The sequence below is a fragment of the Pleurodeles waltl genome, chromosome 3_1, assembly GCF_031143425.1.
Source record: "Pleurodeles waltl isolate 20211129_DDA chromosome 3_1, aPleWal1.hap1.20221129, whole genome shotgun sequence".
Lineage (NCBI taxonomy): Eukaryota > Metazoa > Chordata > Amphibia > Caudata > Salamandridae > Pleurodeles > Pleurodeles waltl.
In genome coordinates this window covers 1,284,046,466-1,284,334,823 of record NC_090440.1, presented here as the reverse complement: position 1 = coordinate 1,284,334,823, position 288,358 = coordinate 1,284,046,466, and the positions used below count along the sequence as shown (strand labels likewise).

The 288,358-nt window shown below is 44.9% G+C and overlaps 1 long non-coding RNA gene across 1 annotated transcript; it reads left to right on the top strand.

The window, feature by feature from the left end:
* Nucleotides 1-45,586: 45,586 nt before the first annotated feature.
* On the top strand, nt 45,587-239,917 carry LOC138283348 (uncharacterized). Its single transcript, XR_011201207.1, has 4 exons — nt 45,587-45,831; nt 88,531-88,568; nt 108,677-108,830; nt 239,315-239,917. It is a non-coding gene; the product is annotated as an uncharacterized lncRNA (long non-coding RNA).
* The last annotated feature ends 48,441 nt before the right edge of the window (nt 239,918-288,358 follow it).

The following is a 288,358-nucleotide window of genomic DNA, read 5'->3' as shown; positions in this document are numbered from 1 at the left end:
ATTTGCTAACACAAAAAGAGGGACCTGGAGTATTTCTGGTCCAGGCTACAATCTCCCTGTGATAGTGATTATATAAAGGTACACTGTTCCAAAGGCACAAAATGTAGAAAGAAAAAGAAGAAGATGAAAACAGGGGAGACCTGAAATCTCAGGAGCAAGAGCCCTCAAGCATCACTCTGGATGACTGGTATCATCATCGGGAATAGCTCCTCACTAGGCCGGCACTGCAATGCCTAGTGGGCACCCCATAGTGGGGGCTCTCAGCCGAATTTATGAGATAGTGACTGGAAGGTTCAACAGTGCAAAATAAGGGTGCCGCAAGTCACCACACCAAGCAAAAAAGAAGTGAAAGAGGTTCTAAAATTGGTTATTCATCCATAAACTTCATCATTTAATCGGTCTAGTATAACAAGGATGAAGACCAAGGTTAAAAGCAATTTTGAAAGTAAAATTGAGGATTATTCTCATATTCCTTTCAAAAGTCAATAAATGTGCTAGAGTGTCCTAAAAAAATTAATTAAAGGAAACCTCTATAAAATGGTCGACATGTTTCGTGTCTATCGGTCTATCCAGATCCACTGACTCTTCATCAGGACCTACATGACTGGGTAAGTAAACCTCTTGAGAAATATATGAAAACCGGTCACTTACTTTAGTTAACTGGTAATACAGGTACCCACCCCCTACTCGAGAACAGGTTCCATGGGTAAGGCGTCTCTAGGACTCAGGGTGACAATATTAGTGCACTGGTCCTATTGTGGGACCTACCCTCGGAGATCACCTCCCGGAAACAACCCAGTATTTAAAGATTTGCCTTACCAGAGTCCACTCCTCCAACTACTCCTGCGAGGCCCTCAGGATGCAGTATAGCCAAGACCTGCTCCTCCCATGTTGTTAGTTGTGGGGGAGAAGGTGGGGGTCCGCTGCCAGTCCTCTGAACTGCAATCTGGTGTCTTGAGACCACGGAACGTACCTTCCCCCGTAGGTTGTTCCACCTCTTCCTGATGTCATCCCTTGTTCTTGGGTGCTGTCCCACTGCGTTGACCCTGTCCACGATTCTGCGCCATAGCTCCATCTTCCTAGCTATGGTGCTGTGCTGCACCTGTGATCCGAATAGCTGTGGCTCTACCCGGATGATTTCCTCCACCATGACCCTGAGCTCCCCCTCAGAAAACATGGGGTGTCTTTGCAGTGCCATGGGGTGGTGTGGGTGATGTGTGGGGTGGTGTGTGTTGTGATGTGTGGGGTGATGTTTAGGGGTGTGTGGTGTTTTGTGCGTGGATGTTGTGTGAGTGATGGAGGTGAGTGCCTGTGGATTCTAATTTGTAGATGGTGGTGTCTCTCTCTGGCCTTCAGGCACAATTGTGGTCGTAAGGGTTTGTGGGTGATGTGGGTGTGTGTTTTATATAGTATTGGATGTGTGGGAGTGGTGTGTGTATGTGTATCAGGTGTGTGTATTTCGAATTGTTCAATGTGGTAGTGTTTTGTAAATGTGTGTGTATTTTGACCGTGGCGGTGTGTACCACCAATGGAATACCGCAGTTGAAAGACCGCCGCGTGGATTCGTGGGTTGTGATAGTGTGGGCGTATTGCTGTTGGCGTGACGGTGTCGGTTTTGTTATCGCCAGTTTATCACTGACCTTTGGTGTGGCGGACTTGTGTGGGTGTCTGGATTTTGGTGGATTCCAGGCTGTGGGTCGTAATAGCTGTGGTGGAATTCCGCAGCGGTGTGTTGCCGGTCTTCTGCACGGCGGTAAGCAGCATTTACGGCCAATGTTGTAATAACCCCCTTAATGTCCGGAAAAGCTTGAGTCAAGTGAGGCAGTAAGTGAGACATCTAAAACAAGACCAGCGCACACATGGCTACACATAAAACATTGCCTAAGCTTGTGGATGGCAACAGCAGCGCCCTTAAACGATATTGCCTATAGATATCTACCACAGATAGCCAGTTAGCACAAACAAGTGGTCAAGTACTTAAAATCAGCTTTGACACAACTTGATCTTAAGAGCCCCTGGCCCTGGAATAATTCAAATTTGCTTTCTTCTAATCCTCATCATCGAGTTTGAGAGCTATAGGCCTTGAAAATGAATTTGTCAGGGGAGTAGGTGCTATTTATTATATCCGATGAAATTAGACTCACTCAACTTCAGAATTAATCAGGCACAGCAAATTGCACATATTCCGAGTTTTTGGGGAATAACATTTCGATTTTTGTGTTTACTGCACCAAAATCTGCAAGTTACAGTAAATACACGATCTTCTCCTGTTGAATTCCGGAAGGTTTTACCGAGATTTAGCACACCTGGTAATTACAGAGTGCAGTACATACTACAGAATTGAGATTTTCCTAGCCTTGGTGTTAAGAGAAAGCAAATCATTATTCGGCCAGGCCGTAAAAAATCTCAGCACTAAATTAACATCCCACATTACATTATATTTAGGGGATGGAAGAAAAACACATCTTACTCCCTTTAAAAAATGACAGATGAGAGGATGTTTACCATTCGGTCTACCATTGACTCTATGATGTTCAGCTGAAATGGCTGATCTGTAAGTGTTGATAGTGCGATAGGCCTTACCCTGGGAGGCCAAGGAAGCAAGGAAGTTCACAACCAACATTACATCAGCTGAAAAGGGATCTGAATTCCTGTCCATACACCAGCTACACCAAATGGCCCATGCAGATTTGTAAGCCTTGGAGGTACCAGGAGCCCTGAACTGTTAGATGAGTTTGAGAGCATCCTCCGAAATTCCTGGGGTTCCCCAGGATGACCCGAAATCCTCCAAACAATGAGGAACAAGGAGTTGTCGAGGACCATGTGGTGTTGTCGACCCTGGGGATCTAAGAGCAGGTTGGGGAAACGAAGAAGCCAGACCGGACGGTCATTTGTTAATTCCAATAGAGTTGGATACCAAGGCTGAGCCTGCCAAAATGGGGTTATGAGAACTAGTGTGGATTGCTGTTGCCGCGCTTGTGAAAGGATTCAAGGAATCAGAAGGAAGGGAGGAAAAGCGTAAAGAAGAGATGATGTCCAAATCTGAAGGAAAGCATCCATGGCAAGAGCCTGCAGATCCGGCCTCCAACTGAAAAAAGAAGGAAGGTGGGAATTGAGACGAGAAGCAAAAAGGTCTATGGATATGTTGCCAAAGATGGAAATACGATGATTGAACACTGGAGGGTGCAACTGCCAATAACTGGAATTGTGAGGATGACTGGAGTACCAGTCTGCAACTGTATTGAGGTAAACTGCTCTGACTGAGATTTGTCGAGGAAGACAATATTCACAGAGATGCTTTGCCAGGGTAGATAAAATCTTGGACCTGGTGCCTCCTAGATGGTTGATGTATCTGACGGCAGTTAAGTTGTCCATCCTGAGACGAATGGTGCAACTTACCCTGTCCTTTGTAAAGGAGCGGATGGCAAAGGAACCCGCAAGCATCTCTAAACTGTTTATGTGCAAGAAGGACTCCTTCAGAGACCATGCGCCTTCAGTCGAGAACTGACCACATCTTGCGCCCCAACCAGTCTGACTTGCATCAGATTCTAATACAAGATCTGAGGAGGCAGAGAAGATAGTTCTCCAGTTCCAGGCATCTAGGTGAGTCAGCCACCACAGAAGTTCCTCTTTGGACTCGGAGTCTAGAACAAGTGGATCAGAATAGGCAAAGCCCTTGTGAAGATGGCGTATCTTCAGATGTTGGAGGGCACGATAGTGCAGAGGACCTGAGAAAATAGCTTGAATAGCAGAAGGGAGAAGCCCCACTAGACAAGCTAGAGTTCTGAGGTAAATGTGAGGAAGAGACAAAGATTGAAGAATTGTAAGAGTAGTGTCTATGAGAAAACCAAGGAGTTCCAGTTTTTGAGTTGGAACGATGGCTGATTTCTGAAAGTTGATGAGGAATCCCAATTTGAGTAGAAGATCCTGACAAACATGTTACTGAACAAGGAGAAGGTCAATGTCTTGTGCCATCAGGAGAAAATCATCTAGGTAAAGAATCAGACGGATACCGTGAGATCAGAGGAAGGCCGCTACAGGCTTGAGAATCTTGGTGAAACACCAAGGGGCCGAAGAGAGCCCAAAAGGAAGAACCTTGAATTGGTAAAAAGAGTTTTGCCATTGAAATTGAGGACATTTTCTGTGTGAGGGATGAATAGGTACTTTGAGGTAAGCATCTTGAAGGTCTAATCTGACCAGCAAGTCATTTTGTAGTAAAATATCCCTAAGATGGAGGAAGGTCTCCATCTTGAAATATTGATAGATTACAAAATTGTTGAACTTTTTTAGGTTCAGAACTAGTCGAAACTTCTGGTTTTTCTTTTGGACCAAGAAAATGGTACTGAGGAAACCTGAAGAGTCGAACAGAACTTGTTCAATGTCTTGTTTGGCGAGGAGGGACTGGATCTCGTTGTGGATAAGTTGGTTTTGCTCTTGAGAAAAGACAAGGGGAAGAGGGAAAAGGGACTGACTTGGGGGTTGATAAAACTCTAAGAGGTAATTCTGAAATTATTGAATTATCCAGGGATCTGACGTGAGAAACAACCATGAATCTAGAAACAAAGCCAGTCTGCCTCCTTCTGGAGGAAGGCCCGAATTGGAAACACTTACCGGAAATCTGCTCTCCTTTGTTGGCATAACCTCTGCTTTGATAACCTCTTGAGCGATAGGGTTAGAAACTTGGCTTGTATCCTGTGTAGGTATCAAGCTGGTTCTGCTGGTTGTAGGAGTCTCGGTTGGCATACTGACCTCTGAGGGAGCGGCCGGCAGAGCGACTCCTGCCTTTGTCGGCCCTGGCGAAAACCTGTTGCAAAAAAATATTTTTAATAGAAAGATGAGCTTTGTCCAGGGTGGCAAAAGTGGAGACGTACTTGCCCAGTTCCTTGATGAAGGAGTCTCCAAATAACAAACCTTTAGCCGAAGGGCCCTCATCTTTGGAGGCCAAAGACGCCAGTTTGGGGTCGATCTTTAGAAGGAGAATCTTCCTCCTTTCAATAGAGAATTGGGTGTTCGCATTCCATAGCAGACAAATAGCGCGTTGCGCCCAATTGGAAAGAACCACAGGGTCTATTGGAGAATGATCCATTTTGGACAGTATCATTATCCGACAGGGCAGCACTGCTGCCCCGTCGGATAATGATCCCATTTCCACCAGCCTTTCCCTGGCGGTTTTTCCTACCAGGTAAAGGCTGGCGGAACGGGTGCTCTGGGGCCTCCCTGGGGGCCCCTGCACTGCTCATGCACTTATCATGGGGAGTGCAGGGGCCCCAGTGCCATGCCCCATCGCGCAGGTCACTGCCCGATTTACGGGCAGTGATATGCGTGGCGGGTGCAGCTGCACCCACCGCACTGTGGCACTGATGGCGGCTCCATGTGGAGCCGCCGGCAATGTACTGGCCAGCCATTCTGCTGGGCCTGCGGGCGGAAACGAGGTTTCCACCCGCCGGCCCAGTCGACTGTTCATAATACGGCCGGCAGGGTTCCAGGGAGGCTGGCGGTCACTTGAAAGACCGCCAGAATGAACAAGGCGATGTAAACCGCCGTGATCATAATGAGGGACTTAGGCCTTCATTCCAACCCTGGCGGTCTATGACCGCCAGGGCGGAGGGCAGCGGAAGCACCGCCAACAGGCTGGCGGTGCTTCCTGGGCTATTCTGACCGCGGCGGTAAAGCCGCGGTCAGAAAAGGGGAACCAGCGGTTTCCCGCCGGTTTTGCCCTGGCCCAGGGAATCCTCCATGGCGGTGCTGCTTGCAGCGCCACCATGGGGATTCCGACCCCCTTCCCGCCAGCCTGTTTCTGGCGGTTTCCACCGACAGAACCAGGATGGCGGAAACGGGTTTCGTGGGGCCCCTGGGGGCCCCTGCACTGCCCATGCCACTAGCATGGGCAGTGCAGGGGCCCCCTAACAGGGCCCCATACAGATTTTCACTGTCTGCTTTGCAGACAGTGAAAATCGCGACGGGTGCCACTGCACCCGTCGCACCCCTGCAACTCCGCCGGCTCCATTCGATGCCGGCTTCCTCGTTGCAGGGGCTTTCCCGCTGGGAAGGCGGGCGGCCTTTTGGCGGTCGCCAGCCCGCCCAGCGGTAAAGTTGGAATGGCCGCTGCGGTCATTCAGCGGTAACCGCATGGCGGGCGGCGACCGCCGCCCGCCGCGGTCAGAATGACCGCCTTAGTCTGCAACATGGTCAGCAGGATACCATTCCTTAGAGTTAGGATGAACCATGAAGAAAGGGTCAAACATGGGTTCACCAGAGTGGTCTACCAAGACATGAGACACAGGGTGAGTGGCACCACCGTCAATAGGAGAAATTCTGCGCCTTTTCTCTGAAGGACCATAAAGATATGGATCTGAAGATCCATCCATATCATCTGCATAACTAAGAGAGTCATCATCGTCATCAGTATCTCTTAAGTGGGTAATGTGGAGAGGGGAGGAAGGGGTTCCCAATTTAGAAACCTCTAGGGTGGGAGGACCAAAAGAAACAGAAACACCTTTTGAAGGCCCGGGAAGGGTGGCCGCACATTTCTTGCCTTTCTTAGAAGGCATATCAGTAGCAGAAATATTTTTGGAAAAGGAGGCTTCTAAATATTTGGATATGTCCAACGTTGAGATGGAAACTGCCTGTTGAACAGAATCCTTAATAAAGGACTTTAAGGTTTCCTTAAAAAATTGGGAGTCTTCTTCTTCAGACATACTGAAGGAAGAAAAAATACACAGGCACAATAAAGCAAACCAACTGAGCTGAAAAAACTGGAGTAGTTAACTTGTTCTGGCTAATAAAGGGTTAAAAAATCAGCTTGTGAAGTCAGGGAGTGGCCTTAAGGGGTGGGCGTGAAGAAACTGAAGGGAAAAGCCTACTGCGAGCCAAGGAGGTGGTAACAGGAAAAGATAACCCCTCCCAGGGGAGTTGCCCTCAGGGAAAGAGGTTCTGTGTCTCGGCAATACGGCCGAATCAAGGCACGGGAAGGAATAGAAGAGAAACACTGCCACACATGAGGCAAATGTGAAGTTCCGGCTGCACGCATCTACGACGGCTAAAAACTACCGTTGGTAGACGCAGAAGGGATTAAGCACAGAGAAATGGCGCGCAAGCACAGCTGGAATACAGATTAAAAAAACTGTAAAAACACCTATCAGTAACAAATAAATACAATAGATGTACATGTAAGAAAATTTGAAAGAAGAATTGGAGTACTTATCTTGACTGCGAGCAGCAAGAAAAGAGGACTTGTTCGCAGCCAATGTATTAATAGCTGGATTCGACATCCTATGGGATGTTCCCATTGTGATGTCACTTTGTGGTTTTTTACTGTTCTTGGGAAATGTAGTTTTTGTTCTTGGCTGCTGTTTAAATTAAAGCAAGAGAAGACTGCATAATACTCGCCTCTGGTCTTGTAATAAATATTAGAATTCCGGTGTGTGCAGGGGCCCGAAATACTGTCCAACCCGCAATCATGGCCATATTCTTGTGCATGACAAGGCAGAATTGAAATGTAGCTTATGACGTGCTGTATGCGAAAAACTGACATACGTCTAATTCATACGAGCCAGAATAAAAAACAGAAAGGTTTTTTCTCTTTTTACAGTGGATGATACCACATGCCAGGAAGCAATTAATGAGGTGCTTGAACAATGACAATCCATTGATTTTATCTAGGGTAGTTTCATGTGTTAATGCGGTTGCAAAGCATTTTAAAGAGCAGGGACAGTACAATATAATGGGAACACATTAATATGGAGTAATTTTAACTGTTAAGTGATGAATCTGTCAATTATTTAGCTTGTATTTTGAATTGCACTCAGTTTTATGTTTTCTATATATTAACATTTCGTAAAATAAACGTGTAGGGTTTAACTCCATTTCAGTACTTTGTACGGTTGTACGGCTTGTAGCGTTTATGAACAATACATGTATAAGTGCAATGAACTCACCGCAACTTCACTCAGTCCTACATGGCTTAAGTCATACCTATGACATGTCAAACCACTTCCTCAGCAGAAAAGGGGAAGTTTAAAAAGGAATAATAATTTCCCTTGCCCGATGGAATGAAGACACTAATTTAAGATTAAACCCTGGCGCTAGTCGCAATGCGAATCTCTTGTGGAAGACCGAAAAATAGGAAAACCAAATAGACAACAATGACCCCAATTTTCCAATCTGGAGCCCGATCTGATTGTCACCAGGAAGTATAATAACATCCCCAAAACAGTAACTCCTGTTAAAAACAAATATCACTGTGATTTTTTGCTATTGTGATACCTTTTTACAAAAACGTTTTTGTGAATTTTGTGTATTGTGCATTATTTCAGCCCTTATCATACTACAGGAGTTCCTGTTTTTAGTGGTGGGGCATTATTAGATTTTTTTCATTTGTTACCCCGGGCTCCTTAGTATATGAGGTGGGTGGCTGTCTTTTTCTGCATATGTAGCCACCAAAAAGATCAGTTTTAGGGTGACCTATGCCACGAAGGGAGAAAGTAGTAGGGCCGAGAATACAGGTGTAAGTCCCAAGCAGGAACAACTGATGCAAGAGGGGGGAGACAGAGATTAAAACCCAACAGGAGCCAAGGGCCAGATGTATGAAAAGTTTTTGCACTCGCAAACTGTGTGAATCGCAAAATTTGGCCGTTTGCGAGTGCAAAAGCGTGGTCTGCGATGCATGAAAACCATTCGCAGACCAAAAATAAGAAATCATAATTTTTGCGATTTTTTGCGTTGCGAGCTGGTTTTGCGAGTCGCATTTTGCGATTCGGTATTTCCAGTAGGAAATTGCGAAGCGCAAAATGCGATTCGCAAAATCCAAATCGCAAAGAGATGCATAAAAAAATCTCAAATTGCGATTTTTCGCAGAATGCCATTTTGCACATGCAAAATACCATGAACTGAAACCAGGTGGTAACCAGGTGCATCCTATATAAAGAGGCCAAGAATGCCTCAGACTCTTTCCATCAATGGCTGCACTCTACGAAATGGCGAGGAGGATGAGGATCATGGCAGGTTTGAGGAGAGGGAGGAGGAGACAGGAGCGCATTTTCAGAGTGCGCATTACACTTTTTGACCTGACAGAGAAGGAAATATATGAGAGGTATAGGTTGAACTCAGCCATGATACTTGACCTGATAGCTGAGCTACAACCCATACTGCAGCACGCAACACATAGGAGTCATAGCATACCCACCCATGTGCAGGTATTATGCTCCCTACACATACTCGCCTCAGGGAGCTATCAAGGGGTCATAGCAGCAGCTGGAGGGGTATCACAGAGTACCCTCTCCAGATTTTTTATTCCTTTCATCAACGCCATGCTGAGCAAACTACAACAGTACATCAGATTCCCCCACACCCCACAGGAAATACAGCAGACAAAACTAGAGTTACAGTTCCCCCACGTCCTAGGTGCCATAGATGGCACACATGTGGCAATATGTCCACCATCAACCACAGAGTATGTGTACCAAAACCGTAAATACCAACATTCCATGAATATTCAGGTGATATGCAATGCCTCCTATATCATAACTGATCTCGTGGACAGGTACCCAGGGAGCACACATGATTTGTACATCTTTCGCCACAGCGGCATTCACACAAGACTGCTAGCTGGGGATTTCGGTGAAGGATATCTACTAGGTATTGTCCCTCTGCACACTGGCGCATTGATGCCGTTGTGATGTCAGATGGCTCACTTACTCATTATACCCTCTGTTCCTTCCAGGAGACAGTAACTACGCAGTGCGCACCTACATGATGACGCCCTACCTCAATCCTACAACACCAGCTGAACGGAGATACAATGCAGCACACAGGGCAACCCGCAACGTGGTGGAGCGCACATTTAGACTGCTGAAGAGTCGCTTCCGGTGCCTCCACAAAAGTGGAGGGGCACTACAGTACAGTCCAGAGACAACATGTAGAATAATGGCTACTTGTGCAATCTTGCACAATATAGCTACAACCAGGGGCATACCTGTAGAAATCAGTGACACTGAATCAGATGAGGATGACGATCCCATACCACCTCTAAAGCCAGCAGACAGGACCAGTGCAGCAGAGGGAAGGCAGAGGCATGCCGACATCATACACAACCATTTCAGACGTGAGTATGAATGACACAAATCCACTGACAACTGTACCTGTAGTGATATAAATGTATTACCTTACGTCAGGTAATGTATGAGTGAGTAATAAATGAAACAGGTGATGTGACAAACGCAAAACAACTAATGACCAGAGTAATACACTATTTCCTCATAGTGGCAACAGCAGTCTAATGGCAGCAAGAGTCATTTTTTTCTCCCACGCACACCACTCGTGTGCCCAGTTACGTCACTAGCACCTCTATTGCCAGCCTTCAGTGGCAGTGCTGTGCCTGGCACTGCGCCGTCTGGTGTCTGCTGCTGGTACGGCAACACTGCTGACGCTGGAACTGTCCTCAGTGTCCCCCAGTGCTACCTCACTTGGAGTGGCTGATCTTTGTCCCATGATGTGTTCTATCACATTTGTGATCTGAACAAGTCCCTGGACAATGTCCCTGCTGCTATGTGCAGCCTCCACTTGTGCAGCCACTGCGCGACGGGCGATCAATGCAGTAGAATTTGCCATCCTGTTAGAGGACCGGCAGTAGCTGCCAAACATTGTCCGGAATCTGCGCTCCTGTCTGCGCCGGCTCTCCCTCTCATGGCGCAGCTCCTGGCAGAGGTCACGGACAGCACTTGTAAGGTCCCTGGGGCATATTTATACTCTGTTTGCGCCGAATGTGCGTCAAACTTTTTGACGCACAATCGGCGCAAACCCTGCCCCATATTTATACTTTGACGTCTGACCCCGCGGGCGTAAAAATTCCACCATGTGCGTCATTTTTTGGAAGGGGGAACCAGCCTTGCGTTAATTATATGCAAGGTAGGCGTTCCCTTCCAAAAAATGACGTTAAGGCCTGTGCCCCTTATTTATACTCTGACGTAATTTTGACGCACAGGAGGGGGTAGGCCTTAAGAAACGGCGCACAGCCTGATGGGCGCCGTTTTTTAACGCCTGGGTCAGGGCAGGCGTTAAGGGACCTGTGGGCTCGGAAGGAGCCCAGAGGTGCCCTCCCCTTCCCCCAGGGACACCCCCTGCCACCCTTGCCCACCCCAGGAAGACACCCAAGGATGGAGGGACCCATCCCAGGGAAGGAAAGGTAAGTTCGGGTAAGTATTTTTTTCCGATTTTTTTTGTGGCATAGGGGGGACTGATTTGGGCCCCCCTACATGCCACTATGCTCAATGACCATGCCCAGGGGACATAAGTCCCCTGGGCATGGCCATTGGGCAAGGGGGCATGACTCCTGTCTTTGCTAAGACAGGAGTCATGTCAATGGAGGTTGGGCGTAAAAAAAAATGGCGAAAATCCGGTTTGAGGTCTGAATTTTGCCTCAGACCTGACTTGCACCGTTTTTTGATGCACAACCCCCATTTTCCCATACGCCGGCGCTGCCTGGTGTGAGTAATTTTTTTTGACGCACACCAGTCCGCTGCGCCGGGTAACGTCATTCCATTAATAAGGCGCCCACATGGTGCATTGGAATGGCGTTAGCCGGCGGTAAAATTATAAATATGGGCCCTGGTGTCCTGTGAAGCCTGCACCTGTCCTTCACGCAGCTGTACAATATTACCATTGAGTGCGTCCAGTTGCGATGCAGGCCCATCATGTTGCGGTTGTGTTTGCGCAGGTTTCGGTCTAAACTAAGGATCTGCTTATTTTGCAGATGCTGCTGCTGCAACATAGCAGCTTCAAGGCCCTCGAATAAGGAGGGACCCTCACCTGTCTCATGCTGTTGTGCCCGGGACTCCATCGCAATCCTGCGTGGTGCTGTGGTTGCCTGACCCCTGCCCTCCGGAATCTGGCTGCGCCTGTCTGGTGCTGATGGTGTGCTTGGCCCTTCCTGCTGCTCATCAGAGTCGTTGCTGAACTCTGGCAATGGCAGGGCCCTGGGCCTGCGTCGGACAGTCGACATGTGGAGGGACCCACTGGTGTTGGAATCTGAGGGCTGATGGGTGTCTGTCTCTCCTACACATGTAGATAGTGTGGCTGCTGGGCCTGGCCCACCTGCAACAACAATATGCAGCATGTCAGTTCTGTATGTTACATTATCTGTCAGACAATGGCAATAAAGGTACAGGTACTGCTCTACACGGTGTTGTGTTACTTTGGGTGTTACTATACTTAATTACATTGTTGTGCTACTCTCAGTTCTAGTTTGTGGACTGCCACTCCCATAATGCATTGTTGTGCTACTTCTAAAATGTGGACTGGACTACTTCACACACTGTTTCACATTACATGCTAATTCCTAAGGGCCTTTTGTGCATATACATATACAATATTGCGCCTACCTTGGCTGGTACTCGGTGTGCCAGAGGTGTTGATGTCTGTGACCCCAGTCACAGCTTCAGGGAGGAGTGTGGACTCCACTAGGTCCTCCAATGGTGTTGATGGTGCCTTTGTTGGTGGTCCGCCACCTGTACCCCTGGCCTCCGCAAGTCTCCTTGCCACCCTCTCCTTTGTACGCAGGTCGTACCACCTTTTTTTTATCTCTTCGATGGAGCGCTGTGCCACTCCAATGGCGCAGATTTTGGACTGTATGTCCAGACATAATCTCCTCTTTTCACTCTCAGGCACCTGGAGTGAGCTTTTTCCAAACAGGCGGTCATGGCTCCTCACCACCTCCTCAGTTAGAACCTCAAGCTCCTGTTCGCTGAATTTCAGCTTGCGCTTCCTTTCAGCCTTCTCATGTGCTTGGCCTGGGGTGTCCATCCTGGCTCAGATGTTCTTGCTCCTTCTGAATGCTGCTCTGTGTGGCTAGGCTGCTCTCTCTCAGGATGCTGGTTTGGGTGTGGCACCTGAAACTGCCTGGGATGACTCATTTCCTGCTGGTGATGTCATCAGGCTCCTCCAGGTCTGCATTCTCGAACGTTCTCGCAATTTGTGATTTTTTACCTAATCGCAAAAAAATTACAATTTGCGATAATGCAAATTGCGATTCGGTAAATGGGCCTCGCAAACCACAAATAGCGATGTTTAAGAAATCGCTATTTCCGAATCGCAATTTTGTTACATGGCCAATTGCGACTCGGAAATAGCGATTTCTTAAAAATTGCTATTTGCGATTCGCAAGCTCCAGTTTTCATACATATGGCCCCAAATTCCAAACCTTGCGAGATATTGACTCAAAAGTATCATCTGACCATAATATCCTTGTTACAAAACTACTGTGATTACAAACATATCGTGGGATAAAATATTGAGGATGTTGTTTTTATTAACTATTTAACTATCATATTGAAGTTTAAAATATTGTTTACTTTAATATCATGAGTTTTATTTTATTGTTTTATATTTTTATTTTACTCAATGTGTTAATGAGAAATTATATCTTTTTTAAAATAAATATTAATATAATTGTAGTTTTCAGGCTGTTGAGTTTATTGGCAGGCTGAGTGGGTAGTGTTTTTAAAATATATGAATAATGTCAATTAATGTATTCTTTGTGTTTTATATGTTTATTGTTACTGTTTTTAAATGTGTAAATAATGGTTTCAATTACATATTCCATTGTGTTTTGGATTGTTGGGTTTATTGGGGTGTTGGGTTGGTATAGTTTTAATTAAATGTTTATTTGTTATTGTTAATTTAATAATTTGTTGATTTTTTTAAATACATTTTACATTTTATTTGTCTGTTTTATTATTTATTACATGTTGTATGTTTGTATTACGTTTTAAGTTAGGGTTGTGGGGTTTAATGGGGTATTGGGTAGGAGGAGTTTTTTTATCAATTATATATTATTTAAAGTTAATCGTATACTTTGTTGAGTTTATTTCATATACTTTGTTTAAGTGTTGATTCATTTCTGTATTAACATTTAGGTTGGGCTTGTGGGCTTTATCAGAATATTGTGTTGGTATGTTTTAAAATAAAATATGTATATGATTGATATTAATTGATCAATGTATTAATTATGTTAAATATTTAATAGTAAGTAAATATTTACATTCTTTTATACATTTTTATCTGTCAAGTTTTATTATATATGTTTTTGAAAATATTTTATTGTTTTAATGGGTTGGTTGATAATATCTACATTTGTTAAATTTTGAAATAATAATGTTTTTGAAAATACTTATTTTAATGATAAAGGGATTTTTTTATGCGTGTGTAGTTTATGGGTGATTCAGGTGTACTATTTATTTTAATAGGATTGTGATTGTGATTTTTATAATTGCATTGTAATTATTTTATGACATTGTTCATTAAATTATACTTTTGTAAAATAATTCTACTTTAAAAAAAATTAACATTCTTCAATATTTTGTAATTATTCTTTCAGTGTGAATTATATCAATTGTGTATAGGGAATGAAACACCCCACATACATGTTCTTTCCTCAATGTTCGTTAGATTTGAGTTAGAATTAGAAATGTGACCCCCTCCACCAAAGTATTGCACCTGACCCCATGTACACTCAAGACTCGGAACACATGGACACCTCGGAAAAGATGGGTATGCTAGGATGAAGATGTGGGATCGAGGAACAAAGCTGTTTAAGTTATCTGCCCTTACATTATCTACTCCTTGAAAATTATTTCTGGCTCAAAGAGCTCAAATTTAAGAGGTGCAGCCCGAGGAAGAACCTTCATGAAAGCTAACTGGTTACCTGCAGCTGTTGATTGCTGCAACTAGTCATTTAAAGAGGCGACATTCTTGTTTGTGTGATATAAGCATCCCAATTTTATGGTTTGGGGAAAGGATTTTGCGGGCAGCAGGAAACAGAAACATGACCTACTTAAAAGTAATTCAGACAAGGTGGAAAGAATGATTCCCTTTGTCGTGAAATTATTGTTTCATTATTTAGCCAAATACATTTTTATTTCATTGAAAATGTTTTTTAAACAGAGGCCCTTCTGGCAAAAGAATATCAAACGTGTTGCATATGAGAAGCTGATAAAGCTCATAGGTGGTTCTCTGCCCAACTCCCAATCTGGACTGCCAGGAAAGTCACATCCAAAGAGACTGCCACAATTATCCTTCACATGGAACTTAGATACTGTGTTGTCAGTGTGGATGAAGACCAATTGACCCTGTAGGCGAAGAACAAACCAAAGAAGAAGAGTGAGCCAGCCACCCCTCCAGGTAAGGGTGTAGCTGAATCTTTTCAGTGTAGGTAAGAGCCACTAATTGAGCAAACACATTGGCGTATAGATTCAGCAAATATTTCAGACTGAAGGAAAACATGTAGAACTGCCAATGGCATCACAGCACCTAGATTTTTCAGTCACTGGTCGGCTAGATATACAGGGAGATGTAAATTGGAACCTTTAAGATCAACAGCTATCAACCATTTCCCTGAGGGAGCAGTGGAATGATGCATTACATGCTGTACATTTTGAAATGCACTTTCTTGAAGAAACAGTGCAGAGCCTTATGATTCATCAATCAATCAATAAGGATTTATAAAGCGCAGCTAATAACCCAATAGAGTATCCAGGCGTTTAAGTTATGATTAAGCATAACTCACCAAGCAGGGCCCGAGGCTGTGGGAACCATTACAGAATCTGGGGAAGCATCCACAAAGTCCATTCAGTAGATCAGACCAAAGTCCCAAGCTTCTGTGATAGTCTCTCCCGAGGCATGATAGAAGGTGAGATGTCCCACCAGCCAAACCTGATGTAGTGAAGGAATGCATAATGTGACCGAAGGAGAGTTCTGCAAGAGGACTTTTTATTTCAATATAAAAACATACGCTTGCATCCAGGTCATAGCCAAACTTCCATCTGCTCAGCTTGATAACAGCGTAAAATATCATAATACAGGATCACTCTGTATGCCTCCACAGAATGAGAAGCTGTCACTCTGACCCAAAAAGACTTCAGGCCCAGGACTCTCATCTTTCTTTTCATGTCTTGTTGTAGGATATAAGGCTAGGAGTAGATATCCAGACAGCCCCACAGCGAGGCTTCACTCATCAATCTTAACTCAGTTCATAGTTGTCAGGCAAGTGGTAATTATTCAACCATGGTGCTGCAAGGCTGTGAGAATGACCTGGGACCCTTAGCAGCATTCTTCCGGGATTCTTCTACAATCCAGGTCCTGCCTAGATGTACAGGCACCCAATATGCCTCCTGTTCCCTGTATGATACCAGGGAGAGAGCCCTGCACCCCACAATACTCACCTGGGACTGGTTGTTAATCAAAGAAAAAGGAAAAAGCATAATTCCTTGCACAGCCAGGCTTCTGGGGCCAGCATATATCCTCAACCCTCTCACTGCCAGGGTGTTTGTGCACCACTGTGCTGGAGCTTATTGTTTTTAAAAAAAAGTAAAGTTGGGTTATTTAAAAACATGTACCCCTTTGACCTCTTTGTACACCCATACAGCCAATTTGGGGATTTTTGGCTTGGCACATTCTGGGCTATGTATTGGTGTAAACCCATGCAGAAATACCTCACTTCATCCTGATGATGTAATGAAAAATGTTAACATATTTTCTTATTTTAACAAAGCTGGTCAATAGTTTGTCGCATTTCTCAAATAGACAAACATAAATCTTGCAAACCAATCCAAGGAAATGTTGGCCTGAATGGCTGGAGTCCGTGAATACTAAATAAGTGTGAGTCAATGTGGTCTGTATAATCAAGTATTTAAAATTTGTGCAGATCTCTAAATTGCTATAAGAAACAATAGTTCGCTTAGGACTCATTCGTATATTTGATTTTTAAGTAGCCACCGAATCACTAAATACAATCAATGCAGAGAAACAGCACATACTGGTTGTCCCAAAGCAACTGAAAAATATAAATGTACTTGGTGTCCCCAGTGACCTCACCGAAGAACAATGTGACTGCGGCCTGGAAGTCAGTACCGGGCTGCCTCATTCAGGAGTTTGCCAGTGCCCGGAAAGGAAAAGACACCAGTAAACTCTCTCCCAGCACCCCTAGGAACCACCATCAGTTGCGGGGAACTAGCATCTCGGGAAACAAAACAAAAACGTGACACACAGGGCAGATTAAAAGAAATGACGTAGATGCACCATAAATCCATCCTGGCAACTTTATTTCAATGGCGTATATATGTCACTGAGACATTGAAGGGGCTAAGGAACATATAACCCAACCTGGCATTTTCAGAGAGCCCACTCTCCTAACCTCAGGTCGAGTTGAAGTTGCTAGATCAAATTACCTGGCCTAGCCCGACCATTGCAGCACTGTTGGTGTGTAGATGACCAAATATAAAGTCTCTCTCCCGTGCCCCCTATTCTTTTTAGCTCCAGGTAAGAGAATGGGCCAGGAGGGCACAGGAGATGGGGTAGATAATTATCGTCTTGTTATTTTGATAGTTTAATACGCTGACAAAAAAGTGATTTCTTTATTATAAAATGCACGTTTCTGCAAATTAAAATTCTACACATTAAGCAAATTCTATTCAAGATACTAATCACAACCGGAATCATTTTGGCTTGAAACACAGCACATAAACCTCTTTCAAACTGCCTTTCAAACTCCCAGAGGAAATAGATCGCGTAAAGTAAATTCAACACTTAAATGGGAAAAGCATACATGTACAAACTGGGCCTGATTAACAAAGGTAAACTCAGACAACAAGTCTAAGTTTAGACCAAAAGTCTAAGTTTAGACCTAAAGTCTAACTTTACAGGTAGTAAAATTACACTTTGGTCTAAGTTTAGACTCTTGGGGCCATATTTATACTCTGGTTGCGCCGAATTTGCGTCGTTTTTTTCGACGCAAATTCGACGCAGAACTAACGCCAACTAACGCCATATTTATACTCTGGCGTTAGACGCTTCGGGCGCCAAAGTGCCCGGAGTGTGCGTCATTTTTTAGCGTGAACCCCTTCCTTGCGTTAATGATATGCAAGGGAGGCGTTCCCGTCTTAAAAAATGACTCCCAGGCCTTTACGTGGTATTTATACTCCCGGGCAAAAGAGACGCCCGGGAGTGGGCGTGGCCAAAAACGGCGCATTTGCGCCGCTTTTTAACGCCTGGGTCAGGGATGGCGTTAAGGGACAAGTGGGCTCAAAATGAGCCCAGAGTGCCCTCCCCTGCCCCCAGGGACCCCCCCTGCCACCCTTGCCCACCCCAGGAGGACACCCAAGGACGGAGGGACCCATCCCATGGACATTAAGGTAAGTTCAGGTAAGTATTTTATTTTTTATTTTTTGTGGCATAGGGGGGCCTGATTTGTGCCCCCCTACATGCCACTATGCCCAATGACCATGCCCAGTTGACATAAGTCCCCTGGGCATGGCCATTGGGCAAGGGGGCATGACTCCTATCTTTACAATGATAGGAGTCATGTTGATGGGGGATGGGCGTCGAAAAAAAATGGCGCAAGTCGGGTTACGACGATTTTTTCGACGCAACCTGACTTGCCCCATTTTAAGACGCCCATACGCCATTTTCCCCCTACGCCGGCGCTGTCTGGTGTACGTGGTTTTTTTCCACGCACACCAGGCAGCGCCGGTCTGCTAGCGCCGGCTAACGCCATTCAATAAATACGGCGCCCGCATGGCGCTTCAGAATGGCGTTAGCCGGCGCTAATTTTTTTGACGCAAAACTGCGTTAGCGCAGTTTTGCGTCATAAAGTATAAATACGGCCCTTGATCTCAATTTAGACTTTTGGTCTAAACTTAGGGCCAGATGTATCATCAAGGCCATTTGCGATTCGGAAATAGCGATTTTTAAGAAATCGCTATTTCCGACTCGCAAAGTGCCATGTATCACATTTGCGAATCGGTAATAGCGATTTCTTAAAAAACGCAAACGCTATTACCGATTTGCAAATTGCGATACTGGCCCCATTCTCACCTATGGGCCTGTTGGCCCATATCTGCTATTTTTTTGCAGTTCCAAAATTGCGATTTCTGAACCAGAAATCGCAATTTTGGAAATGCAAAACCCCAGGGTGCTGGGGGCCTAAGGCCCCCTCTGCTGCACCCCAAAATTTGTTTTTGGGACATGTAAGGTGCACACATGCCAAAAGGGCATGTGTGCTTTACATGTACAATTTAAAAATGCATTTTAAATGCATTTTTACATTTTGCACATGGTTACCAATTGCGTCATACATGTGCTAAGGAATATCAAATAAGGAATCCTTATTTGCGATTTCTAATTTAGAGAGTCGCAATTTGCGACTCTCTAAACAGGGTCGCAATTTTAAGGAATCGCTATTTTAGCGATTCCTTAAAATTGCGCTCAGAATGTATTTCATACATTCTGAAATGGCATTTTGCATTCGCAAATGGGCAATCGCACCGTTTGCAAATGCAAAATGCTTTCATACATCTGGCCCTTAGACTTTTGGTCTACGTTTACCTTTGTGAATCGGAACCACTATTTGCAGTAGAAGAGTTACCTCCGTTTTTTTGCCACATTCCATTTATCTTCTAAAATGTGGCTTCAGTTTCAGAGTTTCTCAGACTTCACATTGTAGAGACTCTGGAAGAATGCCATTCTATTAAAAATAGTCATGCTGAACTCTTTATTGCAGTTCACATGTGTATCACATGTGGAGAAGGACCTACTTTGGGATTCAAGACACTTCAGCAGAACACTCGACACTGGAACTTTAAAAAGAGATGGAACATGTTTGAGATTCTTTTGCCAGAAGGGCCTCTATTTAAAAAACATTTTCAATGAAATAAAAATGTATTTGGCTAAATAATGAAACAATAATTTCACGACAAAGGGAATCTTTCTTTCCACCTTGTCTGAATTACACTTAAGTAGGTAATGTTTCTGTTTCCTGCTGCCCGCAAAATCCTTTCCCCAAACCATAAAATTGGGATGCTTATATCACACAAACAAGAATGTCACCTCTTTAAATGACTAGTTACAGCAATCAACAGCTGAATGTAACCAGTTAGCTTTCATGAAGGTTCTTCCTCGGGTTGCACCTCTTAAATTTCACCTCTTTGAGCCAGAAATAATTTTTAGCCAAAATATTTGTTGGTATAGTATGGAAATTATGCAGCATATGATAGATTATGTTGGGTGTCCTCAGGGAATGCCGAGTTTCTCACATTGACATACAAAAATAAGCACTGATATATATTGTGAAAGGATAGCACAGATGTAAAGGAAAGAATATTTCTATTATTCTTAACACTTGCATACTATTTTATACCCCCAATCATGGAGATGCTTTTTGTTTTGAGAGATTCTAACCTCCGTATTAGTAATGGAAGTTGAATGCAAGTGTTTCATAGAAAGTCCTTTAAAACTGTTCGGGGAAAGCGCACGTAGGTCCGGACTATGTCTCCAATGTTATGTTATGTTATGTTAAGTTATGTTTTGTTATGTTATTGACGGTTGTGTCACTGATGCTGCTTCAGAACCAGCCCTTTGTACAGGAATTTATTCCCTTTTCACCTACTATCTACCAACAGCAAAACAGTGATTCCTAAAGTCTGATAACTTACAGGTTGGGGTTTTTAAATGAAACAATACCAAGGTTCACTCTAAAATGGAAGTTGGCCTCTGTCACCTGTCAAGGACGGGACGTATTTCCACAATCAATCAATTAAATGTTTTTAAAGTGAACTACTCACCCATAGGGTCTCAAGGCGCTGAGGGTTGTGTCCTCAGAGATCAGTTGAAGAGCCAGGTCTTGAGGTCCTTCCTGAACTGAGGCGGTGATGGCGACTATCTGTGATGAAGGGGTAAGGTGCTCCAACCTTTTGCTGCTAGGTATGTGAAAGATCTTCCTCCAGCCGAGGACTTCTTTATGCTGGGTACGTTGGTGAGTGACTGCTGAGACGAACGGAGAGGTCTGAAAGGGGAGCGACAGGTGATGCAGTGGTTGAGGTAGCTGGGTTCGCTGTTGTGGATGGCTCTGTAGGCGTGCATGAGGAGTTTAAAGTTGATCCTCTTCTCGACGGTGAGCCATTGTTTTTCAGGTGTTCTGTGATGTGCTCTCGACAGGGAATGTTTAGGACGAGTCTGGAGGCGGCATTCTGAATTTGTTGCAGCTTTCTCATGTTCTTCTTGGCAGTTCCGGCATAGAGGGCATTGCCGTATTGCTCATGTTCTTCCTGGCAGTTCCGGCATAGAGGGCAGTGCCGTAGTCAAGTCAGCTCATGATTGGTGCGTGTGTCACAGTTTTTCGGCAGTCAGTTGGTATCCATCTGAAGAGCTTTTGTAGGAGTCGGAGGGTGTGGAAGCAGGTGGAGGCGATGGAGTTGACCTGTGCGGTCACGGTGAGCGTTGAGTCGAGGATGACCCCAAGGTGACATGTGTGGTCTGTGGGGGTGGGGGGCCTGCCGAGTGCTGAGGGCCACCAGGAGTCGTCCTAGGCTGAGGAGTAAGGCCCCATGATGAGGATCTCAGTTTTGTCGGAGTTCAGCTTAATGCAGCTCCCCCTCATCCAGGTGGCGACTGCTTCCATCCCATCTCTGAAATTGTTCTCGGATGTTGGGGAGTTCTGGGTCAGGGAGATGATCATCTGGGTGTCATCTGCATAGGAGAAGATGTTCATACCAGATCCTTGGGGTACTCCACAGCTGATGTAGGTTCTGACCTGTGTGCCTGGAGTCTGACTTTCTGTGTTCTTCCTGTAAGGAAGGAGTGTATATATTGAAGCGCCTTACAGCGTAAGCAAGCTGCGTGGAGTCTAGCGCATAGGGTGGGGTGGGATACTGTATAGAAGGTGGCTGAAAGATCAAGTAGTCTAAGGGCTGCTGTATGTCCACCATCAAGGATGGAGCGGATGTTGTCTGTGGCGGCGAGCAGAGCGTTTTCGGTGCTGTGGTTATTTCTGAATCCTGATTGGGAGACGTCCAGGATGTTGTTGTCCTCAATGTGTTGGCGTAGCTCATTGTTGATTGCTTTTTCTGTGACCTTAGTTGGGAAGAGCAGCAGCGAGATGGGGCAGTAGGTTTTGAGATTCTTTGGGTCAGCTGTGGGTTTCTGCAGGAGCAATCGGATCTCAGCATGCTTCCAGTCTCCTGGGTAGGTTGCTGACTCTAGGGAGCAGTTGATAGTCTTGCAAAGTTCAGGCGCAATTGAGGTACTGGCCTTTTTGAAGATGTAGTGGGGCGGAGGGCGGCAGGGGCTCCGTAGTGGATGCTGCTCATGATTGTGTGGGTCTTGTCCATCATGAGGGGGGGTCAAGGTGTGCAAGAGTCTTCGGGGTTCGGAGAGTCCTGGCAGGGGTGTTGTTGGTGAGTTCAGCGAGTCTAGGGGTCCAAAGCTGTCATAGATGTCTTTGATATTTTGATGGAAGAAGGTGGCAAGTCTGTCGCAAAGATCCTGAGATGGAGGGGTGTGGGTGGTCTCGGCTTGTGGTTTGGTGAATTCTTTAATAACATTAAAGAGTTCTTTAGTGTTGTGTATGATGCAGAGCATTTTTTCTGGTAGACCTGATGAGGGCATGGCGGGATCTAGTGGTGGATTTTAACATTGCAAGGTCTTCCGGGAATTTGCTGTCCCTCCACTTCTTCCCCAGCCTCCTGCATGAGAACTTTGATTCCTGGAGTGTGGGGGTGAACGAGCTGGCTTTCTTGGAGTCGTGTTTCCCTGTGGTCGTCTGGAGGGAAGCTAGGGTGTTGGCGCAGTTTGTAATCTATTTGTGGAGGTTGCGTCCTGAGATGTTGACATCTGTTGTGTCGAGGGGTGGTGGGTTGCTGAGGGTGTTGATGAGTTGCTCAATCGATGTTCGGTTCCATTTTCTGTAGGAGGGGCGCACTGTGTGAGTGTGCGCTGTGGGTGTGGAGATGGAAACGTGGATGCAGTGGTGGTCGGTCCAGTGTAGCAGGGTTGAGTTGACGATGATGACATTGCTGCTGGTGTAAAAAATAGGGTTGAAGGTGTGTCTGGCAGTGTCCATTGGTGAGGTGACCAGTTGCTTGAGCCCAATTGTGTCAAAGTTCTTGAGTAGTGATGAGGTGTTGTGGTCGCTGATGTTGTTGAAATGGAAGTTAAGGTCACCAAGGAAAAAGTCGTTTTTGGAGGCAAGTGCATGGGAGGCTATGATGTCGATGATCACATCGATAGACATGGTCCAGATGATCTATAGATGAGGGTGCCGCGGGGGGTAGTCTTCAGGGTGGTGTGCACTTAGAAGTGGAGGAGCTCCATGAGGCAGGTGAATTCCTGTGTGTTGATCATCAGTCTGAGGGTGTTCTTGTGGGCAATGGCCATGCCACCTCCTGGTCTGGTTGGACGATCTTTGCAGAGAGGCTTGTAGTTGCTAGGATGGCAATGGCGATGTCTGGTCCAAATGACGTTTTAGTCCATGTCTTGGTGAGGAAAGTGATGTCCGGGCAGGTTGTGTCTATCAGGTCCCAAATCTCCACGGCATGTTTGTGCAGGGAGCAGACATTGAGGAGTAGGCACTTGAGGTGGTCTGGAGGCGACTCTGGTTCTGTGTGGTCTGGTGTTTAGCATGCAGAGTGAGTGAACTGACAGTGGCGGCAGAAACAAAATCCATGGGTGTCCCTGGGTGAAGTAGGGTGGCAGGTGCTCCGATGTCCAGGGTTCAGTGCGTGGAGGGTCCCAGTGTCGCATCAGTGGGTGGTGCACTATCCAGGGTTCATGGCGCTGGGCACAGTCCAGATACAGACAGCTGCAGACAGGCTTGCCTTTGGCGCACCTTCAGCGCCGCTGCGCAGAGGTCATCCTTAAGAAGGGGAGGGAGGGGGGAAATTGGTCAGCTGGGAGGCGGGAGGTGGAGCCAGCAGCGGTAGGGAGGGAGGTGCAGGGGAGTGAAAAAAGGGTAAAATAAAAAATCAAGAGAGACAGAGATAAAACAGGAGTAAACAGGAGTAAAAACAGACAAAAGTAGAGAAAGATGAAAGACAAAAAACAGACAGACACAGATGGCCACAAGGCCACCAGAGATGAGGCGCAAGCGGGTGCCTGCGGGTGGAGGAGGCCTTGAACACAGACTGGGAGGCTCAGTAAAGAGACAGCAGCAGTAGCAGCAGCAGTGGCCACGTAGGACGGAGCGACGGACACTGGCCAAAAAAGTCAGGGCCTAACACAGCTAGGATCACGCCTTCAAAGTTGTGAAGGCTAATATGGGGTAAAACTAGATCCTAGATGTTTGGTTGTCATATGTTTTGCTAAATTGTGACAAAGGTATGGTAGTCATGTTAAGACATGGGCAAAGTGGGCAATTGTCTAGGTCCCCCACATTCCAAGGGGCCCCTGGGAAAGTAAACTTTATCTCTCTCTAGCTCACCTCTATTTATTTCTGTATCTGAGGGCCATATTTATACTTTTTGACGCAAAACTGCGCTAACACAGTTTTGCGTCAAAAAAATTAGCGCCGGCTAACGCCATTCTGAAGCGCCATGCGGGCGCCGTATTTATTCAATGACGTTAGCCGGCGTTAGCCGCCGGCGCTGCCTGGTGTGCGTGAAAAAAAATGACGTACACCAAGCAGCGCCGGCGTAGGGGGATATGGAGCTTGGGCGCCAAAAAATGGGGCAAGTCAGGCTGAGGCAAATTTTTCGCCTCAACCCGATTTGCGCCATTTGTTTCGACTCCCAACCCCCATTAAAATGACTCCTGTCTTAGCAAAGACAGGAGTCATGCCCCAGTGCCCAATGGCCATGCCCAGGGGACTTGTGTCCCCTGGGCATGGTCATTGGGCATAGTGGCATGTAGGGGGGCACAGATCAGGCCCCCCTATGCCACAAAAGAATTTTTAAAAAATACTTACCTGAACTTACCTTAATGTCCCTGGGATGGGTCCCTCCAGCCTTGGGTGTCCTCCTGGGGTGGGCAAGGGTGGCAGGGGGTGTCCCTGGGGGCATGGGAGGGCACCTCTGGGCTCCTTCCGAGCCCACAGGTCCCTTAACGCCTGCGCTGACCAGGCGCTAAAAAACGGCGCAAAAGCGGCTGGACGTTATTTTTTTTGACCCGCCCACTCCCGGGCGTGAATTTTGCCCGGGAGTGTAAATACGGCACACATGCCTCGGAGTCAATTTTTTAGACGGGAACGCCTACCTTGCATATCATTAACGCAAAGTAGGTGCCCACGCTAAAAAATTACGCAAACTCCATGGACTTTGGCGCTAGACGCGTCTAACGCCAAAGTATAAATATGGAGTTAGTTTTGCGTCGGAATTGCGTAAAAAAAAACGACGCAATTCCGGCGCAAACAGAGTATAAATATGCCCCTGAATTTCTTTTCTTCTGTCTGTCTACCTCTAACTCTGTATTTTTTTGCCCAATGTAATTGTAAAGATATTATGGGTCCTTGGAAATACATATTTAAACTGCTTTTTGTGTGAAACCCATTTCCGAATATTTTTTTGCTTCATACGACATACAATTAGAACAAAAGTGAGTAATAAAATTCAAAGTTGTTGCAAACAGGTAGCCCTAAAATATGTCCTGCTTTGGGCCCCACAATTGTAAGACAACACTGCATTGTTACATTGATTCATCAAGATTCCAACCACAGCTGGCGTATCAAGATACATACGTACTCAAACTTTTTGATCTCAGAAGCCATCAGAGGATTGACACATTCTGCCTCCCTACTCACCTCACCTGCCTCTGCTCTGTTACCAAGGGCCTTATGAAAGGGCACCAAGTGGAAACTACAGAAAGTATAGAGGGCCTTCTCATCGTGCTTCTTCCTTCATGACCCCAGGGTCAGTGGTACCAAGTGCAGCTCCAGACGTTTCAAAGAGCAAGTCAAGCATAAGAGCTGTTACCTCTGACTAACCATAATTGATTTGTGGCTGAGGGAAAAGGATGGAAAAGGGAATACCCGATCTGAAATACACACCCAGCTGGCAAAAGTCAACATTTTTGTTTTATAATTCTACTCAGAAACACCAATATAAATGGGCATGGATGGAAACGCAAGGTGTAACATAAATCACTCAGGCTTTGTCTTCAGGGTTGGACTGGCCTAATGGCCAATCAGGCAGTGCCCGGCTGGCTAGTCGGACATGTTAGGTTAAGAGCCGTTTTTGGGTCAAAGCCTACCAAACAGTACACCTGTCTGGATTGCTCAAGACATCTTGGATACACTTGGAAAGCTTTACTGGAAATGCATTCCTCAGATTGCTCCAGATTGGCTTTGTGGTTTGTAACTCACATTTGCTTGCTTTCTATTTACTGACTTTATTTGTTTTAGGTCGTCCTGCTTGAGTTAGCCCATTCCATAGAGCATAGCCTGTTTATCAGGGTCCTTGTATCCTTCTATGAGTACTCACATTCTGTAAACAGACCTTTAAATTTTGTTCTTATCTTGTCACATTTGCTGTGCATTCAAAGGCATAGGTCAAATGTCAGGGTCTGTCTTCCGATGGAGCTTGGTGTTTACTTTTCCTTCTCTGACTTCAAAGTGAGAGTTATTACTGAAAATTCTGCTGAAAATTCTGCTGGGTAACCATGTGAGAGGGAAGGCCATAAGACGTGTGTAAATTAATTGTGTAAATATATCAGAATTTGCAGAGCACAAATGAAGCAATTTTTTTTGCAACATCTGAAGTGAGGAGGAAACAAAATTTTTAATAAGATCAAAATAAATCAAAATACTTTTTGATGCCATTTCCACAAACTATTGTATGTTGCACCGTATCGTTTTAACAGCAAAACTGTATGTCTGTGCACATGTAATGGTCATTTCAAATGAAAACATGTTGTCTGTAATAGAAGTAAGCTATAATACAATGTATACTCCACTCTATCATCTACACTCTGACACCCCCCTCCACTCTATGCCACTCTCCACCACTCCACTTCACTCTAAACACTCTGCTCAACTCCATGCCATTCTACTCTATGCCCCACCACTCTATGCACCTTCATTCTACGACACACCACTTTACTCCACTCTACTCCACTCCGCAACACTCTACTCCACTTCACTCTACGCCATTCTGTGCCACTCCATGACAGTCTATGACCCTCCATGACACAATACACCATGCCACTCTATGCCGCTCCACTCTACTCTAGTCTACAACACTTAACTCCACTCTATGACACCTTACTCCACTCCATGCTATGACACTCTACGCCCTTCCACAACACTCTACTCCTCTCTATGCCCCTCTAATCCACATTATGCCCCTCCATTCCCTTTACTCTATGCCCCTCAACTATATGCCTCTCAATTCTATACCCCTCCAATCTATGCCACTCTACACCACTCTACTTCACTCTACCCCACAACACTTTACTCTAATCCAAAACACTCCACTCCAATCTGTGACACTCCACTCTATGACACTATATGCCACTCTACACCAATCAACTCCATGACACACTATGCCACTCCATGACCCTGGACCTATTTTTTGTCTCAGTCCAACTCTGGCAGACTCCTGGTGGCATCAGACAGTTGGCCTCTGTCCCACTACTAGACCTTCATCAGCCTCCTGCTTGCTGCTGAGGGTCTAAGCAAACAGTACCATGTGAAAGCTACAGAAAAGAAACAGGGATCTCACTTCCCAGTTTACCTTCTATTCTTGCCACTTCCTTCATCCCTTCTGAGACCAGGTGTAGAAACCGCAATGTCAGGGGCACCAATGGGCAAGCCAAGGGCAACTGTGTTTACCCAGGCTACGCTCAAATCCAAGTCGGGTGCTGTTGCCCAATTCGTAAACTTTTCCCCTGTTCCATTCCACACACACCACTGTGCACAAATAGTCGACCCAGTCGCAGCTCGTGTGGGTTAATAGGGGCGGGTGGTGCGTGGCAGGAGAGTGAGGGGGGATAATAACAATTTTTTTAAATAGTAAAAATAAAAACGTACCTGCCTCGCTGCTGCTGCGCCACCGCTCGTTCTTCCTGCGCACAGGAGGTACAGGCTCCCAGATTGCCCTGCGGCCAATCCTAATGCTGCATGAAAGCAGTGTTAGGATTGCCCAGAACATCCAGCCAGGGCGTTCCCAGGCAGACTGGGAGCCTTTGCCTGCTCTCCCCAGCCCGGCAACACAGTGCAGGGCTGGAGAAAGCCTGAGACGGCCAGCCAAACACACATGCGCACTGAGAGGAGTGCACAATGCACTCCCCTCGTCCCCGTCATTCCTCATTGCCCTGTCCCATTAACAACTAAACAATAATAAACATCGTTTATTATTATTTCGTTGTTAAAGGTGTGCATCGGCTGCTGCTGGTGGGGGGACTACGCTCCACCGTCATAGCGGAGAAGCCGCCACTGAGTCAACCACAGAGAAATAAGTCTTTGTTCCACTTTGTACAGAGATTGTGATTCAGAGATGAAAGTGTTGCATCACGGCAGGTGTTAAAGCACAATTCAGGCTTAACAATAGTTATTCTGTAGGTTTGCCATAAAGTATTGGTTTGCTGTGATATAGCAACTGAAAGAGTCCTTGCCTCTGTGTGGAGCAAGGAAGAGTGATGAAGCAGCCAAGGGCGGACCAAACACTTGAGCCTTTGAGGCCAAACTGCAGTTTACAAGATGGCAGTGCAGGCAACTCTTATCGTCACTTTGTTAGCGCGTCGGACCTTAATAAGTAAACTTACATGCAGATGCGAATAGGTCGATTAACTTTTTGACTCGTATCGAGGTTTTCCCACCATATATCCTGTACATGCAGATCAATAATCAATAACAATAGTAATCAATAGAAGTCAGTAATCGTCACACATCATGACTTTGCAGTCATGAATACCCACACCTTTAGGTAAAGTTAGCTAGTACATCATCTCCTAGCAAGAGGTTCTAATGAGAAAGACTTTTAGCTACCAGCATTTGGTCAGCACAGTGGAAAATCACAATCTAATTCTCTAGGCATCCATTTTATAAAACGCCTAAGCAATGCAGCTTGACATGAGGCTGTGCAACTAGGCCAAGACCTCGATTAATAACGCTAATACATAATGCATAACCCTGACATTTTACTACATTAATCAAACATAAGCTCAACATTTCATATTAATGAACAATTAATAAATACTGAGGATACATGAATAATCATTAATAGTTTCATTAAAACTTCTACGTTAACACCTTCACAATCAAACTTGGAAGCCTGCACGTGCACATATATACGACCTCGGATTGGTGCAGTGTTGAAGTGTAAACTCTATCTGACAGACGTCAGTTACACTGAACCGTGAGATTTATTTAGTATGCAGCGAGGACCTCATTACACCCAGCTCTGATCAGCTCAGGTTCATAGGCTTCTCACATTTACATTGTGCAATACATTCTAGGCTGGATAAGCCATGGAGACAAGGGGTGGTGGGAAAGCACCGCACACTTTTCCCATGTACATTTCCATTACAAGACTACATAGGTATAAGGAATATGACGGGAAAATAAATACATTGAGCAAAAGAGACAATGCTCCGCATAAACTACCATTCAAAGCTTTTGGATAACTTTTTCTCCTTTGGAGTTCTTACAGGTTTTTTTTGTTCTCGTATTTCTCTTTCAAACATTTCCTTTCCTTCCAACCCATTCGCTATTAAACTGCCGAAACTGTCTGCAAATACTCTGTTCCCATCCGTTGTTCTTACCATCTCCTTCAGTTTCTTTCGGATTTCAAAAAATGAAAATGCACGCTCCCTTTTCATCACTTTCTTTTAGATAATTTTAACAATGTCTAAGATCCCTCGTGCAAATGATTTACCGTAAATATAAGAGGTCCTCCTTTCGTTGGAGTGATGAAGTTTCCCCCCTTTGAATACTTACACATCTGTTCATTTAAATGACAAATGACAGCGCTGTGATATTTTTCCTCTGCGGTGTAGACTGTCTCCTACATCAAGGGAAAATCAGGCGGGCAACACTGTGAGTCATTTACGTTATTTGAACATATGTATTGTAAGTAAGGAGTATTCATTGAGATTTAAGGTTTTGGCAATAGTGACATCCAGCGTGGTGGTCAGGTTGATCGAATCGAGAGGGGCAGTAGTCTCATATATCATTATCAGGGATTGCAGTGCAAGGGAATGCTCCCTAATCCAGATACCACCAGTCACTAGCCCCCTCTCTTCCAATAAATAAAGAATAGAACTGTGAGCAGTAGAGATTGTTCTGCTTTGCTGCTTCCACGGCCACGCCACACTGGTCTATGAGTCCAACCATAGGAACAACACTGGGCATGGGTAACGCAGACTATCTGAAGACACTCCCTCACATATTTATCAAGGAATTCTGCTGAAATGAATCCATGGGGTGGTGTGCCAGTCCATTCTCCATGACACTTATTCACCTACGAGAATAAATGTGATACTGCGCGAATTCAGGTTCGCTGGTATCCCATGAACTGTTTTGATCACCAAAGACATCACTTGGGTGAGCCCATGTCCCACTCGTCGCTGCTCAACATCTATCCATTTCCTTCTGAGGGGCAAAGGGCCAGTGGGATCAGATGAAAATGCAGCAAGTAAACAGGACTCCTGAAGCCATGTTTTTGCACTGTTCCCTCAGCTGACTCTAGGATCTCAGAGAGCAGGGTATCAAGACAGAGCGGAGGCCTGGCCTGGCAGCAGCAACTCCAGGCTACTCCTAATTGACGTCCATGCATAATTGCGTGTATGAGGTATTGTGCATCAAGCAGAAAAGTAAGCAATGTATTTCCTAAGAAGAAACACCATAAACACGTTGAATCGTGTTGGGAAAACGTCATCACGTTGGCATGAATCGAAGACTTCATTAGGCTGTTTGGATGGAGATGTATATAAGCATGGACAGCCAGGGCAATTTTTGCAAGATGCAACATATTCTGCCCCTGGCTTTGTGTATCCTTTAATAACATACCTAAGAGGGGCTTTTCGTTCTACCTGTGGCATGCTAGTGTGACAGGCGCCTTTGTTGCCATGCTGCTCCAGGTTATAGTGTTTATAGGCAGGTCAGGCGAGGGTTAATGAGACAGTTTAAGGTCTTCCTCACTTTAATGAATGCCAAGGCAGGGCATCACTCTACAATTACAGCAACGTTCATGGAAAGGTGCTGATTTAGCAATTGAGCAGAAGCCTGCTGGAGAAAACAAGGCTTAGGTTTTTATTTAGTGTGGCGTATGTATGTACATCTTTGTACAATTCCCAGGGAAATGGTCTGGTGGAAAGGATTAACAGGTTGATGAAGGGCACAATGCAAATGGCTTGTAGTGCACGGTTGTCTTTACAAGATTCTGTTAAAGACATGCTGAGGGCATACCGCACTATTGCTAATACCAGCACAAGTAAATCCCCATTCGAAATGGTGAGTGGTGGCCAGCCAGGCACTAAGTTAGTGACTTCATGGATGTGTGAGGGTTCTTCCAATGATGTGAGTGTGGGGAACCAGCAAAAACGTTTCATTAATGTTTGGGACAGAGGAAAGTTAAACCTGGTTTTGGGACTTGTGGAAACCTAACTTGGATAAGGTAAAGGCTTATCGAAATTCAGGGCGCCTTATAAAGTGAGAGCAGTTGGAGGAAATTGGTGAATGGACAAACTTGGAATCTGAGAAGAGTGGCATTATTTCAACATGGTGAGGTGGAGGAGAAAATTGATGGTGGAGAAAATTACTCAGCATCGCTCCTCATGGGAGATAAGGAGTAGGTGTACTATAGTTTCTGAGAGGGGTGATGCTGACACTGTTAGGCTTGTTGTAGTATTATCATCCTTCGTAGCAATCAATGCTCATCAAGGTGGGTTAATCTTGGACCCAGTAAGTGGTGTGGTAGAACCATCAACAAAATTTCAATACAACCCCAATAAATTCAAACATCATCACCAATGTAGACACAGAAAGAAAACTCCAATCACAATAAAGTTAAAAGATTTATTACAAACACAAGCTCAACATCATGTAGACAATGCACAAAACCACATTATAAAGATATATAATCCCCAACGGTTGCCCAAGACATCGAAATAGATTTAGTCAAACTAACATTAATATAAAGCAGTCATGAAAACATAGCTTAAAAAGAAATTCACGTTAGGAATTGAATCAGCATTTCTAGCACAGTCACAAATTACAAGCTTCAGCAGGCCTCACTCATGGTAATGCAAGAGAAATATAAAATGCACTTATTAAGTTGTTTTAGTAAATCACATGAAATATGCAAACTTATAAATTCAGCATTAATAATAGTTCATTAATATGGGTAATACATTTCATTTCAGATGGAAAAGCATAGTTACTGCATTACATCAAATATAACAAAGAATTGCATTTCTCTCACTTTTGCACATATTGTTAAAATCATTAATCATTTACTGATCATTAGAAATTTAATATTGTTTCTATATGCACTGTTAGTCTAAAGTGTAAATTACATTATAACATAAGTTTAATTCCTCTAAATTGTGATTTGCTTCAAACACCACCTAAGTCAAACTCTGAAATACAAGCAAGTGCACACTTTAAAATGCGTGTCAGTGCAGCTTTCTGTTTAACCATTAAAACTATGATTAACATAAGCAGAAACTGTCACATTCCGATGACCTTTGTGACACTAGGGACTCTTAGACTACATAAGGATTCATGTTCAAAGAGAGAGGAGGTCAAGGAGGAGACCTCCCACATATTTGGGAGATCATGTTTGGGGTAATGAGGGAGGAAGTTATCCTCAGTTGTGATTTCAGTTGCTGTAGTTAATGAGGTTAAGTATCTTGGGGTTGGTGTTTGGGGGCGGTTGTTTTTCTCATGTTTGTCCTTTCCATTTTTTCGGTCGTTTGCCTGTCCGTGTCTTAATTTGCTTTCAGTTTTAAACACTTTCACGTAAGGGTCTTTTGTTTTGTTGGGAAGGAGGGGGATGTATTATGATGTACTTGGGGGTTATGCTGCCGATGACGGGTGGGGCATGTTCTTGAGATGTGCAATTAATACATGTGTACATTCTAGGATGTCAAACAAGGCAGTTTGGTTGCTGGCTCTGCCTGGCGCTGGCGGTATCTTCGATTTCCTCTGGTGAAATAAAGGTCTGACAATGACATTGTGTGAGGAATGTTGTCTTTGATCACAACAGTTTAGGACTTCAGGAAAGCTTATGCTTAGGGATAACGTAAGGTTTAGCATTATTTTAGGGTCATGGTGGGGGTAGTTTTAAGTTTATTCTTAGACTGTGAATTAGGCTTCGGTTTAGGTTATGGTCAAAGTTAGGCCGAAGATGCAGGGTTAAGGTTGATGTGACTCCTGCAACAAATTATATTATATACATACTGTTGATACAGTGGTAGGGTAAGGTAGTGGTATCTTTGTAATCACAGAACAAAGTAGTGTCTTTCAAGGCCTTATAATACAACTTAATAACTGTGTCACTTGCTTGTAAATCTTACATGTATCTGTGATCCATCTTAATCATAGGTGGACCAACAGAAGTGTTCTAATGCAGTGGTTCCCAACCTTTTGACTACTGTGGACCCCTACTTTAGCTTTACTGGAACCTGGGGATCTCCACTGAATCAATATTGGAATCCGGGACCCCCTACTGAGTCATTACTGAAAGCTGGGGACCTAATCTGTTAATATTATTTAATTTTTAAGCAGCCGCGGACCCCCTAAGGAGGCTTCGCGGACCCCCAGGGGTCCCCGGACCACAGGTTGGGAACCACTGTTCTAATGAAACATTAGAATGACAGGACATTTGCATGATTGAATGATGAGTCTGTTTTTATGTTCGTAGAATCAAACCTTACCATAATTAAAAGTACTCTGACATCAGCTAGGGTGGTCCACGCTATACACAACTGTCAAAAAATTAAAATAAAACAAATATCTGAGCGCCTATCACCTTCTACTTGTAAGCAGGTGCAGTGAGACACTGGTAAAGGTAAGTTATGGACTCGTGCTAAAGGACAAATACACAGGTGCCATATACAATCCTCAAGGCTTTCAGGCAAGACAGTCGGTGTAAATTCACCTCCCACAGCTTTGTTTTGAGGATCAAAATCTTTTCTCCAACTTACAGGTCGTGGAAGGCACAGGCAGGAGAATCTGCCAATTCTTTGTAGCATATGTAGGCTCTTTTATGTCTAACCTGAGTACTCTCATTTATTATATCCTCTCTTCAAGTTGTTAATACAAACCATCAGTGGCAAGATGTTTTTTTTTTTTTTTAAATTCTAGACCAGTGGTTCCCAACCTTTTGACTTCTGTGCACCCCCACTTTATCATTACTGGAACCAGGGGACCCCCACTGAATAATTAATGAAATCTGGGGATCCCCCACTGAATCATTACTGAAAGCTGGGGACTTAATTGGTTAATTTTATATAATTTTCTAAGCAGTTGCGGACCCCCTTAGGAGACTTTGTGGACCCCCAGGGGTCCCCCGACCACAGGTTGGGAACCACTGTTCTAGACAGTACTCCAAAGAAATAACTACCTCACAGGGTCACATGGCCTACAACACCGATCCTAAAGGGTGTCTAGTCATGTACTTTGAATGTGGGTGCTTATATAGTCAGTCCAATCCCTGTACAACTCCCTGGAAGAGGTACTAGACAGTAACAATTGGATACATTACTAATCCAAGAAGCAACTTAGTGTGTGCAGCTTTAAAATATTACCCCTTCACTAAAACACAAAATGGAAGATTTCAACATATTAATACAACACAATTTGTCAGCCCATGACATTACGTCAGGGGTGGATCATTACAGCCAAACAGACTTACTTTTAACCTGTGACAATGGCTCTGCAAACAATATGGAACTCAGTGCTCAATCTGTAAAATAATTTGTAATGAATAACTGCCATGCTCAATGCTCTGTTCTGCTGCTCAGAAGCCCTCGGTCGATGTATTAAATGTTGACCTGCCAAATGCATAGGCCCTCATTACAACTCTGGCGGTTGGTGCAAAAGTGGTGGTAATACCACCAACAGGCTGGCGATAAGTACCGCCAAATTATGAGCATGGCGGAAAGATCTCATATAGACAGCCACTTCACCACACGACCGCCAGGGTGGAAACAACAGGCACCATGGTGATGGCCGCCTACAGCCAGGCTGAAGTCAATGTTTCACCCACCGTATTAAGACATGCCAATCCGCCAACTTTTTCAGGGCGGTACCAACGACATCAAAAGCCTGGCGGAAGCTGAGCTCAGAAGTGAAAGGACTCACCATTGGAGACACGGGGAACAACCACACCGCCATGGAGCCCGAGCTGCATTTCTTCCCCATGCACAGGCCAAATGTCCAAAGCCCCACTTGTCGCCTGCATCAACACGGAGAGAACACTGCAGGAGCATCAGTTGGTAAATAGGCAGGCACCTCAGGGGGATGGTGTCCCGACCCTTCAAACCTGCCACGCAGTAACAATGAAAAGTCTGAGAAAAGCACTGAGAACGCAGGCAAATAATTATCCTCAGTGGAGACAGAGATGTCCTAGTTGGAAGAAGGCTTACCAAGTTGTGTTGCATTATTTACAAAAGAAAGGCCAAAGTAAGGAATCCAAGATGACCGACGAGAAACCCGAAGAGTAATTTGTAGTTCTAGTGTTGCATTCAGTTAGTTGCTAGGATACGTGCACACCGCTTGAGAGCTTCACACTTCAACTGTGATTTGACAGGAACCAGATGTGCAGAGAGAGCGCACGTCTTCTGAGGTAAAGGTGTTATGAGGAAAAAAACTAGACTCTGCATGCAGTTTTACAGATAACGATTTATCTGCAGATATTAATAGCTCATTGAGAAAAGGCATTAACTGATTCAAAAAATCTCCGGGTGTGTTAAAGAATCTTTTGTTGAAAAGGACAGTCAAGAAACATGTGAAGAACATTTAGATATTTAAACGACAAACCGCTAATCTAGTCACAGATATATATAACAACGAACATAAGAAGACTTCATTTGGAAGTTCAACACGCATTGTTTATATCCAGCACGAAAGCTACTTTGTGACAACAACAATAATTCAAGACAGTTCAGAGGATTCATTACCTCAACTATGCAACAACAAAATAACAATTAACTATATATATATATATATATATATATATATATATATATATATAACAGAGTAGTAAAAACGCATTAAGAAAACGTATTCAGAACTGAAAATCTTATCATAAGAGTCAAGCAGCAGACAACTCTTCGTGAGAATATCCATAACAAACATTTGCATATACAGAGAGAAGCAAAACCTCAGGGAGCTCAGGATGAGTGAGTATAATATTGAAAGTCAGAAATAATTAATTGTAAATTAATCTGAAAGCATAGTAACAATTAATATTGTGTCCCTAGTTATTGTGAATGTGATATTTCAGGTGCTGTTATCCAGTCAGACAAGACGTGAAGTAGCAGACTGAGAATTTGACGAAACATCATCTCTGAGGCAGTCTCTCTGAATCCCATTCCCCTTTCCCCTTCCAGAGTGTTCAATAGGGAGATTCAATTTCGTTGCGAGTAGTCTGGGTTGGGTCTGAGGATTTATCTTCTGTTCCTGAGGAAATTAAATCAAGGTACTCTGACAGACAGGGGATGGGGGGCATCTCAGCCGGGAGATGGAACAACACCACTGGTTCTGGAGGGGGCAACATGCCCCATGCTTGATCCTGGGGAGTGCAAGGCCACAGTCTCTCAAGTGGGTGACTTGCCCACATGCTCTGGAGGGGGCAACATGCCCTGTGCTTGGTCCTGGGGAGTGGAAGGCCACAGTCTCTCAAGTGGGTGACTTGCCCACATGCTTTGGAGGGGGCAACATGCTCTGTGCTTCGTCCTGGGGAGTGCAAGGCCACAGTCTCTTGAGTTGGTGTCTTACCCACTGGTTCTGGAGGGGGCATTGTGCCCTGTGCTCTTGATCCTGGGGAGGCTGGGGTTGGTGGGTGTCTTACCCAATGGTTCTGAAGGGGGCATCGTGCCCTGTGCTCTTGATTCTGGGGAGTGCAAGGTGGGTGTCATACCCACAGGATTTGCAGGGGGCAGGCTGTACAGCAGCCCATGGAGGCAGGACTACATATCGTCCACCGGCGCTGACGGGTGCTCAGTGGTGGAAGTGGTGCTGCTGCAGCCACTGGTGTAGGGAGGCTCCAGCACATCCCCTGCAGCCTTGGATGGCTGCCCACTGGTGGTGGTAGTGCTTCTGCTGCTGGTGGGGGGAAGCTCCAGCCCATCCCCTGCAGCCTCGGATGGCTGCCCACTGGTGGTGGTGATGCTGCTGCTGGTGGGGGGAAGCTCCAGCCCATCTCCTGCAGCCTCTGATGGCTGCACAACCATGGTTGGTGGTGGGGGCTCTGTCAGAGTTCCTGCCCCAGACCCCTTTCCCTTCCTGCCTGCTGGTGCTGGTTCCTTGGCCTTCCTGGCAGCAGCTGGGGCAGGCTCCTTGCTCTTCCTGGCAGCAGCTGGGGCAGGCTCCATACCCTTGGGGCTGCCTGGTGCAGGCTCCTTCACCCTCAGGACATGTGCCCTGGATCCTTTCCCACCATGAGTGGGTGTGGTGACTGCTGGGCCCGTGGACTGGGTGGCTGAGGTGCTTCGCTGGGTTTTTGTCACCCTGGTCGGACGTGCAGGACGGGGGGGAGGGGTTGGGAAGAGGTCAATGGTGGATAGGAAAAGCATTTGAGGGATTTTGGGGTGGGAAGTGGGAGAAGGTTTGGGAGTGGGGGAAGGGGGAGTGGTTGAGGGGAATGGGATTGGGAAGAGGAAGTTGGAGTGGGAGAGTGGAAACAGGGACAAAGGCTGTCATCAGAGAGGAGGCCAGAGCCTAGATTGAGCTCTGTTGGGCCGCCAAGCCAGTGTGAATGCCCTCCAGGAATGCATTAGTCTGTTGCATCTGGGCTCCCAGGCCCTGCATGGCATTCAGAATGGTTGACTGCCCTACAGAGATGGATCTCAGGAGGTCAATAGCCTCCTCACTCAGAGCAGCAGGGCTAACTGGGGCAGGGCCTCAGGTGCCTGGAGTGAAGGAGATGCCCACACTCCTGGGTGAGCAGTCACAGCCAACTCGATGAGGGGCTGTTGGGAGGGTGGTACTGGTACTGGGGTGGCGGCTGTACCTGTAGATGTGGTGGCCACAGAGGTGTCCGCCAGCACCAGGGAGCTTCCATCGGAGGAGATACCTGTGTCAGAACTGTCCCCTCCAGTTTCTGCCGTGGTGCTCCCGTCACCCTCTGTCCCACTGGTGCCCTCACCGTTGGTGGACTCCGCCTCCTGGGTCCTGTGGGATGCAGCTCCCTCCATCGACAGTGCCTCTGGTCCTCCACCAGATAATGCTAATGCACATAAGGTGACAAAACAAAAAGGGGGGGAAGAGACAAAGAATACACTGGGTCAATGGCTGTACCAACACCACCATTGCCGTACACAGCACACTCACACACAGGGTACAGGCCTACGCACTATGCATTGCACTACCAGTGATATTGCTAGCCAACAAGGCATGGGGAAGGGCACACCGCCAAATCCAGCACAACTGGGACCCACGCAGCCTTGACCAGTAGTAGATGCCTACGACCTAGGTAGCAGGATTATACCTTCTGTACCCTAGCCACCAGGGGACCCATGCTGTAATGTCAGGCCTGGCCTAGGGGCACCCACTGACACATCCCCCACCCGGATACCACCCTACCATGCGTAAGTCATAATGATGGGCACTGTACTCACCCCCTTGTGGCTGCTGTGATGCCCTCACGCGCCTATCCAGCTCTGGGTAGGCCACTGTCAGTATGCGGGCCATCAGAGGGGTCAGGGTTCGACGGGCACCCCTTCCTCATTGGGAAGCCATCCCCAGCTGGGCCTCCGCCGTCTTCAGTGCCCAGCGTCTCAGGTCCTCCCACCGTTTCTGACACTGGGTGCTCTGCCTGCCATGGACCCCCAGGGTCCACACTTTTGATGGGCGCTTACCTGCAGAGGGAATACACACAGGAAAATAGTATTAGTCAGACATTCCTGCCTGTTACACTTATGGCCCACCATATCCCTTTTATCACCATTTACACACACATGACCCAGCACACAACCTGTACACTGCCCAGGGGACATCCACCCACCTCCTTACACAATGGCTTCACACCCCACTCCATGCATTCGTGCCACATGCATTGTGCCCACAGTGTACTCACCTGTTGGTCTGGAGGCCCATACAGCAGTCTGAACTGGGGTAGGACTCCATCCACCACTCTCTCCAACTCCACCGAAGTGAAGGCAGGGGCTCTTTCTCCAGTCACACGGGCCATGGTATGTTCCAGACACAGGTCAGAGCAGCACATGCAGTGTAGGTCCTCTCCTGTTGAAGGTCAGGTAGCAAGTGAGGAATCAGATAGAAAATGGGGGTCACGTCCGCGGTCGTGCATACCGTCACCGCCGGCGTACATCAACATTTGCTACTGTACCCCATAGGGCTCAATGATAACCAATGAGGAGTTGCACGGCGGTTCCCGACTGCCTCCTGCAACAGCGCACAATGTCAGCGGAATTACCTCACTTCCACCTGTCCCTCCACACAGGACATGCGGATGCCATTTCAGAGGGGGGACAGGCCCTGGATAATTACTGTGTCACTGTTTAATTTTGAACATACAGGACCATTCTCACTGACCCATTACAATTTGACAGCATGCATCGTGCTGTTGTAGCCCCATTGCTCAGTTTGTAACCAACTCCTCACTCTTTTGTCTCTTAGATTGCTACCACTGCAGATTAAAAGGAGATGGAGACATACTCCCGTCTACAGATCCCTAGTGGACTTGGCAACAATGGAGGACAGGCACATCATCCTCACCTGGACTTGGCAGGGCTACTACCACAGAGCTGTGTGCCCAATTGGAGCCTGACCTGATATCTGCTATCCGTCACCCAACTGGGATCCCCCCTCTTGTGCAAGTTCTATCAGTTCTTCATTTCCTGGCAACTGGTTCTTTCCAAATGACAGTGGGCTTGGCAGCAGGAACGTCACAGCCAATGTTCTCAATTGTGCTGACCAGAGTGTTGTCTGCCCTGGTTTAACACATGTGCAACTACATTGTATTTCCCCAGGTGGACGATTTGGCACAGTGAAGGCTGACTTCTATGCAATGGGACATGTCCCAAACATAATTGGTGCAATGAACAGGAGTACAGAAATCGTAAGAGTTTCCACTCAATGAATGTACAGATGGTGTGCTTGGCGGACCAGTACATCTCCCATGTCAAAGCTAAGTATCCTGGGTTGGTGCATGATGCCTTTGTCCTGAGGAATAGCAGCATCCCAAATGTGATGGCCCAACTACAGAGGCACAGGGTGTGGCTAATAGGTGAGCCCTGGTTCCCACCCAGTAGATGTTGGTGTATGGTGTGGGCCATATGGGATAGTCTGTGGCTAAATGTTGTCCCTCAGTATTTGCAGGTGACTCTGGTTACCCCAACCTATCATGGCTGCTGACCCTTATGAGGAATGCCAGGGCAAGGGCAGAAGAACGTTATAATGAGGCACATGGGCGAACCAGAAGAATCATAGAAAGAACTTTTGGCCTCCTGAAGGCCACGTTTCGGTGCCTCCATCTGACAGGTGGATCCCTGTGCTACTCACTCAAGAAAGTCTGCCAGATAATAGTGGCATGCTGCATGTTGCACAACCATGGCCTTGAGACTCTGTGTACCTTTTCTACAGGAGGAGGAGTCTGGAGATGCCCGTGTGGCAGCAGTGAACCCTGTGGACAGTGAGGATGAGGAGGCAGAGGATGAGGACAACAGAACAGCAGTGATCAGACAGTACTTCCAATGACACACAGGTAAGACAGTGTTAATTCACATTTCATTGTCATTATTTTGAAATTGTTTGGCACTGGCATGCTGTTATTTCCCACTTCTATGCCCACTTACTGTAACCTGTGGCAATTCATTTTACAGATTTTGGTGCCTCACAGTAGCTCCTGGTGTGATCACTGCAGCCAACTACAGGTCTTTCATATGTGCTCATTTACTGTACATTTGATTTGCAATGTTGTACATGGTTAAGCGTATACATGCTTAAATAATGTGACACACACCATACTTCTATTTGTTTCAAGGGTGTTTATTTAAGTGCTAAGATACTGTGGGGCAAGTACAATGGGATGGGGTGATGATGGAGGAAATTCCAGGGTAGAGTTCCAGTCTGTAGCACAGGTGAATTGTCCATGGGGACATAGGAAGGGGAGCAATTGCAGTTCAAGGTGGACAGGGTGACAGAGTGGGACACAAGGGTGACAATCAGGAGAGTCTCATTTCCTGGCGGGGGTCTTGGCAATAGTCTCTGGCTTCTGCCTGGATCACAGGAAACATTTGTAGGGTGGTTCTCCTTCTGCAGGAGGAGGGGTGCTGGTGGCCTGCTGGTCCTATGGATGGGCCTTCTGTCCTCTAGCAGCAGCGGAGGTGGAAGGCAGTTCAGATGTCTGGCTAGTGGCAGGGGTCCGCTGTTGTGAGACTGTCTCCCTCATAATATTGGCCATGTCTGCCAGCCCCCTGCTACGGAGACCAGGGTGGTGTTGATGGCCTGCAAGTCTTCCCTGATCCCCTGGGACTGTGCCTCCTTCAGCCGCCTATTCTCCTCCACATTGTCCAGGATCTGGCACATCGTGTCCTGGGAATGTTGGTATGCTCCCAGGATCTCTTCAAGTGCCCCCTGGAGAGTCGGTTCCCTGGGCCTGTCCTCCCTCTGGCGGAGCACTCCTCCCAGTTTCCCTGCTGGCCTGTGCCTCTGTCCCCTGAACCTTGTGCCCACTGCCACTGACCCCAGGTCCCTGATTGTCTTCGGTATGAGGTGTGGCCTGGGGTCCCTGTAGAGGTGGACACACTGCTGATTGACGTGTCCTGGGGACAGAGGTGTGAGTACGCTGGGTGGGTGCTGTTGTGGTGTTTCCTGATGGGGGAGACTCTGTGGTTTCCAGAGGTCCCTGATGGGCCAGGTTGGTCATCCAGATCCAGGCGACCAGAGTTGCTGTCATCACTGTGGGCCTCTTCTGTGGGGGCACTGGGTATTGCTGGCACCTCCTCTCCGCTGACATTGGATGGGATACCTGTGGGGATGTAAATGCTGTGTTATTGTTTCTGTGTCTGACATATTGTGCATCCGTGACTTGCCCTCTTTGGTGGTCTTTGCCATGGCACCTTTCACTTGTGTAGGTTGGTGTATGGTGGGATGATTAGTTCTCTATAGTGTGCATGCTTTAGTGCTGAGTGTCCATGCAGGGCTGTGAGTGGTGTCCATGCATTGATAGAGCATGCAGGGCTTAGCATTGGAATGAGTGAGATGTGATGGTGGGGTGTGTGGGAAGTGGCGGAGTGATGGGAGTAAGGGTGGGGGTATGTGATGGCATAGAGGTAGGGGGGTGATAGTAGTATAGAGTTGAGTTACCAGAGTCCCGTCCTACTCCTACTCTAGCCAGGCCCTCAGGATGCATGATTACCAAGACTTGCTCCTCCGATGTTGTTAGTTGTGGGGGAGGAGGTGGAGGTCCACCGCCAGTCCTCTGTACAGCAAGTTGGTGTCTTGCTGCAATGGAATGTACCTTCCCCCGGAGGTCATTCCACCTCTTCCTGATGTCATCCCTGGTTCTTGGGTGCTGTCCCACGGAGTTGACCCTGTCCATGATTCTCCGCCATAGCTCCATCTTCCTAGCTATCGATATCTGCTGCACCTGTGCTCCAAATAGCTGTGGCTCTACCCTGATGATTTCCTCCACATGACCCTTATCTCCTCCTCTGAGAATATGGGGTGTCTTTGTGGTGCCATGAGTGTTCTGTGAGTTGTGTAGGTGAGAGTGTGTAAGGTGATGTGTTACGGTGTGTGATGTGGGGTGCGTGGGTGATGTGTAGGTGTAGGAAGTGTGTGGCTCTGGTTTTGTCTGTGGTTGTGGTGACTGTCTTGTGCCGATGGTTTGTAATGGTAAAGGGTTGTGGGTAATGTGGATGTGTGTTTTATAGTGGTGTGGGTGTGTGGGTGTGGTGTGTGTATGGGTGTCAGGTGTGTGTTTGAAGTGTCCAATGTGGTGTTGTTTTGTTTGAGTGTGTGTATTTTGAGCGCGGCAGTATGTACCACCAATGGTTTACCATCATTGAATGTCCGCCATGGTGATTTGTGGGTCATAATGTGGTGGGCGTTGTTATGTTGGCGTAACGGTGTAGGTTTTGATACCCCCAGTTTATCAGTGACCTTTGGTGTGGCGGATTTGTGTGTGTGGATGAATAGTGACGGATTGGTGTGTGTGTCATAATAAGGTGAACAGATATCCACTGCGGCGGCGGTATGTTGGCGGCAGTCAGTGTGGCAGTAAGTGGGATTTACCGCAAATGTCATAATGAGGGCCATAGTCTTGAATCCACATCATCCCTCTTTTATTCACTACCAAACACACCCTGGTCAATTATTTCTCTATTGCAGATTCCTGTTTTCTCCCTTTGTTACTGTTTTACCGTTTTTCTTTCCCTCCTTTTTTACCCAGTGTTTGTTTTTCCCTCTCTTACTCTTGGTCATGAACATGATTCCTGGTCTCAAAAATGATTATCTCAAAAATGAGTAGCAGTGGGCTCCACAGGCTTAGAGTAAGCACCGCTAACCCCTAAACAATCATTTGCAATGCGATTGGTCTCACATTTGCTGGAGTTAGAGCTATTAGCGCTGTAAATTCCTAACTGGACTTTTCTTGCCACATAAACTGAAAATGAAAAGTAAAACAGCTGACATAAGCAAACCAATTCAAAGTGCCACGGCCGCCATGAGTGTGAAGGAGAGACACAAAAGGAAAAAGAAGTTACCTTGCAGTCAAATGTATCAGCAAATATGCAATTATCCATGTAACAAGGTCTGTGGCCAAGGCAGTAATAAAACTGCCCTAAAGAGGGCCAAACATAAAGCATTTACCAATGATAACAAAGGATTTTTAAAATGCAAGACCATGAAAGAGTGATAGTGACGGGCGTTGGGTGGGCATGGTTAAAAGCCCACAGATAGATTACAACATGTCAGAGTGCTTGCGCGCTGGACCTAAAAAAGGAGGGCTACCCATGTACCGATTATTACTTTTGTTTTTCGTGGGTGGACTCTATTTTACCTAGATAATGGTGTGGGGTTGAAGGCTAATCAAAGGTGAAAGATTTAACATCAAGTACTATTTTTCACTGCAACTTCTGAATTCTGGTTGCTCATTGAGTGGTACTGCGTCATCTAAATTGCTGCAATGTTAAATAAATTTGCAGCTCGCTAAATCTATCTTTTCAACTCAGCCAGGAGACTTCTTGAATAGGTTTCATGAGTACACCACCAACCGTCTGAAAAATAGACGCACAAATGTTTTTCCATAAAGAGTAAGTTGGTGAGGGATGCATTTTTATTTTATTTTACTGTCTCTGATAACTGAACAGGCCCTTACAGCTGCGCCCTTTCCTAAGGAATGAGCTCAGAAAACTATCAGTTGCCTCAGGTGTCTCTTTACATGAAATAGGAAGGAAACAATATCTCACTATTCGTGGCCAGTTGCTATAATAAAACGTCTTTCAATAAAGGCAGGAATTGTACCATACACGGTAGCCATTTGTTTAGCACGAGGTCTCTTACAAGAAATGACAATGATATCAGTGGATTGGTAGAAGGAGTATGAACCGGTCGACATTGATTTATGGGGGCAGATTGTGTCAGGAGAGGTTTGCTCATTCCTATTAAATCAAAAGTGGCGGTGTGTCCGCTTACTGACGCATTGCAATTACAGGTGAGTCACAACTTGTAAAACCAAAATTGCTATACAATTTAGAGATTAATATTTCATGTGTCCTGGTTGTCTGTGGATGAATGTTCCTTCTCCTAGGACACATATGTGGCACGCTACGTGATTCTAGAATTTAAAATAAAATTAAGCGTGGAAATAATAATACATCTTAGGATGTTGGCAAGCATTGAGGGAAAGCACGAGTCACATGTATGTAGGATGGATCCTTCGGAGGTAACCAGGCTCCTGCCCCTTCGCACATGAAAAATTGCACTTTTCCAGCACAAAATACCTTTTGTGATAGAAAGTAAATATCAATGTATAACTTTCTGTGACTTTACATCACTTTGTGCTATTCCAAACCTTTAGTAAATCGGCGACTATGTGCTTTGAATAGTTTAGGATTTTCCGTTTCCATCTTAGTGGCAGGACCTTTGCTGTCTCTCATTGTTCTGTGTCATCACACACATTCTCTTCGCTTTTGCGTTGCAGGGTGAAATCAAACACCTTCATTCCTAAAATTAGATGTATCTTTTGGCTAACTTGTGAAATGACATGGTGGGCGCATCTTCGTTTCCACCGCTACCCTGCAGGCTGTCTCCATCTGGGATCAGTTTAACAAGTTAACTTTGACAGCTCCTCCCAGCCAGGGCCCAAGGGAGGAAACGATTGCCCAACTGCGCTTGCGGTTGGAGCAGAGAGTCCTCAAGTGGGGCTAGTGCATGGGTACTCACAAACTTTTTCTCAGGGGCCATAATTGCAACATGGTTTGCGGCCGAGGGCCGCACTGAAGTGACAGCGTGAGTGGGGGGGGGGAGGGGGGGCTTATAGGGGCAGATGTGGAGACGTCATGGAAACGCTATAAGATAATGGCCGCCATACGTAAACATAGAGGAGGGCCGCGGGAGCATGCGCAAAGAAGCCACTTTTGCGCATGCTCCCGCTGCCCTCTTCTATGTTTATGTACGGCGGCCATTATCAAATGGCGTTTGTCCAACATGTCCGCGTGAAGCCAAGGTAGGTCCGTGGGGCCGCTGGCGGCCCGCGGGCCGTACTTTGAGTACCACGGTGCTAGTGGGAGGTATGTGAGAGCCAGACTCTATTCACCAAATTTTCATGAAGTGAGCAGCTCTGCACCTGTCTGTACCCCGGTGATGCAACACCTTTGCATCACTATCCCAATGAAGAGATTTCCTTCTGTTCGCTAGAACTGTGGACTGACAGGATGCAGCTAACAGTAAGTAATTGGCATCAGTTTATCAGGAGTTTACATTGTGGTCCGAGGTCGGCATGCAGCTCTGTCTAATCCCATGGCCGACTTGGAATCTGTAAATACAAAGACAAACAACATTGAATAATAGTGTGTGTCTTAGAAATCTGATACAAGCAGTCAGTGACAGCATAGACATAAAATCCAAAGCCTTTCCCTCCTAGGAACACTGCGGGACCAGACAAAACCGCTAAAAGGGAAGTCACAAATGTTTGACTTATTCTACTGGAGCCCATATGGCTGTTCTTACTTTATAAATCCTTTCCATACTTTGTGCCTCCTGCACGTAGTTGCTGGTCAGTACTTGCCCTAAAAAGTGTTAGCGTGCCTAACCTTATTTGGTTAGCTTATAAGGGGAATGCGTTTGTAGGTCAATGGATCTTTTGACTGCGCGTCAAGTAGTTCCCACCATATAACCCTGTACCAATACAAGTCAATAGCAGTAAAAATCAATAACGTCAATAATCAGTAGGAGTCAGTAATTTCCACATACCATGACCTCTCGGCCTGAATAACCACACCTTTATGTAAAAGTTAGAACGTTTATTTCCCTATATTAACAATGCTAATATCACATAACTTAGGGCCAGATGTACGAAAGGATTTTACCCATTCTGTATCTATGGGAAAAAGCTTTCGTACATATGGCCCTTAGTCTCAAAATCAAATGGTATGCATAAAGAAGCAATACTGGCCGACCAAATCTCCTAAAGAATCGCAATTTCATCAAAGCTTGGAGCAGTACACATTCTAAGGTTACAGTACAAATCAACAGCAAGAATAACTGCACAAATGAAATGGCATACATTTAGATTCAGCAAAGAAGAGACATCAACTGTTATTACATGTAGCGAGCATCATCAATGAGAACCCTAACTAACCTTCAGATTAGAATAGCATGTTTGAACTTCATGCAAAACAATTTAGTCAACACAAATTTGGAAAAAACATCTAACTATGGCTCTATCAAAATAAGTGGTTGGTACCTAGGGACAAAAGCAAATAGACATAACAATCAGTAACATCGTCTTATACCTTGCCTCAGTATGGATCAGCAAGCTGTGACAGTCTCCGTCAATTGGACATCGGTTCGGTCAGCAAGGCATCAGAACTCAGCATTAAAGTTCAGGAAAAGCATAAGTCTCTTCATGTAGTTCGGAAAGTGGCCTCTCTCCTCTCGGTGCAGTCCGGCTAAGTTAGATTTCTTAAAACTACTTCCCACGTTACCAATGGTCAAAGAATCATACGTTTATGTTTAGTCCAATGAAAGTAGAGCCCCAAATCTAAGAATTTACTAGTCCATGATTCACAGGTCGATGATTGGCTTATCTTCTCCTGTTCCCGTTGTTGGGCTTATCAGGTATCAATATTGCATCAAATTATACTCCAGTCAGTGCATCCATTGTCTTCTCCTGGAAAGGTCACCTTTACACACACTAAGTTATACAATGTATCCCTAGCTAGTACAGCATATTGTAGCAAGCAGTTCCCACAGGAAAGAATTTCAGTTACTTTGGTCAACGCAGTGGAAAAGTCACAATTTAATTTTCTAAGCATACATTTTAAAATTTGCTTAAGAAATGCAGCTTGACATGAGGCCGTGCAACCAGGCCCAAGACCTCGCTAAATTGAGGCCTATTATTAATAAAGTTAATACATAATACATAGCTATTATTATGGTATACTACTACATTATTCCAAACATATGCTCAATTTTACATTAATGAGCTATTGAGAAGTACGCTTCGTGAATACTGGCGACCTCTCATGTAAAGGCAAGTTCAAAAATGTGCATTATTTCTCTATGTTAATTCATTTTCTATGCAAATTCAACACTCAGAATAGAAGAATATTCATTAGTAGAATTTCAGTGTTAACAAAAGCAGAAGAGAATAGAAATGCTCCCAATTATTAGAGAACAAGAAAATCCACTACTGTAACTACTGTTTTTGAATATTTAGAGAAAGTGTTTTGCCTTAGTGTTGTCAATGAGGGAGACTAAAATATTGGGTATTAGAGTGCAATCTTGCCATGGCCGGACAAGTCTTTTATTCCACTGGGCATTTCCCCAGAGGGCTGAAGCAGTGGTGTAACAAAGGCCCCCGCAATGCGGGGGCCCCTGGGCTCCCCCTCACCACAATACACTGTGGCAGCAGACCCATGACTGGGTCTGGGGAGGGGCGCTCCAGGTACTTTGCAGCCCTCCCCCTCTAATTTCTTATGCCACTGGGCTGGAGCCCTTGGAGGCTGGTCTTCAAAGCTCAGGGCCTCTCCAGGCACCCGGTCACTTTCCTCAGCTTCCTGAGGTTAATTGCAGGAAGCAAGGGGAGGCCTCAGAAGAGAAAGGGGGGCAGAGAGAGGCAAGTATTCAAAGACAGGGGGGAGAGAGAGAGAGAGAATGGATGTCCTGAAAGAGAGCTAGGGCAAGCAGACAGTGGGAGTAGGGTCAGTTTTTGCATTTTTGCCAAGGCTGCTTTTGGTACCCCAGTCCAGCCTTGATTTGTGCAATACGTCCACATGATCAGTAGAGGTTGACGGTTACTGAAAGGCAGGTACTTTCAACATATGGAGCAGAGGTCAGTGTACTGAAGCTACTTGACCCCCATCTCTACTAATCCTACACTACACTGATGGCCTACATTCTTCTCCTGTATCCAGTATACAGCACCACCCACTTCAACCATATTTTCCCCCTCACCACCGAAACAGCCCCTCTCAACCCCTAACTTCCCTCATGGCCGCATCCTCTCACTACACATTTCAGGAACAATGGACGTGTGAGGACACAGGGCTGAATTAAAGTTCAGAGGGAAAAAAAGCAAAAAACATAGCGGCATGAAAGCACAAATGTCAATAGAATGAGATAAAAAAAAGTAGTCAAGGTTCTATCTTATACTGCCTTATAGTGGTGGCAGATAGATGATCTGTTTATTGTTCTTAAGTTAAATACCTATTCATAATGCAAGTCTACTGTTTCTAAGTCCTTTAAATTACAAGATTTATTGTTGCCCAATTTAATAGCACAAAACATACTGATCTTGGAAGGATGGAAGGCTTATTCTATCTTGCCGGTATTTGAACCTTTGGCTCACAGATCACTGTGGATTGTTGGGTGGCTCCCTCAGTTGTGACACAGTCGTTTTAGGGATTGGCATTTGAGAAGGCCCCACCCTGTCACCTAATTAGCTGGGGCAACTAACAATGGAATGTCTCGTTTTGAAAGGCTTGTTTCGTGCCATCATAAGTGGCAGCTTACACTGGTGTGAGACTGAAGCTGTGGGTCACTAGTATATTCCAATGGGCTCAGTTCTAGCCTGGTGCACTGAATTACTGCTGTGCTAATTAAGAGTTGGGAGTAAATGTTGCTGCATTTTCCCCTTAGAGACATCATTATTATCCTCTATTAGCTAACGTTAAACCTGAACATAATTTTGAGCACAACTCTCATCCAAACTGAGGACTATGGTGGTCCTGCACAGGGTATGCCCTGAATGTCGAAGCTAAAATATCAAGGTAACAATTATCCCCAAAAAATATCAAACCCAAAATATCGAAAGATAAATAAACATATATTTTCTATATCTACCTCCATTCATATGTACCTTGTTGATATATATATATATATATATATATATATATATATATATATATATAAAATACATATGTATATACACATATTCATAAACATATACACACACATATATGTGTATATATATATATATATATATATATATATATATATATGTATGTTCACTGAAAAAACAAAGGTTGTAGGGACGTTATAATTAGGCTCAAGTTTCACACTTAAAACCAGTGAAGTTCAGTAGTTATAGTTACCTCAGCTAACTACAACTTGCACCCCCATAATGCACTGCTTATGACCTCACTTATTACATCAGTCCTGACATGGTCAGTGACATCACTGATGACATAACTGATGACCTCTCAAAATACATCACTGATGACATTATCAATTCAATTTCAGCTTTATTTCGGTAAAACAATACCATAAAAGCATACCGACACAATTCATACATTTCTAAAAGAAAACAAAAGCAATTTGGTAAAAACAGTAAAACCAGACCCATCATAAGATTAAAAGAATAAAATCCAGGACTCCCCCAAGGTCATAACGTACAGTTAGATAAAGAAAAGAATAAGCAATTGATCGATTAAAACACTGTAGAAATACACAGTACACATCACTTTACAAAGCACCAAGAATATTATAGAATAACCATAAATACAATCCGTGTGCACAAAACAAATGGGATTGATATCTGACTGTTAATAGCAATGGCTGTGTACTGGCAAGAAAGTTCACTTGGTTTCTAGAACTATAAGTAAGCACAAATAATGACCATTTTAAAAATAGAATTTCGTGCTTCTTTTGTAAGACATTTGTCCCTAGCATACCAAAGTGCCTCTAAGAATCTTGGCAATGTGCCTACCACCATCACATGTGGTCTTGTTTTGATGACATTATCCACAAAGAAGCTCAGACACCCACTCATACTACGATGCAAACAATTGTACATCCACACACACTACTACTCACATACTCATTCATAGACCCATAAGACTACTGACGCATATGCACTCACTCACACAGTCACTAACACAACTCACTCACCCATACATTATTAAGCCAGCTATTCATACACCTACACAGTCCCATGTTGGGACTCAGTTTCAGCTGAGTACCAGGAAAATGATAAAAAATAAGAAAAGGGATTGGGCAGGGACACTCTGACCTCTTAGCTTTGGTGCCGGGGTCCCAGAGGGACCGCCCCCAAAGCAAAAAAGCTTTTTTTTCAAACATTTTCGGCGGGAGATGCACCAGATCTGTGGATCTACCGAAAAATGAAGAATAAAAAAGTGCAGGCTTGTTTAAATGCAGCCCCTTGGTGGGCCAGGGGCAGAGCCATTTTTAATGTGGGGGTGCTGCTCGGCCCCCGCAGCCCCGGGGACCACCACCTCCCCAGGGTCAATGAAACTATGAGTGCGGGGGCCTAGCGGCCCACCCACAGCCCTGGGAACTACCACCTCCCTGGAGCTAGATTACGTTGGAGGGACACCTTGTGGCCCCCCTCGACGAGCCAATAATGGCCCTGGGGACTGCCACCCTTCAGTGCCAGCTCCTGCTAAATACCGGGGTGCCCAAACCCTGGAACATTGCTTGTTTGCTGTGACTTGGCTGGAGCTTTGACAGGTCCCGCCAAGTCAGAGCAAACACTCCAGTTCCAACAAGTGAGAGATGTCAAACAACTCTCACTTGCTTAAAGCAAAGGTTGTTTCTCTGTTTCCTTGACTGCAAAGATGCAGACAGAGAAACAGAGAAAACAATTGATCCTACAGAGAGGGAGCTGCATCTTTAGCTGCTCCTTCTTTATGACAACAATACAGGTGCCCACAGGAGGCAGGGAGCCAGTTGGGACAATGGGGTGCCTAGGGCCAAAATCAGCTGGGGGAGGGGTGCTGCATGGGCCCCCTTTGCCACAATAAAAACATTTTTAGAAGGCCAAGCCCGGGTGGATGGGGTCCTGCGAAGGGGGGGCCACCAAAACAAAAAAATATATTAATGCTGGGCTCGGGGTGGCGTCCCCAGGGTCGAAACCAGCCAGGGCAGGGGGCTGCGTGGTCTCCCTCCCAAAAAAAGTAAATTAGAAGACCAGGTCCCAGGTGATGGGGTCCCTGGGGCCAAAAGTAGCCAGGCAGGGGAGCCGGTTCTGGCTGTGCATGGCCAAAGGCCGTGCGTGGTGCAAGGTTGGATGGTTAAAGGGGGTTGGTTGCATGACTTGGCCACAGGCCAGACCCTGCGGGGAACCGCCGCCATGCATGGCTGAAGGCCATGCGCAGCAGTGGTTGGATTAATTTATAATAATGAAATTTACTTTACTTTACGTTAAAGAAAACATAGAAATTCACTAAAAACAACAAAGGTTAAAAGAACATATTAGTTATGAAATAGAATTAAAAAACATAGAAATTAACTTAAACAGCAAAAGGTTAAAGGGATGTTACAGTTAGGCTCATATTTTAAACGTACAAAACCGTAGAAATTGCTTGTTATAGTCAGAATCATCTCAAGTCAATCGATTAGGATTTATAAAGCGTGGCTAATCACCCGATAGGGTATCCAGATGCTCAAGTAACTTTAACTTGTGCCCTAAGGTAACTATAACTCGCACCCCTGTCATGCACTGCTAATTACCACAAAATTATGGCAATTATGACATCTTTGATAACATTACTGATAATATTAATGTATTGTATTATTACTGTTAATGTATATAGAATATTAAGGGCATGAGTTATGGTTATTTGAGATAACTCTATCTATAACATGTGAATTTCTATAGTTTTATACGTTTAAAGTGTGAGCCTAACTATAACGGACCTTTAACCTTTGGTTTTTAAGTGAATATAAATATATATATATATATATATATATATATATATATATATATGTATATATATATGACAAAGAGAATGCCACTCCTCACTGGCACCGAAAAGACCGCAGTCCAAGGTTGTAGTTGCAAAGTAAAGTTTAATGGCAGCGCGTTTCGATCAAAACGATCTTCATAATACCCCTATTTCCCACAGTGCTCCATTCCATTTAAAGAAACATAATACACCCACAAATAAACATGGTGAAAATACTTAAGAATATACCTAGGCTTAGCCCTAAAAATGTCAATTATCTAAAAAAATATATATATAATAAATCTAACATCAAAAGATTTACATTAAATATAAAACGTGGGGGTAAAACAAAAAAATTAAGAATAAAAAATATAACTAACAATAACAATTAAGTCAAATATGTCATAACTTGCGAGAACTGACTGTTAATTAAAGTAATTATAATATTAAATCACAGATATTCCATAATAATATCAAAATGTTAATTATTACTTCATCAAATTCCTACCCATTTCCAATTGTTATGATTCAACGAAAAAAGTCTTTATAGACTGTGTCATGTCCTCTTTTCCCATAACATTTTTCAAATTTCAAATTTCATGACATGGGCCAAGTGGTGACCTGCTCTGACCCCGAGTGGTGGAAGAAGCTGGGTTATACCGGGATCATTTCAAGTCATATATATACACAAAACCTACTGGTGTTCGCCAGTAGGTAGTAATAATTAGGACCTAGTTTCCATAGAAAAAAACTTATTTTGACTTGGCTATATTTTTGGTGCCATTTCGTGAATGTTCATAAAAGTGTCCAAAGAAAGTGCCAAGTTGGGTCTTGTGCAGAGAAAATTTTGGGTGATATGTAAAGCAGGGGCAGAAAAAAGCGGGGGGAGTAAAAAAAAGTGTTTTTCCCATGTTAATTCCCATAGACTCTTTAGAGACGCCTGCAGCCGGATCCGCCAGACGGACCTACACCAAAGTTGGCAGAAAGGTAGCTTTTGGTCCAGAGATCATGATTTTTGTTATTTTGTGTAAATCCGTTCAGTAGTTTTTGAGTTATTAAAAGAAATCTACATTTTTGTACATCTGGAAGTGCAAATACTTCATAAATAGTCCCGATCTCATGCTGAGATTTGATTGGCTGCCAACACTTCAGCCAAGAAATGTTGGCAGTCATTTAGGGACTTCGCTGAAGGGAATAAAAGGGACAGGGTAGGAATACCCTAACCCCCTAGCCTGGGTACCTGGGACCCTACAATGGCAAAAAAGCATGTTGCAGTGATTTAAAAAAAAAGCAAGCACAGCCTCCCATCCTTGCTTTTAATTTTGCTCACAGGTGGGCCGGGTCCTGGGGGCATTGTTATTATTATTAAGGAGGGGGAATGCCCCTCCTAGGGCTTTTAAAAGCACGTGTACCACCACCTCCCCTTGGCTACTTTTATAAAAAGAATGGGAGAGCCTTGTGGAACACCCTGGGATTTGTGGACCATCATCTCCCCAGGCTATCTTTTATGAATATACAGGGGCCAAGCAGACCACCCCGGCCACAGGGACCACCACCTCAGTGGGGCTAAATAACAAAAGAGGATAGGGGACCGCACACACCCCCTGGGCCCCAGGGACCACCACCTCACAAGGGCTACAATGAAATTTAACAAGGAGGTCTGTGTGGACCCCCCAACCCCAAGGACCACCACCCTACTAGGGCCATTTACATTTTTTGAAAGGAGGGGAGTCTTGCATCCCCCCTCTTGGAGTCATATATGGCCCTGGGGACTGCCACCCCCCAGGGACTACTCCTGCTAACTCCTGAGATGCCCACCCACAGGAGATAGCTGTTTGCTGTTGCTTGGCAGCCTACCCCTGCCATGCACAGCTGAAGGCTGTGGGTGGCGTGTGGTTATAGAAGGTTGGCTGCAGGGCCTGGCCACAGTCCAGGCCCTTACAGCCAAAGGCTGTGTATGGCAAGTGGTTGGATGGATGCATGCATTGTGCCACTTTGTAACCCCTTGCATCACATTATGCCTGAACCAAGCATAATGTATGCAAGGGGGGCGTTCCCTCATTGGGGGGGGGCGAAAAAATGGTGCAAAGAAATCGAAAAGATTTATTTGCGCCATTTTTTGGCATTTTTATCACCTGCTCAGAGCAGGTGTTAAGAGGGGGCACACCATTGGTTACAATGGAGCCCTATGTACTATTAGGGTTAGTGCCAAAATGTTGGCGCTAACTCTGAGCAGTACATCAATAGACTTGAAAATTCAAACGTTATTGCCCCCTACCCTGTGGCAAGGTGCTCCATATTTTAAATACGGCGCACACATGGTGGGGGTAATGGGGAACCAAGGGGCAGAAGTAAAGTGGTTTTGCACTGGGTGCAGCGCTGCTTTTCTAACATCTGCCCCTTAATCTGTTGTAAATATGCTGAAATAATCAAGCAACTTGTTTTCATATGTTCATGTCATATAATATGTTTTTATCACTGCAATTATGGAGAACTATGTCAACAGAACCACTTTATAATGGATGACACTTTTACTTTGTTTGATAAACAGGGCAGATGAATTGTCCTTTCTCGCTGTTTAGTGCACAATATGTGGGTGTTTATTTGAACCACACCACATCTGACCCGCTATCAAGATATCATGTAGCTGTTGATATGTGTCTGCTACCTGTTTCTTTGTTATTCGAAGGACAATTGAGCAGAAATAGATGGGACTGCTTGAGCCCATCGCAGAATGCTGCCAGAAGAGGTCGGAGGTGACAGAGGTTACAGGTCATATACAGTATGCAGACGTTTCATTTATAAATATGTATACACACACACACATATATTGTCACATTCTGCCTTTCGCTGGTCAGATGAAGCTGGAGTGCGACCTCAGTTCTTTTATGTTTTGGTCTGGCCAAGATAGGGGCGACCCCTTCTGGTAGCCACTGTGCTGCTGACAAGGTAATGCATGGTAGTCCGTGCCCTTCAGAAGGAGTCCCAGAAGAAAAACCCCAAGGGGAAAATACATCTTTATCAGGAACTCCCTGGAACAGAAAAAGGAACACATCTGGATACCAGGACTTCAAGGGCTGGAACTAACCAGGATGCAGCAAAATAAGCAGGAACAACAGACTCCGAAAGGATAGCAAGCCGGAGCGAGGACCACCACCAAAGGAAGTGTTGCAACGCAAGGAGAGCAAGAATCTGGCTCCTTACATAGTAACGAACAGGAAGTGACATGCAGAAAGAAGAAAGAACGCCATCTTGAATTGGGAAGAAGCTATAGGAAAAAACAGGAAAAAAGCACCATTTTGGAAAGGAAGGAAAAGGAAACTGGTGCATGCAGGGAAGCGAACATAATCATAGGAAGGAGAAAACATGGACCTGCAGCAGAAGAAAAAGAAGAGGAAGAAGACTTCCAGATCAGGACACCAGGTGAGTAAAGGGCCGAGGGGGTGGGGGATGCGGGCACCCCACGGCAATCATCTGTGCCGCACGTTGAATTCGGTGAGGCCTGACACCCAACCCAGGGTATAGGAAAGTACCATCTTTCTTGGCATGTTACCCCCAATTTCTGCCTGATTGTCAGTGTGTTTTGACTGTGTCACTAGGATCCTACTAGTCAGGACCCCAGTACTTATGATTTGTGGCCTACATGTCAGTATGTTTTACTGTTTTGTCAGTCTGCTTGACTGTGTCACTGGCGTCCTGCTAATCAGAACTCTAGTGTTTATGCTCTCTCTGTTTCCAAATTTGTCACTATAATCTAGTGACTACATATTTCAGTCCAGATTGGCATACTGGACCCCCCTTACAAGTCCTTAGTATATGGTACCTAGGTACCCAGGGCATTGGGGTTCCAGGAGATCCCTCTGGGCTGCAGCATTTCTTTTGCCAACCATAAGGAGATCATGCAAACATTTCTTTAGTACTGCCATTGCAGCCTGAGTGAAATAGCGTAAGCACTATTTCACAGCCATTTTCACTGCACCAAGTCACTTATAACTCACCTATAGTTCTAACCTTCAGACCTTGAAGGCTAGGTGCATAGTACCTGTGTGTGAAGGCACCCCTGCACTAGCAGAGATGCCGCCACATCATCCAGGCCCATTCTTCCGGACTTTGTGAGTGTGGGGATGCCATTATAAGTGTGCACTACATATAGGTCAATACATATATGTAGCTTCACAATGGTAACTCCAAATATGGCCATGTGATGTATCTAGGAACTGGAAATTGTACCCCCAATCTGATTCTGGTATTGGGGGTCCAATTCCATGCACCCTGGGGGCTCCACCATGTACCCCCATTACTGCCAAACCAGCTCTCTGAGGTTTCCACTACAGCCCCAGCTTCTGCCACCTCACAGACAGGCTTCTGCCCTCCAGGGGGCTTGGGCAACCCTACCCAGGAAGCCAGAACAAAGCATTTCCTTTGGGACGGGGGTGTTACACCCTCTCCCTTTGGAAATAGGTGTTACAGGCATGGGAGGGGTATCCACCCAGAGCCTCTGGAAATGCTTTAAAGGGAACAGATGGTGTCCTCCTTGCATAATCCATTCTACGCCAGCTCAGGGACCCACAGTCCCTGCTCTGGCATGAAACTGGGCAAAGGAAAGGGGAGTGACCACTCCCCGGTCCACCACCACCCCAGGGGTGGTGCCCAGAGCTCCAACAGAGTGTCCCTGGGTTCTTCCATCTTGTTTTAAGAATGTTCAGGGAACTCTGGGACCATCTGAGTGGCCAGTGCCAGCAGGTGATGTCAGAGACCCCTCCTGATAGGTCCATACCTGGTTAAGTAGCCAAACCCCCTCTTAGGGCTTTTTAGGGTCTCTCCTCTGGGTGTTTCCTCAGATTCATATTGCAAGACTCCAATAGGAATCCTCTGCGACCTCTGCTTCACCTTCTACCATCGGATCAACCGCAGAACTGCTCCAGGAACTCTACAACTGCAACAAAGTATCCAAGAAGGCTCCTGCATCTCTTTAACTTCAGCTCCTGCCAGCAACTGCAACAGTTTCCAGCACATGCATGCTCTGAGGACTGCCTGTCTGTATCCTGCACCAGAAGGACCAAAGGAATCTCCAGTGGAGTGATGAAGTCACTTCCCTGCTTCAGCAAGCACCTCTCTGCAGCGACGACCGGTACTCTCCTGACAACGAGCATGGATCCTGGAACACAGGTGATAGACCAAAGTGACCCTGACTGTCCAAAGGTCCAACTGTCCAAATGTGGTGGAGGTAAGAGCTTGCTTCCCTGTGCCAGACAGTACCCCTGTGCACTGTGTGTTTTGCAGCTCCTAAGGCCTCTGTGCACTTCTCCAAGGAATCCTTTGTGCATAGTGTAGCCCAGGTCCCCAGCACTCTATCCTGTGATGCTCAGCTCCCTGAGTTGTTCTCCGGAGGTGTGGGATCCCTTTGTGTAGTGCTGAGATGACCGCAATTTCCAACTTCTTTGTCCCCATGTCTTGGAACTCATGTGGGTGCTGTCTGGTCTTCTGAGGGCTCTCTGAAGTGCTGAGAGCCCCCTCTGTATCCTCAGTCCAAGTTGAGACCCCCAGGTCCCTCCTGAGCCCAGGTAGCGCCTTTTCCCACCAAGTGAGTCTTTTGCGTTAGCCAAGGCTTGTTGGTGAAATCCAATGACAAAAACCAGCCTACATTCTTCTACTTGACGTGGGACATCTCTTGCACCAAGCAGGAACCCCCAGCTGTCTTCCTTGGTGCATTTCTGACTTTTTCTTCTAATAGGAGAATCCACTTTTGCACCTTTATCCGGGTTAGCAGGGGCTCTGTTACTCCTGGACTCTTCAGTTGTTCTTGGACTTGGTCTCCTCTCTCTGCAGGTCTTCAGGTCCAGGAATCCATTGTTGGTGTCTTGCAGTCTTGCTTGTTTTTTGCATAATTCTTTTAACAACTTCTAGTGTGTTCTGAGGAAACTTGCTGTACTTTACTCCTTCTTTCCTGGGCTCTGGGGTGGAGTACTTTACTTACCTTTGGTGTTTTCTTACACTTGCAGTGCCCCTCTACACACTACTCTTGCCTAGATGAGAAACCAACATTCACATTCCAATATTTTAGTTTATGGTTTGTGTTCCCCCTAGGCCTATTGTGATTTTCACTATTTTTACTATTTTATGACTGTTGACTTACCTGATTTTGGTTACTGGTGTATATTTTATGTATAATACTTACCTCCTAAGGGAGTATAGCCTCTAAGATATTTTTGACCTTGTGTCACTAAAATAAAGTACCTTTATTGTTGGCAACACTGAGTATTGTCTTTCTTGTGTGCAAGTACTGTGTGACTACAATGGTATTGCAAGAGCTTTGCATGTCTCCTAGTTCAGCCTTGGCTGCTCTGCCTACAAATACGTCTAGACAGCCTGGCTTCTAGACACTGACTACATTTCACTAATAAGGGATAACTGGACCTGGTATAAGGTGTAAATACCTTAGGTACCCACTAAAAACCTGGCCAGCCTCCTACACAGGGCCTCCGACCACACTGCAGGAAACAACCCGCGCTGCGGTTGTAAAAAGAGGCCGCTGTGGGCCCAGTGGTCTGAAAAATGGACCGCGTACCCCATCGGGGCCCGAAGACAAGACGGCTCATGCACCTACAGTATAACATAAATATCTTCAGGGTATCTGTATGTGGAGTTAGAAATAGTAAATCCATACTTCCTCTATATTCACTTTCCTTTTGAGATTTTGGTCTTTGACATTTTGTCCATGCTATTCTTGTATCTTGATATTCGTAGCCTTGATATTCAGTAATACAGTCCTACATAGATACTGATCTTTCAAAACGTTACACGTTTGTATCCATGCAGGGGCACCATGCACTCCAACCCTTGGGCGTGTGGACTTTCATAATGGTGTGACCAATCCACCTGGAAGGATGCAGATCGTCCCACAAGTGCTGTCCAAGCGCTGTTTCAATTGCTCCGTGCACAGAAGACAGCACTTTTTTAGGTCTCGCCTGCGTGACCATGCGCTTGGGCATGTACTCTTGCTTGTGAGACTTGCTCTGTCATGGGCCTGGAACCAGCCCGTTGCTTAACATTTGTTTACAGCGTTGTCACTCTTCTTTACTCACTTCAGATTGGACAGTGCTTGCCATGCGTCACTTTCCTGTCTTACAGTGGCGCATGGACCAAGCACTGATAAAATAACTTTATTAGTGTCCTTCCACTGGAAATTCACTGCTCATGCTGTGATTCTGTTACTATTATTTAAAAAAAAACAATGCCATGAGCCAGTCAATGTAGACCTCGTCTTAGCGCTTTTTTTTAACATTCCTCCACCCACCCCAACTTGTTTTTCCTCTCCGCTCCATCTTCATTGACTGTCACTCAGACACAAGCCTGTGCAGTTTCTTCAGCCCGGCTGTTAAACACAGCCAGGCTGGCGAAACCTAAGTGCACATGTGTGTTTGGCCGGCCTGAGGCGGACAGCCAAACATGCATGCACACTTAGGTGCACTCTCCCCTCATCCCCCCTCCCACCTCCCGAGGCCGAACCATGCCTCACACTGAACACACTGCTAGCTGTGCCAGAAGCAGACAGATGAAACGATCTGTCATTTTATTTGTCTGCTTCTGGCACAGCCAGTGGGACGCCGCTCCTTCGCCAGAGCGAAGGAGCCGCTGCCTCTCAAGTTGTTTCGATCTCCCTCAACACAACTTTCAAAGGCATCCTTGCGTTATACGCAAAAACTTCCAGCTCCTACCTCTGCTGTGTGCCTGGAAACACCGTCATTGTGTGATGAGGCAAAACTATCCATTGCTCCCTGAACGTTCCTGGAGAAGAGTGGGTTGTTTCTGTAATGTCCTTCTGTAAATATTCCTGATAAATAAAGTTAATTCGCTGACGTATTTTGTGTGTTGTTGCTGCCACAAATTATTCTATTCAACTACCCCCTACATGCCAAACCCTCCCCTTACCTACCGTCACCCTCTCGGCCTCGTTACCCACCCTCAACCTATCGCTAAATGTAACAGTTCAACAATAGGCGAGACTTATTGGTTTTGCCAATGCTTGTTTCTTGTGCCTTAATTACGAGTGAGGCTGAGTAAAAGTACACAATGATTTTATCTGTTAATTTCATTCCGTCTAATTACAAGTTTTTTTCCGTAAAATCGCACGAGACTCATTGGCATGCAGAAAAAAACTGAAAGGGAAAACCTCATCTGAAATATTTACATTCTGAAATAAACCCATTAAATCGCAAGCGAGAAAGTAAAACTGCCATGAATAAGCACTATACAAAATTACGAGAGGCGTGGTAACAATTTTCACATGAGAAATTAGTTGAATTAGGAACTTCTCCCACTCCGAAGGGCAAATGTAAAACATGTCCAAAGAGCAAATAAATGAAACGCACGAGCTCAGATGCAACCAAAAGTGTGCTATTTTACAACCACAAAAGGGAAAATTAGAAAAATATTTAATTTTGAGGGAAAAAAATTAACAGGCACTAACACATATCAAGAAGACAAACCACACAGATGACTCTATCTAGTTAGTCAAAGTCTTTAAAAAAGCATGCCACAATGATAGTCACACTTTCAACCCGCAGCCGGACCCTGCAATAAATATGTAGCAGGCACCTATCCAGGTAAAAGGGGAAGGGAGGCACTGTTCCGAATGGGCAAGGCAAGCCATAGGAAAGGGGTCATAGAATAACTTGGGCATGCCTAGACTCACTGGACATGACTCCAGTCTAGTTTCAAAGACATACATGCTGGAGTTGGGTACCATCGGCCACCTCCTCAGTTTCACTGGGGATGTACTAAGAAAACAAATATTGCAATCAGGGCAGCAGTAATCCCCATCCCTTCATTAAACTGCTGATTGACCTTCATTTCTTTGCAGCTAGCGGAGACCAAAGCCTGGTAACTCATTGTATATTGTATCCTATCCAATGTATTGTGAGGTTCTTAGATAGGTAATGGGTGCGCTTATGATCTTAGTGCCTCAACATATCATTTTAACCATCAGTCCTCGGACAGTCCATGCCATGGGACGGGAGACGGAGGGTGGGGCGGGAGTTATCAAATTAGGATATAAACTGCATCCACATAGGCCTTTCACCTGCAACAGAATGAATCTACTGGATGAGAAACAGCAACAAACCATCAATGCACCGATGATGAGTGATGCAGAGCTTATGTTCATCCCCTGCTGTGCCCGATTCCTAGTAGAAGCTCACAATGCCATGATCCTTCTTAACAGCAGGATTCCATATACCATCGAGACCTACCGCCAAAGAAGGACAAAGCTAGTGGTGTGAGTACTTACATCTCTCAACCCCCACTCAGTGATCCTGACAGCCTCCAACAGCACGCATGTATCACAAAAGCTAAGTATGCGGCATCTTTTCGAACCACTTAAGACACAGTTCATGTGTCTGCAATAATTGAAGGATGCATTAGGCTACGCATCTGAAAAGGTGTGCAACACCATCCTCCATTGGTGTTTGCTGCACAACATCTGTTTGGGGTGACCCAAGTGCCTATGTAAGAGGAAGAAGAGGAAGGGCCAGATGGCGATGAGGAAGAGCTGCATCCAAATATAGAGGGAGGGCAACAGCAGCAGGATGCAAATGCTGTTGGCATGAGAGACACTCTTTTACTAAATTATTTCGAGACCTCTTGCACACCTCTTTAATATTTCCTAAATTAGCACATTCACACAACGCAGTTGAAAAGTGACTTTTGCAGCAGAAAATATGTATTAGCATAAAACAAAGCCAGCGTCTGACCCACTCAATAAAGGCCCAGACACAATAAAGCTGGACTAAGACTCGATATTATAACATGATACCTATCCCAACTCTCAACCACTTCCAAACTTGGACTATGCTCATATTCTATAATTATTACCCCATCCTTCCTACCTATACAATCCCCCTTGAAAATGTCACAGTAAGAGTTTTGTGGCAACCACAGAGCACCCTCTACACTCATCCATTTAAATATTAATAGACTCCTACTACCCATCTAATGATACATAGCACACCAGATGATCATGAACAATGTGCACTACAGTTAGTAGACTCATGAGACATTCTTTGCAGGGGTAAGGTCTTGTCTGTTGAACATTTCGTAGACTTTCTCTGACGTCGTTCAGGGGAGAAGTGTCGGGAAGATGTAGAAGATATTAAAAGGATGGTGATTGGCTGCTGGAAGTATTGGTTCGAGCACATATCTCTGTGGTGGCCAAATGTCAAAACTGTACATGTTTCAGGGTATTTGTGTGCCTCTCGTGACAGCAACAGGGCCAGATGTCCTTCTTAACCCACACTAGTGAAATTATTCACAGCATGCATCAGAGGTGGCCACTCTGTGTGCTCTTTACCCATTGTTTGCATCGGATTGGTGTGATATCTTTCCCTTTCCCCATCTAGTAGGTGGTGGTGGTAGAAATGCATAGCTTGTTGATGGCTTTGCTGAGGCATCCGATGCTGTCATTTGCAAAGATTATGGTGCTGAATTGTTCAATGGCCTCACAATCCCTCCTCAGGACATGCAACAACTGTACCATGATTTCATGAGTCATGTCTGGCCGTTTGCCTATATGTTAGAAATAGTCCAAACATTACATCCTTGCTATGAATGGCACAGTCACTACAATGATACACGTAGGTAGTCACTGAAATATTTGGCATTGATGGCCTCTTACCAGACAATACTTTGTTCCCACGTGGCATACCCCATGCCACGTTAACGAAACTAAGGATCTGTTAGTCATGTCCAGGGCGTTCTTGCAGTCCGCCATTGCAAGTCTTTGGAGGAGACAGAGCACTCCTAACGAGCCATGAGCCCGACCGACACTCCACTTTGCCAAGCGGCTCGTCTGTGCAGCCATATGTACTGGCCCATCCTTCTCCAGAAACTATTTCAGATTTCTTCACCTTGCTGGTTCTATTGAGATGTGCGCCCTCTTTGCCCGCTCCCTACTTCAGTTCATTGGCCACACTCTCCGTTCATTACCTCACTGTTAGTTAGTCTTTCCTGCCCCAGAGTGTGCGTGTTGCAACTCCTATCAGTGCTGTAGTCTAACAAATGGCATTGCCCCCGCCACCTTTTCCCACAGGGAGCATGTTGACTTCCCGCTTCTGGGTATGGAAAAAAAGAGGGAGCAGCACACTGCTTTTTACTTCAGTGGTCTCTCTGGATGGCACCTTCTGTTTATCATTCTACTCTGCTACATGGGAAATAAATTAACCTAAAGGAAGACGTCATACGTTATTCACCTGCACCAAGTAGCACTTATGTGCAGTTTCTGCTTGACATTGTGACCACGTCCTCTTCAACTGCACCGTGGTTGTCTTACCCCTCATTTAAAATAGTAACCTACCTATCCTGCCAAACATCCTTATGGGGCTCTGGGTGGCCTGACTGGAATTATATTTTGAACCTATTAAAGTTAAAGATGAGGTCAAAGATGAGTACTTCTTTGCCATATTCAAGCTGTCCAGGTCCCTCAGTTAATATGGCCATGCTGACTTCAGCTCTAGACGCTATCTTATCCTTGCTCCGGTAACCAACCTCAAATATAAGCAATTCCTTCTTAGCCATACCAAGCAAGGTACTGTGGAATCCACTGACTACTTTTATTCTCACTTCTAAGAGACCACGAGCACCATGATGAAGGAAAGGAAAGCAGAGCTGAAGCCATTCAGGGATGTGTATTTGCTGTACCTTCTTCTGAGAGACCGTGCAATTACGTTACATGGCATGCTGACAATAGGGAGTTCCTTTGAATTATCCATCTAAAATGCCTTACACATCAAACCCAACTTCACTGGTCCATCTGAAAACATATTAGGAGACAAAAGATGCACTATCAGTAGATACTACTCTCCGATACTGTGGTCGGTGGAAAGAAAATGACTGACCGTGGCTAGTTCAACAGGCCTTTGTGCAGGTCTCTCACAAAAGCGGATTTCCAGTAGTGACAATGTCAATTTTCCAATAAACTGGATTACATTTTTTTATTAAACATCTGCTGGGAATATGGAAACCAGCATCAATGGATCTAGGGGAGACGTTTTCAATGACTAATCAGTTCAGAATGGATTAAATGTGCTGGTTAATTCCTTCAAATCTGAAAGCAAGAAGATCAATTAACTTTGTTCATTCAAAGGTCATCACAACATTGCGAGTCGAAAGAAAGAGGAGCACAGTGGACCAAAAAGAGATTGACAGCAGTTGGCCTTCTATCTGCAAGGCTCACTCTTCCAAACAGAAGTACCTGGAAGCAGCAGACAAGCAATACTGTTTTTTGTCCCCCCCCCCCCCCCCCCTGCGATACAGCTGTGACAATTGTGAGTTGAGATGCAAGTTACATAGGATGGCAAATCACAACATGACGAGGTTTTGATACATAGATCAAAACATAAGACCCAGCATGTGGGCAGTGGATAGCACGTGCAGTGAGGTTTATATAATGAAAATATAGTTTGGCTATCCAAATACAAACGTGTACAGGAGTAAGTGGCAACAGCTCATCAAAAAGTTGTTAATATTAAGAGGCACTGTATGCCACAGAAAATAAAGATGAATGTCTCCATTGGGATAATAAATCCAAACTGAACTAGAATTAAACAATCATGCGTAACCTGGCAACCCAGCTCCCTCCCCCCAAACATGTGAATGTTTCCACCAAGACCACAAGCTCTTGGGGGCATAAATGCCGAACATCTGTAAGTCACACATATGACAGGAAGAATACAATCATGAAGCCAGTGTAAGTGGCTGAGGGATAGATCTGATAGAGATGTGCTTGATGGGGATTTGAAGTCTGGGGCATGCATGGCCTCCCTCCGACCCATCTACTCTTACCTGGGTGAGTCAGTAATGTTGTGAGAATACTCTTGAAAGTCTGAGCCTAGAGTGACCCTTTGACCTGCTTCGGGCCAGGAGTACACTTCGTTTTTTAGAATTTGTTTTTGTACCTGACTGTGCCCTTTGGGGCCCGCTTTGTTTTGCGCTCCATTTTGTGCCTGTTTCACTTTTTTTCCCAGCCGCTGCGTCGCCTGTGGCCCCACCCTCCTCGCGCCTCCATTGGACACACCCTCCCACCTCCCAGCTGCTCCTCCCCCCTACTTCCGCTTCTTAATGGCAGCCGCTGCGGGGAGCCTAGTGTGACCCCCTGACCTGCTTCGGGCCAGGAGTACACTTCGGCTCCACCAGCCTGCCCCCGTGCCCCTGTCCCTGCTGTGACTGCCACCGACAAAGTTCGAGGCACTCAACCACCCGCAGGAACCCGCCTGCGCCTCATCCCTGGTACCTAGTGGTAGGCGTGTCTGTTATTTCCTTCTACAGATTGCTTTTCATTTTCGGCATTAAGTTTTCGTTTTTTAGAATTTGTATTTGTACCTGACTTTGCCCTTTTGTGCCCCGCTTTGCTTTGCGCTCCATTTTGTGCCTGTTTCACTTTTTTTCCTAGTCGAGCCCAGCCGCTGTGTCTCCTGCAGCCCGCCCCCTCGCACCCCCATTGGACACCCCCTTCCGCCTCCCAGCTGCTCCTCCCTTCCACCTCCCCTACTTAATGGCGGCCGCTGCGTGGCCGCGCCGCAAGCGTGCCAGAGGCAAGCCCATCTGCACCCGTCCGCACCTGGACCGCGCCCAGCGCCCGTCCCCCTGGTCCTCACTCCTCCGATCCCACAAAGTACCACTACTCCTCCACTGAACTCCTTGCTCTCAACCCAGGGTCGCATCCCGCCTGCGCCCAGGCCAACCCCATACACACACACGGACCTTCCTCATGCCACTCTTGTCACTTCTCCTGCACTCACACCAACACCAGCAACACCAACAGGCACTGCAATAACACCAAACCACGCAACCACCTCAACTGCATCCTCCTTAACACCTGCTCCGTCCACAAGCATGCCATCAAACTTTGAGACCTACTCACCACAAACTCCCCTGACATCGCCTTCCTCACTGAAACATGGATGAACCCCTCATCAGAACCCAACATCACCATAGCCATCCCAGAGAGTTACAAAATCACCTGTAGAGACCGCACCAACAAACTAGAAGGAGGTATCACCATAATATAATAAAACTCAATCAAAATCTCCACCAACACCAACGACTCCCTAGACAACGCAGAACACCTACACTTTCAAATACATATAAACGCTAACACCACCCTTAGAGAAACCCACATCTACAGACCACCAGGACCCCGCCCCCATTCTGTGACACCATCGACGATACCATCAGCTCCCACGCCCTCTCCTCCACAGACTACATACTCATTTGTGACCTCAGCTTTCACCTGGAAAGCACCCACGACTGCAACCCCACAGCCCTGCTGGACAACCTCACAAACCTCGGCCTCAAGCAACTGGTCACGTCACCCACCCACTCAGCAGGACACACGCTAGACGCCATCTTCACCTCCAGCAACCACATCACATTCACTCACTCCACCGAACTCCACTGGACTGACCACCACTGCGTCCACTTCTCCTTCATGAAACCCACCACCAACAACTCACCACACCCTACCGCAAGTGGAACAAGATCTCCAAGGAACACCTGCTCTCCAACCTCTCACAAACTCCATCACCAATGACCCTAACACCACCGCACACAACCTCACACGATTGCTAGACACCTGCGCAGACTCCCTCGCCCCATTGAAAACAAACAACAACACCTGCACCACCAAGACTGCCCCCTGGTTCACCACAGAACTACAATCTTCCAAACGAGAATGTCGAAAAACTGAGAAAGCCTGGCACCAAGAACCCTCAATGAGCAACTTCTCCGCCCTCAAAATAGCCATGTGCAAACACCACCAACTCATCCGGACCACCAAACGATCATTCTACAAAGAACCCATAGACAACAGCACACACAACAGCAAGGAAATCTTTGCCATCTTCAAAGAACTCACCAAACCCAAATCCTGCACCATCGACCCCCCACACTCCCAAGACCTCTGCCACTCCCTCTCCAACTACTTTCACCACAAAATCGCAGACATACACAACAGCTTCACAACACCCTCATCATCAGCACCCACCACTGACACAACCAACACCACAACACCCTACCGCACCAACCGACTAAACACCTGGACCCCGACCAACGATGAAGAAATCGGCAAAACCACGAACTCCATCCACTCATGCTACCCAACAGACCCATGCCCCCACCACATTTTCAACAAGGCCAGCCAAATCATCGGTCCAGAGCTCCGTGCCATCATCAACAGTTCCTTACCACCCCAACCTTCCCAGACATTTGGAAACACGCCGAAGTCAATGCTCTTCTAAAAAAAAAACAAAGCAGACCCGGAAGACCTCACAAACTACCGACCCATTTCTCTTCTCCCCTTCCCCGCAAAGGTCGCCGAGAAGATAGTCAACGTACAACTATTTCACTTCCTTTAAGAAAACAACATACTCAACACCTCCCAATCTGGATTCTGCAAGAGCCACAGTACTGAGACCGCCCTCATCACCTGCACAGACGACATCAGGACCAGAGTGGACAAGGGCGAGACCATCATCCTCATCCTACTAGACCTCTCTGCAGCTTTTGACACTGCATGCCACCAAACCCTTTGCGCATGCATGTTCGACGCCGGAATTCGCCACAAGGCCCTGGACTGGCTCACCTCCTTCCTCTCCGAAAGAACCCAAACAGTTTGCCTCCCTCCTTTCTGGTCTACAGCCACCAAGATCATCTGTGAGGTCCCCCAAGGATCCTCCCTCAGCCCCACCCTCTTCAACATCTACATGGCTCCTCTCACCAACATCCTCCGCCCCCACGGCATCACCATCATTTCTTACACTGATGACACCTAGCTCATCATCTCCCTCACCAAGAACCAGCCACCACCAAGATTAACCTGCACGCCGGACTCCTCGACACCTCCAAATGGATGATAACAAGCCACCTCAAATTGAACTCAAACAAAACAGAGATCATCATTTTCAGCCCCAACAAGACAGCATGGAATGACTCCTGGTGGCCCACCACCCTCAGACCACCCCCAGCACCCACCACCCACGCACACAACCTTGGCATCATACTGGACTCATCCCTCTCCATGACCCAGCAAATCAACACCATATCATCCTCCTGCTTCAAAACCCTTCGCATGCTACACAAGGCTTTCAAATGGATACCCCTAGAAACAAGAAGAACAGTCACCCACGCCCTCATCAGTAGCAGACTGGACTACAGAAACACCCTCTATGCTAGGACCACAGCCAAACTTCAAATAAAACTCCAGCGAACCCAGAACGCAGCCGCACGACTCATCCTCAACCTCCCTCGCCACGAACACTTATCCACCCACCTCAGATCCCTACACTGGTTGCCCATCAACAAAAGGATAATTTTCAAGGTCCTTGTCCATGCTCACAAGGCCCTCCATGACACTGGACCAGCCAACCTCAACGAACGAGTAAACTTCCACATACCTACTCTCCAGCTCCACTCCGCCGACCTCGCCACAGTCCTACGCATCCAACGCACCACCTCCGGCAGCAGATCCTTCTCCCACCTCGCCGCTAAGACCTGGAACTCCCTCCCCACAACCTACGCAAGACTCAAGACCTACTAACATTCAGAAAGAACCTAAAAACATGGCTTTTCGAGCAGTAACCGGCCACTACCCCCCCCCCCAGCACCTTGAGACACTACCGGGTGAGTAGTGCACTTAAGAAACTATTTGATTGATTGATTGATTGATTGTCAGGATAGCATCCCAGCCAGCAGCCATGGGATACTTGCAAAGGCCTAGGTTGTCACCCCCTGCACAAGACCACACCTTCCGCTCTGGCTCAAACAACACATTCTTGCTCACTCTGTGCTTCTTCCAAGGCTGCAGTAAGATAGGTTGCCAGTGAACGTGGTGTAGAGTTTTGTCTCTGACATTCATAGAAAACACACAACCTTACGTAGGGACATTTTCTCAGACCATCAGCTGTTGTATTATAAAAATACTTCCCTGTCCCTTACACGTTAGAGGGAGATTCCAGCCAGAGAACCACAACTGTATGCTGATTGTTGAACACTTCGCTACAACCACATGCAGACTTCAGGCCTTTGCTCAGGTATGGGGGATGATGTCTTCCCAGGGGAACCTAAAGGGCAGAATTAGAGCTTAACACACTGTGCTCCATTATAGCCTAGGTAGGAATTAGTCTATTGACTCTAGTGGCAATATGGTAGCATTATTTCTATGCTTTACTCTCCTTGTCACTCTTTTAATCTTGTCATGCTGTATCGTCCTGGTTTTTGCAGCCCATGTTTTGCTATCTAAGATGCAGTCGCTATATTAAAATCTTATTGAAACATACACTGCCTCTGTTTGTCATTGTGTGTGTGAGACCAATGTAACTTAGAGAAACAGATGAGACCTGAGTGACCACGATTTCCCTGAGAAATCAATTATGTCATGCGCTCGGCTGCCCAATCATCCCGCCTTTGGGGGGAGATGAGGCACTGCTAGTTAGTTGGAGCAGAACCTGGATTGGAGCGACAGGTGTCACCTTTAGCGGGTCAGACTTAGTCGCCCACGCCGCAGGCGATTCTGCCGCTCAAAATCCAGTAGTCTCATTAGAATAATGAGAGCCCACGTGACAATTCAAGGAAGATATCCAAGCCTCAAGAGTGGGAGAGTCATGAGCTTTCGCCCTCCTGGTGATGAGGCATTAAGTAGTCAAGAGACCCAGGTCTAACAAGGTTCTATAATGATTAGCCCTGTGGTAGAGCCGCAGAATGCATATTTCCCATGTTTGTGCTACAGTGTGTTCCATGCCGGTAGGAGGGCCAAATATTATATCCTGTCAGTAATGATGTAGGAGAGAACAGGACTTAGCATATGAAGCAGGTCAGCATTAATCAAGGAACAATGGGGGCATGCTGCATCAGTATTTCCCTGTCCCTTACACGTTAGAGGGAGATTCCAGCCAGAGAACCACAACTGTATGCTGATTGTTGAACACTTCGCTACAACCACATGCAGACTTCAGGCCTTTGCTCAGGTATGGGGGATGATGTCTTCCCAGGGGAACCTAAAGGGCAGAATTAGAGCTTAACACACTGTGCTCCATTATAGCCTAGGTAGGAATTAGTCTATTGACTCTAGTGGCAATATGGTAGCATTATTTCTATGCTTTACTCTCCTTGTCACTCTTTTAATCTTGTCATGCTGTATCGTCCTGGTTTTTGCAGCCCATGTTTTGCTATCTAAGATGCAGTCGCTGTATTAAAATCTTATTGAAACATACACTGCCTCTGTTTGTCATTGTGTGTGTGAGACCAATGTAACTGAGAGAAACAGATGAGACCTGATTGACCACGATTTCCCTGAGAAATCAATTATGTCATGCGCTCGGCTGCCCAATCATCCCGCCTTTGGGGGGAGATGAGGCACTGCTAGTTAGTTGGAGCAGAACCTGGATTGGAGCGACAGGTGTCACCTGTAGCGGGTCAGACTTAGTCGCCCACGCCGCAGGCGATTCTGCCGCTCAAAATCTTGTAGTCTCATTAGAATAATGAGAGCCCACGTGACAATTCAAGGAAGATATCCAAGCCTCAAGAGTGGGAGAGTCATGAGCTTTCGCCCTCCTGGTGATGAGGCATTAAGTAGTCAAGAGACCCAGGTCTAACAAGGTTCTATAATGATTAGCCCTGTGGTAGAGCCGCAGAATGCATATTTCCCATGTTTGTGCTACAGTGTGTTCCATGCCGGTAGGAGGGCCAAATATTATATCCTGTCAGTAATGATGTAGGAGAGAACAGGACTTAGCATATGAAGCAGGTCAGCATTAATCAAGGAACAATGGGGGAATGCTGCATCAGTGCGGTTAAAAAAAAGGTTAATGTTAAATGGGGTAGGGTAGGCTTGATAAACTATGTAACATTCGATAAGTCTAAATCAGGTGTTAAAGGGAATGCACATTGGGCCCTGTAACAAAATGGACTTCACCTTGCCTGTGCATGGATCGGAGAGGTCGTCTTCCCATCGGTGAAGTGGAGCAAGCAAGGCTGCAGCGTGCATGCCAAAGGAATTTTAAAAAACAGTGAATCAGTCATCTGCCTGGTCCCGTAACGTTGAGATAGTGCATAGTGAGATGTATCTACTTCTCTTGTGACAGGTCTCCCCATTTGTTTTGCAGTGTTGCAATCAGGGAATTATAAAGTAATGGGGTAAACCATGCTCCGTGACCATTGTGTCAAATGAGCAAAGAAACCCATTGCGGTAGATATCACCATGTATACCAGCAGAATGCCAGTCAGTCAGTTCTGGCAGGGAGATGACGCCGGTGCCCCGTGGTGTGCCATGAAGGGGAATCGCTGGAACGTAGGTGGTAGAAGAACGTGTTAGGAAGAGACTATGGTGGAAGCAACGAGTGGCCACCTGTAGTAGGATGGGGTCTGGGATCAGGAATTTGGAACAAGGGTAGAACAGCTTGAGGATGCTGATGTGGATCCAGGCAGGTAACGTTGTGGTGGTATCAGACAACTGCAACCCTGCTAACCACTTAGCTACCCACTGAAATTGGAATGCAAGGTAGTAATGTTAAAAATTAGAGACTGCTAGTCCTCCCTGGTCAATCGGTAGGGAATGTTTTGAAAGGGCTGTTCTGCAGCAAGATTTCTTCCAGATAAACTCCTTAAGAGACACTAATGAGAGCAAAAAAGGGTGGGGAGACTTAAGGGGAAGATTTGTGAAATAGTACAGGAGTCTGGGGAGTGCTTCCATTTTGAGAAGGAAAATCCCCCCCACTTCTGACAGAGGTAACATATGCCAGAAGGATATTTGAGACCTGAGTGATGTGACAGTCTGGGTGAGATTGCCCTTGAAAAGGTCCAAGGATGAATGGTATACCCGGATCACTAGATACCTGAACAACACGTTATGTACGTGTTATTTAGACTCTTTCTCTTTTGACTTCGTTTCAGCAGATTCAAACAGACGGATTTACATTTTCTCCTCACTGACTTGGGACGAAGGTATTTTGTTGTTACGTTGATTATTACCACAATATGGCAATAATTCATTGGTACTTTTATGGTGCATTTGGAGGCAAACAAATTAAAATAGGTCATTTGGCCTTTTTCTATTTCTTTCTTCTTTTTTATTTTTGCTGTTAGATCGCATTAACTATGACCGCTGTTATAATAACAGCTGGCTAACATAAATTTCAAAGATCGGTCAAACTGAAGGTATTTGTTAAATTTCGTTTTTTCTTTCTTCCTATATTTCAATATGAAATTTGGTTTCTGGGCAGTGTATAGGGTGATTTTCTTTCTGGAGATTTTTTCTGTAAATTGATCGAGAGTTAACACATCACCATTATGGGTTTTTGTTAGATGAGTACATGAAAAAATTACTGTAGCGTGGTGCATGCATCATATATTCTTTTTTGCACTTATTTCTTTGGTTTGGCTATGGCAGAGACACTAGGTGTTTCTGGGTTCCCCTATCACAATTTAAGTGATCTTTTTGGAGCATTTTGGTTCTTATCATTTTTTGTTTTGTGTTTAATAATTGTAGCCCTGAAGAAGTCGTTTGGGATTTCAAAGGAGACTTCCCTGACGAAACACGTGTTGGCAGAGGATTTTTTTTCAACAATCTGCAATAATTGTACCCAAATATAAATTTAGGCAGAGAATTTGCTATTAATTTACAAGAATTGTATCAAAACATTAAAATATTAATTCAACATAATTTGTTGTAACTTTCGATTGTTATTCAATTCCATTCTTTGTTTATGATGAAGCTATTGTTGATAACACAATTGCTGCTTTAATGTCTAACTTGCTTTTTCAAACCCTATTGTAATCTGGATTGTGTTTTGTTTTACATTTGTGAATAATTTTCATTGATGAGAGAGTTGCCACACATTGTGTTTTCTCAGTTACTTGGTCTTTGACCTTGAGGTGATTGGGTGTTTTCCATGTGTTGGCATTTTTTCATCTTTGAACACCAACTGGTCTGATAGAGGATCCCGAGCGCCCACTTAACCCTAACGTAACACCCCTTTTTTGGTAGTATAACCTGAACATGGTAGGCTGCCAAGGCACCCAAGTGACACAGAGGGTGAGGTCCGGGCTGGACAACATGGTCTTAAAGGGGAATAGACCTGTTTGGACCGGCTTATGACACACAAAATGATATTGTAGTCATATTTACAATAAACAAGGGGGACTTGCTAATTTTTACTAGGTGGGGTCACATCTTCCATCTCTTTCGGCAGTGTATATCAAGGGAATAGAGAATGTGGTAGCAGACAGGCTTAGCAGAGTTTGTTTTCCGTTCTCCTCATGTACTTTGTCTGAACCCTGCAGTGTTTTTAAAGAAATGTGAAAGAAGTGGGTGTTTCATCAGATAGATATTTTTGCCACGGGGTGAATTTTATGCACCAAGTTTGTTCCTAGAAGCATAGAAAGGGAACACTTGGCAATAACTGTGATATCCTGGGTGTTGATGAAAATTAAGAAGGATAATATAAGGGTCATAATGGTTATGCCTTTTTGGCCTGCTCCTCTTTCCTTCCTCCATTGTGTCAGACAGGGAGGGGTCAGGAGTTGTACTACTGTTTCATTTTCTTCCTTTGTTGAACCTGTCTCCAAATCAAGCTGATTAAGCTTAAATGCCTTGAGGTTGAAAGGTTAGTTAGTAAGATAGTAAGAGAAATAGTCTAGTTAAATGTCTTGCAGTAACAGTGCAGAGTTCCAAGAAAGGATCTATTCTTCTTTGTGTTCCTATGCTCACTATTGAAAGTCATTCAGAAAAATGTGCTCAGCAAAGGTATTAGACCAAATTTCTGTAAGGGAGTAAATGTACTTTCTATTCGTCAAGATGGATTTGATCTGGGACAGCTAGGGTATTTAGAGAATCCTGGTGGAGGTGGGGATCCCATAGAAAGTTATGTTTCCCTACTTTCGAAGAGTTTTTCTCATTCAAGACCTCCTTCAAAAAACAAAATAGGTCTTGATTATTTTTTTGTTTGGTGTTAGGCGCATTAAAGAGACATCCAATTGAACCCTTTTTTCCAGCTAGACTGTTTTTAGTTCCTTCTTTTACCTTCAAGGGTCATTCTTATTTTCATTTAGAGTGAGAGGTGATTTTGATGCGGGTCATTTTGGATTCTTCTGTCCCTGAAGATGAATCTCTTCTCTTTTTACAACTCTAGAAGAGTTGATTTATTGTTTGTTAGCTCTGGTTCTACTAGGGAAGGTTTAACACCTCCTGTGCAGTTTTGCAGGTAAATAAGGTTTTCTATTGTGACAGCGTAGACAGCGAGAACTCTGTGTTTTTCCAATGAGGGTTGAAGGTAGATCAAACAGATGATGTCTGCCTTATAGGCGGAGGTCCAAGGAGTCTCTATTGGAGAGATTTATACATCAACCTTATTGGCTACCCCCTCAATATTTGTGAAATACTGCCAGATTAGGGGCCTCATTTACAAGAATCTGACGCATAGGCTTCGATGTTTCAGATTTCTTGCACTGCCCTGCATCCCATTCCAACACCATGGATGTACTGTATTTACAAGACAGAGCTCCATGGCACACGTTTTCACAGATGCATCAGAAATTCTGATGCCTCTGTGATGCTAAATTCAAGCATTGCTGGACTGGCATAAAAAATGACGCGACTCCAGCAATGCCAGGAGGCCCCATTGGGAAAAGCACTGCATCAGTTTTACGCCTGCTCTGAGCAGGCAGTAAAATTCTGACGCAGTGATGTCACTGAATGACACAATGAAATGTAAATTTCACTGCATCAGTTCTGTGTAGCTTTTCAAGTGGGAACACCTACGTTGCATACTTTACACCAGGTGCATGTATAATGTGAAGCAAGGCTTTACAAACTGATGCATTGGGCCTGATGTGTCAGTTTGTGAATGTGGAGCAGTGTAGAACACTTCTTGCGCCACCGTTGTGTCAAAAAATTACGCAGTGGTGGTGCAAAGGGCTTGAAAATGAGACCCTCAGTATTCCAAATTACCTTCAACTGCAATATTCCTCATAATGAGAATGGAATGGAATGAGTTAGTAAACAAAAATGCAATTCTGCAATTACTTATTGGTAATTCAATACTTGACTGTTAGCACCTGTAGATGCAAAACTAACTTACTAGACTCACAGGTTTTACTCTGATCTTTTCAGCAGATATATTAAATCCCTAGGCTACTTCTTGACGTCGACATCCATGATCAACAGTCAGCATGCCAGTTCCGGGGTGTATTCACTCTTTTGTCAAGTGAGCTACCTAGCCATGTAGCAGGTTGTAGAGGTAAATTGACATGAGAGAAGTCTTTCATATGGCATCTGCAGTACCTTTCAGTGGATTGGGCACAGAGAATGATTTGAGTTAATGCTGACTGCATTTCACAGTGCAGGAGGCATACTTGCTGCCTCTACGATAGGAAGGATTTGAGGTTCTGCGGAGTGTCACTGTTCAGAGGGCGAATATCTCCTCATCCTGCATCTGGCACTCTTACTACTTTTCTTAATCTGATTCATCTTTTGAAAGTTTAGAGGGGTGAGGAGAAACACAGTAAACCATTCTAATCACTTTACAGTGCAATCCATTTGGTCAAACATTAAGGGGGTGATTCCAACTTTGGCTGGCGGCGGGCGCCGCCAGCCAAACGGGAACTGCCAGAATACCGCTGCGCGGTCAGAAGACCACCGCGGTTATTCTGTGTTTCCCGCTGGGCTGGCGGGCGACCGCCAGAAGGCCGCCAGCCAGCCCAGCGGGAAACCCCTTCCCACGAGGAAGCCGGCTCCGAATGGAGCCGGCGGAGTGGGAAGGGTGCGACGGGTGCAGTAGCACCCGTCGCGATTTTCAGTGTCTGCAATGCAGACACTGAAAATCTTTTAGGGGCCCCCAGGGGCCCCAGGACACCCCTCACCGCCATCCTGTTCCTGGCGGTCACGACCGCCAGGAACAGGATGGCGGTGAGGGGGTCGGAATCCCCATGGCGGCGCAGCAAGCTGCGCCGCCATGGAGGATTCCTCAGGGCAGCGGAAAACCGGCGGGAGACCGCCGGTTTTCCGTTTCTGACCGCGGCTGTACCGCCGCGGTCTGAATGCCCTTGGGAGCACCGCCAGCCTGTTGGTGGTGCTCCCGCGGTCCCCGGCCCTGGCGGTCAATGACCGCCAGGGTCGGAATGACCGCCTAAATCTCGGAGTTCATCCAAGTTCAAAAGGTTTATTACAAGTTCAAAGTCAGACTTATGTAAATGAGTCTCAAAAACATCATAGGTGAGTTAAAGTGTCAAATCAAGTCAAAGCGCACTAACATGAGACATACTAGAACCTCAGCGGAGGCACTACAGAAAATAAGAAACAATATTTGGTGCTCAGAATCTAAACTTTAATTACCCTGTCTAACCATGGAATCTATAGAAGTCTAACTACTCTAATAAGTTGTAGGAAACCAAAAGATTTTTTCTAGTTTAAGGCAACAGAGAATTAATTAAAAGTGTCAGCACCACGGAAACTTCAGTAGAAGATTCTGGAAGAGAGACGTGCATAGCATAAAGCCACATCGGCCAAAACACTGGAAAAACAGAGGTCTGTAGCTCCATAAATGTATAAAAGTCTGTTCTAGTCAAAGGGAAAAAGGAATCTAAGACCCTTATTTATACTTTTTGGTGCAAAAATGCACTAAAGTAGTTTTGCACCAAAAAGTTTAGCACCGGCTTGCACTATGTCTGTGCACCAGCTGGGCACCAGATTTATGGATTGGTGCAAGCTGGTGCAAAGGGTAGGCTAGAGTAAAAAAAAATTACTTTAGTCGGGTGGGGCTGGCAGTATAGAAGAGGGGGGTTTAGCACCAAAAAATAACTTTAGGCAGGTTAGAATAAACAAAAATGACTCTAACCAGATTAGCGTCATTTTCTGGTGCTAAACCTACCATGCTACATGACTCCTGCCTTAGAAAAGGCAGGAGTCATGCCCACCACCCCAATGGCCAGCACAGGGGACAAGGGTCCCCTGGGCATGGCCATTGCACCCTGTGCCATGAGTGGGGGCCCATTACAGGCCCCCCTATGGCACCTTAAAAAATAAAATGCAATACTTACCTGTACTTATCTGTACTTAGCTAGCATGGGGTCCCCCATCCTCCGCAGTTCCTCTGGTGTGAGTAGGGGTGCCCCTGGGGCCTGGGGAGGACACATGTGGGCTTATTCCATGGTGTCCCCTAATGCCTGCCCTGACCCAGGAGTTAAAAAACAGGGCAAAGCAAGCTTTGCACCATTTTTTGACCCCTCCTCCCTCCCATGCACCATTTTTGCATGGGAATATAAATATGGCGTTAAGGCCACAGAGTCATTTTTTGTCTGGGAACGCCTACTTTGCATCTCATTAAGGCTAGGTAGGTTTCCACTTCCAAAAAATGACTTTAACTCCATAAATTTGATGCTAGCTTTGCACCGAATTAGAGTAAAAAAAATGACACTAATTTGGTGCAAACAGAGTATAAATATGCCCCTAAATCTCTAACTGGCTAAAACACTCCTATCCCACAACCTCAGATAGGTGAGGTCACTGTCAGTACCTTTCCATGGTCTGCACATAATTGTGAATGGTAACTTCTCATTAGACTGCCATCACTTGGTCCAAGTATTGGGACGACCTTGCATCACTCTCATATTCAGGAATATGGAGGGTGGTTCTTCTTCACAGCTCCTCGTTAACACATACCATCCTTGGCAACTTGTCTTCCCATACCCCTTTATCTACAACTAACAATAAGCTTTTCATCAAATGGAGGCTTGTGCAGATGCACCTGCAAATAAAGAAATATGCAGCAAGAGCAAAACTTCCACGTTGAAGGTTAAATACAGAAAACCATTTCAGGCCTTAACTTCAGTAAACTTAACACAGACTTTAATGCACATTCAAATACATGGTTATATGTGCATTTCACATACGCACTATTAATGGAAAATAACTATGGAAATGTTAATTAACTAGATTATCATAAAATTCATACACTGAATAATACTGCATACATGTGATTTGCACATGATCATTTTACATTACTACTTATAAGTGCATTTCAGTTCGCAACTTACTCTTTTTTTTTGTTGTTTTTTATTTGCAAAAATGCATACTACATTTAGTCTGCAGTACTTTTACTTCTTTTACTTTTACTCTTCTAAAAAGTAAGTTTAAGAAAGGCAGTTGTGTTAAACTCAGATCTATCAGCTTTGCAATGCTCGTCTATATCGCAGGCAGCAAGCACACACTTATGGAATCTTTCGATAATAGTTGGTGCACCTGGGGCAGGTTATAGGATATTGGTAACCCCTATTATAATTGCATCCTCACTACCTTTGGAGTTGAGCTCATTGTTTGTGTTTGTGGACAACATGTTGCTCCCCTAGATCCCGATGGTTCACCCTGGGTGGCTGAGTAGTATTTCATTGCCTTAGAATTGATTATTGATCATGGCTGTGAGATAAGTGGTCTCAAATATGCCAGCAAGCACACTTTTGTGGATCTGCAAGAATTTTATATAAACTATCGAAATTAACGATTCATGCTTGAATGGCTAAAATTAAATATACCAATATTGAATTGGGAGCTTGGCACAACCGCAGTATCTATTTGACGTGACTCCGGACATTTATTTGGCATTCTGAAGACGTCTCTACAATTAATGATCTCTCAGGGTATTGTTTGTCGAAGAGCTAGGGGATTATCAACACCTGGCCTCCCTGATCCTATTGGCTTTGTTTGAGGTAGCTAATTTCCCTAAGGCGAAATGTATATTGGAATGAATCACTGCCAGCAAATACACCCTCTACATTTCCTGGTTTCTAAATCAGTCGAGGATGTCATATCTTGAGCTGCTTCCTGTTTCCTTACAGGAACTGTGCTGGACATGGCCTATTTATACAGTTGCTGGTGTGTCAGTGTGGTTGTTTAATATGTATGCAGCACAAAGCCATTGCAAGTTGAGAATACTGATGTGGCTGGATCCTAGTGCAGCATCCATAGAGCCTATGGCTGATTCAAAGCATGCTTTTAATAAGTTCTACTACATCTTTTCATCATGAATGTGCCCAATGCCATCATTTCTTTTTATCGTATTTACACAGATATCCACTCTTACTCCTGGTCGGTTGCATGCCACTATATTGAGGTCAGTAATAATGACCTACAATTACATTGAATCCAGTACATCGCCTACCATGAGATAGTTATGGTAATATTATTACCATTTTAACCTCCACATCAGGTACCTAACCATAGTAGCCATTATCATCACCTACTACACTCATAGATGTCTACTTTTCTATGTTTTGGTTAGGACTAGGTTGTCAATCCAACATTACTGTCATGCGTTATAATGAAAATAATATAGTGGCAGTCCACTGTCCTGATCTGACCCTCTCTCTCGGAAACTGAATTGTTTAAAATTCTTTAATGCTGTCACTCTTCGAGGCAAGAATTTGCTTATTCATGTTTGTGGCTTGGACCCTTGACCAATACATAGTGTTAGTTCTGAGATTCCATTGCGTATCTGGAAAGAACTCCTGGACGGTAAAAAATCATATATTGCGGATGATGCCTTTGGACCCTTCAGAGGGGTGGGCTTTCACAGAAGCCAACAAAGAGCCCCTCTGCACAGCAGTAGCTGAAGAGTTGAACAAGTGGACCCTCAGGCTATAATGAGCCACTGGCAGTTGTTAATCTAAGGAGCCTGGTCTCCCCAACACTCAAAAGAATGGAGTGACTCTTTGGGGACATAGGGGGTCATTCCGACCCTGGCGGTCCATGACCGCCATGGCGGAGGACAGCGGAAGCACCGCCTACAGGCTGGCGGTGCTTCCTGGGCTATTCTGACCGCGGCAGTAAAGCCGCGGTCAGAAAAGGGGAACCAGCGGTTTCCCGGCGGTTTTCCCCTGGCCCAGGGAATCCGCCATGGCGGCGCTGCTTGCAGCACCGCCACGGAGATTCCGACCCCCTTCCCGCCAGCCTGTTTCTGGCGGTTGTCACCGCCAGAACCAGGATGGCGGGAACGGGTGTCGTGGGGCCCCTGGGGGCACCTGCACTGCCCATGCCACTGGCATGGGCAGTGCAGGGGCCCCCTCACGGGGCCCCATACAGATTTTCACTGTCTGCTTAGCAAACAGTGAAAATCGCGACGGGTGCCACTGCACCCGTCGCACCCCCGCAACTCCGCCGGCTCCATTCGGAGCTGGCTTCCTCGTTGCAGGGGCTTTCCCGCTGGGCCGGCGGGCGGCCTTTTGGCGGTCGCCCGCCGGCCCAGCGGGAAAGTTGGAATGACCGCCGCAGTCTTTTGACCGCGGGGCGGTCATTCGGCGGTAAACGCATGGCGGGTGGCGACCGCCGTCCGCCGCGGTCAGAATGACCGCCATAGTGTGGAAGACTATGGGATAGGAAGTTGGCAATTTTGTGGGGTGCCACTTAACTACCATCAGCCCTGCTGCTGGGCAAATGGAAGACCTCTTTTACTATCCTGGGTTGCCTAAACAGGATCCTGGATCATTTGGAGACTACTCCTGTGCGAGAGAACATTAGGATCTTCTCTCAGATTAGGTCCATATGCCTATCATTACTGACCACACAACAATTTTCCCTGTTTCCACTTTGTCTGGGAGGTTCTCTGACCTTTGGAAGGCCCAGGGACCAGGACCTGGGGTGGACCCGAACGACTCATATAAGGAACAATCAAGAGAAGTCAAGAGTTGTCCTGCTTCCAAACTTCTATCACCTGTATCTGAAGCAGCCAATAGGTTCAGAGTTCAGAGTGACTGTGTTCTCATCAAGATGTGTTCTAGGGTGTACTTGCCATAGTTCACATACTAGTACTTTTCATATGGCTGCAACAATAGGGAGGAGAAGAAGAATGCGGGGGGCTTGCACCGCTACTCATTATTTACATTAATTGGACCTCCTTTTCAACTTATTAAGTCATTCCATCAGGTGGTGGTGATGACTAACAATTACCTGTTATCAAACCATGGGTTTTAAAATAGGTTCTTGGTGGGTTCATAGCCCTTTTTTAGGATGCCTTGGTTACAAGAGCAAAGCAAAAACCAAGGCTCCAGGCTTACAAACGTTGTTCATGTGGTCTATATGCTTCAGCACATCATCGCCAAAACAAATCAAGTGCCTTCGTCAGAACTAACACTAGGTGTGCTGTTAGATACACTTAACAATTCCTGTGTTGGGTTGTCCTTTAACTCTTCACCAATCCAAAACCAGCATTATTGTAATTTAATTAAATTTGGGTTGTTTATCAATACCTGCTTAACTAGTCTTGGAGGGTTTGCCCAGCACTTATTAATCACTGATTTAGAAATGTGTTGTCCCCCTCACAGTCAAGCAGTGTGACCTAATGCAACTGTACCAATTATAAACATGATAGCTATCCTCTGGGGATGCAAATTCATTTCTGACCACTTTCTCATTCTGTGCACCCCCCAGCTGCCAGTCTTCGCACTATTATGAAAATGATAACTATATTCAATGCTTCCTATGGCTGAACTATTCACTGAGGGACATGTTTTTTTATTGTGCTCATCAAGCCACTCTACTAATATGCCCGCTGGACAGAATAACACACACAGAAGGGCTAAAAAGAAAGTTGACTCCAACAACAGAGTAATCACCTTTAAACACATACAAAAAAGGCAGAATGGAGCCTTTGCAGTTTGGGGGTCTGGTGAGCAGTGGTGTGGAACAGTTTTCAGAGTAGGCGTGCTGACTAGCGTCATCACCTTGTTAAAGTTAGACAGCTTGTGGAAATCTACCTAAGTGTAATCAAAATTGAAATGGAACAGTTTTAGGCAAGACATTCTTTCATTTCTCAAGCTTTTTTTTTCAAACCACCTTTATTGACATTTTTATAAACTTCACGTGCATGTCACCATCCAGTCTGGGGTGAGTACAGAGTATCAACTGCATATTAAGGAGTGGTATGGCTTAATAATACAGCAGCTTTTCGAAGCATAAGAGAAAATGAGAGTGTCTACAAAAGAAGAGTGGTAGTAGGGTATTTGTTTACTCAGGTTGTTTATATCGGCTCCATAATACATTTAGGAAAAAAGAAGGGCACAGTGTTGTGGCTGTTATCTTTAACTTAAGCAAGGAAGAACAAATGGGGTCGGGAAGTAAATGGGACTGTTAACAATAAGGGTTGAGCACTTCTTGTGAATAGAAGTTACTACTGGTAGATGAGTGGGTGGCTAGGAGTGATGCCATCTGGGTGAGGCACCGTGCCTTGGTGTGGGATGGTAGGGGGGCTGTAATTTCAATGTAGTTGGTGCCAGAGAGGAAAGTAATTGGGCGTTACTAAGGGACCAGTTAATTTGATAGCTTGTGTCTATGTGGGGGTGCGCTCACCAGGGGCGGCTCCTCCGCTATGGTGGGGAAGCAGCAGCAGCTGCAAAGGATTTACAGTAAAAACATAATAAACTATGTTTATTATGTTTTTACTGTAAAAGGGGTGGGGCCACGGGCGTGACAGGAACAGAGGGAGAGTGCACAGCACTCCCTCTCAGTGCGCATGTATGTGTGGCCGGCCATCTCGGGTTGGCCAAACATATATGCCCACTAGGCTCTCTCCAACCTGGCATTGCCGTGTTGGAAAGAGAAGGCAGAGGCTCCCACTCTGCCCCAGAGTGCCCTGGCTGAGCGATCCATCCAATCCTAATGCTGCTTTCATCCTGCAAGCAGGATGAAAGAAGCTTAAGGATTGGGGGAGGGTAGGCTGGGAGCCTATGCCTGCAATGCAAGACTTGAGCAGATCAGAGCGGCACAGCAAAAAAGCTACTTTTTTTTATTGTTATATATTTTTTGTGTTGTTCTCCCCTCCCCCTGCCACGTGTTGCACCGCCTGGCCCCTTTTCCCTCCCGCAAGCCACAACTGGCGGTCACTGCAGGGGCCTTGGTCAGATGAACCTCAAAAGAAGATACAGAGGGGCATATTTTTAAGCCACCTTGCGATACATTAGCATCATATGTTTTTTTACACTAATGTTGCCCACCGAGGCCAAAATCCTCGCGCCACATTTATAAAGTGGCACAATGCATGCCAGGCACAATGTATGCAAAGATGGCGTTCCCTGTTGGGGGGGGGGGCGAAAAAATGGCTCAAGGAAATCTAACAGATTTTGTTGCATCATCTTGTATGGCACGTTTAACGCCTGCTCAGAGCAGGCGTTAAATGGGGCCTTCCATTATTTATAATGGGCCCCTATGTACCCTGAAGGAGTAGTGCCAATATTTTGGCGCCACTCCTGGAGAGTACATCAATAGCGTCATGAAAAATGACGCTATTGCCCTCTACCCTGTGCCTTTGTCTGCAGTATTTTAAATACGGCACACATATGGTGGCGGTAGGGGATGGTAAAGGGTGCAAGAAAAGTGGCACTGCGCACAGTGCAGTGCCCCTTTTCTTAAATATGCCCCAGAGAACGCTAAGGAGGAAGTGTGTCATCTTTTGGTGACCCCTTAAGGATTTATAACATGGCGTCTAAATCACTAGCAATTGGGCATTTGTGTAGGCCTGTAGCAGCTTCTCTATGCAGGTCTTATCCATCGGCCTCAGTCCATTTTATAGCACTTGGCACCATGCCCTGAGTGTGGGGGGAGCCTTTGACTTTTAGTTTATGGTAACTATTTGCTTGGCTAAAAGCATGGCGACGTCGAAGGAGAAAGAAGTGGGTTGTGCACCTGTTTTGTTGAAGTCTTTTTCATTACATTCCCTGGAGACAGGTTTGCCACCTGTTGGAGATGGTCAATCCAGTAATGAGGACAAGGTAACTTACTACCTTCGACCAGCAGAATACAAAGTAAGTAGCAGGACCATAGCATGTTTTGGAAATCTGCAGAATCTGTATTGCAGCGTGGACAAGTGTTAGCTTGGGGAAAAAGGTTTGTTAATTGCAGCTTTTTGCATTACTTGAGACAGCGTCTGGGTATGTAATAAATCTGGCCCATTCTTGGTCATGCAGTAGTCTCCCTATTTTAAAGTCCCATTTAGCCCACAGGGGTTGCAACAATGTATGGAGTGTGGTACTGCAGGGCCTGTATAGCGAGCTACTGTACCTCAGGCCTTTACTGAACACATGGAGACATTGGAACCAAGGAGTGTTTCTCAAGGTCTGCAGTAGCAATGGCCACAGGGGCCTAAAAGCATGGGGGAGGACATGATGGGTTAGGAATTGAGCATTGTGTACAGAAAGCTGCTCACAGAGATAATTAAAGGTAAGGAGTTGCCCATCTTGGAATAGGTCACTCATGGTTAAAATGCCAGCGTCCACCTAGTGGTTCAAGTCACAGACACTGACATATCTCAAGTGTCTAGGAAGACCAAGCAAAGGGATAGTCAGGTGTAAGGGGGAATTAGCTTACTAATTAATAGGCTTTCAGTGTAGCAGCTCAGTGCTATATATAGTAGGCAAGGCACTTTTGGTTTTGTCGAAAGCCCAGAACTAATTATCTGTGTGGTTCCTCAGGACACCAATGTCTTTTATCAGCGCAAGTCTCCATGGTAAGAGACCCAAGAGCCAGAGACAGCCACTGTATTTGAGCTGCTAGGAAAAGTGTTCAATACTCAGAGCCCCCATGCACCCTATGGATGGGTAGGTGCAATTTGGTTAGTGTCACTCTGCACCGGCCCTTTTGTCGATTTACCTTTGTAAGCAATGAATATACGTCGTGAAAGAATTTCCTCGTGAGAATTAAAATTAGGCTAGCAATGCAATATATGAGGCAAAGTAGGATAACCATCTTGGAGAGCAGATGGCACCCTCCCAGTGACAGTGGCAGTATTTTCTAGATGGCTTCATGATTCTGAGAGCAATCATAGCCCACTGAGGTTTCCGACAAGGAGGTTCTGCTCAGCATGATACATTCTGCTCCCTAAGTAGGAGAAGGAGGCCCACTTCCATCTGATGGTGCCACCTTCCAAGTCCAAACTAGTTGCAACTGCCTTAAGGAGGAGCCAGAATTTTATACAACTGTCATCAGTTGACATGTAGGCCAGAGGCTGCACCAAAGTCTTCGAGAATACGAACCCACTATGGTCCCTGCTGAAATCCCTAAATGTAATTGTCATATAAATATACCACATGCAGGCTGTTGGCCAAGATGATACCCCATACTCCTCCCTATCATTTCAATTTGATGGCAAGTGGCTCCATAGCAAGTGTGAAGAGCAAAGGGAAGAGGGGGCATCCTTGACAAGCTCCTCTGTGAATTGCAAAGGGTGGTTAGATCAGCTTGCCCAAACGGTGCAGGTGTATGATGTATTCTCTCTGATGCCAAATTCTGTGAGGTCCTTGAAGAGGTACTGCCACCCAAGGGCATCAAAGGACTTCCCAAGGTTGAGGACCAGAGAGGCCGAGAGGCAGAGCGGGGTCAGGCCAGTGGAGCTTATAAGTCTTATGTCCACTGATGTACTTCGTGTTAGGTTAAAGCTCTTTTGATCCGGGTAGATCATCTGAAGTAACACTCAAAGTATTCAGCTCACTCGAATTTTTCCAAGCTTTTATAATCAGAGTTTAAAACAGCTGACATCTATAACGACAATGTCAATCTTTGACTCATAAGAGTCCCTCATTGTGCCGATGGCTCCCAGGATAGCATTTAGTTTGTCTGGGCTAGTTGTAGGAGGGTCTGTTGCGAAGGAGCCATGGTAGTCTTGTAATCGTCTTGTTGGCTTTATTCTGCCCACGGCATTCAAGGTCTCCACTGGAGCTGGTCGTGGAGTGGTCTGTGTGGTAAGTACTGGCTGACTGATTAAGGCATTAGTAGCAGGAGAAGAGATACAGTAGTATAGGGAAGAGCTGTAGCTAATCAAAGTCTGACCCGCATACTACAGTTGGCACCTGTTGGGCAAGGAAAATCAAGGGATCAGTTGTTCCCTGAGGCTGGACCACAACAAGTCTCCATGGCTTTAAGGGTGGATGGGGAGAGCTCCCTCACTGAATCTCTTGCCTGTCTTGTGATTTAGGGCTGGAGTGAACTGGACCACGAATATCAGAAAAGCCCAATGGGCTACCCTAGATGGTGGGTATGCCAGCCCATCAACAACAACCACACACAGGAGACGCGCAGTTCTCGTCATGTGGAAATAACATTGCAATATTGTAAGGGGGGCTTTCCATCTTTAGGGCAAAAGAAAAGGGAGGCACTGGCCCTGGTCATAAATCAGTGGAGCTGCAGTGAGTGTGTTCAAGAGCCCTAGGGAAAACAGACTGTGGTCTGCAGTTTGGGTAAAGTTACCTCTGTTGCCTCTGGAGGGTGGCGTAGAATCCCAGTCCACTACCTTCTCCTGCACAGGTCGCTAAGGCCCAAATTTATACTTTTTTAGCATCTAATTTGCGTCATTGTTTGACGCAAAAGCAGCGTAAACTTACAAAATACAATTATATTTTGTATGTTGCGCCGCTTTTGCTTAAAGAAATGACACAAATTAGGTGCTAAAAAAGTATAAATATGGGCCAAAGTGTCCAACATATTCGAGGCAAACTGGTCTGGCACTCTCAGCAAAGAAAAGGATCAAATGCAATTTTATTTCTAAATGTTTTTGCACACATTTATTTAAATCAATCTGCTGCAAACATACATATGCATTGTTTGATATTCACCTTTAGTCGACCATAGTTAATGTAGGTCTCAATTTAAAACGGATCACATCTAGTTGCAATGCTTCTCTGCTTGTTATGTATTTTTTACTCTTTCCCTTTGTAGGAGTAAAGCTGTAACACAATGAGCCTTGCACCTGCAAGTGGGAACGTCATGACTGAATTGTATCATCCTGCTGCTGACATCCCACTGACGTTCAGGCAGCAGAGACCCATTTGAGTGGGACTTGAAGAAGAAGACTGAAAACTTTATTATCACAACAAGTTCAGTCCTAATTGGGTCCCTTTATCGGAATCAAAGGGAGTTGTACATTTCCGTAGAAGAAATGATTTAAATTATGCATTGTTGAGTATGTTAATTCAGATGCCCTCTCCACTCTCCTTAGAGGAGATGTTTTTCCTGCTTCCACCTGAAAGAGTTAGACGCCTGGGCAAATCCCCTTCTTTCTGGCTTTACAGAACCTTTTTTCTGTGCATTCGATTCTGCACTTAGAGACTTTTCTAATGCTGACACCTTAGGCCTAACTTCCTTCTTAATCTACCAAACTTTTTTAGTTTAGAAAATTAGGGTACTTCCCTTCATGGGAAACTGTGTCTGCTTTGGTTTACCTTTAAATAGTTTGTCTTTGAAGGTGCGATTTGAATCACTTTGAATTATACTGACTGCCATTCATGTATTCATTAATGATTTACAACTAATTTGAGTGAGTTTAGTTTATAATTAGCTAATCTGTCAATAAACCTCCATGGTCTGGACATCTACTACTCTCCTTCATTCTTGTAGGGGCCAAACGTGCCTCAAAATATTTTATTTTACTTGATTTGCTGTGTCACGTCTCAGTCCGGAACTAAACGTCTGTCTATCCGATGGAGTGCAGCTTGTACCTAAGTTCACAACAGAAATCTGCATGCAACAATTGCGAGGAGCTCTGGGGCAGCCCACACTGGATAGAAATAGGAAGGTATGGGTTGCACGAGATGCCAAAACCTGGTCTTATTGTGACGGGCGAAGGTTCATGGGAGGGAGGCATCACCTTCCAGTCCCCTGGTTCTCTTTGCTCCGCTTTGTGGGGAGAACCAAAGTCAATTCCATTCAGTCAGTCAGCCAAACACGTTTATGTAGACCTTAGACTTTAATACTGGCCGACGCTCACACTACCTCCTTGGTGCGGGTCACGACCAGTGGCCGACACCAGGGAGGGGGCTAAAAAATCCTCCAGTGCAATGTACCAGAGGATTTTTTTTTTAATTAAAAAAATATATATTATATATATATCTGTCTTTTGTCTAGTGCCAGTTTTGATGCCATAAAGTAGCGCAGATGGTTTATTGTCCGCTGCAAAGGATATACATTTATATGTATTTAGCTGAGTGGATAAGTAAAGGCAAGCGTTACCTGCGCTTTAAAACAAATGAAATGTATGTGCGAGGGGGACTATGGGGATATGAGGGGTACTTTTGCTGGGTGGTACTGAGGGAATTAGAAGAGGAGGTCATGGGAGGCAGAGCACCAAAAATTATTGTCGCAGTGGGTGCCACCAGCGCTAAAGGCTGTGATGATGGGTATGTGGTAAGGTGAAGTAATACTGTCTTTTTTGTTTTTTTCAGTGTCTTCAGAGAATCTGCCGAATTATGAAGAAGCGTAGGTAAGGTGATGACATTTCCTATTGGACACATCAAACATACCCACGAGCAATTTTGTGACTCTATCTGCCTTGTACGTAGGCTAGTACTTTAGAGACAGTTTAGCCAGTAGCAGAGATGGCGTCTCGTTTGATGACTGTTGCTCAAGCCTTAACTCGGGTTATAGAGGACAGCTCTGATGTAGGATCATAGACTGAGACAGCAGATACTGAGACAGCATCTGAGGAAGAGGACAATGGGGCAGAATCTGGGAGTGATATTTCAGTCGGCGGAGTCCCATCCAACGACACCTCTTCCAGTGATTTGGAAGGAGACGATGACGACAGCCGTGCTGTCCCTTCGCAAGCACAGTCTGTGCAGCGGGACAACATTGGGTTAGATGAACCCAGAGAGCAGGTGCATGCGGCCACAAGCACAGAGAGAGTGCTCTCTTTGCAGCCCCCCTGTATAGTTCAGCTCCAAATTCCACCTTTTACTGGTGATGCTGGATGTAAGGTCGATACAGCTAACTTTTTGCTAGTCGACTACGTCCATCTATTTTTAGGTGTTGACTTCCTTCAGGAAATTGTGCAGCAAATAAATTTGCGTGCAGACCAATTTCTGAGGGAGCGTGGAGGCACTCTCGGGCCCCGTTCTAGGGCACGCCAGTGGACTCCCACTTCGCTGGCAGAGTTGAACATATTTTTGGGCCTTATGCTCAAAATGGGGTTAGTGCAGAAACCCACCTTGCAGTCCTACTGGATGACTCACACGGTTTGGGTAACCCCCATCTTCACACCATACATGAGCAGAGATCGTTTCCTGCTACTGCAGCGCATGCTGCATTTCAATAACAATTCTGCCGCATTGCCCCAGACCATCCAGACCATGACAGGTTGTTCAAAATTCGGCCTGTTGTGGAACATTTGTCTGCCAGGTTTCCAGAGATCTATACTCCTGGAAAGAATATAGCAGTCGATGAGTCCTTGATCCTGTACAAAGGACGGCTGCTTTTCAGACAATACATTGCAAGCAAAAGTGCTCGCTATGGCTTAAAGCTGTACATGCTGTGTGAGAGTGTATACAGGGAAGGACTCTACCCTAAACCCTGTAGGTTGCCCTTCCGCATTAGGGGTCACAGGTAAGATTGTATGGGAACTTGTCCAGCCACTTCTTCACAAAGGTTATAACCTTTATGTGGACAATTTCTATACAGGAGTAGAGCTGTTCAGTGAGCTCTACAAAGCTGGCACTGTGGCCTGTGGTACAGTTTGTTGTAATGGCAAAGGATTCCTGCAGGAGCCTGTTTGCAAGAAGCTCCAAAAATCCCAGAGTACTGCATTGTGTTCCAACGAACTGCTCGCAGTCAAGTTCTTGGATAGGCGTGATGTATATGTGCTCACTACGGTTGTACGACGGAATGCCGACTGACAAAACAACGGGTGCCTAAACAACGAGGTCAGAACACCGACCTCGTTGTTACTACGAATGCCTTTACCACGAATGCCTTAACAACGATATTTTGTTGTAAAGGCATTCCTGGTAAAGTCATTAGTAACAGGCACCCATTGATCCTGCATACCTCACCAACACCCCCAACCCCACCCCAAAACCTAAAACCCCCGACCCCCCACCCCCTCCCCAAAACCAAAAACGCCCCACCCCCCCAACCCCACCCCAAAACCTAAAACCCCGACCCCCCACCCCCTCCCCAAAACCAAAAACGCCCCAACCCCCCAACCCCACCCCAAAACCTAAAACCCCGACCCCCCACCCCCTCCCCAAAGCCTAAAATGCCCCACCCCCCCACCCCACCCCAAAACCTAAAACCCCCGACCCCCCACCCCCTCCCCAAAACCAAAAACGCCCCACCCACAACCCCACCCCAAAACCTAAAACCCCGACCCCCCACCCCCTCCCCAAAACCTAAAACCCCCCACTTACCTGCGTCGTCGCCTCATCTGCGTCGTCCTCCTCAGCCGACTCCCTTGTTTGTACCTTAACCATGCATGTTCGTTGTTCAGGACATGCGTGGTTAAGGCACAAAATAACGAAGTCGTGGTTAAAGAAAGCGTTGTTCTGCTTTCGTTAACCAGGACTTCGTTATAAAAAAGTCGGCATAAAGGATGTTTCCCGCTCACTACAATTCCCCCATTACGGTTTGGGGTCAGATGGCCGAAGTCCACAAGCCCATCTGTATACTTGATTACAATAAGTACATGGGAGGGGTGGACAAGAACAACCAGGTTCTTCAACCATACAATGTGTGTCGTAAAACTCGCACTTGGTACAAGAAACTGTTTACCCACCTGATCCAGGTGGTAACATACAATGCGTATGTTGTTTACCATCAGACAACCACAGAAAAACTCATGACTTTCCTTGTTTTCCAGCTGTCTGTAATTGAAAGCCTCACTGCTGTTACAGAAGCAGCAGCAGCCTCCACCTCATATGTTCTGGAGGATGTGACCAGGCTGCAGGAGCGACACTTTGCTGATCGCATTCCTAAAACACCCAAGAAGGATCGTCCATGTCGTTGCTGTAAAGTGTGCTCGAAGCATGGAAAGTGGCAGGAGAGTCGGGAATACTGTCCCCAGTGCCCATCACAATCAGGCCTCTGTGTCCCTACTTGCTTTACGTTGTATCATACTAAAGCAAAGTTCTGGGAAATCGACTGAGGTGGAGCTGCCATTGGGTAATCCTTTCACTGGCAGTACATGGATACCGAACGTCCATGGGCCACCGCTTCGTTAGGCAAGGAGCCACAGAATTTTACTTCATCTACTTCAGGAAATCATGGACTTTCTTATGGCCTGCTTGAGACCTAAAGCCACCGTCAGAATGTGGTAGGTGTTCTGTTCAATTAACGTGCATTATATTCTCCATTTTGCATTTACTGGTGGACAGAACACATGCCACTTTGTCACGGAGTACCCTGTGTGGCAGATTGTTAAAAGCATGACTGAATTTTGAAGTGCTTGTTAGGTAAGTTATGTATACTACACAAGGACCACCTTGATTGCCAACGAGAACAAAAGTGTAATAAGTCAAGCAAATGTCCTGTTGGACATATTCACCAACATTTGTACTTGTTTGAAATTGTGCAAACTCAATTTGTAGCTTCACTTTCAAAGCAAAAGTAGAAGTGTTGGTGAATGAGTCCCACAGGATATTTGTTTGACTTTTTACTTTAGAGAGCTTAGGATTTCTTCACCAGCATGTCTGCCTTAGTTTTAACAGTAGATATGCTCGCTCATTTTGAGGAATAGGCCTCCCAAGTCATACTTGGACACCCCCAACTTGCATCCACAAACTAGTATAGGTTCACTTGGCAATTATACAGGATTAGTCAGGACTCTGATGATAACAGAGACATGAATGGGTAAGGAAAGCTTTTGGTAGGTGTGCCTTCACAGGGATATTGCACAGGTAGAAGGCAGATAGTAAAGGTAGTACAGATGTACATCATCTACACTTATGGATTCAAACCCATTGATGCCATCCCAGCACTGAAGGACAATGACATGTATAGGTCAGTGTTTGACCTGCTTTTCATGCTCATCCTCCATCAGAACTTAGTAGATGTTCAGTTGAAAAGTGCATTACAGTCACAGCACTGCACATAATGTTGACTGGGACATATGCTATGTTCTCATGGACTCCCCTGTGTGCTAAACATGACCCTTTTTCATAGCCTATGATCTTCTCTTTAGGGAACATCACAAGAATTCCCCAGTATGTCTCCCTTAGTTTCAAAGGTAGATATGCTCACTCAGTTCGAGGAATCGATTTGTACGGCATACTCGGAAACCCCCAACTTGCATCCACAAAATGGAAGGAGTTGGATTTAGCACAGTGAGTGCATTAAAGGCGCATGAAAAACATGTCTTCCTGAGCCTCAGGTGGCTGTCATGGGAGTCATTAGTAAAGGTTCCTTATGCATGCATTTGATAATGCTAAGGAAGAAGGAGGCGGTTACTTTACAGGTGGTAAAATGTAGTCAAACGTATTCCGTTCTGTGGCCTGTGAATGTGATGGGCCCTTGTCTGGCAGCGGTAAGTTAATGTGAGTGCAGTGATTGGTTGGATTGGGCCCGTGGCCGGCGGTATGAAACGGTTGTTTGTTGTGCGTGAATGGCGTGTGAATGGACCATAAACTGGTTGGTGCCTGGACGTGGCTTTATGGCCCACCTTTAGAAGGCTTGGTTTCAACATTCAGATACTTCATTCATGCTTTGAAACCATAATTTCTGGAGGTGCTAAAAACCAAACCAGTGTGAGTGGTGGGTTAACTTTAACAAACTAGTACCAGGGGAGTCCAAGGGTGCAGGACTTGCGTGGCTCCCACCAGTTTTCCTTCACCCCGAATCCCCTTGAAATCACAAAATGTGCTTAAAAAACACATTTGCCTTGCATTTCAATGAGCAGAAGTCCAGGGATCTGCAGGCAGACACAAATGTTCCACCACACAGCATTCCACTAAGTCTCAAGCGAAAAACTGCCTCACTTAGGCAAGTGACCACAACAGGGAAGTACCCAAAACGGATTGTGGAGACATCAAAATTACCTACCAAAAAGCAGCCTCATTTTGTAAGACAGTCACATGAGTATTGGGTCCTGGACTCCTGGACTCCGCACACATATAGAGAAACCTACCAAACCCAGACATTTCGGAAAACTACACACCCAAGGCAGTCCACGGAAGTGTGGCGTGTTTGGATTTCACAAAGTTTTCTTACCCAGAATACCCTGCAAAAGTGAAACGTTGATTAAAAACACTATGGGCCATATTTATACTTTTTTAGCGCTGCATATGCGCCACTTTTTTGACGCAAAAACGGCGCAAACTTACAAAATACAATTGTATTTTGCAAATTTGCGCCGTTTTTGCGCCAAAAAATGACGCAAATGCGGCGCTAAAAAAGTATAAATATGGTTATATGTATCCTTTCTTTTTCATCACAGAAACTACAGGAATGTGCAGGGATCCTCAAAATTCCTACCACTTGTCCTTATAAAAACACAACCCCACTTGTGTGCCTGCGCCTAGTACCTGCATCAGGAATGGATCACTCCAGGGTGAACAGTAGCCCTCATGCTTGAGTGATCCATTCCTGTCGCGGGCACTAACCTACTCTCACAAGTGAGGTACCATTTTTATCAGGAGACCTGGGGGAACGCTGGGTAAGAGGAAATTTGTGGCTCCTCTCAAATTCCAAAACTTTCTGTCACCAAAAAGTGATGAAAAAATGTTTTTTTGGCCACATTTTGACGTTTGCAGAGGATTCTGGGTAACAGACCTTGGCGAGAGCCTCACAAGGCACCCCATCTTGGATTCCCCTGAGTGTCTAGTTTTAAAAAATGCACAGGTTTGGTAGGTTTCCCTAGGTGCCGGCCGAGCTAGAGGCCAAAATCCACAGCTAGGCACTTTGCAAAAAACAGGTCAGTTTTATTTCGGAAAATGTGATGTGCCCACGTTGTGTTTTGGAGCATTTCCTGTCGCGGGCACTAGGTCTACCCCCACAAGTGAGGTACCATTTTTATCGGGAGACTTGGAGGAGGAGGAATCTTGTGGCTCCTCTCAGATTCCAGGACTTTCTGTCACCGAAATGTGATAGAAAAGTGTATTTTTTGCCAAATTTTGAGGTTTGTAGTGGATTCTGGATAACAGAACTTGGTGAGAGCCCCACAATTCACCCCATCCTGGATTCCCCTAGTTGTCTAGTTTTCAAACATGCACAGGTTTGGTAGGTTTCCCTAGGTGGCGGCTGTGCTAGAGGCCAAAATCCACAGCTAAGCACTTTTGTAAAAAATAGCTCTGATGTCTTTGGGAAAATGTGATGTGTCTACGTTGTGTTTTGGGCCATTTACTGTCACGGGCACTAGACCTACCCACACAAGTGAGGTACCATTTTTATCAGAAGACTTGGGAAAACGCATATATGCATTTAAAACAATAATACATTGCTTTCCCTTGCATACATTCACTAATTGAATACCACAGGCTAATATCCAGTTGCACCGTGTTTTAACCTGCCATATACTTGAGGAGATTTTGGTAGATACCAACATTTGCAATCCCCCCGAGGGCCGACCTAAAGCATTTTCTACTGCTTTCAGATAGACTCCTATAAAGCCATTTATCTGCCAGGGTAGAATGCTGATTTATATTTTTCTCCAACCATCTGCAACCTCATTATATTTTTTAGTCAATGGATGTTCCAAGAGAACAAGCTGATGCTGTGCAGAGAAATCCGCACTTAGTCCACATTGATTAGATTTGCCCATTCACCCACAGCCTCATTACAATGCAGGCAATCATACCTATTCTGATCAGCGAGGATGTCCTCATATCTGTATCCTTCCTCTTGGACAAAATAACTTGAAATCTGCCTTCACTACTTCCTTAATGTGTCTGTAACTGTCATAATCCTTCTGCAGACCCATTTAACTTGTTTAGTCTCTCGGCCTTCATGGCATTTCAGAAAGCCCAGGTTTTGGGTTACAGGCTGTTACATGGTTATTTCCCCAGATATTTTCACACCCTGGAGCTATAGCTCACTTTCCACTTTAAGAAATTTTACTCTCCTTACAGGTTACCTCCTTCTGACCCCACTGACCCTTTTTATTCGCTTCTTGCCCCTCCTCACTTCTACCAGCTGGATTTTCTCACTGAGCCCAGGGAGGGGGACACCTACATTTTGCTTATGTGCATTTTATTTTTAAATTGACCTGCTGCAGGGTAGATAGTCTACCTTTGGCCAGGGTACTGCTTATGCCCTCAACTTTACTATTTTCTGAACTTCCCACAGCGGGTGAAGACTGTCGCCTAGCACCCTGGGCTTTCTTTTTCTCATCTCTAGATATTCCCCCGCTCTCCATTTTTTGTACGTTTATTCATCATTAGGAGTCCCAGGCCAAAGGAGTAGCCATAGCCATAACGGCTGCCCCTTCTTTTTATTCACATTGGGTATTTAGATATGTATATCGAGGGCTGCCCCTCTACAGTTGGGGCATCACCTATGGATTTAGCAGTTTCATACTCCTCACGCCCGACACCTACCACCCCACCCGGACCTGATAGGTCATCCCTCTCCTCAACAGGTCTCACCACCTTGGGCATACAACCATTTATCGGTATTAACTCTGAGGCAATAGACTGCAAACACATCTTATGTGACTTCAGCGTATCAGAGTTCAAAACCACTGTCTCAAAAATGCCCTGCAACGTTTTTTGCATTAGAACCGTAACATCCAACATTGATGACGAGGAGCATGAAGCAACAGCGAAGTCAGATAATAACGTGGGAGGAAGGTCTTCATTCCCCAGGTTTATAGGACTTAGTGGAGATTTCCCAAGCTCACAATCAATGCTGAAGCCTGTGACTTTCTGAGATTTTGGTAGTGTTCCACTAATGACAGATTCATCCAAATCCAGAATTTCGTGACTCGACTGCCCTGAATCTTCTTCTGGGAAGCTTACTTACCCAGACCCCCTCCATTGCAAGCAAGGTGACGAGGATAATCTTCGCTTCAGCTCAGCTATACCTTTCCCCTTGAGGGATCGGGACATAGGTGGCTCTGTCCTGTTCATATCTAACAACGAAGGGGAAGAGCTTGGCAGAGCAGAGGATATATTTTCCATTCCCTTTTTAGGCGGCACACCTCTAAAATGCTTCTTCACAAACTCCTTAATTGATTTCACAAGGGGTGATGTCCTTTGAGGCCCAGCACTGTCCTCCCCGGGTGTGTTCCCCAACCCTCGGCAGCTGTCCAATGCACTTGCTCATTCAGCATTACTCTCCATTGCTGCACTGGGGGAGTTTGACTGGGCTCTTGCTTTCCTCCCCTTTCTTGTTCCTTGGACCACTTGCTGGGGGCTATTTGATGTAGATATTCCTTGCTGCTTCGACAGCACCCAAGTTAGTCAAAGAAAATGTTTATCACTTACCTGACCGCTGCCACCACCACAAAAACGTCACAGTGTCAACTTTTTTTGCCCAATCCTTCTCAATATCCCTGGAAATCAATAACTCAGCAGCTCAACACACAAGTGGCCTTTTGTGGGATTTTCAGCCCTTTTCACTGCTCTTTCGGCGGTGTGCCACTATCTTCCATGATGGAGGGGGTTAAATAAATACTCCCAGCTCCACCCTCATGGCTGGCACCAGTACCTTAAGAGCACTCCCAGGGCCCGCATTCATGAACAGACGTTCCCCGCCACTCTGCACTGCCTCAGGAAACAGGATGAAAGCGGATGCGATGGCGCAAAGCAGGTAAAATGTACACTGGCTGGGAACCACACTACAGTGCGTCCACCAGCTTGGCCTTCTTTGCAACAACCCCTTTCATTTACATAACATACATACATTACATAACTCTGTAAGTGCAGGTGTAACTTGTCCCAGCCTACTCAGTGGTGCTTTAACAACTTCCAAAGAGTGGATGCTGGCCATCAACATTGCGACTTAAGTGCCTTGACTGTACTTTCCATGCTGGAGAGGTATATATATATATATATATATATATATATATATATATATATATATATATATATATATGTGTGTGTGTGTGTGTATATATATATATACACACACACACACATATATATATACATATATATATATATATATATATATATATATATATATATATATATATATATGTGTGTTTTACGTTGTACTTTGTAAAACAAGGACACGGATTTAATTATATATATGTTAGAAAAACTCTAGGTTAATGTGGCCTTCTACTATCACCCGTTTCCCTGCAAGAGTATCACTAGTTAAAATCGCAAAACACTTGAAACACCTGAAACACGCAGTCAGAGAAAGGAAAAGTAAGCATTGTTAACCATGTTAAAAAAATTAGCAACACTTTGTTACACAATGTGGCCTGTCAGGCGACAGTTTGTTCTTAAATATACAGTAAATGCTTCAGGACTAATAAATAAACACTTCTTATTGTTACTTCTCCATTTGAAATCTGTCAAGGCCATTTGGCGGTTCTGCAGCACCTGCCACGCCCCCCTCAGACAATGCTACGCCCCAAAATGTGGCAGACGCTGTCTCAACGTAGCACTCCCAGTGCTCACTTGATGTGATATCGTCCTACTGTCTTCCCTTCAGCTCACTTTCTCTTCCTTTCAACTTTTTTGTACGTTTCTCATTGCCCTGGGTTTAGTCTAATGATGACAAATATGTCCCAGTGCCCAAACATTATGCCTTTTGCCCATCATTGGCAACCACCATTTGACAATTTCTTTGTGCCGAACCTGTGAGTCCCACATACCTGACGCAACGTTGTTCTCGAAACAACAGGTATGCATAAATAAAATAATCAGCTCATGTTGTTCTTTTAAAAGGTGTTTATTCGTGTTGCCACAAAATTAACGTAGAAAAATAACGCAGACAAAAAAAATACATGCATGCACACACATATTTACACATTTGCCCGTTCAAGAGACCAGAGCAAGACAAACACATTGGTAGAGATCCAAGCCAAATGAGTTTGTGAACAGAAAATAGTCTTTCAGCCTCTGCTGCAAGCAGTGCATAAGGCATCTCTGATAACAGCATATTTTATCAGCTCCCGCAAGTGTTTTCATAACGGGATAAACGGTGATTTGCTGGCAGGAACACGGTCAATAAATTAGAGCAAGGGCGACTAAAGTGGAAAAAAAAGATATGAGCCCTCTGACCACACTGCCATCTGTAGAGACACCGATAAAAGGCGGGCAACTGCGTCCTCTATTGATGTGGGATTTTTCACATCAACGCGTAGCGGGAGAAATCCCCGGGCGAACAAGGCCTTGAGTGGATTAAAAAGCTGCCGAAAGTGTGATTAGTTTCTCTTGGCTGCTCTGATTGAGATGGGGGCGTGGGACCCTCTATCCTGCTCACTCTAATCCTAAATCTGAACACTAGAGTTTTGGCACCTCATCCATTTTTCCTCCTACCAAAAGTCAATGGGCCCGAGACAAAGGCCACCTGCCTTGTTCACCCAGCACACTTTCTATGGGTCAAGACATCAGTCACGGAGCAAAAACTTAACATCAGGAGAAGTTGCAAGACTATGTCATGTCATATTGTGTTGTGTGGAAAACAATGAAGGAAAATAACAAGTTAGGCAAAAGAGTATGAAGGGACATTAACACGACCTAAGAAGGAAAGGAGTGGGTAAGAGACAAGACAAATGGAGAGGGAAGAAAGAAAAGATATCGGATGATACCAGAATGAGAATCACAGGACTAAGAAAGAAGATCTGAGTGGAGAGACAATGAGAGAAGCTAAGGCATACTGTTGACTGATTCTTTTTTAGGACCTTGTCACTTACAAGCATTATCAAAGCCAATAGGTCTCTCCTTTGCCAGAGCTACTGGCTTTGGGAATGTGTTTTAGACATGTTGTACACCAGTGTCGCAGCTGTTTAGCACAGCTAAAAGGTAGTGGGGTGGTGTGGGGCTGGCTGGAGTGGGGTAGATTGGGGTTGAGTGGAATGAGGTAGATGTGTGGAGAAGTGGAATGGGATAGAGTGGGGCAGATCGGTGTAGATTATAGTGGAGTAGAGTGCATAGATTAGAGTGTGGTACAGTTCAGTGAATTGGAGTGTAGTAGAGTGGGGTGGATTGGAGTTGCATGGAGTAGATTGGAGTTCAATTGAGTGGAGTGGGTCATGGTGGAGGCGGTCAGATTGCAGTCGGTTAGATTGGAGTGGGGGAGTGGGGTAGATTGGAGTGAAGTAGACTGGAGTGGAATAGATTGGATCGGGGTGGATTGGGGTGGAGCGGCATGTAGTGGGGTATATTGGACTGGAGTGGAGTGGATTTGAGTGGGGTAGATTGGGGTAGATTTCAGTCGAATGGGGAAGTTTTGAGCTGGGTAGATTGGAGTGCACTAGATTGAGGTAGACTGAAGTGGGTTGGATGGGGGTAGATTGGAGTGGAGTAAAGTAGACTGGAATGGAATGGGGTAGATTGGAGGGGAATAGGTACACTGGGGTGAAATGAGGTACATTGGGTGCATTGGGGTGTGGTTGATTGGGATGGCAATGGGTAGATTGGGGTAGTTTCAAGTGGAGTGTGGTAGATTGGTGTAGAGTGGGGAAGACTGGAGTGGGGTAGATTGGAATGGGATAGATTTGAGAATGGTAGAGTGGGGTAAATTGGGGTAGACTGAAGTAGATTGTAGTGGTGTGTAGTAGATTAAAATGGAGAGGGGTAGATTGTAGTGGGGTAGATTGAAGTGGGCTGGAGTGGGGTGGAGTGTAGTGGGGTAGATTGGGGTTGAACTGGAATGTGGTAGAGTGCAGCAGAATGGGGTGGATTGGGATAGAGTGGGGTGGGCTATATTGGAGCGGTGTGGGGTAGATTGGGTTAGAATGGACGGAGTGGGGTCGATCAGGGTAGGCTGAAGTGGAGCGGGATGAAGTGGATAGATTGGGTAGAGTGGAGTGGGGCAGATTGGGGTCGAGTAGGTTGGAAGTGGGTAGATTGGAGTGATGTAGAATGGGGTAGATGGGAGTGGATTGGAGTAGATTGGGGTCGATTGGAACAGAGTCGGAAGGTTAGAGTGGAGTGGGGTAGCTTGTGGTAAAGTGAGTAGGGTAGAGTGGAGTGGAGTGAAAAGAGTTGGTTAGATTGAGTGGGGTAGATTGAAGGGGAAAGGAGAGGGGTGGACTGGAGGGGCGTGGAGTAGATTGGGGTAGACTGGAGTGGATGTGGGTAGATTGGTGAGAAGTGGAGTGGAGTAGATTGGAATGTGGTAGATTGGATTGGGGTAGATTGGAATGGGGTAGGCTAGAGTGGAGTACAGTAGGGTAGCCTGGGGTATATTGAAGTGGGTGGGGTGGATTGAAGTGGGATAGGTTGGGTGGATTGGAGTGGGGTGGAGTGGGGTGAATTGGAGTGGATTGGGATAGATTGGCTTGGAGTCGGGTAGACTGGAGAGGGGTGGGGTAGACTGGGGTGGGGTGAATGGGGTAGATTTAAGTGGAGTGGGGTCGTCTGAAGTGGAGTGGGGTAGACATGGCCAGGTTGTAGTGTGGTAGATTGGAGTAGAGTGGGATAGTCTGGATTGGAGTAGGGTAGACATTAGAGAAGTGACTGGTGTAGATTGAGGTAGATTGGACTGGGGTACACTGGGGTAGATTGGAGTGAGGTATATTGGAGTAGGGTAGACTTGGGTACATTAGAGTGTAGGGAAATGGGGTAAGTGGTGTGGAGTGGGAGGGCATAAAGTGGAGGGGCATAGAGTAGAGCATGGGTCTTCAAACTGGGGAGCGGGCCCCCCTAGGGGGGCCTCAAGAAATCCCAGGGTGGAGCCAGACTCTGTCCAAAAGAAGCATTATGCTGATAAGAGGGTTTTGTATAAGCTGAAACAATTAGCAGTATTAAACCGCTCTGTAATGTGCCATGATTAGCATGTTTTGAAACTTATTTCCACGCTTGGAGCATGTTTCAAAAGGGAAGGGACTCCAAATACTCTTCAAAACCCCCATCCCCTCCCCTAATAATCACACTGTGGATACTTCTACAAGTTAGTGAAGCCTGCATGACCAGAATAGTATGTTTAGTATAATGTATTTGAATGCATTTTTAAGCAGTAACATAATTTTACTGCAATTCTTAAATACGTCTAGACATATTTAAACATTACCAGTTTAATACAATGTGAATAATTCAGATGGAGGGGCCTCGATGATTTGTTTTTTCCACTGGGGCGCAACATCAAACATTTTTAAGAACACTGGAGTAGTGTGATGAAGAGTGGAGCTGAGTGAAGAGGAGTGGCACAGAGTGGAGTGGCGAGGTGTGGCATGTCATCGAGTGTCTTAGCGTGTCAGAGAATGGAGTGACATGTCACAGAGTGGGGTGGCTTGCATAGAGTGGAGTGTCGTGTCGTAGAATGAAACAGAGTGGTGTAGATCAGAGGGGAAAATAGTGGAGGAGAGTGGAGTGATGTCATAGAGCAGAGTAGAGTAACATGGAGTGTCGTAGAATCGAGTGGCATGTTGTAAAGTGTAGTCGCATGTCGTAGAGTGTAGTGTTGTGTCATAGAATGGAGTTGTGTAGAGTGGAGTGGTGTACTGTGAAGTATGCATGGGGTGGTAGTGCACTGCTAAACAGCAGGTTTACAGAAAACAAGCACTAGGAAGGATACAGTAAACAAGGGATGCTCTACCAAACAGACAAACGTAAGCTGCATAGCCTAAAGCAATTCATGTCAGTAAATAAAAAACAAGCAAATTGGAGTTGCATACCACAAAGAAAATGGTCAGAAATGGGCGGAATGCATTCCAAGAGAAGCTTTCAGAATGCCCACAAGAAGTGGAGTGGGGTGGATTGGGTACAGTGGATTTGGAAAGATTAGAGTGGAGTGGGTAGGTTTGAGTAGAGTCGGTTGGAGTGGGGTAGACGGAAGTGAACTATGGTGGAGTTAAGACGAATGGGGTAGATGGTAGTGAAGTGGAGTGAGGTAGATTAGTCTGATGTATGTTGGGATAGACTGGAGTGGGGTAGATTGGAGTGGAGTGGAGTAGACCAGAGTGGAGTGTGGTAGATCGGAGTATAGTGGAGTGGGGCAAGTAGTGTGGAGTGGAGGTGCGTAGAGTAGAGTGGTGTAGAATGGAGTGGCATGGAGTAGAGGAGTGTAACATGTTGTAGAGTGTCTTGGAGGGAAACAGAATGGAGTGGTATGTCGTACAGTGGAGTGACATGGAGTGTCAGAGGATTGAATGGCATGTAGTGAGTTGGAGTGGCATGTCGAAGAGTGGAGTGGCTTGTTGTACAATGGAGTGTCATGTTGTAGAATGGAGGGGTGTGCATAGAGTGGAGGGGCATATAATGGAGTAGAGTGGTGTAGAGTGGAGTGATGTAGAGGGATTGGCGTAGTGTGGAGTATGCATGGTGTGGTAGTACACTTCTATTACATACACATTTTCAATTGAAATGGCCATTACATTTGCACAAACATGCAGTTTTACTGAGCACAAACGATAATGTGGAAATGTCATCACCTAATGTATTGTTGTGTTTTGATCGTATTCATAAATGTGTTTCCACCACACTTCAGAAATACAGAAACATAAACTTAATTTGCACAATTCTCATATATTCTGAAATAATAGCAGAGTTCATTTTTATAGTGTGTTAGAAAAAAGCCTTTCACAGCAAGATTGTCACACAAGTTCTCTCACTCTGAAGTCAGAGAAAGAAAAGTAAACACCAGACTCCCTGGAAGACAGATCCTGATACTTGACCTCTGTTTTTGAATGCACAGCAAATGTGACATGATAAGGACAATATTTAAAGGCCAGTTTACAGAAAACAAGAACTCAGAAGGATACAGTGAACAAGTGAATCTCTATCAGAGGGACGAACATAAGCTGCACAGTCTACAGCAAATAAAGCCAGCAAATAGAAACCAAGCAACTGTGATTTACAGACCACAAAGCCAATGGTCAGCAATGGGCAGAATCCATTCCCATGGAAGTTTTCAGAATGCCCACCAGATGTCAGAAACAAAGCAGACAGCTATGCTTTCAGGTAGACTTCGACCTACAAATGGCCAGTAAGTCAGGGAAGAGCCAGTAGAATATTCAGGAAATGCCTACCAGGATGGCTCCTGAGCTGATGGAGCCCCGTAGTGAAAAAAATGCAGGCTCATCCTTCCATTCTTCTGAGGATGATAAACTGAGAACCACAAATTAGGTAATAGTAACACTTTATTAATGTCCCTTATACAGTACTGATTTGTCAATGGTGAGCATATGTCTGTTACTTCAGCACTGATCCACTTCTCAAAGTCAGGCACTCTGAACCACCCGATGGGGGAGTGAGAGCTCAATACAGCAACAAAAAAAGACAGTGCAAGATCTTTTGCAGTTTATTTGTCAGATTTGCATTTAGGGAATTAGCACGTCTGTGCAGCAGTCTTGCCTGGCCTTGAATGATGAGCTGTTCGTGTAGCCCATATACAACAGCAAATAGGTTAATGAGCACCTCTTGAGTGTATGGCTGGCTTCTGGGGACTTCTTTATCGGTTTTATATAGAGAGAAAACTGTCCCCGTGTGAAATTATGGCTGCAAGTAAGCTATGATTTCTTTGTCCAGTTTGCTCCAGACATGTAGCTATTGGGAGAGAGGGGGACAGAACAATTCACAGACCATACTGTTGTGTGAAAAAGGCTGCTTTAATGAAACAGGTGCAATTCACAAATGTTTACCTGGCAAACCACCTTACAAAACAAAACCTCGCTAAACATCAAATGTAACTAACCAATGTCCACAACCCCTCCCCTAATGCCACCCGCCCACAAACCCACCCCACAGCTATCTCATTTAACTTTAGTGCATTTCAACATTTGAAACATTCCATTTCCCCTGCAGCCTATGACTACATGTATGAACCCCAAAGCAACCAAACATCCTAAAATGAACCTTGGACTATCTGCCTACCCTCCCTTCGGACCTGATCACCAACTGGCAAAGCCAACCAAACTTTTGACAAGTCCTGCAAAATTTTTGAGAACCCTGCCAGCACCTGTTGCAAGTGACACTACAATCTCAACAACCTGTGCACCACAATCAACAACTGACTCTGCAACTATCTTCCTGCCCAAACAGCCACCAGGTCACCTGGGCACAAAATGGTGGCAGAGGGTACAGAGGTCTCCCATATATAGGCAGGGCTATCTTGGGCTACAAACATAGCCCAACTACAAAATGGCAGTTCATGGGCTGCGCCACCTTCCCAATCTGCCCAGAGGGCAGACCTCCCAATGGTTGGCTGCCAACCAAAACCCCTATATGCCAATATTGACACGCAGCACACACACACAGTCACCCTGTCATCCAGAGACATAATGCATTCATCCAATGATGAAAATGTCTCTACAATACCTCAAAACATGCCTAACGCCAGACACCACTTTTCATTGTCTAGGAAATATGCCTTCACATTTACACCTCTACACACATTTATGTCTTTACTTTGTCACAAGATGGGAGAAGATTTTATTATGTCTGGGTAGTTAGGTGAAGAGAAGAACTTTGCCCTTGAGGAAAATGGCCAGGACATCCCACTTTGCCCAATGCATTGTGGTGAAGTGAAAACCTCACCCCTATTGTTAATTGCCACCGAAAGGCACAGAAATACATTTTCAGCCGTTCAGATCTTGAAAGTTCTTTTCAGTTGCATGCCCTGCTTTCTTCCTTCTTCTATTATTATGTTTTTTCCATTTTAATTTCCTTTTTATTGTTTTCAACTCATGTAAATGGCACCAAGATTTTCACTCACATGGTAAATGTTCATTTATATTGAGCATGTTAGAATATTATTTTTATGTTTCTGTTTTTGTTTGAGATGGCTGGGTGGATGGATGGATGGAGAATGTGTGAATGAATTGAGACGATGTAGATGAACGGATTGATGGATAGATGGCTGCCGTGGCTGAGAAGATAGATAAATCTTGGTTGGTGCATGGATGGATCATTTGAAAGATGGTTGGTACATGGATGTATGGGAGAATTGATGATTGGGTGGATGGATGCATGAATGCATGGGGATGAACACAGTCTAGGTGCATACCGTATATATTTTGAACAATGTAGTATTAACCACTCTGCTGAGTCTCAGTGTTACCTGAGTTGCAGCTTGCTCTATTATTTGGAGATCAACGATTCCTTGGTTGGACTTTAAAGTAAAATGTAAAATAAAACTTCTACAAACCTTAAAGAGATCCGGGAAGTCTGCGAGAATGTTTGAAAGCCATGGAGGCCTTAAGATACACAGAGTGCTCTTCTCGTAATACACTCCAAGTGAACATCTGACAATTCCCGGAGCCTCTTAGTGGTATGGTAATACTACAACACTTATTGAATCCAATGAACAATCTTATGCAATTTTTTTACTCTGTTAATTTATTTTGGGACCATTAGTAGTGTCCTTGCAATACATGTTCTTTTCAAGTATGGTTCTTATAACACAGCTTAATTCTTAGTAATAGATTATATATTTCATTAGATGTGGCAAAATATGTACTATCCTCTCTCTCAGCAGGCAGCCAGACAGGCACGATTTATAGCTGCTAAGAAGACCTTCAGATTCTCCAAAACTTTGCAGAATTCAGGTGATGTCCCCTCACCTCTGGAAGGCTTGCTGTAATGCAGAAACCAGCCCTGGACACACAGCAGCTCTTCAAAGGCCAGATGTAGCAACAAAAAAAAATTGCGAGTTGCAAATTGCGAGTCATACCGACTCGCAATTTGCAACTCGCAAAATTGTGTGCAGAATGGTGTCTCCGACACCTTCTGCGACTCGCTATGGGGTCGCAAAGACCCACCTCATGAATATTAATGAGGTGGGTCACATTTTGCGACCCCATAGCGAGTCCATGCATTCACAGGGATGGTGGCCTGCTGAAGACAGCAGACCTCCATGTCTGTGACTGCTTATTTAATAAAGCAGTTTTTTTTTTTTTTAATTGCAGCCCGTTTTCCTTAAAGGAAAACGAGTTGCAATTCAAAAAAATAATGAAACCATTTGGTTAAATTTTTTCAAAGTAGGCAGTGGTCCATTGGACCACTGCCTGCTCTGAAAAAATATTTTTGCGACATTAACAAAGGGGATGGGGTCCCATGGGACACCTTCCTGTTTGCGAATGAGTTACCACCCACTTCAAGTGAAAAATGCAATGCAAACCGGTTGCTGCATCTGGTCCTAAGTGCTCTGTGGAGTGCTTCCTTCCTTGATCAAAAAACTTTGCACTTGTATAGCACACTACTCACCTATTAGGGTCTCAAGGTGCTGTATGCATACCGCTGTGGAACTCCTCCTGGCTTTTCCCTGTAAGGTGCCCACTCCTGGACAGCCCCAGGGTGAAGCCAAGCATCCAAGTGCTGTTGTGGAGATTAAGCAAGCTATTGCCCAGAGTTACAGAGTGGGACCCATTAATTAGATTAGACACAGAGGAAAGAATTATCTGGTCCAAGGGAACATAGCCCAAGACCTGCCAAGGTGGGAATTGAACCCTGGTCCCAGACCAGCTCTCTGCACCAGGGTCTGCAGCTCTAACCATTGTGCCACACTTCTCCTCAAAGAGAACTTGGAACTGGAAAAATGTGGGGTGATTTAGGTCCCACATTTATTCTCTTTTTCTGCACAAGGGATGTGGATCCACTGTCTGAGAGAATGACACACTTGGTGCACCACTCTAAGGGGGTCATTACAACCTCGGCGGTCTTGTAACAAGACTGCCGAGGGACCGCCGTGTGGAAGACCGCCAGTAGTGGCGGTTTGCCGCTCGGCGTATTATGACTGTTGGCTGCTCCCCGTCCTTTTTCCGACGGAGAGCCGCCAACAGCCATACTGGTGGGCGGCGGGGAAGTGGAGGTTGCTCCACCTCCACCGCCACGTCAACAGAACACCGCCCCCCGAATCACGTCCTGTGATTCGGCGCGGCGGTGTACTCTTGGCGGTGTGGTGTCTGCGGAGCAGCCCACATGGCTCCCATCCCCTCCCGGAGGATCGACGGAACAGGGCAGTCAATCGTCCGTTAGGGGAGGGGGTGGGGGGTGTTGTGTGTTGTGTGCGTGAATGGGGGTGTGCGTCTGTGTATGTAGAGGGGGTGTGTGAGTGCGTGTATGCTTGTGGGGGTGTTGCATGTTTTGGGAATGAGTGCGGATATGTCTGTATGTATGTGTGCGTGTATGTCTGTACATGGGTGTGCGTGTCTGACTGTGTGTGTGGATGTAGGCATGTATGTCGGTGTGTGTGCGTGTGTGTGTTGGTGGTGCCTGCGTGCGTATCATGTGTGTGTGAGTTCTGTGATGTTGTGGGTCGGGGTGGGGAGGGGGGCCCTGCCACCTTTGGGGGGTGGCAGGGGTGGTGAGGGGTGTAGGGGAGGGAGTCGGGGTGGGGGTGGGGGATGGGGGAGACCACTATCAGTGCCAGGGAAGGAATTCCCTGGCACTGATAGTGCTTACCGCCATGGATTTCATGGCGGTTCCTACGGCGGTATTGTAACGGCCGCCGGGCAGGAGACCCAGGTCTCCAGCCCAGCGGTCGTCTCCACCCTGGTGGGCGGAACGGAGAAGCGTCGGATGACCATGGCGGTAACCGCCATGGTCATAATACTAAAAAAAAGACCGCCAGCCTGATGGCGGTCTTGCCGCCGCTTTAACACTGTCCGCCAGGGTTGTAATGACCCCCTAAGTCATAAATCAGTTTCTGCACCTTGGCATTTTCCATGGACAGGCTTAGGTCAAAGCTCATACGCTAGATTAGTAGATTTGCAGGCGAACAAAAAGTCAGGATAACAATTTCATATGCAGTTGGGTCAATCTAGGTTAGGGTTCTATTTGTATACCATGCAGAACAGATGCACACACACATACAGACAGACATACACACTCACCACATTCCCCACCAGTCTACATTGTTCCCCGTTTCTGCCTCTATTTATATTACTGCCAATGAGCTATATGGCCAAGTTCTTCAACAGAGGTCTGCTTCTGGAACTACCATTCATGGGAACAGGGCATAATTATGTGACATTGGCCCCTTGTTTCAGCTTGGTGTAAATATATTTGCTAGTTTTTTATGCTTTAAACAAGCTCAGTACCATATGCATAGTTGCACAATACACACAGTATTATGAACCAAAGAACATAAACCTACTTTGACTTTTGTGTCAGCTTACTTTTACATCACTGCTTGACATACTCAGATATGTTTCTAAAACTAACCTTTTCTCCTGAATTTCTGTCCTGAATTGTGAACCTTCATCTAGATTTTTTACAGTCACTGCTCAGAATTTACCTCCCTCACAAGTGTTTACCCTAGCCCATCTATCAGTAAAATGGCATGAGGATATCTTTTTCATTTAGTGAGATGAATGCAATACATTTCCACTAAATATAGAAATATGATACAGTTATCTATTTTTAATTAGAGTCTTTCATTTATTTATGGTTAAGTCATTTTACTGTTGACCAGTACCGTTATATATTTTTTAAATGTGCTTCAGTATTACCATAGAGGATGAAAGGTTAAGTGATGACACTGCCTGTAATTTCACTTTCTTATTAAATTTATGGAGACCTCTCACTTTTCTTTTTCTCCGCCGGGCAGCCATCCACAGAGGGTGCAGAATAGGTGGCAAACATGGGGATTGCACAAGCAGGCAGTGAAGGCACAAGCATGTGCACCTGCAGCACTCCACATCAGCACTTCTGACCTTGGAGAGCGAGCTCCAATTACTGGATATGGACGGCAGGGGGCACAGGTAAGCCTACCACACAAGCATACACCCCCTCTGACACCACAGTGGCATGGGCATACACTCAACAACAGACCTCCATGATGACACAGGAATTTGGGGTGTCTTATGGAGGGCTCCAACATGCTTTGACTGTTACCTTATTCATGCACTCTTCCTGGAAGCAGATATTTTTCAAGCACAAGAGATGGATGCCTTTAGCCAAGGGAAGAAAGCTTTTTTCTCGCAACCCTGATGGAATCTGTACTTTCCCTCTCTCTACCAGGAGGTCAGGTAGAACTCAGGTAGAACTAGGTGTTCTGGGATGCCACAGACACGTCTAGTCCCCCATATTTTACTCTCAGTGCTCCTCAGCCTAGGCTCTGGTGAAGAACGTCCACAGCCCAGCTTTCTTCTTGACCTATTGATATGATTTTGTCAGGAAGCAAAACAGAAATTCTTATTTGCAGGCTAAGGGCTGGATGGTTATTATTCATGTAAGACCATTTAGATCAAGTTCTGCATGTAGGCAGTAGGTCTTTCAAGCAATTTTCTGATAGAGAAGACAGTGAAGAATTGACTGATGAATGCAGCAAGACAATTTCCCCCCTTGCAAGAAGTGGCTACATTGAATGAGGACATGAGAGACTCGCAGATGTGTGTGCTAGCATTTCAAAACTCCTCACAGTTATCAGGAAGCAGAAGAACAGGAGAATTACTTCTCAAATATTCCTGGTGGTGTGACGCAGGATCGTGTCTTCAATCAGAGGTGTTGCTTACCAAGTAGATCTGCTTGCCATTTCTTGAAACAGAGAAAACTCATATTCAGATTTAGAATAGGTTTTCCATATATATGGGACTGATGTGTTTTACTAGTGGATTTTGGAAACCTAAGCAACTGATGCTTCTGTGACGTAACAGAGAGCAAAAGCAAAACTTGGAGAAGTGATTAACACTGTTTCTTTGTAAACAGTATGGACTATTTTATCTTAAGGTCATAACTGTGATAGCATATTTATAGGAAATTGGGTTTTTGTATGAAGTGGATAGTAACCCTCCCCAGGCAACAACCACAGTCCCTGTGAGGGTGAACCATAAAAAGTCACCAAATTAACATGTGCTTAATCCTCAGTTAACAAAAGCAGTCAGGCTTAACTTAGGGGCAAGGTGTTAAGTATTTAGGCAGCACACAAACAGTAACGAAGTGAAAACACACCACAGGACAAATCCCACACCAATTTGGAAAAATAGAGAACATTTTAATAAATAAAATGACCCAAAAACAAACTAAATTAAATTATTAGAAAAGAGTTGTGATATTTTAAAGTTCTGAGTGAAAACTTACATCTAAAAGATCAAAGCACCAAACGCAGACATCTAGTCGTGCAAGACTGTGGCAAAGATGTGGAACACCATGATGGAGTGTAGTTCGGATACGTGAAGTGGATTGGTTCCAGTCTCCACTTTCCTTTGGATTTAAAAGTTTTTTTGAAGAGAAATATCTGAGAAGGTAAAGTTTAGGGGGGGAAGGGAGCCAGCAATGTCTGAAGGTGAAGTTGCAGTGAAGATTTCAGGCTTAGTCATTTTTTTGGAAGTTGAAAATCTCCAGGATAACGAAGCTGCAGGCTGTAACCGACAAGAGCTCCACGAGGTTCTGTATCCTTCTGAAGAGGAGCTGCTTAACAGGATTTGCTGCCACAGAGAAGAACATAGCGGGATCACCAGCAAAGTCAGGCGGACAGGCCAGGAACCTTGGGCGAATCAAAAAGCAGGTAGACCCTTGTATCCTGTCGGTTCCCAGGTCACTTTCTGTTGGAAAATATTGTAAAGTCCCACATTTCAGTTTTTGTCGTTTGGACACTGTTGCACCTGGCCCTTTTTACATGGTTAGCCTCCAAATTTTCGCCTGCTTCCTCCTAATTTTTCTGACCTGTTTTGTTGGCTTTAGCACTCTGAGCACTTTACCACCACTAACGAGTGATAAAGTGTATATGCTTTCTGTCTAAAATGTATTGGTGAATGGTTTCCCCATGATTGGCATATTTATTCAGCTGGTAAGTCCCTAGTACAGTGCACAGTATGTGCCCAGGGCCTGGATATCAAATGCTATCAGTGGATCTGCAGAACCTATTGAGCTACCCACATGGGTAGCCTTGTAAATATGGCTCTGGCCTGACATTGCAGTGTCTGTGAGTGAACTGCCATTTCAACCTGGCAAGTGCACCCACTTGCCAGGCCTAAACCTTCCCTTTTAATACATGTAAGTCACTCATAAGTTAGGCCCCGGGCATCCCTGTGGGCAGGGTGCAGTGTATTCAAAAGGTAGGACATGTACTGGTGTGCTTCACATGTATTGATAGTGAAATACTGCTAAATTCGTTTTTCACAATTACAAAGCCTATCTCTCCCATAGGGTAAATCTGGATTGCCTTGAAATATCTTATAAATTTAATTTTCCATCCCATTGGGAGCAGATAGAGATTTGGAGTTTGGAGCCTCTGAACACACAATTTAAAAATTCATTTTTCGGTAAAGTTGTTTTTTGAACTGTGAGTTTGAAAATGCAACTTTTAGAAAGTGGGCATTTTCTTGCTTAACCATTCTATGCCACTGTCTGTCTGCTCTATACACATTTAGGTCAGGATGACAGTAGGGCTGTTTGTGCATTCTCCTTGGCAGTCACACAAATAGAGCTGAGGTGAGCCCTGCATATTTTTATGGGTCTTCCTGAGCTAGAGTGGTGGGAGAAGCCCTGTAGTGTGTCTGAGGCCAGTGCAGGGCACTACAAAGACTTCTCTTTGAAGGTTGACTACTTCAAAGACAGAAATGGGTATAAGTACTGGACCTCTCACACCACATAGTTAGAATCCTTCCGGACTTAGGAAATTCTGCCCGGAAGAAGAGCTGGATGGTGTAGGAGGGACTGCTACTCGGCCTGTTGCTTTGTTGTGCTGGCCTGCTGCTTCTGTCCTGGGAGTGAAAGGACTGGACTTGGATTTCTACATTCTGCTTCCAAAGGTTTTCCAAGGGCTTGGACTGAGCTTGCCTTCTGTTAAGAAGTCTCAGGGACCTAAAAGTCTTTACCTGCCAGCACTTGGGCTTTCTTGCTGAAAGTCCTGACTTGCCATGTGGTGCCAAATCCAGTTCCTTTGCACTTGGCTGTGAATTGTGTTGCAACAAGGAAGTAGCTAGTGCATCGATTTCTAGAACAACTTTGAAACTGCTGCCACACTCTGACCCCGCGCCCCTGCTTGAATCAGAGCATCAGAGCTGTGGTACCCTCTGAGTGCAACAACTGCGACCTACAAAGCAGACCTGATGCCGCTGCAACGCTTCCAAGGTCCCACCACAGTGTGAGGTCAGAGTACAGTGTGACTGACGTCTGTGGCAACCAACTCCGACTCCACCACAGCACCTGTGGCCCTGTAGTGTGATGCAACCCCGCAAAGTCGACAGCTCGTATCTTGACCTGCTGGATTTATGGACCCCACCTTGTCGTAAGGAACCGATGCCTCACCACCAATGCTGCATCACCTCCTTGCAACCATAAGGAACCAACGCCTCACCTCCTGACTCCATGCAACCTCTTTGCTTCCTCATCATTTTCCAAGGTACTGTAACTGGGGTCTACATGACTCCATAGCCGACTGTACTCCCTTACGGGTAGTGCTAGACTGTTGTAAGCTACTACTTCAAGCCACTGGGATAGACCTAGTCAGAGATATTGTGTTTCTGAGCACTATAATGCAATTAATCTTCGAAAACGTGTTTACTTGTATATGTTGGGCGTTTGTTGTTTTGGTCTTGTTTTATTCAGATATATTGGCTATTTTTTAAATTGGTGTGGAGTACATTTGTGGTGTTTTCCCTGTGGTACTGTGTTTATGTACAAATACTTTACACATTGCCTCTTGGATAAGACTAACTGCTTGAGCCAAGTTACCAAGTGGGTAAGCAGTGGTTATCTTACCTGTGTGAATCTCTTGCCCTGACTAAAGCTACTATGACAGGGTGCAAGCCACTGCCAACTAGAGACAACATTTCTAATAGGCACCTTAAGCACCACTTTTAAGGTTTCAGGACTGGTGGGGACCCACTTGGAGGGCAGGACCCACTTCAGACACGGTCCAGGTGCACGTTCAAGGTTGTTGGAGCATTTTGTGTCCCTGTAGCTTAGAACAAGAGGCCAGCTTACTAGCACCTGGAGGTCTCTGTTAGTCCTTGGATCAAGCAGAAAGGCAGGCCTCAAGCAGCAGGGTAGTCCACTGAGTGTACAAGGCAAGCTTAAAAAAGAAGGGCAGTCCTCTTGTAGCAGCAGGGCAATCCTCTGAACTACAAGGCAGTCCTACTGGAGGTCCATCACAGTTTCAAAGTTAACTAAAAAATGGTCTAAGGGTTCAATATTTATACATGATTCCAGCCTTTGGAATTGTCTGTCCTTCCCTGCTCATGCTCTAACTCACTCTTCAGTTCAAACCTATGGGTCGCACCAGCATGTAGGACAGGGAGTGGTCTATTCCTGATACGGACTTTGGTGCTTCTCAACTGGACCACCATTGCTTTCTAGTTAGGGGAACCCATATAACAAGGCAGAAACATTGTCATAAAAATGACAAAGAGTGTTGTTTCAGTGCTTTATATAGCTAATGAATGGGAAGAATACAATAAAGGTGCCATGAGCAAGTTAGCAGCAAAGCTTATAAATTATAATTAATAAGCACCCATACAGTTCTAAATAAAATCTGGCATAGATTCACCTTCTAAGAGGGAGAAAGTGGGTCTCCCTATTTGTAGAAATCCACATACTTTTATAGGGCTTAAGACAAAAACTTTCATACATTATGTGGGAATTCATAGTTCGCAATGTTTGGACCAAGACGAAGCAAGCTGAAAGAAACATTTTACTACAGAAAACATTTGAGGATTCTCTCAGGATAGAAATACATTGAGACTCAGTCTCACAGTCTGAGCTGTACTGTTAAGCCGATACATTGATTTAGAATGATCCTAGGATGGTGAGAAGGATCTTTGATTCAGTACAACGAGAAAACATCCTAGGAACACTGTCTGCTTGGTCGTGTACACATTAGCAATACTTTATTTAGCACAGAAGATGGTATTAGTCATCAAGTGGTATATAGTGACGTTGAGGTAAGAAGCAGCACAGGGTAACCACAATCGAATGTTAGCATAAGTTCAGTTTGTAATACTCTTTACTGACAGAAAATCAATTCTCACGGCCCCCCCTCATGGTTTTAATCATCACTCAAATCCTTTATTACAACACAACATTCATCAACTTTGGATTCTTCTGCTTGGTCTCTACAAGATACTTCAGAATGTCATAAAGTTGCTTTTCATTAATTCAACTTTGACATCAAGTCTTTTCTGCTTTCTTCCTCTCATTGCTGACAGCGTCTTATAGCCACGATTCATCCTCTTCTGTGGTGAAATTACTTTGCAGAACTTCAATAAAATGAGCACAAATGCTACTTCAATTAGTATGATTAAGAGAGGGGTTAGTAGCAACTTACAAATTCCTCCTCCTACACTACCAAGCTGCTCTCTTATTTTAGCAAAACCCTTACCAATGGATTCACAGAATGATCCTAATCCTTCCCAGGAACCTGATTCTTTTAGTACAGTTAGTTCATGTGTTATGATTTTTATGTTAGTAGCATAGTTGCCAAGCTGCTTATCTATATGAGGAATGTATACACAACATTCCCAAGCATGAATGACTTTGCAAACTCTGCCTTCCTTTGCGAGGTTCGAATTCAACGCAAGTCAGTTTTGCATAATCATGGTTGTTATTGCGAGCAATTCTTTGTTAATCAAAGTCAATGAGTCTGCAGCATTAGAAGTAAGTCGCTCAACTAATGTGAACAGTTTTCCAATCTTAACATCATTCATTCCTACCCCTGAGTGCTCTAAAAATATCACTAAATATCTGTTTATAACTTCACTTACTTCCCCTAATATATTTCTCAAAAGGAAAATCTAGTTCATTTGTGTGAGAGATCCTGGGAAAAACTAAAGCGGTATAACCACTGCCTTCCCAATTCTGTGGTAGTTGGAAGTAGGAGGATTTACCACACATATAATAAAGGTCCTAGATGCTAATTTCTAGATTAGAGAAAGTTTTCCCTTTTGCTAAGTAATTATAATCACACTTGTAGTGTCCTCCCCAGCCAGGGCATCTGCCAATGACTACGCCACACACAGAGCTCAACATTACAGGTCTTTATTCTTCTGCGTGTAACTGTGAACTCAACATTCTAAACCAAGCTTTCATTGCATTCCACTCTAACAACTATGTCACCCTTCTACAGAGTCCGTTCAGAGTCAAAAGGGTTCTGTCATAAAACGTGCAAGACAAAGACACTACATTTATCCCTCTGTTAAATAAAGAATTACAATTATTTATAAAATCTGTATACATATATATATAAGCATGTATAACTACATCTTCTCAATCAACCTTTTTGGTGATTTGACCAGTCAACCTGATCTGGTTAGTAGAAGCTAGGAGCTGTCTTCTCCAGTGTCGGGGATTTTTTAAGACAGTGAAGAGGTAACAGCAGTCTCTGAGTTCTCAGTTTCAGTGTTCCCTTCACCATCTCAATCTGAAGACTGATGAATCAAAGGCCTACAGTGAGAAGAGTCTCAGGTAACAGACTTTCCAGAACGCTGGACAGTCCGATGTGCCCTTTAGTAGACAGACAGTGGGAAGGTTCAACATCATATGGAGTATCCGATTTCCTTCTTTGCATCTGTCGGGCTATCACTAAATCGCCTCTCGTGCAGGTTGCCTCTTGTCCGCATAGGCTTTCATTTTCTGCTTGCTAACCAAGTCCCTTGTATGAATCGTGTTCTCACTTCTTTCTCAAATGTTGGTCCACTGAAGTAAGCTGGTTGTCATTGCTCTACCAAACATCAAAGTCACAGGACGTTGGTCTGTGGTCGAGTGAGGTGCTGAACAATAAGTCCATAGGGTAGAATTTAATACAGTTTTCAAACTGGATTTTTTTCAAGAGTTGCACACTGTACTGCTTTCTTTAGCATACTCATAAAAAGCTCAGTGAGGTGTAGTCTTTTGATGCTTTATATTCAGATGCTCCAGGAATTCTTTGAATTCTCAACTGTTAAAAGGTGGGCCATAATCAGACTTCAAAATGACTGAAACGTCCTATGTCATAAAGATGCTATCTAGCCCCTCAATGACTTGTTTGTAAGTTGCGGGTGAGAGATCTTCGACTAATGTAAAACATGAGTATTCGTCTACAATCATCATCAGGTGATGTCCATGACCGAGTGGACTGAAAAAATCTATGGCTATTCTCTCCCATGAAAGCTTAGGGAGTTTCAACATATTCAGAGTATGTTGAGTAACATTTGTAGACAGGCAGTTGCATGGATGACAGGCCTTGAGTTCTTTTTCAGCCCTCTCATTTAAATACAGAAACCAAACTCACTCTCGGAGAGCTCTCTCTGTGGCAACAATACCACAATGTCCTTTGTCAGCCATTTAAATTATTTTCTGTCACAGACTCTCTGGAATCAGGATTCCCAACCCTTACAGTATAACTCCCTTCTGAATTATGGACAGTTCATCTTCAACATTTCTGAATTTTTGTTACTCACCGTCATTTGTGACAGACCGAGTCTGTCCTTTCCATGACTGGTGTAATTAAGTCATTTAACTTCAGCATGTCACTATCATGGCTCATGGTAGTGATAATCCGGGCTAACGAGATAGCAGCTGGTGTATTTGTTTTTACAAATAAATTAATGTAGGCTTCAGTTGTCTTGGATGAAGTACTTTGATCTTGTGTAGGCTTTCTGGAAAAGTAACCAGCAGGGTTTTGATCCTTCCCTGGACCATGCACAATGGTATAATTGTACTCTTGAAATTTTATTCCCCATTATTGAATGCGAGGAGGCGTCTTAGCTTTTGGATTGCCAACAATATTCAGGAAAGCTTGAGGATCAGTTACCAGAATAAAAGGCTTTCTGTATAGGAATACATGGAAATGTTCACAAACCCATACTACGGCTAAACTTTCTTTCTTGGGTTCTGAGTAAGCACATTCTGTTTGAGACAAATATCTACTGGCATATGCCACAATATGTTTTTGAGCATTTAGGTTTCCACTGTGCTGTGCAAGGATAGTTCCTAACCCGACTTGGCTAGTGCCAACAAAAACCTCTGTATGAAGCTTCGGATTGAAGTATTCCATTTCATCAGCATTTTCAATTGCTGGTTTGATTCTCCTAAAACTTCTCTCACATTCTTGTGACCACTGAAATTAAATATTTCTTTTCGCTGGTTTTCGTGATGGAGCACTTACAGTGGCAAAGTCCTGTATGTATCTTGAACATGCCAACAAATGAATCTACCATAGAACTATCTTGTATGGATCAGGAGTCGCCAGATCAGGTGTATTATCCCCATCAGAAAAGATATGGCCAAAGAATTTTAGCTTTGTGTTGTAAAACTCACACTTATTTACATTCAAAGTCAAACCTTCATCAGTAAGTAAACAACATACTTGTGTGAAAACTCCATTGTGTTCCTTCGTGTAGCTCTGAAAACTAATATGTCATCACTGTATTTGAACACATTCACGACAAACAGGATGATATGTCCAATGGCATCTTGGAAGAGGACTACAACCGATGACACCAAAGCTAAGTCTTCTGTATCAAAACAGACCATCATGTATAGAAAAGGGTGTAATGTACCTGCAGTTTTGTTCGAGTTCCAACTGATGATACGCTTTATTTAAATCAAGGCGAGAAAATACCTTTGCACCATTTAATTGCTTTATCATATCAGCAATGTGTGGACCTGGATGTTGTTCTCGTTCAATTGCCTTGTGTGCCAGACGCATGTCAACGCACATGGGTACAGCTCCTTCACTGTCTTTTGCAGCACTACCATTATGGGAGAAATCCATGGTGTTGGATCAGTAGGATGCCCAATAATGAGCAATGATTCAAGTTATTTTTCGAAAGCTTCTTGTAAATGAAAAGCAATTTATTTCTGTCTCTGAGCAACATGACAAATATCCTCATTAATATGTAGCATTACTTTCATGGTCTTAAGATTTCCTAAACCAAGAAATAATGAAAGAAATTGAATTACTATTTCATGATGAGCATTCGTGTTGCAATTCACAGAAATCTGTCTTGCAGCCATGCTGAAACTAAGTTGATAGGCACTAGATGCTGTACCTTGAAGCACATGGATGGGTGCCTGCATCTTCGTTTTCTTGTTTTCATTGTTGTTACAAATGAACCTCAACTTTTTATGGGCATCAATGCAGCCCTTGCATACACTTTGGTTTTCAAGATAGTTCAGTGTATTTCTCTTCAAGCATTGTGTTTATTGATGCACCACTGTCAATGATGAAAAATATCGAACAACCATTTATTTTCAATCTAATCTTTGGACAGTGTTTGTATGATTTTGGTGCTTTGGCATGTCGACCTTTCCTTGACTGACATTTTCCATGTGGCCAGTCCAACATGCACCGGGTTCTCTGAGGTAATCATAGACATGGCACAAACATCTTCCTCACTTTCACTTGATATTGAGGCGGGAGAACTGTTTGACAATGATTTAGATGATGCTCAACTTCTTTAGTGTCAATTTGCCTCAACTGATGTCGCCGCTTGGGCTTGTGTCAAGCATTGCTTCTAGAATGTTCTGGTCGTCATTTTGCCTTCGCACTATGATGCACTTGCTTTTCCTTTCACTTTACAAACCTTCACAAAATGGTTCCCTTTCCCACAGCCTATACATAGCTGTCCAAGGGCAGGACATTTATCTTCATGTGGAAATGAAAATTCACATCTAAAACATAACTTCTTTGTACGTGTAGACATCACTTTATGTCCTTCAGTCTTTTGATTTGGCCTACTTTTCACACTCATGACGGATTCACTTGCGGCACCTCCGGCCTCCATGTCAGCAGCTTAGCTTTCAGCACACTCTTCAACTCTGGTAGCCATTACACTCACTCTAGACTAAGAGTTTCTCTCAGCATTCGTTGACAGAATAAATCTGACAAACATCCATCAATAACTTGAAGGTTTCATAACTTCTTCATCATTAAATTAATTGAACTTATAGTGTTTGATGAGTGTATCGAGTCTCTCCACACATTCATCAATGGTTTCACCAACGTTTTGGTGTTCTTGACTGAAAATGCATCTTTCGTAATCAATACTTGGTACTGGATTGAATTTAAGATTCAACACTTCTTTAATCTGATGGTATGTGACTTATTTGTCTGTTTTCGTCATTTTCTTTATGACTTCTTTCACAACATCATTAGCACAAATTTTTAGATACTTGATAATATTGCTGATATCAGTCTCTTCAAGTGCATCAATGACATCACCAAATGTCTCTATCTAAACAGTCCATCTATCGTCAATATTTTGCTTTTTGGCAGTATCAAAAGGTGGTGGTGGTTTCTAGAAGGTGGCAGCATAGTAACAAAATATGGGGATGGCTAACATTGAGGCTGAGCACTTTCAGATGCTGTCTGCTGTTCATTAGGACCCACGTCATCTGTGTCATGTCTGAGGCTCTGCCATTGATTGGCCGCCAGGTCATCTTGGATCTGTCTTTTGGACTGTGACCTCCTTGTTGGTCTCCATTGGATCATTTAACTTTTGGAGACCTCTGTGGTTATTCTGATCCACCACCTGGCAGCTTTGGTGGTGTGTCGCTTCAGGTATTGGACAACTCAGTAAGCACAACCCTGTGCTTCTTCTTGGGTCTGCTTGTCCAGTGCTGAGGTTGTAAAGCCCCACTTCTCAAGACTCTGGTAAGTGTAATGACAGTATGCTTCCTTCTTGTTGTGTCAGCCAACACTTCCATGTATTGTGTTAGTATTTGACTACAGCAGTTTATAGCGCTTCTTTTCTGTATCTGTAGGTAACTGTCTTTTGTAGCAGTGCTCTGTATAATGTACAACATTATCTCGCATGACAGAGCGGTACGTGTATGTCTGGCCTGACCAGCAGGTTCTCGGCCAGTGACGTGTAGATTGTTCACAATGCTATTGTTGTCTTCAACTGCTTTACCGAGGCTGGAGCTGAGCTTTGACTCCACATGCACGTATAGCTTTGATTCCGTACTTCGACAGCGACACAATGTGGCATGCTCAAGCAGTTTTCTGAGACCATGGTAAACTCTCTTGGAGAGCATGATCATTCTTCAAGGTGCTTATCCCCTATCTCGGCACCAGCTGTGGCCTCCTCCCCAGCCAGGGTACCCGCCAATGACTATGCTACACACAGAGCTTAATATTGCACATCTTCATTTTTCTGTGTGTAACTGCAACCTCAACATTCTAAACTAAGCTTTATTTGCATTCCACTCTAACAACTACATCACACTTCTGCAGAATCCGTTCGGAGCCAAAAGGGTTCTGCCATAAAACTTGCAAGACACTACAACACTCACTCCATCTCAATTTCTTGGCTATCTCATTTCCCTCAGGCTGCTGTATTTTGCATAGTGAGGCATTCTTAGTGACTTCAATGCTTAATCTATGGAGCAGTTCCTTTAAGATCTCCCTTCACCTGCCAAAAATGTGCTCTGCACCCATCTTTCTTTATAGTCTTTCATCGTCTATTCTTATTCTTTAGTTCAATTCATCCACAAACACTGTCTCATTTTGATTAATTTTGCAAGTTGTGTAATGCAAGCTATGCTTAGTAATGCTCAGGTTAGTCACAGGGGTAAAGAATTTCATCATATACTCAGGCTGGTCCCTTGATTTTGACTTTGTAAGCGTGGGACATGTGTTTAGTAGCCCACAAATACAGATTTTTTCCCACTGACAATCGCCACTCTAAAGAATCAGTAAATTCAGAATAAAACAATTTAATAGAACTTAGCTGGTAAAATAGATTGTAAAAAACAGAGCAATAGAATGAGTTTGACAAAGGTAGGAGAAAGTATGCTGCTCCGTCAGCTGTGCAAAAGGGAAGATAGGAGCAAGCAATACAGTCCTCCACCTCCATGACATTTACATATTCAGACAACATCTGATCATACACGTTATAACTGTACATGCTCTCATGCTGTTGGAGGTGATAAACCATACTCTCGAGTGAGGAAGGCTAGCTACCTGGGTGAAGATAAAATTGTTTAAAACATGAGAATCATCCCCTCTCAGCAAGTAAACATCCAACAGCCATCCAAACACAAAAAGCAAAATGGCAACTACCAAACTTACAGTCATAATTTTGTAGCGTGACTACACCATGTTTAGCTTAAATCAGATCAAGGAAATTCCTAATAAAGGATTATTCCTCTAGTTATTACCCTACAGTCTCTACCCTCTCTCAAAATCTACCATAATTTGTATTCTATGTCAGCTGGAGGCGTAAAGGAGCTATCGTCCTTGAGCCGTTACCCTAGTTCCTATTTGACCCATTGGCATTTGCCAGTTGTCAATGTAAAGAGGCCTTCATCACCGCAAATCTTTAATCTCAGAGAGGCTCGTGTGAGTCAATCAGGCAGTAATCTGCATCAAACTTGTTTCTTGCAAGGTACTTCCAGCTTGGACCTGAGTATTTTCAATTTGCCTTTTTTTATCTCTTTTCGGTCTTTTGGTATTGCTCAACTCCAAGTCTACATCATGAATATCAATCTGGCCCAGTTTTTCTTGTTCATCTAGCTCACTGTCTTCTCTAATTATCTCTGGTCTCGACTTGGGCGGCAACAGTTTTTTCCTAGTGGGTGGAGCTCTTAGCCAACCTTTCTTGGAAGTACTTAAGATAACTGTGGTCCTGATGTGGGTAATTTATTTTATAAGATTGAGACTCCTGGTCCTGCCCCCACATCCACTCCCGCGGGAAGTTGCTGCAGTAGATTAGCCTCAGTCTTTCAAGAACTTTCACTGTCACAGGCTATGCGCATCCTCATTCCAGTTGTTGGTATCACAGTGGTTGCCGGGATGACAGCATCCCCATCAGTGTCTGGGTCTGTATACTACTCATCCAATGGGAATGACGTATCTCCAGTCTGGTGTTCCTCATTTTCTTTGTAGTCTCAGACACCTCAAACTTAGGGAGACTAGATGACCTGGCAAATGTTGACCCTGCTTCTTCCCTTTTGTATCTTGCCCTCTTGGTGTAGGAGGTGTATATCAAATTTAGCAGACCAGCACACTTAATGGAGGGTTTGTTGACTAGGATCACCTAGTAGAGTCCACAGCACTGCTCTTTCAGACAGGATGTGTGGATGTGTTTCTTGATGTGGACTGAGTCACCAGGGTTGAAGTCATGCCCTGCGGATTCTCAGAATGCTGGAGTAGTGATTTCAACCTGATGAGAGATAGAACACACCAGGTCAGCCAATCTTTCAGTACCCGAGGACCACATTATCTGTGATTTTCAGAAGGGTAGCTGCTGGTACAGAGGGTATTTGCATGGCTCTCCTCATCAACACCTCATGTGGCGACAGTCCAGTTCTCTTACAAGGGCTACTTTAGAAACTCATGAGCACTAAAAGAAGGGTGTCATGCTATTTAAGCAATGTAGAGGTGCAGGCTGCAGCTAGTTTAGCTTTGATTGTACCATTAAATCCTGATGCTTTTGGTCTGTAGCTACAGTGAAACCATTGGACAATCCCTAGAGCTGTACATATCAACTGCATGACATCACTCTTAAAGTGAGTTCCTTGTCCAATTCAAGATGAACTGGTATCCCGAACTGCAGTATTAACTCCCAAAACAAATGCTTGGCAACTGTTAGGCTGTCTCGAGTGTGATAAGCCTTGACCCACCTTGAAAATAGACACGCAATGATGAGGATATACCTCAGCTGATTGCATTGTGAAATTTCAATGAAGTCAATCTGAAGGCGCTTAAATGGACCATCATATTTTCCAGTATGACCCATGGGCACTGCAACTCCTTTGCCCACATTTTGCTTCTGAGAATCTTACATCGCTAGAAGAAGTCCTCTGCCATCATTCTGAAACAAGGAGTAAACCAGTGAGAATGAAAAGTAGACGCCATTCCATCATGAGTTGGACCATGCATGTGTTTGACCATTGCAGGTAGAAGGGAATCAGGAAGAACTGGTTTTCCCTCATTTGACAACCAAATATCACTGTCACCTTTTGCACAACCCATCTTTTCCCACTTAGCATTTTCTATCTCCAAGGCAGTGTTTTGCAATACCCTTAACTCACTGAATGTATGTACAGTACTCATGTACAGTACTCAGTAACATGTTTGGCACAGTCTTTCCCTCTGTATCGCCTGGTTTATCTAGATAAAAGGTGCTGGACTCAAGAGCGCAGGACAGAGTGACTTTAACCGCAAAGCAGTTTCCTCTTGTGACAAAGTCACTGCAGCTCATATTTCCAGCACCCCACACTGCAGCTGTTTCCTTTGGCAATTGGAGAGCATTTATCAAATGTGAAACATACAAACCATTCTGGATGGGGTTACCACCCGAAGTCAGAAATCACAGCTGCAACCACAAATGACTGAAGTCATGCTCAACTCCAAATGCATACTTGCTGTCAGTATAAATGGTAACTCGCGAGCCTTCTGAGGGACAGCAGGCTCTGGTAAGGGTCATCAATTCATCTACTTACGGAGAGGTTAAATGGCACAAGTAAGATGCTTTCTCTACCCCACTCAACATACATACATACAGCATAGGCAGTTCTTAGGATGCAGCCGTAGTCTCTAGATATGACCCATCAACAAAGGGAGTATGGTCAGATTCAGAAAGGGAAACATCCAGCATGCCGGGCCTTGGTTTTGTGCACAACTCAGTTACACTGACACAGTTATGGTTGAAGTCATTCTCATCATCTCCCTCTAGGGTTGTAGTAACGAAGCAGGGTTTACTGTGTTACATCTCCGAGTGAAAACATTCTTTGTTGCCAAGATTATTTTCTCCTAGTGGGCTAGGCGGCGGTTGGCCAAATGCTGGTTCTGGTACTAGTCATAAGGATGTCAATAGAGTGCAGCACCATCACAATCAAAGGATAACCCGTCACAGTTTTCTGTATACTAAGGCTAACTGCTACAAACACTTTGAGACAACCATGCACTGATGTGGCCTCCAGATCACGAATAGCTGAAAAGTATCCAATGGGTATCTCCCTGGGCTTGTGTTAGTACAGACAGTGCATACCCATTTTTTCATGACAAAAGAGCACAACTTTACAAAACATACAGGGGGTGCACCACTCCAAGGCACTAAATAGAACACAGTAAACAGAAAGAGTCCAAAACTCCTATGTTAATGGTGGTACAAGACTTCTGTTGATTTCTTTCCGAAGACTTTTATTGGCCCAGAAAACTTGTTGTGACATGGAGTACATGAAAAAGACACAGCCAACGCGTTTCGCCTTTCACCATAGGGCTTCTTCGGGGCCAAATAGTATCCAGTCGGACAAAGGCTATTTGTATTTTTAAAGTTCAATTGCACAGAAGTGTGTAATGAATCAAATTGAAACAATAAGTTGGAACACGTAGGGACAGATTATATCCAAGGCCGGAGGATATTAGCACGTAGGCACCAAAGGAAAGACGGGCCCAGCCGTGTGCTGCCCGTTTCGCTGAGTGTAACGTATTTTGTATAGTCTGGCATGCCAAGAGTGGGTGCGCTGCAAAGCAAATGTTTGAGCTCCTGGAAGGCTTGCATGCTTTTGGCATCTCCTGGTATCAGGTCATTGACATTAGTGTGCGTCAGCCTTATCAAAGCTCTTGCCACCAGGGATCCATTGTCAACAGTAGCCAACCATGCCCCAAAATGTTCTCACCTCTCTCTGAGTAGTTGGAAACTTCATTTTAAACACTGTTTCAATGCATGCGTGGGACACTCGCCTCACCCCTTCTGCTATTTGATGTCCTATATATAGGACTTCCCTCAGGCAGTGTTGAAGGCTCTTGGGTGAGATCTTATGCCTTTTTAGCCAATTGGTTCAGCAAAGCTATAGCCTCTTGTTTGCAAGCTTCTTTAGTCATTGAGGCAATCAAAAGATTGTCTATGTTTTGAATTAATGTTAATCTACATGGCAACTGGAAGGACTCTCGGTTCTTTTTAAGAATCTAATTGAAATAGTATGGGCTCTTTGTGTACCCTTGTGGAGGGTGACACCCCACAAGGGTCTTATCTTGGAACCAAAATGCGAAAAGAAACTACCTCTCTTCATGCAATGGGATTGAGAAGAATGTGTGGCAAAGATCAATAACTGTAAACCACTCTACTTCTGGAGGGATTTGGAATCGAGTCATAGAGGGTTCAGAACCACAGGATAGGATGGAATTACAATTTTGTTAATCTTTTGGAAGTCTTGAATGATCGTCTACTTTTTATTTGAGTTCTGTAAGGCCATAGTTGGAGTGTTACAGGGTCTCTGTACAACCCCCCCTTGCTCCATCATGCTGTCAGTGGGAGTGGTGATACCGGCAGTAGCTTCTGGGGTCATCCTGTATGGGCGAGTTTGGGGCTAAACAGCACTTAGTTGAAGGGGGATCTTTGTGGGCTTGGCATCTTTGATAAATCCAATTTATTTTCTGATAAAATACCAGACCTCTTCCCTGACTGTCTTCAAGTCTATTGACAAACCCTCAGTAGTGATGACTGGATATAGCCTGACAATAGGCTCTGGTGACTATAACTTGAACTTGGCATCAGCCCTTTGATTTTCAATTCCAGCTCCATCCTGCATGCAATATATAACTCAATTGAGTTCGCAGAGAAGGTCTCAGCCTAGAAGATTTACAGGACTTGAATCACAGACAGCGAACTGGTTTTACTCTCTAATCTCTCCTATTTTTACTGCCACTATGGCAGTAACTTCATTAGTACACTGCAGATTTGTTATGCCTACAATTTGGATTTATTTTCCCAGGAGGAGTAGGTCGGTGACCTCAACAGGTCTGCCCATTGAACGAGTAGCTCCAGTGCTTATTAGGAAAGATACAGGATGTTCATTAACCTCTCCGTCTATGTACAGTCCACTCCTATCCTCTTCTAGGACTGCACCAAGCACACACTCCTCCTCCCCCTCATGTACCAACATTGATCCTGATCTATGGAAACTTCAAACATCATGGGTGCTGGGTCCCTTTGCAGCATTGTTGAATTTTGGAGTATCCTGTGATTCTTCCAAGAAGCTGCTGTTCTGCTGAAGTCATACCTTGAAATTCTGTTGCAATTCAGTCTGGACTGTACCTGCACTCCTGCTTCCAATGCCCTACCCTGTTACAAATGTGGCACTGGGTAATTTTCTTTAGGGCACTTATGTTTGTCCCGCCCATACTTCACCAACCTCTTCCTCTTCCTTGGGCATTCCCTCTGTAATTTGGAGAAACTCCTTGCATTACCATTCAAAAACTGGGATCCAATTTGGACCATTGGAGCAGGCTCCTAAGTCCCTTTGTCCCTGAGTTCTGTGCTAACTGGGTTTGGGCTGTCATAAACCTCTACTTCAACCTCTTCCACGTTGCCTTTATTGTCTCACTACAATAATTTGTATACTGCAGAATCTCGTCAACAGACTTGCTCTGCCAGCAGAGGACAGCTTGGATATTTTGATGATTCCCAACCTAGTCTGTATCCAAACAAAGGTAGAAACCTCCCATGTTTTGCCCAAAAGGTCATTCATCCCACTGTGCTCTCTTTAAGGTGTAAAGAAACCTCCCATCATTTTGCCTGAGGGGTCATTCATCCCAATGTGCTCTATTTAAGGTGTAAACTCTCTCCAAATAAGCATTCACTGATTCCTTGGGTTCTCTAGAGCTTTGGTAAATCTTAGGGCAATTAATCTCTCTTTAGGGAACATTTGACTTCCTCATAATTGGCTCTGACAATGGATGAAAGAGCATTTGTCTCTAGTGCCCCTGATGGGTCCTTTGTAGGGCATTCAACAGCTCGCGTGCATTCTGCCCACAGATCTTTTGTGACCACTATCTAAAATAACACATCTAAGACATCGAACAGTGAAGTAGATAGTCGCAAGTTACTCCATCTGAGTGTACCACTTATCAGGATTTTCTGTAAGCTTTGGAAAGGAATTGGCAAAATGGAAAAGATCTGATCGAGACCATGGGATGTGTACATACGCTCCTCCTTGTATCTCTCATAAGGGGAACTCTTTTACCTCTCTCCAGCTGCTCCTACCTCACCTCACCTTCCTTTCCTTTTTGCTTCACTTGAACTCTCTCATTCTTGAACCACACCTCTCTAAGCTTTTCTGTGTCATTCTATTCTCTAATGGCTTTGATCAACTTGCTTTCATGCGTTTGTAGCCCTCTCAACTTCAGCATCCACAAATCCTTCTCACTCATATCCATCCTAGCTTTCCTCTGCAGTTTATTTTGCTGAGTTATATTTTTATCATTCTTATTCTTGTTATTATTGTTATTTGTATTATTATTATTATTATTATTATTATTATTATTATTATTATTATTATTATTATTATTACTATTACTATTATTATTATTATATTATGTGGTTTGTACAGTGCATGGCTTCCAACAAGGTTTCCCAGCTCTTGATGTGAATTTGGCCTACAGCATTACAGCAATATACCAATTTAACTGAAGAGAATTTCATAATTGAAATAATCAGGTTTTCAACAATTTCCGGAATGCCAAGAGAGATTTACAACCCTCTCAAGGAAACAGGTAGGGTATTCCACAGTTTTGGTCAAAAGTAAGAAAAAGAACACCCACGTTTTTCCAGGAATTATTTAATCCAATCTAAAGCAGTATCCTGAATCCCCTTTCCTACCAGTCTGTGCAGAAGCGTATTAGGGTTAACTGTGTCAAATGCTGCACTGAGATCTAACAAAAGCAGTGCAGCATCTCCACCTTCATCCAGTTAATTTCTTAAATACTCCATCACACCAAGAAGCACAGACTCCGTACTGTAACCTGGTTGGAGTATTGCGATGGGTAGAGAAGGCCATTCTGTTCAATATGTTTGGTCAATAGAGCATTCACATGTTTTTCCAACACTTTAGCAAGCGTAGGTAGCAGGGATATTGGTCTAAAATTAGACCATATGAGAGGGTCAGTATTAGACATTTTCAGTATTGGCGTAACTAAGGCCAACTTTCAGGGACTATCCCTTCTGTTAATGATTGGTTCAATAGCAAACCTATCTAATCCAGGCCTTTCTTGGAGAGGTTACCCAAAATGTCTGGAGGACATGGATCTGGTGGGAAACTTGATTTAATAGAGGAAAGAGTAGTATCATCCGATAAACTATCCAAAGGTTGGAAGTTCCTCAAAATCAATTTAACTCTAGGAATGCTCATCTGGAGTGACTCAAAGTTGTATTGGAGAAGGTAGCCTTAATGTTTGATAAAGAACTCATCAACATCCTCACAATGTATGCAGGAAAGTGGAATGACTGGATTCAAGTTAGTTTGATCTGACAAAGATGACACCACTTTAAATAATATTTTAGAACAATTATGTGTCGCAGTGATTTTATTCACAAAATAATTCGCTTTAGCATCCCGACAAGCTTTATGATAAGATTTTAAGGCCTTCATATAGATTGCCTTGTTCTCCAAATTATAAGTTTTACGCCATAGTCATTCTAACTTTTTGCAAGTGCTTTTCTCCTCATAGACAGAAACATTGTACTAGGGTGCCAGAAGTAAAACCTTACAATGCCTCTTAGTAGTCATGGGTACCCATATGTCTAAGGAGATCCTTAACCAATTGTCAATTAGAGGTGCATCTATTTCCACAAAATTACATAGTGAAGGAGAGTTTTCCTTCAAAAACACATTCCCTTTAGTGATGTTACGCTTTGTCCAGTATCTACTAGAAAAAGTAGATTGCTTAGCTTGACAGTGTAGTAGTGAGAAAAGGAGCAAGGGACTGTAAAATGATCAGACCATGTCAGAGACAAAGGCATATCAGCTAGTGCAATGTGCAAATTAGTAAATATTGGATCTAGCAGAAGCCCTGCCTTATGAGTAGGTACTTAATTATTAACTTCATATTTAATGTCAGGAGAAAATCAATTAATGTTATAGCTTCAATATTAAAGTTCTCCTCTAGATGTATATTCAGGTCTTCCAGAGTTATATCAATACCACATTCATCTGCCAACTTCTCCATCTTGACATGGGCCTCCTTCACCACCTTATCTGCTTCCTTACACATATAAACAACTTGTTTTCCCTGTAATATCCCAAGTAATCCATACCCACATTTCCCGTCCCCAATTCCTCAAATTTTGGCCCATATTTATACTTTTTGACGCTAAACTGCGCTAACGCAGTTTAGCGTCAAAAAATTTAGCGCCGTCTAACGCCATTCTGAAGCGCCATGCGGGCGCCGTCTTTATGGAATGGCGTTAGCCGGCGCTAGCAGACCGGCGCTGCCTGGTGTGCGTGGAAAAAAACCACGTAGACCAGGCAGCGCCGGCGTAGGGGGAAAATGGCGTTAGGGCGTCTTAAAATGGGGCAAGTCAGGTTGAGGCAAAAAAATCGGCTCAACCCGATTTGCGCCATTTTTTCCGACGCCCAGACGCCATTGAAATGACTCCTGTCTTAGTAAAGACAGGAGTCATGCCCCCTTGCCCAATGGCCATGCCCAGGGGACTTATGTCCCCTGGGCATGGTCATTGGGCTTAGTGGCATGTAGGGGGGCACAAATAAGGCCCCCCTATGCCACCAAAAAATATTAAAAATATAAAAAATTATACTTACCTGAACTTACCTGAATGTCCCTGGGGTGGGTCCCTTAATCCTTGGGTGTCCTCCTGGGGTGGGCAGGGGTGGCAGGGGGGGTCCCTGGGGGCAGGGGAGGGCACCTGTGGGCTCATTTTGAGCCCACAGGCCCCTTAACGCCTACCCTGACCCAGGCGTTAAATAGTGGCGCAAATGCGGGGTTTTTTGACCCGCCAACTCCCGGGCGTGATTTTTGCCCGGGAGTATAAATACGACGCATTTGCGTCGCCGTCATTTTTTTAGACAGGAACGCCTTCCTTGCATCTCATTAACGCAAGGAAGGCGTTCACGCAAAAAAATGACGCTATTTGCCCATACTTTGGCGCTAGACGCGTCTAACGCCAAAGTATAAATATGGCGTTAGTTTTGCGCCGAATTTGCGTCGAAAAAAACGACGCTAATTCGGCCCAAACGGAGTATAAATACGGGCCTTTGTCTTTAACTGCGATAGATTTACTCATGGATTGGTTTGACCTGCACCTAATGAGCCAGCCGGCAGGTTTGTGCTAACTGTATGACCCATAAATCCTCTGTTGACTATGTCCAATGATGGCCATGCTTCCTTCAATGGAGATGAATCAAAAGGTAAACTTAGGGCAGGTTGCCCTTGAGGTCTCAACTAGATTGACATTTGGCAAATTTAATGTACTCATTGTGACGGACATGTGGGCCTGAATGGGGATGGGACAGGTGATGCTGTATAACTTGGGGGTGCAAGAAGCCTCTGCTGAGGATCCCGTGGTCACTCCGGTCTTCAGCCACATAGGCTCAGTTGCACTTGGTACATCCGCAGCTGTTGCATCACATCAGGGTGCTGTGGCACTAAAGAGCTTTTCTATGGGGGCATCTTCCTCCTCACTTTCCGTGTGAGGTTCTCTCTTTGATTTATCCTTTTTTCTTTTATTCCTTCTCTAACAGAGGATCTGCCCCAACCGTCTCAATACCTTCTCCCTCCACTTTCTTTGCCTTTCCTTGTCTTGCTCCCTTCTCCACAAATTAGCCCTACTACGACTCTTGAACTTAAATTTCTTCCTTTTCTTTTCACTCACCATTTGTTCCTAAAGATTTAGCACTTCAAATTCTGTAGGTCTAGGTTGAAGTTTTAGTTCGTACATTCTTCTCCTCATGCTTTCTATTTGAGGGATGTTGAAAGTTCCACTTAGAGGGAATTGAAGCTCCTCAGCTTTGGGCGTCTTTTTTGTGCCATTGGTTAAGCCACGTTTATATGTATGACCCTATCTTCACTGTCATTCCCCTTGCAGAAGGAAGCTTTTCTCCCTTGTTTGCACCCTTCTCCTTTTTTGACAAGGAGTTCCTCTGTATAGCAATAGTCACAAGTGATGCCGGTATGAAATGTTTACTACGCTCACACTAATATTCACTGTATTTGTGTCCAACAATCTCAGTACACCTCTTTTAAAGGTCACCCTACGACAGCACAGTTGCAGATTCAACCAACCAATCTCTGTGTGGCTCTGCAATGATGCAATGCTTAATTTCTTCTAGGTCCCCTTTTCATCCTTTCTCCGTTTGCCTGCTTCAAATTCACAAAATTGTTCTATAGGAATACTACTTTTGATGCATCTGCCTCCCTGCACTAGGAGCAAACCTCCACCAAGCTTAGTTAGTACATTCATACAAGAGTGGATTATGTTTCTACTTCAATGTACCTTATAGAGCCTTACAGCATACTTCTCCTAGCAGGCATATGTATCAATTCAATATTTAACTTGTGGTACCTCTCTTCAAAAATTTTCAAACTCCATCAAAACCACGATCATTATCACTCAAACAAATTCAACAATCAGAGCCACATAATACTGTCCTTAATTATCGTCAACTGCTACCAGTATCTCCCAGACCCCTTCAGAATAATTTGCCTTGAGTTTAAAGAAGCAAAGCACGGGGTCACATTTTTCTTTTAAACGTATGGTAAGGCTGTGTTTACTTTACGTTATTATCATCAGGCTGCAGATAGCAGAGCCTGATAATGAACAGTGCTCATTCAGATTTAAGGGCCAGACTGAGGCACAGAGATAAAGAAGTGAAGCACTGAAGTACTTAACTCTTAAATAAAAGTCCTTCTTGGCTCAATATTAGAGTGTGACAACAAAATGATGTTTATGAATGCTTTTCAATGTGAGAAAACTAAAATGAAGTGTTACCTTGATGATTAGCTCTTCATTATAATTTTCTCCCATTTCAAAGTGTCACATTTACAAGAAGCAGGCCTTTTGCTCCCAGTAGACACTGTGACATATTTATAAATGAAAAATAGTAGTTTTAAAAAAAGGAGAAATTTAAAGTAAAGAAAACTTTTTCTATGAAACGTTAAGTCCTACTGTCTTTCTCCAATTTTAATTAAGCCAATTAATTTCTTAATGTTTTAGGAATCATGTTTCTTCACTTAAAATTCATCCCATTTAAACAAATGTATTTTTCTGTTATAAATATGGCACTATGTCTGCAGGCCACTGGGAGCAGGATGCCTGGTGTTTGTAGATGTGACACTTGGAAACAGGAGAAAATTTAAATGATGAGTTTTATGGAATCCATATAAAGTTAACTCTTCATTTTAATTTTCGCAACACAATGCCATATTTATAAGTGAAAAATTAAGTAATTACTTTAAGTGGGAGAAATTCAAAGTGCAGAAAAATGTTCCATATTCTGAACATTTGTGCAGAAAAGTTTTCTGCACTTTAAATTTCTCCCATTTCAGAAAAATTATTGTATGTTTGTGTTATACATGTAACAATGCCACAAATGGAGAAAGGTATGTCCTGTGCCACAACTACATACAACACAGTCTCTCAGTCACCTGTACACATATGTCCCATTCATATGCAACCATGTTAAAAAATGCCCAAGGACCATACTCTCACTGACAAACATGACAGCCCTGTCATAGTGCCCCTAGTCAAAGCATTTTGTTCAAACTATACTAGCTGGCTCTTGGCCTAAAGTCACTGAAGCTGGGTGTGGGGGGCATCTGGTAATAATGAGTGAGCTGCTTAGCCTTCAGTAGCTCACCATGGTTTTCAGTGATCAGAAGTAGCTCTCACTACAGAAATGTTTGAAGATCCATGGTCTGGACCATAAAGGTAATGTACCTGGTCTACATCCAATTGATTTATCAATTTATGGATCTGCTTCAATCACTCAGAACTGTCACCTCTGCTATCAGATCGGTCAATGCACAAATCGGTTTCAAATTCTAACTCATGGGGCACACCGAAGGCTAGGACTAGGAGCAGTATACTCCCAATACAGACTTTGGTGCTCCCCGACTGCAACTGTTACTCTTTCTAGTTAGGGGAGTCCATAAAACCAGACTGAAACATTCTCATAACAATGACTCACTGACCACTGATGTTTCAATGCTTTATAAAGAGAATTAAGAGACAGATTACAATAAAGGTGCCATGAGCAAGTTTAGCAGCAAAGCATGTAAATCATAAGTACAAAGAACTCACTACAGTTCTAAATAAAATCCAGCAAAGATTCTCCTTCCAAGGGATAAAAAGGAATTGTCTCCCTAGTTGCAGAAATCCATGTACTTTTCTAGGGCCTGATTACGACCTTGGCAGGTGGGATACTCCGTCGCAAACATGACGGATATCCCGTCGGCCCTTTTACAAGTTCCATACGATATAATGGAACTTGTAATACTGCGGACGGGATATCAGTCACGTTTGTGGCAGAGTATTCCATCCACGAGATCGTAATTAGGCCCAAAGACTTTTATACATTCCACAATACACAGATCTCAGGTTTAGGACCAATAGGAAACAAGCTGAAAGAAATGTTTTAGTACAGAATACATCTGTGAATTCTCTCAGAATAGAAATGCATTGACATTCAGTCAGTCTCACAGTCCTAGCTCTACCGGTAAGCCAATATATTGTTTTAATATGATGCTGGGGAGATGATTCAGTACATAAGAACACTGTCTGCTTGATCATGTAAACACTAGCAATACTTTATTTAGCACAGAAGATGGTAAAAACAGTGAAACCAACATCTAATCTTAGCTTAAGCAATAATACTCTTTATTAACAGAAAATCAGCTCTCACAAGGTCTAGGTCAGAAGTCTAGGGGGGCCTCAAGTGATTTCAGGTGATCCCAGGGGAGTGCCAGACTCTGGCCAAAAGAAGCATTACACAGATAACAGGCCTTTGTTTTAAGTAGAAGCATGTTACTGCATGTTTAAAAAGGTAACAAAACTTAACTGCAATGTTTAAATAGGTCTAGACATGTTTAAACATTGCCATTTTATAAAATAATTGTGAAAAACTCTGAGGGGGGGGCAATAATTTTTATTTTTCAACTGGGGGGGAACGGCATTAAAAGGTTTGGAGACCACTGTTCTAGGGTGATAAAGTACTGGTGTCAAGTTCTTTGTGAGTGTGTTGGAAGCAGATCCTTTGAATGTAAGTGGAGCAGGGAACAGCTCTGCCCCTCATACCCTGGCAGAATGGCCTATCCTGGCAACACATAGTCCCCCTTTGTTTCACTGTTTGGAGGAATACTCGAAGGCCAACTGACAACTATTTACAGTCATATGAGCCAGGACACAGGCTGCAGGCACCAAATGGTTTGGACAAGAAAATGGCAACTTTCTAAAAGAACTGTGGTTTTACCTTTCAAGGGGCTTTTAAATTACAATTTGTGTGAGACCAAACGTGATATTTCTAACCATTCCCATTCTAAAGTTAGCACATATTAAATGTAATAAGGTAACCCAATGTTATCCTAAGGGAAATGTAGGCCTCGGGGTAGTGAAAAATTAATATAAAAACTTAACAGTGCACGTTCAGCTGTTTAAATACACTGCATCCTGCCCTACCAGCTGTTTAGAGTCTACCTTAGGGGTAACCTTTTTTTATTAAAAAGGGAAGTTTTAGACCTGGCAAAGGGGTTATTTTGCAAGGTCGAATTGGCAGTTTAATACCACACACAAGCTGCAATGGCAGGCTCGAGACCTGTTTAAAGGGCTTCTTAAGTGTGTTGCACCATCAGTGCTGCAGACCCATTAGTAGCATTTAATTTACAGGCCCTGGGTACATTTGGAACTACTTTACTAGAGACATACGCATATTAAATGTGCCTACTGGGTGTAAGTCAAATTTGCCATGTTAAAAGGAGTGAGGACAAGTACTGCAGCACTGGTTAGCAGTATTGAAGCGAACAAAGTCCTAAGGCCAACAAAAACAAATTTCAGCAAACAGGGCTTGCTAAGAGAAACAGTGTGGGGGAAGACCACGCTAATGGCTGTCAGGTCTAACAATACTGATTTAATGCTGATATATATTTAATTAGTACTGAATCCAAAGACTGATGTTTTTCCTACATTCATTCAGCACAGGCACAGGAAGCGGCTTCCAAGCCACATACGGTTTATTTTCTCTAAGGGGAAGATCAATAAGCAGGAGATTTGCTGGGGGAATAGGATAAAGTTCGGGTGGTCTCCAAGTTGAGTACAGTGACTTTTTCCGGAGGTTCCCCCCAAAAGGTTGGGTGAAGCCAGAAGGATTTTGTGCAAATGTGGCAGAATGAGGCTCAGGATCCTTAGGTGCTATAAACTTTACAGGGATTTGAGATAGAGTTTGTGAAAATACCACTATAGGAGGAAGAATTAAGATATTTGCAACTAAAATAAAATAAAAATAAGCAAGTAGAGAGATCAAGCAGATGCAAAAAAAGGAACAGTAGTGACTGTGGAAGACAGATTCAGAAAATACTTAGGCACCCTATTTTCACTACAGGAGAAGGCCTGGAGATGGAAGTGGTGATCAATCTAAAGTGGAATATATAGGAGAAAGAAGAGTAAACATGTTTATCTTTTTGGATTATATTCTTTTAATGTTTCAGAGTGTAGAGGAGGTGAAAGATGAGTTGAGCAGGTCAAGGAGTCTACTGAAGAGTTTAGGCTTTATTATCAATGAGGAAATCTAAATTATGAGTCCTTCAACGATGACTGACTTTCTAGGTTTTAAAATTAACACCATTCGAATGAGACTTTTATTACCAAAGAAAAAGCCAGGATATAAGGAAAGAAATAAGACAACTCTTAGTGAAAGAGGAATTTGTCTTTGAGAAATGTAATCCTCATGATAGAGTTGCTACGCTCTTCAACTCAGTTGATTTTTCCCTGCACCTTTACATTATTGAGCTCTTTAGATGATGAATGTGGAGGCTTTGATGAGTGATTTATGGCATGGGTTTGTCAGAGGAGTTATTTTGGTGGTTAGAAAATTGGGAGGCATCAAATGTCTTCAGAATCTTTGGAAATGCACCAGTTTTCATACTGAAGACACATGCAAGATTGCATGTTCATCTAGACCAATTAGGGAGAGGTGGTTGATGGTGAGGTTTGGAGAAGTCACAAAATATAACTTGCCTGAAAGTGAGAGCGGGTTTATATTATCTGAAGGTTTCCAAGGAATGTTGATGGGAGGATCAGTTTTGATTCAAACGAAGAATGTGTCGGCAATGAATTACATAAATAATTTAGGAGGAAACAGATCACCTCAGTCATCTGAGTTATCAAAAGGGACTCTGGTGTATTTGTCTGGAACACAAAATATCAACAGGGCAGAATACTTTAGTAATCAGGAAAATCTGGTTGAGGATTGGAATTCAAGATATCTGGTAGGTTTCAGTGACTGGATTTTGGATCGTTTTTGTTCCAGTAGAAAATTTACTCGAGTGGCAGAAAGAAGCAGTGCCCTCTGGTGCATGGTGCGGTGCCGTTTGTGATGATTTTACAGCGCGGAAGAAGCTCTTGGTAATAAAAATCAGCGTAAGCAGTGCGACATGCCCAATTCCGCCCACTCACGAAATTCCACGGAATCTTGCAGAGTTTTTATATAACTCTGCATAATTCTGCCGAGTGAAATTCTGACAGTTCTGCCTACCCCTAATCTAGATTCTCCATTCATAATATAGGAGAATCGGCATTCATAGAAGTCCTTTTTACAAATCTTAAGACTCAGATTTACTAAAGCATTGCACCATTGCAAAGTGATGAAAATTCACACAAAGCAACACACTGTTATTTGTTTTCCAGCACCAAAGGCATTTTGAGTGGAAGGGTCCTTTATTTTCAGCACATATATTCCTTTGCATTGCTGTGCTTTGGGGTGCATTATGAAGGTGGAACTTGAGTGGGTCAAAGCAATACCCTTTCAGCCTTAGACTCACTCGTAACTTATGGAAAAAGGAAGTAGGGATGTCTGGGTAATTCTCAAGCCTTAGGTGGAGAGCAGCTCTTTTATATGGAGCATCCTACAGCACCACAGACACCCTAACAATGTTAACCTCACATCTCTGTTTTTCTTGTAGAGTTTTTAAGCATGGGATTAGCGTAGTGCCATCCATGCAGAGCTAGAAAAGTGACAAAGTCCTTTGCCATTTCTGTAACAAGGTCGTTAAGAATTAGATTAGCTAGTGCCATCCACACCAAGATTAAAAATGATAATAGCCGTTTACCACTCCAGGCACAGTATTATAATTTTGAACTGGTATAATACCATTCAAGCCAACAAGGAATTAATAAATGCATTTACAGCTACAGCAAGGTAAGTTACAACACATGAGAACTACAACACATTTAAGGGTTTAACTGTTGCAGAGGGTTTTCATATTTCAGGGATGGGGACTAGATAGGAGTAGTAAGCAGTTTTTAGGTGTCAGGAATTGGTAGTACTATAGAGTAGTAAAGGTTTTAACGTTCAAGGGTGGTCCTGAACAGGTGTCCGGATTTTTGCAGGTTCAGGGGTAAGTGGTATAAGAGTAATAAGGAGTTTTTAGGGCTTAGAGCTGGGGAGTTTTACTGGGTAATAAGTGATTTTTCTGGTTCAGGGATGGGGAGTGCTAGGAGGCAATAATTATGGTTTATGATTCGCGGAATGGTAGTGTATGTGGTAGTAAGGTACTTTATGATTTAGAGGTGGGTAGCATTAAAGGGTAGTAAGGAGTGTTTAGGGTTCAGGGATTGATAGTGGTAGGGTGTATAAAGGGCTTTTTAGGGTTCAAGGAAGGTAGCATTAAGGGTTGAAGAGGTATTTTTGGGGTTCTGGGATAAGTAGTGCCGAGGGGTATTAAGTCGTTTTTAGGGTTCAGTTATGGGTAGTATTAAGGGGTAGTAAAAAGTTTTTTGAATTCAGGGATGAGAAGTGTTATGGGTTACCAAAGAGTTGTTAAGTTTAAGGGAAGGGTAGTACTAAGGGTTAGTAAGTAATTTTTAGGGTCCAGGTCTAGGGGTACCAGTGATGTTTAGGATTCAGGGATAGATAGTGCTAAGGGGTATATGCATGTGATACAATGTCTTGTGATGTAACACACGGTTGTGGTTTGCATTGTAGTGGCAAATGTGATTGTGGTGAATTAAATCACATTTTAATTGTATTAATTGTTGTGTATGCTTAAGAAATGTAAAGCGTGGTGATCTTCATTGAAATAACTATATTGCTCACTTTGTGGGGTGGTTCAGACTTTGTGCAGGCAGAGGGATTTGTATTAGAAGGGTTACATGTCTGTGCCCATCTGCCCTTGGTGTGCGGGGTTACTGTCTGTTTGCTGTGCATCATCTCAAAGTATAGAAAAAAGTAAAATAAATTAAATAAAAATTGTCTGGAAACGGAACAATAGTCAGCAAGCATTAAACTGGTCACCTTGTAGTATGTGCGAATGTAGGGTCTACAGCTAAATCGGGAACTGGAATTCTGGGCTCCCCAGACTTACCTATGCTGTGTACAACCTATGAGAACCTCAATGTGTCTGCTGAAGGTATGGATGCTGTTGGATACTGTGTCAAGATGGGACCAGAGCAAGGAACTTGTCTCTTGACTCACCTGGCACACTGGGTCAACATGAATATGTGAAAACAGGGAACATGAATATAGGGTCTTGGGACAGCATCTTTCAGTTCACATGAGTTTTTAGTGGCGTGGAAAATAGTGTAGGTGATCCAGTATAATATCTTAGCAGCTGCTTGTTCAAATTGGCGATGAACACGTGGTTCAAGAAGGCATAGACAGCAGTACTGCTTCTGTGGCACAAATCAGCAACATCGTCACAGCTGACAACACTTCAACAACTGTTGAATATTTCTCTGATTCCACATAAGTTCACAATAAGATTTTTTCTTATCTTCACTGTCCCTCATTTCCCTGTAGGCTTCTCAGTGGGGTGCTCTTGTGGCTGTTGATGAACAACTGTGCATGGATCTTGTTGGGACAGAAGTACTTTGCATGGTGATGAACATACACCCCTACACTTAGTGCCTCAGCTGAACTGATGTCTGCATCCCTAATGCTGATTGTGTTGTTATAGGCAAGGGTGAGCAGTCACTGGCTTCTCAGGGAGCTCAGCAGTCAGGATTCAATAAATAGACACAATAGTACCATTGTCCAGCCTCGTGTTTGTCATTTCGGAAAATAAAGTATTTTAATACCACATTTGAAATAAATATTGCACAACCCATTTACTTACACAAGTTAGTGACCCTGGGCGTGATTCTTCTTCGAGGTGCTTCACCCTTCATGATCCCTCTGCTAATCAAGCGTAAGTGGCCCTCTAGCTGCAGTGTCACCCTGTTGGGATGGAAAAGTCCTCTGCATGGTAATGGACGCCCCCCTTCTCTAACTGCCCCAACTGTACTGATGCCGGCATCCGTAATGCTGATTTATGTTGTCATGGGTGACATCGACCATGAGTGTGCACCATGGCATAGGTGTGTATCACATATTGCGGTCTTTTAGACCAAGAGAGGCGCCCAAAGCACTACCTTCATAGTTGTGAAAGGCTACTATCTTTGACAGGAGTTTAGCAGTGCTAGAAATTGGGTCTCAAGTTGGCACAATTCTAGTCAAGGCAAGACAAGTACACAACCCAAATTAACCTGTGCTCACCCTCTGGTAACTTTGCACAGAGCAGGCAGACTTAACTTAGAAGGCAATGTGTGAAATATTTGTGCAACACACACACAGTAACACATTAGAAGCACCACAAAGAACCTCCACACAGGTTTAGGAAAATAGATGAAGTTCATCTGATTTAAATAAGAGGAAAATGACAAAAGTCAGTAGAAATCAAGATATTCAACTTTTCATATAATAAAGCAATATGTTTAACAACAATCCATGGGGCTCGTTTTATGAGGTATAGAGTAGTTCTCTTGAACAGTTCTGAAATCTAGCAGTGCTCCGAGGGTGTGTGTCATTTTCAGATCCTGAGAGGGCGAGCATGCTTCCTTTGTATCAGTTCCGGTACTATGACCAGCCACGCTCTTCCTCGCAGAGCAACCAGCTGTTAATGATTTGTTGCAGGGCCCAAAGAATGGCAGAGGGAAACGCCGATTGAGTGCGGGGACCACCTGGGTTCAGTAGGGCAAGAGAGGAATTTTAGGCAAGTAACCCCATTTCCATGCCCACAGTACCTTGGGATTTACTTTGTAATCACTGGGCAGGGGACCACGCTGCGCAAAGGCTGGTGGGGATAATTGGCAATCCGGTGCTGATTCCATAGAGATTATGCAGGAGGTGCCCAGTGTGGAAAGGTTGTACAGGTAGTCAGGTGGCAATGCCGGAGTCTTCCACGGAGCTAGAGGCATGGGTGTGGCTCCTCTGAGTGCTCACAGCGGCACGCCTTGTAGTCACCAGCGGTCTCTTCTCCGGTGGCCCCACACTAGGAGTAGGTGCCTGACTCCAGTACAGGTGAAGGAAAGCCAGCTCCCATTGGTACTGGAAGTATGCTGTAGACACACAGGGCAGTGGGAGCTGAGAAATGGCCACCATCTAAAAGTGCCATTTCTAGAATAGTAATATTAAATACGACTTTGTTAGTAAAGAGGATTTATCATTACTATTCCAATGATACTAAACATGATGCAGCTACTCCTATCAGATGAGGAATGACAGCTCAAATGTTTTTAAAGGAATTCCCAATGCTGGTCTAGGAGAGGGGCAGGCCTCACAGTAATGAAAAATGATTTTGGGAGTTTTTCATTACCAGAACATGAAAAACTTAAAAGTAATTTAGCTACCTTTTACTTACATGGCACCCTGCCCTATGAACTACCTTGAGCCTACCCTAGCGGTGACTTGTATGTAAGAAAATGGGAGTTTAGAGATTTTAAATGCCAAGTCAGGGTGGCAGTGGGACTGCACACACAGGCCGTGCAGTGACAAGCCTGAAACATATTTACAGGGCTACTTAAGTGGGTGGCGCAATCTGTTCTGCAGGCCTACTAGTAGCATTTAGTACACAGGTCCTAGTCAAATGCATATCACTTTACAAGGGACTTACATGTAAACTAAATGTGCCAGTGGTGGATACACCAATGTTACCATGTTTAGGGGAAAAGCACATGCATTTTAGCACTGGTTAGCAGTGGTGAAGTGGTCAGAGTCCTAAGACCAACAAAAGATACAGCAACAAAACAGAAGATAAAGGCAAAAAGTCTGGTGTAATACCACCCTAAGGATGCCAGGTCTAATAAGAGGTATGAGCATGGCGGAAGTAGCATACTATGTAGTGATCAGTAGGATTGAGCCAGTCCTTTTTACCTCTGTAACTGAAGTGATGCCTACAAACTCACTCATTTACAGTTCTGCTCCTGGGTGCTTAACTCACCCTTGGCCTACATCAGTGTTGTGTGTAGTGCTGCACAGGGTATGTGTGGTATACATGTGCTGGGTGTCTGTGAATGACAGAATTCAGGTATTATGCAGTGTTGTACAGTGGGTGTATATTATATGCATGTGTTGTGTGTATGTGTGCTATTGAATGGAACGAGTGACCCCCCATACGCCAGAGGAGGGCCACTGTGAAGTGAGTCATGACCACTGCTGCATCAAATAGGTCATTGCCTGTGTCAGTACCAAGTCGGCGATCCAAAAGACTGGGTTGGGCTGCTGTAAAGATTGTTGGCATGCTGAACAGGCTGTAGCCCATATGTGATATAAAGTCGGTGACCCTGCATGACAGGTGGGGCCGTCGTGAAGTTTGCTGCTCTGCAAATCAGGTCATAGACTGTGAGTAGAGGAGGAACTGTGACCCCGCATGCAATGTGGGTCACAGGGACTAAGCAAAAGAAGCATGGTTTTGGGTTGGGCTGCTGTAAAGATTGTTGGCATGCTGAACAGGCTGTAGCCCATGTGTGATATAAAGTCGGTGACCCTGCATGACAGGTGGGGCCATCGTGAAGTTTGCTGCTATGCAAATCAGGTCATAGACTGTGAGTAGAGGAGGAACTGTGACCCCACATGCAATGGGGGTCAAAGGGACTAAGCAAAAGAAGCATGGTTTTGTCAAGATATTCGACAGGGAGCGGCAGCTGCTGTGTTGACCCGAGTAAGCCTATGCCGTGTGACAGAACAAGGGTCATCGCACCCTCTTCCCTACTCATGGGAAGAAGCCCGAGAAACTTAACATGCATCAGAGTAGCATCGAGAACCCCCTGGTTGCTCTAGGACTGTGTGAGGAACTCAGGGACATCCAACTGCAGACCTCTGGCGGCATTTGAAAGACTTACCAAAGGCTTAACGAAGGCAGCCACTGTAGCTTCAGTACCCACGAAGGAGAGGGGCTCAGAGACTCAGGTCCCGTGAATCCTACTAGTTTGGGTAAGACTGATGTTCGGGCCAGACAGCCCCAGAACAACTTGGTTATCAAATAATACTGCTACACTGGAACACTTTTGGCTTTAATCAAGCGTCGATTTGGGATTCCTGAGACTCAGACTACTAGTGATGCTTAACCTGAATATCGCCTGTATATAAATACTCCTTTTTTCATAAAAGCAAGTATTTGACAGGAAATTAATTTATTTCTGCTGCTACCTGTATTTTGAGTTGTGAGCCTGTGTTCAGCCTCCCCCACTTAGAAGACATGGGCTGCTCAACACTCACTACTGTTGGAGTGTAGTTATTATAATCAAAATTAACATGAAATATTTGCAAATTAATGCCTAATGATGCCGCATAGAAATTGTATTGCTGTGTTTTACTAAACGCATGTTTGAAATGTGCCCACGGGGAGTGGCCACCAATGTATACAATGGTAAATTAAATTGACCAACGATGAATTATCAATGTACTGATGTATGATTTTGTACTAGCATTAAGAGTTATATGTTGAGATGTTGCAAAAAAAAAAAATTAATAACTAGGCCTTAGTTAGCATGAGTCGGGGCCTAGCTGCCGGTCTCATATTAAATGTGTTTCTCTAACGTGCGATGTGCTGACTTGCTGAAGGACATGTAGCCGTACTTTTTCAGAAACTAGAAGATGGGTGTAACCATAGTAAATTCTTTCTCATGAGACTCGACTTGCTCAAGGAGACATTCTTGCTGAATGCAACAGTGTAAACTTGCAACAGGTACAAGGTCGCCTGAACTGGTAAAGACAATGGAACTACTGACTGAGCATGAGAGAATAAAGTTCGTACCTAACATTCTACCCGTTGGAGATGTCAACTACAGGAGCCAATAAACTATGTGAGAACTGTTCTAAAGTGGCAATTCTAATGAGGTTACTACCTGATTATTGAACAGAGATAATGATGCACCAATTGTTACCCAATTGGAAATTAGGGGACTGTACAACAAGATTGATATAATCCTGTGACACAAGGAGAAATCAGCCATTACATGCCTTTTTGCTATCACCTATCCACTTTGTCACTCTGATTTTGCTGTTTGATTCTTCAACCAATCCTTATCTTTGTCTTGCCCAATTCATACTTTTCCTCCATATGAGGGAAGTATCCCGTATTGCCTGTCTTGCTGAACTTTGCTGTGTTCCCTGGCTGATAGCGAATCAACTGATGTCCTGCGGACGAAGCCTGACTCTGTATACTGACCCATTACGGAGGGTAACTATATAATGATGAAATTGTAATTGTCTGTTTGCCTTTCCTTTCTAGGTACCAACTGCTACCTTTGATAGAGACCATAGTTAGATGTTTTCTAAATTTGTATTGCTAAATCGTTTTGCATGAAGCCCAACATGCTAATGCTAATTCGAGGTTAGTTAAGGAGTTCACTAAAGCGGACGCAAATAGACAAATGACTGAATCAATGCTTTGTTGAATAATGCGCTAATGATACTCTGCTAAGATTAATCCATGTTGACGTCGTGCTTTGTTCTAATGTTTATGATCTTTGCTTTGATGAAATCTTATTCGAGTTGCCATATCGTGACAGTGCTAATGTGTTTTATGGTTTTGAGGCTAATAAACTTGCTAGTAGAGTGTAACCAATAGGGAATAAAATAACTTAAATCTTACTAATTTTGTTTGGTTATTCATGGTTGAAAGGTCATGGTGTGATCAAACTTTATTAATGCATTTATCTAGATTGGTTTACTTTGACATATTTGATAAGGAGAAAATTATTGACCTAGTGATTTATGTGCTGATTAGTTGTCTAGTCCTAAGGTGTCTTCAATCAGGGTCAAAAGATTCATTGGCCTAAAACAAGTCCCAGACAAGTAAATTATCTAAGACGGGACGCGTTAGCAGTTCTGGTAGCAGAGGACGGTTAAGGCCCTTTGGGGCCCTAGGATGAGGGACCATTGTTTTAGACGTGTTTTTGAAATAATGCAAATTGGAAAGATGATGTGCACCTAAGTCCCAAATGACTTTCCCGGAATCTCGGAGCTTGCCGAAGTGAGTTGGGTATGTTCTCGGCGTTCTAGTGACAGGTATGCGTGACGTAGAATGTGCGCTTGCTCAGCTTATGCATATCGCAGGTGAATTGTGAGGTTTGTGAGAATTTAGGCCAGCCAATGTTTTAGTAGGAGTGGGCGTACTCCGCAGTATGAGAGTAGGTAAGTCGGCGAACTTCATGTGAGTGTGGCGCTTTGTGCTAAAAAATTGTCCACGTGGTTGTTGGTGATGTACGGACCCGGCGTGGTCTAAGACTCCGGAGTATATTGATAAGTGTATGAGACACTTGGTTTATATTGTAATTTTGCGCGGTTTAATAGGTCAAATGGGCGTGGTTGACGAGTCGAGTTTGAGTCAAAATGTGTGAGTGAAACCTTCAATGGAGATTTGGTAATTTCTAAAGTGCACTAGGACGAACCATTGACAAGTCGAGAGTAGAATTTGCGGGTCGAATTCGGCTTGCGGGATCTGAGAAGGAGAGAGTAGCGGCCGAGGCTTCAAGTGAAATCTCTGTAAAGTTCTGAAGCACTTGTGTTACCCTTCCTGTAGTAAACCGGCAAATTTGAGTTTGTTGTAAAGGTGCTCGCAATATATTGCATTAGTTTTGTGTGGATTTAGAGTCATACATTTGTCACATTTGTCAGCCGCAGTGTGTGTGAGTGTGACGTCATTGGAGCCGCGCTGGGATAGGTCAGCTAGTGAGAAGGGTCGCGCACGGATTGGCAACCGTCCGTGAGAGGCAATTGGTTGAGAAGGTAGGCGAAGAGTGTTCTGGGAATTAAAGTCACTTCCTGATTCAGTTATAAACGAAATAAGAGATGCAAAAATGAAGTTTTTCAAGGCTTTAAAGAGTGCTTAGAGGGGCGATGCGTACATTACAGGGAGTGTGGGGGAGCCTACACTGCCAGAGGATACTCCGGCTTATGCTGTAATGGGGGAGAAGGGAGTCGCGCCATGTCTTTGGCTAAAGCAATGGTGCAAATTAACAGAGAAAGATGGGTGTTTGGCGTTTCCAGATAATGGAACCTTTAACATAGGGGTTCTAGAGAATTTGCGGGAAGCGTTAAATGAGCAAAAGCCGCCTCCGAGACCAGCTCAGTTTGAGGCGTTAGCAATTTGGGATTTAATGGCCATGCGACAGAGGCAACAGAAATTCAAGAGGAGAATGAGGAAAGCAGAAAAGACTCTAGCGGAGGCTAGGTGGGATAGTGAGACCAGGGTGTGGAGAAGGGAAATAATAGACGGAGTTAGGATGTTTCCGGCAATAACCCAAGAGGCCGAAACACAGGGAAGAAAGGCCACTTGTAAAACAGACAAGGGCTCTAACAAGCAAAGGGAGACTCAGAAGTCTTGGGTAGATGCAGACGATTCGGATGATGATGAGTTTCTCAATCAGTTGTTACATGATCAGCCACCACCATATGCCATGAATGACAACAGACCGAGTACTAGCTCAGGTCCTGTAAGTTCGTCACAGAATCAGGGGATCACGAATACAGTACAGACAAATAATACTACCACATCAGCTCCGATACAGAATGGTCCTAGTGTATCCACTGCACCCGAGACGCAGATGGTTGCAGCCACCACCAGTTCAGAGGCTCTACCTTGATGTCCCAGTATTAGAGACGACTACGAGTTTGATGGTGCTGCCTGATCCAGTATACACAAGATCAAAGTTAGTGCAGATTGAGCCAACTCCACAATTGCTGCCCCAGCCGCAGCAACATGTGGTTCCGAATTATACTTCGGTCACAGGACCGCAATCAGTTACAGCACCTATAATGAATGAAGCTATGGGAGTCAATGCTCCATCGGGATTAGGAAATGGTCAGACGCCAGCTGCTATATCTTTGCCAATTACCGTTGGTCCGGCAGTACCGCTATATGCGCAGGCAAAACCTAGTGTGTGTGACCAAGGAGTAATGACTCAGAGGTGATAAGAGGAGGGTTCACAGGAAGCTCCCAAGGGATGACACCGGGGGAACAGACAGCGGAGAGATCAGGGGCCAGATGTACGAACTGTTTTGCATGGCGCAAACTGCGATTTTCGCAGTTTGAGCCATGCAAAACGGCCATCGCGATGCACATTCCCATTTTGCGAGTCGGTACCGACTCGCAAAATGGGAATGCGACTCGCAAATAGGAAGGGGTGTTCCCTTCCTATTTACGACACGCACCGCGATGCAGAATTGCTTTGTGACCGCGTTAGCACCTACTTGAAGTGGGTGCTAACTCATTTGCAAAAGGGAAGGGGTCCCCATGGGACCCCTTCCCCTTTGTGAATGTCGCACAAAATGTTTTTCATTTTTAATTTTGTATTGCAACTCGTTTTCTTTAAGGAAAACGGGCTGCAATACAAAAAAAAACTGCTTTATTTAAAAAGCAGTCACAGACATGGAGGTCTGCTGTCTCCAGCAGGCTACCATCCCTGTGAGTGCAGGGAATCGCAAGGGGGTCGCAAATTGCAACCCACCTCATTAATATTAATGAGGTGGGTCTTTGCGACCCCCTTGCGATTCGCAGAAGGTGTCTGAGACACCATTTTGCATACGAATTTGCGAATCGGAAATTGAGAGTCGCACCGACTCGCAATTTCTGATTCGCAAATTTTATTCTTGCTACATCTGGCCCCTAGGTCCTTATTGGACTTCAGTCCGATTGGGGATCCGTTAGAAACCATGTGACAAGCGGGTTTGGGTCTACTGACCCCACAGGTAATGAGTGCAAACACGTCGCAAACCCCGATGGTGCAGGCTGGAGATATCTCTTTGCAAGGCTTAACTGCGCAACAATTGAATGACAAGCTTAACAGTCCACAGACAACTCCTGCGACAGCAGAGCGATCAGAAAGAGAGGAATAGCTGAATTTGGTGAGGTTGGGAGTGGAAGCAGCTGAGCTAGTAGAAGGGAGCATGGGAATGAACAGATTAGAATCATACATACACTGAAGTAGAATTAAGATATCTGTGCCCAAAAATAACCAAAGAAGTGAGTAAGGTGCACCAGAGGTTAGCGAACGTGGCAGACAAATACGGCATAGACTTAGACAATACTAAACATATGAAGAGGAGTTATAGGTTAGACTTCGAACCTAAAGATTTTGATCATATCAGATCCACTGGGATGGAGGCACACCTCAAAGAGATACTACAGAGTGCGCAGGTTTGGGGAGCATTAGAAGAGAAGTAGGAAGGCAGATGGGGGAAGAAGAGAGATAAGAGGAAAAGTGACTGCCTGGAACAGCAGCAGGCGAAAGCTGCCCAGACACGGGAACAATAAAGATGTTACGATGAGAGAGACAGCTGGAGGGGTTCTAGTTCATGTACCATGGTCTAGAGGTGACATTTTGTTGTTCACAAATGATTATCCCAGGTTGAGGTAAAAGCCGATAGAGTGGTGTCAGCAAACGGATGGGTTTGTGAAGCTTGCAAAATGTCTCTGGGAAGACTTGAACACACTGTTTGAGATTATAGTTCCAGCTGATTTGTGGCTTGAGTGCAAGAGGAGTGTGGATTGGCCTACAGCAGAACCGCCAATGGACAGAACTACAGGAGCATCGTCTCCTGAGGTGATGAAGCACTACTATAAAGTGATTGAATTCTTGAAGCAGAAAGTGTCGCCGAAAGTTACTGATTGGCAGAAAATTGATCGAACGGCACAAGAAGGCAAAGAGTCAATACATGCTTACTATGAGAGGTTGTTAAAGGTGTTCAAACACTGTAGAGGCACAGAGGTCATAGAACCAAAAGACATGAATCATCTTGTGTTCAGGTTTGTTGAAGGATTAAGACCAGAGATTAGTCAGATGATTAAGAAACATTTGATCTGTTGGCAAACGAAACCGAATGATGAGGGGTTGCATTACATGAAATACTGTAGTGATGAGATTGAGTGGAAGCAAAGAAAGCTGAAAGAGAAGGTGATGGTGATGCAAATTAAGGCAGCTCAAGCAGGGATGCAGGGAAATGGAGTACAGCAGATGGTGCAGCAACCACAAGGAAACAGAATGTTTCAGCCGCAAACGAGAGGCAGAGGTCGGGGAGGTTTTGTGAACCATGGTCCAGACTTGAATACTGTTGTGGTTCAAAATGATGTGCAAGGGATGAAAAAGATGTCACCATGCCATGCGTGTCAGGGCGTGGGACACTGGAAGCAGGAATTTCAATGATGGTGCAGGATGGTGTTGTTCAACAAAGCAGTGATGTCAGTGCATTTCAAAATGCAAGGGGTCCAAGAATAAGGGGTTCAAACCCGAACTTCCTGAATAATATGGTTCAGATGCAGGGTCTCGAGCCCATGCAGCAAATGCAAATACCACGTTTTCAACCAGCGCAGGTGCAGCAAATACAACAGCAGATTCCTGTGGTACCTAGACAGCAAATGCAGTTGCCTGTAGCTCCGATGGGACGGCAACAGGTGATGCTTCCTCTACAGGTCACAGGTCAAACAATGAGTCAAAATAATGCAGTACAACAGTTCCCATTGCGTGGTGAGAATGGAATAAACAATGAATGGTCGGATGACTGTTCGGATAGTGAGGAGTGCAGACTTGCAGCGTCCCTAGAAGTAGATAAGAGAGGCCCTTATGTACAGGGAAAGGTGATGGGTTACAAGGTTTCGTTCCTGGTTGACACAGGAGCTACGCGCTCTACAGTCAGAAGTGCAGAAGTTCCGAAATTGCCGCTTTCAGGGCGTACTATAAAGGTGGTAGGAGTAGCAAATCAGCTCCTGACTAATCCAATTACAGATCCGGTCCAAATCAAAATTGGTGGTGAGAAAGAGGTAAGGTCCCACTAAATGAATGAGATGATATCTGGTTGTCTTGCAATCGATGAAGTTCATAGAAGGAACTGCAAAGAGAGCCTTAATTGCTCTAAGTCAAATTGTTTATTTATTTTGAAAAACAGGTGACTCCCAGTTGAATTGCAAACAAAGTAGGTTCCACAAAGAAACAGAAGCTCAGCCAACACGTGTTTCGCCCCACAGGCAAGTATGCCAGGGCTTTTTCAAGGCTGAAAAAGAAAAGCGACATGCGACTGGAGAGATAATTCAAATTTGAAATTGTGAAAGATAGTTGAGAAAGAAAAACCACACTGAAGTGGGAAAACCCAAAGTCCGTAAAGATAGTCGTGCCCATGCAAAACAGAGAATTTTATTCCAGAAAGAACTTTATTCTGGTGATTGGTGATCCAAAAAAAGGAGAAAGATTGAAGAGTTAAGAACTAATAGAGAAAGGGGAAACAATAATGTAACCATTGCAAGTTAGAAGGGGTATATTAAAAGTGAATAAGAAAGGAATCAAGAAATTACAACAAACACCTAAAAGAAGATTATTGGAAGTGCGACTGGAAAGAGAAGGAATAAACAGCATAGGGTGATCTTACAGCCATAGTCGTAATGCTAATGTCGAAGAATAAAGAGAAGGTGAAACGATTTTAAACTGGTGCTCATTAGTTCGTACGCAGATCAATAAAAGAGAAAAGAAACATAAATTAGGCTGGTAAAAAAAAAAAAATGCATTGTACCATACTATGTCGACAAAATTCGTTTTGCAAAAGACTTTTTACAGTTGTGTAAACACTATTTACATGAGAAGATCTACAAAAAGGAATATTTAATAATCAACATTTAGCATGTTGATGCTAATGGAAGTACCATAAGTTATCCAAAATAAAATGCTAAGAGGCTAAGGAGGTTATTACAACTTTGGAGGAGGTGTTAATCCGTCCCAAAAGTGACGGAAAAGTGACGGATATACCACCAGACGTATTACGAGTCCATTATATCCTATGGAACTCGTAATACGGCTGGTGGTATTTCCGTCACTTTTGGGACGGATTAATACCTCCTCCAAAGTTGTAATAACCCCCTAAGTCTAATTGCAAAGCAAATATTATAAAATTAACAAGAAAACATGAAATGTCCCTAATATAAATAGCCTCGCACGAGAAATTACTCAGCAAATTAGCAAAATGTAAGGTATTAAGGAAACATATATTTAGCCATAGGAGGAAATCTAAAAGATGCTCCAAGGAGAAGATAAATAGCTAATGCATGTTGGAAATATTATTGAGGTATAAAAAAGGACTCTAAGCCAAACGCTATTATAAAATACATGTGGCCACCCTGAAATGCGCTGAAAGCGGACCCAAAGCTTACCGCAAAGGATAGGTCGCAGCCAGTCAAAAGTTCAAATAATCACGTCCGTCGCCATTGTTTTGAACATGGGCGAACGCGCCGGCCCGACTGAGCGTCTTATATCCGTATGTTGAAGAAGGTAAATGTCCTACCTCAGTGTCGTTACAGAGGTGTAGTCACTGAAAAGGGACTAACACTATCTAACAAGGACAGCGCCATCTTGAATTCCAAAAAAGAAATAGCAGGAGGCAGCTCCATCTTAGAGCGGTGTCGCCTATATCAGAGGGATGTAATAATGACGATAATACTGCCTGATTTACATTAACTAGAAACCTAGAGAAAAACATATAAAAGGCTGATATGCCTAGGTGGGCCATGTAAAAAGAAGTGGGATCAACACCTGATGTACACATAGTCAACCTTGTGAGAAAACCCCCCTTAACAATGCGAGAGGCAAAAAATGAGAACTAAGTAAAAAACAAGAGAAATTCAATAAAGAAACAGAAAAAAATTAACCAAAAAAATAAGAAAGAATGTTTTCAGGAAAAAACATTTTTTTCATAGACATCATATACCAATATGATTAAGAGACAAAATAAGGATAAAGGTAAGAACATTAGGCTACTAACTAAGAGCACCAAATTTTTTTCTCCTAAAAATAGACAATAGGTGATCTTAGCTAGCACCAGTGATCACAAAAAAGAAAAGTGTACATGAGTGGCACTTTACATCAGCCAAAAGTGCCACTCATCGTCTTTATTGAGTCCATTATACACTGTGTCGTAGTGAATTATCATTCTGCTCTCCTCCTGGCGTAGTCGTTCCAATAAGTTACCTCCTCTTGGGGATGCTGTGGTTCTGCGAAGACCGCTGAAAGTGAACGTACGTTCATGAGGATGAAATTCTGTAAAATGTTCTACTAATGGTGCCTCCATATCCACTTTCTGTATGTTACGATAGTGTTCTTGAATCCTAATTTTGAGTGGGCGAGAAGTACTGCCAATATAAGTTTGTTGACAAGGGCACCATATAACATAGATCACATTGGGGCTTTCACAATTTATAAAGTCATTAATGTGACAAATTTGCTCATTTATGGTGATAGTTTTAGATTTAGAAAGGCCCAACTTACAAATAGAACATTTGCTGCAGGTATAGAAACCTTTTGGTTTCGGAGGGAGAAATGTAGTGGATGGCGTTGCCTGGAAAAAGGATGAACACAATTTAGCCCTAAGGTTGGGAGCCCGTCTAAAACCTATTTGTGGGAAATTAGAAATATGTTTGTTTATGGAAGGGTTGTTTTGTAGTAAGTACCAATGTTTTCGTAGATGTTTCCGAATGAGATGGTGGCCATTATAAAACTCAGTAATGAGTCGATTAGTAGAATTCTTGCTGGCCTGTTGAAATTGATTTAACAACTTGTTGCGGTCCATGCCTCTCAGTATGTCCTTGATGGTTTGGAGTGATTTTAGATTATAACCCCTGGCTGTAAATCTCTCAGTCATTTTTATGGAAATAGTATCACAATCCAATGTATTGGAACAGTTCAATCTGACTCTCCTATACTCACCTTGAGGAATGTTCCGGATGGTACTGGGGGAATGACAACTGGTAGCGTGAAGAATTGAGTTGGCCGCTGTCTTTTTGCGGGAAAACCTAGTCTGTAATTTATTGTCTTCGATGAAAATCAGGAGGTCAAGATATTCTACTGATGAATTTGAGATTTGATAGTAATATCAATTCCCCAGTTATTGGGTATTAATGTCTGTAAAAATTGGTTGAGGAGGTCTTTTTGACCTTGCTAGATTAGCAATATGTCGTCAACGTAGCGTCCCCAAACAATTATTTGATGTGTGAGATGCTCGTTTTTTTCGTTCCAAAGCCAGGAGTTTTCAACCGCTCCCATCAGGATGCACGCACAGGGTGGTGCAAACTTTGCCCCCATCGCTGTCCCTTGGAGTTGCAGATAGAAAAGGCCGTCAAAACGAAAGTAATTGTTTTCTAAGCAGAATTTCAACATTTCTTACCATGCACTGCACAGATTTGGTGGAAAGACATTTTCTTACAGCTTCTATGCCATCACTATGTTTAATGGAGGTGTAGAGGCTAACTACATCTATTGTAACAAGGAAATAGTCAGGTTGCCAATCAATATTTTGTAATTTTTTGTAAGATGTCTTTAGTATCACAAATAAAAGAGGGTAAATTGATCATAAAAGGCTGGAGCTCCTTATCAATTAAAGTTCCCAGTTTGGAACAAACCGAATTAATGCCTGATATTATTGGTCTTCCCTTGGGTGGGTGGCCTTGTTTGTGTATTTGTGGTAGAAGATACAATGTAGGGATGGTGGGAAACTGAAGATAAAGAGCATTTTCTTCTTTGCTTGAGAGTGCTTGACGAGAGTACCAATGCTCCAAAAGGTCAGACAATCTTTGTTGGATTTCCACAGTTGGGTTATAGGAAAGTTTTTATAGCATGTTTTGTCTTGAAGATGTCGATAGGCTTCCTGCAAAAAATCTTGGGTGTTGAGAATGACAATATTCCCACCTTTGTCGGCCTCTTTGATGACAATTTGACTATTTTTACTCAGATGTAAGAGAGCTAATGATTGCTGTCTGTTGATGTTAGAGGAAAGGTATTTATGTTTGTCACAGTAACGTTTGTATTCCCGGTCAAGGTCCTTCAAGACCGCAGTTGAAAATAAATCAATTGAATTACCTGCCGGGAGGATGGGGGTAAAAGTAGATCGCGATCGTAAATCAGAAGGGTGATATTGCTTGATGTTAAGGTCAAGTTCCTGTTAAGAAGGAAACTTCTAAATGGTGGGAAGTAACCTCCCTCAAAAAATATTTGGAAAATGATCGTATTCCTCATGGACTTAGGATCTTAATCTTCCCACTGATGGACACTACATCACAAGAGCATCTTCAAAAATGGGAAGCCAATCTCAAACTAGCATCATCAAACATGATCAAACAACTGATTGAAATATCCCAAGAAGAATATAAAAAACATAGACAAGAGGTTGACAGCCTCACTCAACGTATCGAAGAAGCCAACTGGGGCGAAATTACAACTAAAAACTATGCTATTCTTAACAGCAAAATTGACCGTTATGAGGAAGACATTATTCAAAGGAAAAATCGCAAGTTTAGAATGGATCTTTATGACTACCAACATGGGAGAGTATACATCTTTAGTAAAAAGTACGATAACATTAAAGACTCAAATCTCTCTTTGGACACACAAACTTGTCCAGACACCGTACCGTCTTCAGAAATTGAATCCTCTGATGATTCTGAACGAGGTCCATCAACTAGACTCCAAGTAAATTTTTCCGAAGAGGCAAGGCACTACCGCCTGGGGACTCTAAAAGGCATACGAGCAAAACCACTAGATACTTTAATGGAAGTACCAAGTACTTCAGGCATACAAACGAGAGCTCGCAGCAAAACTACAAGACCATGAAACTAGATGAACAACTGATAGTTAACCTTTCTGACCATGAACTTTCTTCAAAAGATCAATATATTTTGAATAAAGGACTTTCTTTTTGCCCTATTGGAATATTACACAAACAAAAATTGACTTCTTTCAATTTATACGCAATTTAAAACTCAAATCTTTTTTTCCTACTTTTTCACTCCCCCCCCCTTTACCATCTCCCCTTCCTAGCTCCCATGACATCCCAGTTCAAGACCTTGAAGATATCGGTCTTTTACGGAATTTATCCAACATTGATGAACCTGATCTCCCTCTTTCCTCATTAGCACAGGAACTTGACCTTGACATCAATCAATATCACCCTTCTGATTTACGACTGCAATCTACTTTTACCCCCATCCTCTCGGCAGGTAATTCAATTGATTCATTTTCGACTGCGGTCTTGAAGGACCTTGACCGGGAATACAACTGTTACTGTGACAAACGTAAATACCTTTCCTCTAACATCAACAGACAGCAATCATTAGCTCTATTACATCTGAGTAAAAATAGTCAAATTGTCATCAAAGAGGCTGTCAAAGGTCAGAATATTGTTATTCTCAACACCCAAGATTATTTGCAGGAAGCCTATTGACATCCTCAGGACAAAACATGCTATAAAAAACTTTCCTATAACCCAACAGTGGAAATACAACAAAGATTGTCTGACCTTTTGGAGCATTGGCACTCTCGTCAAGCACTCTCAAGCAAAGAAAAAAAAGCTCTTTATCTTCAGTTTCCCACCATCCCTACATTGTATCTTCTACCAAAAATACACAAACAAGGCCACCCACCCAAGGGAAGACCAATAATATCAGGCATTAATTTGGTTTGTTCCAAACTGGGATTTTAATTGATAAGGCGCTCCAACCTTTTATGATCAATTTACCCTCTTTTATTTGTGATACTAAAGACATCTTACAAAAATTACAAAATATTGATTGCCAACCTGACTATTTCCTTATAGATGTAGATGTAGTTAGCCTCTACACCTCCATTAAACATAATGATGGCATAGAAGCTGTAAGAAAATGTCTTTCCACCAAATCTGTGCAGTACATGGTAAGAAACTCAATGATATTAGAAATGTTGAAATTCTGCTTAGAAAACAATTACTTTCTTTTTGATGGCCAATTCTATCTGCAACTCCAAGGGACAGCGATGGGGGCAAAATTTGCACCACCTTATGTGTGCATACTGATGGGAGCGGTTGAAAACTCCTGGCTTTGGAACGAAAAAACTGAGCATCTCACACATCATATCATTTTTTGGGGATGCTACATTGATGACATATTGCTAATCTGGCAAGGTCAAAAAGACCTCCTCAACCAATTTTTACAGACATTAGTACCCAATAACTGGGGAATTGATATTACATATCAAATCTCAAATTCATCAGTAGAATATCTTGACCTCCTGTTTTCATCGAAAATAATAAATTACAGACTAGGTTTTTCTGTAAAAAGACAGCGGCCAACTCAATTCTTCATGCTACCAGTTGTCATTCCCCTAGTACCATCCGGAACATTCCTCAAGGCGAGTATAGGAGAGTCAGATTGAACTATTCCAATACATTGGATTATGATACTATTTCCATACAAATGACTGAGAGATTTACAGCCAGGGGTTATAATCTAAAATCACTACAAACCATCAAGGACAAACTGAGAGGCATGGACCGCAACAAGTTGTTAAATCAATTTCAACAGGCCAGCAAGAATTCTACTATTCGGTTCATTACTGAGTTTCATAATGGTCACCATCTCATTCGGAAACATCTACGAAAACATTGGTACTTACTACAAAACAACCCTTCCATAAACAAACATATTTCTAATTTCCCACAAATAGGTTTTAGACGGGCTCCCAACCTTAGGGCTAAATTGTGTTCATCCTTTTTCCAGGCAACACCATCCACTACATTTCTCCCTCCGAAACCAAAAGGTTTCTATACCTGCAGCAAATGTTCTATTTGTAAGTTGGGCCTTTCTAAATCTAAAACTATCACCATGAATGAGCAAATTTGTCACATTAATGACTTTATAAATTGTGAAAGCCCCAATGTGATCTATGCTATATGGTGCCCTTGTCAACAAACTTATATTGGCAGTACTTCTCGCCCACTCAAAATTAGGATTCAAGAACACTATCGTAACATACAGAAATTGGATATGAAGGCACCATTAGTAGAACATTTTACAGAATTTCATCCTCATGAACGTAAGTTCACTTTCAGTGGTCTTCGCAGAATCACAGCGTCCCCAAGAGGAGGTAACTTATTGGTACGACTACGCCAGGAGGAGAGCAGAATGATAATTCACTACGACACAGTGTATAATGGACTCAATAAAGACCATGAGTGGCACTTTTTGCTGATGTAAAGTGCCACTCATGTACACTTTTCTTTTTTGTGATCACCGGTGCTAGCTAAGATCACCTATTGTCTATTTTTAGGAGAAAAAAATGTGGTGCTCTTAGTTAGTAGCCTAATGTTCTTACCTTTATCCTTATTTTGTCTCTTAATCATATTGGTATATGGTGTCTATGAAAAAAAATGTTTTTCCGGAAAAATTCTTTCTTATTTTTTCGATTAATTTTTTCTGTTCCTTTATTGAATTTCTCTTGGTTTTTACTTAGTTCTCATTTTTTGCCTCTCGCATTGTTAAGGGGGGTTTTCTCACAAGGTCGACTATGTGTACATCAGGTGTTGATCCCACTTCTTTTTACATGGCCCACCTAGGCATATCAGCCTTTTATATGTTTTTCTCTAGGTTTCTAGTTAACGTAAATCAGGGAGTATTATCGTCATCATTACATCCCTCTGATATAGGCGACACCGCTCTAAGATGGCGCTGCCTCCTTTTGTTTGTTTTTTGGAATTCAAGATGGCACTGTCCTTGTTAGATAGTCTTAGTCCCTTTTCAGTGACTACACCTCTGTAACGACATTGAGGTAGGACACTTACCTTCTTCAACATACGGATATAAGACGCTCGGTCGGGCCGGCGCGTTCACCCATGTTCAAAACAATGGCAACGGATGTGATTATTTGAACTTTTGACCGGCTGCGACCTATCCTTTGCGGTAAGCTTTGGGTCCGCTTTCAGCGCATTTCAGCGTGGCCAAATGTATTTTATAATAGCGTTTGGCTTTGAGTCCTTTTTTATTCCTCAATAATATTTCCAACATGCATTAGCTATTCATCTTCTCCTTGGAGCATCTTTTAGATTTCCTTCTATGGCTAAATATATGTTTCCTTAATATCTTAAATTTCGCTAATTTGCTGAGTAATTTCTCGTGCGAGGCTATTTATATTAGGGACATTTCATGTTTTCTTGTTAATTTTATAATATTTGCTTTGCAATTAGACTTTGCCTCTTAGCATTTTATTTTGGATAACTTATGGTACTTCCATTAGCATCAACATGCTAAATGTCGATTATTAAATATTCTTTTTTGTAGACCTTCTCATGTAAATAGTGTTTACACAACTGTAAAAAATCTTTTGCAAACGAATTTTGTCGACATAGTATGGTATGTTGCATTTATTAGTTTTTTTGTTACCAGCCTAATTTATGTTTCTTTTCTCTTTTATTGATCTGCGTACGAACTAACGAGCACCAATTTAAAATCGTTTCACCTTCTCTTTATTCTTAGGCATTATCATTATGACTAAGGCTGTAAGATCACCCTATGCTGTTTATTCCTTCTCTTTCCAGCCACACTTCCAATAATCTTCTTTTAGGTGTTTGTTGCAATTTCTTGATTCCTTTTTCATTCACTTTTAATATACCCCTTCTAACTTGCAATGGTTACATTATTGTTTCCCCTTTCTCTATTTGTTCTTAACTCTTCAATCTTTCTCCTTTTTTTGGATCTCCAATCACCAGAATAAAGTTCTTTCTGGAATAAAATTCTCTGTTTTGCATGGGCACGACTAGATTTACGGACTTTGGGTTTTCCCACTTCAGTGTGGTTCTTCTTTCTCAACTATCTTTCACAATTTCACATTTGAATTATCTCTCTAGTCGCGTGTCGCTTTTCTTTTTTAGCCTTGAAAAAACCCTGGCGTACTTGCCTGTGGGTCGAAACACGTGTTGGCTGAGCTTCTGTTTCTTTGTGGAACCTACTTTGTTTGCAATTCAACTGGGAGTCACGTGTTTTTCAAAATAAAAACAAAATTTGACTTAGAGCAATTAAGGCTCTCTTTGCAGTTCCTTCTATGAACTTCATAGATTGCAAGACAACCAGATATCATCTCCTTCATTTAGTGGGACCTTACCTCTTTCTCACCAGTGTATCTCTTTTTGGGGGACTAGGGTCCACGTCCCCTGTTTAAGCTCCCACACTTACAGACAAGGCATTTTACACAAGAAGTCTGTGGCTTGGACCTCCTCCTTTTTGGAGCACCTTTGTTTTACTACAAATCGAGATTGGTACCTTTCAGGGATTACATAGGTTTGTAGTCTGTGATTCAAGTCCTGTGTTTCTATTGGGGAGAGACTTGCTGTGCAAGACAAGATGTTCAATCACCTGTTCTAATGAAGGAATTGAGGTGCAGACAAACAGTGATGATGAAGGGGACGATGGTCAAATCTCAGATACAGAGACGGAGACCACAGATGAGGAGTACCCTTTGATAAGCTTTTTTCCGATGTTCACAGTGACCGATTTGCCAACCGAATTACAGGGAACAGTCACAGAGAAAGTGTGGGACTTGACAGGAAAGGAAGTGGGACTGATAAAAGGAGTAGAACCAGTCAAGGTGAGGTGAAGCCAAATGCTGTGTTTCCCCATGTACCGCAGTACCACATGGCACAAGATGTCCTCATACAGGTGACGCAGATAATTGCGGACTTTGTGAAGCAAGGGGTCTTAAAAGAAGTGATGAGCAGCCCATGTAATTCACCAATAATGGGATTGAGAAAGCCTTGTGGGAAAGATCGAATTAGCCAAGACCTGAGAAAAATTTACGAGATAGTGGTAAAATGCTGCCCCATAGTGCCAAATCCAGCCGTGATCATGTTCCAGGTTTCATGTGATGCAGAGTGGTTCACAGTCGTGGACCCGTCTCAAGCGTTCTTTTCTGTGCCTCTTCATGAGGACAGCCAATTTCTCTTCAGTTTCAAATTCCTTGACAAGGTTTACAGTTGGTGTTGAATTCCTCAAAGGTTTTCAGAATCGCCTTCCATCTTTAATCAGATATTGAAGAAGGACTTGGAACCATTGGAACTGCCTTTTAATTCGACTTTAGTACAGTACATTGATGATTTGTTGATTGCATCCAGAACAAAAGATGACTGCAGGTATGATACTATTGCCTTACTGAATCATTTGGGAAAGAACGGACATAAAGTGTCCCCAAAGAAGCTGCAGTACTATCAGAAAGAGGTGAAGTACTTGGGCCACCTGATTGAGAAGGTGTCGAGAAGAATATCCAAAGAAAGGGTGACAGCCATATTACAGATGAGTCCCCCGACATCCAAGAGAGCCGTTAGGATGTTTTTGGGAATAGTGGGCTACTGCCGCCAGTGGATTCCCAACTTCTCAATTATCTCAAAGCCTTTGGTGAAGTTGACTGTCAAGGAGGTTAAGGATGGCCCGGATACCCTAACTATGTCTGAGAAAGAGATGAGGGCATTCACTGAACTGAGAAAGTGCATGTGCAGGGCTCCAGCTTTAGGTATGCCTGACTACACAAAGCCTTTTGTACTGTTTTGTCATGAACGTAATGCTTGTTCTTTGCAAACTGCCCGGTAGCATATTTTTCAGCTACTTTGGACCCAGTTGCAGCTGCCTTACTGGGTTGTCTGCGTGCAGTTGCAGCAGTTGGTCAAAGCCTCACTCAATGTGAGGGTATAGTGATGGGACATCCCTTAACAGTTATGGTCCCACACTCAGTCGAAATACTACTCACCCGAACCAAGACACAGCACATGAAAAGTGCTAGACTGACCAAATACGAGACGATTATATTGGGGTCACCTAATGTATCATTGAAACGCTGTACTGTGTTAAACCCGGCAACTTTGCTTCCTAATGATAATACAGATGTTGATGACGCTGAGGAAGTAGAACATGATTGTCTTGAGGTAACAGAACTGTGCACCAAACCGAGACCTGACATTAAAGATACACAATCGGAGGGAAATTATACATTATCTTTGTTGATGGCTCATGCCTGAGAGACTCAGTAGGAGTACTGATAGCCGGATACGCTGTGTGTACAATCACCGGTATCCTGGAAGCATCTTGGCTCGAGAGAGTGTATTCTGCTCAAGTGGCTGAATTGGTTGCTCTCACTAGGGCATGCCATGCCGGTGACAAACTAAAAGTGACTATCTATACTGACAGCAGATATGAATTTGGAATTGTCCATGATTTTGGCCAGCTATGGTCACAGAGGGGTTTCATGACCTCTTCTGGTTCTCCAGTGAAAATGGTGAAAGAATTAAGGAGTTGTTGCACGCGATTCAGTTACCTCTTGAAATTGCCATGGTGAAATGCAGTGCTCATGTGAAATCACAAGACTTTGGGGGTCATTCTGACCCTGGCGGTCATGGACCGCCAGGGCCAACGACCGCGGGAGCACCGCCAACAGGCTGGCGGTGCTCCCATAGGCATTCTGACCGCGGCGGTACAGCCGCGGTCAGAAACGGAAAACCGGCGGTGTCCCGCCGGTTTCCCGCTGCCCTGGGGAATCCTCCATGGCGGCGCTGCAAGCAGCGCTGCCATGGGGATTCCGACCCCCTTACCGCCAGCCTGGTTCTGGCGGTTTTGGCCGCCAGAACCTGGCTGGCGGCAACGGGTGTCGTGGGGCCCCTGGGGGCCCCTGCAGTGCCCATGCCAATGGCATAGCAGACACTGAAAATCGCGACGGGTGCCACTGCACCCGTCGCACGCCTTCAACTCCGCCGGCTCCATTCGGAGCCGGCTTCCTCGTTGAAGGCGCTTTCCCGCTGGGCTGGCGGTGCGGTCATTCGGCGGCTCCCGCCGGCCCTGCAGTTACCGCGGCCGGCGAGAGTCAGAATGACCCCCTTTGTGTCAATGGGAAACGGATATGCAGATCAAGTCGCAAGTTTTCGTGCATTGAACTGTATATCGTTCAAAGATCAATGGGAATTGTTACCTGAAACCGAAAATGAGACATACACAGGCTATGCATTGAGGGTGGTGGACACAATGGAAGAATTAAAATTGTTGCAGGGACGTGCCAGCAGAGAAGAGAAACGTTCTTGGCTTAAAATACAATGTGTAAAAAGACCTGATGATTTGTGGGTTTCAGATGAGGGGGAAATGGTTTTGACAAACAGTCTCTTGTGACAGTTTGCAAGGTTTTACCATGGTCAAGCACATATTGGGAGAGATGCCATGATCAGGTTGGTCAAAGTTGATTGGTTCAATCCAAAATTCAGACAAGCTGCAGAAGTAATCTGTCGCAGTTGCATCATCTGTCAGCAGATGAATGAGGAGAAAGGGACTGTGGTGAATTTGAGCCACATTGGGAGAGCTGGAGGTCCATTTAGCAGGATGCAGATGGATTTTATCGAGATGCCTGTGTGTGGAGGTCTGAGATACGTATTGGTGATTGTGTGCATCTTTAGTCATTGGATTGAAGCTTACCCTACACGTAGGAATGACAGTCTCACAGTAGCGAAGTTGCTGCTTAGGGAATTAATACCACGTTTCGGGTTCCCGATCTCTTTAGAATCAGATAGAGGAAGTCACTTCAACAATGAAGTGGTTAAGCTCTTGTGTGCCGCACTGAACATTGAACAGAAGTTGCATTGTAGCTACCGTCCTGAAGCCTCAGGACTAGTGGAGCAGAGGAATGGTACCTTGAAGTCGAGAATGGCAAAAATGTGCGCAGCTACCAATTTGAAATGGCCAGATGCATTGCCCTTAGTGCTAATGTCAATAAGAAATACACATAACAAGAAAACATGAAATTCTCATGGACCGAGCTATGAGATTGCCCGCAGTGCCTGCAAATGGTCTTGTGAATATCATGGATGATATGGTGTTGGACTACTGCAAGGGTCTGGATGACGTGGTCTGCTCTTTCTCTCACCAGGTGGAAGCAACCACACTGCCACCGATAAATGATCCAGGTCACAATCTGAAAGCCGGTGACTGGGTTGTTGTCAAGAAACACGTGAGGAAGTCGTGTTTGGAGCCACGTTGGAAGGGGCCGTATCAAGTGATACTGACAACTACTACTGCTGTGAAATGCGTGGGAATTCCAAACTGGATCCATGCCAGTCACACAAAGAAGGTGACATGTCCAACTGATGAGGAAATTGAGTTGTCGAAACTAACAGCTACAGAAAAGGAAGTCTCAGGGCCAGAGAGTAATCAAAGGGGAACTGAGACTGGAGGAGAGCCCTTTGAGGACGGCTTGGTCACTCAAACAGCAACCAAGATCCAGACGGGTGACGGTGAGCCTATCTCAACTGAGGCACCAGGAGGACCGACCCAAAGAGAGGTTCTCCCAGAAGCAGACGGTTACGGGTTTGAAGTTGAACCCCTGACAGACCCAGAAGGCGAAGGAAGTCAAAGTGTTCAGACTCCTCCCCAGCCATTTGCAGATCCATCAAGAGAAAACACCATAGAACAAGTGGAGGGCATTGAACAGCAACCTGAAAAGCAGAAGGGAAAAAGAACATTAAGAGGTGATAAGTGGCCAGAATCACAAACTGAAAAAGGGAAAGTGGTCATCAATGAAACAATAGAGGAAGAGGTCGATACCACAAGGGAGGAAGATCTGAGTGAAGGAGAATTGCAGGGTGACCGCAAGTTGAAAAGAAAGAGAATAGCCAACAGAAGATACGCAGGTCCTGAATGGGCTTATGCAACGTCAGCTGAGTGGCAACAAGAGTTCTTGGCATTTTGTTTTGATCGTGAGATTCCAGCTCAATATTATGGTTCTTGAAGTCGGCTACAAATAAAAGAGACTGTCTGAAGCTGAAATTGAATAAAGGGATACCTGAGAAAAGAGACTGATAAATTACCGGGTGTGACACTGTTAACCTGAATTGACATTGGAAAAGAAAAAAAACTATTGTGACAAGCTGCTAACTGGATTGACAAAAGACCCTGGGAGTGAATAAGAAAGCTGTAAATACTTGCTGGAAAAGGACTTTTGCATAAGCTTTGTGGAGAAAAAGAGTTATTAACCATCTCCTATTATTTGATTACGTTTGTAGTACTTTACTTTCTGATTCTTTACAGATCTTATCTAGGTCAGGAGATGACGTTGAAGGGAATAAGCGTTGTAAATATTTGGGTTTTGCTTTGGGTGTTATGTGTGTAATATTCATTAGAGCCTTGTTTGTGGAAATGCGTTTGGTGGATGAGAGTGAAGCTAACAGTGCTACAATTTCTGAGACCGCTACACTAACACAGTGGGATAGGTTTGAGCAGGATACAAAGTACTTGCATGATGAAACTAATACAAAAGGGGAGCTGTCTACTAATGTTTTCTATCGCTTGCTGAGTGAGTATGTTGACACTATGGATGCAAAGGCTTGTTATGTGTGTACACAAATTCCTCTTTCAGTCCAAGAGGGAGTTACATATCACAGCTTGCCAATAACATACAGGAATAGTTGTAGTTTGCTACTAACGCGTTTCTATAATCAAGTAGAAGTGCAATATTTTTATTCAAATTATGATTTAGTGTTCTCTTATGTGCCTATCATAGAAGATTTGAATAGTGTAGCTAAGTATTATGCTATAAAGTTGATTACGGGATTCTTTTAGCCTACAACGACAATTAGTGCTTCATATGCGCACCGCAATAATTTGACATGCTTGGTTACATCTGTAGAAAAGAGCTTTCTAGATCACACAGACGATAGAAGGAGGGTTTTAAAGGGGAAATTAGAAAAGGGCTTGCAGCAACGATCATTCCTTAGTAATAGTAATAATGGGGTTAGGGTACAAGGGAAGCTAGCTTTAGATGCGAAACATATAGGAAGGCTTTGCATAACGCGACCAAAGTCATATTATGACAATGTGTTTGTGGAAACGAGTGAGTGTAAGCATGTGTTTTTGTTTCAGAATAACTGGACTTTCATGCTGAATGGAATGGAATGGATCAAGCGATCCCAGGGGTTTATTACATTTGTGGACTTAGTGCTTATTACAGTCTTCCAAAGGGATGGTATGAGACATGTTATTTGGGAATAGTTTTTCCAAAGATTTATCAACTAGATGATTTAAAGAAATTTCCGAAAGTGACAGATTACTTTGTGCTAGACAAAAGAGAGAAACTGCTGCTGGTGTAGTAGGGGCAATAATTCCTTCAGTGGGAGTTGTTTTGAACTCCATAAAGTTTCAAAAGTTGTCTACTATTGTGGATAACATGCTGACAAACTTCACAGGGGCTATACTCCTGATGGATACCGAACTTGCTGCGGAGAGGGCTATGACTCTTCAAAATAGGCTTGCTTTAGACATTCTTTTAGCGAAAAGTGGCGGAGTCTGTAAGATGCTTAATGAGCGCCACTGTTGTGCCTACATACCGGATAATAGTAATGGGATTAGAAGTATGCTTAATAACCTAACAAGAGATAGTGCAGATTTGAAGGAACTGAAAGAACCAGGAGTCGGGGAAAAGGTTGGAGAAGGATTTGCGCATGTGGGAAGTTGGTTTAGTGGTCTTTAGCATGGGTTCTTGGGAAAACTAATACAGGGAATAGTAATTGTTTTGGCTTGTTTATTTGGACTATGGGTACTGAGCAAAATTTGCAAAAGAGGTAAAGCAAAATGGGCAAAACATAAAGCGAGGAGGGAAGAAAGAAAAAGGGAGAAAATGTTCAGACCACGATATGAAAAGGCGAAGCAGAAAGAGGAAATCGAAATGAAGGAATTGAAAAGGTAAAGGATTGTTAAGGAATGGATTTGTTTGATGACAAGTGTCATCAGAGGAGGGATTGTTGGAGTGTAGTTATTATAAGCAAAATTAACATGAAATGTGTGCCAATTAATGCCTAATGATGCTGCATAGAAATTGTATTGCTGTGTTTTACTAAATGCATGTTTGAAATGTTCCCAAGGGGAGTGGCCACCAATGTATACGATGGTAAATTAAATTGACTAACGATGAATTATTAATGTACTAATGTATGATTTTGTACTAGCATTAAGAATTATATGTTAAGATGTTCCAAAAAAAAAATTAATAAGTAGGCCTTAGTTAGCATGAGTCGGGGCCTAGCTGCCGGTCTCATATTAAATGTGTTTCTCTAACGTGCGATGTGCTGACTTGCTGAAGGACATGTAGTCGTACTTTTCCAGAAACTAGAAGATGTGTGTAACCGTAGTAAATTCTTTCTCATGAGACTCAACTTGCTCAAGGAGACATTCTTGCTGAATGCAACAGTGTAAACTTGCAACACGTACAAGGTCACCGGAACTGGTAAAGACAATGGAACTACTGACTGAGCCTGAGAGAATGAAGTTCGTACCTAACATCCTACCCTTTGGAGACGTCAACTACAGGAGCCAATAAACTACGTGAGAACTGTTCTAAAGTGACAATTCTAATGAGGTGACTACTTGATTATTGGACGGAGATAATGATGCACCAAATGTTACCCAATTGGAAATTAGGGGACTGTACAACAAGATTGATATAATCCTGTGACACGAGGAGAAATCAGCCATTACGTGCCTTTTTGCTATCACCTAGCCACTTTGTCACTCTGATTTTGCTGTTTGATTCTTCAACCAATCCTTATCTTTGTCTTGCCCGATTCATACTTTTCCTCCTTATGAGGGAAGTATCCTGTATTGCCTGTCTTGCTGAACTTTGCTGTGTTCCCTGGCTGATGTCAACTGATGTCCTGAGGACGAAGACTGACTCTGTATGCTGACCCATTATGGAGGGTAACTATATGATGATGAAATTGTAATTGTCTGTTTGCCTTTCCTTTCTAGGTAATAACTGCTACCTTTAATAGAGACCATAGATAGATGTTTTCTAAATGTGTGTTGCTAAATCGTTTTGCATGAAGCCCAACTTGATAATGCTAATTCGAGGTTAGTTAAGGAGTTTACTAAAGCGGACGCAAATAGACAAATGACTGAATCAATGCTTTGTTGAATAATGCGCTAATGATACTCTGCTAAGATTAATCCATGTTGACGTCGTGCTTTGTTCTAATGTTCATGATCTTTGCTTTGATGAAATCTTATTCAAGTTGCCATATTGTGACAGTTCTAATGTGTTTTATGGTTTTGAGACTAATAAACTTGCTCGTAGAGTGTAACCAATAGGGAATAAAATAACTTAAATCTTACTAATTTTGTGTGGTTATTCATGGTTGAAAGGTCATGGTGTGATCAAACTTTATTAATGCATTTATCTAGATTGGTTTACTTTGACATATTGGATAAGGAGAAAATTATTGACCTTGTGATTTATATGCTGATTAGTTGTCTCGTCCTAAGGTGTCTTCAATCAGGGTCAAAAGATTCATTGGCCTAAAACGAGGCCCAGACAAGTAAATTATCTAAGACGGGACGCGTTAGCACTACCACTGAGAGTCATGTGCTGAAGGGGTACTTGGCCCAGTTGCTCAGGACCCATAGTGGGCCAGGCCCCAAAGCAACATGAGTAAAAGGCTGCAACCCACACACTTGGGTGCAGTATCTCCTCCTTCCTCAGACGCCCTCTGAGCGCGGTTCTGAAAAAACATTTTCTTTGAAATTGATTGTCTTTGCTGTTAATCGTAATTTCCCTTGAATCATTTTTCATCAGCACGTTAAACTGTCAAAATTGCTAAATAGTAAATGCTTCTGAAAAATCTACCTAAATTACCTTTTATCACACTATGGGACTTATTCATACTTGTTTTGCCCCGAATATGCGTCATTTTTTTAAGCAAATTCAGTGCAAAACTAACTCCGTATTTATACTTTGGCGCTAGACCCGTCTAGCACCAAATTTATGGAGTTAAAGTCATTTTTGGACGTGGAACCTACTTTGCATCAATGAGATGCAAAGTAGGCGTTCCCATGCAAAAAATGAATCTATGGCCATAGCGCCATATTTAACCTCCATGCTAAAATGCTAAAATCACACACAGGGGGGATGAGGGGTCAAATATTGGTGCAAAGCTTGCTTTGCACCATTTTTTAACGTCTGGGTCAGGGCAGGTGTTAGGAGACCTGTGGGCCTATTTCGATGGTGGGACACCATGGAATAATCCCACAGGTGCCCTCCCCAAGCCCCAGGGTCACCCCCACCCACACCAGAGGACAGCGGATGATGGGGGACCCCATCCCAGGTAAGTATAGGTAAGTACAGGTAAGTAGTTTTTTTTAAGTGCCATTGGGGACCCTGAGGTGGGACCCCCTATATGGCACTGGATGCAACGGCCATGCCCAGAGGACCCTAGTCCCCTGTGCTGGCCAGTGGGGTGGTGGGCATGACTCCTGCCTTTTGTAAGACAGGAGTCATGTGGTATGGATGGTTTGCATCAGAAAATGATGCTAGGCAGGTTAGAGTCATTTTTTTTTTCTCTAACCTGCCTAACGTCATTTCTTGGTGCAAACCCCCCCTTCTTCCATACCGCCAGCCCCACCCGGCTAACGTCATTTTTTTTTCACTAGCCTACCCTTTTCACCGGCATGCACCATTCCATAAATATGGTGCCTGGCTGGTGCTCAGAAATGGTGCAAGCTGGTGCTAAACTTTTTGGTGCAGAACTGCATTGGTGCAGTTTTGCACCAAAAAGTATAAATCAGGGCCTATATGCCCAAAAAAAGTACTTAATCCTGCTCTGACTCCAAGTCCCAGGCACCCCTGTGCTCTCCCTACACCTGGGGACACTCGCGGGCGCTACAAAGCGCACCGCACAACGCCGCTGCCTCTGACTGTGCCTGGTGGGACTTATAGTCCCAGGCACCCCTGTGCTCTCCCTACACCTGGGGACACTCGCGGGCGCTACAAAGCGCTCCACGCAGCGCCGCTGCCGCTGCCTTTGACTGTGCCTGGTGGGACTCCAAGTCCCAGGCCACCCCTGTGCTCTCCCTACACCTGGGGACACTCGCGGGCACTACAAAGCGCACCGCGCAACGCCGCTGCCGCTGCCTCTGACTGTGCCTGGTGGGACTTCAAGTTCCAGGCACCCCTGTGCTCTCCCTACACCTGGGGACACTCGCGGGCGCTACAAAGTGCACCGCACAACGCCGCTGCCTCAGACTGTGCCTGGTGGGACTTATAGTCCCAGGCACCCCTGTGCTCTCCCTACACCTGGGGACACTCGCGGGCGCTACAAAGCGCTCCACGCAACGCCGCTGCCTTTGTGCCTGATGGGACTCCAAGTCCCAGGCCACCCCTGTGCTCTCCCTACACCTGGGGACACTTGCGGGCACTACAAAGCGCACCGCGCAACGCCGCTGCCGCTGCCTCTGACTGTGCCTGGTGGGACTCCAAGTCCCAGGCACCCATGTGCTCTCCCTACACCTGGGGACACTCGCGGGCGCTACAAAGCGCACCGCGCAACGCTGCTGCCGCTGCCTCTGACTGTGCCTGGTGGGACTTCAAGTCCCAGGCACCCCTGTGCTCTCCCTTCACCTGGGGACACTCGCGCGCGCTACAAAGCGCACCGCACAACGCTGCTGCGCGGGACGCGCGCGGGCCAAGCCTGGGCCAAGGGCAGGCCCGTCCTTCGCCCGTCAGCGACCGACTGAGGCCGGGCCGGGCCATCCCTCTTTAATTTTTGTTTGGGGGCCCTAGTTTTTGGCTTTGGATACCACGCAGTCAATAATGGGTAAGCGGAAGGCAGACGATGTTCCTGCGCCACATTCTGGTGCTAAAAAGCTCAAGAAGCGAGCTAGCAGGAAAGCAGATGACCCTCCTAAGCCCATTAGGAATCAATTTCAAACTATTGACTCCTTGTTTGAGGAAGTTGAGGCAATATTGAGGAGCCCATCTATCATTGTTCCCCCCATTCCTGCCACTTCGACCCATAGGAAGATTCCGGATCTATTTAATAAAAAACTGCGGACTCCTCATTTGTCTGTAAAAGTGGACCTTCATCTGCCTCCCATATCCAAGGCTGCAATTTTTTCACCACCAATGAGGCATACATCGAATGCTGAAGTTGTAGAATGTACCCAATCCAGGGACTCTCTGCATTCAGGCTCCAAGACTGTAATCTCTAGTGATATCCCCTGTTCAAACAGATTCCAACCCCTTTCTATTTTTAGTGAGAGCCTAGGTTGCTGATTAATTCCAGCGGAACCTGATACAGAGAAATTGGATGGGCCAATCCAACATAAAAGGTCACTTGAACTGGAAATCGTTTCCCAGAAGCTGGATGATTTAAAATTCTTGGTAATGGTAATTTTGGGTAAAATTTCTGGACCATCCGATCAGAAGGTAATCTGTAATTGTAAATTGCCCAGCACGAATGTCCACATCCCTGAGCTGACCGGGGGGTCCAACGCGCTAGCAACATTAGATATTGGGGATAACTTAACTTCTTACCCCAAATGCCTAAAGTTGGGGGCGAAGTCCACGAGCATGGCAACAAATAAAAAGGGGAGTTGTCTACTCTTTCCCGTCGACAACATTAGATATTGGGGATAACTTAACTTCTTACCCCAAATGCCTAAAGTTGGGGGCGAAGTCCACGAGCATGGCAACTAATAAAAAGGGGAGTTGTCTACTCTTTCCCGTCGACAACCCCACTGATACCGGCCGTATGCTTAATCTTGCCTCAAAAAATAATGATCAGCGTCTTCCCTGTATAAATCCCTTGCCCAGGGAAGCCAAGGACGGGAAGGGTGCACAGGTGCCTGCAAGTCCACTCAGAGTCTTACGCCAAGGTCAATCTAAACTGACTCAGGCGACTGATTCAAAGGGGAGATATGATCAGAGTAGAAAGGATGCATACATATACATGACAGGGGTCCCTAGGTTGTCTATTGGTCAGAGAGAGTCTCACGAATCTCTCACTAATAAAGTTATTTATTGGATTCGCATACAGAGGAAATGTCTGTCTGTTATCCGTTCTGATATTCGGGAGGTACGCAGACATGTCCAACCAGACTCAGATTTTGATTATATTTCAATTCTTCTTTTTGATACCTCCATGGTCGATAATCTTATGGCTTTCAATTCACAGACCAGTTTTCTGAAATCCGGTAGAGACAGCGGAATTGGCCTCTGTATGTATTCTCCGGGGGGTGCTTTCTGAACTTAACATTATGTCTTGGAATGTGGCTGGAATAGAGAAAAAGACATATTTTGTCGCAGCTCAACCTGCCTCTGGAGGCTTTGGTAGACCCATGGGTGGGCTTATGATTTTAGTGAATAAGAAATTGCAGTGAGATCATTCTGCACTATCCCTTAACTCGTTAGATCTATTGGGTGTTCGACTTATATTTCAGCCTGGTTTTACAGTGATTATGGTCAATGTGTACGCAAGGTCCGTCCCCCGCAGCATGGAATCCAGGGTACTTGCTCAGCTAGCTGAGTATATGGAACTTTTGCATCCATCTAATTATCCAGTGTTAGGGGGCGATATAAACTGTTACTTCGTATTCAAGAACCTTATAGGCAATTTGATAACTGAAGAAGATGAATCTTGGGGTATTCCCCAAATGAAGGACGATACTCCTAGCATCGGCTCTTGTGTTGCCACGCAGATGATCTCCCTTTGTTTACGTTTTGGACTCAGAGAATGTAATGGTCGCACTAGATCTGATCCAAATTGTGCCCCCACTTTTAAGCGTGGGTGTTCTTCCAGCATTATTGATTATTTTTTGGTCGACATCAGGCTCTGGTCAAACACTCTGGATATGAAGGTGGAACCCCGCTATGATAGCGACCACCACCCCCTATGTCTTACTTTATTCAATAAAGCTTTTGGGAGAAACCAACATCTAGAGACCACCGATGTTCCGATCCCTCGCCTGAACCTTAGGCAAACTCGCGTCAGTTGGCCAAAAGTTACATCTAATCCATTCCTGATCAAACAAATGTATTCTTCCTTTCTACAGCTGTTCTCTGGTTTTGATGAGCAAGAGGTCGGTGGTATTCCAATTTTGAAAATCCATGTCGAATTGACAAACATCCTACAGAATTTTTTCAATAAAGAAACCACTTTTAGTTATACTCTCGATACCATCCGATCTAGAGAATGGTTTAACAAAGATTGTGACCTTGCGAGGCTCAATCTCTAATTGGCCCTCCACAAGCACTCACAGGAGGAGATCAGGGCTGCTAGATTTAGTTACACCAAGGCCCTGGATCTAGCGAAGAAAAATTGGGAATTTGAGATTTGGCAGAAGCTGCTTGAGGTAGTCAAAAATCGAGACAAGGGCTCTTTTTGGAGGTTGCTGACCAATAGGCATAGAGAGGGTAATGTCGCTTTAAATCTCCATATCCTGCCCGAAAGATGGGTGGCTCATTTCTCCGAGGTCTACGCTTCATCCATACAGCAGGACCATGAGGACCATAGGGGCGTTGAACGCAGACCTCTCATTGAAGGACCTACGGAGGACATTGTTTTCACAATTGCCGAAACCACAGCAGCTATTAGTTCTCTGAAATCCGCTAAGGCTCCTGGTCCTGACAAGATTCCGGGGGACCTGTTTAAGTCAGAACCCGTTATTTGGGCGTGGTATATTAATACATTATCGAATGCCATTGCAGCAGGTGGCCCTATTCCGGATTCGTGGCTCGGGCCGAAATTATCCCCATCTATTAAAAAGGAGATGTGGGACTGCCTGTAAATTACCGCCCAATTAGTCTCATTGACAATCTACAAAAGATTTTCTCTAAGCAAGTCCTAGACAGGCTTATGGACTGGGTCCAAGCCAACCAGGTCCTATCCCCCCTCCAGGCTGGTTTTCGTTCAAGAATTAGCACTATGGACCAAGTTTTTAGATTCTTCCTGCTACTCTGGAAATACGTTACTTTGGCCAAACAAAACTTGTATGTTGCTTTTGTTGACCAAAAGTCCGCTTTCGATCTCGTTCCAAGAGAGAAATTGTGGGAAGTCCTAAAAAAATTGGTGTCCCGAGGAATTTGGTGCACCTAATTCAAAGATTGCACAAGAACACCTATGCTCGAGTAAGATGGGGTAGTCAGGGGGAACTCACCGATCATATTAATATCAAGCGGGGGGTACGCCAGGGCTGTGTCCTGGCACCTACTCTTTTTTCCTTGTTCATTAATGAGGTGGTGCAAGTTGTAACTGATTGTCAAAATGATGCCCCTTCATTGAACAACTTAAAAGTTCCAATTCTCTTATTTGCTAATGACTCCCTCTTGATCTCTAACACACCTATTGGCCTTCAGGTTCTCTTGGATAGGTTCAGTGTGTTTTGTGCAGACCATGGATTGGAGCTCAATTCCAGTAAAACAAAACTTGAGCAAGGTATGCTCTATCGATTACCTAGGGGTGAGAATCAGCAATGACATGAACTGGCAGGCCCAGGCAGGAAAAAGTTTAGCTCTTTTAGTACACAGGTCAGGGGCAATTTTGTGTTTCCAAAAGTCTAATACTGTGAAAGTTGATTCCCCAGCTATTAAAATTTATTTAGCAAAGGCTCAGAGCGCTGCAGTTTATGGTGCAGAGGTTTGGGGTTGCTTCAAAACTAGTAAGTTATCTGTAGGGGAAAATAACTTTGTAAGATCGCTCCTGGCATGTCCTCGTAGAACGCCCTTGGTTCCAGTGTTTTTGGACTTAGGGTTCCCTCACATTTCTGATGTAATAGCCTCAAGGCCTCTAACTTTTTGGGTTCTTATCTGGACCACCCCTGAATTAGTTATATATAAGGAGTCCTTGCAAGATTTATTGGATAGACCGAACGTACTTTCTATCCCTTGGTTTAAGTACATTTCGGAATGGTTTCACACCCTGGGACTTAGTGACATTTGGAGCCAGCCAAATAATTTAAGGAGGGTTCACAAGGACCATTCAAAATCAGTTTACTAGTCCCATGTTAGGAAAAAGTATCTGTTATGCACTTCATATGGCAGGTTGACGTCCCAATTTCTCGATTACAAGTGGTTTCCCCACTTTGAACCCTTTCTAGATTTGATTACCGATCAACTAAGCAAAAGTTTGTATATCCGGTTTAGGTATGGATGCCTCCCCCTGAAGTCTTTTACTAGTTCATGGTGCTCTACTTCGCTAACCGATCAATGCCCAAGTTGTAACGGCTCTGTAGAAACTGTAGTGCACTTTATGTTTATTTGTCCTGCCTATGGCCTTGTCCGGCGGAAATGGCTCCATCCCGCTTGCAGGAATATGGGGTTGAGAACGTGCAAAGATGCCCTAAGGTTGATGTTGAGAGACTGCTCCCCCTTCCTAACTTGTGCGGTCAGCAAGTTCCTTGCGGCCGCATGGCATATACGTACACATTTCTTAAAAAATCATAGTGATTTGTTATTAATTGAACCCTGATCTTAACTTATTTTATTTAATTACTGTTCACATGATAGTTTTAACCCAATGAATTTTCTATCAAATTATCGACGAGGAAGTCAAAGGTAGCTAAAATTTGACGATTCCTCCTCATATATAGGATGGGAGACATATGTGAAGATTTACATCAACACCTTTTTGTATATTCGCAGATCTCTCATTTTTTCCTCAGTATTATTTTTAAACTTTGTTATTATATATTTATTATGTATAGATCATGGTTTTACTGCTGTAAGTTATTGCTTTGATGGTTTAATTAGACCGAATAAAGCTTGTGTGACTGACTGACTTAATCCTGCTGTCTAAGTTGGTCTTTCACTACTGCTTTAGGGTAATAAAGCACAGCGTACATAAAGCTAGGACGCTCATTAAGCAACATTAAGCAACAAAGTTAGTTGCTTGGGGTCCTTGCCACCATGACAAGGAGAAGGAACAGTTCCATAACCGAAGACATGGATTCAAACAGATTTTCGGTTGAGCTACAAAATAGAGCTGTTGATATATGTTCCAATATTCCTCTGGGATAGGCTCAGAATTTTGCAAAACACCGATAAACAAACAATCTCAATTGAGACCACGCTTAAGTAAAACAGCTCTTCAGAGCATTACAAACACATATTTCACTAATAAACAGAGCATGAATTACTGTAATGGCAAGGCGACAGTGTAGGAATTATTCTCCATTCAGATAATCTTCTACCCAAGGGCAAAAAGTATTTAGCTCCCTGTATAATTGTCATATAATCGAAGGTAAACCACCCCTCCTTAACGTGATCACTTTAAGAGGACCTGATTGTTTGACTGCAATGCACGTTGTCGCGTTGACTGATTGAGGTATTCTCCTGACGAGCCCAATTCACCATGTTCATTTTTTTGGAGGGGAAGGAGACATGGGGATAAAGTTTAAACCTATTTGGTATTTTTTGTGCTGGAATTAGACTTACATAGCACTATTTAATCTTTCCAGTTCTGTTGTTAGTCCGTTGTTTGGAATACATGGAAACATTCATAAATGTTGCAATTTAAATATTTTTTAAACAAACCTGGAACAATACATTTCACTAATAGAAGTGTCGCAATTTTATTTTTTCACTTATTTTGCAGAAAAGCAAAAGCCACAAGTTGATTTTTTCAAAAACTGATTTTGATTTAAAAATGTCAAACAAAAATGCCTAATTGTGCACACAATTCAATTAAAACAAAAAAATTAACATATATTAATTACACCAAATTACACTTTTGGAATTAAAATTTGAGCACACCTAGTTGTAAACGTTATTGGTAGTCCCTTCATGACAGAAGTAAGAGAAATAAAAGCCCATGAGTAAAAGAAGCATTGATTTGGTATGAAACAATTAGGTATGTTTAATTGGAATTCCCACTGTAACAAAGCATTTAGAAACCAAAGGATCTTATCAAAATTTCAGAGGTAACAAAAGTGATAAGAGATATCTTTTGACCTGGTGATATCACGAGAAGTGACATTATGTGACCTTTCACCAGCCAGTGCCCAGCCTGGATCCCTTCAGTTTCTCGCTATTCAGTCAACCCTCCAAGTTGTTCTAGTATCATGTGCTCATTCCTCTTCTCACTTCAGCTCCTCTCTGTCAAAATACATACATCCCTTTACCTCCTTCCACTCTTTTTTCTTACCCTCTGTCACCATTGGCCCACCCTCAATTTCCCTCTGCTGCTGTACTTCTGTGACCATTCCTCTATTTCTTCAACTAGTGTCATCATTTGCAATCATCTTTCTTTTGTTCCATCACCATGTTCTCATCAATTGCATCCAAGGAAGGTGCAACTTTACACCCATGATTTCACCAACCTTCCCTGATGCTTTTTACCAATCTCCTTTTTTTTTCCTCTCAACCAAAACATTTGAGTCTGGAACAAGCCAATCCATAGTCTCTATGCATAACTGTGTTCTATCAAAATGACGGTCCCCAATTCCCTATTGCTCCATTTCATGATCCAGAGCTTAGGTCTTTGATATACATTTTTTATTTTCGACCACCCAACTACTATTTCCTTCTATTTCCTTCTTTCTTTCTGCTTGAGCTCAGAATCCCAGTACTTCAGGTCCATGACTTCAACTTCCTTTTCCACTAGTATTGCACACCCTGTCAAGAACCGGCCTTCTAGCAATGCTGAGAGAGTCTTCTTAGTTCGCAGAAATGGCTGCTTATCTCCCAAGGTAGAACCAGATGCCAAATTGAAACAGAAAGTCCAGGAATGCTCAAAAAAATAATACAGCCAGAAGGAGAAAAAGCTAGCGACCAGAAAAAAACTTCTAGCTGGCCAGGCCAAGCAGCAGGGCGAAGAGCAGGAAGTAGAAAAAGGAACTGGAGAGAGTGTAGAGAATACAAGGAGACCAGAGGGTGAGCAATGATTCTGGAACAATGGTGATGTGACTGGACTTCTCAATGGAGCTCCTCTTGTAGTGGGAACAGGACAAGACATCATTCAAGAAGAGGTTCGGTTGCATTGGGATACAAAGTTCAAAAATAAAACCACATGTACATATATAAGTCAATATCATCAATAAACCTCTGCTCCATAATTCTAGGAAGCCTTTGTCAGCAATTGTCTTATATGCAGTGCTTTCTTTAAGCCTGATACATGCCAGAGGAAGGCAAGATGGCACCGATCAAGGATGCTGCTGAGCCCCAGACTCTGGAGAGGCATTCTTCAATGCAAAGCTGCAGGACCGAGCTGCTGCAGGACTGAAGCACTGTGGCACAGTCCGCACAAAGTGGCTAGGACGTACGGATTCAATTCTTACACACTCCGAGTTCCTAGACAAGTTATCACCTCCTACTTTGACTGTATTAGTTTTGAGATAAGGACAAGGTTATGTGTCTCTTCAACTGCATCTATGTAGAATTACATTTTTATCCAACCTTTGTAGATCATGGGGTAAGCTGCAGAAATGTGTGCTGATTTGTTCTGTTTGAGATGCTTTAGCCTCTGCAAGTTCCCAGACTCTGCTGCTAATAATTCTTTCCTTAGTGTGTCTTACAATGTCTACTGCCGCTTTCCTTGTCTGTAGAGGAGGCTCTGTGACCTCATCTCCAATTCACAGCACACTACTCTGTCTATATTTTCTACAGCAATCCGTTCTGTCCTTGCCTTTTCTTTTCTCCTTATACCTTATTTTTTATGCTGCCACTACCTGTTGATGAGATTTGTACCTAAGGAAATGCCTCTACATCTCCTATCTCATTATGCTCCTGCTACTAATATGCGTTTGTAAGTCCTCATTATGCATCCACTGCAGAAACCCTGTGGTCTATGCATCTAATCCCACTCTGAAGCCCCTTTCTTCAGTAGCTGGGGAGGAGCACTCTCAATGATTGCCCATCACATTCTGTAATGAAATGACACGCGCTAAAAATTCAGTTAGGATCCTCAGATTGAATCGTGGGGACAGTGCAGGTGCATCAAACAGAATATAGTGTGGATGATGTGTAGTTTCAATTGAATTTAGAAAAGATCTAACCTTCCTATTAAAATTATCTTTTTTATTTTATTTGTTTGCAAGTTAAATAAAATGTGTTGGCATGTGTGTATGTGTTTGAAGACGTGCTTGTTTCTGTATTTATTGTGTATTATCTTGTGGTTCAAATTATCAAAAATGTTTAGGCCTGGGTCTCTGGCTTCCAGTAATGACCCAGTAGGGGGCGGATTCAAATAATGGTTTAGTGGGGGTCCCCAGTTTCAACGAATTATAAAGTGGGGGTCCCCAGAGGTCAAAAGGTTGAGAACCACTGTTTTAGGGTCTTAATATTGTTATGGCTGGCAAAGTCCCAAGATGTTAATACAACGAGGAGGAAGCTTCCTTTTCTGCAATGGAGAATAATGACAATATAATTTCTGAAAGACGCTCAATTGAATATTTTACTCGATTTGCTCCATCGCAACCTATTTTACACTTTTAGCAGAACTGGGGGCCGGGGCAAAACTTTGCCAGTCCTTTACATGTGACTGTCATCAGATGTATTAGCTCAATTATAGTGAAACATGACTACAGGTTCTAGAATGCATTGAGTTACTTGATGAAAATCCAGAACCGGAAATGAATTTTCGCAGTAACATACATTCACCTGGTAACTTCAATTATACCTACCTGAACTGCGTCTTGGGCATAACCTTCTTATAAGGGCAGTGCTTAGGGAACTGTGTGGTAACCATCACCAATAAGGGGCTCATTTAGCCCTCAGTGGTCTTTACTCGGCCCCTCAGGGTGGTAGATGACCTTACACCTGCCATCTTGATGGACAGAAGACCGCTATATTTTGAGTTCACCGGTGAGCTAAGTACATTCGCAGGGGCCACTGCCATGGTTTGTGGATGCCATCTTTTAGGCGGAAGCAGGGTGGGGGTTATTATTTATTTCTCTGTTCATGATCATCAAGTTTTACTTGGCCGTGAGGGACAGAAAAAAGGACATCAGACAGCCTGTTCTAAATCAGGCAGCCAATCTGATGCATTTACCCTACAGGCCTCTCTACTCAATTGAGCCACTGGAGTTGGGTTTCCTATGGCAGAGCCAGCAGTAACTTGACCATCTGTCCAACTCAAAATAGGATGGGAAGATCAAGGCAGGGTGATTTGTCATGTTTAAGATGGAGTACCCTGAGTACTAAACTCTAAAACATGGCCAAAGTCTCAAATTGTTTTAAGAATAATTCTCATTTTTACCACCATCCACCTCTTTGTGGTTGGCAGATTATAAGTGACTAGTGTGACAAAATGTCATTTAGGGCACATTCTCATCACCTTACTTATCAAACTTCACCTTAGGCAGTTTTTAGCTATGTTAATAAATGGCAGAATAAATTGTACTTTGATGGTACGTCCCATCTTTTTTAACTGCACATTTCTCACTGAGTCTTGCGGGTAACTGCTGCACAGCTGGTGAAGTCAGTCAGGGTTAACTCAGTAAAAGGCAAAAAGAGGCTGCAGTCATTCTGAGACTTCCGTTTCATAAGATCACAAGATGACTCTATGTCACCAAAGATGTGCTGTTTTAGTCCTAAATTTCAATTTATCAACCTAACTCATTCTGGCAATTGAGTTCCAGGTTCACTTCTGTTGATCCAATTGAACTAAACTATCTGAAAACAATTATTTGTAAAACTAAATATCTCCATGTTTGCACCATGCCATCAAAGTGACAGTATTTCTTATACAAAACGTACCACCTCCTGTCCCCAGCCTGGTGCTCCGGTGGCCACTTGAGGTTGGTTCCACTGCCAGCTTTGGCTCTACCTCACTCTGCCAACCTTGCATTGAGTAAAGGCTGCCCTGTGAGCAGACATGGGGCAGGGCCTAGGAAAAGGCTTGCTCTCCATTGTCCTTACAACTTTGTTCCAGTTGACAGCTCAGCCTCTGTGACCTTACTGCCAGAGGGTGGATCTGGCGCAACTTTATACAACGTAATCTAGAATACTTATTTGGTACTCTAACTCCAGTCATAGAATATTTTGTAGAAATGTAATTATTTTACAAATATTGTACAACAGTTTTGAGATGTAATTCAGAGCCAGTTCAGTCCATGATGTCCTGAGGACGTGACTGAAGGCAAAACATTACGAATACAGCTTAACAATCATTTGATCAGTTTGAAGTTCAAAAGCAATGAGACCAGGGCATAGCTGCCACATACCTTCATGTCATGCGTTACATTTTTCACACAACTTTAGCTTTTTAGCACATTGCATTATAGGGCTTGTAGTTTAGCTTTAGGCATGGTATGCATGTGTTCAAAAATAGCAACTTGCAAACTGCAATAGGGTAACAAGTTAGACCTGGCTGAAGAGCTTGCACATAACACAGGGCTTCTTCACCACTACATGGATATGTTTAAATGCCTACATATGAGATGCTTTAGTATGGATACCTAGAAATACAGAAAAATGCTTTCTTGTCCTAATCGCATACCAATAAATCAAAGAAAATGCATTTCTACCTGCTGCTTGCCATCCGCCTCCTGCTTTCATATCATGTACTGATGGTAGCTCAAACTTCTCAGCTGATTTCTGTTAGAGTTCCATGCTTGCCAGTATGCTGTTCTTCCAGACCCACAAAAAATTCAGCAGAGCCTCTGGTGGAGAAGAATGGATCTCATGCACCAGGCTAACTTTTCATAGCTAATGTGCTGCCACCTTTCTAGTATAAAACAGTTCCAATTCCAGAATTTCTGGTGTTGTGTAATGCTTCACTAGGAGCCAGCAAAGGTCAAATCAGGGGTCATCGAGGCCTTGTTTGTTCTTTGCTAGATAACATTTAAGAGCTGAACAAATAGCAACAGTTTCAGCTTAAAACATGTACCTTTACCCTGTGCAGACCAGGGTTCTCCAACAAGTAGCTTGGAAGCTTTCAGAAGCTCTCCAGCTGCCTGTGAGTACATCCCATTTATGCGGCTCAGCCTAGTAAATGAAGAGCCTTTGTTTGGTTTCATTAGTTATGTTTCCAAAATTGAAAAGGATGTATTTAAAGTATAGTGAATGTATTTTCAGAAATTATGATCTGAGGTTTGCAGAAAAATTATATTAAATCTATTTTCTACTGTAATGCACTGTTCCTTAATCTGGATAAAGGGCTGATAAAAAGACTCCAATTAGTTCAGAATTCCGCTGTCAGAGCGGTTCTTAATCTCCCACGATGTATATCAGTTAGAGAGAGTCTTAGGAAATTACATTGGTTACCAGTGGCGCAGCGTATTCAGTTTAAGTCGCTCTGTCTTACTTTTAAGGCAGTTCATGGAATAGGACCACAATACCTGACTTCCAGACTCCTCCTGCATGTACCTAAAAGAAGCTTGAGGTCTTCCCAAGCTCACTTGACTCAGGTCCCTCGCACACATAAAGCCAAATGGGGAGACAAAGCTTTTACAGTAGCTGCAGCCAGAGGATGCAACTCTCTCCCACAGAATCTTAGGCAAGAATCAGTCTATATGAAATTTAGGAAAATGGTGGAAACTTGGCTCTTTCCTCGTGAATTTTTTGGTACATCAAGATCAGGGTCTTTGGATTTAGTTCGTTTAAGTTTCTTCTATTGGATGTTTTTCTATCTTCATTATTTCTGTTATTTTTCTTATCCTGTGTCTATTTTTTACTACGTGCTTTCTTCCCAGCGCTTCGATGCTCTTTGAGTAGGAACGTGCTTTATAAATCCCAAATTACATTTAATTTAAATGGTAATTCATGCTTCATTGTGGAGTTTTATTACTGATGTTCTTTCTTAGTTGACAGAGGACATTACATATAATGTTTCTATGACACGTAGAGGCATTCAACATTGAAATTATTAAGCTTTTTTGACACTGTTGCTGGTGGCCTTCCCTGATGCACTAAGGTGGTCTCTACTAGTAATCTGCATGCAGTGGCCACTAATGGAATCTTGGTTGAATTTGGTCATCACTATAACATTGCTAATTTAGTGTTAGTAGCTCAGAATTATTTTTATTGAACATAAACAGCACTTATTACAGAAAAGATTGGAGGTTTCTGGTGTACAGCATGCTCTGCTTTAGACAGAGGCTAGGTTTCAAATGAACTGGGGAAAATAAAATGAAGATGTTTGTGCAAAAGCATTGCCTTTGTGACGGAGTGCAGGGGTCGCAAGGGAAGTGCCAGGGCTCACAACGGGCATGACAGGGGTCACATCTGCAACCCCTAAAAGATGTCCATGCTCCGCAATTTGATTTTCACCCTTAGGGAGAGGTAATTAGTGTTACTTATAATGACCATTCCCATTTGGAAGATTTTGAGTAGAAGATGCCATGCATCATTGATCTTTATCAAAAGATGTTGACACACTTAGCAATGGATTTTGCTATAACATCTCTGCAGGGTGACTAGTTTGCCCACCAAGTCACTAAATTAGTTTTCAAGGATAAAGTAAGAAAAGTGTGGTTGAATAGCCATCAGAAATAAGATGGAGTGTGTTTGCCTCCTCTCCCTGTTCTGATTAGGTGTTTGGCAGGGTGGACAAGGTATAACTATGATTAGACCAAGGTAAGAGTTCTTGGAAACCTTTATCTAGGAATGATTATGGAGAGCTACAGGGCGGCCTGATGTGATTTAAGGCAAAAGGGCAGAACTCAGTCCTGGATGATATTAAAAGGGGAACACATAAGGCATACCATTTATCACCAGTGCTGTTGTTTAATTCCATAGAAACTGTGCCACTTCAAGTCCACGCTAAAGACAACATATGGGACAAAGAATACTGGCAGGATGTTGAGATGTTGATATACAACATATGAAGGTGGTCTTTTGCAGTAAGATGTCTGATAGTCTAGACAAACCTTTCTCAGCAATTGATAGGCCTTTCAAAACTCTTCCCATTCTGCAGCAGCTGTAAGTATTCATTTTACTAAAGAACCCTACATGCAAACCTTTCAGAGACCCCACATATCTTTTACACCTTGCCCAATTTTCTAGCTTTATGTGGGAGGCACTGTGAACAAAAGTGCTTTAACACTGAATATATAAGAAAGTATCAAACATTGGTTTGTTATCAAAGCTCATTTGCTGTGCTACAAGTCCAATATAAGTCGATAAGTTATCAATTTATGATCTAGGGAAGACTGAGTCCTAACACTATCTTTCCTACTTCTCCAAAGTATAAATTCTTTGAAAAATGACTTCATCACCCCTCTGTTTATGTCCACTTATCTATGAAAATAGTGAGATACAGGGCAAAATATCTACAGATAAACATTTTAACACTTACAGTATATGGCAATTTCAGATTGTTTGGGGGATCGATGACTAATAAATATTTTAGAAGCATATTTGTTACCCGTACAGCCAAAACTCAATTAGAACACTTAATAGAAAGCACAGGTTAGTTATTGTCCTGGTATTCCTTTTCAATATTGCAGGAATCCAGCGCTATTATGTTTTTTAACAATTTCACAAAATGATGCCAGGCACAGGATCCCTCAAAAAATAAAATTCTTTATAGTGTTGTATTTGTTATATGATCACAAAACACACTCTTGAACATAAGTGGCTTTTGTGAAGCACTCAGTCTGGAAAATGCATTTGTGTTGGACATAATATGAAATATATAATGATAATAAAATATTATTATTATTAACAAGAAGAAGAAGAAGAAGGAGAAGAAGAATATCTCATATAAGTATTATAATAGAGAACAGAAAAAAAGCAAAAGGAATATGGACCCTCAGGTTTGTAGTCCATTTGGGTGCATCGTTTAAAAAAATACAGGGGCATATTTATAGCCCAATGCGCCACCTTGCGCCACATGAACGTCATTTATTTTAACGTTAATGTGGCCCAATGAGGCCAAAATCCCTGCGTCATATTGGCAGAGTGGCAAAATGCATGCATTGCGCCACTCTGTAACCCTTTGTGCTACATTATGCCTGCACCAGGCATAATGTATGCAAAGGGGGCGTTTCCCCGTTAGGTGAGCCAGTAAAATGAGATTTCCTTGCACCATTTATTAAAGCACTTTTAACGCCTGCTCAAGATCAGGCGTTAAAAGGGGGCTTCCATTCTTTAGAATGGGCCCCTATGTACTCTGCAGGAGTAGCACCAATATTTTGGCACTACTTTTGCAGAGTACATCAATAGTGTCTTAAAATAATTACACTATTGCCCCCTACCCAGCACCATGTTGCGCCATATTTTAAATACGGCGCACACATGCTGGTTGTAGAGGGGTGCTAAGGAGCGCAGGGAAAGTGGTGCTGCACTCAGTGCAGCGCCACTTTCTATAAATCTGCCCCACAGTGTCTATCATACTCAATGGGAGTTCAAAAAGTGGCAAAAACTATCTTTAGGTTTTGACTTTCAAAGTGTTCTTTCAAAGTAAGCAGACTGTAGCTTAAACAAGGTCCTCCTTAGATCTTTTTTGTTAATATTGTGCATATTCGCCCTAAATGCTAAAAAATTAGGGCCTGATTCACAAAGGTAAACTTATGCTTTTGTAGAAGTTTACTTTTTTTCTTTGTATTCACAAGCACCCAGTTATTAGTATGTTTATGGCTGTGGAGGCTCTGCAGAGGGCCACAGGCGAGCTCTCTGCACATAAAAATGTTAGGACAGACCTAGGCCTAAATTTATACTTTTTAGCGCTGCGTTTACGTGAATTTTTTACTCATAAGCGGCGCAAAGTTACAAAATACAATTGCATTTTGTAAGTTTGCGCCACTTTTGCATCAAAAAGCAGCGCAACTGCAGCGCTAAAAAATTATAAATATGGGCCCTAGTGTGTGAAATGTGTCCTCTTTGAGTGAATTAAATAAACACTTTTCCATTTTGGCAGAGATCTAAATGTAACAGAAACTAAACTGCAATAGAAACACTGACAAATATGAACATCGCTGGTGCCCCAGTTGAAGTTGTACTTCTTCTAATTTGCAAACAATCTCACATATTTCACTGTAATAAAGGCACCTCAGTGAAGACATCTCATGCACTTGTTTTCCAGCTGTTGGGGCAAAGACAAGCATGTGCTCCTGATGCTTCTCATTCTATGAGTACTTTGATAATATCTTTTTTTCTATTGTTAAGTCACTAGGGCATGAATGTGGATACCTAGTGGTCTAATGCCAGTAACTCACTGTTTAAATGCTTTTCAGAGAGACATTCAGTCCCTGCCTATATTCTTACAGAACCCCGCAAACACTGACAGCCTACAAGGAGAAAATCAAGGCAATAAATACTCACACACTCGGACCACAGGCCATCCTTTGATGAGGTTGATAGCTACGTATAACATTAATAATATGGGTGGAGGCACTCTTGCCTTGCTGCCTTAACCCCTGAACTTGAACTTTCTACACTAGGATTAGGGCACCTTCAAGTGCTGAGAGAGTTCACTCACCTCCTCGATGGAGACCTGGGGGATGTCCTCACTATCTCGAAGAACAGGGACATTAAGACTGTGATGTTTGAGTGGCGTTATGTGACTACTTGAGATGAGGAATTAACCTTTTGTGGTTCTATACATTCTCATAACAGAGTCCAGGTTCCTACACAATTGGAGGAAAAAGCAGATATTCCCAATGGTAGGTTCCTATACACACAGAAGGACCATTGGTGAAAGGACAGTGGGAGCTAATTACCTACTTGTCTCTGTCTAAAATATTGAAAAAATATCCTTGCTGACACGTAATACCTTTAGCACACCAGGATATCATAAAGATGCTACTCTAATTCGGGATTTGTTTTTCGGCTCTCAGGTTGGCTAGAAATCTATGAACTGGGATTTTTGGGAGTGCAAAATCACCTCCCATACTTCGAGGGGAATCATATACTTTGATATCGGATATAAAGAGGCACAGAGTAAAAGCAGTTTTGCTGATGTGGTAACAGGCAAAAATGCAAAACTCATATAAAAGAATCTCCGAGTCTCTAGGAACGCCTCAGCAGTTGCAAGAATGCCTGACAAGCCAGAACAAATCAGTACACTAACCACCAGAGTATCAAAAGGCCTCGAGTCACAATTGACTCAACAATCACTTTGACACAGCAAATCAGTGCTGCTGTCAAAGCTTGTAAATTTCAGTTACCGTGACTCTGGAAAATTATAGAAATTATCCCCACCCACCCAGACCTACAGTTATTAAAGACTTCATAAAGTTCGTAGGTCCTGAGTACAAGAAATGCAGAGTGAAATCAACGCATGCTTGCATGCGTTAATTTCATTTTGCAGTATTATGTTATGCTAGCTTTTTCCTCGCCTGGTTTCACCGAACATTGGAGAAGCAAACACGATTTTGCAGCTGGTAATTCCAGCCAGAAAAACGGTATGAAATATTGGCTGCAGGAAGCCAAAACTCACCCCGCGCTTTTTTTTCTCTCGCAGGAATGCTTCCCATAAAAGAAAAACAAAAGTAAAACACTTCCACTTCCCTCTCCTACTATCCCCACCTCCCTTTGTCACCCGACCCCGCCCACAGGTCCATGCATAAAATTACCCCTGCTCCCAAAACGAAGTTGCAAACTGGGTTGAAGGCAAGGATTAGCAAAGCCAATAGGTCTCGTCTATGGAAGAGCTATTGGCTATTCCAATGTGTTTCAGCCATGTTATTCATCAGCGTGGTTGCTGCTCAGCATGGTTAAGAGATACTTCCATAGAAGAGAGTGGTGTGGAGTTTCATAAAATCAAATGGGGAAGTGTGTTGTAGAGTGGAGTGAGAGAGAGTGTTGTTCATTGAAGTTGTATACACTGGAGTTCCATAGAGTAGAGTGGACTGGTGCAGAGTACATTAGCGTATAGTGCTGCAAAGTATAGTGGCGCAGAGTGCACTGGCTTGAGTGCAATTCAGCATCATAGAATGCAGCATCCAAAAATGCAGCGTCCTAGAATGCAGTGGCATAGAGTAGAGTGGTGCATAGTTGAGTGCAGAGTAGCGTGGGGCAGAGTGGTGGAGTGGTGCAGAGTACAGTGGCGCACAGTAGAGGGGCCCAGAGTGCAGTGGCATGCAGTGGCATAGAGTAAAGTGCTGCAAAGAGAGGTGGCGTAGAGCTGAGTGATGTAGAGGGCAATGTGCAGAGTAGAGTCAAGTGGCATATGGTGGTGCGGAATAGAGTAGCATAGAGAGGTGCAGAGTAGAGTATAGTGCCATAGAGTGCAGTGCATAGAGTGGAGTAGTGCAGAGTAGAGTGGCATACAGTTCAGTGGCAGATAGTACAGTGTTACAGAGTAGAGTATCAGATTTGAGTGGTGTAGAGTGGAGTAGACAGGAGTAGAGAGCAGTGGCATAGAGTACAGTGATGCAGAGTAGAGTGCAGAGCATGGAGTGCAGTGACGTTGAATGTAGTTGTGTAGAGTGCATTTGTGTAGAGTGCAGTGGCTAAGAGTAAAGTTGCGTACTGTGAAGTAGCATTGAGTGGAGTGGAGCAGATTGGAGTAGAGTGGCATAGAGTACAGTGGCATAGAGTAGATTGTTTCAGAGTAGAGTGAAGTGGCATACAGTGGAGTGGTACATGGTAAGGTGCAGTTGCGCAGAGTGGCATATAGTGTCATGGTGTAGAATAAAGTTTTGTGGAGTACAGTGGCATAGAGTGCAGTGGTGCAAAGTAGGTTAAAGTGGTATATAGTAGATTGGCATAGAGTGCAGGAGCATAGAATTGAGTGTTACAGAGTGGAGTAGAGTGCATTGGCATAGAGTGGAGTTGCGCAGAGTAGATTTGTGTGGCCTAGGCTGGAGTGGTGTACAGTTCAGTGGCAAAGAGTTCAGGGATATAGAGTAGAGCTGCGAAGAGTGCATTTACATAGAGTAGAACGGCATAGTCTGAAGTGCATAGAGTGCAGTGACATAGGATGGAGTGGCACAGAGTGCAGTGGTATAGAGCGGTGTTAAGTGGAGTGGCGCAGAGTGCAGTGGTGTAGAGTGGTGTAAAGTGGAGTGGTGCAGAGTAGAGTGCGGAGATGTGGAGTGGTGCAGATTAGAGTGGAGTATTCATAGTATGGTAGCACACTGCTGTTACAGATAACACATTTTAAATTAAAATGATCATTACATTTGTACAGATACGGAGTTTTAGTAATAAAACTATACAGTTCACAGACGAAAATGTGTGATTCTGGCCACATGGCATTCTTGCACCCAAATCTGACAAACTCGTAATAAGGGACTTTGGGGGTCCTCAAAACAAAGCAAAAATCCACATTGTAAGTAACATTGGTAGACCACTATCTACACCAGGAATTTGTAGTATATCTACTGAAAAAGCTGAGTTAGAAGAAGAAGAAGAAGCTTTATTCGGTATAAAAAAATTCATCCATTACAACACATAATCAACAAAACATTATAAGAATACCAATAAAAACCATGTATAATAAAAGCACCCATCATAAAAACATGTACATATAAATATATATATATATATATATATATATATATATATATATATATATATATATATAAAAATAAAAAATAAAAAAAAAGATAAAAACCTCATTCATAAAAACTGAAGAAAAATAAATGAGATCATTCTAAACATTCTATTTTTTTGCGCCAAGTGGTAGCTCCCTTCAGGAATAATCCCAGGCCCTTCCATACCAGTACATCGGAGGCCATTTGCAGCCACATGAAAGCAGGACGGTGTTGCACAAAACCCTTGGGCCTAAGGAGCGGTAGTAGGAATCGGGTTCTAAATGGTGCATAAAAGACACAGAATAGTGTAAAATGGATCAAAGTCTGATGGGACACCCCATCACAGGGGCAGGGTCTAATACATTTCTCCCCATACTGACCTAGGGGGAAGCACAAATTACTTCTAATGATCCCCAAGCGAAATCGAGTTATGAGAGACCTTTCCCTCACATCCTTGATTTCTAAAAGATATTGCTCAGGACCCACCCACATCTTTAGCATAGTAAATTCCCTGATCGATTTTTTCCTTAGAGCCTCCCCCTCCCTCTTGGTCTCCTGGATTCTCTGAAAGTTATCCTTAACCCATTTCTTATCGTAGCTAGTCAGGTCTTCGGGATAATCAAACAATTCAGGCCGCCCCAGGTCATGTGCTATCTTCCTTATGTGCGATAGCCAGGGAATATGTTTTACATGGTCGCAGGCCAAACAATCCCTTAGGATATCCCTATTAAGGGAGGCATGTTCGTTACTCCAAACTGAAATCCATAACAAAAGGGGAGCCAGCTGGGTAGTGTCCTGTACATACTCAAGGTCCAGTTCCAGGTGGAGGCAAAATCCAGGAATATTTTGACCAACACCCAGAAACCTTCTACAGAAACGATTTTCTTCCACCATTAGGGCTCGGGTATCCCTAAACCCCCAAACTGCTGAACCATACAGAAGGACAGGTAGGCATTTCCGCCTATAGATTTCAAGCAGGGGTTTGATCGGTTTGCTACCTACCCTAGCCGCAAAGTCAAAGGTTGCACCAACAGTTGCATGAAAAAACACAATCCTTCTAGCAATACAGGGTTTCCAAGATCCTTTCTCATAAAAAATGACCCCTAAGTATGGGAACTCGTGGACTCTGCTAATAACTTGATCCTCCACCCTTAGCTCCCCTACCCTACTCATAGGTTTACCACAAACCATAAGTGCGACTTCTTAAAATTGACCTCCAGTCCCAAAGCTGATATAAAGACGACATAAGCTCTAACTAATTCTCGGAGACCATTCATCGTGCGGGCCATAAGGACCGCGTCATCCGCGTATGTCAGCACAGGGATATCAATACCCTTCACCTTCGGGACATCCCTGCAGTGTTCCATCAGAAAATCTGTCAGTCCATTGGTATATAGAAGGAACAAGGTAGGGGCCAAGACACACCCCTGGCGCACACCCCTTGAAAGCTTGAATGCCTCCGAACATTCCCCATTTGGGCCCACCCTCACATTTGCTACTGTCCCTGCATGGAGATATCGGAAAAGCTCTACAATAATAGGGTCCAACCCTAACTGAATTAGCCTCTCCCATAATAAGGACCGGTTCACTTTATCAAAAGCACAGCTGAGGTCCATAAAAGCAAGATAAAGGGTACCTTTCCTGGCCTGCGTGTATTTGTTGATTATCATCAGTAAATTGAGACACTGTTCTTGCGTACCGAGGCCTTCCCTGAAGCCATACTGTTCCCGACTTAAAATATAATTTCCTATCATCCAGGCCTCCAGACGCCCTAGGATAATCCGTCCCAGAATCTTCACAGAGGAATCCAACAGTGAAATAGGGCGATAAGATTTAGGATCATTACGATCACCCTTTTTAAAAACTGGGACTATGCATGCCAATCTCCAAGAGGCAGGGATGCCCACAGTTACGGCTGCATTGAGAACATTTAGGAGAATGGGTGCCCATAACTGAGGGTTAGTTTTATACAGATCCATCGGGATCGAGTCCGGGCCCGGAGCTTTATTATGCGCACAACTCTGTATCGCATCAATAATCTCCTGTAGTGAGAATCTGATTGCTAGGTTAGGAGCCACATCATACACACTCTCCTGTGTATTACTTAGGGGGGAACCCTCAAATATATTAGAGAAATGAGTTACCCAGGCCTCCGGGGCTATATTACATCCAAGGCCCTCAGAGGTTTCTGTTTCAAAGGAACCTCTATTCACCACCTTCCAAAACAGGCCGGGGTCTTTCAAAGCTGTAGCACGCTCTAACTCTTCCCAGGCTTTATCTTTATATTTTAGCTTACTATCCCTTAGGGTCCTTTTATACCTTATTCTCGCTTCTTTTACGAGAACCCAATCTCTAGGGTGGGTCTTGGTAGCCATCTTTAAATTTGCCCTTGCATCATAGCAGGCTTTGTCGTACCAGCCACATTTACGGTTATTAGGGTGGTTGCCTACTACAAAGAGACACATTCTGACTGCTGAATATACTACTGTTATCGCATCTATAACAGTCATGGGATTTGGCGCTTCTGTCAGGAGTATTTCCATAAATAGTTGTAGGTTATCCCCACCACCCTTCCCACAACTTTTTGGTGGTCTACTTGCTTCCATCCAAGCCGCCTACCCTGGTCCTTTGTCACCACCGTTACAGGCCTGCCTCGTCCTAGTAAGCAAAACGCCCCAGGGAGTTTAAAGGACAATATAAGGGGACTATGATCGCTAAAGCATTCGCCTAACACTTTACCCCCAATCACCAAGTCTCTCATAGGAGGGGACACAAAAATATAGTCGATGGTGGATCCAGACCCTCTTCCGACAAAGGTTGGAAGTTGGTGAGTGCCTACTGCTTCAATATCATAGAAATTCAAGAGGCCCATCTCCCCGAGTTCCTTTAGTAGATCTCTGCCTCTGGAGTCCTGCGGACCCAGCGCTGAATAGACCTCGCAGTCACGGATGAAGGGATTAACCACAGTGCTGGACCGGTCCAACTTGGCATTAAAGTCCCCAGAGATGATGGCACGAAATTCCAATCCCACCTTCTCCATTCTATATTGCATAATCTTAAGAATGGAGAACAGGGCACCAATTTGGCACCCCATATCCCACACAGCATTATAAAAGTTGATCAATAATAAATTAAAATGATTGGAGAAGAGTACCCATACCAGCAATATACCTTGATGGTTACAGTTAATTTGGAAAGCACCCACTATCTTAGAGAGGCGAATTAGAGTAACCAGGCCACCTTTCGAACGACCACCAAGAGACTGTACAGCTGGAATTGCATATCTGTCATACCCATCCCACACAGCCAGTCCCGCCGACCAAGTTTCCTGAAGCATGATAACATCATAGTTAGCCACACACCCAACCCATGCTTGATCAGATAGCTTAGTGTCATAGCCAGCAATATTCCATGAGATAAGATTACACTGTGGGGGTACCTCTTCTTGTATAGCCAGTGCCTTGGCGCATTGTCAATCCACCCCTTCCAGGGATAGGTTGCTGTTGGTTCTTCTACTATGTGCCTGCAGGCTGAATTGACCCAGGGGGGGTTCCTACCAGATCCAGAAGAGACCCCAGTACATGCTTGCATGTGATCATAGAAATAGCCCAAGGGAACCATACCCATAGAACCTGCACTAGGGACCGGAGAGCAATGGCTAGAGAGAAGCCTTTTAGTCAGGGCGGGATATCTGACATTTATAATAATACAGTCACCCTTCCCCATCTTATGTTTAGGACCGACCCACCCAATTCTTCTGGCAAACAGGATATCCTTGAGGTCCTTACATGAAAAATCACAATTTTTGCTCAGCCAATGTCCAACCTTATTTATGAGTTGGTTTGTAGACTCAGTTGTCCCATAAACAAGAGCAGGCACATTCGTCAGCACTACAACATAGGGGCCACATGCAGGGGGTAGATCCAAACAAGCCGGGGAAGGCCTGGCCGTTGGCTGGTTCAGATTGTCATTTCCAGACAGCAGTTGGCCACCCCCCCCAGCTGCCACAGAGTCCGTATCAGGCTGCCTACTACAGGTAGACATATAGACTGGCCTCTCTGACCTCGATAAAGGGGTTGGTGCAGTCGAAGCAGTTTCAGCACAGGCATCCTGACCCTCATTATTGAGCGGATTCACCAAAAGGTGAGATGATTTTTCCATGGGCCCCAAGAGTCCTGCGGCTACCTATGGGAAGGACAACTCCTTATTGGCACAGGGATGCCTTGTCAAAGCCCCACTTCTACCAACACCCTGGCTCCCTTGACCTCCTTGCGCACAAATCAGGGATACTGTTTTTTCTATGGCAGACAATTTCGCCACCACGGGAGACAAAAGCTCCTGAATAATCTCCCGAAATTTAGTCAGTATATTAGTTGTGTCGTGCCCCAAGTGCTGACAAGGTGAAAAATCACTGCTCCCACCCTTAGGGAGCTCCAGGAGAGGTGTTTTAGTCTTTGGTATCAGTTTTTTTAAGGCTTTTCTTTTCCTCGGGGGAGGGCTACAATTTTCCACAGGACAGGCCGGGGGAGAAGACAATAGAAGTCTTTTACTTCTTCTAGAAGGGCCATGGGACCCCAGATCCTCTGTTGACTCTGTTGGCTCAGCCTGAACAGGCTCAGCATCAGCCATACCAGCACCTTGCCCTATCCCCAGATAGTCCACCTCCACAGCCGCGGCCTCACGAGGGCCATTTTCTGTTGGGGCCTGGTGCCAATCTTCCAATTCCATGGATAACCTCCTCTCTGCCAAATCAATTTCTTTTGTAACAACCCCAACGGCTCTTGCAAGAAAGGAGTCTAATGTGGTGGCACCATAGCTCTGTCTGCTACTGCCGCCCCCCGAGGCCCAGATAGGGCTCCTTTTTTCCTGCCCATATTCACAATACTGAGAACAATGCAGCAGCGTGGCAACAAACAAGATGGTACTAAATAGGCTTTTAAAAGTCCACTAGAAGCAAAAAGAGACTCCAAAATATGTATCAGGTAATTAAAATGGATTTTGGGCAGTCACTCCTTACTGTAAACGAAAGAGGGGTGGCCCAGCCGAGCCTCTTTCCGATGATGACGGGCGCAGGAGGGGCCCGCCCTTGGCCCGCACACGTCCCGCAAGGCGGGAGCGCTACTGAAAGTTTAAAGGGCTCCTGCCCTGAATGAAATGGATGCCGCCTCCTGCCGCCACAAACAGCGCTTCCCGCGAGGCGGGAGCGCTACTGAAAGTTTAAAGGGCTCCTGCCCTGAATGAAATGGATGCCGCCTCCTGCCGCCACAAACAGCGCGAGTTAAAATCCACCACATTTATAGTACAAAAAATCTTGGTGTTATTTTCTGCCAAAATGTGACTCCATAAAAACAGTGGAAATTCTTTCACATGCAATCTGTATGATGTAACTGAACAGACATTATTTTATTTTGGATTTTTTTAAAGCACTACTAACCATCCTTTGGTGGCCACATAGCTGGGGTGAGGGAACATATTAAAATCAGAAGGTGGCAGGACAGTGCGGTGATGTAGGAATAGGCCACAGCAAAATCTTTTTTACATCTGCAAATTTTTTTAATTTGCAAAGTTCAAGTTTTTTCAAATTAACGGATGTAAAATGTCTCGCAATTTTCAGGCTTTGGGATCTGGCTTGAAAAACAGAAAATGTTAAAAAACGTCAGGACATAATTTTTTCCTCGAACATGTGCCCTCTTCAATGTTTTGAATTGTATTGAAGGAACGTCCTCAAACTCAATTGTGATATGAGAAAAGTGAATTTCACGTAATTTTACATGTGTATAAAATTTCCCCAAAAAACTGTCTTTTTGCATACCTTATTGTAGGACTCAGTAAACTAACAGGCAGGAGTGTGTCGTTCTTGAGACAAACCACCATCAAATATATCCCAGAGGGAAGCGGTGCCTGGACCATGAGGATAGCAGTAGCAAAGGATGGAAGCTCTTTGCCACCGCTTCTCTCTTGGGCGTTCCCTTATACAAGGAGGCACATTAATAAGACAATAAGGTGGCGGACTGACAGAGAAGCAAGAAGTAGTCATTCTAAGCAGAGGCAAGCTAGTTGTAAGCAGTAACATACCGGAGTAACAGTCCCCACTATGGTGAACATGCCCATCATGGTGCTAGACCAAAGCAATTAAGAACAGTGAGCCTGGCAGCACTGATATTGACGGAAGTGGCCTAATTTTGTGAAAGGGTTTAGTGGTCACCATACACAAAAACGGGCAAACGGGCAAAGAAATTCATAGCAGTAGCTGAAAACCCTGCCAGGAAGTTAGGGCGAAAAGGTCCCTGATATTATGAGAACATGCAGGCAACGGTCAGGAGAACCCATGAGGATGTAAAGGGGCTCGTCAGAATTCACTGGTTTGTGAAACATGGAACTGCTGGTGCATCTGGTGCCTCTGAATGATTGTAAAGGAACAGTCAACTTGTGCAAAGATTGGAAGTAGTTGCCTCAGAGTGCCACAGTTAATAGAGTGAAAGTGAGGACTCCACATGAAAGCGAGAAGTCCTGGTATGACCACAATTGGAAATAATGGCTTGACGGAAACCTTTCAAAATGCGTCTCGCCTATAATCGGAAAGTTAAATGAAAAGCACATGTGGAGCTATGGCAGAAAGTCTAATTGCAGGTACTTTGACGCAACAAAGGAGAGGGCTGATTGAACAGAATTTTTAGAGGCAATTTCCAAATGATGCAAGTGAAAGAAGCAGTGAACCTGCCAGACAAAGATATCCAGAAAGGGAATCATCCTACATGGTGAGGACAAAATCAAAGGAGCGTAAAAATATTAGAGATTGCTGAGCCATCAGATCAAGTGCATCCCAAAGATGTGAGATTCTAGGCATGGAAGTGCTACAGATGAGATGAAGGTGAGACAAGGCAACACTCAACTCATGAAGAACAACTTCAAGTTTTTATTACAAGAACTCAGACAAGACTGGATTGAAGACATGGGCATGAGATGGAAGATGTGAAGAAAAGATACAGTGAGGCAATAAGCACCCTACCAAAGGATGTCTGACGGATGGGAGAGTGAGTATTTGAATTGGAGAAGTTGTTAATAACAGGTTCCGAGACATCCACAGCATCAATGGACAAACTCAACTAGAAGGTCTCTAAATAAGGAATATTACAACTTGATTGTGAGGACCTTGAAAATAGGGGCAGTAGGAAAAACATTTGAATTTCAAATGTTAGGGAAGATGCAAAAGGAAAGGATCTTGGGGGATATGAGATGCTCCTCTTTTCACTAGTGCTTAATCTCAAAGAAGGGGAAACAGTAGGAATTAGAATGGAAATTCTTGACTTACCATAATACTAGAACCAAGTATAAAAGTCCCTTGATATTTAATGGAGACAAGTTTCTCTTCCTGCAAGATGTAGGTCAATCAACATTGGAAAAAATGAACAGCTTTGGCCCACTAGTAGACTCCCTGATGAAAAAGAAAGTTAAATTTAGGCGAACCTCCCTGTGTGGCATACAGTTCAGGGTGGATAATTACAACACCCACTGAATTCCAGTCAGTGTTGGGATGATGGCGCAGGATATGCAGGCGCACAACGAAAAATCTACCTGCCCCTTGCAAGATGCAGGGACAAGGAAAAAGGATTACCTACCTGGCAACAACAGAGAGACTGAGAAGAAGTGCCCCAGTGAGAATGAAGTAAACAGAGAATGAAGTCTCAATCAGAAGATACCAAGGGTGTTGTTTGGAGTGCTTCTGAAGCCAAATTTGTATAGAATACATGGCAATATGGGTCATACAGTGTGGACCTGGATAAAATGCCTGACTCAGAAAGAGAATTGATCAGTAAATTGGTTTAATTGATTAAACGTTTGTGGGGGCCACGGGTGATGACCACAGGGGTCAGCAAGAGCCAAATTAGCAAAGAAATTCAGGCCTTAGGAGAAAAGGCTTTCAATTTAATAGTGGATGAGGCCAGAGGACAAGTAGTTTATGATTTCATAGTTTATTTTATAGTTCAAAGGAGTTAGTTGTGGGGGATTAGGAGGTGTGTTAATGGTGAGGAGGTGAAGGGAGCAGGATGTAAATCATGAGGTAGCGAGGGGATTGAAGGAAGGAGACTCATGGGAAAAGGATGAAAGCTGAATAGAATACAGAATTCCTAACTTGGAATGTTAGGGGATTAAATTCCCCAGTCAAAAGAAACAGAGTGCATATTTATATACAGGGGAAATGTAGACTAACATGGGCTGGGCTCATTTACAGTTCCTATTTAAACCGATTTTTTTACGGGGATCAGGATTCCAAATTGTGTGAGAATTGTCACAACCTTGCATCCTTTCCCCAACAGAAAAGGTTCAGAAAAAAGACAGACCCTGAGAATTGGGGGACTTATTTTCAAGTCCCATGTGCCGCTAGAGTGTCAATTTTTGTGAAGCAACAGTGGTGCATTGTGCACGCCTATATCTACAAGGCCACACCAAGCCACTTTGCATTGCCTTTCTTGGCCTTGTAGATATGGTGTAAGGAAATGCAGCACAAGTAGCTGCGTTGACTTACACTGCATCAGGGAGGCGTTCCATGGGTGTTTGCAGTGGGTTTCCCCATGCAACACCCATGGGTTTTGACTCATTCTCAGATTTACAAGAATCTGTAAACCTGTAAATGAGTCAAAATCTTACGCCTCCCCAGGAGGATGTGCAAGGGGGAGAAATTCCTCCTCATTTTTTCCGCATTCTGCAGCACACTTAGAAAGAGGAAAAAGCCTCCATAGATTCTATTTTTGCAGGAAGGTGTTTCTTCCTGCACAGAAACAATTGTGTCTGCAGCACAGGCATCCTTGCACCATGGTGCAATGGTGCTTCCTTCAGGGCTAGGCATTCCATTTTGTACCAACGAAGGGGGAAAGGACTGATACAGCATATACACGATACAGCACATTTCTCCCCTTTCCCAGTGGCACAGGGTAGCGCAGCAAGGTCACTTGCACTGCCCTGCCCCACGGGGCTTGTAAGCCCCTGTGTATGCTATGTATTTATTCTGTCTGCATGTTATGCTTCGTTTCCAAGTTGAAATCTCACAGCAGCAGGCATTTCAAAACACCTGGTAAAACAGCTCACTTTGTTGTGCACAACTTGTAAGCAGTCACTTACAGCCTTATTTAGACCCCAGCGGAGGGTCCACCAGTCCGCCACAGGGGCAAAGGCCATGACCTCCAGCAGCATGACATACAATCATTCATACTATTTAGAGATTTGGCCTGGCTGGTGGCGATTTTGGCATGATCACCAATGGGTTGCCTTTGGCAAGAGTTTTTGTAGAGACAACAAACTCCCAAATTGTAAGTGTGTTTTCTCTGAAAAAAAATGCCTCAGATGTGCAGGAAGTTTTCTCCACGAGAATAGAGGCCAATTAAAAAGGTCCATGCCTGTGTGTGCCATGACAGATGCAGGAGGGCAAAATGAGTGACACTGACCATGCTCTGAAAAGGGTGGGTGTAAGGAAATGCCTTCCTTGGCATGGTTACTCCCTGACTTTTCACCTTTGGGTGATGCCAGTTATGATTGAAAGTGTGCTGGGACCCTGCTAACCAGGCCCCAGCACCAGTGTTCTTTCCCTAAACTGTACCTTTGTTCCCACAATTGACACAGCCTTGGCACACAGATAAGTCCCTTGTAAAGGGCACCCCTGGTACCAAGGGCCCTGTTGACAGGGAATGTCTCTAAGGGCTGCAGCATGTCTTATGCCACCCTGGGTACCCCTCACTCAGCACATGCACACTGCCTCACAGCTTGTGTGTGCTGGTGGGGAGAAAATGACTAAGTTGACATGGCACTCCCCTCAGAGTGCCATGCCCACCTCTCACTGCCTGTGGCATAGGTAAGTCACCCCTCTAGCAGGCCATACAGCCCTAATGCAGGGTGCACTATACCACAGGTGAAGGCATAAGTGCATGAGCACTATGCCCCTACAGTGTCTAAGCAAAACCTTAGACATTGTAAGTGCAGAGTAGCCATAAAGAGTATATGGTCTGTGAGTCTGTCAATTACAAACTGTACAGTTCCATAATGGCTACACTGAAATCTGGGTAGTTTGGTATCAAACTTCTCAGCACAATAAATGCACACTGATGCCAGTGTGGGGTTTATTGTAAAATAAACCCAGAGCGCATCTTAGCGGTGCCCTAGTATACCAGTCCGACTCCTAGTGCTAGGCTGACCAGTTTCTGCCAGCCTGCCACAACCAGACGAGTTTCTGGCCACATGGGGAGAGTGCATTTGTCACTCTGGCCAGGAACAAAGCTTGTACTGGGTGGAGGTGCTTCTCACCCCCCCCCCCCTGCAGGAACTGTAACACCTGGCGGTGAGCCTCAAAGGCTCATGCCTTTTTGTTACAGCACCCGAGGGCATCCCAGCTAGTGGAGATGCCTGCCCCTCCGGCCACTTCCCCCACTTTTGGTGGCTAGGCTGGAGGAGATAATGAGGAAAACAAGGAGTCACCCAGGTGCCCTGAGCTGAGGTGACCCCGGCCTTTAGAAATCCTCCATCTTGAGATTGGAGGATTCTCCCAATAGGAATAGAGATGTGTCCCCCTCCCCTCAGGGAGGAGGCACAAAGAGGGTGTAGCCACCCTCTAGGACAGTAGCCATTGGCTACTGCCTCCCAGAGCTAAACACACCCCAAAATTTAGTATTTAGGGGCAACCCTGAATCCAGGAAATCAGATTCCTGCAACCTGAAGAAAGAAGAAGGACTGCTGACCTGAAAGCCCCACAGAGAAGAAGGAGATACCAACTGACTTGGCCCCAGCCCTAACGGCCTGTCTCCAGACTCAAAGAACCTGCACAGCGCGCATCCAACAGGGACCGGTGACCTCTGAGGACTCAGAGGATTGCCCTGAACCCGAAGGACCAAGAAACTCCTGAGAACAGCGGCACTGTTCAAAGACTGCAACAACTTTGCAACTTTAATGCAAATTTCAAAGAACTCTCTCTTCCCGCCGGAAGTGTGAGACTTCACACTCTGCCCCCGATGCCCCGGCTCAAGTTTAGGAGAACCAACACCACAGAGAGGACTCCCAGGCTACTACAACGATGTGGGTACCCTGAGTCGACCCCCCTGCACCCCCACAGCGACGCCTGCAGAAAGGATCCAGAGGCTCCCCCTGACCGCGACTGCCTGGTAACAAAGGAACCAACGCCTGGACCAAGCACTGCACCCGCAGCCCCCAGGACCAAGAGGAACCACCTTCCAGTGCAGGAGTGACCAGAGTGGCCCTCACCCTAGCCCAGTCGGTGGCAGGCCCGAGAAGCCCCCCTGTGCCCTGCCTGCATCACCTAAGTGACCCCCGGGTCCCTCCATTGCTTTCTATAGCAAACCTGATGTCTACTTTCCACTCTGCACCCAGCCGCCCCTGTGCCGCTGAGGGTGTGTTTTGTGTGCTGGTTTGTGTCCCCCCCCAGTGCTCTACAAAAAAACCCTAGTCTGCTCCCCGAGGACGCAGGTACTTACTTGCTAGCAGACTGGAACCGGAGCACCCCTGTTCTTCATAGGGGCCTATGTGTTTTGTGCCCTCCTTTGACCTCTGCACCTGTCTGGCCCTGTGTTGCTGGTACGGTGGTTTTGGGTTTGCCTTGAATCCCCAACGGTGGGCTGCCTGTGCCCAGGATACTGACTGTGTAAGTGCTTTACTTACCTGAGAAACCTAACCAGACTTACCTCCCCCAGGAACTGTTGATTTTTTTAGCGTCCACTTTTAAAATAGCTTATTGCCATTTTACCCTAAACTTTGTGTACTACTGTTTTAAATCAAAGTTCTATACTTACCTGTGTGAAGTAACTTGCATTTTATGTACTTAACTCAAATCTTGAATCTTGTGGTTCTAAAATAAATTAAGAAAATATTTTTTTTTATATAAAAACGGTTGGCCTGGAGTTCAATCTTTGAGTGTGTGTTGCTCATGTATTGGCTGTGTGTGTACAACAAATGCTGAACACTACCCTCTGATAAGCCTACTGCTCGACCACACTACCACAAAATAGAGCATTAGTGTTATCTAATTTTGCCACTATCAACCTCTAAGGGGAACCCTTGGACTCTGTGCACACTATCTCTCACTTTGAGATAATATATACAGAGCCAACTTCATACAGTGGGTCAACTGCCACTGGACTGCTCTGAGATTACCTTGAGCAGAGGCTCTGCTGAAGGTAACTCAGTGGTTCCCCCGACTCTAAACTGAGTAGGGAAATCATGAGTTTGGTGGGGTGGGAGGATAATTACTTTATGGCGTTTGTCCCACTGCTGCAACACCTGAATGAGGGCCTTTGTGATGTTTTAGGGAACACATCTGAAGAGGGGTTGTAGTCACGTATTAGGACAAATATATCTGTGTCTCAATTCAATTCTACATCTCGAAATAAGACATGTGAGTGATTATTGTGCTCCATAAGGCTTTTCCATTTCAGATGGGCCACTCCTGTTTAATGCAGCCATTGAACGAACTGTCAGATTGGATTCAGAGGTGATAGGATTGTTTGTGGGGGTAGGACACATATCATCTCATTATTCATTGATAACCTGATGATAACTGTAGTGGATCTGGGAAGAAACCGGTACTTCTGAAGGTGTTTTCAAGGAGTACGGAAAAGTTTCGAATTACAAATTGAATGCTGAAAAGTCAGTGCATATGATTTTTGGTGAATCAAGGGTGAGGAAAAAACTTTAACCAATATAGTCCTGTTTAAGTAGGGATCAAAAGCCATAAAATACTGACGTTGATTTTAATTCCAGCATCCAAGATTGGACCACTGCTAGGTGTAGGAAAGCGGAGCATTATGCATTGATGCTGGTTGGGCTTCACCATGTAGTACTCTCACCATACCCTAAAGTTGGTCCTTGGATTTACAAAAATAAATCCTTAGCTCAGTACTGGTTTTGTGGCGAAGAGCAGCCAGGCTTTACTAGAGGAACATGTGTTAAGCATTTCAGAATACCAACACCTACGATAAGTAATTGACACAACTTGAAAGAAATACAACACCAATTTATGAAAATAAAGCTGATTTTATATTAATTTAGTTGCCGAAACAATGTAACACAGATAGGTATAACAGGAGTTATGGATTATCAAGTGAAAACATTATTTAGTACAGTTCAAGCTGTGAAATGTTTACCATTGCTGTCAATGGAGAAAATCACTAGTGACATTTGGCCACTTCCTGGGTGAGTTCAGAGGTTCCCACTGGTAGTTAATGTTGTGCAGGATCCAGGACCAAGCTGCAATAGTCAAACCAATTTTACCTAGCTTCTGTGGCCTGTGTGCAGAGTTGTCGCTGCTGTTCTTGGTGCTGAAAGCACGAGCCATGGGTGCTGAAAAATTATACTTGTGACACTCAGTCATTTGCAGGTTGAGTTTGTGGGAGCCCACTGGAGGTGAAGCTTGTGTGGACCTCTGGACCAGGATTCATCAGGCAGAACAACTCCAACTAGTTTGGGGTCTTGAGTGCAGTGGTGTGCTTGGCTATCCTTGGTGCTGAATGGGAGCGGTGGTGGCTGGCTTTACTACTGTGATAGTGGGAGTGAGGAAGCAGATGTAAAAACTCGACAACAGAGTGACTGGTGACATTAGATGCCAGTGTTGCAGTGTGCCCTTGGATTGCAGCGTTGAGTCGGTAGTGATGACTGGACTACCCACCAGGGAGCCTAGGCAGTTGTAAGGTGGAGGAGAAATTCTCTCCCCTTCCTGCGGTCCTGGAGAAAACAACCTCTGGCTGTAACTTGGTGGAGAGCTGGGCTACCCTTCCCACAATGCTCTTGGCTGCCTGCTTCTAGGTGATCTTTGGAGGGCTCGATGGCTAGCACTTCTTTAGTTCTGGTAAGCGCTTTTTACCTGTGGTTTTCAGGGGAATAATACCACTAGTCCAAAGTAGTTTGGTCTTGCCTTTGGCTCACAAAAGGTTCCCTCTGGCTGGGGGAATTGGTCTTTGTTACAGGATGAGCTGCAGTTGACCAGTTCTAGAAGGGTTTCCACAGGTTCAAGGTATCACACCTTTGGTTTGTGCAGGCTTCTGCTGTTGTTGATGTGTGACTCCTTCTTTCCTTTTTTTGCAAGTTGTTGCAGATCTGAGGTTCTGGTGCCAGGGGTTCCCCCTTAAATCCTAGATTTAGGGCCATTACGGGTGTGATTGCAAGTAGCCAATGCACTACTAGTCCCAGTCACTAATCCAATGGGTTGAGGCACCCTTTCTACACAGAACCCTCTACTTTACCACTTTTCAAGATGGCAGAAGTCTTTCTCTGCTGTACAGACCAGGCTACCCTAGCTAGAGGTATGGCTAGCCTTCTGTGTGTGTACACCTCCTGACTAACTAATTTTCCCACCTGTCCATGTGCAAACATGCCTGGGGTCAGACGGGTGGATTTGTCCTCACCTTGGGGACAGCCTGCTTGCATATCAGAGGAGGTGTGCCCTACTGGACCATTAGGAAGAAGAGTTGTCAAGAGTACCAACAACATTGAAACAAGTCTCAGGGCTGGAAAGAGAACAACGAGGAACTGAGATCAGATCTGAGCCCGTTGAGGATGGTTCAGTCACTCCTATAAGAGACGAAGGAGAAGACCTCCAGGAGAGTGACGGAGAACCTATCTCAACTGAGGCAGCAGGAGAGCCTAGTCAGAGTAGGGTTTTCCCAGAAGCAGACGATCTTGAAAGACAAACAGAGCAATTGCCAGACTCAGAGGGGAAAGGAGCTGAGGTAGATCGAAGTCACAGTGATTTAGCTCCTTCTGAAGCGATTGCTGGTCCTTCAAGAGAAAACAGCGCAGAACAAGAAGAAGATTCAAGTTTGACTCTGAAGAGAACACTGACAAAAGGTCCACTGAAAGGAGATAAGTGTCTGGAGTCGCAAATAGAAAGAGAAAAGGAAGCGGTTGTTTAGGCAACAACAAAGGAAGAACTAGATACAACAAGGATCTAAGTGAAGGAGAATTAAATGGTGATTGAAAGTTGAAAAGAAAGAGAATAGCAAGTCAAAGATATGCAGGTCCTGAATAGGCGTATGCAACTACAAGTGAATGGCAGAAATAATTTTGTCTTTTTATTTTGATAGAGACATTCCGGGTCAGTATTTTGGCACTTAAAGGAAGCTGATGAACTGAACTGTTGAAGCAATCTGAGAGACATTTTTGAGAAAAGAAACTGTTGAAAGTAACCTGAAGAGACATTGATAACCTATTTTGACTTTTTGAAACCTAATTTTGACAAGCTGCTCACCGATTTTGACAAGGGATCCTGGAAGTGAGACTGAAAGCTGTAAATAATCACTGAAAGAAGAGTTGTGTATTTTTGATTTTTGCTGCAGTTTTTAAAATTTTCTTCTGCTTTCTGATTCTTTACAGATCATGAGTAGCATGAGCCAACGAGGTGGAAATACAAGGCGCTGTAAATATATGAGTATTGGTTTGGCGATTATGTGTGGGATATTGTTTGGGGGGTTGATTGTGGGTATGCCTGTTCTTGATAAGAGTGAAGCCAACCATACTTCTGCTTTTGAGACAACTACTGCACTAACGGCAATAGAAAGGTTTAGGTTACATGAGAAGTATTTGCTTGGGGATAGTAATGCACAAGGAGAACTTTCTTCTAATGTCTTCTATCGCTTATTAAGTGAGTATGTTGTGACAATGAATGCAAGGAATTGTTATGTGTGTACACAGATTCCTTCATCATTTGAGGTAGGAGTTACATATCATAGCCTGCATTAACCTATGGAATAAGTTGTAGTCTGCTACTAAAAAGATTTTATAACCAGGAATCCATTCAGTACTTTTATTCAAACTATGACATGGTGTTTTTGTTTGTCCTTATAATTAGGTATTGGAGTAGAGTAGCTAAGGATAATGACATAGTAATAGTTAGAGGTTTCTTTGAGCCTACATTGACGTTTGGCACAGCTTATGCACACAGGAATAATCTGACATGCTTGCTTACACCTTTAGAGAAAAGATTCTTAGATCACACAGATGACAGGATAAAGGCATTGAAGGAGAAGTTAGAAAAAGGCTTAGAGAAAAGAACTTAAAGGAATGATTATGCTTATAGTGCAATTAAAATGCAAGGGAAATTAGCTTTAGATGCACAACACATAGGGAAACTTTGCATATACAGGCCTAAATCACACACTGACACTTTATTTGTGGGAACGAGTGACTGTAGGCATGTGTTCTTGTTTCAGAGTAAATGGACGTTTATGTTGAATGGACAGGACCCAGCGATTCCCGAAATATATTATATCTGTGGTCTTAATGCTTATTACCGTCTTCCAAGAAGATGGTATAGGACATGTTATTTGGGGATAGTTTTCCCAAAGATTTATCAAATGGATGATTTGAAGTAGTTTCTGAAAGTGACAAAATTACATCATATGAGACAGAGGAGGGAGTCCTCTTCTAGCTAAGTTGAAAATATATATGAAGCAGTCATTCCTTCAGTGGGAGTCATTCTGAATTTGATGAAGATTTGAACGTTGTCTACTAATGTGGATAACATGTTGACAAATTTTTCAGGAGCCATACTCTTGATAGATACTGAGTTAGCTGCTGATAGAGCTATGACTTTTCAAAATCGTCTTGCTTTAGTCATTCTTTTAGCGAAGAATGGTGAAGTCTGTAGAATGATTCATTCTAGGCATTGTTGTTTGTATATTTATAATAATAGTAAGGAAATTAGAAGCTTAATTACTAATCTGACTAATGAAAGTGCTGATTTGAAAGAACTGAAAGAACCAGGTATTTAGGAAAAGGTTGGCAAAGGTTTTGCTTCAGTGGGACATTGGCTCAGCAACATTTGGAATGGAATACTATTGAAAATCTTGCAGGGGATATTAATTGTTGTGGTTTGTCTGATTGGAATAGGGGGATTGTATAAATTATGCAAAAGGATTCAATTGAAAAGGTCAAAGAAATAATCAGAGGAAGGAAGAAAAGAAAAGGGAAAAATTGTACAGGGAACATTCTAAAAGGGAACAAAAGTATGAAGGGATTGAATTGACAGAATTTTAGCTGATGCAAAAATTTGTGGGTGGTAGTTAGTGTGATGACACATTTAGTCGTCAGAGGAGGGATTGCTAGCGCAGGTGTATTAATTAAAATTATTAATGAGTGTTCGTGTATTCTGAATAAGGGGTGTGTATAGAAAATATAATAACGTAGAAAAATAATACACACATTTGAAAATGTGTTTACCATGAGTGGCCGCCAATGTTCACAAAGTGTACTTACTAGTAGTTAATATTGTGAAATGTTGAATATATGTTTGACTAATGTAGTAGTTTGTCATATTAAGGGTTATGCATTATGTTTAGCTTTATTAATTGTAGGCCTTAACTTAGCAAAGGTCTTGGCCTACTTGCCAGGCCTCATGTCAAAGCTGTATTTCTTAACGTTTAATAAATGGCTGTCCTAGAGAGTTAAACTGTGATTTTCCATTTTGCATTGTTTAAAATGTGTTCATAACTAAAGGTTCTCATGAGAACCAACTGCTAGAAGATGCTGTTCTTGCTGATGTAACATTTTGTGTGTAATGCGTGTGAGACTGACTTTCTCAGGAGGAGAATAATGGAGATACTGACTGAAGTAGAAGCTGCAACAATATTGTTACCTGATAAACCGGATGATGAGGACATTGCAGGACAACCAATCAACGACATGTGAACGGAGTAATGGTAGAATTCATTGATTTTAAGTTTTAGTTTTATTGGACAAAGTGTGAACATGCGATTAAGTTACCAATTGGGATTTGGGAAATAGTTTCAGTAGTTTTAATTTAACGGAACTGCACAGGAGAGGGATAGCTCATTCTTGTCAATTTTGCGTCCTGACAAGAGACGTGCTTAACTTTAATGCTTAAAGACTTTGCGTTTTCTGAACTTTAATGCTGAATCCTGATGCCTTGCTGATTGACTGATGTCCTGAGGACGAAGATTGTCTCTGCTTGCTGATCCACATTGAGGATAGGTATTAGGAATTAGACTATTGATTATTATGCATATTTGCTTTTCCTTTCTAGGTACCAACTGCACTGTTTTTATGGAGCCATAGTTAGATGTTTTTCCAAATATGTGTTAATAAATTGTTTTGCATGAAGCCCAACATGCTGATGCTAATCTGGTGTTAGTTAAGGCTCCTCACTAACGAAATGATGCTAATAAGCACTAATGCTTGATGAATTTCTCTGCTGAACTTGAATGTGTGTAATCACTCTGACGCAGCTGACTTTGTTATGAATTTGTACCATAACCTTAGAATGTGTTGTAGTTTAAGCTTTGATTATATTACGTTTCTTCTGCCGCCTCCAACAGCCAGTATTGTTTCTTTATGTGTTTCATTTGATTTTGAGATTAATCTAGATGACCTTAGCATTGTTAATATAGGGAAATAAATATTCTAACTTTGACTAAAAGGTGTGGTTATCCATGAGTGAAAGGTCATTGTGCGTGACAATTACTGAATCTATTATAACTGTTATCGATTATTGTTGATTATTGATGTTGTGCATTGGTTATTATCGATCTGCACGCACTGGAGCTATGGTAAGAACATCTTAATTGCGAGTCAAAAGGTTCATCGACCTATTTGCGTCCCCTTGCAAGTTTACTTATTAAGGTCAGACGCGCTAACAATGCCATGCGTAAAAGGAATACAAGTGCAGAGGTGTGGCTGAGTAGTTGAGCTGCGCACCAGCATGTGACACAGTCAGTGCCGGTGTGTCGCCCTTACTCACCATCCACGTCTCAGACGTCACGTAACGGGCCTGACACTACAGTAGAGATCACCAGCTGTTGTTTTAGGAATTGCATTTGGTGGTATGTAAATAATACTATTATAGGACTATTTTACATCCTACAAAATGCAGTTTGTAAATCAGGCCCTTAGTGTACATAAGATTGTTCAGTATTTTTAGTAGTCACTGTTAATAATTTAAGGATACGTGTTGACCCTCCTTTCTTGGCTATTCCTGAGAACCAATGACATCAAAAAACCAACATGTTTGTATGTCTTTTAGCACAGAAGCCGCAGTACTCAAAACAATGTTCATAATAAAGATGTCCTCCAGTTGAGTTGGTTGTAGTGGATTCCTTTAATTAGTAGCCAAGGGCATCAAAAGAGATTGGTTGAGTATTGATCCATAAATACAGACAAGTAATCAGTTGAGCATAGTTCCATATACACTGCCAACACGTGTTTCATCACAACAGGTGACTTTTTCAAGGCTATGAGATGACACAGTGAGTAGGGAAGTAAGTAAGGTCATTCACTAGTAAAATGAACAGGGTGAAGGGTAAACCCTGCTGACCAAGACTGTGGTAAGTCTTGTTCCTGGTCTATGTCGACCACATCTATGCAGAAAATGGAGTCCAACCTACCTCTTTGTATGTCTGGCGCCCAAATATCGCTCCCTCTCTTAGTCCCACATTCACAAGATAGTAAAAACTGCACCTGCTATGAAACCATAGTGGACAACAACGAGACGCCAGGGGTGACTCGCTCTGGGCACTGCTGCGTCTGCTTTCAGTGTACAAGAAGGCAATGACCAGAAAAGAAAGTGAACAGTTTTTAGAACCCTGTTATTTTAGATAACTTCCACCCCCTTGTTCTTCTCTTCAACAGGCAATAAGAGGCCTCTGAAGGCTAAGGGTGCAACAATGGGTCAAACATATGATGTCATACGATGTCATCAACTGTCCTAAACATACTTTGGAAAAACTTTTCTGTGCATACTTAAATAACTTGACTTCTCTCTTCAGTTCTCTGTCTCTCGCGCGTCAATAAATGAATAGTACAAAATGTAAGCGTTTATTAATATCAAATAAGACATTTTAAAATAGAGATGTGGTTCGTGTTCTGGTAATTGGCGCCATCAAATGAAAAACTCTCAAAGCATGGACAAATTTCACTGTATTTTGGAAGCTCCATATGTGGCGAGGCTGAAGAAAGCTGCCGAATTGTTTTCATTGACTGGAAAAGATGCAGCAAATTAAGGGCGCCCTTTCCTGTCTGAAAGCAGAGGAACCGGTAGAGGCATTTGTCAAAGGGTTGCCTTTAGGTCAAGTCTTGGCACAGTCAAAAGTTTCTTCTTTTCATTTCCCTTCTCCTATCATCATATCTACATTCAGCAGACTTCCTCTTTTTATGCCGGCTTCCTGTAGGAAATATCCGGTCGGTCGTATAAATCTGGAATCAGGACTGTCCTTTGACAGAGTGTTTCAACTCCTATTACATAGCAATTATTTTTTCCACGCAAGCTGCTACTTTGGTAAAGCCAAATGATAATAAGCTTTTGCAATGCAATAGGTCTCGCATTTGCTCGAGTTAAAGATATTAGTCTTGTAAACTCATAACGAGACTTTTCTTTCCACATAAATTGGAAATGAAAAGTAAACCAGTTTCACTTAAAATTAGGCGACCTTGTGGAAGTCACGGGCTGTCCAAAATATACATTTGTATTTACATTTACTGTGAGGTGGGTGGGGGAATAACTCGCTGCAGTCTGCGTGCACTTGAGTTGGGCTAAACACTGGAAAAGGCATGACCTATGCATGCCTTTCACTAATGAAATCAAGCGAATTTTAAAAGGCAAGCCCACGAACCAACTAAAGTGATGGGTGTGCGATGGGCGTGGTTAAAATCCCACAGATGGATTACATCAGGGTAGAGTGCTTGCGGGCGCTCCACCCTAACAAGCGAATTTGAAAAGACAAGCCCACAAAACAACGAAACTGAACTGCGCTGCGCATGGTTAAAATACCAAAAATGGATTACAACAGGGTAGAGCGCTTGAGTGCGCTCGACCCTAAAGAGGGTCCGAGTGCAGGGCCAGTTATCCACTATCTGATTATGTGTCTGTCCCGTCCTTTCTGCTATATGTGGGCCTAGGGCACAGGACACAAACTTGCCCTAGCCTTATTTATGTACAAATCAAATGACCTAAAAGGGTGCTAAAGTCCACAAAAATGATTATTGTAAAAACAACGCAGCAGCTCTAAAATAAACGTCTGAAGCAATTGCTAGTACTAGGCCAGTTCACAGTGTGAAGAGAGGTTAAAAAGCCAGGGAGAATCAAAACCTTTAATGGATGCGTTCTAAAACTTACAAGTTTTCCTTCTCAGCCTACACTGAAACTCTTTACATGAGATGCACAATGTGCGAGTGAAGATAGGAAAAGGCTTTGAGCCTGCATACAGAGAATTATTTTTACCTTCCTCCTGGTACATCGCCTCTTTTTTCACCGTTAGCGTGTAAGATTATCAGAAGCTCGAAAACATTGGGAGCTGAAAGAATTATGAAAGCATGAAACACTACGCCCCCCCCCCCCATAATTGATGACTGGTGAGAAGAAACAACCTCCAGTAATAGGGCTATCTGACAACATTATAATGCTTTTTGCTTTAATCACTGCTTTTAAGTATGTGCTATATTTCAGAAGTCTTTGGCAATGTCTATGGCAGCATACATACTAGTATCTGGATACTACAAGAGGGAGATTTTGAAGAAAAAAAAATATTAGTACATTTTAGGCATGAGACTAGGAAAATAATGCAATGTTTGCCTTAAGGCTACCTAAAACAAAGGTTTATTGCAAAAGCAGAGCGTTGTGTAGTTCTCATTTGTCTTGCTGTGTGTAGTTTGCCTAATGGTTTCTCTTTCACTTACCTTTTCACGTCATTTTCGCCTGCGGAAGACTGGTTGATGTGAAGAATACTTTGTGGGAACTATTAACAATGTCTGACATTAGATAGATATATTCTCAAGCATATAACGGCGAAAAGTACTCCAAGTACTAATGTTTCATTTTTGTGAAATGTGTGTGTGTTACACGAAGAAAAAATGCAGTTTTTCCTACTTATAAGTAACGAGTTAGAGCTATTAGCGTTGTAAACTCCTTACCGGACTTTTCTTGCCACATAAACTGAAAACAAAAAGTAAAACAGTTTCACATAAGCGAGCCGAAGGCCGCCATGAGCGCAAAGCAGACACACAAAAGGAAACAGAAGTTCAATTGCAGTGAAACGTATTGGCAAAAGTGCGATTATTGATGTCAGGCCCTGGAACCAACCCCTATAACCACCTAAACCAATGCGATGCATGGCTTTAGAAAAGAGTGAGAGGGAGAGAGATAGGGAGTTTTTAAGGTTTGAAGAATGGCATACTTAGAATAAGATATTCACTTACCCGTAGACTCACTCACACATCTATACAACCACTTACACCCACTGGATGATGTAATCAGTGATGTAATCAATGATGTAATTTGAGATGTCATCAGTGATGTCACTGACCATGTCATGAGTGATGCAATATGGGAGATTATAAGCAGTGCATTACAGGGGAGCAAGTTAAGTTAGCTCAGATAAATATAACTGCTGAATTTCATAAGTTTGTATGTGTTTAATGTGAGCCTAACTGTTAGAAATGGGGTTTCTGGTTGGCTAGGGTATGTACCTCAGCCAGGCAGAACTTACCCACTCTAGTCAGGGCAAGGGAGTTACACGTCCAAGATAACCCCTGCTCACCCCCTTGGTAGCTTGGCACGAGCAGTCAGGCTTAACCCGGAGGCAATGCGTAAAGCGTTTGCACAACACACACATACATGTGACGCAATATCCCCACCACAAAGGAAACACAACACCAGATTATATGAAAATATACTGTATTGTACACAACGTAATTATTAGACCAACATCACATAACAGTACTATCCTGCTACCTTAGCAGTTGTCAGAACGTTACACATTAGTTACTCTGCAAACTAGCAGTAGTCACACATAACACACAGGTTACTCAGTATTCTGCAACATAAGCAGTAGTCAGGAAACACGTTATCACATTAGAACACTTGTCATAAGAATATCATAAAACGCCCATAGTAGGAACATTAGAAAACCTATGGCAAGTTAGGGAAACATATTAGCAAGTCATGCCCATAAAAGGAACATGTGCACACATATGTAAAAGCATCATAGAACAGGTAGGTAATATACCACAATTAATAAAGTCTGTAGAAAGAACTTTAAATCGTAATTATATTTGTCCATTTAAAAGTACCTGGGAATGATGAAGAGGCACTTCCAGTGCCTAAAACGAATCATGGGGCCCCCGGCGCTCTTCTGCGCAAAACGGGGGCCTCCCTAAACTTGGCAAATAGAGAGGGGCGGCACGCACCCTCTCTGTTTCCTTGGCGGGCCCCTTCTGGGACCCGTGTTCATTGGAGGGCCCCCCGGGCCTCCACCGGCCCTCTCCAAGGGGGGCCCAAGTCAGGGAAATCCTCGGGTTAAGGAGGGGGGCGCCACGCACCCCCTCCGATCTGCGAGCGGGCCCCTCTGGGGGCCCGCAACTTCCTGGGGTCTCCCGGGGCCTCCGTCGGCCCTTTCAGCAGGGGAGACCCCTTTGTGCTGGCCTTGGGCCCACGAGGGGGCCCACCAGAGAGCTGGCGGCGGGGGCGAGCCTCCGATGAGGCTGCCTCCCTGCCCGCACACGTCGGGGAGAGCCCTTCGGGGCTGGAGCAGGAGAGGGAGAGGCGTCCTCCTCTCCCTCCGGCTCCAACAACAAACGCCGGCACCAGGTTGGGCCGGCCGGTGCCCCGGGGGCGCTCCTCGGAGCGATCCCTACCCCGGGGGCACCGCTAGGAGCAGGCTTGCTCCTCGTTATTTCCGAAGTGGTTTCCTCGTGCCCCGGGGGCACGGAGCGGAGCGCGATCCTCGCGCTTCACAGCATTTATCTCCCCGGGCTGCGGCGGTGATTTTCATCAACGAAGAAGCGCTTCACAAAGCGCTAGGGCACGGTTTAAAGCCCGGGCTGCGGCGGTGATTTCTTTTTGGAAAAGAAAAGCGCTTTCCAAGCGCTATAGTGCATCGACAGCCCAGCAACTGAAGGAATGCCTTGTTCTCCTTCAAAGCATTCTGGGCAAAGGTTTAAACGAGCGTTGCAGGGATCAGGGGCCACAGCACCCTGCCCCTGGGAACAACCAAACCAGAAAAAACACAAAGCTGGTGGGTCCAGCTACAGGCCAGCACAGGGGGTGCAGATGGTGGCAGTTCCTCCTAGTGACCAGGCAGGTCACAGGTCAGCACAGCAGCAGCAGTCCATGGCGGTTTCCTGGTGAGTCCATTCATCAGCGTTCTGTGTCCAGTTTCAAGTTCCAAGAATGTTCAAATTGTGGGGAAAATTCCCCTGTACTTATAGTCAGTTCTTACAGTGTTTTACAGTGGTAGGGAGAGGAGGTTCCAGCCAGTTACAACTGGTTCTGGGAGTGCCCCCTCTCTCCTTTCAGCACAGGCTCCAAACATCAGTGGGGGGTTAACGACCCTATTGTGTGAGGCCAGGGCACAGCCTTTACAAATGTAGGTGTGCCCCGCCTCTCCCTTCTCTCAGCCCAGGAAGACTATTCAGTATGTAGATGCACCTCAGTGACACCTCCACCCTCCCTGTGTACAGGCTGTCTGAAAAGTATGCACAAAGCCCCAACTGTCACTCTGCCCAGACGTGGATTGGAGTCAAGCTGCAAAACACCAGAATCATAAGCACAGATAAATGCGCACTTTCTAGAAGTGGCATTTCTGTGATAGTAATAAAAAATACACCCACACCAGTAAGCAGTATTTATTATCACCATCACAACCATACCAAACACGCCTACGCTAGCCCTCATAAATCAGACAATACCCCTACACATAAGGCAGGGCATTTCTAATGCAATCCTATGAGAAGGCAGCACTCACAGCAGTGAGACACCAAGTTAGGCTGTTTGTCACTACCAGGACAGGCCATGCAATATGGCACATGTCCTGCCTTTCTACATACATGGCACCCTGCCCACAGGGCGTACTTTAGGGGTGACTTACATGTAGTAAAAGGGGAGTTCTGGGCCTGGCAAGTAAATTTAGATGCCAGGTCCCTGTGGCAGAAATCTGCGCACACAGGCCCTGCGCTAGCAGGCCTGAGACAGGTTTGAAAGTCTACTTCAGTGGGTGGCGCAAGCAGCGCTGCAGGCCCACTAGTAGTATTTAATTTACCGGCCCTGGGTATAGAGATACCACTGTACAAGGGACTTATAGGTAAATTAAATATGCCAATCAGGTATAAGCCAATCATACCAACTTTAGATGGGAGAGCACCTGCACTTTAACACTGGTCAGCAGTGATAAAGTGCTCAGAGTCCTAGAGCCAACAGCGAAAGGTCAGAAAAACCAGGAGGAAGGAGGCAAAAAGACTAGGGATGACCATGCGTATGGCCAAAAGTCCAACACAACCCCCTACCAGCCAAAATCCAGGGGAGAACAATCAATACCTTGATGTACTTTCCTGATTGGGGCGATAGAACAAGGACCCAGGCCCACAACAGCAGGGGCATGTTCCAGTTCTACGCCTTCCTGACTCCACTGGGATCTCTCTGTCAATGCGTCCCAGGCATCCTAGACCAACCCATGGGGATTCTCTAGCTGCCAATGGCCAGAACCAGGCCCCAGGCCATCTAGGAGCCTCTGGTCTCTGAAACCATAATGAGTGGGGGGCGGTAGCCCCAGGTGCAAAGCAACCTGTCTCCACTCCATTTCTGATCAGTTCAGGGGCTCTACCCTGCCACTGATCCACCAACCTAGGGTCCGCACCCATAGGTTCTACAGGGGCTAGAGGCGAGGCTCTCCTCCCTCTACCCCTCCTTCTAGGATCCCGCCCTCCTCTCCTAGGAGGGGTATCACCAGAATCCACACTTGCCAGGGTGCTGGGTACAGCAGCCCTGCACAACTTTCTCGCCAGCCCAGGATCACTACCTGGCGACTGACCACCCAACCTAGGGACGACACCCTTGGGTTGCACCGGGGTCCAGGGCGGGCTGCCCCCTCCCTGAACCCCACTTCCAGAGTCCTGCATCTCCCCACCTCGGGAGAAGCCACCAGAAGTTTCACACGGGGAGGTGAGCGCACTAACCGCCCCCCCAACCAGGTCAGAGTTTACCCCCTGAACCTGTCTATCTAGTCCAGGGACGACACCCTTAGACTGGACCATTGCCCAGCGAACCAGGACTTCCTTGGGAGCACACCTACCCCCTACCAGATCAGAGCTTACCCCCTGAATCTGGCAATCCAACCCAGAGTCACTACCCTGCGGTTGAACCACTGCCTGGCGCACCAGGACTTCCTTGGGAGCACACGTACTCCCCATCAGGTCAGAGTTTACCCCCTGAACCTGATCATCCAACCCAGAGTCACCACCCTGCGGTTGAATCATTGCCTGGCGCACCAGGACTTCCTGGGGGGCACACCTACCCCCCACCAGGGAAACACTTTCCCCAAGGGCCACACAAGAGTCTGGCTGGCGCAGGTCTCCTGACCTCTGCCCATCGGACAGAGTCTGGATTCCCCCCAGCCCAGAAATGGTCTCACCAAGGTCATTCCTGGGGGGCTCTGCTCTCAGAGCTGACCCCTGACCCTCCAGGTTCTCCACTGGGGCCCGCAGCCCCCTCTCAACCCTATGTCTGGATTTCCGCCTCCTCCGCTGTAGAGCGAGACTACCAGACACCAGGACCGGCGGAACGCTATCACCAGCCACCCGCCTAAATCCTAATGACAAAATGGGATCCTTCTGAACAGCTGGCCCTACGGCACAGGTTAGGCTCACCTCCTGGCGTTCACTCATGGAACCTTCAGGGGCCTGGGACGGTATCTTGGGCACCTTGGGCCTCAGCCCAGCCCCATTCCCTCTCCTCAGAGACGGGACATGGGGTCCCTCACCCATCCCAGTCCACTGGGACCTACCTGGGACACTCCATTCCTTTCCCACCACACCTTGTTGGGAAACACCTAGACCACTCTCATTAGGAACACCCCCTAATGTCACACCAGACCCTCTGGTACGCAACCAGAAGTCTGCCTCCTTTGCAAGCTCCCTGGAGTCAGAGAGCTCACACACTGACAAGTGTTGGCGTAACTCTGAAAAACAACAACGAAACAGGTGCTCTCTGAGAATCAGATTAAACAGCCCTTCAAAATTGTTTACTGTGCTACCCTTCACCCATCCATCTAGTGCAATGCAGCAATCCTCCACAAACTCCTCCCAAGACTGGTGGGACAGTTTCTTACCACCCCTAAACCTTTTTCTGTATTCCTCAGGGGAAAAACCATACTTCACAATCAGTGCGTTCTTCACAGCGGAGTACCCCTCCCTGTCACTCTCTTCTAGAGTCAGTAGGGCATCCCTCCCCTCCTCAGGAATAAAACTCCCTAGGCCAGTTCCCCAATCCTTCTCAGGGATCCTGCGCTCTACCAGAGCCCTCTCATATTCCTTTAACCACTGACGTATGTCACCCCCCTCTTGGAACCTAGGTACCAGATCTATGGGTATGTGAGGAACATCTTTGCTACAGCACTGTACATTGCTGCCACCACTGGACTCCACCTGCAGCGCTGGTGAGTCCAGAACCTTCAGACTGCGCTCTAGAGCGAGTCTTTCTCTGGCAAAGGCCCTCTCTGCCTCTGCCATTCTCTCCTGTACTAAGGCCTTCTCTACCTCAGCCCTTCTCTCCTCAACAGCTAGGCGCGCTAACTGCAACTTCAGGTCCCTCTCTTCCCGCCTATCTCTTAGCTCATCAGGCGTCAAGGAATGAGAGGTAGCCCTGCTTCTTACACTGGACCCAGCAAGGGACTCCCTATCACTGGGGCCTTCCCTGTCAACTGGCGTCCCCAACCGGTCATTCTCACCCTCCTGATCAGTCTCTCTACCACTCTCTAGGGATGAGGTCTGGGAGCCCTCCCATTGGGAACCCTCGCTACACTCAGGATCCTCTGGGTACCCCCTAAGCACACTCCCTCCCTGGGTAAATGTCACAAACCTTTCAAAGAAATTCAGAGATCTCCTGAGGTCCCCTTCTACAGGCAGCCCTCTCTCTCTACAGAACCCCTCTAATTCCCCCTGCGTATAAAACGGCAGGTCCTCTAAATCAAAGGTAAGCCCCATCTTGAAAAGGTACAAATAACTCAACTGTGACAACCACAATACCCAAGCGTGAGAACTGAAAACAGGAAAAATGACCAAAGAGAGAAAGTTAAGAGAAGCCAAACATGTGATGGTCTAAACGCAATCCTTGTAGTGAAATAATGAGTCACAATGGTATTGTGCAAGCGCAAGTCCTATCCTCACCGCTGACTTCCAATGTTAGAAATGGGGTTTCTGGTTGGCTAGGGTATGTACCTCAGCCAGGCAGAACTTACCCACTCTAGTCAGGGCAAGGGAGTTACACGTCCAAGATAACCCCTGCTCACCCCCTTGGTAGCTTGGCACGAGCAGTCAGGCTTAACCCGGAGGCAATGCGTAAAGCGTTTGCACAACACACACATACATGTGACGCAATATCCCCACCACAAAGGAAACACAACACCAGATTATATGAAAATATACTGTATTGTACACAACGTAATTATTAGACCAACATCACATAACAGTACTATCCTGCTACCTTAGCAGTTGTCAGAACGTTACACATTAGTTACTCTGCAAACTAGCAGTAGTCACACATAACACACAGGTTACTCAGTATTCTGCAACATAAGCAGTAGTCAGGAAACACGTTATCACATTAGAACACTTGTCATAAGAATATCATAAAACGCCCATAGTAGGAACATTAGAAAACCTATGGCAAGTTAGGGAAACATATTAGCAAGTCATGCCCATAAAAGGAACATGTGCACACATATGTAAAAGCATCATAGAACAGGTAGGTAATATACCACAATTAATAAAGTCTGTAGAAAGAACTTTAAATCGTAATTATATTTGTCCATTTAAAAGTACCTGGGAATGATGAAGAGGCACTTCCAGTGCCTAAAACGAATCATGGGGCCCCCGGCGCTCTTCTGCGCAAAACGGGGGCCTCCCTAAACTTGGCAAATAGAGAGGGGCGGCACGCACCCTCTCTGTTTCCTTGGCGGGCCCCTTCTGGGACCCGTGTTCATTGGAGGGCCCCCCGGGCCTCCACCGGCCCTCTCCAAGGGGGGCCCAAGTCAGGGAAATCCTCGGGTTAAGGAGGGGGGCGCCACGCACCCCCTCCGATCTGCGAGCGGGCCCCTCTGGGGGCCCGCAACTTCCTGGGGTCTCCCGGGGCCTCCGTCGGCCCTTTCAGCAGGGGAGACCCCTTTGTGCTGGCCTTGGGCCCACGAGGGGGCCCACCAGAGAGCTGGCGGCGGGGGCGAGCCTCCGATGAGGCTGCCTCCCTGCCCGCACACGTCGGGGAGAGCCCTTCGGGGCTGGAGCAGGAGAGGGAGAGGCGTCCTCCTCTCCCTCCGGCTCCAACAACAAACGCCGGCACCAGGTTGGGCCGGCCGGTGCCCCGGGGGCGCTCCTCGGAGCGATCCCTACCCCGGGGGCACCGCTAGGAGCAGGCTTGCTCCTCGTTATTTCCGAAGTGGTTTCCTCGTGCCCCGGGGGCACGGAGCGGAGCGCGATCCTCGCGCTTCACAGCATTTATCTCCCCGGGCTGCGGCGGTGATTTTCATCAACGAAGAAGCGCTTCACAAAGCGCTAGGGCACAGTTTAAAGCCCGGGCTGCGGCGGTGATTTCTTTTTGGAAAAGAAAAGCGCTTTCCAAGCGCTATAGTGCATCGACAGCCCAGCAACTGAAGGAATGCCTTGTTCTCCTTCAAAGCATTCTGGGCAAAGGTTTAAACGAGCGTTGCAGGGATCAGGGGCCACAGCACCCTGCCCCTGGGAACAACCAAACCAGAAAAAACACAAAGCTGGTGGGTCCAGCTACAGGCCAGCACAGGGGGTGCAGATGGTGGCAGTTCCTCCTAGTGACCAGGCAGGTCACAGGTCAGCACAGCAGCAGCAGTCCATGGCGGTTTCCTGGTGAGTCCATTCATCAGCGTTCTGTGTCCAGTTTCAAGTTCCAAGAATGTTCAAATTGTGGGGAAAATTCCCCTGTACTTATAGTCAGTTCTTACAGTGTTTTACAGTGGTAGGGAGAGGAGGTTCCAGCCAGTTACAACTGGTTCTGGGAGTGCCCCCTCTCTCCTTTCAGCACAGGCTCCAAACATCAGTGGGGGGTTAACGACCCTATTGTGTGAGGCCAGGGCACAGCCTTTACAAATGTAGGTGTGCCCCGCCTCTCCCTTCTCTCAGCCCAGGAAGACTATTCAGTATGTAGATGCACCTCAGTGACACCTCCACCCTCCCTGTGTACAGGCTGTCTGAAAAGTATGCACAAAGCCCCAACTGTCACTCTGCCCAGACGTGGATTGGAGTCAAGCTGCAAAACACCAGAATCATAAGCACAGATAAATGCGCACTTTCTAGAAGTGGCATTTCTGTGATAGTAATAAAAAATACACCCACACCAGTAAGCAGTATTTATTATCACCATCACAACCATACCAAACACGCCTACGCTAGCCCTCATAAATCAGACAATACCCCTACACATAAGGCAGGGCATTTCTAATGCAATCCTATGAGAAGGCAGCACTCACAGCAGTGAGACACCAAGTTAGGCTGTTTGTCACTACCAGGACAGGCCATGCAATATGGCACATGTCCTGCCTTTCTACATACATGGCACCCTGCCCACAGGGCGTACTTTAGGGGTGACTTACATGTAGTAAAAGGGGAGTTCTGGGCCTGGCAAGTAAATTTAGATGCCAGGTCCCTGTGGCAGAAATCTGCGCACACAGGCCCTGCGCTAGCAGGCCTGAGACAGGTTTGAAAGTCTACTTCAGTGGGTGGCGCAAGCAGCGCTGCAGGCCCACTAGTAGTATTTAATTTACCGGCCCTGGGTATAGAGATACCACTGTACAAGGGACTTATAGGTAAATTAAATATGCCAATCAGGTATAAGCCAATCATACCAACTTTAGATGGGAGAGCACCTGCACTTTAACACTGGTCAGCAGTGATAAAGTGCTCAGAGTCCTAGAGCCAACAGCGAAAGGTCAGAAAAACCAGGAGGAAGGAGGCAAAAAGACTAGGGATGACCATGCGTATGGCCAAAAGTCCAACACTAACTATAACGTTCCTGTAATCTTTGTTTTTTTAATTGAATTTCTATGTTTTCTTAAATTTTATTTCCTAACTATACAGTTCATGTAACCTTTGTTTTTTTCAGTGAATTTGTATGTTTTTTTTAACGTAAAGTCATTTTCATACCCACCCAACCCCATGCTGCGCACGACCTTCATCCATACGCAGCAAGAGTTGGCCGCCGGGCCTGGCCTGTGGACAACCCCTATAACCACCCAACTCCTCTTCCCCAGGCTCTGCCCCCCTCCCCAGATGTATCTCAGCCCTGGGGACCCCATCCCCCTGGCCCGGCCCTCATTTTTGTTTTTTTTTAGGGGGTGGGCCTGTGTACCCCACTCCCCAGGCCAATCTTGCCCCAGGGACACCATCCCCCGGGGCCCAGCCTAAATATTTAATTCTGTTTTTTTGGGAGGGGGGTAACGTGGCTTCCCTATACAGGCTGATCCTGGCCCTGGGGACCCCATCCCCTGAGGCCCAACTTAAATATTTTCTATTTTTGGGGAGGGGGCCGTGCTGCCCTCCTCTCCAACTCTGATCTTGGTTCTGGGGACCCCATCCCCCTGGATCCAGCCATGTGACATAGGGTCCCGCCTGTAGGAGGCTGTTCTTGTTTGTAGAGGGTACCAAAGATACTTACACCTTATACCAGGTCCAGTTATCCCTTATTAGTGAAGTGTAGTCAGTGTCTAAAAGCCAGGCTGTCTAGAGGTTGCTGTGGGCAGAGCAGCCAAGGCTGAACTAGGAGACATGCAAAGCTCTTGCAATACCACTGAAGTCACACAGTACTCACACACATTAAAGACAATACTCAGTGTTACAAAAATAAAGGTACTTTATTTTAGTGACACAATGCCAAAAATACCTTAGAGACTGTACTCCCTTAGGAGGTAAGTACTATACACAATATTTACACTAGTAACAAAAAACAGGTAAGTACACAGTCAGAAAACAGTGCAAATAGTGAAAATCACAATAGGTTATAATGGGCCAAGGGGGAACACAAACCATATACAAAAATAGTGGAATGCGAAAGTCGGTCTCCCACCTAGGCAAGTGTAGTGTGTAGAGGGGCACTGGGAGTGTAAGAAAACACCAAAGGTAAGTAATAGGCCCTACCCTAGAGCCCCGGAAAACAGGAGTAAATCACAGTAATGCCCTGATTTATAATTTTTGGTGCAAAACTGCACCAATGCAATTTTGCATCAAAAGGTTTAGCACTGGCTTGCACCCTTTCTCAGCACCCACCAGGGACCATATTTATGGAATGGTGCAAGTGAGAGGCTAGGGTCAAAGAAAATGACGTTAGCCGGGTGTAGCTGGCAGTATGGAAGAAGGGAGTTTTGCATCAGAAAATGACATTAGGCAGGGTAGAGTAAGAAAACAAATCACTCTAACCAGCCTAGCGTCATTTTCTGACGCAAAACTATCCATACCACATGACTCCTGTCTTAGAAAAGACAGGAGTCATGCTCACCACCCCAATGACAAGCACAGGGGACCAGGGTCCCCAGGGGATGACCACTGCACCCAGTGCCATGTAGGGTGTCCCACTTCAGGGCCCTCAGTGGCACTTAAAAAGTAATAAAAAATCCTTACCTGTACTTACCTATACTTACCGGGAGTGGGGTCCCCCATCCTCCGCTGTCCCTCTGATGTGGGTGGGGGTGTCCCTGGGGCCTGGGGAGGGCACCTGTGGGCTCATTCCATTGTGTTCCACCATGAAATAGGCTCACAGGTTCCCTAACACCAGCCCTGACCTAGCTTTGCACCATTATTTGACCCTTCCTCCCCTGTGCGTGATTTTAGCACGGAGGGATAAATATGGTGCTAAGGCCAAAGAGTCATTTTTTGCACAAGAAAGCCTACTTTGCATCTCATTGACGCAAAGTAGGTTTCCAGGTCCAAACAATGTATTTAACTCCATAAATTTGGTGCTAGACGGGTCTATCGCCAAAGTATAAATATGGACCGAATTTGTGTAAAAAAGAAAATGACGCAAATTCAGCGCAAAACAAGTATAAAAATGCCCTAAGTTTGCTGAAACACACACAAAGTCGTGATAGAAGATTATGCAAGAACCAGAAGAGACTGCAAGACAAGGGGACCAAGCCCAAGAAGCAGTGAAGAGTCCAGGGAGAATAGGAGCTCCTGCTAACCCAGGAGAAGGTGCAAAAGAAGAACCACTGGTGAGAAAACAAAGAGAGTATTGCACCAAAGAAGACAGATGCGTGTTCCTGGTTGGTGCAGAAGATGTCCCGCACTGGATGGATGAATGCAGTCTGGTTTATGTCGCTGGATTCCGACAACAAGCCGTGGCACACGCAAAACTCACGGTTAGCAGAGAATGGCATTGCCTGGGACCAGGAGGGACCTGGTGGCCTCTACCCATGAGGGGGAAGCAGTGGGGGCTCTCAGCAACTCAGAGAGCCCTCAGAAGACCAGGCAGCGTGCACAGGAGTCCCACAGCACAGGGACAAAGAAGATGCAAATGGAGGCCCACGCAGCACGACACAAAAAGATCCTACGCCACCAGAGATCCACTCAGGAAGCTGTGCATTGCACGATGGAGTGCTGGGGGCATAAACTGTGCATGAAGAACTTCTTGGAAGGCCGTACACAAGCCTTGGCAACTGCAAGTCACGTGGTACACAGCGGTACTGTCTTGCCTGGGGAGGCAAGCTCTTACCTCCACCAAAGTTGGACAGCCGAATGTTGGGACTGTCGGAGTCACGTTAGTCTACCACCTGTGTTGTTGGATCCACGCCTGTCGTGTTCAGAGGGGACCCAAGCCACCAGTCGTCGCTTCAGCGAGGTGCCTGCTGAAGCAGAGAAGTGGCTCCGTCACTCCACGGGAGATTCCTTCAGTTCATCTGGTGCAGGCTGAAGACAGGCAGTCCTCAGAGGATGCACAACCTGGAAACTGTTGCAGTTGCTGGCAGGAGCTGAAATTACAATGTTGCAGAAGTCACCTTTGCTTCTTTGTTGCAGTTTTGTAGAGTTGTTCAGTAGAAGATGAAGTAAAGGATGCAGAGGATTCCTGCTGGAGTCTTGCAATCCGAATCTGAAGAAACACCCAGAGGAGAGACCCTAAATAGCCCTGAAAGGGGGATTGGTCACCTAACCACGTAAGCACCTATCAGGAGGGGTCTCTGACGTCACCTGCTGGCACTGGCCACTCAGATGCTCCCAGAGTGCCCCACCGCCTTGGAATCCAAGATGGCAAAACCCAGGGACACTCTGGAGGAGCTCTGGGCACCACCCCTGGGGTGATGATGGACAGGGGAGTAGTCCCTCCCCTTTCCTTTGTCCAGTTTGACACCAGAGGAGGGAGTGGGGTCTCTGAACCGGTGTAGACTGGATTATGCAACGAGGGCACCATCTGTGCCCTTCAAAGCATTTCCAGAGGCTCTGGGAGGCTACCCCCTCCCATGCCTGTAACACCTATTTCCAAGGGGAGAGGGTGTAACATCCCTCTCCCAAAGAAAATCCATTGTTCTGCCATCCTGGGCTTGAGCTGCTCAAGCAACAGGGGGGCAGAAACCTGTCTGTGAGGTGGCAGCAGCTGGGGCTGTCTGGAAAACCTCAGAAAGTTGGTATGGCAGTACTCGGGGTCCACTGTGGAGCACCCAGAGTGCATGGTATTGTGCAACCAATAATGGAATCAGTATTGGGGTACAATTCCCAGTTGTTAGACACCTTACATGTCCATATTTGGGGTTACCATTGTGAAGCTGGACACAAGTATTGACCTATGTCCAGTGCACGCATAAAATGGTATTCCCGCACTCACGAAGTCCGGGAAAATGGACCTCGATGATGCGGGGGCACCTCTGCTAGTGCAGGGGTGTCCTTACATACAGGTACTTTGCACCCAGCCTTCAGGGTTGGAAGACCTGATATATAGGTGACTTATAAGTGACCTGGTGCAGTGAGAATGGCTGTGAAATGGTGCATGGACTATTTCACACAGGCTGCAATGGCAGTCCTGTAGAAGCCTTTGCATGAGCTCCCTTTGGGAGGCAAAAGGAATGCTGCAGCCCATAGTCATCCCCCGGAACCCCAATCCCCTGGGTACCTAGGTACCATATGCTAGGGACTTATAAGGAGGGACCAGTATGCCAATTTGGAGTGAAATACTGAATTACCAGTATGTAAGGACAAATTTGGAAACAGAGAGAGCATGAGCACTGGGGTCCTGATAAGCAGGACTCCAGTGACAATTTAGAAAACAGTGACACATACTGACAAGTAGGCCATAAACCATAAGCACTAAGGTCCTGTTTAGCAGGATCCCTGTAACACCGTCAAAAACACACTGACATCAGCCAGAAATTGAGGATAACTTGCCAAAAAGAGGGTATTTTCCTATACTGCCCAGGGCACCAAGTCACAAAGTGGGGGACTCTGGGGGGGGTACCTGAAAGCCTTGCGGTCCCAGCTGGCTCCCCACCTCCTGTGGAAGCTGCCATTGTAGTCACAGAGCAGCTCCCTCTCTGTGAGAGCAATGTTTCCTCTGTTTCCCTGCCTGCATCTTGTTGTCAGATACTGTCAAGTTACAGCAAACAGCTATGTCCCAGGGGTGGGCACCCCGGGGCATAGCAGAAGCCAGGCCTGTGTGGTAGCGGTCCCTAGGGCCATCATTAGCTCCTTGGGAAGGGGCCCGCTGCCACCCTTCAATGTAAAAGTACTGGGGAGTTGGTGGTCACCGGGGGTCTTCAATGGACCCCCTATTTGTTTTTCAAATTAGCCCTCAGGAGGTGGTGGTACACAGGGCTGCGGGGGGTGCGCGTCATTTTATTTCATGCCCTGGGGAGGTGGCAGTCCCTGGGGCTGTGGGATGGCCAGGCATCCTCCCACATTCTTTACAATTAGTGCCCCAAGGAGGTGGTGGTCCCTGGGGCTTTGAAGGAGTCGCACGCCCCCCCACATTCCATAAAATGAGTGCCCCGGGGAAATGGTGGTCCCTGAGACAGTGGGGGCAGGTGGAAACTCCGCACATCATTTTATTTTGTGCGCCAAGGAGGTGTCAGTCCCTGAGGCTGCAGAGGGGGTCTTGCACTCCCCCCCACATTATTTTGATTAGGTTCCCCATGGAGGTGGTGGTCCCCGGGGCTGCAGGGGGACCGCGCAGCCCCTGCATTATTTTGATGGGATGCCGCTGGGAGGTGGTGGTACCTCGGGCTGTGGGGGGGCCGAGCCCCCACATGAAAAATGTAAATGGCCCCGGGACCTGGCCCACCTGGGGGCTTGTAAAAAACAAGCGTGGTATCCCGCGTTTATTATTATTTTTTTTAACTTTTCCCAAATTTGTGACATTGGTGCAAATTTGCAGGAAAAATTAAAAAGATATAAATTTGTTTTGCTCTGGTGGGGTCCCTTCGGGACCCGAGCATCAGAGTTGAGGGGTCAGGGTGACTCTACCCTGGGCCCTTGTCTTTTTTTATTTACTTTTTTGTGGAACTCATCTGAAGCCGAGACCCAAGATGGCTGCCAACCCTTTCTGGTTTGAAGTGTTGGCAGCCAATCAGAGCTCTCCATTTCCCTGCATAAGATCGTCATTATTCGCAAAGTCATCGCAGCTAGATATATACAAATTTGGATTTCCTTTAATTTCTCGAAAACTATTGAACGGATCTACTCCAAATAAGCAAAAGCGTAATCTGCCTACCAAAAGTTAGCTTTCTGCCAAATTTGATGTAATTCCGCCCAGGCTGTAGGCATGTTCAAAGGTCTAATGGAAAACACAGCTTTTTTGACCCATCCTTTTTCTCAGCCTCTGCTTCATGAACCACCTCAAAACCTTCCATGCACAACAAGAATCACCGGGGCACTCACACAAGCACCATACCCATGCAGACACACCAACATCCACTGCCTCCACTGTATCCCCCTCCTCCTCCTCGTCCACCTCCCTCCCAGTATCGTCTCCACTCACACCTGCATGCACTACATCCTCATCCACTACCTCCATCACCAGCACGCCCATCACTACTCACCCCTCACTGGCAGTCACCACCCCTAGATTCATTCACACACCCCCTGTGTCCTATCCCAGTGTGTCTGTGACCCTACCTCCCAAAGGACACACATACAAGCACCCACCCACCCCAGACAAACACCTCCTACCACCACTCCCTCTTCCTCCACTGCCAAACCCTCTCCCTCTTCCCACCCCAGTGTGTCTAAAAAGCTTTTCCTGGCAAACATTGACCTGTTCCCTGCCCCTCCCCCCATCCTTCCCCTCAGGCCGGGGTGTCCCAAACGAAGCCAGCACCTCAGCCACCAAGTCGCCGTCCGCTTTGGAACCTCCAGCTCCCAGAGGCTCAAAGGGGACACCCGTCAGGCCAGCCAGTGTGCCACCAACCCCTGCAAAGGACCAAAGCATTCCACCACCTGCCAAGGTGAAGAAGGGGGCGACATGCAGCAAGGGCAAGGAGCACGACCCACCTAGCAAGGCCTCCTCCAAAACTCCAGCTGCCAGAGACAAGGTCGCTACAGCATCTGCCAAGGTAAGAAAGGGGCAGAAAACCCAAGCCAAGGCACTTCAGCCGTCGGAGGCTGCAGGTGAAGGCCTGGTGGCCACCAGCAGAACTGCCAGCCCCGCCACCTGCATCACGGCCAGCACCACCACCAGCCCCGCCTCAGGCACCACCGCAAGCACCGCCACCTGCACCGCCGATGCCACCACTACTGTCAGCTGCAGCATCACCAGTGGGCAGCCATCTGAGGCTGCAGCAGGAGGGCTGGGGCCTACCTCCACCACTGGCAGCACCGGCACCTGCAGCAAAGCCAGCACCGCCAGCAGCCACGCTGCAAGCACCGCCGCAAGCACCCCCACCAGCCCTGCCACTACCACCAGTTTGCAGCCTTAGGCGCCTCAGCATGGAGTCTAGCCCTGCCTCCATGGACTATCATGCAACCTGGTCCCTGGAAATCCCGTGCTTCAGACACCCAGGTGACGGAATGCGAACTGCCACAACCCAAGTGCTGCATCACTCGGCACAAGGCCCCCTCCAGAACCAGTGGAGAAAGGCATCCACTCACCTCCTCCTTGGCAGGATGAAGCACAATGGGCACAAGGCCCCCTCCAGAACCAGTGGAGAAAGGCATACACTCACCCAATCCTTGGCAAGATGAAGCACAATGGACACAAGGCCCCCTCCAGAACCAGTGGAGAAAGGCATCCACTCACCCCCTCCTTGGCAGGATGAAGGACAATGGGGACAAGGCCTCCTCCAGAACCAGTGGAGAAAGGTATCCACTCACCCAATCCTTGGCAGGATGAAGCACAATGGAAACAAGGCCGCCTCCAGAACCAGTGGAGAAAGGCATCCACTCACCCCCTCCTTGGCAGGATGAAGCAGACTGGGCACAAGGCCCCCTCCAGAACCAGTGGAGAAAGGCATCCACTTGAGAGACTGTGGCTTTGCACTCCCCAGGACCAAGCGGTGGGCAAAGCACCCACTTGAAAGACTGTGGCACTGCACTCCCCAGGAGCAAGCAGTGGGCAAAGCACCCACTTGAGAGACTGTGGCTTTGCACTCCCCAGGACCAAGCAGTGGGCATGGAACCCCGTCGAGGAGCAGTGGCGTTATTCCATCTTCCGGCTGAGATGCTCCCCCCTTCCCCGTCCCCCTAAGGTGCCTGTGTGTTTTCGACCTGATGCCCCTGCAGTGTTCTCTCTATATTGAGGCATGAGTCAAGTGTGGGCTTGGCCCATGATTTTTGGCCCAATGGCCCTCGGACATTTGGAAGGGAAAATGTACTGCCATATGTGCATATTGTATATTTTTGTAGATACTGTTTTAATTATTGTTATGTAGATCTACCTATTTCTATAATTACACTGATTTAACTCTATTCCTTTTGTCCTTGAGTTCTTCCAGGGGGTAACGGGGTGTACATGTACTGTTGCTGCATGTGTTTGTGTGTATGGTGTTGTGGGTGAGGGTGGGGATTTTACGTGTTGCATGTGTGTATAACTCTCGTTTTCCTACCCCCCTCCCCTGTCCCCTAGGTGCACTACTCACTGTGGTCGTCGCCGCCGTCTTTCATATTCTTGGTAAATGTAAATGAGGGGGTAGACAATCATGGGCAGTACCTTTGACTCGGGCTCCATGGCGTCCTGGTTCTTCGTTGAGTGTCGAGAGGTGAGTGGTTTCCCTTCTAAACACTGTTTCCGCAGTGCTTTTAATGGCGTTGGTACCGCCCCAGAAAAGCTGGCGGAATTTGCAGGTTGTGATGGGGTGGGTGGTACATTGTCTTCCACCTGTCTGTTGGAGGTGACCGCTGCGGTGTTTGTTGCTACCGCCATGGTCGGTCGGAGTGTTAAAGTGGCTGTCTATGTTGTCGGTTTCCGCAGGGGACGTGATCCTATTTTCTTACCTCTGGCCTGTTAGCGGTATTACCGCTGCTTTAACACCGACCGCCAGGGTTGTTATGAGGGCCTAAGTTTGTGAAATCAGGTATTTCTCCTGGTTACACCATGGTACGTATTAGATGCTGCATTAGGTTAAGATTTTTCCGTAATGTGGGGCTGTGCCAAAATGCATTAGGTGTTGAGGATGGAACACCCACAGCAACACCCATTGCAAACACCTTCCACGCTAGGGCCATATTATTAGGAAGTGGTGCATTGATTCCAATGAGTCTGATTTCATGCATCCCCCTTGTCCCTCCTGACAACACCATGGTTGTACGGTATTTACTATCTGGTGCAACATGGCTGTCATTACCAAAACAGAGTCAGAGTGTTTGAGGATGTTATGGTGCTTTGCTGGGCTAGTGTAAACAAATGTGATGATAGTGCTGCAAAGGTCTGGGAGACCCATAGATTATGACAGGGGCATCACTTTTAAACCTGCCCTGAGCAAGCATTTGAATTGAGGGAAAAAATTGCACAGTGAGAGCTTGTGAATTTCACTGCACCATTTTGTCAGGCATCCCTGCATCGGAATGTCCTTCTTGCATACACAATGCCTGATGCAGCCATGATATGGCGCAAGAGTTTGCAAAGTGGCACAGTGCATGCATATCGCTAATTTGTTACATGACATAGGTGAATGACCACCTTAACAGCATCTTAGCATCATAGACATGACACTAAGGCAGCACTAAGGTAGCCCAAAGAGTATGTAAATATGCCCCTAAGTGATGTGTGCAAATATGCAGTATTTACAAGGCAGCGTTAAGACAAAAAAAGTGTCTTGAAACCTCCTTGTAAATGCAGAGTGGGCATTTCCCCAGCAGATCACTAAAAGTGATGCTCCAGTGGTGCCAGGGTCTTGTGCATAGGGTCTTAAGTGTGGGTGATGTGCATTGGATGTGTGGAGGGATGCATGTTGCATATGTGTTGATGAGCAGTCATCTATGACTATCAATGTGTGCAGAGGTTGGTGTGTGCATTGTTTGGCCCATGTATCTCATATGTTATATGTGTTATGTAGTGTCTGCTGGCTTACCCATGAGCAGGCCATTTCCATATTATCCACCCTCAAAACATTGATTGACGATAGAGTGCCTGAAGATGAAGGCATCATGAACGCTTCCAATATATTTTGCTAGGGCATTTGTATAAAGACCCGATGGTCCACCATCACCTGCACGTTTACTGAATGAGTATGCTTCCTGTTGCAGTACAGGTGTTCCGTAGCAGCAAGAGGCACAAGTTGCACATGCATGCATTCCATGGCACCCAAAATGTGAGGAAACCAAGCGATGGTGTAGAACACTTCTTTGATCTCCTGCTACAGTTGTTGGGTGTTGGGAAAGAGGATGTGGCGGGGAAATACGGGGATGATGGTATCCAGTACAGTAGGGAGGAATGCCAAGAAGGAGGGCTGGGATTGTCCACCTAGTCATGCTGCAGTTGCTTGGAAGGACCCAGAGGCCAGCATGTGCAGCACAGCTAGGAAATTTGTGAGGGGTGGAATGTTGGTTTGCCTTCCTGCTCCTGCCGTAATAGCGGGTGGCATTTCTTGGAGCAGGTGGATGATTGACTCCTGCTCAAATGGTAATATTGTATGATATTTTCTTCTCGGACCCCAAAATTTGTTGTTCTTTGCCGATATATGTGCTCCCTCTTTCTGCACTGCCTTTCTGGTTGCTGTGATGGGAAAGTTGAGTGATGTGGGGGTGCTGGTGGTGCCTGGCATCGTCGCTGGCATCGTCTGTGGGTTCCAAGTTGGAGCAGTAGCAGGCCCATTGTGTCCTGTAGGTTACCAGAGTGTTTTGTGAATGTTCTCCTTATATACTACTGACCAGGCATGAAAATTTCGATGCAAATGCGAGCTAGCATAATTTTTTCTTAGTGCACGTCTTTTTTCGAAGGCTTGCAAATATGACGCTTTTAAGAAGGAAAGTCAACCTTGCATATCATTGTCGGTAAATGACACAAGGTGAGGTGGCGCTCTTAAACAATGATGCAAGCCTTGTAAAAGTGGAGCTGGAAATGTCTAGAGCCACTTTGTAAACATGGCGTTGGGTTTGTGCCACTGTTGCACCAGAAAGAATGGGGCAACAGCGACGCTAACTCCTTGTAAATATGCCCCTCTTTGTCTCCATCTCACTCTCTTTCCCTCTCTCTCTCTCAATCTCTTTCTCCCACTCACGCACCCACTCTGACACTTCCATACCCACTCACAGACCCACTCAGACACTCACGCACTGACTCACAGATGCACTCAGTCCCTCATGTACCCTGTCACAGTCTCAGGCAAACCCTCAGGCACCCACTCGCAGAGCCACTGAAAATGTCATGAAACCACTAACAGACCTGCACACACACTGACGCACCCACTAAAACACTGATGTACACACTCTCACACCCAGACAGACACTCTGCCAGCCACTCTCACCCCCAGACACTCCCTCTCACACCTATTCTGACACCCAGAGAGGCCACGGCCAACTCCCACCATGCACGGACAAAGGACCGTGAGCAGCATGGAATTGGGTGGTTAGGGGGGTTGGCCGCATAGTCTGGCTGCAGGCCAGGTCTTGAAGGCAAACTCTCATGCACACAGGTGAAGGCTGTGTAGGGTGCAAGGTTGCATGCTTATAGGGGGTTGGCCTCAGGGCCTGGCTGCAGGTTGGCCTTTGCCAGGCCCTGAGGCCAACTGCTGCCACACACGGCCAAAGGCCATGCGCGGCCATGGTTGGACTAATATATAGTAATGAAAAGTACTATATGTTAAAAAACATAGAAATGCACTGAAAAAAACAAAGGTTACTGGGACGTAATAGTTAGGTTCTGAATTTACACGCACAAAACCATTGAAATCCAGCAGTTATAGCTAAAGCTCTTTCAAGTAACTATAACTTGTGCCAAAAGATATCTATAACTTGCACCCCCGCCAAGCAATTTGTTTCAATAACTTGACCGCTAATGTTTCATTCATATTTTAATGACATCATGGAAGATGTCATGAGTGCTATAATATATGGGGTAATTAGCAGTTCATGGTGAGGGCGTGAGTTATAGTTACCTTAGGGCACGGCGGGGTTGGTCGCAAGGCCTGGCCTGCAGCTAACCCTTACAGCCAAACCCTTATGGGTGCATGAGTGTTTAAGTGGGTCTGAAAGTGGGTGTGTGAGTCTGAATGGGTGTGTAAGTGGACACATGAGTCTCTGAGTGCATATATGAGTGAATGAATTAGTGTATGAATGAGTCTGTGGTTTTTCTTTGAAATGTTTCCATATTCGTCAACAATTCACAAAAATTCATGAATTTTCGTGAATATCGCTTATGGTGACACAAAATTATTTTAAACCCATAATTCTCACCTATACCACACACCTGGGGTCAGGGTACCTTCACGCTGACCCCTTATGCTACTTTCAATTTGGCTTTTCACCCCCAGGGACTGTGTCCCGTGAAATAAAATGGCAGCCACAGAGTTGTAGTCAGGTTGAAATCTACCAATTGCATCACTTCTTTTTGCAGGCGTACTTGCGAAATATTTACGGCCAGCGATATATGAATTTGATTTCCATTTAATATCTCATTAAACATACTGAACAGATTCACCCCAAAATAATATGGGAAATAGAATGTATTTGAGCACCTTTTTTCTTGACCCACATTTGACGGATCACCCCGAAACTTTCCAAGGATCACCACAACACTCTTTTTTGGAAAATGTCATGAGGATTCATCAAACTGTGTCAAAGATATAGGCAAGTCAAAGAACAATTTTTTAATGGACCCGTGGTCCTACCTATAACTACCTAGTGGTGACCTAGAGGCTCTGTGTAATATAAAGAAATGGATAAGATGAAATTGCACGTCACGCAGTATGTTAGGAGTGCTCCTCAATACTATGTTCCATTCTTTGTCTGTGTAGGGTCTGGCTAAGTCGCCCTCCCAACTGGCCTGTAGGGCGGCATATGCATGAGCTGTGTTGGTCCTTAGAGAGATGGCAAGCTAACGCACCACGGGCACATTTATACTCTGTTTGCGCCAAATGTGCATCAAATGTTTTGACGCACAATCGGCGCAAACTGTGCACCATATTTACACTTTGAAGCCAGAGCCCGCGAATGCCAAAATTTCGCCATGTGCGTCATTTTCTGGATGCGGGAAACCGCCTTGCGTTAATGACATGCAAGATAGGCGTTACCGTCCAAAAAATGACTTAAACTCCGGTGCGCCTTATTTATGCTACCGTGCAAAAATGACACGCGCCCGGGAGGCGGAGTCCGAAAATGATGCACAGCCAGATTTGCGTAAAAAAATAATGATTGGGGCAGGGCAGGAGTTAAAATGGGGCAAACACACCAGTACTTAATGAAAACACACAGAAGGAACAGCAGAGCTCCAAAAGGAAAACATGGAGGTGCTTTTCATCCAGCATGCACACAGACGCAGAGCACAGGACCAACAACAGCAGCTTCCACAGCACCAGCAGGGACCCCAAAGGCAATGCAGAAAGGAGGAGAGGATATTCCGCACCAGGACAACCCTTCTGGGACTCCACCAACAAGACATCATTCAGAGGTACAGGCTCAACTGGCAAGCCATTCAGCAGCTGCTGCGCAACATTGAGCCACAGTTGGCACCCAGCTTGCAGACACCCCACACCATTCCACCAGAAACCAAGCTGCTAGCTGTACTCCACATGTTGCCAAGTGGCTCCTTTCAAACCACTGGTGCCCTAGTTGCTGGGATCTCACAGCCATCATTCTCCACCTTCCCACCCAAGGTACTGGATGCTATCATCTCCCTTACACCTGCCACATCAGCTTCCCCAACACACAGCAGAAGCAGCAGGAGACAAAACAGGGGTTTTACCAAATTAATGGCTTCCCACACGTCCTTGGTGCCATTGACTGCACACATGTATGCCTTGTGCCACCTGCTGCAACCAAACATCTATACTGCAGCAGGAAGCACACACACTCCATCAATGTGCAGGCCATTGTCAATCACTGGGGATTGATCACCAACATCGTGGCAAAGTATCCTGGAAGTGTACATGATTCATTCATCTTCCGTCACTGCACCATCAATCAACACTTCCAGGATGGACGATATGGAAATGGCCTATTTGTTGGTAAGTACCGAAACCCAGTTATATACACACTGCACAGCAACCCTCTAGGACACACAACACATACACTACAGCATCGACATGTGGACAGGACGACAATGAGGTAGTGACACCGCTAGGCATCTTTGATATCCTCAACCAATGGGATACACACCTAGAGACAAATGACAGTTCCAAATAACAACAGATGCCACTCCACAGACACAAGGGAACAATTTAAAACAACACAGTGACAAAGACATGGCCCCAACTGGCAGTACAATTTGGAAGATTAATCTTTCAATATCACATCAATAACACTCAACCAAACACCCTTCCAACCAATACGTACTGTGTAAGGGGTGTGTAATGTTTTTTGCTGCAGGTCAAACACCATGACACACATAGCATGATGATGACTACAATGAAGGTCACATGCAATCATTGAGGCTATACCAATATCTCACATCACTCCTGCTTTCACATTGCCCACTACCAATAAACAAGTGGACTGTGCGAAGAACACATCTTGATGGAACAATATTGAAAGTGCACATTCCTACACATACGCATCGTGACAAATTAACACACACACAACAGATGTACAGGCATACGGACCTTCTGAAACTCAAAATGACAAGCTCACAACGAAGTTAGCTATCTGAACTAGAACATGATCAGTAGTATAGGTACACGTTACAACCTGAATCGACTTGGCAAGGGCAGAGAAATAGGTCTGCAGTGAACTTGTCACACATGTGAAATTAGTGCATAGTCAATTGTTAACACGTCAGTGCGGACAACGTACAGAGATGTGTTGCACATTGTCACCTTGCCAAATCTAAGGGTCTCACTGGTGGTTGAATAATTCCATTGCATATGTGAAATTGGATGGGATGTCCAGGGTATATAGATGCAACCGTGTTACCACCTCTGTGGAATTGATTCTGTGTATGGAAGTATCATGTCACCCCCAGTTAAGACACAGGGACACCTCTTTCACATGACACAATGCAAGAGAGTACACACTGTACTGCAACTCAACAAAAATAGTGCTGACATCCGGTCAACAGCCAAACACCCGTTCAGATAAGGAAACAAACCAAAGCTGATGGTACATCCTAGAAGCCTAGGATTCCAAACAATAACACGAACACCGATGAGTCACAGACAACACAAGAGAACAACTGCCATGCTAAGTGATATTTATGGTGCAAGGTACATCAACATGTTCTCACTCATTTTCTCTTTCAGCTGATCAGGGGTATGGGATCCAGCCATGGATCCTAACCCCATTTGCAAACCCAAGCACTGCAGCAGAGCGTGCCTATAATGAGGCACATAGGAGGACACGCACCATAGTCGAGAGGACCTTTGGCATCCTGAAGTCAAGATTCAGGTGCCTCAACATCACCCGAGGCAGCCTCCGATACTCACCAGAAATGGTGTGCAAAATAATTTTGACCTGTGCCATCCTGCACAACATATGTGTAAGAAGGAGCATTCCCCTATATGAACCCGACCCACAAATGCCTGAAGAGGAGGAAGAGGAGGATGCTGTCCATCAACATGAGGGGGACCATCCAAACACAGCTGCAGGATTACGTCGGAGACAACATATTGTCCGAAATTTCCTTTAACTCTACTCATCCATCACCACTGTCTTAAAATATGTCAATAAACACCTATACCATTCATTATATCATGGTCTGGATAATCATTTTTGCATAACATTATCTCTAACTATCAGAATCAGAGAGTAGCCTCATGGAGCATTGCTGAAATACAGATTATGACACAGAAAACCCAAATCTATTTTGATGCATATGAATTACAGCCACATTTACACACACTGTAAATGACATATATCCTGTACATTTCACATTTGAAGGGCAATAGCAGAGGACCACACCTATTTCACACATACATGTTGGCAACATGGTTCATCACAGCATATGGCACACAACTAAGACACCATCAGTCAATAAGGGAAAAAAATGCCTCATACATGAGGCAGTGGATGTGCTATTACAACAAAGTCTTACATCACCTTTCTTTGCAAGGTCTATGTGTGACAATATTTTAATAAGCAGCAAATTGATAGCACAAGTTCCCAAGGTATGACTAGCATTGCTCACATGACATCCCCTGCACATGGCAGCCCATGTCCTAAGTCCAGCCACACCCTTGTTTCCTGTCTCAGCCCACCCTTCTTCAGAGGTCCCTGGAATGGGAATATGTGTCCCCAGATAATCCCTCCTTTACACACACCCAGACTCACAATGTTAATGCAGTGTGCTTCCCTCTTTAGTATTGTATGCCATAGTCATTGTACTTCTGTCTTTATGGACGTCAGGTTAAATAATGCACTGCCTTGTAGTCTATAGGACCTGTAATCACCTGTACATTGCTTCCCATGTGAAAGGTACTGTTGGCCCTTTCAACTCGAATCTCACTTACAGGACTTTTGAGAGACTGATGCTGCACACAACTGTGAGCACCTCCATGGAGAGCAGCCATTTGAACATGCACTGCCATTGCAGCTGCCTGGAACAGCATAGAAGCTGCCATTTTATCTATAACACTGTTATGCATTGCCGTAAAAATCAGCTGTGTAACACAGCCCTTGGGTTAATGTGTTACGTTCCAACACACAGGAGAAACACAGTTTTCAGTTTCCCCAGTGTTGTTCCACCTTTGACCAGTCTCAGTCTGACCACTGTGTATTTACCTTGTTAAATGTTTGGATCCTGATTGACCCTGCATCCTGTTAGCCTGACTGGCTCCTGTCTTTGCGTTACCCTAAAGGTTCCTTGTGGCTACAATTGTATCATAGTTGCTTTCCCAACCCTCACTTTCCTCCTGGGGTATTGTGTCAGGTGGGTCTACAATGCATACTCAAATACATAGTATGGCATAATCAGTTTATTTATCGCACCATGGGGGGGGGGAACTTGTTTCTAAATAGCCGAATCATGACCTATCCCTTGTCTGGGTTTCATGTATGCATGAGTGACAAATAGTGACAGTGTACCATCGCTGTATGCATGGATTGGGTATGGTGCCTCCAGCACAACAAACAACGTCAGATAATATGCATGAAATGTCTACACATGTTAGGACCCTGACAGTCCACACACTGATTCACATTGCTCCCAACATATTGATGGGGCTTGCGTGGCGAATAGCTGTGAAATTAATCAGCACAGAGGCACTGATGTTCCCAGATGCAGTGGGAATTTTAGAGGCCAACCTGTGTACAAATGTTGTGAGGACACCTGCCGGTATAAGAATCCTGAGATATTAACTTTGTCAGCACACCAAGGTTGCCCTGTTGACAGCCTCATAACACGTCTGCAGTGACGGAGCTCGACCATCCCCATGTGTGTTCTCAATTCCTCATTGGCTTTCCTTCTATTGAGCTGCGAACGATACTTTGTAGATACAGGAAATGGCTCCACAGACTCATGACTAGACCTGCACGTAACTGTGACAACATAGACCCCAATAATGATACAGGCTAAACATTGACCCACACGCATGAACCAGACACCTCTGTGCATTTTACCACTGGAAATATGTGAACACGTGCTGCTTGGTCTGCTGGTCCTCCACTGCCACAGGAGAGACATGGCTCATTTATATGACTCCAACTGTGGCGTAGCATTACAATTGTGTATTATATTTGAGACTCGGTGTCACAAACACAGTACCCACATAGCAATATCCCATGCCTGACTCATGGTGGGTAAACAAACAAGTGCCTAGGAAGTAGTAGCCAACATTCCAGGACATGTGATGGCTATGTTTTGGAACATTGCCATGAACAACCGTCTGCTATCTATCCTGTGCATGCTTTGACATTGGTGGTGCTTATGTTCCAAAAATCCTAGGAAGTGCACACAGCAGTTGTTGCTACGTGTATGACTAACACATGTCCTCTCTCATTTCCACACTGAATAGCATCTGAGGGTTAGACACATTGACTCCACATGCATACAAGCAGATTTGCAAAAATGCATCTTGTGATGGTTACACAGTGGGACAACAAAAATAGTAGTAGCCAAATCACACACATTGGCCCACTGACATTGAGTTACTATATTGAGTTGGGTCGCCTTGCTATCCTCTCTTGACACAAAACATGCCCAAACTGGGTAATACCTAATTGTATCCCACTCGTTTGGCCATCTATTGCGTCAGTGAAGAGTGCAAATCCGGTACAACAAGTAGTAGATCATGGTCCGCAGTAGTATGATCTGTCACATGTGCCCATACACTGTAATGCCCAATGTGGGCGCAATCAGCCTATCTCTGTCGCACATTGCCATGAAACATCCATTGGCCCTGAGTGTTAATTCCCACACTGTACCCCGTGAAATTGGTTAAGTATGAAACATATTTCAAAATATGGATGCAGGGTAATTTCTAAGCCTGTGCGTAAAAAATAATGACGCACAGACTGTAAGCGTCATAAAATTTTGACGCATAACAATAAAAACGCACCGCTTTTGAGGCAGGAAATGATGTAATAGGATATCCTGTTTACAGAATTGGTACAGTGGGTGTACTTTCACTTTCACTTTGCAGTCTGTGATATTTCCTGACTGTGTGGCTGTGTTTTGACTTGTCTCTCTGTGCATTTTGTGAATTTGTCTCCAGTGTGGTCTTTAAATTGTCTTTTTGTGTTTCATAACTGTCTGTGGTATCCTGTCTTAGTGTTTTTTTGGTCATTTGTGGTGTCAACATATGTCTTTGTTGTGTTGGGAGTCTGTTGTGGGTAGTGGTAGTTTGGGCACAGTTGGGCTGTGTTCTTAGTTATTTTGCATTTCCCTGTCCTACTTTCCCTCTATTCTCCTCTGTACCCCTTTATTCCCTTTTTTTGGTGCTAACATGTTGGGTAGGCCTCGTCTTGGCAGGATGAAAGAGGAGGAGCTGGGTGGGTTTATTTGGCTGGTGTGCCACTTCCTACCCTTAATGATAGAGGCAGGTGGTCATGTGATACAAGGCTATCACACAGAGGCAAGGAGGCTCCGGTGGGCAAAGGTGTTGTACCATCTCCAGAGAATCTACAACACACCGCGCAATGATCACCAGCTGAAGCACCGCTGGGCTGACCTTGTTGCCAGGGAGCAAGACCTGCTGGGCCACCTGGGGATTGTGATTGGTGGCCCTGTTGTTGAGTACAAATCAGAGTAATGTGCATGTTTAAATACTCTCTAGTGACAGTAGCTGATTTGTTCATATGCTGCAGGCAATGTTTTTGAACATGTGGAATGCTAGTTAAACATACAGGGCCATATTTCTACTTTGTTAGCACCGCAATTGCGACATGTTTTGAAGCAAGAGTGGCACAAACTTACAAAATACAATTGTATTTAGTAAGTTTGCGCCAACTTTGTATCAAAAAGCAGCACAAATGTGGTGCAAAAAATGTATAAACATGGGCCACAGTTGCCTGTGAGGTATACAATATTTCCTACACATTACCGTAATTTGTTGACGCAACAGCTAGACTAACTTTCAAAACACAACAGAAGCCTGTAAATTAGTGCTGGCTTCACATCAATTGATGATGCCAATGTGGCTCTAACATATGTTTCATGCATGGTCTGTGAGTGTATCAGGAAACATATGTTTGAAATCCAGATTTTTTCAAGAAATAATGTGTCCCTCAATTTTTTCGGATACATGTCTAAACTGGATTCTGACACATACGTAACAAGTTACATCTGACCTCAGGTAACATCTTAGACTAATATTTGGAGTTTGTAGTGCAACATTTAAATTAGGGACGGATGGCAAAAGGAATGCATACTGGTTCATATCTCTATGGTTGGTGCAACTTACCATAGCTGTGGCACATCAAATGAAGAAAAAGATACAAATTGAGGGCTAACAACTGTCCCTGGCCCTCTGTACATTGTACATGTGTGTCTTAAATTGGTCTTAGTCACAATGTCCGGATGACTGGTATTGCAGTCCTCACGGAAAGTGGCTTTGCATGTCTCTCATGGATACACATGATGAGGGGAATACACTCCATGAATTAGTCTGCTAACTAATGAAGGAGCATGTTTGCCACCACATGATAGTTAGGGCCACTGCATGTGTGCAGATATGTGTGTCTCACTCACTGGAGTCCCCAGGTCTCTACATGTTTGCAGTGGTATGTAGGATGCAGTATCATCATGTCTGAGATGCTTGACTTTCTGAGTTAATATTACACATAGTATTTGCATTTGGAAGTGTTGTACAGTGCACAGATATTGAGCACATTTCTCCCTTCCATGCCTTACAGGTGGACCTGCACCCTACACTATTGGAGAGGTGGCTCAATTTTTCGGACCCAGACATCTCCAGTAACTGTTGATATTTCTGTTCTGTGTTGTGTTTGCTGATGATGTGTGATTGACTCCTGTGTGTTGGACACATAGCAAGGTGTGATGCGCTGGTCAATGACAGGTTTTGTTTCTTGAGTGGAGTATAATTTTTTCCCCATCTTTGAGTTGGCCAATCCTTATCGTATTGTCATAATTTGGGACTGTAGGTCAGTCCTGTAGACACGGCAATGTGAATAGGGATGAGTTATGTGGATAAAACTTGAAATCAGAAAATGTAGCAGTGGACCATATTAGTGATTTAGTCAGCCAATCAGACCCTGATTCTTCCAGAATAGGGATGCCAAAGTCTTACCCACAGACTTCAGCTTCCCTATTCACTAATGAACATGTTTGACTGTATGTTTCACTTCCTAGCAGCATGTAGCTCCACATGTTGTGCTACGAGTATGAGGCACTTGAGTACAATGGCCTAGGTGTGCATGCAGCTCATGGCCAGAGGTGTGTTTGCATCCATCTGTTTGTTGTAAGTCATGGGTTACTGGTAGGAATTTATGTTGACAATGGTCTGCATTTCCAAAGATAAGTGTTGATGGGATTGGCCAACGTTTGGGTGTATCCTAGTTGGACTTCCTCCTTACCTGTGGTGTGCTGGCCAAAACCATGTACAGCTTTCCAAAGCTTCCGGAGTGTCCTTGTTCTTTTAAATTATTTGTTGCTTGTCCACCCTCCCTCCGCCCCCCCCCCAGGCACAGGCATAGGGTTGTGAATAGTGTACCTAGGACTGATGATCCAAGTTGAGTACACAGACATTTAAATCTGTAAATCACTTGTCCAAACCTAGGATACCCACTCATGATTAGCAACTGCATTCTATCCTGGCAATTCCATTTACAACTCGCAGATGTTGTGGCCCTAGATTGTCATCAAGAACATAGTAATTTGTTGGCCTGTCAGTGGTGGAGGATTTGTAGCATGATTTTTACCTGACAAATGGCTGAACAATGATGCCAAAGTCAATCCAGTTGTTACCCATCTTTTAGGGGTTTGATGTGCTGTTTGATAGGACATGTGTAGGCTGGCTTGGCATTTACTGCCTCAGGGACAATCAGTGATCTGTATGATGATATGGGCTGTTTCAGGTACATTAGATGTATTGTCTGATTTACTTCTGGAGCCATATCACACAATGAAGTACCTAATGTTTGGTTTTCTATTTGTCTTAAAAGCTGCTAATATGACCTCCATCCAGATTCAAGAGTTTCAGCACAGGGCAATGCGTTACCGCCACATTCTGGATGTGGAGTCTGGGTTCCGGAACATGGCAAGGCGTTATCACCATGAAAGAGCCTCCGGAGTGTGGAGGGCATTTGCCCAAGGGGACCCTTCTGTGACCACCACAGCCACCACCACCAGCACCACCACTACCACCCAGGTGGCACCAACATTAGCAGAGACCATCAACATCCACAACTCCAGGACCTGTCACAGCACCACCTGCACCTCCTCCTACAGACATGGCACCGACAAGGGCCCATACTTCCTCCACTGGCACCCAGACCACCCCTGCTGCAGTCATAGACCCTGCAGCTTTTACCCAGATGCAACGGAACTTGGACCGTGTGTTGTGTGAAATGACCAGGCTGCAGCAGGAGGTGGCACAAGTGAATCGTATGGTGCGTGCCATCAAAAAGACCCTGCGGAGGGCCAACTTGTAGGCTTATACTCAGCCATGATTCCCTCCCCTCCCCTCCCTCCTATTTCCTGGTTCTTTAAATTAGTGGGTTTAGGGGGCTTAGTGTTAGGTTAGTATAGGCTGTTAGTTTAGTTAGTAGTAGTGGGTGGGGGGTGGGGTATCATACTTTTTACAGTTGTTTTTTATTATGTGTGTGGGTGGGTGGGGGACGATGTTGGGATTTGGGTGTTTAAAAAAATATATATATATAAAATAGAAGAAAAAAAATATATATATATATATTTGTTTAGTATAAGTTAGTATTAGTTTAAGTTAGTATATGTTGTCCTCCATGTGTCCCATCTTATAAGGGGGGTAGGGGGTTGATGTTTAGATTGTTTCATTAAATGTGATAAGTAAGTTTAGCTTAGGTTAGTTAGGGGCAGCTGTGGGTCATGTGTAGTCAGAGTAGTTTAGGTAAGGTGTTTCCCCTGGTTTTAGCTTCTGTTTTTACTGTTTAATAAATATCTAGGTAACCCTTTACAGTATGTGTCAAATGCTTGTAGATCAGGGCCTTGGCATGAGTGAACAGTGTCTCTTTTGTATTAGCTTTTGTGTCCCATGCTGCAACCATATCCTAACTGAGCTATTACATTGGCAGCTACACCAAAGCTACTTAGCTAAGATTAGGCCATCCTTTGCACCCCCCACTCACGGTTACTATGGATACAAAAGTGTGGTTATTTTGTGATGTATGTTTTCAATGTCACATACTTTGCTACCAGATTGGGTATTGAGGACACTGTTAGGTCTGCCTGCAGCCTGATGTCCAAGCGAATCCTTATACGGTGAGTGCTAGTATGCTCTCATGTAGTATGATATACATAACTCACACCTATCATTTGTTACAATGTTCAGCCCGGAGACTTATTTCTATGGAAACTTATACACATCCATTCATGCTGTATGGTGTGTGTCAGCTAATAATTGGGGCAAATGTCACATATGTAAGTTTTGACTTTCAGAAAAAATTGAAGGCACTATTTTCTGGCTTAGACATCCCTTGAGGAAGCACTATTCTGTCCAACACAGCATTATGGTGTATAGTTTATATTTTCCTCTGAAATAACCCTCAGGGAGGGCAGATGGATGATGATACAATCCAGACCACTGTGCATAGTTATCAGCCACGATTCGTTCAGGTCAGGTGTATTGACAATCAATAATCATTGACCTGAGGTAAACAACACTGATGGCTATCACGGTTGATGTGTCACATTACACAGAGACAAAGTTGTTGTGTAAGTGCTATTTATATAAAAGTGCTATAGTGCTATATGTACATTATCCATGATTGTGAGTCCAGTAGTGTGACATCTTCCATTGTGATCCTACACAAGTGCAAAAGGACATGTCATTGGACATGCTGGGGTGAAGTGTCAGACAGTGCAGAGGGACAGGATTTGCCAATGAGGTAGTGAGAGACAATCACAGGGCAGGGTGACAAGATAAACAGTGGGTTGAAGAACAGTGCTTCAGTACAGTTGTTGCATGACTGGCATGTTACAAAGCGCAGGAACTTGGTAATAGGTGGCCATGTGGCAGGGACTAGTGCTACCGGGTTCTCTTACGGGTGAAGGTGATCTGTTCCACGTCATCATCTTCTGATGTCTCCTCTGCCCTTGGTGGTGGTGGTTGTGAAGGGGCAACACACACCTCAGTGTTTGAAGACGTGGGGTCTGACATCCCGGTAGCTGCCAACTGTGGGACTCTTAAGGGCAGTACTGCAGCAAGGAGGAGCTACTGGTTCTTAAGAATAGCAGCCACATCACGGTGGTAGGCAGGTCGGCCCTGATTGGTTCAATATTGCATTTGTGCATGTGCTGACAGGATTGTTGTTGTAGGTGTTGGGTCAACTCTATTACAGCTGTGCTGATTTCCTTCAACCTTTTTTCAAGTTCCTGCAAGATTGTAGTTCGCCCTTGCATAGCTGCTGCCAGTTCTTCAGTTGACATCATGCACAAACGCACCCCCTCTAGGTTGGCTGCCATATTTTGCATCCCCACCCACACCTCCTTGGCCAGCTCCAGCTGTACTCCAACTACAGTTCGCTCAAAGCTGGTGCCAGGGTTGTCAGAGTCCTGTGTTGGAGCTGGCAGGTCGTACAATTGGGGTGGTGGGTGGGTCCTCTGTGATGGCTGCTAATTCTGTGCTCCTTATTGTGACTGAAGGTGGGGTCTGGAGGGTTCCAAGGACATCTTGGAGGGTCTGCTGGCTGATGTTTGCCAGCTCGTCAGCTCGTCATCCATGTCATCAGGGTAGTACTGGACAGGCATATCCTCAGGAGAGCCATCGAGATATGGTACAATTATTGTGTCTGTGTTGTGGGATTTGTAACGTGACATGCCTGCCTTCACATTGTGATCTTGGTACCTGTTCATTGTTCCTGTCTTTAATATTAGCATTCTCCCAGGCCTATGCCCCACCTGCATGTCACATATGTTGTGGTCAGTTTGGGGGCCTGTCAGCATCACATCCTCTAGGTGTTGGTTCAGGCCAAATAGTGAATTGCCACCCTATTGTCCTACTCAGCCCTCTGTTTACTTCCATTCTTATGGTGAGGCCTTTCACTGGCTGTGGGTGTTCTGATGGCACTAGCACCACACTTAATCTGGAACTGCCCCAGTCTCTGATCTTTCACATTCACCTATATGTTGTTGAGATCTAGCATATACTATGTATAGCATTGTTATGGCACGATATGGATGTCAGCATTGGTAATGTGTACTGCTGATGTTGGGGAATGTGTGGTACATTGGATTGCACTGATTTTACTAGCAGTGTTCCATTTCCTCTTCTTACTGTGCGAGTGTCTTTCACTAGCCGATGACATATGTCCTCCCCCTCAATGCTGTTGTCTGAGCAGCATGACACTGGGGGCCTGCTTCCTTGATTCTCCCTTAGAGGTTAGTGATGCCCGTTCTATCTACTGTTATTCCTCAAAGGAACTGCATGACCTGAGAGTCTCAGGGAACAAGGAATGTATTGTATGTAGACAGTGTACTAGAGATACATGGCGCTGCCCTGCCTGTCACTGGACTTTTAATCCCAGGGGGGTTGAGTTGGAGGTAGGGGGTAATCCTCTTACCTCCTTGCTCTACACTAACTGCCGCTCATTGGTCGCCCACAAACTTGATATTAATTTACTGTTAACTGAGGTCTCTCCTACAGCATTTTTTCTAACTGAAACATGGATGAATGATGCTTCTGATCCCGATATTAGCCTGGCATTACCTATTGGGTATCGAATTGCCAGATTAGACAGAGGGATGGCAAGAGGAGGGGGTATTGCAGTCATTTATAGGGACTGTTTGAACCTTACCTTTCAGCCTCTTCAGTTAGTGGAGGGGGAAGGGATGTTTTTTTCTCTAGCTCTTAACCCTCGTTATACCTTCTCTGGGATCCTAATTTATCGCCCCTCGGAAAAGTTTTTAGACTCTCTCTTAGACTGTACAGCAGATTTTATATGTGCCAGACCTAATCTTACAATCTTAGGAGATTTTAATATTTATGGTGAGATCCCGGAACGAAGAGATTCAAGGCGTCTACTTGGTGGTATGGAAGCAATGGGCCTGACCCAGCTTGTTAAAGGCCTTTCCCACGAAATGGGTCATACTATTGACTTAGGCCCTCATTCTGACCTTGGCGGTCTTTTCGCAAGACCGCCGAGTTACCGCCGCGGTAAAGACCGCCGACCGCGGCGGTATGCCGCTGCGCGTATTCCGACCGCTGGGAGCGTTCCGCCGGAATACCGCCAGCAGCCACACTGGCGGTCGGCGGGAAAGTGGAGACTGGTCAACCTCCACCGCCACGCCAGCAGAACACCGCCCCCAGAATTACGACCCACATTTCTGTGTGGCGGTCTTCTGTTGGCGGTCTTCTGTTGGCGGTCCCGTCCCTATGGCTCCCGTCGCCTCCCGGAGGACCAACGCACAAGGTAAGTTGATCGTCCGTGAGGGGAGGGGGTGGGGGGGTGTTGTGTGATGTGTACGTGCATGGGGGTGTACGTGTGAGTGTGTAGAGGGGGTGTGTGAGTGCGTGCATGCGGGCGGGGAGTGCTGCTGTGCCTATGGGCAATGTGTGTAGTTCGGCGGGTGCGCATGTCGGCATGTATGTGTGCGGGTATGTGTCCCCGTTGTGTATGTGTGTGTGTAGGGGGTGTGTATATGTGCATGTTGGGGGTGTGTGCATGTCGGGGTGCGTGTATGTGCATGTCGGGGTGGGGGTGGGGAGGGGGTTCGTACCACCTCTGGGGGGTGGCAGGGGGGTGGAGGGTGTGGGGGGAGGACTCGGGGGGGCAGTGGGGGGTGGGGGAGACCCCTATCAGTGCCAGGGAAGGAATTCCCTGGCCCCGATAGTGCCTACCGCCATGGTTCGCATGGCGGTTCCCGAACGCCAGAAACCGCGGCGGTAAGCAGGGTCATGATACCGTTGGCGGTCTTGGGTCGACCGCCGGACCGGAGTGCACAGACTCCAGCCCGTCGGTCATGACCGCCGTGGCTGTCGGAGTGGGGAAGTGGCGGTCGGTCGCGGCGGTGACCGCCGCGGTCAGAATGCCATTTTTAATACCGCCGGTCTGTTCGCGGTCCGACCGCCGCCTCTCCGCCGACCGCCAAGGTCAGAATGAGGGCCTTAGTGTTTAGTAACACTCCTGCCCTGACATGTAGGTCTCCGACCCCACTAGCGTGGTCTCAACATTTTTTTATTTCTATTGAATTAGCCACGGGTACAACAGTGAGTGGGAGTAAGCCTGTTGTTCAGGTCGGGAGATCGTGGAATAAATTGGATGAAGAGAATTTTTTTGTCACTTTGGAATCTTTTAAGTCCAGTGTCATGAGTAAGAGGGGATCTGAAGTTGAAGCTTTCAGTGACTGGATCACTGAAAGTCTGGACATAGTTTTTCCCCTGAGAAAAAGTCTGGTCCGCGTAGAACAACTAGTGCCCCTTGGTTTACCCCCTCATTACTTCTCCTAAAAAAGGAATGTAAAAAGTTAGAAAGAACTTGGAGAAAGCTGTTTGTCCCAGCAGATAGGGAAGCTTATAAGGGGGCTATCAGAAGGTATCATGCTGAAATTAAGGAGGCACAGAGGGTTTTCTACCAGCAGAAAATTGAGAGAGCGGCAGGTTCCCCCAAAGCAGTTTTCCAAATATTAAAAGATATTCTACACAAGCCGGTGAAAGACAATCCTTTAGAGGCTTCCATAGAACACAGCAATTTATTAGCTGAATTTTTCCACCAAAACATTTTGGACATCTATGCCACTTTTGGGGAGAAAAGTCCTTCGCTGAGGAGGAGGAGTTTGTTAATGGTGTTAATACAGCCTGTCTTTCTCACCTTAACCCTCTTTCACAAACTCAAGTGTTAAATTTCTTGAGTGACCTGAAATCAGGATCCCCCTTGGACCCTGCCACTCCTCATATATTTGTGCAGGGGGCGGAAGTTATTGTTCCGATGCTGACACATTTACTTAATGATTCTCTTTCCAAAGGAGTAGTACATAGCTCTTGGAAGCCTGCAATAGTGAAACCGCTATTAAAAAAACCTTCTCTTGACCCGACAGTGTTGACGAATTTTAGTCCCATTTCCCTTTTGCCCACCCCTGCTAAAATTCTGGATAAATACATCAATTGGCAACTTTCTACCTTTTTAGAAGAGAATAGGTTGCTCCATCCCACTCAGACTGGCTTTAGAACTGGTCACAGCACGGAAACTGCATTAATTGCAGTTACGGAAGAGGCTAGAAAGAGGGTTGACCAGGGTCTCACCACAGTGATTATTATGCTGGACTTGAGCGCAGCTTTTGACACAGTAGTCCACCAGTTATTGATCCAGAGAATGAGGGAGCTCGGAATTAAGGAACAGGCACTTGCCTGGTTTACTTCCTTCCTACAGGACAGGTCCTTTCAGGTCCTAGATCGATCGTTCCTATCAAACAAACTACAGTGCAGGTGTGGTGTACCTCAGGGCTCTGCCCTTAGTCCGACACTGTTTAACATTTATATGGCTCCCTTGGCCTCTTTGGTGGAATCATTTGGGTTAGCATTAGTGTCCTATGCTGATGACACCCAACTGGTGGTTTCCTTTTCTGCTAATGAGACCTCAGAAGGAGCCGCTTTCCTTACTTGTATGCAAGCGGTCTCAAGCTGGATGACTCAGAGTAAATTGCAACTAAATGAGGAGAAGACGGAAGTCATGATACTGGGCCCTGAACCAAAGCCTGGAATTTCTCGCACCTGTCCTTCGGCACTTAGTGAGTTCCCTCCTCCCAAAAAGCATGTTAAGAGCCTGGGGATCAGTCTGGATCCCCTTCTGACGCTAGACCTGCAGGCTACGAACATATCTACTACTTGCTTTGCCTTACTGCGACTTCTTAGGAAGATCTTTGTTATTCTTCCAGCACTGGCTAGAAGACTCATTGTGCAAGCTGTTATTCTTTCAAGGCTAGACTACGGGAATGGCCTTTTCCTAGGTTCCCCAGTATATATTAAAAAGAAATTACAAAGAGTTCAAAATGGTGCAGCTCATTTATTACTGAACATCCCGAGAAGGTCTTCTTTGAAAGCAGGATTGGCCTCCTTGCACTGGTTGTCTGTTGTACAGCGGATCAAATTTAAGGCTCTATATCATATCCACAGGTCTTTGCATGATAGAGGACCTATGCTCCTTAGGAACTTGGCCACATTTTATAGGCCGAATAGAGATTTAAGATCCACTACTCTTGCTTTAGTAACCGTACCGAAAATAAAGAAAGCAAGATTGGGTGGGTCCTCTCTGATGTTTTTAGGAGCCAAATTGAGGAACTCGCTGCCTCTTAATCTTCGGCTGATGGAGCAAGAACTGGAATTTCGATAGGCCTTGAAAACTTGGTTATTCTAGGTCCAGTTGTTTTTATTCCTTTCTTGTTGCGTATCACTCTTATCCCCTCTGTGGTTAGGGTTTAGTAGTGCTGTGAAACCCGAGGGTAGCCATGTGCTCCATAAATTGAGTAACATAACATAACATAACATTTGGGATTTTGAATGGTGTCATTGGAGCTAATGTGACCCAAGCACAGGGTGGGCCCTGACATATGCAGTATGGGTATGGCATTAGTGCTGTATACCTCCTAATGTTTCTGACTATGGCTGATGTTTGTAGCAACTTTGGACAATCACATTTGACAGGATTGGAACATTTGTATTGATTTCAGGGGATTGATAACATTGTCATCCTGAACCCTCTAGTTTGGGTGTGTTTGATCCATAGGGACGTTACTGCCATTAGCTACTTGACCTGCACACACAGCGGAGGTGGTAGTGGCAACTGTTGTCAATGTTACATTCCACTTGTAGGTATGGCCAGAGGTTGTTAATTGGGCCCTAGTTAATGTAGGGAGTATAGTGGCTGACATGTGACGGGATGCCAGTTTGATGTTGTGCCCTTCCCTCCTGGCTTGGCTTTACCTTTGCAACATCCCTGGCATGGCGGCATACCCCCATTCAAAGGTTGTTGGTGTTGTGTAGTGGTGTGCCCAAGGTTTCCTCTGAATGGGCCATGCCCCTGTGCCGTGCCCCTTTACCCATGCCACTCCCTGAATATCATGACTTACATGCATTGTGTAGTGGGTATGTCCACCCTCCCTATTGCAGATGACATTAGTGCATTTTAATTCCCCATGTGACTTACCCTGCATCTGTGTTGTCTCCTGGTAGTCTGTGCTGTCCTATCCTTAAATCCCTGTGACGATCTCCTCAGGGAGGACGGCTGCCACCATCTCCTCCATGTGGTCCAGGGCCTCCTGGTGTGCTGGACTCCCACCTCCAGTCTGCAGTGCTGTCTTCCTGTTCCTGGCCATCTTTTCCTTGGTCCTGCGCTTGCAGTCATGCCAATGTTTCTTGCACCCGATGACTGTTCTGCGTACTTCTGCCACACGGTTAATCTTGTCTATAATTTGTTGCCATATTGCCTCTCTCCTACTGATTAGCAACTTTGAGGTGACAAAGAGTTGGTGCTGGTGTTCCGTCATCTCTTTCACCAGAATTTCCTGCTCCTCTGCACTGAAGCAACACTTTCTTTTCTTCTTCTCCCTGTCCTGGGCCTTGTGTGGGTCCTCCTGGCTGGTTCCTGGTCTGTTGTCATCTTCCTGGGGTCTGGGCAAGCATCTGGGATCCATTTTGGCTCTCTGTAGCACATTTTGCTGTGTTTGCGCCGCTTTTTGACGCAATTGTGTAAAAAAACGGCGCATATCCGGTTTGCGACATCGTAAACCGGCTCACAGTCATTTTCCTTTACGACGTGATGCATTGGTTTGAGTAAAAAATAATTTTTATAAATTTGATGCCTGCACGGCGCAAAGAAGTGGCGTTAGCCGGCGGTAATATTTCTGACGCAAAACTGCATCGGCGCAGTTTTGCATCAAAAAGATCAATATGGGCCCAGGTGTCTACCCGATCACATGACCTGCAGATATTGTACCACTAGATGCATCGGTGGTTCAGCAGAGCGGTCTCTGCAGTGGTGGGATAATGTTGCTATCAAGGAGTTGTACAATAAAAACTGCCCAGGGGAAAGCCAGTAAACTTCTGCTAGCATGGCAAATGGGGTTAGCATGCCGTCATTATACAGATCTCCTAGTGTATGTAACCTGACTGCATGCCAAGCTTCTAGGTCTGCCATAGACATGAGCAAGGCATTTCTAGGCGTGCCCAGTAGAGCCAGTGCTGGTGCATAAGGGGTCACCATGCGTGTGTGGTGAAGGCTCCTATGGTAGCAGTGGTACGCCACTCCCAACAATAGGGAGTCTGGTGTCCCCATAAATGTGATTGGGTGAAACAAGTGGGACACATTAGGCAACGTCCAGGGCCTCAGGACTGTGGCCGTGTCTGACAACTGCAATCCAGAAAGCCACCTGGCACCCATTGTAGTTAGGAGGCTAAATAATGGTGCTTCTGTGCATCTAGGCCGCCCTGATCCAGCCAGTTGCCCTTGTTCCAGATGAATTCCCTGATACTGGGTTCCAGTTCCTTGAAGAATTTAGCTGAAATTTATAAAGATAAATTGGAAAAGTTATATAGCATCTGTGGGAGGACCACCATTTTCAGATGCGCCACTCTTCCCATCACCGATAGCAGCAGTGTTTGCCAAAGTTTCATCTGGGCACGAATAGATGTGACTGCTCGCTTAAGATTCCCATTGTGCAAATCCACCATTGAGTAGTTCTATTCACACCCAGGTATTGAAACGTCCTGGGCTGTCAAGGAACAAGTGCACCAGAGAGCTGAAGGCCCAGGTCCGGTAGGTCAGGTGTAAAGGGAAATAAGCATGATTTTGCCCAGTTCACCTGCAATCCAGATAGAGTGGCAAATCGTTGTAGTATACCAGCGACTTCGTTCGGAACAATGAAAATGTCTCCAAAATACAGAAGGAGATCATCCACATAGAGGGAAACAATAAGCAGTCCATATCCTAGCGGGATGCTCCAGGCCCCACCCCCCCAATCAATGGAGCTCCGCTGCCAAGGGCTCAATTGCCAGTGAAAATAACAATGGGGAAAGGGAAGAGCCCTGGCAGGTTCCCCTGCCCACCAAAATTGGTTCAGAGATAATCATGCCAGTCTTGCGGATCTGAGGCTTGGTACATAGCAGTGTCACCAACCATTAGAAGTGAGAACCAAGGTCAAAACTTCTTCAAGGTAGTCACTTGCAAGTGAGTAGGGCCTATTCGTGTTGTCCTCCCATATACAGTGGTTTAATATGTATACCACGGCGAGTTTGAGCTTATGACAAAAAAAGAGCAAATGCTGCTGGCCTCACAAGGAACTGTTTTACAAGCACAAACTCTAGCCTGATCTGGGCTGCTGATGTAAAGCCGGGGAGCTGTACATGCATATTACAGTTGTGTCCAAGGTTGTTGCATCCACCCCCGTAGGGCCTCTGAACTGTATGCCAGGGTGGGTGCTACTTGGGCTCTGGCAATTTCCAAAATTGGACTAAATTTGTGTCACTTCAGGTTCCTAAACACTACAGAAAGCCCTGCCGCAAGGGCGGAACTCTTTCCTTTAAATTCCTCCTTGTGGGGTTTAGAACAGCCTCTGTTATCGAATAAGATGTCAAGGTATTTGTAAAACTCTCTCCTCAATCGTGTTTCTATCAAGCATCATCGTCTACATTTCAACCCCATCTAGCTCCTGGGCCCACTCCTGGCTCCGTGGCTGCATAAGATTGATGAAGATGGATGTGGTACTTCAATATGGAGTTATATGGTTGTCCCTTGTCGTTTAGTCCTGAGGAAGACCCGTTGTGGAGCCAGGAGTGGGCCCAAGAGCTAGAGGGGGTCGAAACGTCGATGGTGATGCTTCTGCCTGGATTTGTTTTTTTTCTTTAGAAGGAGTAAAATTGAAGATTGAATCCTATTCAAAATAGTATAGTGATTCAATGTGATAAAAGGAACAACCAAAAGGCTGTTATATATAATTTTTAATCCTATCTTTTGAATTATACTGTGGGAGACTGATTATTCCTTCTCTTTTCTAATATTCACAAACACTTGATCCAATTGCACTCTTTTTCTGTCCTTCTTTTTTGTTGTTAAGAAAGGGGATTGTAAATTTTGTATATAGAGAAGTAATTAATACATTTTGGATATAGAATAAAGGATTGTTTGTGGGAGTTGGGGCCTATGCTGTACGTTGTGGTATGATGTGAAGCAAAATGCAGGGCTAATTGGTTCCTAAGGGATCCATGTTGTTTGGCAATAAGGTTTCACCCAGACCCATTTAGGTGTTTATGGGTCACCCTCGGTGGTTTGTCATAAACCCTAGCTTTCAGGCATCGCCTGCATCAGAACATTCATTAGTGTTCAAACCCTGCTGCACACAGCTTTCAGCCCTGCACAGCAGAGTGAACTGCAGAGCTGGGTTTGTGGATGGACACAGCACCCATTCATTATGTTGATAGTCAACAGCCACTTTGTACAGATTTCAGGCATGCATAGAGGCAACTGACCACCAGGTCTGGATATAGGCTACTCCCTGCCACCATTTCTACGCAGTCAATCTTTAGCCCCTTTTTCCCTATTTTTTTTGTTTATGGTTCATAGTCTAAGGTCAATAGCTCTTTTATAGATGATGTCATCAATGATGTTATTGGTGATGTGATCAATTACGTAATCTCAGATGTCATCAGTAAAATAATCAATGATATAATTTTCCATATCATAAGTGGTGACATTAGTAAGTCATAAGGAGTGCATGAAAGGGGTGAGTGGATACCCTTGTTATGCACGGGCTTTGAGGGTCAGCCTCCTGCAGAGAGACAGATGGGACATAATGGCCCTCATTACAACCCTGGCGGTAAATCCCACTTACCGCCGTGCTGAAGGCCGCCAACACACCGTGGCGGCGGTGGAATTACGCTACAGGTGTTACGACCCACCTCTTGGAATCCACCACAATACAGACACCCACACAAGTCCGCCACACCAAAGGTCAGTGATAAACTGACGATATCAAAACCTACACCGTCACGCCAACAAAATACGCCCACACTATCACGGCCTACGAATCAACGCAGAGGTCTTTCAACCGCGGTAATCCATTGGCAGCACACACCGCCCGCTCAAAATACACACACATTTACAAAACACAACCACATTGGACAATTCGAAATACACACACCTGATACACATACACACACCACACCCACACACTCACAACACTATAAAACACACACCCACAATACCCACAAACCCTTACAACAACATGTTTTTGAAAAAGCTGAGAGAGAGAGTGGCAAACACAACACCAGCATCCACAGGCACACAACACCATCACTTATACAACATCCACGCACCTCACACAACACACCCCAACACAACACATCACATAGCACAACAAACAGCACCTCACACATCACACACACAACATCATGGCACCTCAAAGACACCCCAGGTTTTCTGAGAAGGAGCTCAGGGTCATGGTGGAGGAAATCATCCGGTAGAGCCACAGCTTTTCGGATCACAGGTGCAGCACACCTCCATTGCTAGGAAGATGGAGCTATGGCAGAGAATCTTCGACAGGGTCAACGCAGAAGGACAGCATCCAAGAACACGGGATGACACCAGGAAGAGGCGGAACGACCTACGGGGGAAGGTGTGTTCAGTAGTATCCAGACACCAGATTACTGTACAGAGAATTGGCGGTGGACCCCCACCTCATCCCCCACAACTAACAACATGGGAGGAGCAAGTCTTGGCAATACTGCATCCTGAGGGCCTCGCAGGAGTAGCAGGAGGACTGGACTCTGGTAAGTCATATTTTATTTACCATATCCCCCCACCCCACCTGCATGCCATCACATACCCCCACCCTCACCCACACCCCCATCACTCCACCACCTCACATATGCCCCACTATCACAACCCAGCCATCCCAATACTAAGGCCCTGCATGCAACACCTATGCATGGACCCCATCACCCAAGCATGTCCAGTACAGATACCCACACAGACCCCAAACCAACTATCACAAAAGGGCAAACACAATAATGCAAGAACAGGAGAAGAGGGTGCCTCACCCAGTGAAGAAGATGGCACACACAGATACTAAAACTAAGCATTTACACCCCAACAGAACCCATACCCAACGTCACCGGACAGGAGGTGCCAGACATATCCAGTCCTTCCACAGAAGAGGCCCACAGTAATGACAGCAGTTCTGCACGTCTGGATCAAGATGACCAGCCAGGCCCATCAGGGACCTCTGGACAGTCGGTTCCCCTGCAACTGTCACAAGCCACCACAGTCCCCTCAGGAAACACCACCACAGCACCCACCCAGCGGGCCCATCCCTCTGTCCCCAGGTCACGTCAATCAGCAGTGCGTCCAGCACTACAGGGAACCCAGGCAACCCCACCAACCCAAGACAATCAGGGACCTGGGGTCAGTGGCAGTGGGCACATGTTTCAGGGGACAGAGGCACAGGACAACAGGGAAGCTGGGAGGACTGCTGTGCGACAGGGGAGGACAGGCCCAGGGAACCGACCCTCCACGAGGCACTCTCCAACATCATGGGAGCATACCACCATTCCCAGGAGACCATGGGCATTGTACTGGCCAAGTTTCAGGAGACCCAGGGGCTGCAGGAGGAACACTACCTTGGGATCAGGGAGGACTTGAAGTCCATTAACACCACCCTGGTCACCATTGCAGGGGTGCAGGCAGACATGGCTAACACCATGAAGGACACAGTGGCACACAAACGGGCCCCTGACACTAGCCTGGACGATGAACAGCCCTCCACTCCCGCCGGCGCTTGTGGACAGGAGGCACCACCACAGGAACAACAGGTCACCAGCACCCCACCACCTGCCGAAGGAGAACCACCCTGCAAACTGTCCCTGAGATCTAGGAAAAAGACATAAAACATTGCCAAGACCCCGCCAGGAAATAAGACCCTCCTGAATGTCACCCTTCTGTCCCACTTTGTCACCCTGTCCACCTTAAACTGCCATTGCTCCCCTTCCTATGCACCCATGGACAATGCACCTGTGAGACCAAGAGACTGCACTCCACCATGGACATTCCTCCACCATCACCTCAGCCCACTGCACACCTCCCTCCACTTATTAGCACAGAAATAAACACCCTTGAATCACAAATCAATCAGGAGTCAGTCTGTACTTTCACAAATGTGTAATTGCAACCTCTCAGAAATATAGCAATGTCAATGTACATGTTCACATACCAATGTCACACAGTAGTTGGCCAGCAGTAAACGTAGCAGAGGGCACAAAGTGGTACCCAGATCTGTGAAATGGAAAGCCAAAGTGACATGTCAGAGTCCATACACAGAGGTAAAAAGGCAGATTTATGCTAGGTCCTACAATAGTATGAGATGTAGGAAGCAGTTCCATCCTCTTACCTGTGTCTCACTGGAAGTATTGGATGGTGATGTTGTTACGGTTGTCTAAATCTTCTTATCCTGCCTCCTCTTCTTCACTGTCCACAGGCTCCACAGCTGCCACAAGATCACCATCAGGCCCATCCTCCTGCAGAAACGTCACCTGGCGTCGCAAAGCCAGGTTGTGCAACATATAGCATGCCACAATGATCTGGCACACCTTCTTCGGTGAGTAGTATAGGGATCCACCTGTCAGATGGAGGCACGGGAATCTAGCCTTCAGGAGGCCGAAGGTGCGCTTTATTATCCTCCTAGTTCACCCATGTGCCTCATTGTAGCGTTCCTCTGCCCTTGTCCTGGGATTCCTCACTGGGGTCAGTAGCCATGACAGGTTGGGGTAACCAGAGTCACCTGTAAATATCGAGGGACAACTGTTAGACATCCTCCAAACATTAGGGAATCTCCCATACCCAGACACCTAATTAAACTGTGTGGGGACCTTGGGCTCACCTATTAGCCACACACGGTGCCTCTGGAGTTCCCCATTACATAAAGGATGCTGCTATTCCTCAAAATGTAAGCGTCATGCACAAAGCCTGGATACTTGGAATTCACATGGGAGATGTACTGGTCTGCCAAACACACCATCTGCACATTCATAGAATGGTAGCTTTTTCGGTTTCTGTACACCTGTTCATTCCTGCGGGGGGGGGACAAATGCCACATGTGTACCATCAATGGCACAAATAATGTTGGGGATATGTCCCAGGGCATAAAAGTCACCTTTTACTGTGGGCAGATCCCCCACCTGAGGAAAAACGATGTAGCTGCGCATGTGTTTCGGCAGGGCAGATAACACTCTGGACAACACGTTAGAGAACATTGGCTGTGACATCCCTGATGCCATGGCTACTGTTGTTTGAAAAGACCCACTTGCCAGGAAATGGAGCACTGACAGGACCTGCACTAGAGGGGGAATTCCTGTGGGATGGCAGATAGCTGACATCAGGTCTGGCTCCAACTGGGCACACAGTTCCTGGATTGTTGCATGATCAAGTCTGTAAGTGATAAGGATGTGTCTGTCTTCCATTGTCAACAGGTCCACCAGGGGTCTGTACACAGGAGGATGCCGCCAACTCATCACCTGCCCCAGCGGACGTGCCCTATGGAGGAGAAGGGTGAGCAGAAGGTCATATGCCACATAGGTTTCACAAGGCTGTTTAGCACAATTGTTAAATTATCTCTATGTGCCTTTGTCTGTCTGTATTCCTGGCCTAAATAGGTGTGATGCAGTTAGTTGGCCTGCCATGTGGCCCCCTGAAATGGCGGCTGCCGGACCTGTAAGGTGGGACAAGGGGAAATGAGGTAACTGCGCTGGTGTTGTGCAGCGTCGCAGTAGGCGGTCGAAGACCGCTGCGCAATTCAGCATTGGTTATCATTGGGCCCTATGGGTTCCAGGAGCCAATGACGATGTATGCCGGTGGTGACGGAATGCACCACCACGGACGTGACCGCCATTTTCTATCTGTTCTCTCACTTGATACCTGACCTTCAACAGGAGAGGACCTACACTGCAAGTGCTGCTGTGACCTGCGCCTGGAAGCGACAATGGCTACAGTGTCTGGGGAAAGGGCCCCTGCCTTCACTGTGGAGGAGTTGGAGAAACTGGTGGATGGGGTCCTCCCCCAGTACACGCTACTCTACGGTCCTCCAGACAAACAGGTGAGTGAACCGTGTGCATGGTGGATGGGACATGATTGTATGGAGTGTCGTGGATGGAAGAGACGGGGAGGGGACAGGCCAGCATGTGAGGATGGTCAGTGTATGTTTCTATGGGACAGGGTGTCAAAGCCCAGCTCACCTGAGTTCTTGTTCAGTTCTGATGGAGGTTGAAGACAATCCGACCCCACCCTGAAACTGCTTGTTCCAGCACACTAGTTTTTAACACAGTGCACTAAGAACAGAAGCTCAAGGGTAGGGGGGAAGTGGATAAAATAAAAAAGAGACAACACCGTTCTTGCGTTTCCACTGTTGAAGTGCTGCACAAATCTGCGTCCCTTTCTGACTTCTGTAGAAACTGGTGCCTAATGAAACATAAACAAAGAACAGATAAGTGCAACCTATTCCTAAATGGGTTCCTGACTATCCCTTTATTTATTAGAAATTCTCTTCTAAATGTACCTCTTGGATCCTGGTCTCTAGTTTCCAGGTTTGGAATGTGTTACTGCTCTGGGATGTGCTTTCTATTACTGTAAAGCTTCTAAAACATTAAACAAATACCGTTATCAGAATTACCAATATCAAACATTCATCTTAATATAACTAAAGCCTAAATTCCCAATAGCAGACTCACTTTTCCCATATCTCCAGAATCTTTTAGAAAACAAATACTGTACTTTTACATCAAAATACAGCATGTAATTTGTGCAAGTCCTTGATTTACTGTTTGCCTTGCTGTTAATGGTTTCCACTGTTCGATTCTTAAAAGTTCCATAAAAAAAAAAACAATGTTTGTTTCATAAAGCTCCGCAAGGTATTCTTGCAACAAAGAGCCTGAATCACAATGTTCGTGGAAGGTATCTTGCTTCAAACCGTCCACACACGAATCCAGAAATTGTTGTCAAAGTTCCTTCAGGTAATAAAAAGTTTTGCACTTACTTGTTGCTGGCAAGAGATACTGATCAGTCTAACCTTGTCTTCTTTCTCTTTTGCAGGTTGTTTGTAGGAGCGAGGCTGAGGCAAGGAGGAACCGGAAACCAGAAGAAGGAAGAGCCAGCAGCTGCGCCCATTGAAGCCAATGAAAGTCTGTAGAGAGCAGGAGTGCCAGCGCGAGGGATCTGTTCTCAGGTAAGCGGGAGGTAGACGAGCACAAGCACTGGGTGAGGCTCGGGGGCTGCCTTTTATAGACAGGGCTGGGTGTGGTTCGAAGAGCTGGGTGTGGTTTGAAGGGCTGGGTGTGGTCCTCACATGCTGCACATGTTCTTGAAAGGTGAGCAGAGCTGGGTGTGGTTTGAAGGGCTGGGTGTGGTCCTCACATGCTGCACATGTTCTTGAAAGGTGTGCAGAGTTTCAGTTATTATGCAAATGAGTTGAATTAACACATGGCCTAGGGAGGAGTGTTTTAAAGAAGCCTTGGTAAAAGCAAGGCCCAATGTGTAAACAAAACAGCACATTAAACAACATACACAGAAGCCTAAGGGGGGGGGGGGGGGAAGGTGAGATAACAAGAAAGGGTTTGAATAGTAAGTTTAAAAGGGAGCTATTACAGAACCCACTAGTGCAGTGAGAGGGGACATGCTCTTTGCTGTGCACAAACCCTAACACAGGGTGGGAGGTTTGGGTCCAACGTGTGAGAAGAACTGTACAGGAAAGTAACATCCTTTTTAACTTCACTATTCCTCTAGGTCAGCACCCACCGAAAGAAGGGTATTTAGCGTGCCATCGCCAAGTGAGTGTGGACCCTGGGGGTCTACCATAGATGGAGAACCCACTGCCGGAAAAGGACCTGCACCGCTGGAGCAAGAAGACAGCAGAGGCCCAGCCGTGGGATGGCCTCCCAACGTGGAAGGGGTGCCCGTTGCACCATGACCCCCCTGATGTACCGGATCCTGGCGGTAACATATCCTGAGTTGGATGGGTGCTTGAGGGCATCACAGCAGCCACAAGGGGGTGACTACACTCTCATTCAGCTAACTATGCACCCTTGACGAGGTGTTGGGTGGGGGAGGTGGGCTGTGGGTTCCCCTAGGCCAGGGCAGACGTGCAAAGGTAGATCCATTGATTTGCAGGCTCATTCCCACTCCAACCCCAAAGGTGGTATTTGCCCTCTACACCTAGTCAGGCTCCCATGGGTTCCAGCTGTGCACAAAATGGGTCTAGACAGGGTCCCCCATGGGCATGTGCTTTTCCCCTGCCCTGTTAGTGCATGGCTTAGTGCATAGGGCTGCTCCCTGTGTGTTGTGTCCACCAACTGTAGTGGTGTTGCAGGCATTGACCATGTGTCTCCTCTGTCTTTCCCCCCTTTTTGTTTTGTCACCCTGTACTTGTGTGCATTAGCATCATCTGGCGGATGAGCATTGGCACCGGAGCAGGAGGGAGCTGCAACCCACATGGCCCTGGAGGGTGAAGTAACAGAGTCAGAAGGCACCAGTGGGATGGAGGGCGAAGGGAGCTCCACGACTGGGACAGGAGGAGACACCAGCGACAGCGACCCCTCCTCTGATGGGAGCTCCCTTGCAGGGGCGGGCACCTCTGTGCCTACCGTATCAACAGGTACAGCTGCCACCCCCCCTACCAGCATCGCCCTCCCAGCAGCCCCTCATCGAGTTTCCTGTGCCCGCTCACCCAGGAGGGTGGCCATCTCCTTTGCCCCAGGCACCTCAGGCCCTGCCCCAGTCAGCACTGCTGCCCTCAGTGAGGAAGCTATTGACCTCCTGTGATCCCTCACTGTTGGGCAATCAACCATTTTGAATGCCATTCAGGGTGTTGAGAGGCATTTACAGCATACAAATGCATACCTGGAGGGCATTCATTGTGGCGTGGCAGCCCAAAAGAGAGCATTTCAGGCTCTGGCCTCAGCACTGATGGCAGCCATTGTCCCTGTGTCCAGCCTCCCCCCTCCGACTTCCTCCACCCAGACCCAATCCCCTGTACCTCAGCCTATCCCAAGCACACCATCAGACCAGCATGCACACTCATCAACACACAAGAGTGGACATGGCAAACATAAGCACCACACATCCGACAGGCACTCACACAAGCACCATCCCCATGCAGACACACCAACATCCACTGCCTCCACTGTGTCCCCCTCCTCCACGTCCTCCTCCTTCCTCCCTGTCTCGTCTCCACTCACACCTGCATGCACTACATCTTCATCCACTACCTCCATCACCAGCACAGCCATCACCACACACCGCTCATGTGCAATCACCACCCCCACTACCATGCACACATCCCCTGTGTCCTCTTCCAGTGTGTCTGTGAGCCCTCATACTAAACTACACAAACGCAGGCACACACCCACCCAACAGCCATCCACCTCACAACAGCCTCCAGCCCATGCACCTTCACCCAAATTCAGCAGACGTACACCTCCTACAACCACTACGTCTTCCTCCACTCCCAAACACCCTCCATCTTCCCGTCCCAGTGTGTCTAAGAAACTCTTCCTGGCTAACATTGACCTCTTCCCTGCACTTCCTCCCCCGTCCTTCCCCTAGGGCCAGGCTGTCCAGGTCCCAGCCCAGCACCTCAGCCACCAAATCATCCAGCACAGTGGTCTCAGCAAGTCAAGTCATATTGCAGGAGGCACCCATCAGGGCTGCCAGTGTGCCACCTAGAGAGGCCAAGGATCAGCAAATCCCGCCACCTGCCAAGGTGAAGAAGGTGCCCACATGCTGGAGGGAGAAGCCGCACCAACCACCAAGTCAGAAGGGGACAGTGCCAAGGGACGAGCAGCGACATCAAAGGTGGGGAAGGGACACAAGGCGAAGGGCAAGTCAGGACAGGGCACGGAGGGTCCAGCTGAGGGACCAGAGTCACCCCTTCTGTCAACCAGAACATCAACCTGTACGGTAGTGGACACTGCCACCTGCACTGCCACATGCACAGCCACCTGCACTGCCACCTGCACCGCCACCTGCACCGCCACCTGCACCACCACCTGCATGTCTGCTGCCTCAGCAACAGTCCCCAGCATCATCCCCAGTGGGCAGCCGTCCGAGGCTGCAGGAGACATCCTGGACCCTGCACAGCGTACATGAGGCACGACACCCAGCACTGTTTGTACCTGCAGGTGGCAGGAGAAGTCACAGTAGGGTGGAGTGTGTCTCTACCTCCATGGAGTATCATGCTACCTGTTCCCAGGCAATCTTGTGGCACACACACCCAGGTGAGGGAATGGGACCTGCCACACTGTATGTGAAACACTCTGGGTACAAAGCCCCCTCCAGAACCAGTAGAGAATAACATCCACTCACCTGATCCTTGGCAGGATGAGGCACTCTGGGCACAATGCCCCCTCCAGAACCAGTGGAGAATCAGATCCACTACCCCAGTCCTTGGCAGGATGAAGCACTCTGGGCACAATGCCCCCTCCAGAACCAGTGGAGAATCACATCCACTCACCTGATACTTGGCAGGATGCAGCACTCTGGGCACAATGCGCCCTCCAGAACCAGTGTAGAATCACATCCACTCACCTGATCCTTGGCAGGATGAAGCACTCTGGGCACAATGCCCCCTTCAGAACCAGTGGATAATCAGATCCACTACCCCAGTCCTTGGCAGGATGAAGCACTCTGGGCACAATGCCCCCTCCAGAACCAGTGGAGAATCAGATCCACTCCCCCAGTCCTTGGCAGGATGAAGCACTCTGGGCACAATGCTCCCTCCAGAAGCAGTAGAGAATCACATCCACTCACCTGATCCTTGGCAGGATGAAGCACTCTGGACACAATGCCCCCCTCCAGAACCAGTGGAGAATCACATCCACTCACCAGTGGAGAATCACATCCACTCACCTGATCCTTGGCAGGATGAAGCACTCTGGGCACAATGCCCCCTCCAGAACCGGTGGAGAATCATATCCACACACCTGACCCTTGGCAGGATGAAGCACTCTGGGCGGCACAATGCCCCCTCCAGAACCAGTGGAGAAAAGCATTGACTACCCCAATCCTTGGCAGGATGAAGCACTCTGGGCATAATGCCCCCTCCGGAACCAGTGGAGAATCACATCCACTCACCTGATCCTTGGCAGGATGAAGCACTCTGGGCACAATGGCCCCTCCAGAACCAGTGGAGAATCATATCCACTTGAGAGACTGTGGCTTTGCACTCCCCAGGATAAAGCTGTGGGCAAAACACCCACTGGAGAGACTTGAGAGACTGTGACTTTGCACTCCCCAGGATAAAGCAGTGGGTAAACCACCCACTGGAGAGACCTGAGAGATTGTGGCTTTGCACTCCCCGGGATAAAGCAGCGGGCAAACCACCCACTGGAGAGACTTGAGAGACTGTGGCTTTGCACTCCCCTGGACCAACCTGTGGGCATGGAGCCTCCTCGTGGAGCAGTGGCGTTGTCCGTTCATCCGGCTGAGGTGTCCCCCACCCCCTGAGGTGCCTCTTTATTTTCGATCTGATGCCCCTGCAGTGTTCTCTCCATTTCAAGTCAGGTATCTTGTGCGGGCTTTGGCCACTGGTCCACGGACAATGATTTCATTAATATCCAGACTTGTGTAGTTGGTGTACATATTTGTATATACTGATATTTTAATTTGGCCCATCTGGCTTTTCAATGAATACACTTGTTACAATCATTTCATTTTGTCCTTGTGTTCTTCCAGGGGGTGACGGGGTGTATATGTAATGTTGCTGCATGTATTTGTGTGTATGGTGTTGTGGGTGAGGGTAGGGGTGTTGCGTGTTGCGTGTGTGTGTCACTCTCTTTTCCCTCCTTCCCTCCCCTTTGTGCTAGGTGCCATTCTCACCGTGGTTGTTGCCGGCGTCTTGGCTGCTCCTGATATAAGAGGAGGTAAAGCAACATGGGCAGGACCTGTAACTCGGGCTCCATGGTGTCCTCGTTCCTCGTTGGGTGTTGAAAGGTGAGTGGTTTCCCTTCCAAGTACTGTTTCCACCGTGCTTTTGATGGTGTTGGTACCGCCCCGGAAAAGGTGGCGGATAGGCCTCTTGTAATACAGTGGGCGGAACCTTGTCTTCCACCTGTCTGTTGGCGGTTACCGCTGCAGTGTTTGTTTCTACCGCCGTGGCAGTCAGAGTGTTAAAGTGGCTGTCTATGTTGGCAGTTTCCGCAATGGTCGTGATCTCATTTTTTTTACCGCCGGCCTGTTGGCGGTATTACCGCCACTTTAACACCGACCGCCAGGGTTGTAATGAGGGCCATTGTGTGTTGCAGGAGGTTAGACCTAAACAGAGGTGAGGTTCAAAAACAGCTCCATGCGGAATATGATCATAAAATCCCAGGAATTCACTGAAAAAACAAAGGTTAAAGTGAAGGCATTGTTAGCTTTGCCGATAACGCCATAGCAAACGTTAAAAAAAACCTTGGAAATTCACAACTAAAACTACAGTTAAAGTGCAATTACAGTTAAAAAAATAAAACCTAAAAACACTGAAACATGTCACATATGGTTCAGGTATCTCATCATAACTTGCACCCCTGTTATGCACTGATTGTATAAAACAACTTAGCAGGAATACACAATATCTGACATCAGCAAATGATCCATATTCTTATCAATCATATATATAATACATTCTGAAAAGTTTAATTTAGCAGGCAAAACTAAATATTGAGAAATATACAGTAATTTCAAAACTAGACTAAAACACAGAGGCCATTAGCATTTCAGACTAAATGAAAGCGTAATTGCCAGAGTTCCCTTATCTGGCCATTGTTCTGGGCAACCTCTTGCCTCATAAATAGATTTCTCATGATAGAGGCATCTGCTGATGTCGCTATTCTACCCACTCAATGGGGCAGCAAGAAGGGTTCAAGAATCATTACCACTCCTGCTACCATCTCAGTTAGCGCATCAGACCTTATTAAATAAACTTACAAGGAAGACGCGAATAGGCCGAAGGACCTTTTGACTGCACTTTGAGTTTTTTCTACCATGAACCCCCTACCAATACAAATCAATAACATACCAATCAATGACATCAATAATCAATAGGAGTCAGTAATCTCCACACACCATGACCTTGCAGCCATGAATAAACACACCTTTATGTAAAAGTTAGAATGTTTATTTCCCTATATTAACAAAGTTAATGTCAGGTAATTTAGTCTCAAAATCAAATGATAAACATAAAGAAACAACACTGGCTAACCAAACCAGCGAAAGAATCGCAATCTAATCAAAGCTTGAGCTACTACACATCCTAAGGTTACAGTACAAATTAATAGCGAGAATAACTGCACAAACGATAAAACATACATTTAGAATCCAGAAAAGAAAAGACATCAACTGTTATTACATACAGCAAACATAATTTAGTGAGAACCCTAGCTAACATCAGACTAGAATACCATGTTTGGACTAAATGCAAAACAAGTTAGTCAACACAAATTTGGACACAATATCTAGCTATGGCTCTATCACAATTAGCGGTTGGTGCCTAGAAACAAAAGCAAATAGACATCACAATCAGTAACATAGTATACCTGTCCTCAATATTGTTCAGCAAGCTGTGACAGTCTTTGTCAATAGGACATCAGTTCGGTTAGCAAGGCATCAGGTTCGGCATCAAAGTTCAGAAAATCAAAGTCTCTTTAAGCAATAGGGATAAGCACGTCTCTCCTCAAGACAGTCAAGAAAATAATGGCTGTATGGCAAATGGAAAATGGGCAAATGGTGTCTTCCTCTCAATACAGTCAGGCTAAGTTAGATTTCCTAAAACTACTTCCCATGTCCTAATTGGTCATCATCTTCTAGCAAGCAGATCTCATGAGAAAGACTTTTGGCTGTGAGCACTTGGTCAGCACAGTGGAAAATCACAATTTAATTCTTTAAGCAGACATTTTATAAGTAGAATAAGAAAATGCAGCTTGACATAAGGCCATGCATCTAGGCCCAAGACCTCGCTAAGTTAAGGCCTACAATTAATAAAGTTAATACATAATACATAACCCTTAATATGACATATTACTACATTAATCAAACATAAGCTCAACATTTCATATTAATAAGCTAATAATAAGTACACTTCGTGAACATTGGTGGTCACTCAGGTGGGTGCACCTTCAAATGCATGCATTATGTTTTTCTAAGTTAATATATTTCTATGAAAATTCAACACTCAGAATACATGAATAATCATTATTAATTTCAGCGGTAAAACTCCAAAGATAGGCAATAGCCCTTTCTGCCAGCACCCAGTCTGAGATGAACCAGTGCGTTCATGTATTGACTGATATGCAGCAGTGCCTTTTTGGATGAAGACACAACCAGCCAAACAAGCCCCTTTGAACGAGCCTCAGAAACCTCCTCTAGGAAGGACTGTATGACAGGACAATAAAAAAGGTGATTTTGGAAGAGTGGTATCTTAGACAAAGTGGGGCAAAAATCTCAACAAATATTCCATAGTCTTTCACAGCTGTAGTAAATCCTTTCTTACTTTTTTAATGTTTAACTGAATCAGGCAATACATGGTTAACATAACCTCCTCCGTGGGGCTGTGAGGGCATCCTGACAGTCCTCTGCTCTCACATAAACCACAGCTGCCTCCCAAGCTTGTTGTAGGACCAAGAAAGTATATAGAGTATAATGACTACTAATTGAGAACGTTTGGATATCTTTTGGGCTACCAAGTCTCTGTTCATGAGTTTGTCTTCCAATAAATTGAAGTTAGCAATTTCCTGACTTCTTTAGAAAAGGACACAAAGCATGATGTAGCTGTAGCAGGCAGTAGAACAGGGATTTGTAGAGGTCAAAATCTAGTTGTAACTCCAAAGAAGCCTGGTGCCTGGAATAAAAAAGTAAACACTTAAGCTGGGAAATGCTGATCACCTACACCCTGAAAAACCCTTGAATGCAGCATCCTGAGCAAACTAAGCCCAAATCCAGGGGCAGTTTTGTCAGTTAACCTGCCAGTAGATTTATTGACACGCACAAATGTGTGCCAGATTTCCAGAACAATCTTAGTAGTCGGAGGAGCTCCAGGTGGAACCATGCCCGCATAAATGTACTGAAGGAGAGAGCAGCAGCCTAATACCTAATCCTCAGTGCCATAGGTTGGGTCATGGCAAGGCCCATAAATTAAATAATTAATGATAAATAATAGAGAAGCCCAATAGTGTCAGACTCAGTTCCCACGGCCACAGGACAGACATAAGTTACTAGGCCACAACCATAGTAGTTGGAGGTCCTTTAGCACTGGCATCCTGGGGTTCATCCTACTATGGCTGTACAAACTGGGCCCAGTACATCCTTCCTTTACATGACTTTCAAAACTGTCAGAAGGAGCATTCAAGGGCTTCTCAGGAAGGTATTGTGGTGAGCAAGAACTCAGAACTCAACAATCAGCCATCAGGCAGAATTAGATTCTGTCCAGCCCAGTGCTTTCCTTTTGAAAAGTACTTTAATACCCCCAACAAAATGTGATACAGTACAATGTAATAGGGCTCAATTACAGTTTCCTTCAAAGGTCTAAGAGCGGTAACCAATGTGTATAGTGCCAGTACACACCCAGGGTTCTGATTAAAGGGAGCGAACCATGCCCTATCATAGTGCTATCCAACGATGGCAGTAGCGCCCACCCATTTATGAAGAACAATTCCTTATAGAGAATCAGTTCAGGTTTGAGTGCACTATTATGGTTGTACAATCAGTGGACAAATGTGGGGGACCTGTAGGTTTTCTTGTTCTCGAATACTGCTAAAGGTTTGGGTGCCACACTGGCAGGGTTTACCTACACAGTTGAAAGACAAAATACTTTCCCACAGTCTTTCAGATACTGCCTCGTTTTACCTGCCTAGCTGAAACACTGCTCAGTGTTGTGGTGGTCTTCCCATGCTCTTTGCTCTCAAAGGACTCCGGTAGGGAACAAGGTAAAGCACTGCTTCTAAATTCACGTCAAAGTAGTAGCACAGCAGGCTGTCATTCCTCCTTGGCATTTGCAGCCTCTGAGGCATCGGGGAAGTCCTTAACTTCAGTGGCAATGATATCTGTACCCACAGGTTGCAGGAAGGCCCCTCAGGTCATGGAAGATATGTGGAGTGGCACACTGATAACGAAGGCCAATGTTGCTTCATGTAGTCCACCAAATAAACTATGTTTGGAGGTCAGGGGACCCTCTCTCACCCTGGGTCAGCATCTGGCATACTGCCACACACACGTTAGCAGCTTCTGGGAGTTCCTTACACCAGGAAGATGGCTAGGCAACTCCTTCTGGCCAGTCTTGCCTCCTGTGGTGTAAAGCACTCTCCTACCTTCTCTGAGCAGGCAGGAGGTCTTCTATGTTCTAGGCAGCCCCACAGTTTCTCTCCTAAGTTGTGCAGACTTCAAGCATTTTTCCTTCACCTTTGCAAGACTGGTTAGTATGCCAACATCAGCCCTGGTAACAGTGTAGCTCTTCAAATACTATGCTGCACACTCTCTTCCTTGGTCAAGAAGAACTTAGAAATGGAGCAAAGTAGGTTCATTGGATCACACTTTTATACTCATTTTCCAGACAATAGATTTAGATCCACTGCCTAAGACTCTGATACCAGTTTGGAGAGGTTTCTTTTCAAATGTAGACACAGCCTTTGTGTATGTTAATGAATCAAACAGTAGGTAGTGATGATGCTGGCTTCAAGCAGGATTATCCAAAACAAAGCTATAATCTCAGTATCTGGCTATCATCAGCATTCCTGAAGAGGTAATCAAAGACAGACACAAGTTGAAAAGGCCTGTCTAGAAATGTCTTCAACCTTAACAACAGAATCCGCTGTCCCCCGTCCTACCCTACTTCCTCCATATGGCAGAGCTCAACAAATCTAATCAGCAATCCCTTGCTAAAATGTTCTCAGAGGATATGTAAGGGTAGCCCTATCTCCATCCTTCTTGTGTCTGTGTTTCCACTTTCCAATCACAGGAGTGCAGGCAAAACACCTATACAGCCCCACTCTCTGGGCATACTGATCGACCCTACCTCTTGTGCCATGTTAAACCAAGCATCAACCAAAATAGATCCCACTGGTCAAAAGAATCATATTTACACTACACATGTAGTTTTGCTATAACACGTGCCATGCATCCACTGAGCACACCTACACTTGACACATACAATACATATCAGCTCAGGGTTCTGGCTGTCATATCCCAGTGGAATTTCCATCAGTGAGCCGGTAGGCTACTCTCTTGCTAGAGAGTCAAAAATATTTGCCCAGAACTGTTAAACTTCAAAGTTCAGTAAGCTGCCACCACTGCAGTATGTAAAAAACACATAGTCCCATGTCGCAACAGAGGATATGCTCTGTAGCATCCTCATAGGTCATAGAATTGGTTCTGAACTTTGGTGTTACCATGAACAGGCCTAGTCCTTAGCATACATGTTAGAGTAGCTTGCTGACTGGGCAGAAATGTAAATCAGGATTCCAGTTTCACATGTAGTCAGGCACTTAGGGCAGAAGTACACACCTATTTTTCATGCAGTAGACATTCCTGTCCCAACAAACAAGACATATACGAATCCCCGGCCACCATTGTAAGGCGTTTTAATACGTTTGGCCATGGTTATGTGACAGATCCCACCCTAAAAATGGAACCCAAAACAGGGAGCAGTGGGAAATTGATGATTCTGAAGAACGTACAGCATGTCTGCAACAATATCATTTTCGGAATAGCCTTAGATGGGACTATTTGGAGAAGGTTCTCCTGAAGTTGGGCATAGTACAAGGCTTCGTCCATTGGACACAACTGTTCTATACAAACCCCACATCGAGGATCCGAACGGGCATCACTATATCAAATTTGTTCCAAACTGGTAGGGGCACTAAGGCAGGGGTGTCCCTTGTCTCAACTACTGTTCTCATTAGCTGTGGAACAGCTGGCCTAGATGGCCGGATCTGCCATGTACTTTGGGGGTATACTGATGGGACAGCAGACTCACCACATTGCACTCTACGCAGACGATATGTTGCCCTTCCTCCAAAACCTAGAGTCTGACTTATCAGGGGCAATGAACATAAAGGAGAGTTTCAGGGGGGCCTCGGGTCTCCGGATTAACTGGCAGAAATCTGCTATCTTCCCGTTGATCGAGGGATCCCCAAAGATCAATGATACACCGGGGCTGCCATGGACACCCATTACATTTAAATACCTAGGAGTAAATATATATCACAAATTAGAAGATTTGATAGAGGGGAATGTACATCGAGCTTTCGGAAGCTTAGATCAAATTCACGTTTTTGGGAAACATTGCCTCTGACGGTCACGGGAAGAGTAGCGTTACTTAAAATGATAGTATTACCAAGAATGCTGTATTATTTTTCTGTACTGCCCCTGATTGTCCCGAGATCAGTGTTTAAAGATATTAACTCCATGATCGCTAGTTTTATTTGGGGTGCTGGTAGACACAGAATTGCGTTACATACTCTTCAAAGACCCACCGCAGACGGAGGATTAGCTACACCAGACACTCAAATATACTACTGGGCAGGTCAGTTACAATGGTTAGCTAGATTAATTGGTAATCTCTAAGCACTCCAGGAATCACAAAACACCCTAAGTAGTTCATCAGATGACATCCTTAATATCATACTGAACCCTAGGGGGAAACGTCAGCAACTATCGTTGGAATGGAATTCTATAAGAATAAACTGGGAGCAGATTCTGAGACGCACACGAACAACAGTCCCCTATGCCCCAGAAGTACCACTAATATGTTTGAAACACGTGGCAGGGAACTCGGTACTAGCAGGGATAAAAAAAACTAGCAGACCCTGGTATAACTGTGCTGGGATACTGGTTTAGTAACAGAAGATTACGCACTTTTGCAGAACTACAAGAACGATTTAATGTTCCTTCAGGAATGTTTATTATACATAACGCGATTACTAGAATGATACAAAAGACATGGAAAAAGGGCTCAATAGAACCTCCTGTACACGAAGGATATAAGCTCATTTGCTCACTAGGAGAGCAAAGAGGGGCGATCTCAGCAATTTATCAAACACTACACAAAAGTACATACACACCTTTGAACAAGCTTAGACTAAAATGGCAGTCAGAACTGGGCATCACCATAGACGAACAACAGTGGTTTAGGATTACCACCCATATATATCCCGTATCCAGAAATGCCCGTTTTAAATTAATTAACCTCTATATATATCATAGAGCCTATCTAACTCCACAATAAATTGCAAAGATGTTTAACACAGGAGGGGGAGATTGCCCTAGATGCTCAGAACCAGCAGCAGGACTAGAGCATATGCTATGGAATTGCCCACAGGTAAAATCATATTGGGAAGAAATATTTAAGCAACTATCGATAATCACGGAAAGAAGCTTGACATCCTCCCCTTTAATAGCGCTTTTGGGAGACTTCCCTCACCCTTCAGCAAAAAAAACTACTAATTAATGTATTGATCTGGCTTTACTCCTGGCCAAAAGGGAAAATACGTCCCACTGGAAAGATGTAAGGGGCCCTCAAATACCAAGATGGTTAGACACAACTATAAAATGGGCAGAAGCGGAGGGAACTACACTACACTTAGAAGCAGCGCAGGGAAATAAGTCCAAGGACACTGCAAAACAATGGGATGCAATACTAGATTGTTTGAAACACCCAGATAATCCAGGATTAGAGGATTCAAGCACAACATTAGACTCCGAAACGGAAGACACCTCTAACATTTAAATACATAAACAATAATACATGTGAGGGACAGAACTGTCATATTGGAAATGTTATGAGTATGAAACATGAACTATGGTTGGACGGGATGCATGTAAAGGGGGGAGGTTTGGGTATTAAGGCTCAGTTGGGTAATCTTGATAATTTTGTATTAATCATTGTATTGTTGTGAAAAGCAATAAAAGACATTTAAAAAATATATATATATCATTTTCGGTATTGCAACTCACTCCATTACTGACAAGGGAAGTGGGCACCGTATGCCAAATCTCTTTGTAAGGACTTTAACAAGTGGGAAAGTGTTATTTGGCAAATATTGCAACATCATATCGTTTGCATAATCCCGTAAGAATTTGAATCCAGTCCACTCAACCTTCAACTCGAGAGCCCATGTCACCTCCTCATCGGAGCCCTTAAGCATACAAATGTTTGATTTAGACCAGCTGGTTCTCAATCCATCAACACATCCAACATGGTCTAGAATCTCCATAACCCGAGACACAATGCTGACTCAAAAAGGTCAAATCATCTCTGCACAACAACTGAGTAAAGGGCTGAATTGCAATGGAGGAAGTGAACATCCCTGACAGGTGCTGCTTCCACTCTGAGAGCCGTTGATACTATCCCATTCACTAGTACTCTCGCTATAGGTTGTGTATAAAGCAGCGTCGCAGCTGGAACCGTGGGCCAAAGACCAAACTAGTGAGGACGCAAACACGTAATACCATCCAACAGAGGGGAATGTGTTTTCGAAGTCTACCTTGAAAATATATAGGGGTCCTTTTAAAAGTGACACCAGGGTATTATTGGGGAATCTGAAGTTATGCCCGGTAGACATGCCTGGCATACATGTGTGATGATCTGCCTGTAGAAATGCATGACAATGTAATAAACAGGCCAATAGCTTAGCTAGAATATTTGGTTTCATGTTCATTAGTGACATAGACCGACATAAGCATTGGTCAGCTGCCTTACTCATTTTCAACAGGTCAGTTATGACTGTTTCCCTCAGATCAAAGAGAAAGAATCCCTTCTCGGCTGCCAGACGGAAAATATTAGCTAAGTGAGAGGGAATTTGGAGAAGAGACGACTGAATAATGCTGCTGGGAAAACGTTGGGTGGAGGGATACTGCTGAGAGAAAGTTGTGGAATTACCTCACTTACCTCTATCTCTGACATCTCTATGTCCAAAGTCTCTCTCAGAATTAGACATGTTTGGGATTGAAATATAATCTAGTACTGATACCAGACCTCTGCTTTTCAAGACATCAGACTGACCACAATTATCAATGTAGAAGGCGGTGAACACTTTGGCTACATCTTGCTGCTTTGATCGGTCTCTGACGTCACCTACATGCCTCGAAGGGTCATTGCATTTAATGAGCCAATATAGAGGCTTCTCAGCCTAGTCTCCGAGCTCAGAGACTTGGTTCTGAAAAGAAAACCAGAACTCTTTGGACTCCATAAATAGCTAACACTTCAGCTCGATTATCTAACGCCCTGTGGCAAATAGATCCGCATGTTACTCTGATCACCTGTATTCAGTTTTAAGGGTGAGGGGCAAGGCTCCAGGAGTGCCATAACATGCCTTTTACCTTTCTTAATCTGGAAGATGTAGCCTATAGTATGCCCACGAGAAAGTCTTGAAGGCACCCTAAAAAGTGTTCGGGGATTCAACAGAACTTATATAATTAAGTAAGTAGGACTCAGAGTCTTTAGGCAGGTGTGCAGAAAACTCATCATCTACCGAATATCAAGCGTTAATTCTCTTTGTTATATTCCAAACTCCCCAGTGTCATAATGACAGTGGAGTGATCAGAGATACCCCGGGGAAGGATATTGACCTCCCAGACAAGCTGAGCATCTCCTAGGGTAAGAAAGAAGAAACCAAGCCTGGAGGAAGCGCTTTGTACATTTTAATATAAGAAATAGGTTCTCGTTGTGGGATGGAGAGTTTGCCATATATCAGTCAGGCCCAGAGATATTGCAAAATCAAAGAAAATAACGGAGTTTAATTAGGGTCCCTTTTGGTGCATCTAGTTACCAATGCATCATCCCTTTTAAGTCCCTCCTAATGATAAAAGGCCCTCGAAGACCTTCTAGTAGCATGGCATTGATGGATGAGAGGGATGAGGTTACAACCAAGGGGGAAACTTAAACATTCAGGGTTGTGAAGGACCAACCCTCTTACGTACCAGATATCATAATAATAATAACTACAGTTGGAGTCTCTCCACAATTACTGGATCACGATCTCTCATCATTCCTTCTTTCACAATTGTAGCTTGTAGTACTCTAAAACCTGCCCTGGGCCTTGCACTATCATTATAAGGTCTTTCAGCAGGCAGTCCCGATCACCAGCCTGTCTCACTGGATCTACATCAGCAGGGGTATTGGCTCTGCATCTTTATGTGTCCAGTCAGTCTATCCAACCTACTGCCCCTACCATGGCAGGTGACTGTCTACTTGGCAGGAAGGGTAGCAAGCATGAACAGTCAGGCAGACAAGGTGGACTCTTCTGAACACACAAAGTTAGGAGCTCTCTCTGCTGCACTTCCCTTCCTCTGGCACTTGGATGAAATATTACAGGTCCTTTGTGAGATTCCATCATGCTCTATTCCTCCATAGCACCTCCACCTTCCTGTCAAAGGAGTTTAACCACCCTGGCCCCGCAGCACATGAGCATTCCACCTCTCTGGTTGGGCTGCAAAGGCTGGTTTTAACCCCTGACCATCTAGGGTTCAAAAGGAGGATCAACCGTCAGGCACACCATCCGTCTTATTGGGCAAGTCTGAGAGCTCACAGCTCAGCTAGTTCTTCAAGTGGCCCAAGCTTTGCTGTTCCTCTACGGAGTCTCTCCGTTGCTGTTCCTCTGGACATTTACAGACCACCCCAGGAAGAAATGTCCTGTCATAAGAAAGATATAAGGCCAGAATAAAACAAGATGATTGTGGATTACTGGGCACAAGGAGGGAGTCCAGTTTTAACTGTGATATGGTAATGGATATATTCATGTGAAAATATAGTTACAAAATAAAACCAAACTCCACCTGAAATTGACCAGGTACAGTTAGTTGAGCCAATGATAACTCATGCCTCCACCATGTAAAACATAATCACCCTTAATGCAAAGCTGAAATTAACATTACACATACATGTCAACAAAACCAATATTAGCAACACAAAAGGATGATGGACACTCACCCCCAGTCACAGATCTGGGTTTAATCCACCATTCTTCTGCTCACCATGCCACCCCACTTTGGATCCAGCTGTATGCAAATCAGTCTTAACCCTGTTCCCCCTGGGAACAGACCAGCCTGAACTGCCAGGCCAGGTCCTCCCTGGACTGGAAGCAAGCATCCTGGGTCGAGTTTCAGAGTATCACCCCTCATCAGCCGAGCTAGCTTGAATCCAGTAGCACAGTGAGCAAAGGACCCACGTCTGGGCATACCCTCCCCACTTATGGCAACTTAGCAACACAAAAGGATGATGGACGGAGTGTTGAAACTTTTCAAACCCTCATCCCCAGTCACAGATCTGGGTTGAATCCATCATTCTTCTGCTCATCATGCCACCCCTGTTTGGACCCAGCCATATGCAAATCAGTATTAACTATGTTCCCTCTTGGAGCAGTCCAGCCCAAACTGCCAGCCCAGGTCCTCCCTGGACCGTAAAGAAGCATTCTGGTTTTGGTTTCAGGGTATCACACTTCATCAGCAAAGCTAGCTTGAACCCAGGGGCACAGTGAGCAAGGGACCCATGACTGGGCATACCCTTCCCACTTATGGCAACTTTAGCCACACAAAAAGATGATGGACGGAGTGTTTAAACTTTTCAAAAAGCCACAGTCACAGTTCTGGGTTTAATCCATCATTCTTCTGCCCACCATGCCACCCCAGTTTGGACCCAGCCATATCCAAATCAGTCTTAACCCTGTTCTTCCTGGTAACAGTCCAGCCTGAACTGCCAGGCCAGGTCCTCCCTGGACCAGAAATGAGATCCTGGGACCGGTTTTAGGGTATCACCCTTCATCAGCCAAGCTAGCTTGAATCCAGTGTCACAGTGAGCAAGGGACCCAGATCAGTGACTAGGGGTGAGTGTTTGCATTGTTCAGCACTCAGGCCATTATCCTTTGTGTTGCTAAATTTCCCTTAACAAAATCAATATTCGATAACATCTACCTTCATCAGTCCATCGAATGAATATCTGATAACAGATCCTTGATAATACCACTATTCAGCCAACATCATATATGACCATTATATGTCCACAGAACCACCAGTATATTCCCATAGTTAACCACACACCTGTATTATTATACTCCAACATACTTTCATAATCTTGCAATGAAATTCCCACAAAGCCAACATCACACACCCATAAAGGTGCCATCATACACCAACACAGCCACCATCATACATTCAAACACCAACAATAACTTATGCTCACACCTACCATCATACACACACACACAATCGTAAACCATTACTATCATGCACCCACACAGTTTCTATTTATCAGTATGCTACACTGTGACTCCAAGACCTTAGTCTCACCATCATACAAGCTTTTACAAACCGATATGCAGTCAGTTGTTCTCTGAAACTCATTTTAGGATTAGCAAGCTCTCTGTATGCCACTCTCACTGAACTATTAAACACCAGGCTTGCCTCCGCGTTGGCCTCTGGTCATTGGAAGGTGGGGGTATCACAATTGCTAAAGGAATCGTGGATGATGGTGACATGGCGAGTGGGATCCTATGGATCACTCTACCACTTTGACACTTTCAATCATGAACTTTTGTTGCATCAGCTGCACAGGATGGCATTAAGAGGCATGGTGCTAGACTAGTCTATTTTTTCCTGACAAGAAGATGTAAATCCTTAGTCCTTTCACCTTTTAGATCCACTGAATTGGATGTGTAGTGTGGTGTTCCTGATGGTTCACCCCTTTCTCCAGTTTGATTTAATAACTATGTCCAACATTTGTCCCCTCTGATTAGAAATTTTGAATCCTTCCTCTACTGCCAGTGTTACAGCGTGTCTGACAGCCATCAAACAGTGAATGCGCCATCATTATCCAAAATTTAATTCAAGTAAGGCAGAGCTGCTTGTTACAGGGAAACATTATGTTCATTGGAATACTAGCCATTGCCTAATTGTATGTTTGCCCAAGAAGACCAGTGGAAAAGGTGAAGTGCCATGACGTGCTCTTGACCAGGAGACCATGCTGCAGCATCAGGTCAGAGCAGTGGTGGTCCCTTCCTGATGAGAAGATCATGGCCATTCTTCTGATCGAGATGCACAGTCCTGTCATTGCAGCAAGTGTTCTATCTAAGCTTGACTAATGTAACAGTCTGTGCCTGGGCCTGCCTGTACATCTGCTGTCTAAGTCGCAAAGAATGCAGAATGTGGCTTTTGAAACAGTATTTAATCTAAGAAAAGTCATTCATATTTCAGGCGCTCCTCAGCCTCTACATTGACCACCAACAAAGGGTACTATTTGAGGCTCTGTACTGCATATAGTAAGCAATGAAAATCTGAAATCTCCATGGCACTAACACATCTACCCCGTGTGCTGTATTCTAATAATGCACAAATACTGATGGCTAATAGAGACAGAAAGGTGTGTAAAGGAGGATGTTTCTTCCTGTTTTAGCTCCCTAACTTGGGCAAACTCCCTTCTGTTGGAGGTGTAGCACAGGAACATAATCTTCCTTTCCACAGGGTATGAAATCCTGTTTTCTATTAGACGTTTCAGAATTCAGTTATTGAACTGTTTACCTGCTAGCTTGTCACTGATTGTTTTTATCTGTTTTTTCACTAATCTCCCTCTATCAAAAAGGCCAGGTTATCAGTGTGTTTTATAGTTAAAAACAATTAAATCATGTATTTTATTCAATCTTTCTTAGGTAGTAACAAGGATTTGCGTTAAGGTTGACTAAGCATTGTGCGGTTGGGGTTTTAAGTAAAGGTAGTACCTTAACATGAATTTCATGGCTTTCTAGCCTTATGGTGATTTGAGGGAAAGTCCTGTTTTTTGTGAGTTGATGCAATGAGATGTGGACACTGGGATGGTTGCCAATATGGGCGCTGAAAACGAGCTGTAATGGCTTCCTCTCTGTACTGAACTCTATGATTTAATATAAACCACTGTTTCACTCAACCTCAGATACAGGCTGATAGCCGTGTCTGGCTGTTGAGTGAAGATGGGCGAGCAAATGATGGCTTGGCCCAATTGTCTGCTTTATTGGTCAATTGAGAAAATAATATTCTTATGTGGAGAAATAAATTATATTTGCAATATCCTTTATTTGCTGGTGACTTTTTGAATATGAGCCAGTTTTCTCAGGCTCTGCTCTGCCTCTAAGTGTTCTGGCCCATCCACTATTTGCGCTAGTTAGGGTAAATGGTCACTGACTGAAAATAGTTGGCAGGGTGCAAGGTAGGGAGTGACACTGTATGAATATAATGAGGTTGAAGCAATGCCTCCTTAAGGATTTTTGGGGCCCAGGGGAAAACAGTTTTTGGGTGTCGCCTGTTCTGAACAATCTTTAAATGTGTTATCCATTTTCATGTAAGTCAACCTTCAAGATGCCATATAATATTGAATTATACATTAAGCTTTGAGAAACAGGGTCACGTAAAATTATAAGAAAACCAGAGTTCCTTAACCTTTGCCAGCCAGGTAGTCCTTGACAACCACGGATGAAGCAGTTTCATTTTGCACATGGACCTTGTAACAATTTAAGTAGAATTCAGTTGCTAACCACCCTGTCCCTCCCATTATAGAAAAGACAGTTTAAGGGTGATTAGCAGCTTTGGCAGAGGAGTGTCAACCGCCCCTCCCACCTCCACCCCGACAGCAGCAGCACTGCAAATCCATTAACAACGAAAGGATAATAAATTAGGTTTATTTTTCTTTCGTTGTTAAAGGGGTGGGGCATTGGGGAGGACAGGGACGAGGGGAGTGCACGGTTTACTCCCCTCAGTGTGTGTGTGTGTTTGTCCGGCTGTCTTGGGCCGGCCAAACACACATGCGCCCAGCCCAGCACTGTGTTCGGAGGTTGGAAAGAGCAGGCACAGGCTCCCAGTCTGCCTGGGAGCGCCCTGGCTGGGCACTCCCAGCCAATCCCAACGCTGCTCTGAGCAGCATCAGGAATGGCCGCAGGGCAGGCTGGGAGCCTGTGCTGCCTACTGAGGACACGAAGGAGTGGCAGCGTGGCATGCAGGTACGTTTTTTATTTTTTATATTTTAATATTAATAATTTTCCCTCCTCGCTGTCCAGACCCTCGTAACTCCCGTGACCCGCAACTGGTGATTAGGTGGAAGTTTGGTAGACAAATGCATAATATTGAATAAGCTATCTGCACGTTGAGCTTGACATTTTTCTTTAATTGCTGCATACTTATAATCTCAAGGATATCCACCTCTGTAACTGGCATTCTCATTGCAGCAGTAAAAATCAAAATATTGGGATGAAACCTGATGAGTTTCGCTTTTGTTCTTTTCACTTACATTATCCCTAATATCATTTTTCTGTGTCTATGTGTATATCCTTCTTTGATTAGGCAGTGGTCACCTATTTATTTAAGCAAGAGAATGTGAGGGGGCAGGAGACAGGAGGACTGGCAAGTAAACAGAATTGTACAGCATGAGAGACAAAGTAGAGAAGGAAAGGTGCTAAAGAACAGATGAGATAAAGTGTTGGGTGGTGTAGGGAGAGGCATAAGGCAAAAGGCGCACTGGGAGATAGATGGTAAAAAAAGAAAGGTGAGGTAACCAGAAAGAATGATACAGCAGTAGGGAGCAAAAGAGAAGTAGATACATACGTAAGGTTATAGAGTGAGGTAGAAAGAGCTGGAGGTAAGAAGAAAGAAACTTCCTTTGAAAGGCGTCCTTCATGTAGAAGGGTCTGAATCGGATCACATCACCCTTGCATGAAAGGATGTATACTGAATCTTCAAAATCAGCTGCATCACTTACAAGGCTGTCTACATTATAATCTCTGTTTACCTAACTAACAAACCAACAATATCTGGAGGTCAGAGCCAGACAAGGAGCTCTGATATTGTCAGTTTAGAGACTAAACTGCATGAAGGAGAAAACAAGAAAATTAGCTTTCTTAGTCTATTCCCCTCAGATCTGGAATAATATCCCCTGTGACATCAGAAGACCAGCAATCATCTGACACTTCAGGAAGAAAATAAACTACCTGACTTCTCACCCCTTCCATTAGCCCTACCTTTTCTGTCATCTGCCAACCTATGTATTCTCACTGAGGCTTATACTTGCCCCTGTACAGTGCTATGCTGCTGTTAACGCGTCCTTTTATGTTAATTTATACACATCAGGACTCGTTTTAGGCCGATGAATCTTTGGACCCAGTGGTGAGACACCGTAAGACGAGATAACTGATCAATATATCAAGCAATATATCAATAATATTGTCAACATATATCACCACAATATATTTCACTTTAGACATTAGTTAAACCTTCGGCGCAACCATGACCTTTCAGTCATGAATAACCACACGTTATTGTAGTTTTGTGAATTTTATTCCCTATTGATTACAATCTAATAGCAAATGTATTAATCTCCAAACCAAGAAGCAAAAGAGCATAGTCACAATGTGGTAATAATGCAAAGATCACAAACATAAGATAGTAATATGAAGATAAACAAATCTAAACGCATAAAACCTCATATATGTTTAGTTCAGCATAGCACCGCGTCAGTCACGTCAGTTACGTCAGTCAAGATGAAATGCCTCATCTAACCACAATTAGCATCAGCATGTTGGACTTCATGCAAAACAATTTAGAACATCAATTTGGAAAACATCTGACTAAGGTCTCTAATCAAAAATACATAGCAGTTGGTACCTAGAAAGAAAAGGCAAATAAATGAATTTCAATAGCAACAACATAATTACCCTCCTCGGAATAGGTCAGCATAGAGGATCAGTCTTCGTCTTCAGGACATCAGTTAGATCGCCGTCAGTCTATCTAGTCTAAGGGCAGGGGACACTTCCCTCATAAGGAGGAAAATGCAATGGGGCAGTCTATGGGTGAGGATGGTTTTGTCTAAGTCTCCAGTCACCAAATAGAGTGACAGAGTTTCTGGATGCAATCGATATCATTCCCTACCTAATGCTCTCGAGTCTCTTGTGTCATGGGTTTTTATCCCTTTTTCATAATACATTCCCCCAAAATTCTATTGGATAGTCACTACACCCCACTATCTGTAACCTATCAAATTATACATTAAGTAATGCATTTGTCATTTACGATAATTCGCAACTTTTTGATTGATCTTCATAATTGACGTTTTTCGTAGGTGGCACATCCGGGGTTACTTCATTTTCTGGCACGTTCTTCGGGTCAAGAGTTCTCTTTTCCGTGGTTCAGTGTCCTTGAAAGTGTCCATATTTTGTTGCAAAGCGTACAACTTTATCCTAAAGCAACTAGCATGCGGATGAGAATATAACGGTCAATGATACAATAAGCGGAGAAAAGAACAAATGCTGGGTCATGGCCTTTTGCAAGTCAGCGCACTGGAGAAACAGAAAAATATGCTTTAATATGAGAGCTACACAGCTAGTTTTCGACTCACGCTAACTTAAGCTTATGGATTCTAATAAATGCAATCATCGTACGTGTTAACATATTCAATTAATCAAAATTATAAGCAATTATTTCTTACAGTCGACATTAGTTTATGCATGTGATAATTCTCCACGTTCAAAATACGTTTCAATGAATAATATTACTAATGCAGCGTTGTTAATATAAGCATTTCACATCTAAAAATAGGTAATGTTTAAACTACGCTCTCTCACTGCTATCCAGCTAGGTATGTTATTTAAAATTAGGGGTATTTCTCCTGACATAACACTTCCTTGAAGGTGCAACTAACAATGGGCACTGATTGAAATTAGAACGTTAAGGTTTTGTTTACATTTCATGAATAAACTGTTGCTAAATTATTATGGTGGTGAGGGCTAATGGAGTTTTGTGTTTCTGTCGCAGCAGAGTTTAATGCATAATAATGTATTTACTGCATTTGCGATATACTTTTCCACATAATTTACAGGTTTCCCAAAACAATGTCTTTAGCTAAAATGGATGAAAAGAATACTGCCCGTCTCTGGACGCTTCAAAGGGATGCAGAGTGGTCTTCTTCTTGTCCTTGGTCTAAATTCAGCTAGTATAACTTCTAGGGTGCCAGGGGTGTCCATTATATCTCAGTAAAGTGCCCCAAGTGGACAACATGGTGGCTATCCAATGGGCTAGTAGGTCCCCTCCTACCTGGTGACACAGTCCCGGTGATGTGTGGCATCTGGCTCTCCCAGAATGCAATTTACATGCCACAACCAACATGGCTGAGGTCTTCTTTGAATGTGAAGACCTTGGTAGACCACTTCTGGGGGTGTGGCTACCATGGGCAGTACACCCATGGACACCTCGTTTTAAAACAGTTTTTCCCTCCTTTGGCCCTCTCCCACCCTGGTCTAGGGGCAACAGACAGCTTCCTGCACCAGAATATGTTCACAGTGTCCCTTCAGTGGCACTATCACAGTTTGATGACTGCCTTTCAGGCTAAGACCCTTTGCAGTCTATCCTGTGGGTCGGGTCACCCCTCAAGTGTTGCAACAGCCTTTGTTCCTAGCCTGGGAGTCATTTATTGTCACCTCAGGTGGGCAGAAACCTGTCTCTGTGCCTGTTTCTCTGTGAAGTCACTGGACTATCTGGGTCAAAGTAGGGCTACTTTCGCTTCAAAGGGGGCATAAATGTTGACTGCACCATTGAGTCACATTTGATGTCCCCTTTAATTTGATACCTTATATTATATGGTTAGGTAGGTTCTGTCAGAAGTTAGATGCATTGGAATGCCAACTGTAAACTCTGCAATTACATTATAAGGCTACTCAACCATCCTCAGCAAACACCAACAGTTTAGGGCTTTGCTGCACAGACATATCAAAAATATATGTCTAGCTTAACAATATACAGCTCCTTGCCACCATAGGGCTACATAGGCCTGCTTTAGAGGAGACTTACATATATGAATAAGGGACTTGAGGTGACTTTTACATCAATGGTAATGGAAATGTTGGGTGTGCAGTGCATGCACAGCCTTTTCAGTCTGCATTGGCTCAAAGTCATATTTTCAATTTGTCACACACAGAGTGGCACAACCAGTGCTGCAGCTCTTGTGTAGACACCCATCCTTTCATGCTAATGGTACCTGCGTACCATATACTAGGGCCCTACAAGTAACTCGGCACATGCCAATTGGGGATATCCAAGTTAACATATATTTTTGAAAAGGGAAAACACACTGGCACTGAGGTCTGGACAGCAGGCCTCAGTGCACTCTCAAAGTTGAAAACCAGCAGCTCGTAGTCCAAAAAGGGGCAAAAGGTTGAGGACTTACTATTCCTTACATCCTCCTGAGATTGTCATTCCCTCTGGGAATCTCACCAACCTCATATCTGACAGGACCCATCCTAAACATGACTTTAACTGACTCTGGATTTTCTCTCCTTTTTCTCTCTTCCTTGGGGTCATTCAGCCTTTTCTGACTGGGGGCTGCCCCATATTCAGCCACTCTCATTCCATACTCTGTTCTTTCAGCTAAGGTGTCACAACCTCCTGCTTAACAGCTACCTGACTTGTCAGGACTTCTTGTGGGGCAGGTAAAGCCTTACCAGTGCCAACTATGTAGTTCTTCCTTATTGGAGAAGACTCCCCTTGGTCTACTGGAACCTTTTTTTACAAGTGGCTTACCTGTCCTACTCTTGTTTTTCCTGCCTTTTTTCTGGGGCCAACTTTCCTACCTGTAAGTTCAGCACCTCTAGAGTCCTTGGGTGAGGTAAGGCACTGGGGACCTCTAGGAGGTAATTTCCAAGGAGGCAATTAAGGGGATGGTCTGATCTGACTACCACCCTATGCCAACTAAGGGAACCATTGTAACAAATGTTCAACTATGTGTCTAAGGGTGTCAAAATGTGCCACTGGGGGGCTTGGCCTTAGGCTTGGGAGGAGGTTGTGGTTTGGACTTTGATGTGGATGGGGGTGGGCTTAGATGGGGGTGGGGTGGGATCTGGCTTCTTCACAGTCTTCTTTTTGGCTCGGGAAGGAACATGGGAACCAGAAGAGATGTCCTGGGAGGTCACAGAAGTGGAGGGACTGGTTTTGGGGATGCCAAGGGAATGTTTGGTACAAGATAGGATGGGCCAGTAGGTTTGAACAGGTTCATATGGGAAAGGAAATGTTTTTTTAGGAGCATGTGGAGGGGCTGTGGAAACAGGTTTGGGGGAGGAGGTAGAGGGAGTGGTCGTAGGACTTGTAGGGTTGCTGGACTTGGATGCAGGTGTGTGCTTAGTCTGCTTGTGTGAGGTGGATGAATGTTGGGTGGCTGAGTGGGGGCGTTTATGTTTTTTGGGAGAGGGGGAAGAAAGGGTGGGAAAAGACAAAGAGGTCATGTGAATGTATGTTGGGGTGGTGTCTGCAGGTCTGGTGTGTCTGTTGCACGTATCTGTAATGGTCGTTGTGGTGAGTGCTGGTGTGGTGACTGGGGTGCATGTCTGGGTGACTGCTGTTGTGGTGACTGTGGGCAAAAGTGCAATGGGGGCAGGACCTGGGAGTGAGGATGCAGTGCTGGCAGGTGTGAGTGGTGAGATCTCTGTGAGGGAGGAGGTGGTGGGGGACACAGTGGAGGAAGTGGCTGTTGTAGTGTTTGCAGGTGAATGTTGAGTGTGTCCATGCCTGTGGTGTGATTTGTGGTGCCTGTGTTTGTCCTTGTGTGCCTTATATGTTGAACTGGGTGCATGCTGGTCGGATTGTGTACATGGGATGTGTGAGGGGTGCTGAATGGGGCAGAGGTGGTTGGAGGGGGGACGTTGGTACTAGGGACACTGGCTGTCATCAAAGAGGAGGCCAGAGCCTGAAACGATCTCTGTAGGCCAGACAAAGCACCATGAATGGCTTCCAGGTAGGCATTGGGTTGTTGCATCTTAGATGCCAGGCCCTGGATGGCATTCATAATGGTTGTCTGCCCCACATAGATGGATCTCAGGAGGTCAATAGCCTCCTCATTGAAGGGAGCAGGGCTGACTGGGGTGAGGGCAGAGCTGCAGGTGGCGAAGGAGACGCCCACCCTCCTGGGTGGGTGGGCATAGGCAACTCAGTGGGGAGCTACTGGGAGGGTGTTGCTGGTACGGGGTGGTGGAAGATGCTGCCATCAGAGAAAGAATCAGAGTCTGATGTTGCACTTGTAGTAGGCTCCCCTGTGATGCTTCCCTCTCCCTCCAACCTAATGGTCCCCTCGGCCTCAATGAACTCTGCCTCCTAGGTCCGGTGGGCTGCAGCATCCCCACTTGCCGGTGCCTCTACTCCTTCACCTGATGATGCTGATGCACACAAGGCCAGAAGAGGAAAGGGAGGGAGGGGGAGAAAGAAATGGAGCAGGATGTTAGTAACTAACAAAATCTTCTGTAAGACACACATGCAGTACACTGAAGCTTACCACCTGACCTCACTTAAGTCTACTGAGAACAGAAATGTGGCATAGGTAGGGATTATACCTGCCTCATTGGAGTTCACTACACTGACAATGCTGCACTTCATAATTATATGGACATATCCTGCTTTGCCAAATGAGGACTCCATTTAATGCTCAGATGAAAGGGCTATCACTACTTTACTTTACAAAAGAACAGGGACAACACTTGCATGACAGCTCTACCCAATGAAGTAATTACCTGGGTACACATACCACCTACACAGCAAAGTAACTAACCACGGACATCAAGCTGACCACCTGCATACCATGACATCTAAGAGTCTCTGAAACAGCATACCATCTCACCATCACCTACAACCTACTCTCTATATTTGGCAGTAAGAACAGTGTGAGTACTCACCCTCTTGTAGCTGCTGCTGCTTTCAAGGGCCCATCCAACTTTGGGTTGGCCACCACCAGTATACGGACCATTAGGGGGGGTCAGAGTCCGACATGCACCCCTCCCTCCCTGGGAGGCAGTGCTGGCAGGGGCCCAGCATCTCAGGCCCTCCCACTGTTTCCTGCAGTGGGTGCTCTGCCAGCAATGGACCCCCAGGGTCCACACTTCCTTTGCAATAGCTCCCCACAGACCCTTCTTCTGATGGGAGCTAACCTGCATGGAGACACAGAGGAAGACACATTTATGTAGACTTACCACCCACATGCTGATAGACGGTACAATCTTACTGACAGTATTCCAGCACACATTCCATCATATTTGCTACAAGTGCATATATAGCCTATCACACTACTCCTATTTGTTTGGTCGTCCAACATTCACACACACATGCACCTACAGCAATCGCTCTCATTTCAGGTAGTCTTCTAATCCACTCACCTGCTCCTCTGGTTGCCCACACAACTTCACATACAGGGGTCGGACCCCATCCACAAGCTTGGTGAGCTCCTCCTGTGTGAAGACTGGGGTCCTATCTCCTGGCACATGTGCCATCGTTGCAACCATGTGCAGGACACAGCAGCACACAGTTGTTGTGTTAAAGTTCAGGAGCCAAGTGGCAAGGGGAACATAAAATGGGGGTGACGATCACAGCAGTGGGTACCGTCACCGCTGGTGGTGATCATCATTGGTCCCTGTTCCCCATAGACACCAATGTTAACCAATGAGGAGTTGCACAGCGCTACAGACCGTCTAACGCCATGATGAATAACGCCAGCAAACTGATGCCACTTCCATCTGCCCCCTGCACGTAGGACAGGCGACTGCCATTTTAACAACAAACGTCGTCTAACTACACTATGTACACACCGTCCATGCTTTAGTATTGTAATGTGATTCATTGGTACATCAGTCAAACAAAGCAATACATGCTATATGTGATATGTGGCACTAGTTGGATGCATATATATGTTGAATCACACTATCATCACTCATAGATTGTCACAATGTACACTTTCAACAACACTTCCATTATTTGAAGACTAAAATACTGCAGTTGTGTGTGCCAATACATCATTCAGTATGTGTTGTGATGGTGACAAATGTGATTTTGCCTTCCGTAGAAATCAACCCACATGGAGACCAAGGAATGCACTAGTGTACTGGTCCCTAGTTGACCTGGCAACCATGGAGGAATGCCACATTTTACTGACCTACCGTCTGAACCAGATGACAATTTGTGAACTGTGTGCCCAACTGGAGCCAAATCTACAACCAGCTCTACGTAATCCCTGTGCTATTCCTTTCAACTGTACAGGTACTATCTGTGCTACATTTTTTGGCCAGTGGGTCACTTCAGGTGACAGTGGACTTGCCAGCAGGTGTGTCATAGCCAATGTTCAGCAATATCTTAAGGGATGTTCTCACTGCCTTGTTGAAACACCTCCACAGCTACATAAAATTTCTCCAAAGGGCTAATTTGCCCACTATGAAATCTGATTGATATGCCATTGCACACATTCCTCATGTCATTGGGGCCATAGATGGCATCCATATTCCCTAAAATCCTCCCAGGGTAAATGAACAAGTGTAAAGGAATAGGAAAAGTTATCACTCAATAAATGTGCAGGTGGTGTGTCTTGCAGACCAGTATATCTCCCAAGTGACTGCCAAATAACCAGGATCTATGCTTGATTCCTACATATTAAGGAAAAGCAGTGTCCTACACATGATGGCACAGCTACAAAGAGAGAGAGCCTGGTTCGTAGGTGAGTATGATGTCATATGAAAGTAAATGGCAACCTGCCTTTCATTCTCTTTACTCTCTGCACAATGGTGATGTGTGCTATGTTTGTCCACTATTCCCAGGTGATTCTGATTATCCTAACCTATCCTGGCGTTGCCCCAGTGAGATATCCCAGGACAGAGGATGACAATCGCCACAATGAGGCACTTGGCAAGACAAGAGTCATCAAGAGGACATTTGGATTACTGAAGGCAAGATTCCAGTGCCTGCATATATCTGGCGGGTCCCTGTGCTACTCCCCAAACAAGGTTTGTGAGATCCTCATGGCCTGTTGCATACTGCACAATTTGGCACTGAGAAGGCATGTTCCATTACTGGAAGAGGAGGGAGGATCTAATCCACCGGTGGAAGCAGTGGGGTCAGAGGACAGCGATGAAGAAGTGGAGGAGGATGATGTTAACTCCAGAACTCAGCTCATTCATCTCTACTTCCAATGAGTATAAGGTACAATTTGCCCTGTGTTTTCACCACCTTTACATTCATATGTTTCTTCTCTATTCTGACATGACACTCATTGGTCAGGGCAGTGCAGTGTATGCGCGGAAGAATGTTTCTACAGTCACTGGATCTTTACTGCTTCATGTGTTTGAGTACTCCTCAAAGAATTATTCACACACAAGTTATGTATGCCACACTTTAATTCAATGCCTTCTAATCTGTGAACTGTTTGTACATGCTGAGTGGAAGGAAGAATGTGGCCCTGTTTTGCAGTCACTGTTTTGCCCTCAACATATCCTTATTACCAGCAACCACACCTGGAGTCCCTCACATTTTGGGTGGTGCAGGTGTACATTTCTGCAAAGCTGCAGTGTAGAGTTACAGTGTTGTGTGAAGTGCGGATTGCACCTAGGAAATACATGTAAGTGAAGATGTAAATTTACTCTGACAATCATGTTTTACTTTGCTAACAAAGCAGGTACATGTCATTAGAGAAAAATGTATTTTAATGTGAGGTACTTTTCTGATACTCACAGGTCTTTGTTAAGGTAGAATTCCCTTTCCTATGCCTTGTTGATGGAGGAATTTGACATCCTTGCTGACAGTGTTGGAAACCCACTTCTTCATATTTGGACAAATACATCTCTGCATACTATCAGGCTAGCCAATAAAAACCTAATTTTCAAATACTGACAAAGAAAAAGTTGTTCTGAAAATGCATGCAGAATGAAGAAAGCACAAATACATCAGCAGTGATTTCACAGTGTTCAATTGGTGGTTAAAAAAAGGGATGGGGAAGTGCAAAGGATTGGGCAGATGGTGATCGAAATAGTCAGTTTAGTGTCCAAAGCTTTTGGTAGCACAGGTGCAGGGTCCATGAGGGCATATGAAAATGGAGCAATGACAGTAGAAAGTCAACAAGGTGTCCCAGTGGCACACAAGGGAGACAGTTCATGAGAGGGTAATTTCCTGGTGGTGGGTTTGGTCTTGGCTCCAGTCTCTGAGGGATGTCTGGCTCGCCGGCCACGTTTGTGTGGGGGTTCCTGGGCTACAGAGGGAGGGGTGCTGGTGGCCTGTGACTCCTCTGGCAGGGCCACCATTCCACTAGCAGCAACAGATGTAGAGGGCTGGGGTGTATCCTGGCTAGTGGAAGGGACCTGCAGGCGGGTGGAGAACTCATGTAGGACTGTTGTCATGTCCTGTAGCACCCCTTTGATGGAGGCCATGGTGGCATTGTGGGCCTGCCGTTGCTCCATGGCCTCCTGATGGTGTTCCCTCTGCAGCCTCTGGTTCTCCTGCAAAGTGGCCGGTATCTGGCCCATCCTGTCCTGGGAGTGGTTGTATGTCCCCAGGACATGAATGATGGCCTCCTGGTCAGTCGCTTCCCTAGTTTGCCCCCCACTTTTGCCCCACAGATGCCCTCCCACTGGCCCTGGCTCCCTGTGCCTGTGTACCCGGCACAGTGCGCCTACTCCCACTTGCGCCAGGGCCTTCATCGTCTTGCCTGGTAATTGGTGGTGACTCCAGTCCCTGTACAGGTGGGTAGACTGTAGATGGCCTGGAGACACTGGTTTGGGGGCATTGGGTCACAGCTGTAGGTGGTGGCTGAGTTGTGGGGGTCTGTGTGGTGGGCTGGGTTGGACTTCTGCAGGGTGACTGACCAGAGGATCCCGATGGGCCAGGGTGATCATCCAGATCCAGACATCCCTATGGACTGTCATCACTGGGGCCTTCTTCTGCTGGGGCAATTCCTGGCATCTCCTGGCAGCTGGCATTAGCAGATGTACCTGTGGAGAGAACGTACATTTTATTATGTGTCCTGCGGGTTTTGACTGTGATTCAGCTGGGTGGTTGTAGTATTCACCTGCTTCTGCGGATGTGGCATTGACAGTCAGTTAGTTATCCATAGTGGATATTCATTTTGTGTTTTACAATCACACGTTAGCAGTGGCATGTCTTTCCTTCTGTCAATGGAAGACTGTAGTTGAAGGACCGCTGTGCTGATTTGTGAGTCATAATTTAGATGGTGCTTTGTTGCTGGTGTGTTGGTTGCCGAGCTGCCTCTTTGCAGCCATCGTTCGGCCTGGTGGTATTGGTAAGGTGCCTGTTTTCTGGCAGTTTCTTATTTTTTTTTACTCGTTATACAAAGGTAAGTTTACCGCCTCCACGGTGGTCTTTAGGTGGCCACCAGCACGGCAGTCAGTGGTAAATACCGCCAAACTCATAATGAGGGCCATTGTGTAACAAACAAGAAGTCCTGTTAATGTGGATAAAGCGTCAATATAGGTGTTGGTAAGTATTTCACATTTACTCAACTTGAAATATAAGATGGTATAACTAAAACAGAACCGGCCTGTCATATTAAACTACACTTTGCATAGACATTAGGCACAGTGTCACCAAGTTAGCCATCACATTGCAATCATTGCACAACTGATTGATGCAGGAAATGTGGCAGTTTTGTCCCAACTTTAGGTGTATCTTGATTACAACCTAAAAACAAATTGACATCTAAGCATGTGGCAGTGCAGGGTTATGAAAATGTCTCCTTTGACCAGTCATTCCCTCACTATTACAACATATCTGTTGCATAGGTATTGATATCCTGTGTTAGGAGTGTCTGACCCTCTATCAGAGGTGTCCATGTCAGATCTATGTAGAATAGAGTGACAATGTCCTGTTAGGACTGATGCTGTAGAGGCTGCATCAATGTAGGGAGGCTAGCATATTGAATCAAAGATTGCTACAAAACAATAGCTCTCAGCCGGTCTTATAAACATTGTGAGGGTATTTGTCCCTTCAATTCAACTATATTTTTAAAATACCCATAGCCTTCAACAGCAAGTCGGGAAACAATGGAATTTGACTATATTAATTTGGTGCCCATTAATAATACTTTCCTTAATTTAGATTGTGCTAATTTGTGATAATAGGATTCAGCCTTATTAAGATCATGCCCACTAAAATATGCAAGCTTTTGTATATATGTTTTAGAACTCCCCACTGGTGTAGTCAGACAATGCTCCTATTGTATGTAATTAAAAAACGATCTTGGGGTATTAGCTTGTTGCAGAA